The following is a 288,358-nucleotide window of genomic DNA, read 5'->3' as shown; positions in this document are numbered from 1 at the left end:
AGGTCAGCGATGTAGACAGAAGGAGTGACAGGACACGAATCTCTGAGAAACACTCCAAATAAAGCAGCAAGAGGGGAGGGAGGAGGGAGTAATCTCTCTGCCTCACCAGAGGAGAGGAGGGTGGGGAGAGCTTGGACCTCACTGCACACACAAACACACACACACACACGCACACACATGCACACACACACAGACGCGTTTCCATGCAAACAACTTGGCCATGCCGGGCGGTTAGGTGGGAGGATGTAAGGGAGAGGGCTACACCCTTGTGCGAAGCTTTGTTGTGTGACACATAGGCAGCCCACCCTAGCATTCCCACCCCTATATTTGGCCTTGAATACAATTGCAGGTTTGAGAGTGACAAATCGGACTGGGGCAGGCAGGCAGGCAGGCAGGCAGGCAGGCAGGCAGGCAGGCAGGCAGGCAGGCAGGCAGGCAGGCAGGCAGGCTCAGCCGAGGACAAGGGAAAAATTACATGAGTAAAGGGGAAGTCGTCCACACTGGAGCAGCTGATTTGCAACAATATTAAAGATAATGCAGATATTATGCGGCACACACAGTGAAAAGTCATTTTTAGGTGGTTTGTTTAAGAAATGTAAGCATTTGGTCCTGGATTTAAGTCTTGTTCCTGGTCGTTCCTATCCACCCAGTGCAAGCTGGGAGAGTCTGCAGATGTCTGTGACACTCAGAAATAGAAGAAGTCAGTAAAGAAAAAGAATGCAGATTGAAAAGAGAGTGAAGTTAATGTGATGATCATCAGTATGTTACAACTCTTCATGCCGTTTGTCTTTGGGGGTCCAATCACAGATGAGCTTCTTTTCTAATTTTTTGTTCATTTCTGGGTCTTCGGTGGCCCAGATGTTCAAGTTCAAACTTTTCATCTTGAATTCTGGTGTCTGAATTTGATAGATCCAATGTGAGCCACATTAAATTTTTAGATCTGAGAAGCTCAATTTGTTTTTGTTTTTTTAATATTGAACACTTTCAATGTAAAATTTGAGAAAACCTAAAAAATTGCCTTCTGGAAATTAAAAAAAGGGGAAATTAAAATATTTAAATATTACATTTTCAGTGATTCCATGAGTTATCACTTCCTGTTTCCATTTTTCTCACATAATATTGTTTTTGGATTCTAGTATGAAACTAAATAAAACAGACAATATGTTATTGATGTGTTTTTTAAAGCAGACAGACACAGAAGTATAAAATATTAACCATAATGGAAACATGTAAAATAACAAAACAGCTGAGCTCTTATTTGAACAGCATGTACACATACAGCGACAATAATTAAACTGTGTGAATTAGAACAGAAAAAGCAGCCGTGCGGCAGCCATGTTTGTCCATGCATTGTTTGTTGTTTATTTTTCAAGCCTTGTGTTACACATTTTATCCATGTGTGTACATATGTGTGAACAGTAAGTGCGTGCTTGAGCTCTGCGACTGTGTGTGTAATTATGTGTGTAATTCTGTGCCCGTGTGTGTGTGTGTGTGTGTGTGTGTGTGTGTGTGTGTGTGTGTGTGTGTGTGTGTGTGTGTGTGTGTTAAGGTAATTATACAGTAGTGGACTGGTGGTGGGACAGTAAATCAAGTGTAGAATGACTTGGATTGGTCCGCTTTGCCGGCAGCACTCCTTACCCTAACCGGTCATCAGGGAGGGATACACTCTTAGAATAAATACTGTGCGTGTGTCTATAGTGTGTGTGTGCATGTGTGTGTCTACAGTGTATGTTTGTGTGTGTGTGTGTGTGTGTGTGTGTGTGTGCTGAGGTGTGGGCATGCGTGCGTGGCTGCATACATCAATGCATACATTGAATTTACAGTGTATTTTTATGCACATATCCACACACGTTTTGCCATTATGAAGTGGTGCGCCCGCTTGTGTGTCATGCCATGTGTGTGTTTGTGCACATGCAGCATGGGCGTGTCCGAGCATGAGTGTATTTGTATGCACATAAATGTTGGTTGTGTGTCAGCAGAGTTCCTCACCCAAACAGGTCATGAAAAAGGGACTCTTGACTGCTGCCTTTCCACCGCAGTGGCCACTCGGCCTGCAGCCACACGGTTAACTGCGAATTAAAAACACTCTCCACAAACCCGGAGTGAAAGAAATATTTCAGTGCGTCACTCACAATCTAAAAGCATTTCTCAAATTTTATGAGATGGCCCTGCCTTCAGAAGTGTAACCAGTGACAGTACATCTTTTTTTGTGTTGTAATCATAATTGGTCGGTTCACCTAAATTCCAAAAAACAACATATTTCCTCCCTTACCTCATGTCTTATCTCGCAGATAGTTTGGGTTTTATTTGTCCAGGTTTTCAGACATGTGGAAAAAATAGCACCGTGTAAAAATACTCCATTAGAAGTAAAATATCATTCATAATCATACTGTCAAATAACGTAGTTTGCAGGCAGAAAAATGATCCCCTGCATGTTATATTTTTAGTTTTATATTCAGTTAATTATTACTGACTCTTTAGAATTTGACTGTTGTATTTGGCAGAGTTGGGCACAATTTGATCTACCTGGACTAAAAACTACCATATTTTTGTCTTGAAATGTAGTGAAGTAGAAGTCTAATGTAGTATCCTGAATACTGGCAACTCTACTAAAATACCTCAAAACTGTTTATAAGTGCAGTGTACTTTTCAGCTATTTCAGCTGCTGCCCTAATACAATGAAGGTGAATGGAAATTTGTTTGTACTGCTCACACCATTGAAGAACACATTTTAAAAATTCAACAGCAGCACAGCTCTTCACAGAGAAAGTCCCAGATACTCTGAACAGTCTGTAGACTTCATTGTGAACAGTTTTCATAAGGACGATGTCTTTAGAAAAAGGTACTTTCAATGACATCTCTTCAGTGTGTGTGTTAAATGTCATTTTTTTGCATGCTGTGTGCATTGAGAAGGACATTATATGTGGCCTCATTTAAACCCAATGACTGTATTTTGTATTTTGTGTTTGTGTATGTGTGTGTATTCGTGATGATGATGAAACTGCCACTTCTGCCAACAAACAGAACGTGACTGACTAGAAAACTCAGAAATCTGAAACGCAGGCATGTTCCAGCATGAGTCACAATCTCTCACACACACACACACACACACACACACACACACACACACACACACACACACACACACACACACACACACACACACACACACACACACACACACACACACATAAACAAACACACTGTCCAAATTATTGGAACCAGTGACTATTGGCAATAACACCAATCAGATTGCTTGCACGTCGTGTCAGTGTGCGTTTACCTCTTGCTTTACAAAGCATTAATGTGAAATTTGGATGCATATCGCTGTCTTCCTCCACATTGTGTGTCTTTTTTGTACCATTTGTTCACAATGAAAAAAAACTCATACCCCGTCCCTGCTGTACACACGACCCACAAAGCACCATGCATTACTGTACTGGGGAGGTTCAGTGAATCCACCAACACACACACATGCATACTGTACACAACAGCACACAAACGTTCTACTCTTGATACACATCTTTAGCCACAGCATGGGTGCAGCCCCCAACCTCCCCTCACCATGACGGCCACAGACCAACCGCAGACACACACGTACATGCACACACTTCTTGCACGCTTCTCCTGTCTCTGCAGGGCTGTCATTAGAGGTCTGAATTTGGGGTGAGGCCCCACAGGTGCTTCAGTATTTAGTTCAGGCTTTGTCCAGACTTCAAAAAAGCAGCTACGTCCGTTATGTGGAACTCCACAGTGTTCAGTATTAAATCAATATATCAACAATTATGAATTATTATGATTTTATTTCATGTCACTTTTTATGTAATAATGTGATTTTTCATGTTTCGTGTTGTTTCACAAGCAAGCTAACAACTGATTCAAACCAGTTAGCTCTTGTTAGCCAGAGTAACGACAATGTTAACGTAGTCCTGAATCAACTCTTTAACCGCTGCTGTAAATAAACACAGCACACAGACAGACACGAACATGTTCTTGTATTTACTAGCTTAACACGGCTGCGGATGCTACCTACTTAGCCGGCTACATTGCTAGGCTAGATATTTCTCAGATAAAGCCACAAAACTCCTCATGTCCTCATGTCTTTTCACTGTGGTCACACTAGCCAACAAGAGCTAGCTAACACTGGCCCATTACTTTGATATTGAATAACAATAATAGCATAAGCAACTTTATTAAGCTGAGGTTTAAAAGCTGCTTAAATTCAGTTACCGTGTCTGTGTTTTGTGTTAATGTGCAGCAGTCTTTGATGGCTGATCAGAGTAATGCCAGCATTGTTGTTGCTATAGCTAACCGGTGCTAACTGGCTAAATTTGTTAGCAGTTGAGCTTGCTAGCTTACGAGAGGTGGTACGTGATTGGCTGAAAAGTCAATGTGAAATGATAAATTATGAATGTGAATTATGAAATTATGTGAATTATGAAATATAATTAAAGAAATCAAATGAATAATATTTTAATCATATATTTGACACAATACATATACTCTTGGGTGTATTTCTTTTGATTAATCTAACAATTTCAGATTATTTTATTGTGTCACTAAAACACAGCCAAAATCAATGGAAACAGAAAACAGAAACATTTTTCCTGTAAGTTTAAAACTCCTTTAAACACATTTGAATGTAATTGCCTTTATTACACTTCATAGGCTTGTATGTCACACTGACGCAGAGATGCTTTTAAAAATAACTCAGTAACTAAAGATAAATCCAAGTGAGTGAATACCATAGCAACTCTCTGCTGTGAGAGCTTACCTGAACAAGTTCAACGAGCAAGTGGACCATCTGATGACACAGCTTGATCTATCACTTCTATTTGCTCTAGTTAAAAGGTTCAGCCCACAATGAAATACCAAGCGTTATAAAACAGCTGATACCTGCTCTTACAAAGACAGTGACAAAGCAGATAACTGATATTTAAGGTGTTGGCTGACAAAACTTCACTGACAGGATCCACTGAAGTTTGAAGATACAAAAGAAATGAAAGAATACATTTTTAAATAGATATCTATTGTTGCATATTAATTTATTTTAATGTAATCTAAATTGTTCAGTTATATTAATTGTATTGATTAACTTTGCTGTTCGGACCACAGTGATGGCAGCTTTTGTTGTTTTTTTTTATTAAAAAAGAAAGATTTGACTTCATTAACAGCTACCATACACATTGGAGATGTCTGGAAAATGAATATATTTTAGCCTCCGTGAGAAGTGAATGCATTGAAATGATTGCAGCCATGACACATAAACATGCTCTCTCTCACACACACACACATAGAGAAGAAAGTGAGGAGTTTTAATTAAAAAAAGGTCCAGAGGAGCCCACAGTCTCTCAGCCTTGTGTGGGATGTAGTTTGGCTGGGCACGAACGCGGTATAACCAGACACACTCCTTTCATTCCCCCCCACTCCCAGACAAGACACAAACAAGCACACACACACACACACACACACACACACACAGATGTTATGTTGGGTAATTTTAACACCCTATTCTGACCTGAAGGCACCTCATGCTATCACTGCATGCACTGTACAGTTCAGACAAGGTCAGTCAGTGGGCTGAGATTTCAGTTTTAACACCCCTAGTTGGAGTCCTCCTGCTCAACACACACACACACACACACACACACACACACACACACACACATACAGTGCACGTGTCCTCGCATGCACACGCACACACCCATACACATGAGGAAAAGAGTGAATGTGAAACCATGTAGCCACATCATGCAAGGAAATATGCATGGGAAAGCAAGTTACTGTGAGACAAAAATGGCCGTTGTTAAAAAGCTATTTTTGAATCAAAAGTAAAGACGGCATATCAGACCTCACTCATATCAGTAAGCAAGGCCAAACAGACAGTGTGAGAGCACTGTCTGGAAAGAAAGAAAGAAAGAAAGAAAGAAAGAAAGAAAGAAAGAAAGAAAGAAAGAAAGAAAGAAAGAAAGAAAGAAAGCTATTGGTAATCAATGTAGGCAGTGTAAGCATATAGGAAATCCCAAAGTTTAAGTTTAGCTAAATTAGCAGTTCTCAAAGAAGGTCAGATCCACATTTAACTCTGAGTATTGTAACACAGGGCTGTAAATGCAATTCCTCACATTTTTTTCAACTTTCCTATTGTCTCAAAATGCCTAAAATGACTCCAGCTTTTACTCATTCCCAGACAGCATAATGCTCCTACATAGCCCATAAACGAGCGAGGCTAGACTAGGTTAAACTGGCAGCACACTGACACGGGGGATAATGAAAAATCCCTGAAGGATGACGTAAATGGACAGGAAACCCGTCATCGACATCTGTCACAAACGTTGGTTGAGTGGATTTAAACAAACACATTACATCGTGTTGGGTAGTGTCTGTTTTTGAGTTTCATGAGAATACAGATCTGGGGGGTTTTCATGGTTAAGCACATACTTAAAGTCTTCTTTACTCCGAGCGTGTTGGAACAACCCCTCCTTTAAAAATGTGCTTTGCTTATTGTTGCTTATGTTTTAGCCTCACTGTGAAGAATGATGTATGTGCAGAGGCTGACGCAAAAAGGCACTTTTCACCTCCACTTTCTGTGCGCTCAACTATCAGTGTGCAGCAGTGCATTTATATGCAGAGAATGGACTTTACAGTCAAGTAGGAGACATCTTGTACACAGCAGTTAAACTTCTGAAATGAAAATAATCATTGGTATTGATTTTCCAGTGAGGGAGAAGGAGAAGATGTGATTTTAGGAATTTTTAATTATTAGTCATATATATATATACTTAATTATTACTCCAAGCATATTCTTACATACTTAAGTTTATTTCCTTTTATGTTTTTAAACCGTGTCTTGAGGGGATCTTGACTGAATTGCAATTTATATACTGTAATGATAATGGAGATTATTTTTCAACAACATTTTCTAGATATGTTTATGGTCTAAAAATTACGGTCTTCTTGGGGAAAAAAATCTATTGCATTTACTCAAATATTCGCTTGTTTTCAGGTGCAGTTTTGCTGTGATCCTCTCCATGACAGTCTTCTCTCTCCATTGTACAATATTTGGAGGCTGTGGCTTTAACCAGAAAACTGTGATATTTCACATTTGAATGTATTTTTTTTCCAATAAAAGAAAAATCTTTAGAGTATCTTAATTTATCACTTGGCATGTTGTCAGGTGGGTTGTTGAAAAAGTGTTGAGTTCAAAGTCATATTTAGGAGTAGGAGTTTTGGGCAGTCTCAAACAGTCTCCTGCCAGCCCCTCCAACAAACTCAGATGAATCATTACATTTTAAGATAAGCTGAAGAGCTACAAATATCATGTTTCAATTACTTTCTTGGTCACATCCAAATATCACTATTGTTGAAGGTCACAGAAGGACATCTCTCCCTCCACCATCCACCCATCCCAGTACCCTCCTGCACCTGACATCATTATCACCCCCCAACTCCTCCACCCTCCAGCCCTACCTGTCACCCTCCCCCCCTCCCCCTGCTGTTCGTTGCGTCTCTCTCACCTCTCCCTCTGGTACCTGACACATCTCTCACCTCTCCTACTCCCCACTCCATCCTTTACTCCACCTTGCCCTCCCTCATCCTCTCACCACCCGCCGCCCTTTCTCTCTGCATATCTGTCCCCTCATTCTCTCAGTTCTTGCCTCCTCTACCTCTCCCTGAACCCCTCCCTCTCCGTCCCTCTCCACTTTCTGACACACTATGTGTCGCTGGTGAACTTCCTTCTGTGTTCCATCTGCCCCTTTCCCACCTCTCCCACTCCCTTCCAGCAGACCCACCTACTCAACGGGTGCTCACCATACAGGCAGGCGGGCACACACGGCCCGGAGCTGTCAACGCACTCCTCAGACGGTCCGCGCTCTACCGCAGTTCAACAGCAGGGGGAGTGTCAGGCTGCCGGGGACAGGACGGGGGGTGGGTGGGAGCAGGGCGGCCCCACTGCTCCTGGAGAAGGAGCAGCTGAAGGGCAAAGTGAAGAGCAAACAAGTTTGGTTTGATCTTACCAGCTATTAGAAAACTTGCAACTTGAATAATCCCAGGTTTTATTTTTGATCCAGGATGAGTTTGCTTCTTCTTTCAAGCACAAACATTTGAATTTGAATTAATCGATCAGTTGATTGGCAGAAAATAAATGGACAATTAAAGATCATTTAAGTCATTATTTGGTTGCAGTTTCACAAATGTGAGAATTTACTGCTTTCCAGAAAATATCACCAGTCTATGGGCTGTTGGACTGTTTACTGATGTCGGCTTCACCTTTTTCACTATTTAAGGACATTTTAGGGACCAAACAGTTGTCAATAAATTAAGAATATAACTGGCTGATTCATCAATAAGGATAGTTGTAGCCCATTTATGATTGTAGTTTACTAACATAAAGTCAGAATAAGTCATAATTCTACACAAAAATGGCAAGAAGTCTTTTTTTCTCCTCTTTTTTTTTATTTTACTCTTCTGTTCGGTGTGCTCTGCTGTTACAAAATAAGCAACTGCTGTTTCTGTGATATTGGGATCTTAAAATGATGAACACAGATAGACCCGTGAGGCTTTGTGCTTTCAAGTTATGTGCAAACTGTTATGGTCCATAGAGGATTCATCCTAACTAAGGTAGCAAAGTGCCCTCTCACTGTTCAGGCTGCTGCTTATTGCTGAAGTTCTTGGGGTAATCTTTAAATTGATAGATCAATAAATGGATCTATCAATTTAATTGATAGATTGTACAGCAGTACTTACCCCATGGATATTGTGTTACAGTATACGGATGAGGTGTTTCATGCTTTTCTTTACCTCCCTTTTATATGTAGGCTACAGCAGATCTGCGACTTACAGCACAACATAATAGCGCTGCTCAGTGTACAGTCGTCCTATGATCTGTCTACTGCCCCCACCTGCTGGTTAGAAAGCTATCATGTTTTTGTTACTCAACAAATTGAACCCTGGCCAATTTCAGTGTGTTTATTTGTCTGAGCATTAATGTGTGTGTATGTGTGCGAGCCCATGTGTGTTTTACACAAAGAGATGTTCAGTCACTTCCACCCACTTCATTTCTCTCTATGTAGCTCACAGTGATCTTTCTCCCACACCTATCTCCTGCACCCATTCGACCTAACAATGAAAGAGCAGAACCGCAGTGCACCGCTGCATCGGGGCCGCTGGCCTAATGAACGCAAGCACAAATAATCAGCCGTCCTGTTATAAAACCGTACGTAGAGTTATAACAGTTTGCTGGCCGGTGTTGTTTATATCGCAGCATTGCTCTCACAAGCTACAGGAGGGGAGAGTCTGTGACCTTAAGAGCTGTGGGGCCTGTACTGTCTAATTCCATGTTTATGGTTTTGCCTTTTATAACACACAGACGGAGCTGCCCAGGCCACAAGCACACGGAAATATCATCATGCGCCCTCTCCACTGCTAATTGGTGCCTTGGTACCATCCCTCTGGTGGGGATTCAGCTTTGTGCATGGCGACCTGAGGAGCAAGGCCAATTTCAGCCTGTGCTTCTCCTTCTTTTCTCTGGCTCCGCACAGTTTACTGTACCACAGTTGAGCCAGCATCAAACTGGGTATTAACTGCAAAGTTCACTTTAACAGAGGGAAAAGTGGCCAGATGAACTTGTAACATCGTTTATGTTTTGATGTAAAATCATATATGTTCTTCTGCCTCCTCTGCAGTTGTCTTTGATATAACACTGAGAGGAGAGAGAACATGAAGCGAAAGAATCGTGTTAATAGACTCGTTTTTATGAACAATTTGTCAAACTGTGGCGTGTGCTGCAATAAGTGCTGACATTTCTAGAGCATTGAAATTATATATCAGTTCAACACTATGGTTTCTTGGCAACAGTGAAAATTACTTTGAATCCTACCTACTTTTACACCTTAGCTCTTCACACAGGCCTCAAATGTGCAGTTCAGCAGACTCGAGACAAAAGGCGGAGACATATTCGACTGTGTTGCTGCGTAAATTCTAGTCTTCTGACAGTTTTGCTTTAATGGCACATCAAAGGTCGAACTTTTTCCAGACACATATCAAAAGAAGAAAGCTATAGGTGAATCCGTGTGCAAAGAGGTGACAGGATACGGAGCATCTGCATGGAGGAAACGCTCAGCGGCATGGGAGGGAAATGGAGCGATGGATGGCGGGCGGTGCTGCGGGTGATGTGAAGAGGACAACAAAGTAATTATGGGATGACTAAGGATAGACATAGAACTGGGCGAGGGAGTGGGGAGGAAAGGGAGGCTGGGAAGGAGAACAAGAAGGGGGTGGGGGGGTGTAGCAACCTGCTGGAGTCTCCATCACACCATGGTAGTTAATTAGCCTCTGACTGTGGTGGCGAACATATTCTGTAGCCATCTGGAGCAGGGAGGAAGTTCTTCCACTCGGCTGTCTGTCTACCGGTCCACTTTCAGACGTATCTGGCTGTCTTTTCATCCAGAGTTTAGTTCATCTGTCTATACTGTGTGTCATTCTGTCTGTTCTCGGTGTCTAACTGACTACTGGAAGCTCTGTGTCATGTTTGCATGCAGGTCTATCTGTTAGTCAATCTGCCTGAGCTCTGTCCTCCAGCTGTCTGCCATACCGGCTGAGGACCCTGATAAATCCCAGTGGTATAGTCATAGTATGTACACATCCACACACCCTCCGAACCACACACAAACAACCAAAAAAAGACAGCTGCACTTTTCTCTCTGTCCACAAGGGGTCGTGATTACATTGAAAAGATTTTTCAGCATGTTTGCACCTGCAGCCATTTGTGTTTGGAGGTGTCATCAGACTGTGGGTCTCATTTTATGTCCACGTGTAATTCTGTGGCAGACATTAGAGAAATATGAATGAACCAAAAAATATTTTAAAGTGTAAAGATTATATATTCACACCTCAGATGTGCCATATACCTCCTGCGCTTTATTATCCAACTACTCCATTAACTATTAATTGCTTAAATAACAACAAACAGCTCTTTGCCAAGGTTTATCTATTACTTTGTGAAAATAGATACAAGATTATTCACACACAGTTTACCTGTGGGCATGACAAACAAAGACACATATAACTACAAGTTAATGATCAAAATATATCAACAATAGCTGGCGCCTGTGGCTGCAGCCATGAGGACAAACAAGTGAAAGGAACCAGCCAGCTGTTTACTGTCACATTAGGGACTGTCACCTTGCACAGTTTTATGCAGAAAAGCTCCAGAACATCAGATATATACAGCTGTCAAGGAGCTTCAGTGTTTGGCATTATGTGCCAGTTTTAAATTTTATATCATAGACAATGTAAAATGTCTGTTTTGCAGATAAAAATCTGAAGTTTATTCTTTTGGTAATGGTACTGTTATCATTTATTTCCATTAAAAGTGTCAAAAATTAGTGTCAAGTTGGTCAACCTGTGATAAGATTGCGATTTGTCATAACTCTAATTTAAATCGCTGTGATTATTTTGGCTACCATATTGGTTTTACGTCACAAAGATTCACGTGAGGCTCACGTGGCTGTTAAAGTCTGTTTTTGTAAATTAAAAAGGTGGATAAAATGTGTGTTCTGGCCATGCTTCACTTGATCTCATTTCATTTATCTCTTGCTGCTGTGTCAAAACTGTCTGCCCAGCATGTAACGAAGCAACAGTAAAGACCCAACTACTAAACAACTAGCTTACTTTAATACCGAACCACGTTTCCCACAATGCTTCACTCTTGGGTGCACGTGTCAACGCTGCCAGCAAACCGGACTGAACGTCACATTCCTGCATTCCCTTTTTCCTCAGTCTGGGACGTCGGAGTTAGCTACCAGCAGACAGCTAATCCTCTTCCCCGCTTCTCTTTTTGGGAAACGGACCCATGACACGGCGGATTTGATCTCAGGAGGTGATCCCGGGTTCCCCAGGAGTCACAGTCTCACTTCGGGTAGGGATTTATCTCATTATAAGCCGGTGACTGCGTCTGTTGGTCGGAACGGTATAACCGTGGTAACCAGATAACAGTTTTACAAGATGCGCCGGATTTGCTGCTAGCTGTCGCTGTGGGTGACCTGGTTGTGCTTTGAGCACTACTAGCAGACCTGTTGATGTAGCTCAGCTGACCGAGGCTGCGTTGAATTCGTATCGTATGGCCTGTTGTTTACTGTTGTACTTTAGGGCTAGCTAACGTTAGCCCGGCTGCTTAGCCGCAAATCTTGCGTCACCATTGTTACCGGTGCTACGCGGGCACCAGGGTGTGGAGGCGCCTCCAGATGTGGCTTTGTTACTTTGACAGCGACATATTGGTGCATTCATTTGGATAAGGTCGCCAAAAACGTCCTGTTAAGATACACCACTTGGCTAACAGATACTTGCAGTGCTAGCATAGCAGACAGCATGGGCGTGGTTACAGGAGTGTAAAACAAGGGGGGGCAAACTGTATGGTAATGATTCAATCATTGTGATCACCTTTGCAATCAGCTTGGTTTCAGTAACGTTATATTTCCAGGGCAGGAACAGCAGGAATAGCCATGTGAGATGCTAGATGTCAGCCTGCCCTGGAAAGGAGCTGAGCTTGATGCAGCTCAGCTGTTGACCCCAACAACAAAGACTGGATCACAGCTGCTGGTAGTCTGTGGCAGACCAGAGGGAAGTGACGGAGCTAGATATCTGACAGGGGTCTGTCATCATTATGAAAAGTCAGGCAGATACAAACAGTTGTGTAGGGAGCTGGTTTGCATAATTTTCAATGAATTGGAATCAGATGGGATAAAACTAAACTAGGTTGAATGTGTGCTGGAATAAACTTCTCCTTGCTACTAATAAATCAAATAAATCAATACAGCTATATATCATTACTCATAAGTTGTAAGTTTAAGAACTTTCTAAACTAAGTAGCCTATCCTGTAGTGTTTGGATTATACTGGTATAAGTCCAGCTTGCTCGTAACATTCCTGAGATTCCTGCTCCTCAGAGACTGATTGGATCTCTGACTTTAGCGAGGTAAAGAAATGTGTGCGTGCCACCACAAGTCCTTCCCTCCTGGGCCCTCCTGACTCCAGTGAGACAGGATTTGTGTCACTTTGATGCAGGAAAGCAAGACTAAATTTGAATGATTTATCTTCGACAGAGAGCCTTTTCAACAGGGCATGGATTGATGAATTGGTAATCAAATGTATTCAGTCCTGTTTAGAGGAAAATGTGTTCCTTTGATTAGAGGATATCTTCACAGTGTGTGATCCTCTCCCAACTCGCCTGTCTGCCACAAGTGGAGGCACATGCTAATTCATCAGTCTGTTTAGTTGCAAGTCAGGTTTGGCCAGTGTCTCATCCTGAGCCTGGTACTCATTGTGTTATCCTTAAACTTGGCAAAGTGCCTGTCATCTAAAGTCTATTCAGACTGATGAAGTTTTTGTCGGCTTTTTACCTTTTGTGAGCAATCAAACATGTGTGGATTAATTAAAAATCTATTACTTATGAAACAAATGTCAGTAGATGAAACGCAATCATAGCCCTGTTTTACACGGCCCTAGATGTACTTGGCCAAAGTTAGCACCTGAATGTGGGCCTGTGCTTGCAGGATATTTTGCATAGAAGTATATGTAAGAAACTTCTGAACATGTATCCACCTGGTGACACAGCTAAACGGCCACAAATAATGTTCACACTGGTGACAGTGAAACTGATAGTTATTAATACAGAATAATAACGCGTTTTATTCAGATTCACAACTCTAAGATCGTCAGTTAAAATGTTGCTTTTTATTTGTAATGACTTGCACAGATTATTTCACAATATATAGGATTTCTCCACATAAAATGAATCATAGGCTTTATCCAGACCTTGTAATTGTGTGTAGGTGTGTGTTGATGACTGAACCGCTTCGATCCTCGTGACTGCGGTGGCACGTGAAATTAAAGTAGCTTTTTGCTTTGGGTCCTCTTGCGTTAAACTGATTTAATCTGTGAAATGGTCAATCATTGATCAATAGATGCACCCTTACCATGTAACCTTTAATTTTTTAGGACCTTCCCAGACTACTCTGCTGCAACAGTCTAATTTACTCTTTAAAGTCAACTATAGAGCAATGAAATCGAAAAGCTCTGACGGCCTTGTCACTGTAATAGACACAGCTTTATTGAGACCATCTCAGTGCAGTGTCATCGCCTCAATGATCTGCAGTCCCAGCACATGTGATGTGATGAATTGATGAATGAATGAGGCTGTGAACTCTGCCCTCACAGGTCAAATGGTGACAGGGAATGAAAGATTTGAGGGGCAGCGTGTACTCCCTATGCCTCAGAAATGGGCCTAGTGTTTTGGGCTGGGACACACACCCAGTCATACACCTGCAGTGTCTGGGAGAATGGAGGAGGAGCGAGCACAGCTGCATGTTATGGAGAGAGTGGGAGTAACCTGCAGAAAACTGGAACACCCTGAGTCAGCCTGCGGAGAAGAAATCTAGCCTCATTTCGGTGGGAACTGCTGCTCATTTCTGGTCCTGAGGTGTATGGATGAGTGAGCGGGGAAAGAGAAAATGAGGAGAAGGAGATCACATGGGTGGTGATTGATGAAAGTAGCTTATAAGAGGAGAGATATCAGTTGATGGCTGAGGACACAAGGCCGTTAATTTAGCACACAGCCTGTGTGTTTTGAACACAAGCGTTTGCAGGACCATTGTCACACTTGTGGTCTTTCTATCACCGACCTTTTGTTCTCGCAGTTACTTGTTTTGTCATCATCTCGTGTGTTCAGCCCTAACCAATGACGGCCACAGCTCTGCTGCCGGCTAACCTTTGTTGCCTCTCTTTTCACTTTTGTTGCCGTTCAGCTTTGAGGCCTCAGAACTTCTACCCTCGCTCCATACATGTGAAGCCCCTGAGCTGAATTACACACCCTCACTTGTTTGCCAGGATTCTGTATACATGTGTGTGTGGATCTGGACAGAGTAGCATTGTTGAGCTATTGTCCCAACAGCTCCACAGTACTGCACATTCCCAGTCCTCTCCCATTAGGTCACTACAGGGGTATAGGGAGACAATGGGGCAATTGTTTTAAGTGTACACACACACACACACACACACACACACACACACACACACACACACACACACACACACACACACACACATATATGCATGCGCATACCCTTGGATCCCCCCCTCTGTGGCATGTTGGTCAGTTTGTCTAGATTGAGGCCAGCTCACACTGTATGAGTAAACACATTTACTCACAGCAGCTTGTTTCAGTGAATGAGAGGCGGGAAGTACAACAGACTCCTCTGAAGTTAGTTTGTAAGTTTTTTTCTGCAAACACACATTGTGCCAGTTACAACTTGGTGTAAATGCCATTTTCTGGTTTACGGCTGCTGTTGCTCTCCGAGCAGACGAGGCCTGTTTTGTGGTGTGTGTTGTTTGCTTGTGTCTCATCTCACATGTGTGCCGCCTGAGTTTCTACATGCCTCACAATAGGATGAAGAAAGGATTTGATTTCCTTGCCGTAACTGTCCGGCTACACAGTACAATAACACTGTTCATGTGAGTGAAGCAATTAGAGCTGCAAGCAGTGTGAACTGAGCCACTTTGAGTTGAGACCTTTGGCACCGTTCAGCAACATTTTACAGGTGTGCCACACCTGCTCATGCTCCGAAAGAAGAGCAACTACCCAAATCTCTCCAAATCTAATTTATTTCTTCACATCATCATACAACATGTGCAGTGAAATACAGGAACTCCAGACAACTTTGGGCCCATTCAATTTCATGCATCCACATGCAGACGTATCTTATACAAACAAGGTCACAACATTTTTTTCTGATGCTTTGCTGTTTGCAAATGATCACAGTTGTGCTGTTTTTTGCTCTGTCTAATCTATTTGCCAACATGCATGCTCACAGCCCCGAGCATATATGTCTAATGAATGCTTAGACTCAAAGACGCCATGCTGCTGCCCTGCTGTCAAGAATAGATTACTCCAAATTATATTAAACCCAAGTGTGAGTTTGTTAAGCCCGCCAGTCAGTAGTAGACCAGATTAGACGTATTAGCAGCTCTCGCTGCATGGGGTGAGAACATTTACTTGGACTCCAAGTGGGGAGACTGGGTCTCATGCGCTGCTCTGTTTGGGTTGTGTGGGTTATGGTTCTTGCTGTTTGGCTGTTATGTAACTATATCAAAGGCTGCAAATCACTGATGGCTCAGAGCTTCTTTTGCTTTCAGTATGATTTATGTTGTGTTCTTTCAGTATGCCACCATACAGCCAGTGTGATTTGTTAGACGTTTCCAGTGCAGTGGTATAATGTATTTGAACCCCAGGCGACAGTGGTTTAAAGGGTTGTTCTGCTTTATGCTGCAGTTTCATGCATGATTTAATTGCATGCGTTTCATCATTTAGACACACAGTACAGTTTTAGTCAACGTAAAATTTCTTATCTTGCTTGAATACGTATTATATGAGACATAAGTGTGACCCTGTTAGAGTTGAGCTTGTTTCAGTGACTCAGAATCCACGAAGTAACACTAGAGAACAGAGAGGGAAGCATGATCCTTAATATCCTTAACAGGGAAAAAGGCCAGTAATGAGTAAGTCTTAAAAAGTACTGGACATGCTATATGTTGCTCTAACACCTGGTGATACGTTTGCAAAGCCCCTCAATCAACGGGCCAGGGAATGTGTGAATTCACCATGCTTTCTGAGCTTTGTGTCACGCACTAAAAGTGAGGATAGCTACATTATTTGGAAGCTATGTGTTCATAATCGATCTGCTCTCTGCTGTTTGGTGATGCATCTTATCATGAAGTATGGATGGTGTAGATTGGCATTTGTCTCAGCCTCTCAAACAAAGAAACAGTGTGCTGTCTAGTGCCATGCTGTGTCTGTCTGGCCAGTTTTACTATGTGCCCGGGCTTTGGGCGCAGTCTTCGGCTTGGTTATACTGTAGTACATGCTGCTTTGCATTTTACAGTCTGGATCTATCTCTGCTGGCCTGCAGTGTTGCTGGCTGTCACAGTGTTGTAGTGCTCCACTCAGTCAACTCAGTACCCTGCTCTGTATATTCTTAGCCTGGTTTCCAGACCTCTGAATTACTGCCCACGTCTCTAGAATTGTTCAGCTGCTCAAATGCTCAGTTGCCAGTTTGTCAGGTAGATGCACAGTATCTAAAACTAATACAGCAGTCCTTCACCTAAAGTCTCGTTTTGGCTCTTAATGCTGTTAAATTATACTGTTTCTAATAATTGGTTCACCCTGTTTATATCAGTAGGAGTAGATTAAAGTGGAACACTGCTTCATGATGTTGCCTGGATAAAGCGTTTTAGAAGGGCTAAGAGTCGAGTGTTGGATACTGATATGCCAGTTCTTCAGCTATGGCACAAAAATTAAGCTAAAAGTGCAGCCAGGACAGTGGCAGGCAGCTCTCTATTGGAAAAGCTGGTGGGATTTAGGGGGTGGACAGCCAAAGGGTGGAGACAGGAAGGAGCAGGGGAGGAGTTCGGGTATGAGGGAAGGAGAGCTGAAGGATGAAGTCTGAGCATGAGAGGGCCAGTGGGACAAACAGACAATGGCCAACGCCACAGCCCACAGACGAACCACATGAGAATGTCCACAGTGCGACGACCAGCGCGACAAGTTGCTCATCAGGCGTGACTTCTTTAAGTTTTGGACTGATGGTTGGATAAGACAAGCATGTGTCACATTTGGGAAATTGTGACAAGCATCTTTTTTTCTTCTTCTTCTTTTGTGACATTTAATGAGGCAACAGCACTTCTATGACATTGTTCAACTCACTTTGGGCAGTTTATAGGATCAACATCGATGCCACAGAACCAGTGATTCTTTTGTGTCACTCATTCTTCTTCCTAGTCAAAGACCTGACCATTACCCAAAATGCAGTTCTGCTTATGCTTTTGCTCGTCATTTGCATCAGGATCTTGTAATGTGAAAGCCTTAGTCATTGCTTTGTCTTAAAGTGTGCATATTGGCAAGACCAGAGTTGTGTTCGGTAAATGTGAGATGCCTCGCGATGCTGTTTCTGCTCCTCGCACTGCAGAGTCATGTCTGTTTAGTCAGAGGGGCCAACAGCCTGCTGTCCTTACTTGTGTTTGTTTTTCTCATGTATGCTTCATACAGTAGCCTCTTCTTCGTCAGGGTCCCAACCCCAAGCTCTGCCTCTCTCTCGCAGCTTGCACGGTAGTTCGGCTTGGTGACTCTCACATGTCTGGAACATCACGCTGATATAATGTCAGGAAGGCAAACTTGCTTCTGCTCCACCACCAGAAGAACATTGATGTTATTGTTACTTAGCAGAAAGATTTGTAAAGCAAAGCAACCCAAATTATTTGAAAGAGCACCTCAGGTCTGGAGCAGAGTGTTACAAAACACAGCAGGATCGAGAGGACTTTGAATCAGGGCTGTGAGACAGAGAGAAGCAGTGTTTACTTTGGATATCGATGATGATGTTATTTTGGGTGACTTTAATGCACGCACTGGCCTGGAGATTTGTTTCTATCCTGCACATGACCTACTATGAAAGTATCACACAGAAGCTTTAAAAAAAACCTAGATGCTTAAAAGGCAAAAAGTCAGAGAGCTAGATGAGGGTTACATTAATGGACGGATCAATAGCTATTGGCAGCAGTTTCCTCTCAGGCAGTAATTCTATACTACATGTCAAGGACAAGAGTAGGACATCTGACTAAGCTTCAGCCACCACCAAAATGCGTCAATGTGTTGTAAACATCCAGACTACTGTTATTGAATGCTTCTCCATTCATTGAAATGGGGTCGTAATGAATGGAGCTCTGCTGCATTCACATCGGGACAACACCTCACTGACACTTTGGCAAAAAAGCTGAATGCTAAAAGCTTTGTTAAGCTAAGATTTAGTGCAGTGAAGTATGGTACTTCATGAACTGTAGCTTAGTAATATGGTTTAGTGAGAAACTGCACAGTATTACCGTGCATGGTCATGAAGACGAGGGTGACCGAGGAACTGTAGCCTGGTTCTAGAGCTCTGCAATCGCTGCTCACATATCAGATTTGTTCAGGGAGTTGAATAAATAAATGAGATGAAATGAACTGGAGTGAATTGAATGATTGCATGAGGTCTCTACTTTTTTGAGCTGAGCTGTGACAGACGGCGTTGCAACATAAATGGCCTGATTGAGGGGCAGCAGGTGATCTTGCACAAAAACTGGGCCAGTAGTTCAATGTTAAGTTGTTTTATGCTCTCAAGTCACCATGAACACTCAAACGCAATTTAAATTTGTCTTAACAATAGGAATAATTAATGAATCAAAAAAGAAAGGAGACATGTCTAAACTTAAATGCAGAGATGAAATTGGTGCAGATGTAATTGCGTGTACTTGTGTGTGCGTGTGCCCGAACATGTACCGTATGAATATGCTTTTACATGTTCAAATACATGCACAGTAGCTGGAGAGGGTTATGCATCACATGTGGTGTTTGTTCCCTGAGGATAAAGTACATCTTCAAGGCAGCCGACGCTCCTGTGGCCTGCTAGCTGCAAATCACCAGGCTAATCAAAGGCCCGGCATCAATGTTTGTATGGATTATATTGTTGACACGTACGGATTATACCACTGACACTACAGTGGGTCAAATTAGGACATGTTGACCCTGCAACATAGTATTCACAGATTAAAGCATTAGTCCCAATTGTACACAAAGAAATGCAGCATTGTAGTAATGAGTAGGGAGATTTTGATGTGCTGACACGTCCTTGTGCCAGGGACTGGTTCAGGTTCCAGTTCTCTGCTCAACAGGCGTGCTGTCCTGTCGCCGACCCCGAGGTCTGATCTTCCAGTGGAGAGTTGTTAGGATGTAGCACTCCTCATTACCACATTAGAGAGCCCCATGGCCCGAACCAAAACAAAGGCTTTAAACTTTGTGCGGCTGACTTGTTGGCTGCAAATGCACCGGGCTCCCCAGCGAGTCCCCAGGGCTCAGCAGATACCATTCTGCGTGCTCCAGGGCCATAAATCCTCTTTGCATGGCTGGTGATCAAGCCATGATGGAAAGGAGCTTAGTAGCAATAGACAGACAGGCAGGAAGCTGCTTCCCTGTTGGCCAGGGGTCATGTGATCACAGAGGAGCGAGAGACAGCGGGGAAGAGGTGGAAAAACAAAGAGGGAAAAGGACATGGAGACGTGTATGGTTGACCAGAGGGAGTTTGGACAGAGGAATTGGCTGAGATGAGTCAGAGGTTTTTCTTTTTTTTTCCCAGCAGATGGATTTGATGTAATCTGAGTGAAAGCACAACCTGAACCTGCTGTCTTTGGGACACTTTGGAAGCGAGCAGGGCAGTTTGTTGACAGCTGTGAGGTCATGTGCCTTCATTGAGTGTTGGGAAGTTGAGGGGGACCAAGGTGAGAGAAGGACCTGTTTGTTGTTCTTGCCAGTTTTTAGGGCTGCAGCTAACAATCCTCAATCAATTAATTTCCTGTTATACTTTCCCTCAGTTTAAGGAGGTGCATTCAGATTAGTATCATATATGACAAAGAAGGCATAAAATCATGTTTGAGTAGCTGGAACAGGACAATTTTGGGATTTTTTTCTTGATGAATGATTGAAATGATTAACCAATTATCAAAATAGTCACTGATACATTTTTTGGCCAGTCAGCAAACAGATCAACTGATAGTTGCAGGTCTGCTGCTGCTGTACTCAACAGGTTGATGCTGCCGTGATGAGTTTGGCAAAATCACGGGTGATGAAGGTGGAAGCTCACTCCTCTCTCTGTATCTTCTCCAGGTCACTTTCCTCCTTCCCTTCCCCTCCTCCCCCTTCCACCCATCACAGCGCCGCTTGCCATGGAGAACTCATCGGTGGCGTCTGCGTCGTCTGAGGCCGGGAGCACGCGCTCACAGGAGATCGAAGAGCTGGAGCGCTTCATCGACAGCTATGTGCTGGAGTATCAGGTGCAGGGGCTTCTGGGAGACAAGGCAGACGGAGACTTGGACTTGGACAATGGTGGCAAGGTACCACAGGTCAGAGCTTTGATACGTACAGGGATGCTCATTAGTCCCATATGTGTTAGCAGTGGTGGCGATGTTTGGTACAGACTCTGGTTTGTAGCTTCCACCAACACTCTGGCTGGAAAACAACTCTGGCTGAAATAAGAGCACCTTCTCCCCCATTTCTCTCCTCCAGTGGACAGACGACTATAACAACAAGAAAGATGGCAGCTGGACATCTTCACGGGGGAGAGGCTCATTCAAACCGGTATGTGTGTGCGTGTGTCTGTGTGTGTGTGCGCTTCAGGGTTTACCTTAATTGTTGTGTTGAATAATCATTCACAGTCTAGTTATGTAATTATGATACTACCCGGGGGCTTTCGTGATGGTTAATGCGCACCCTGCAGTCCATCATGAGAGCTGTAATGAACAGAGGGATGAACCTTAGTCTCTTTTTCAAAAAGAGATCTTGAATCACATGCATGTCTTTATTTTAGATCAATGTTTGGGCAATAACAGAAGTAACAGATGGAGAATTCATTTGTTTAAACATGAAGCTGTTTCACAGTCTTAAGTGGACACATGTTTGGCACAACTTTTTGTGAGTTTTCCGAACTGATAACTGAAACTATGCTGTTTTTACTGCTGCGTTTAAAACAGCGCAAAAGAGATTTAAGTGCTATCATAGCGAATAATGAGCGTTGCACAAATTGGTGGCGGTCGCTGCCCTGCAGACACTAAGAGAGCAGGCCTAGTTTTATCCATAAACACTGTCTCAAAGCATTCGACATGTGAATAAACAACGTTTACGAGCTTTAACCCTCCACCAGCACCCTGTCTCTACAGCCTCTTCCATGTCTGTGCTCATCCAGACCTTCTGGCCACTGGAGCGTCACATTCATTAAAGTGTAGTTTTGCCGTGCTCTCAGCTCTGTATGTTCACATTAGCATCTCCCTCTCTGTCAGCTGCTCAAGTGAATGATTAGAAGAGACTGTAACACCAGCTGTAAGCGATGCACAGCTCATGTTTGCTTGTGGTTGCTGCAGGCAAAGCATGTTCTTAATGACTGACATGGGATACTGTGAGGCTGCAGCAAGCAATTGGATAATCCTAAATGAATTACCATTCAGTTAGCCTGCTAAATATCTGTGTGTGTGTGCTGCTCTGCTCTGACTGCACAGTCTGCAGTGATTTAGAGTATGATTGCTCCTTGGAGATTCACTGGTATGATTCACCAGGAAGTGAGTGGTGAGGGAGAAATGGCATTGGTGAAAGGTTTAGAGAGAGCAGAGTGATCCGAAACACGTGGGAGGTGAAGAGGGAGACTGGAAGTATTTATATCAATACATAAAATTCATTTTTAATGCAGCAAAATTAGGCAGTTTGTTTTAACATTCAGCTGCTGAAAGTAGAAATCCGGGACTTGGCACTGAGTCAAGACTTTTGACGTCCCTGGTGGTTTGTCCTCCCTCGCAGCATTAAGTGCAACTCCGACACAACCAGCAACAATCAGAATCAATTTAACAATAACAGAAACAAACATGGCCACTATTATCGCAGCTCAGTTCGACACATTCTGAACAACGCAGCGTGTTGTTACGCTCCTAATATGCAAACAGAAGAGTAAAAGCAGCGACGATACTCAGTCCTTTTCTTTCACCTCAACTTGCAGGACGAGTGGGAGCACAGCAGTAACGGCAGTACAGGCTCCAGACCCAGTTCAGGTTCTCGACCAGGATCCGGCTCGCGCTCCGGCAGCAGAGGCAGAAACAACCAGTTCAAAGGCCCTGCCAAGGTACAGGTGTGTGTGTGTGTGTGTGTGTGCGTGTGTGCGTGTGTCTGTCTGATTGTCCACTCTCTCATATGTCTCTAACTCCCACCCACTCAGCATTCCTTCAATAAAAATGAAAGCATCCTTCGTCTGTCATGTGACTCTTGCCATGCTCATCCTTTCCTCTGGGGTCTTTATCCACAGAGGACCACACTGCAAAAAGTGAAATGTAACTAAGATGAAACATCTTAAATCAAGGCTATGTATATACATGAAACATGTCACCACAAATCAAATCTTCACCATCATTATATGCTAAAGGGGCACTGCACTGCTTTTGCACGTGAAGAGCAGTTTGTTTGTCACGAGGAGCGCCATGAAAGCAGTTCAGTATAGTGTCTTCTGTGGCTTTGAAAGGGCTTGATAGTCTGAAAAGTTGGGTCTTTTTAACCTCAAAGTTCTGACAAAAGCAGTGTTACAGACCAGGCATGTGGGCTCCGGCAGACGTGGGTATTTACCAGGCAAGGAGGATCTAATTACAGAGTCGCATTATGGGAAGTGGAGGGTCTTTTATTCATTTCTGTCCAGCTCACTTACCTTCAATTAAAAAGCAAATTAAAAAATAGCACATGCAGAGTAGTTCCAATCGTGTGCCTGTTTTTAAATGTTAAATACAAGTACAATATAGTCGCACTGAAACTAACAGACATCCTTTCCTTCTTCCCATGTGTGCTGTCCAGAACGGGAACAGAGACGGCTCCTTTGACATCCTGGGGACAGACATATGGGCTGCCAACACAATGGACTCACACGGGTACGTGCTTTGCCGTCTCATAAACCTAATATGTTGTACAGTCTGCTGGCTCTGAATTCCATCCATAGTTGCTGGAGGGTCACATGACCGATGCAGACACAGCCTTTTGCCTCTTGAACACATACTTTGAAACAGTCCAGTTTCAAGCTGCTGGCGTTTAGCGTGGGCATCGGGAGGGTCTGATATTAACATGAAGTATATATTCCACGCACTCTGTCCCGCTCTGACTTGAAGTTAATCAGGAAGCTGAGCTGCAGAGGCCTCCTCCTGTGTGACCAAATCATTTTCAGAAAAGGAGCTCAACACCGAAACTTAGCGGAGAAACAAGAAAAAAAAAAAAAAAAAAGGCAAAGAAAGGAAACGAGCGAGATGTAAATCAATTACACTGGAGATGGGTTGCCATGGTAACAGCTGCATGGCAGCTTCCGGCCACGGTGGCACATCTGAGCCGAGGAGGCGGCTCAGTGGGATGATGTCAGCAGCTCCCCCTGCGTGCAGGCAGAGGGTGGACACTGGACCCCCACCTGATCCACACACGGCATTCTGTCTGCTGTAAAGGCCCTGAAGACCTGCTCTGTCCATCAGCTGCATACAACACATGAACACATTATTTATAATCACACACTTAGAGATTTCTCCATTTCTGTTTCTGTGTGTGCTCTTACTGGTTTGGCATGAGTGACAACCAGTCAATCCAGTCACATGCGTCCATGGATCAGGATTTACCAATCCTTGAAACGAAAATGATAAAATGTAGCAGTTGTGTAGTCATCTAGTGTTGTTTTTGGCAGTGTGTTTTAATTTTAGTCTTAGTCTAGTCTTTGTGTCAAGCTGTCATTTTAGTTTTTATTAGTTTTAGTCACGTTCATACTCTTTTTAGTCTAGTCAAGTTTCAGTCGACTGAAAGTTGTTATTTTAGTCAGAATTATCCGTGACTATTTTCGTCTAGTTTTAGTCGACCAAAACTGGGAACATTTTAGTCTAGTTTTAGTCAATGAAAATTTTATTTTAGTCTCTTTTTAGTAATACAATTCTATTTAACCCAGTCAATATAGTATAAGTACCTTGTAGTATAGACGAAACCAAAATTTTCTTTTAGCCAAACCCATGTTACAATTCAAACAAGGTTGTCTTATATTATTGTCACCTTATTAACTCAAGAATACATTCATTCCAGACACGAAGACGCTCTGACTTGAATTTACAACATATTTATTTTACCAAGCAAAGCCGGCTGGCCGGCCATCGGCCCCATTCTCTTTGACTAAACGAGACGAAATAACGTTAAAACATTTCGTCTCATTTTAGTCAAGGAAAATGAAGAGACATTTTAGCAGATTTTTTATTTTGTAAACCACATTTAGTCTCGTTTTTATTCGTCAACAATATTGCATTATACATTTAATTACAGTTATCATCACATGACCAGCATTTACTTTGCATCTCATGTCGTTTTCGTCACGTGATAAAGGTTCGTTGACGACGATATTTAGTCATAATTTTCGTTGACGAAAGCAATGCTCCTGTCATCAGATCTGATCAAACCACATCTGCACAGTGTTAAACCCTTAATAAAGAACAAAGGATGTCTTCTGCCTCACTTTAAATATGATTGTTTATTATTTAGTCATGACTTTTTCATGTTACAGAAAAATACTTTGGATTTGAAGGCATGTTTTTGAGGCTAACTTTTGTTTTCCTCTGTGTAACATGTGGACGCTGTCTTGTACTCTTGAACAACTTTCCTCTCTTTCCTCGTGCTCGGATGCTGCTGCCTCTCGCCTCTGATCTGTCTTTTTCTGTCTCTTGGTTGTAGGGGTGCAGGCTGGGACGTGCAGCCAGAGAAACTAGATTTCAGCCATTTCCACAGGAAACACTTAAGAGGAACGCCAAAGCACCTGCCACACATTGACAGAGAGGGGTAAGCTCTGGCTGCGCTGCTCTGTCACTGTCTCAGCCACTGTCGCCTATCGCTTGTTGATCCTGGAGGGTTACAGTTCATGGATGGAGTCTCTCTCTTCCTCTTTTTCAGGATGAACAAGAACAAATTTGAGGAAGATGATGGCATAGACATGAATGACATAGAGAGGTTCTTGCCCCACCTGCGCTCTGTAAGTCACTGATTTTTCTTTTTTTTGTGAAATGAAATGCTTCTACGCACTCTGATATGTAACACGTCTTCATGTCCACATGCTTACTAAACCAGCAGCTTTAAGTATTAAGTATCTAAAACACTGATTGGACCCAGTGGACTATGAACTTCAGACTGGAAGCCTCTCACCAGAGCAACAACCTAATAATTCATTAGTTGTTAGAGATTGACCCCTGTTGGCGTAACAGATGAATGACAGGTGCAGTGAACAGGGTTTAGGTGCTGCAGCTGTGCAGAAAAATATATACCAGACTATGAAACATGTTCAAACTACAAAAAAACATTTCCTGCCTTAGAATATTTTTTCTCTGTTGAAGAATAAGAAGAATAAATTAATTCATATAAGATCAGTCTAAATAGGTTACATTTATGTTGTGAGATTGGTCGATTATAAATTAGCATGTGGTGACACCTACTGGTCAGAAGCTGAACTCAAACACTGAAAGTGCATTACAAACGTTATACCGACCCCTGGTGGTTAAATGCATGTATAGCATTTACAGATTGATCCGCTGAAGCCGACAGCAAAGTGATGCAGGCTGCTCAGTTCTGAGGGAGTGAGCAGTTTCAGGCTTTGGGCCTGAAGTTAAAGGATAGGTTCACATTTTTCCAAGTCTATTTCAAAACAATATCTGCATGTACACCGAAAAGAGCTGCTAGTTAATGAAGCAAAGACAAATTTGTGCACTAAAAAGACGATAACTCTACTTCATTTGGCAAAGTCAGGCCTCTCCAGTGAGGGTGCAAGTCCTCTGTGTGCATATATCTTACAGCCTGAAGCTAAACGTATATATGAATATGACAAATTTTGCAGCTGTGTATACCATTGCAGGCCGCAATGCATTAAGCATCGTGTTTTCCAAGGTGATTTGTGATTCACTGGGGCGGCAGAGTTCACTCTAGTTCACCAGTGTCACCCTCCTCTCTTCCTTCCCTGCTCTCTGAGCCAAAATGTCCTCCATCGTTCACAGCGTTTGAGCCACGGCGTCTTCCTCTTTCCTTCCCCTCTTGGCTTCTGAGCCGAGCTGCTTTGCGCCTCTCAGCGTGTTTCAGCCAAGATGGGCCCAGTCTGCGCTACCAAGATGGCTTTCTCATTGTATATTTCCTGAGCCAAGATTTGCCGTTTCCGTCCATTCAGTCAGGGCCAACAGAAAGTCGGGGTCACCCACGTTTGCCTTGGTGTGCTTGGGATCGGATATGTGTTGGTGCTGGGACACAGTGAGGTCAGAGACACAGAGCTGAGGAGTGACTGGCACGTTTTCTGTCTTTGTCTTCGTCACACTCCTTCAGCCGTCCTCACAGAGGCTCTCTTCCACACTCTGTCTTCGCTGAGAATCAAGCCCTGGCATCATGCAGCGGCATGCCGGACCACTGATGCTCACTTGTTTCTCATTTTAATGAGGCCATCCACTGACAATGCCCCCCCTTGGTTCATAATGGCCCCCAAGACAGCTGGGAGGGCACTTAAGTTTCCATTTTCCTCTTCCAGGGCCAGTAGTTAGAGAGACCACACTGTAACATAAAACACTCAAACCACAATCACTGTAAACTTCAGTTGAACTGCAGTGGAGTGGTTTGCAATCAGGAGCAGGGACCATCTCCACAAGTTATTTTTGATCATGTCCAGTGTCCAAGTTTCCAAGCTAATCCTGAACCAGTATCTCTATCGAAGGGGAAAAAATGAATTTTAAAGCAATGACTCATTTTTAAGTCTGTTGTCAGTTCTACAGCAGTGCTGCCTGTTAGTATTAGATCGGGACTCTGTGGGGAGATACTTTGTGGTGTGTGTGTGTGTGTGTGTGTGTGTGTTTGTTTATCTGTGTGTGGATCTCTCTTTTCTGCTGCCACTTTCAGTTTTGTGAGACAAACGTGTCTGTTTTTATGACTCTAACAGAGCAGCATTATGTGGCGGGGGATTTTTATTTGTTGCCGTAAAGCACATGACTGGCTGTCATGTCTCGCTTGTTGGCTCATGGTAGTGGTGAGCTGTAAAAAAAGTACATGTAAGTACTGTACTTCGGTACAGTTAAGAGGTGCAGGGACTTTACTGAGTTTATTCATCTTTACTTCCATTTCATGCTGCCTCATACTTTGTTTCCACTACATTTATCTGACTGCATTGGTTATTTCTTAGATGAAGATTCCTTCTCAACCAGGTACAACATTAACATCTTATAAAACAACTTATGCATCGATGCGTAATAAAGTCATATATAACAATATTTACTGCAGAACCACTCCTTTTACTTTCATACATTTTGCTCTCAGTGCTTCTGTGCTTTTACTTCAGTATGAGTTTGAATGCAGTACGGATCCAGCTCAGTGCTTCCTCCACCACTGGCTTGTGGTCAGAATTTGTTCCTTCGAAGACACGTTGATCCTCACAGTTCTCGTTCCACATTTATACATTCATAATCCGAGTAACCAAGCAAGAAGAATGAAACGTCTCTGTTCCCCAGTCATCACCTCCAGCTACTGTGCTGCAGGGCTGCATTATCCAGAGTCCCTGTCTACGTTCCACACATCCAGCCAACATTCACTTCCCCTTTCCAGGAGCCAGAATAGACTTACAAATAGCCCTGGGATGTGGAAAACATCTCATTTGTGTGTGTGTGTTTGTGTGTGTGTGTGTGTGGGTGTGTGAGCGACTCTGTAAGAAAGGGCTTCTTCCTCTTGCCCTCAGATTCTGCTGCACCTCTGCTGGCCTCTCAGGAATGTAAACCTGCAAACACAATGACCCTGCCTTCACGTCCAGTGTCAGGACGGACCGACAGAAGCATTCCGGGGTCACAGAGCGACGTTTTGATCTGTGGATTCATGCCAGGTGTCGCATGGATTCTGAATAACATCAAACATCAACAGTATGAGTCTTATTGACAGTTACAACATATAAAATCCAAACAAAATAGGAAAAAATTAGGCAAAAAAAACAGTTAATAGACATAAAATTTAACGTGTACATTATGTAAATATTATGGGATCAAGGATAAAAACAAATTATTAGAAAATGTTGATAGGCCAATCAATAAAAATGAGGTTAAAGAAGCAATTTAAAGAAAGATCCTCAGACGGGGGAAATCTCAAACAAAACTTTGTCACTGTGAGAAGTCTTCACCTTCTCAAAAGCACAGAATGAAACACATTTTAGTGACTTTAGTTTTCCCCTGGAGACGCTCGATTTTTACATCCCTGCTCCTGTAACCTGGACACTCGGCTCCGTTTGGCTCGATACGATCACGTCAGCATGATCCTCAGTGTTGTGACAGCCACATCTCAACGTGTGTGTGCTCAACGCTTACGGTATCTGAAGTGATGCCAGCAAACGTTTGCTTAACCACACATCAACAGCTTTTTCTACGTGCTAAAGGCGCGACCTATATTATGATGAAAACATATCGAAGTCATATGTTTCCACATCATGACGCACATCGATCCTTCTATACCCATTTTGATGAAATCCTGCATTTGGTCACATTTCTCTCACCTGTGGGGGTTTTTTCATGGTATGACTGTTGTGATCTGATGGTCTTTCCCATGAGGTAATATATTTCCTGCCAAGGTCAGTGATGGAGGCACTGCTCAGGTCTATTATATGAGTAAAAGTACTGATAACCCGTTGTAAAAGTACTCCAGTACGAGTAAAAACGGCCTGTTTACTTACTGTTTGCTTTTGGGATATAAAGTAAATTTCAACAAATATAACAAAATGTGAATCTATCTATCAATCTGTCAGTGGCAAAACTCGAAATTTCTCCAAGACTGGAGGGCACCAGAGGAGGAACAGGAGCGGGTAGGGCTGGACGGAGAGGAGAGGGAAAAAGTGGCTAGTCATTTAGGAGACATCCGGTCTCTGGTCTGTGAACAAAGCCGTCCAGCAGGGGAACAAAGCAGGAGTCTGGAGCTGAGATATTACAGACTGGTCGGCCCCTCAGTCTGGAAGTGTACGTGCCGCAGAGCAGGACTCCGGTTGAGAGGGGACACTGGGGGTGGGGGTGGGCTTTTTTGGCGGCCTGTCTCTCTGTCTGTCAGCTGTCAGTTTGTCTGCATTGGTTTCACAGCATTTACTCTCACACGTTCGCTCTTCCTGTTCTGCTCACCTCACACACACGCACACACACGCACACACACATCTGTCTTCTTCTTGTCTTTTCTGTCATCTTTTACCTCGTCTCCCGTCGCTTCTTCCTATTCGCTGTTTCCTTTTTCCTATTCTCCTCTGACCACCATCATTACGCTCTGTCCTCCTCCCCTCGAGTCGTCCTTCACTCCTCCCCTCCATCCTTCAAATGTTGGTGGGCAGCAGAACAATATCCAGGGGGTCATGGTGACCGGCAGCCCCCTCCCTGTGGTCTCTTCCTGCTATTGTCCCTGGTCCTACTGCTGCTTGGCTCCTGCACTCTATTAACCGCACACATACCGGCTTAATCACCGCCGCACACTGCTGTGCTCTGGCTTCAATCATGGGAGAAACACTGGAGACTTGAGTACATGCATGTAAGCAGGATACCTCGGGAAGTTTGTGACGAGTTTCACGGACCTATTTAATAATAGTGCAGTGACTCAACACATCTGAATGACAGCCAGAAGATGTAAATATGTTCAGACAAACAAGATTAATGATATTTGTTCCATCAGTAAATGCATAATGATGAAATGTGCGCTGTACAACAGTTGATAATTGGATTTTATGCCCCTTTACTTCATGGACTAATTCATACACAGCAGACCTGTCAGCACCTCCCATGTTTCCCAGAATTCTCCCATATTTTTCCCGTTTCTCCCTTTAAATATTTTCCCATAAATCTCCCGTATTTTTAACCTTTTAAAAAAAGTTTGCGTAACACACCCTTGGTGGGAGGCATAGCCACCTTATTTGATGTATTTGCCATATTCTCTTCCGGTGCAGCAGGTGGCAGCATGTAGAAAATTATCCTCCAGGTAATATATATTTAAAGTGCGTTTTGATCTATATACTGCAGGGACGTTCACAGCATTTCACTTTCAACCAGGTGTCTGATTCTGACCACCTCACTGTCATTAATGTAGGAACTAGAAAACCTAGTCCCTGTTGCTCTTTTCAAGAAGTGGTTGCTGAGTGGCACCTGAAAATTTCCCTTATTTTCACATCCCACTGTTGACAGGCGTGATAAACAGCGCTGCACATTACTGGTGTGCTAACTCAGTAACCTCCCCCCGTGTCTTAATCAAATCCATTTTCTTTCCATAGTGTGTTCATGACAGGTTGACAGCTGCCCACGGCGTCGATATATGGTGATAATATAGTAGTAAAGTCAGCTCATTTCACCGTGAGGAGCAGCCAAAATGTCCTCACAAGAATAGAGGTCATTGAATAGTCTGTTTTCATAAAGATAATGCAAACCAGACCACACGCTCACACACAAAGCATCAGGTCTGATCCCCGCAGAGAAGATAAGGTGACTGTCAATGTAATGTAACACAGGGAGCTCATGTGATTGAAGTCTTTTTTCATCATTCGGAGAGATGGCTAGAACAGAGCTGGGAGCACGTGAAGCCTGCTGCTGCAGCGGTGGTTGTCGCATGATTACATTTCTGTAGGGTGCTACAGGTTTTTCCCTCTTTTCTCTGACACTTTGATCCCACAATGGCTCCATCTCCTCCTGTAGCTCCCCCCACGAGTTCTTTGATGTACCTGTCTATCTGTCGGTGCTCCGCTGTGGCCTCGGCCTCAGATCACTTATTAAATGAGACATGGATGTCAGGACCTCACATCTTTGCCTCTTATCACGGATCACCCACCGTACGTGAGTGTGGCAGCTTTAAATCTCTCCTTTTGGTGTTTGCTACAGAGTAAGTTACATGAAAGGCCGAAAGTAGGGATCATTAAACACAGAGAAAATCCTTGACTGTGGGGATTTGACAGAAAAACAATTTCAGAAATCCTAAATGTTAGCTTGATTTCTGACATGAGAGGGAAAGACGCATCCAGGATCACAACGGCGGCGTGTCGGAGCCAATATCGAACGGCGTAGCACTTCTTGTCGTGTAATCCTCGGGGGGGAAACAGATCTTTTAACAGCCCCCCATAGCGCTTAGAAATCCTGAAATGTCACTTTTAATGGTTAGAAATTCAACAGTGAGCTCAGAAGAAATCTCCAAATCTGGAGTTGCTCCAGGGCACAATATCAGAGGGTGTAACTTTAAGGCAGATTCCACTTTGTGGTGCTAAAATGAAAGAAATGCATCGTGGCAGTATATGCTAAAGAATCTGTTTTGACCTGTATTCAAAATTACAGTGAAAATCCATTTTATAGCATCCTGAGTTGCCAATTTATTCACAAATTTAGACAATGACAAGATCCTTAGACAAGATCCTTCAAATCCGGTGACATCGAGCTGACTGTTTCCATTCGGTGCAGCTTTACAACAGTTAAAGTTATGTGAAGCTGTGTCTCATCAGAAGACATTTTCCAGTTAAAAGAAGAATAGAATAGCTGCAGCTAATTTCCATATGAACACAGACAACAGGAATGCAAATCTGAGGCCTCATTATTCATTCGCTCTTGGTAAATGAGCAGAATGTCCATATTATTTCAGCCTGTGCGCCTCAGCTTCCCTCGCTGTATTTCATGCGCTCGCTATCTTGTATTTACAGTCGCGCTTGTTGTCATACTTGCTCCCACTCTCAACAACCTGTCCTGTAATGCCACCCCTGGGGCACTTTTAAATTTATTGCTTTTGGCTGAGGGCCCTCGCAACATAAATAAGCGGAGAGAAACAATGAGCTGACCGAGTGAGCATCGCACCAGAATTGTTAAATACTAGAAGGGACAGGAAGACGCGCACTTCACTCTCTGCGCTCTTACAGAGAAAGTTCTATAATCGTTGCTCTCCGTTTCTATTCTTCACATTTCCATCCCCGTTCGCTTTTCTCATTTCCTCGCTTTCCTTCCCTTGTTACTCATACCCCTTTCACACTAAAGCGCCGTCATTGTTATGAATGGATCAACAATGGTATCTCACCCAGGTCAATGACCCCGCTGGCAGAACTCGTGGAAAAATGAGAACTTTTTTAGACACTACCAGGGATAAGTCGTAAAAATTTGCAGTTCGGAGGTCGAGTTGAACCTTCGAGAGCTAAATCGTGCGTTGCGTTCAAAGACGATGTGCTGCTCCGGAGCTACATGGCTGCGTGGAGTGCTTGGAAAAGGGACACATCCTCTCTGTTAGCATCCCAGGTAGCCTCTCCCAGTGACCTGTGATTTTTCCTGGAATGCTGCAGGGTATGTCAACTTCCTCTCAAGGCCGACGTGCACACCCAAGCGCATAACACAATGCGGACACCTAACACAATGAACACACTCCTCAATCATGGTTGTAAAATCTGAACTTGACAGCAGATCAGTGGGGTTTTTTTTTGGTTGCAACTGAGACTAAGACGAGCTGTTTAATTATCTCTTTAAACTAAAATCTGCCTACTAACTTAATCTAAACTAGCACCGCCCGCTCCATCGCCCCCACGCGTCTCAGGGTTATAAAAACCCTGGATGAGAACGATTTCTGACATTCAGCTGTCATGAATCTGAAAACATCCTCATCGGTCCCAAATCCCTCAACAAGCATGCACAGCGTCTCCCTCAGTGTTGACAGTTTCAGTCATTCCCCTCTTGTATTTCGATTCTGTTCTTCAAACTTCACATGAATCGCTTTGTCAAAACTGTCTCTTTTAATCGACAGAAGCATCTACATCCACCCCTTTCCTTTCCTGCTCCCACAACCTTCATCTACTCATTAATCTGGGTCTTTGTTCCAGATCTCCTCCAGATTCCTGCCCAGCGACGGCCAATCAAATACGCACAAACGCACACTGATGGTAGATTACTTTGCAGTGCTGATGGAGGAATTCCAGTGTTTGTCTTGTTATTGTCGAGATGGAGGGTGAAGTGATTGTGGCTGTAATTTTTTTCTAGCTTCATAAAATCCTGCCAGTGTTATTAAGTACTGCGCAGTGCTTTGCTGCCTGATCGATGCTCGTGGATCTATTTTATATTCTTGTGTACTTGTAGCAACACATTCTCTCATCCACATGCGCGACTCAAACTTACTCACCTTGCTTAAGAGAGTACACAAAAATGCACTCTTACCTCACCTTGGTCTTGGTAATATTTATAGTCTTTACTCGTATTATCTGCACTTGTCCTGCAAATAGAAATACAAGGTAAACCCAAGACCAAAACCTGTTTATCTGCTCTCAGCCAGCCCCCCTCGCCATCCTTGTCACGTCCACAGGGCTTGCGCTGCCTGCCGCGAGGTGAGAGGTCCTCTGGCTGGGGACCAGGACAGCACACGCCTCTCTTTGATCTACCCCGCACTGGCTGCTACCTGCAGATAGCATTATTCACACACACAGCGCTCTCCCTCTCAGCCACAAAGACATCGCTCGCCTCCACCCTCTGCGCTTCTGTCAGATGCATCATAAGCCGCGCACACAGTCGTGGGTCTGGAGCGTTTCTCTAATGCTGCTGTCCAGACTGCTTTTGTTTTTCAGATATAGATATGGACGATTCAACAGAGCCCCGGTGACGGAGCACCATGTGAATCTCATCCACCATACTCTCTCGCTCGAGTAAATCTTTAAAAAAAATCTAAAATGCTTTAATGCAATCTGAAAGAGTGATGGAAAAATACTGCAACTTAAAGGGTTTTTGTAAGTGTGTGGTGTGCATCGTATGACCCTGTGTGTGTGTGTGTGTGTGTGTGTGTGTGTGTGTGTGTGTGTGTGTGTGTGTGTGTGTCTCACTGTCATCTGGTTACCATTTGAAGGCAGAATTACAGCTAATGATATCCTAGAGGAAAACTACAGTAGCTAAACATGCAACAGTTCCTCTGTTCCTTTCTTCTTCTGTCTCCACCTCCTTTTTCTCCCTGTCACAGTGTTCCGGCAGCAAGTAGTCAAAGTCTGTAAAAAAGCAGAATTTCTCACATTAATATTTTTCGGTTTATCTGTGAAGCCTTTTTAAATCTGCAAAGCTTTGTGCTAACAGACGGTTTAAGTGAGTGTTTGTCTGCCTTTTTTGGATATTACTGTGCCACACAAATACAGTGTGTGCACCCCCCCCCCCCAGCACACACACACACACTTTCTGCCTCTCACATCTGGAGTCAATCAGAACCCAACGATCCCCCAGCAGCCTCTCTCAGAGCGAAGTAGGTTAGAGCAGCAGTGTCAAATATCAAGCGCTCTCCAGCTCATTTGAATATCTACAGTATGCGTGTGTGGAAGTCTGAATGTGCAGCATGTTTGTGCAAAAAGATAAAATCAGAGGGATCTATAGAGACTTGCAAAAAGAGAATTTCTACTCCAGTGCGTTTGTGGTCATGCAAAACTGAGCAGGGATGGTATACGGTCTATATGTACACTTGAATGCTGTCCTTGTGGATTAGTAAAAGACCGTCATAAGCCATGACAGCGCCACACAACAGTTTACAACCATTCTCCCCATCTTTCATTTTCTTCTTTCTCTTCTATATTTAACTGTAAGCCTCAGTGGAAAAAAACAGAGCTTTTCTTGACTGTACAAAATCCACCACAAGCTGTTGTTACTTCTCCACCAGTGGAAACCAAAAGTGCAAGCAAAAAAACAAAAGCACCGTCTCATTGAAGAGAATTGTGGGAGTATGAAACGACTGTGATAATCAGTGTGCGTTGTGACTGCAGGATGCACTGAGATCAGACTCTCTGGTTCCCTGTTTTTGTTGTGCTTCTTGTGTGCAGAAAACAAAAAAGGAAACAGTAAATGATGCTGTACTAAGAGAACCCCCCCCCCCCCCAGACTGTGGTCACCTTCTTGCACAATGGATTCGAGAGTTAGGGGAAATTTGGGGCTTTTTGTTTTGCATCAGCCTGCAACTATTTGCTGCACAGCACACACACACACACACACACACTTACGCATGCATCCCAGCTCACCAGCTGACATTGACGCTAACTGACTCTAGTTGTTGTTGGGGCAGCTGCATGCGTACGCTATGCAAAGCGTCTGCTGGTAACATGCGTGGGACTCGTGCACGGCCGTTAGACAGCAAACACGGTCTCACACGTTTATCTGCTATCGCACACTGAGTGTACACACAACACCGCTGGTCCTCCTAGACCACCTATAACCATGGTAACAGCAGCACATAGTGATGCTGATGGGAGGGGGAGTGTGCTGTTTGATTGACAGGGCTGATGTTTAATGGATGGTCTCATTTCCTCTTCAGGAAGTGAAGGGATAATACCTGACAAGTTGTGCATTCCATGATAATATCAGGCCATGGTCAACAAAATGCCACAGTGTGAGGTGCTGTTTCTTTATGTACCTGAAGTCATTTTCAACTGGCTTTTCTCATTTTACCATCATTAAATATGGTTACTGTGCCTAAAAACTCCTGCCGCTTGCGTTGCTAGGCAGCCTCTTGTTAAACAGAAAGGAGTATGTTTCACAAGGTTACGCCAGGAGATTAAATTAACGCTTAAACCGGGAGAGAGAGAAGTTTTGAACGCACTCGGCCTGCATCCTGCTGCGCAAGCAAAAGGGATTTCCAAACATTCGCTGGTTCCAGCTTCTCAGATGTGAGAATTTTCTGCTTTTCTCTGTTTTACATCATTGGAAAGTGAATATCTTTGAGTGTTCAACAGTTGGTTGAGTAAAACAAGACATGCGAAGAGGGGGACCAGCGCTGACTGTTTGGTATTTTCCTGATAATTTGCTGACTCATTGAAATTCGCTTTGCCTGTCACTGTGGTATTCCGGTTACCAGCGCAGAGGGCGAGGCAGTTCAATGTGAGTTGTTGGTATTTTGATGGACATTGCATCTTAAAGTTCGCACTGAGAACAGACGCTTCTGATCCCGTTTCCGGTGCATCGCCGCTGGACCGCCGGCTTGATGATTTTCTTTTGTTTTTTAAAGACTTGAACCAAATGAGTGCCGCAATGACAGATTATTGCTAAAAATGTAAATAACACATTTTAGCACTCCTCAACCCACAGATGCTTTTCAATCAGCATCAAAATTAACACTGAATGGGTCTGAATCAGCAGCATTTATCCATAGATGCATGAGTGATTCTTAAGTGTATCTGTTGTGTACAGCTTCTCCTTCAGTTTACCTGAAGGCAGCGGGACAGGTACGGTACGTCCCTGAGCACAGTGCCATTACACTCCGCCGTCCACTGTGTTTACCTTAACTGAATCAGAAACTAATGACACCAGGCTGCTCCAGAATAACCTTTTCCGGCTCTGCACAAATCAAGCGGGTCAGTTCTTACTCTGTATTCTGTCGTTTATTCTGTGTTAATGGCTTCATCATCTCGTGTGTTATTGTTGTCTTGATTCATTGTGATTGGCCGAGCGTGTATTATTAATCACCACGCCCTCAGATTTATACTCCTCTTTCCCCGGTCCCGATGCAGCTGAAGCCGCTGCACTGACACAGCAGGCGCTCTCAGAGACACCTTCACAGGCCGTAAACCCAAGACCACCACTGTGCACTTACTGTTAAAATAAAGCCCTGACAATAGAAATTTAAACACTCTGTCGCTCCCTCAAAAGTTTCTGCAATGTAATAAAGCAAGTACTGTTTATGCTATGCACAGTGCTTTCTGTTAACAATCCCACAATGCAGCGCTCTGCATTCTATAGATGTGAATAGTTTTGGCTGTGCATAATGCAAAAACACATACATACATGCACAGAAAACACACAGGTCTTGATATGTAGCGTGCTGATTTGCACATTTAATACACAGAATGAAATAAGACACTGTTTTTGTCCGTTTCTGTCAGATGTCTGGGAATGATCATCCTCACCGTAAACAGCTTCCTACAGAAAAAGGCCAGAATGTGTCTGTTTTTAATAGAAGAGCAAGAGCTCGACTTGTATGGTGTTGAGGAATTCTATAGATGTTTTCCACTCGGTGATATATACTGACAGCAGCTGTCTCTTACTCTATGATTTGTCTCCAACAGGTCTTCCCACCCCTTCCTAATGACGCTGAGATCGCACACACCAAAAAGCTCTTCCGACGCAGGAGGAATGACCGACGGTAATTATGCATGCGAGCTGACGCACACACACACTCACACACACTCGCCTACCTCAGTGAGAGGGAATGTTTTTTCTGTTGATGTCAGATGTCAGTGCACAGCCAGCGCTATAGCCTTAACATCGCTCCCCAGCCAAAGCAATGTCAAGACAGGAATGCAGGCTCCACACTTCAGTGCAGACAGGAAAAAGAAAAAACACAGAGGAGACGTTCAAGGTTTTTTCTCCTTTAATAGGTCACTCAACAGAATTTAAGCCAGTTATTCAGTCACCCCTGTTCGCCTACAATACTCCGGCTTTCGTTCTCTCTTCTGATTATGGATTTACTTGTCATGCTTTGCAACATGTAACCCGCCGTCCTGTCCCAAAACCCCCAGCTCTGCCATCCTGGCGCTACATTTTGTACTGGCACATTTGCTCCAATTGTACATACTCTGAAATCTAATTTCACCCAAGTCTGACTTCATTGAAACCAGGTCCTTAAGAGAAAGAAAAAAAACAGCCCTCTCTCGTTCTCTCGCTCCCTGCCCTGATGTCACTGGAAAACTGCTCTTCAGTTGCTAAGAGACAGGCTAAGAGAAAATATTTGGGTTGTATTTGTAGTTGGAAAGAGGAAAATTTAGCTGTATCAAATGGACAAAAGCACTTTCATCCTTGTTTTTAAGCACAGAGAATAATTGGTTCTGTCCAGCGCTATTGTGTTCATGCGTGATGGGCGCAGCGCAGGCGAAGAGACAAGGACAGAAATACGAACTCGGACCAACAGCAGTTTGCTTTGGTTTCAGTCGATTTGTAAAATATTAACAAGTGAAGCTTCCCAACACACACAGTGTTTTTAATTTGTGGGCAAGTGTGACCTGTCTGATATATGCATGTGTGTATGTGTGCAGAGCTGGATGTTAAGAGTGTGGCCAAAAAGTCTGAGTCTGCTATCCAAACCCTTTGTTTTTCTCACATCGTACTAAGTGAAACTTAAATTTAACACCAGCGGTCTAACAGGGTGGAAATATTCACGTGGAGGCTTCCCTCCACAGACACCCCAGCCCACCCCTTTTTGTATCACTGGGAACAATTAAAAAGGAAAAATGAGAAACATATAGCATAACAAGACACTGCGGAAGTACTGCAGCAGGGTTTAGAACTAATGGTTCAACCTGGAAGTAACATTTGACCAATACGAGCGTTCCTTTCTGCTCAGACACTGTTTGGTGACGGACTTTTGGACATTTGAAAATGTGCACTGAAAACGTCTTCACCAGTCTTTTCCTGCAAACCTCAAACTTTCTTAAGTGACAAGTGCATGCTGTTCAATCTTTTGATACGGACCAGGCTACGGTGTGAACCCAACATTAGCATTGTATTAGCATTCATCTCTTACGTGCTTATGTTAACACAGAGCCTGGGAAAGCTTATTAACGTCATGCCCGCTTAAACCAAAGACAGGCGCTGCACAGGTTGGCCAAATCTATTTGCACTGCAGAGATGGAGAGAGCAGGACGAGGGTGGGGATGAAAAATATCAAAGGGGAGATGAGTTAGAGGATAAGATGACTGGACAGACATGAAAAGGGGATCAGTACAGCTCTATGAGCAGACTTTTAGAAAGGCTGGAAAGGGAGATGAAGTTATGCCTGTTCCCATAATACAGATGTCAACAACTGGCTGAATCATTCATCAGCGAGATCTCTGCTCAACAGGATCTCTGTGGGAATCTTGGACTTTTTTTATAGGCAGAAATGAGGAGAATAGAATAAAATGCAACTTTATTGTGTAAAAAGCTGAAAAATTGTCTTTGTGCATGTGGCAGGTCATCAAGACTTTGAAACATACATCTATATATATACACACACATAAAGCACTGAAAAATTGAGTCTTTCAGGATTGAGCATGCCCACTGCCTGTAGGAGTCTCAGAGTTTAGGTTCAGAAACAAGATAAGGTACAATGTCATCACTATTAGGAGTTAGGGCGACTTTTATGTAGATTTAGGAAGACCTGGGTAATATAGAAATGTGCTGTGAGAGGGTCATCGTGACTGTCCAACCTGGCCACGTGACCCGGCCCCCTGTAAACAGCTTGGTATGAAAATGTGGCAACAAGCTAACGCAGCAGCGAGTTGCCAGTTGGCACAGAACATGGCCTCCACAGCTGTCAGTGCTCCACACCATCCTTTATGTAGCTTAGCATGTTTGCTCACCAAACACATCAGCTGCACATGTTTGTCTGTGTGCTAATCCTCTGTCGATATTGTCCTGAGTTCCCTGACAGAACACCGCCTGCGGAAACATATATATTCATTTTAATGAGAAGCCAAAACAGCAGTGTTATAGTTTGTGTTGTATGTGGCGTATCAACACAGCTGGGCGAAGAACAGGAAAAGTTCAAAGTAAAGTTGCTGGAAGCTGATCATAAAGCACAGAGATAAATATTTATCATTTGACTATATGTGCGAAGCTCGAGTACTGCGCCGAATAAAGCCCGAGAAAGAGAAACTGTGAGAGCGAAAGAGAAGAGTGTGGGCTGGCCGTGTCAGGAAGGAAAAGAAAGAGGAGGTAGTGCATGTGTTTCTACTTTAGTATGCACGTCAAGCAGGGTTGAAATTAGTTGTGATTTACTGGAATGTGCTGCTTACCGCTCTGCGCTCCAGAACAGCAAAGGGGCAAAGAAGGCGCTAATGTGCTCCGCCGTTGTCTCTCTTTGCTTTTTGCAGATGAATCTGATCATTGTCGAGGAGCTTTTTTCACATCTAGACTTGATTCTGGAAAGATGATTTTAATACCAGAGTCTGAGCCTGCTCGCCTGGCGGAGCGTTCAGCTTCCACGCATTGTTGTTATAAACTGATGAGACGAATAAACAAGTGCTTTAATGCCATTGAAGCTGTGAAGAGGGATGGTCCTGAAACGAGTTTGTGTGGCACTAAATGTCACCACACGGAACACCAGTTCTGATCAGTTTTCTGATCAAGATGATGTCCGCTCTGTGTGTGTGCGTGTGCGCGCATGCATGCACTTATGCACTCGAGGACAGGCCTGCTTGTTTCTCTGCACCTACGATGAACCGCCTGCTTTTCTGCTTCTACCCTCTGGCCATGATGACTCAAAGTTATTGACTGTGATCTCCAGTTTATGCATGCATGCACGCACACACGTTCAGTCTGTTCCTGAGTTTTGAATCTTAAAACTTGTAGAAAAAAAAAGCAGCATGCAAATGTGCAGTCAGGCTTTCAAAGCCCGTCTCCCCACAGTCCATGAAAGCAGCGCGTTGTGGCCCGTGTGAAGCTCTCGCCGCGTTATTGACCGTCTAGCCTGCAGTCTTCTCTTTCCCCCCGGGCCAATTGATTTGCTAGTCTGGGTCAACCAATGGTCCAGTGGGTCCACGAGCTTTCCATCCACATACACACAGATCCACAGCCATGATTGATCTCCAGCATCCTCCCTCCTCCCATCACCACTTCCTGTAGTTCTGTGCATGTTGTTTGAATCCCATAGTTACCTGTAGTTTTCTTTTTTGTTTCCCTCTTTGCTTCCTTGCTTTTTTTCCCTCTTTCTACAATCTCCTGTCTCCTCCTCCTACAAAAAATACCCGCCATTTTCCACCAATTGTTATGCCACTTTTCACCTATCCCTCGTCTCTCCATCCTTCCAAATGCCTGCATTGTGGCGCACCCTCCTCTCCTGCTTGTAGAGCGGTTGATCAGTTCATCCGAGACCAGTTAACCATACTTCTGCCTGCGGGCCCCGGGGGAAAGCGCCAAGTCTCAGCCAGGTTAGTGACAACGTGAGCCAGACCACGAGCACGAGATGAGACTTGGATACAGGTCAGCTGATATTTGGTGAGACAAGAATGAAGTGCTTCTCCTGTTTTGTTATTTCTTTTATCGAATAGTCAAACAGCTGAAAGTAAGATGACGAGGGAAAAAAGAGCACTCAGCCAGGCAACATCAAACACTAATTTAAATCTGATCAATACCATAATGTCACCACACTCATCACCTCAACCAAAAATAAAACATGATTGATCGCGCCAGAGACGATGAAATTTCATCATTATTTATCCTTAATGCAAACATCTCTCTGGATAGTCAGTCTGAGCAACACTCAGGCTCCTGCAGAGCTCCCAGTCATTAAGTATGATTAACATTTTATTACTGTCTCGCTTTCACCTCTCCGCATCGCCAGCAGATCAGGAGACGGGCTTATTAGAGCTGAGCCTAAACTAACAGCTAGTGTAGAGATCAAATTAATCATCAGATGAGTGAGTGTGTGTGTGTTCGAGGGAGAGACACTCGGAGCAGTCTGCAGCTTTGCATAAGATTATGAAATCGCACCCTCTGCAGTCCCATTAAATGAGATCTCACGCTTTCCGTCAGTCAGCGTTAACACTGGTTAAAAACACTGGTTTTAACATGGGTTAAAAAATGTAAAACCTTGATAAGCAGCTATGTAGTGTTTAAACGTTCTGTAGAAAGGAAATAACTAAATGATGCTGATGGGAGCAGCCTGATAAGACGGCGTTGCCTCATCACTGTCTGCTGTAGCAGTAGCTGACTTTAGCCATCTGATGAAAAACTTGTGTCGGGTGGATGAACAACTGACTACATTTGCATAGAGTTGGAGGCAGGCTAGAGCCGAGAGTCAGAAGATGAACTGTCTCTCAACCTCCCTGAGGGAGTGGAGCAGAGGGGCCAGGCGACATATAAACTAAATGAAGACACACACAAAAACCCCTATGAATAACCCTAGACACATTCACTTTTTGCATGCTTCTACCAGCATGTGCACACACACACACACACACACACACACACACACACACACACACACACACACACACACACACGCACATTTATATGTACAAATAGATTGAAGAAGGAAATTTTTAAGAATAAACAGCTATGGCTTCAACTGATGGAAAATGGACTCAGTCATCAAAATAGTTTCTTTTGATCCCATCTGCTACGCTCTGATTGGTCCACTGTGTCTGTGACCAGTGGAAACTAACACCGGACCGGTTATTAGAAGAAATCCAAGATCTGAGAGGTGATGCAGAGGTCCTACTGTCACACACAGTGGACCACAACCTCCCACAGGTGGTCTTGCAGGTTGAGATCTGACACGGGGGAAACTGACAGACCGCTCACACCTTTGTATTGATTTGCAGTGGGTGGACCCAAGCCAAACCAGAAAGATGGCCCCTCCTTGAATGGAGGAATCTCCATTTTTAACATTTCTTATTTATGTAGGTTTTTTGCTATCATTTGTTGCCCATCTGTATTTAGAAGTATTGGAGACAATAATATCTCCAATATCAAGCAATCCAATACAACAGTACGCCAAGCTATGGCCTCAAAGAACAATTTTCTTTTTAATTTCTGCCATAAAATCCATCATCTCTGCCATGCAGCAGTGCTGTAGTCTGACTAAATTTCTGCAAAAATGTGTTTGACCGGCGCGTAGGACTATATCAGATTTCTTTTAAACTCAAAGAACATTTCCAAGGTCGTTCCTGTGTTATTTTATTTGTGGTGGAATGAACATTTTTACAAAGCAGGTTTGTAAACTCAACTTTTGAGTGCGATAGTGCCGCACAGTTCTCTTTCACCACATAGAGTGCTTTATGTGCTTTTGTAACGCAGCCTCAGAAATGATGGCTTGCTAATTCATTTTTCACATTTTAACTAAACTAACTAAAAAAAGTGCAAGGAAAGGCTTTTGTGAGGATTGATGAAAACCCACATCGCAGCCTCAGCATTGATGCACTCAATGAATTTGCTTTTTTATTTGCTCGTCAATCCAGCCCCCACAAGATTTCCGCAGCCCTCTGAATGTCACAGATTTCACTGTAGTGTGTCTTATTTTTTCTCTCTCAACTAAACCTCATCCCTTGTATTCAAAGAGGGACAAAAGCTGCAGGGAAGCTGGAGCATTTTGTGCCGCTTTAACATACAGAGACTCAAACGCATTTGTAAACAGAACAAACTTATATTTTTTTATAACTCTGCAGCGTTGTGTTGGTAGCGATTCCAGGCAAACTGGTTTGTGGGTGTTCCTATGTGTTAATGCACTAATGTCATGTTTTAAGTCAAGGGTTGATTCATAAACACTGACAGCGCCCAAAAGGTGCAAATCCCTTTTGCTTACATATTTATATATTGTTGAAGCAGACCTCGGATTCTGGCATTTGCATGAACACACGTCCTGCACAATTTCACGGTGTAGGAAGCTCTTCCAGACTTGAATGCATCTGAATAAAGGTGTGCTAGCTGCTGCTAGTTGGGTTTTTTTTTTGCGAGTTCACAGGCTCAGGCAGATAATAGGCTGCCTTCTAGGTGCCAGGGTGACTAATCCCCTGGACCATATGTCAGCGGCTCATCAAGCCCAGAGCCAGTGCAGCAACAGGACAGAGCTATGCAGGACAGGGAAACACAGACACACTGTGCGTCCACATGTAAGCAGCCATTGGGCTTTTGAATTTGTAGTAACTTACAGTATCAGTAGATGATAGGTTGCTGTTTGTGTCTGGTTGTGAATTGTCATGGTCGTACTTACAGAAGAGTGCTGGTTAGTCGCTGTGAACAGATAAGAGGTTGAAGATAAAACAGACATGGTTTTATTTTTTCACTGGCTTAGGGATGGATTAAAGTGAGTTTTGAGGCTGTAGGCTGATGCAGAGAGGTGGGTCAGAGCACACCAGGTACCAGCCAGCTGCTGCTACATCTCCATGATGCTAACTGAAACCTGCTCTCATTCCAGGAGACAGCAGCGGCCTCAGGGGGGAGGAGGAGGAGGAGGAGGCGGCAGTGGAGGGAAGAACCAACCTCAGCTGATACAACAGTCACCACAGCACCAGCGGGATCAAACCCAACAACATTCTCCAAACCAACAGCAGCAGAATTTAACAGAACTGGGAGATAACAGAAACAGTGGTGCTGGTCGGCCGCCTCGCCAGTATCAAGGAGGACATGGGCAGCGCCAAGGAGGACCGCCACACCACGGATATAGCCAGAACCGGCGTTGGCACCACAATCAGAAAGGTCAGGGGCACGGACAGACAAACACTGCAGGTGATAAAGGAGTACCCCCAAGAACAACCAAAGACAAAGAGACTGAGAATGTAAAACCGGGTGACGAGCAGCTCAGACCACCTCAAGACTTCAGCTACAAGAGCCCCAGTGAGTCACCCCAGTCTGAGTCGACACCCACTACAAACGCTTTCCCAGATGTGACAGTTAATAAGGAATCTCCCAACCCACCAGGAAGCGGAAAGGCAAGCGAGGGCCAGTCGGAGCAGCCCAAAATCAGCTTGCTGCAGTCGTCAAAGGAGAGGCTGAGGAGGAGACTAAAGGACAAGGTACTGAAAAGCTGCTTAGTGCCTGTCAGTCCGTATTACAGCAATCAGGACTAACGTGTATGTGTACACACACGCCATCGTTTAGTCTTAGAATTGCTTGTGTTACTGTCATTAATATGCAGACATGTAGGCGTGCACTTTTCTTACACTTTCTTGCTTTAGTCATTCATGTGCTTAGTTAATTAGCATTCAGAATGACACACCCTGACTGGCGGGGGGGCACGTTCTCACAAGGGAGGTGAAGAAACTAAGGCGGCATTAGTGTAACAGTTTTTGATGTTTTCCACTGTGTGCGCTAAACTTAGTCAGCCAACTGTGTTGCTGCTCTCAGCTTCCTCTTTCTACAGCTAACTCATTACCACCGGGGGTGGGGGTGGGGGTGGGGGGGTCGATTTGACAGCACAGGACTCCCCAGCAGGCCGCGAGGCACGCATTAATAAACATATTCCCAGTGACACCAGTGAATCAATGGATCCAGTCTAAGAGCCAGCTTTTGCTTGATTAGGCTGTGCTGAACTCCTCCAAATGATGTACTTAATTTTGCAACTTAATATGCTAGATCTCAAAATAAGATCCATCTTATTGGTTATGTGTCGCAAAGCAGTGATTGGTTTTCACGTCATGTGCTGAGCGAGTGTCATTTGTCATGCCGGTGCAACTGGAGGTACTGCAGTTGCTAGGCGGTATGTGGAAAGATTTTAGAGCAGCTCCATCAAATAGGAAAAACAGAAATTACGATTTGATTAGAAGTAAAATGGCCACATATAGAGAGTCAGTTCTCACTCCACAAATTATAAGAGTACATGTGAACTTGTTAACAAGTGAGCAGAGGAGTTGAGGTAGAAGCAAAAGGTGATGGTTACATGGTTGAAACGTACCTAAGCGTCGACAGTTCAACTGTAAGAAAAAATCCTGAAACAAGAGACTTTTATATAATTAACAGTGATAAAAAACATCCAGTTTAAAATCCATTCAAGTTAACACATTTGGAACATGACTGGTGTAGAGCAGCTACTCCAGACAGAAGACCCTTTACGCACTTCAAACTTTATCTTTTCTATTAGGTCTAATGTGACAAATCTGCTTACATCGTTCATTTTTCCGTAATCACGGAAAAAAGCTCCTCAGTTGTGGTCAAACCTGTGTTGAAACTGAATCCTTCCACCACTCACGTCCTGTCTCATCTCCCGCCTCAGGAGGAGGCGCGCGTGGAGGCGTCGGGCTCCGGATCGCAGAGCATGGACCGGCTGGTGGACCTTCTCAACAGCATGAGGAGCAACAGCAGCGGGGTGGAGCAGCAGCTGGCCTCTTTCATGGAGGAGGCTCAGTGTTCGGCTCGTTCCGAGGAGACCCTGGCTCAGGTGGTCAGCACCATCTACTCCAAGGCCGTGTCAGACAGGAGCTTCGCCGCCACGGCCGCCAAGCTCTGCGACAAGATGGCGCTGTTCATGGTGGAGGGGACCAAGTTCAGGTCGCTGCTCCTCAACATGCTGCAGGTGAGACAGGGAGGGGACGGGTTAGTTGGAGGCATTTTCTGTATCAGCCTTAAAAATCCATGATTGGTTGGGCTCTTTCTTGCATTTACTTGAGTACTTGCACTTTACTTGTGTATTTCCATTGTATGCAATTTTATCCTTAAGGGGGAACTATTGTACTTTTACTCCACTGCACTGATCTGACAGGTGTTTTCAGCTCTGTGGTTGATTAGACCTGCTCAGGTTCTGCAAAGCCCTGCTAGGATTTACACGAGGCCACCAATAAGAACGATGAAGTTGTAACTTGTTTTGCAACAAGACCAGAACAGTCTAGCTTTTGCTTTGTGGTATTTGTACTTTCACTAAAGTAATGGACCTGAGTGCTTGTTCCACCGGTGCTTTGCTGCTGCAGGAGACCGGCTGGCTCCTGGCTGCTGCCTCGATAATGAGCTGACAGAGCAGCGACAGCAGGGTTAAAAAAACGAACACAGTGATTTGACTGTCTGTCCTCGTGTCTGTGCAGCGCCGCCGCTCATAATCTCAGTGGATGTTGTTAGCTCTGGTTTTGAATAGAAATGTGTCATCTTTGGTAAATAGTTTTACACACTCAGATATTTTAATGATGCTTGCTTTCCAAAACCATTTTTTCCTAATTCAATGCGTTGGCTCCATTACAGCTTGAAGTGCGACCTCTCTCAGGTCTCGCACTCGTCTGCGAGTAAACTCTCAGCAGCAATTGATTTGCAGTTGAGTCACAATTAGTCCTGGAATGCAAATCAATTGACAGAAAACTACTTATGTTAAATCATTTTGAGTAAGTTGTGGAGCAAAAAGGTCAAACTCTTGTTCCAGCTACTTCAGAGCAAGCACTCGCTGCTTTTCTCTGTTTTTATATGATTGAAAGTTAAGGATCTTTGGATTTAAAGCGTTAGTTGGACAAAAGAAATCAAAGCATGTCAAGCTCTGTGAGTGTGAGATTAACCAAAAGAATTAATAATTAAGTAACAAGGGCCATGAAATCTTGTCATTTTTGGATAAATCTACCTTTCATTCTGTCACTTATTTCTTTAATCCCTCCCTGTGTAGCTTCCATCCAAAATAGAAATACATCAGTTCCTCTAAACATGATGCTCTCTGAATGAACTTTTAAAGCTCATTTGAAGCTGGCGGTGCTTGTTTGCAAGTTTCTTTTTCATACTGCATGTTTTAACAAAGTCCTCTCTCTGATTTCACTCGTTTCAGTCGGCCTCAGTTGTGAGAAAGCACTTTCAGATGGAAGCCAGCTATGTGTGTGATGTCGTACAGTAAATGTCAGCAGGCAGAGTGGCTAATCTAGACACCCAGGGGAGGGAGACGTGCCCCCCTACCCCTCCTCACCTTCACCCCCCATCCCTTCACTTAGCTGCATAGTCCCGGTCTTGCAGCCATGATGAAAACCTTGTCTAAGCCGTAGTATATTTCGCTGCCCGTCTCCCCCTCCTCGTCCCTCATGAGCTCTCTATTACCGCGCTCCCCCTGTCTTATCGCCTCCCCTCACCCAGAACGACATGGGCCAGTGCCTCGCTGCTTCTCCCTGCACGCTTCCCCTCTCTCGCTCCTCTAACCACGCTCCTCCTTTTCACCCCCTGCTCTATCCAGAGCGCCTAGAAGAAGCCCAAAAAGACATCCGCGTTGTCATGAGATGGAATTCGAAGTCTGAACGCTAACCCACCTGCTGCCTGGCCGCGTCTCCTCCTTTTCCCTCCCTTCACTCCTACTCCTCTTTCCTTCTCTTGCAGATGCTCTTTTCGACCACACTCCTACACCTTCCTTTTTTTTTTTCCTCCTCCCTTCTGTTTTTGTGTTTTTCCATTCAGTCACCTCTTTCCTTAGATGTTGATATTTTTACCCCGAGCCCACCAGTAGTGAATCCCGCCTTAATCCTTTTACCCCCTTTCTCCGCTTTATATTTATTCCCCCACGGTTTCACAGCTGTGTGGTCCCTCCTCTTCTTACTTCTCACTTTAATTCCCACTTCCCAGCCAGCACGGGCCCCCTCCTTGTCTTTGACATTTTGTCTTTTTGCTTTAAAACATTTTAAATGTCATAGGTGGGCTCATGAAGGCTGTCATTAGCAGCTGTTTCTTCCAGACCCCTGGATCTCAATGTGGGGGCAATTAGCCTGTGACCGCTCAGCTTATTAAAAGAGAGGCATCGGGGTTTGTTGTTTCTCTGATTAAACGTAGCCAGACTGCTACCTGTGAATGATGCTATTTATTTAGCACAGCTGAGCGTGTGGCCTCCTCCTCACCCCCGTTTTTCAAATCAGCCCATCTTTTCTGTCACTTCAGTTGTCTTTTTTTGTCTGCGTTGCTGCTGCATATGTTGCCATTTTGCTGGCTTGCTGTTTAAGTGTCAAATACCGCGGCGATGTCCTTGAGATGTATGAGAGGTGTGTGTAGTTGTTTCTGAGTGTCCCCTGTGAGCGTGGTATGTTTGTTTTTGACCGTGCAAGTTTTTTTTTTTCTCTTGATCCATTCAAGGCTGTAATTCTGTGTGTGTCTGCACACAAACAGCGTAGTCCTACGAGTGTGTGAGAATGTAAGGCGCTCGCATTTCCAGTGCACTTCATTCCGCAGTAACAGGCAGGAAAAAAGTGTGAAGCGGAGCGACTGTTAATAAAGTTTCAGTTTAACCTGCAGTATAACATCTTTACAAGAGCGCATTAAGCATTAACCCATATTAACCCCAACACTTTTACAGCACTGACACAGTTCACTACCCTTCACTTTCAAACCAAATTAACATATTTTCCTCCACTTCTGGCAGAAAAAAGAAATTCAGGATTTGTTTAATGTGTTTTTCAACTGCTTTTTGGCTTCAAGTACTTTAAGCTGCGAGGTTAATTCGTGTGCCACCTACAAAAACTCCCATCAGAGAGATAGCAAAGATGTTAATGGCGATTACTACCGCTGCTGATGAATTTATGAAACACTTAAATATCCTCTTACCGACCGCCTACTTCAGACTTGTACTGCGCCTTTACCAAAGCCAGATGGACTGTAGTGTTTCAGTGTTAATTTCCTAACTTAACCTGTTTTTTTTTTTTTCCCTCCCTTTCTCCACCTCCCCACAGAGGGACTTCGCCCGCCGAGACGAGCTCCAGCAGTTGGACGTGGAGAGGTGGTTAGGTTTCATCACCTTCTTGTGCGAGGTGTTTGGTACCATGAGGAGCAGCTCCGGGGAGCCATTCAGGGTGCTGGTGTGTCCCATCTATACCTGCCTACGAGAGGTGTGTGTCCAGATCTACAACCCTGATCCCAACAGAGTTTGGACTTGTGTAAATCACTTGCAAACGACACCAGTTTTACAGAGTGTTCCTGAGTCCATGTAGCATCCTTTATCCAGTCATTCTCAACTGGTGGGTCGCGACCCAAAAGTGGGTTTTGGAATCAGCATTGCACACTTATTTTTAAATCAATAAGTATGTCAGTAACCAATGGATCAACTCCATCCATGTGTTCCGGTGGGAGGAAAGCGTCCAGCTGCGTCTGTACGTCTTGTCCATTCAGATCAATAAGTGCACAGAGTCAGAGTTTCCTGTTTTCGGTCAGACTGAGTCTAGACTCCAGACGCCACAGTGCGGTTTGGGCAGTGGTGCAACCAGTCAGGACACCATCAGTTCCAGGAAAATGCATGACCCCAGGTTCAGTTCTCATCAGCTCGTCATGCTCTCTCACATACACACCGCCATGATCGCCATGGAAACCATATAGGGTAGCCACAGCAGACGCGCCACGATACAGAAGTGGTTAATGACAGACAGGATATTGAAAGGGGAAGCGAGCGGGGAGTGGGGAGGGGGGTGAGAAAGAGAGAAGAGGTGAGAGGAAGCAGAGGAGACTGTGGTCAGGTCGACAGTTACTGCAGAGGAAGCTGAGTCATGGCACGACAGGTAGAGGAGAGAAGACGAGAAGAGGGAGATGACAGAACCTGGGAGTGGAAACTGTTTTTAATGTGCAGTTTGAGAGGGAGACAAGAAATAATGGCAGGGTTGAGGCACGTGCCAGGTAGTTTTACCGCCCACGTCCACACCTCTGCCGGTCTGGCACTCAACACACACCCCGCGTCTCGCAACAGGAACACAGCAAACAATTAATGCTATCCACGCCCTGTCTGAGCGGACTGCAGGGCGCTGCCTCAGCAGAAGGCCCGGCAGCATGACCACGAGCGAGGACGCGGAGCGTAGTCGGACAGAAACAAACACACCTCCGTATCCCGGCATCAGCGGCGTCACATTTAGCTTTAGAGTTCAGAACACACCTGAGAATAATGTTGAAATATTTCTATAATTATATATGTGAATTTGTGTGCGTCTGTGCTTGTTTGACAGTCTCTATTTCCTTGAGTCGTCGTTCCTGATTTTGATCCATCCGCTGTTTAGTCTTTCCTGTTGGAACACGTAGCCGCAGTATTCCAGCTACAAGCTTTGTGCGATGATGAGCGCTCGCCTGTGTGTGTGTGTGCGTGCGTGCGTGCGTGCGGCGGCGGCTGTCTTCTGTAGTTGTAGCCTGCAGAACAGGATTAAGTAGCACCTGAGGTGTGTTAGGAAGTGTGTTTGGGTATACATGGCAGTTGTAATGAGCGGTGATCTCATTCATTCATGCCTCACACAACCAAGTGTACAATAATGTTTTAATGCTACAATCCAAACAGATGCACTGAGTTAGATAATCTTCAACGAAGTCTACATCCAGCTGCAGGAGCAACATTAGCATTCATTAGGAGTTGTGTTTCTGGTCACCTGAACCACTCTGCTTTTGGTTCTCACCACCATGTTTAGCTATTAAATGCTCCAGCTAGTTGCAAACTTCATCAGCTGGTGGTGTACAGTGTGCAGTAAAGTTGCAGGCTGGACAGTTAATAAGCTGAAACTATCAATTACACATTGTTATGATAAAAATATTGATTATAGCCATATCCACATAGATGAAGTAGACGAGATATTCCTCAGCCATGTTTGCACTGAAGCACACTTTATCATGAAAAGTCTTTGAATGTTTCAGGCTCACCATATGAAATTAGTGAAGCAGAAGTTTTCCCTTCTTCTGCTTGTTTAATGGGCGTGCTACTGTCTCAGCATGTTTCTGTGGTTACATACTTTAGGTTGTTAAGAAACGTTGCGGTGAGTGTGTAATTTTGGAACAGTGAGCTAAACAGCAAACATGGGCATCAAACAGTTTACATATACCTACTCTGGCAAATCATAAATTAGTATTAAATATGTAAAGCACTCAGCTGCACAGGCCAGATGAAACAAACGTATTATATTTCCCTACATTAAGACTAGAGGAACTAAAAAAACATTTCTTTCTCAGTCAGTTAGCTGTGGAAAAGCAGAAGGCAGGTCACAGGACATTTGCACTGACAGATAAAACCATGTTTTATCGAAGCCGGTGACCTGCATGAGGCCCAGGGAGGCTTTCATCAGGACACTGGTTTGCAGTTGCACACTGCAGAAAGCATGTGCATACACTGTGTCTGCCGGTGACCTCAGGAGCTATTTATACTGTGCCTTGGTATCCCGCTTTGAAAGTCAGCACGGGCCCTTGGAGTCAAAGACAATTGACTCAGATTATACAGTATATCCAGACAATGACTGCGTCCATAAAGCTGTGTCTTGGCTGTTCTGACGCTTTGTGTGTAATATTTCACATTTTGTTTCATTTCTAAGCCTTTGCTTTGTTAAGCAGATAGTGAAGTGCAGCACTGATGGGATGGAAATAGAGTAATATTATGTAATGTAACTAAGGGACGTGCTGGTCTTGACGCTAGCTCTGCTGTTGCTATGCAACTATTGGAAACCCAGTTAAAGTTGAAGTAGTCATAATTTTAACTTTGAGCACTCTGTGTCATTAGGATCCTGATGAAACATGTTTTTCTCTCAGCACTCGTACGTCCTTTCTTTCTTTCAGCATGTACTAAACTACACGCTGCAGCCACTTCACCTGGCTCACCTGTATGATCCATTGTGCTCCCATGCAATGGCTCTGCCATGAATTCTGCCATTGCAAATATGATGATAATAATAATAACTTCATGTTCATGATTGAGGTTTGAAGTGGTGGTGAAGTGGACTGCATTACATTGAGGCGTGTTCCTTTGCATGCACCCGCCGCCGTGTCCTCAGTAATAAACATAAAGCAGAATTATTACCTTTTACAGTGTCCACAAAAGCTTTCATCAACACAGAATTCATGGCACAGCTGTTGCACTGGATCACTTTAGACTGTACAAGTGTACCTAATGAAGTGGCCGGTGAGTGTGAAGCCGAACTGAAAGACAGACAAAGCCTCAGCGGAAAAATCTGCATCAATAAGGATGTTTTTCTAGCTGACTTCATCGACTCTCTCAAGGTGTTTGTTGTCATGTTTGCTCCATTCAGAGCTGCAGGAGGATCACAGCTGTCCTACTTCTCGTTGCTCTTTATCTTCCTGATCAAATGTCTTTTTGAATGAAAATACTGTAAACGGGAATCAGACAGAATCCCGAGGTTTCCCGCTGCGGTGAGCTTTGTTTCCTGATGATGTAACTAACCAGAGACCTGGCTGTGAGGGACTGTGTGTGTTAGGTAGTACTCTCACAGAAACAGGTTTTTTTCTGCATGTTATGGTGTAAGAGTGACAGGAGAGCTACAGTATCACACCGGAGAACAGACAGAGTAAGACAAGCCACCACAGTGGCGAGGAGAGCTGATTATAGATGAGTAAAGATTAGACCGTTTTAAATGCACTGAGCAAAAACTTCTCCCTGGACTCCCCGGAGAACTCATTATGAGCTAATCCTGCTTGTCACATAGTTCTACTCTGGGAACGACGAGACTTTAGTTCCCACATCAAACAGCCACACTGTCACCACACCCGTCTAAGCATACTGAGAAGCTGACGTCTGCGCGACTGCCGGGCCTGAATGATAGGTGGAAGCTATTAAGCTTACAGCGTGGAAATAACAGGCCGGCCGTGATTGGATGTGGCCCTCAGCATCAGATGGTGGTGATCTCTGCTTCTTTTTTAGTTATGAAGATTCAGGTGATTTGGTCTTTGCAAACTCCTGAGAGGAAGCTGTGGCTCCTTAGCTGCTAAATGCTCCACTATGTTCACCAGCTAATTTCAAGTCGCGTACAAAAGGTTTTTAGGGCTTTTTCAGTGAAGACAGCTGCCTGTTGAGGCTGAAAACGACACTATGAGAGCAGCGAGAGCGAATCAAAGCAGTGAAGTCGCCGGACAGTGAAACAATGAGCTGAAACTCGATATGAAGCTCCATAAAGCCGAGCGAAGCTCAGATTCTGGTCATAGATTTCTGCAGGTTTTAAGTGACCCCTTTCACATTGTCATTTGGTACATTGTTACTTCAGCTTTAAGTCACATTGCAATCCCAAATCCTGCTCCTAAATGCACTGAATTCCTGTATTTTCACTCCATGATCTCACTTATTTTTTTCCGTAATTGTGTGGCTGTACCCTGCAGTTACACTGTACCTTATTTTGCTCATTGTTCAGCAGGTCTGCGCTTCCAAGGTTTAATTAGACATGAGTCCAGCAGCAAACCCTCCCTGTTACTTCCTTTACTTAGGAAACAGCCTCAGAGCTGGAAAATTAGTATTTAACCAAATTCCTTTCTCCTGTAATCTGACACTGGATGCTCATAGTCTAGCATGGGAAGCTTTTTGTTGTTGTAACCTCCCTGCATTGTTTGAAAGTACCAGTTGTGTGCCCATCTGTGCATGGGGCCAATGTTGAGGGGGGAAGCCAGCTAGCATGTTTACCAGCTCCACCGTTTGTTTTTGGCTACTCTGTGTGTGTGTACAGTATGGGTGTGTGTGTGTATGGGGATGTACAGCCAGCCTTGATGTGTGATGGTTAGCTAGCTTGCCAGGATGAAAGCCTGGTGTGTTGACGTCCAAGATTTAAAATGTTAATGTTGGAAATATTTACAAATGGGATTAGGTCCTTTTTTTTCCTTCTCTTGTGAACTGATTAGGACACACAAACTCTTGCATTTGCTTAATCTCCCCCACCAATGGGGCTTGTGTCCAAATATACAAACTATATTTATATATCTGCAAGTTTTGTTAGGTTTTGCTCACTCACTCTGCTGGACGACTTCATGCTACTACATTTGGATTTGTGTTGCTTTGTGCAGTCTCAGTATATTCACACAGTATCTGTTCCTGTCCCTTTTAGCTGTTAGAGTCCACAGATGTCAAGGAAGACGCAGTCCTCTGCTGTTCCATGGAGGTACGGACCACACACACACCCACACACACACAGTTAATGCTTGCATTTTGGAAATTTGTGTAAGAGCAGGGCAGCTAAAATGAATGCAGTAAAACATTTGAACAAATGTGTGTAAGAAACAAATTCTGACAGACCTATCGATACCCACAAAGCCAATACTTAGCCGCAGCCAGCAAATACTGTGCTTATAACAATCTCATAGAGCAGGTGAATTTAAGTGGGGTCGTGGATTAAATCAGACAGACTTTAGTCGCCCACCAAACAACAGGCAGAGCAAAGACAGGTGAGCTCTGGTCGGCAAACAGTTCCCAGATGCTCACAAACACAACCACGTCCTTTGCAGTTTTGATTACTTACCAGCAGCCTCACACTCTCTCTTTCTCTCTCTCTCACACGCTCACACGCACACACACACACACAGTTCTTTGGCCAGAGGGTGTGTGAACTTCTGCTGCCTGACTGTATCCACAGTAACAAGGTGCCAGACGTTGTGTTTTGCTCTCGGTAAGAGACACAGGCACACACACACACTCTGACCGCCTGCCTCCTAACGTCCTCCATCCCTTTTCTCTCCTCCAGTTGCAGAGCATGGGGCGCCTCCTGGAGGAGCAGCTCCCAGAGATGATGACAGAGCTTCTAGCGGCCGTCAGGGACAAGATGCTTTGTCCGGCCGAGTCCCAGCTGACCCGCTCTCTCCTCATGGAGGTCATCGAGCTGCATGCACACCGCTGGAGCCCCCTGGAGGCTCTCACCACCCAATACTACAACCGTACCATCCAAAAGCTCACCACCACTGCCTAGGTGCCAGCTGCCCCCGGAGGAGAGGAGACAAGCCCCCCCGCCCCCCCGAGGAAACTTTTTCCAGTCGAGCATCAGTCTGCTCTTCTACTTCAACCAAAACACTTTAATAAACGTGTCACTCTCTTACCTAAGTAAACCCATGCTTTATAACAATTTCTCCATGATGTTTGACCACTGCCACAAACAAACCAGACACTATCCACCACACAGGTCGCCACTGAGGCAACACTACATGTGGTGTTCAAACAATGAGAAGCATTTGACACACATTTGAGAGAACAGTAACGTATATATGGCCAGTAGGGGCGTGCTTGGCCATACAGAGCACGGGGGCTCGCCTGGCCGTGGCTGCTGAGGGATAAAAGAGGGGGTCACGCAGGAGAGAGGAGGAGAGGGCAGCAGCCCGCCCGTAGGGAATAGAGAGATCCGTACCCAAAGATGAATGGAGGACGGGGGGTCAGGGTAGTCCGTGTCAGTCTTTTCATTGTGTTCATTTGCCCACCACCCTCCCCTGCTCTCTGTCTCTTTCTCCTCCCCCTCTTCTGTCTCTCCGTCAGCCCCTGGGGTCTGTGTGGCTGATAAAAGAGAGAGGAGGAGGAGGAGGAGGAGGAGGCGGCGGCAGGGAGTAGACACGATGCTGTCTGTCTGGACCGTCTGCCCCGCCGGGCCAGGGACCAGGTCAAAGGGCCTCGCTGTGGAGCTCCCCAGCTCCCACAGCTCCTCCCTGCCTTTGTCTCCACAGCTCTCCACCACCACCACCACCACACACCCCAGCAGGAAGCCTTTTTGTGGGGATGAGACAGCGGGCCTGCTGGGCTGGGCTGGACTGAGGATAAGGATCAGGCTGGCTAGAGTAGGGTGGCAGATGGCTGCTTGAGCCCATGTGAGACGACACACTCCTAACACACCCCTCTGGCACCCCAGCTCCCTGCTCCCCGAGCTCGGGCCAGTGTCAGCAGCAGAAGCAGTAGGAATATGGGATGGGGGGGGCAGGGGGCATTAGAAAAGCATTAAAACAGAAACTGCTGTTTGATAATTCTTTTGTTTTTGTCCTGCAGGGGAATGTCTCCTCTTCTCTGTTAAGCCGTGCATGTCAATGCTTTGTTAACCACATCAGTGATATTATTATATTATTTTTTTAATCAGTTAGTGTTTTTATTGTTGTCGTTTCATTTGGAAGTCTTGTTTTTATGGTAAAATGTATGTATGAGGTATTAGAGGTAGGCCTTATTGCACAGGTTTGATTTGTTTTGCACTGTTTTGAGGAGATTTTGCTTTAAAATGAAAAAAAGCAAAAGCTTGAATTTGAATCAGTGCTTGAGGATGAATATTAAAAATCTCAGTAGTGAGAGAAATGGGTTGAGCATAGTGAGGGATTTTAGGATGTTTTAATGGACTGGTGGCCTTGTCAATTATCCTTTTTTTTATAGGAGCTCTCATGTTTTGGGGCCTGTGGCAACAGAGGGCAAACTGAGGACTCGACACTTGGACTTATTCACATTCTGTTGAAGAAAAAAAAAACACATTTGAAGAGGAAAACAAGCGATGTGACGGCAAAAAAAAGAAAAAGAGCATGGCACACAGAGGAACAGAAGTGCAATGTTTCTTTAAAAATTTCTCCTACTCAAGCCATTCTTTGCAGTGGACGTTTTGCAAGTGTTTAATATCGACTGTTGTTGATCTCGCTTTGTTTTTGAGGAAAAAAAAAATGACAACTATTAACCTGTGTATTTGAAGATGACAATGATGAAAAGAAATCTTATTGTATGACCTCATTAGCTAGTCATATGTGACTCTTATTCCAGCTAACGTGTGAACTATGATATTGACGTACCAAGCCAATCTTGTACCATTTGTGAATGGGCTCTATATATAATCTGCATACAGTATATTTACAAGTATTTAAAAACATTGACATAGGAAGGGGGGGTAGTGCAACAGAGAAGTTACACGAGGAAAATTCTGCTTGTGTGGCTTGAAGTCGGCCTGCCCATGCATTTCTATCAGGAACCAGCTCATTGTTTGGGAGTAGTCACACACACACACATGCACATATGCACACGCATACACATAGTTTCCCCACTGGATCTCTGTGGGCAGTTTTAAGTGTTTTTATATTATTTTCTGTCTTGCATCAAGAATTAAGATCCTGTGTGGTAGAAACACAACCCAGAAGATTAGTTAGATGAGGAGGATGATTTAAAGCTCACAAATGTTTGTGGAGGCGCAGTCTAATCTTCTGTAACTGTGTATCTGCTTAAGAAGTGATTTGTTTTGTTGTTTTTGTTTTTGTCTTTTGTTGTCTTTATTTTATGTCTAGGTTTCTATTTAAATTATATTTAGCTCATTTATATATATATATATTTTTGTTCCCCCCCCCCCGTCTGGTGGGTTTTCAAGACATCTGAAACAGTTGTGATACCTAGCTTGCTGGCAAGTGTGTAAGTGTGGTATTACTGTGTTTTAGTTTAAGAAAAAAAAAAAAAAAGAAACACATCGGTGAGTTTCCATTATGCAAAGAGCGACTCGCTCTCACAGCAGATGGGGGCAGGTGGGGATCACCCCCCCTCGTCTGTGGCACTGGAGCCTCCCGCCCCCACCCTGCGTGCCCTTAGACCCCTCTGCGCGGGTCACATGACTCACTCGACGATTGAATGAGACGCACCTTCATTTGCATACTCGCATAAATTTTGAAAAAAACAAAAAAACAAAAGCGAGGCTCCGGTTTGGCGCACAGACAGACTGTAGATTGGCAATAGTGGGTCATCTGTGAGCTCTTGTTTGTTTTGTTTTTCTAAGCAACTGAAAAATAAACTAACAGGAAGAGAGAGAAAAAAAAATAAATAAAAAGACGTGACGGAACAAACTGGTGTGTTTTTCTGCCTGCTCACTCAACAGCACAGTCACATGGAAGTCAGTGTGGCGTCATGACCATATTCAGACATCACAAAAGGAAACAATGGCGCACACACTGTTTCCTCTGCCATGACCAGACAGACTGCGTAACTAATCTAAGCACCACAGTAGGTCATTATATTAACAATTCATCCATGTGCACACTGGAACTCCTCATCGCCTTTACATGGTCACACATTAAACAGAGCACACTTCACGATTTGAGCAACTTTGTGTGTTGCAGCGCGTCCTTGGCCAGTGATTTGCCTTTGGTTAGCCCTGACACATGCCTGGGGCTCCCTGACTGTGGGCGTCCCAACGGGAACGCTCAGTGTCGGGGGTTGCCTCCCCCACTGAGGACCCCGTGCCTTGAACCCACAGGACGTCCTTCAGCACTCGTCCACATCAATCAATATAATCCCATGTGTCATATTATTTAAATGCATTTGACATTGTATAACACACACAAAACGTGCCATCAGCTTCATTAGCAGCCTGGTTTCACAGACGGATTTCATGTAGAGTCACAACACGTTTAAGCTCCTCTATTTAACACAATACAGACAGAGACAGTAGGGAGGTAGTTTACAGTAATAGACCAATTCATGCAGCAAAAGCAGCATAAAAGAAAGAAATTCCTTCAGCCGCTGTAGCGGAAGGAGCAAAGGAAGTGGGAAGAAATGGTGACAGTGAAATAAATGTAGGAGATGAAGACTGGAAACGTATAGATATATATATAGAAATGACTGAACCGTGGCACAGTATGGGGAGCCTACTGAGGAATAAATGCAAATGGTGGAAGAAAGACAGAGCCGGCCCTGGCTGACAATTAGCATCATGGTTAATTTGGCTCTGTGCGGTGAAAACAGACAGTTGAACAGGCTTGTTAGCCCTGAGGGATAATGTCTTACTGGCCGACTACGCTGCAGGAGGCGAAAATGGGAAGATACAGTAGCTGTGACTTCAGAATCAGACCACATTACAGCAACATGGTGTTATTTGTCTGCAAGCAAAGTGACACAACGAGGGAAGAAGAAAGAGCCTGGGAGAAGAGACTTATGGATGAAAGAAAGGAGGCCGTGCGGACTGATGTCGGCTGCTTTTATGGTTGAAGTTTCAAAACGAAATCGTTGCAAAGCTTAATGATGGGGATGAGAGCTGAAACGATTACTCAATGAATCGATCAGTCAATCAAAAGAAAATTAATAAGAATGTTTTTGACGATCAATTTGGGCAAAAACAGCAAATATTTACTGGTTTTAGGATCTTAAATGTGAGAATTGGTTGCTTTTCTTTGTTATACATGACAAATCACTTAACATAGAAAGACAGGACTCAAAATATTCGTAGGTTTCTGTTTTACTTTCTCCACTTTGCTTCTCAAAAATCAGCTTTTGTTCAACATTTTCTCACGGTGAACAGGTCTTATAACTACAATACCCATGAGCCTTGGCTGAAGAAGCCAGTCAAAGGCCGAATTCATCCAAATTTGGCCGAATCCAAACGTGCATTGGTTTAAGCTGCATCTTCAGCCTGAGCTCGCTGTTTATGGCACACATAACAGCATCTTGCGCTCAGTGATTGGACGTTGCTTGCCAAAATGCATCTTGGGAGTCGTAGTTAACTCCTTTTATCAAAGAATTGATGAGATTTTATTGATACTAATGCCATTATCTATTCTATTTAGCATTCTTTATGGATTCCCTTATTGATTCCTGATTAAGAGCGAGCTGTAGCAACAGTCATCATCTAAAACGCAAGAAATGAGGGGATATTTGTACAGCTTTCAATATCGTTTAGAAAAAATCTGTTAAGCCTGCCTGCATGACGTTCAAGCTATTACAACACAGGAAAGAAAAACATGGCGGGCAAGCTTGGGGGTGTATGATTCAAGTGGACGGGACAATTTGCAGCAGATTCTCGGCCTCCCTGCCAAAGATCCACATATTTCTAACCTAGTTGTTTGTGTCTTTTAGTGACACACATTTTTCACAATGACAGCTTTCAAAAGCTAAACAATGAGTGGCTCCGTCAAGAAAGAAATCAGCAGATTAATCGATAGTGAAAACAAAAGTCAGTCATATCTCCGTTATTGACTCCAGGAGTACATTTAATCACGTATGCCTTGTATCATGACTCGAGCTGTGCCTGCTCTCTCAGCTGGCATTGATGGATGAATGGATTTGTGTGTGTGTGTGTGTGCGCGCGTGTGTGTGCGGTGACTCACGCCTGCACCGTCCATTGTTCGAGCCAGACAAAAGCGGGCTGCATCTCAGCTGGCCTTGATGACGAACCAAAGACGAGGAGGGAGGACACTCGCGTTAAGATAACTGCTTACACACTCAAACACGCTCTCCCACAAACTTAACACAAGCACCAGCAGATCCATCGTTCAAGTATCTGCTTGTGGACGCGTCTCATATCGGCGCTCGTCTGATGGCTCACACACTGTGTTTTTGTGTTTTATTTTTTTGTGCGCGCCCTCCCGTCTGCGCGGCGTTTGATCAGCACACAAGCAAACTAGAGGAGAGTACTGCAGAATCTCTTCTGTTTGGTCCGAGGGGTACAGAGGCCAGATATTGTGTAGAACAAAGTGGAGTTAAAACACACAGAAGCATCCCCAGATGTTTTGCTACAGTACGCTTTGCTGTGGGAGAAATCAATATCTGTGGGCTACGAAGTGGTTTTAGCTCGCTCTCTTGACCTTTCCATCTCAGCAGCAGCTACCGCGCTCTAGTTTATTCCACTGCCCAAAAAGCAGATTCTATCTCAACTATATTTGGATTCAGACATTTTAGTTGGCCGTCATGTACTGATCCTGAGTCTTATATGGAACTCTGGACTACATTTATTCATTGGGAGTACTTTTAGCATCATTATTTCTTTATTGCTGCTTCCAAATTAAATCTGTGTGTCATTTCCACTTACATATTTTTACATTTTATATGTACTCAATATGGAATACTACTCACTTTTATTGTTTAGAAAAACATACAGTGTGAAACTGAGCCTGACATTATCTGCTGTTCTGACTAAAGTAAGAGAAAATTAAGACCAAAATATGTCAATAAAATCTTCAAAGTGCCACATTTTAGGCTGCATTAGCTTGTCTCTCTGTAGGTTACGTCTATGTAATGGCTGTTCTTGACTTTATGTGCCATTTATTGCCCTCATCCTCAAACAATAAAGTGAAAAGTGAAAAAGAAAACAACATTTCTCACAATTACTGACCAACAGGAAGCGGGATGCAAAATAAAACCTCGATTAAACACCAGAATGAAATGGAAGAAATGGTAGAAACTTAATAACTAGCACAAACCACAAAATAATAATACAGCAGCCTACACACACACACACACACGCACGCACGCACGCACACACACACACACACACACACACACACACCTTTTCCATCAGAACAGAGTTTTTCGAGGAAAAGTAAAACATGGCCTCATCCAGAGTGGAAGCTGGAAAGCTGTATTCCTGCTTCCTGGACTGGCCGTGCAGGAAGTGATGTCATGACCTGCTCACTTCCTGAATGAACTGTTTCAGCGGCCCTTCTGGTGAAGGACGTGCTGAGTCAGTAAATCAACTGAATTATTGTTTTTCGGGGCTGTGAATGGATTTCACCATCACATGCTGGGCGGATCTTTTTTGCCAGAAAAGGATTAATGAGCAAATTCAGACACTTCTCAGCCTGCACCTCCATTCAACGGCATCATAAGCAAAAACGCAAGGGGTAACACCCAATGAGGTGTCCATCATTATCTGTTATTACAGCATCAGGAATTAATGGACACCCTGCAGCCAATCGATCAAGTATCCACTCAGACCATTAAACCAACACACCTACAGCATTATTCCCACTGCAGAAACGTGAACTGCACACTTCCTTGCATGCCAGTGACAGGTTTGTGCTTTTAGGTGGGGAATCGTGACGCCTCTGTTGCTCAGGAGCATGTGTGCCCTTGCAGTGGCCTGGCTGAGAAGTGTGCTACAGAAGGCTAGTCTCACTTTGTGGCTGCCAGCAGCAACACACACACTGCCAATGTCAACAGACGGATCTTCACACAGGGCGAAGAGAACGAAGGTGAAGGAGAAGAGAAAACAAAGGGAGAGGAATCATCATCATCTCCCTTCCAATGTTCGTCTCAGCTAAATGCCTTAATTTATGAGGTATGTCGTGTGTGTCTGTGTGTGTTTCATTTCCAGGCCTGACCAGACCAGCCACCCAGAAGTGTGTCTTCCTTTGTGGCTGACAAGCCGGCGTGAGCAAAGCTTCCGCTGTGAGCTGCACTCAGTGACTGATCACTCAAGCAGAAATCAACATACAAACACACACACACACGCACAAGCACATCATAATTAGAGATGGGAGAGGGACATGGCTAACATCAACAGTGCCTCTGCTGCTCACTGGAGCAGAAGTGAACACACATACCGTACACACACGCATGCACGCGCACACATACACACACACACACACACACACACACACACACACACACACACACTGCAGCCGCTGGAGGTCGACGGAAGTGTCCGCAGACAAGCGGTGGGAAGTAACACCTGATGTCTTTGTTGCCAGGCTCCCGCCTAGCGACTGTCATCACGGCGACCTGCTGCGACAAGCACGACCCTGTTGCTAGGCAACCTGAACTTCTGCGACAGCTCGTCAGAAAGTTGTGTGGTGAGAGCGAAACTGAGAGGAGAGCACGGAGGACGGGAGTCTGACTTTTATGAAAAGCACGAAAAAAAGGAATAAAAACAGAGACAGCTACGTGAAGGTCTGTGGACAGCTTCTCAGAGACAGCAGCCGAGGACTGACACTTCAACCTGTGTCCTCACCAAAAACTGCTGCCTGCGTCCGCCTCCCCCTGCTTTTACAGACCCTAACCCTGTGTGCCAGCGGTCCTTTGATTTGTGAGGTGGCGTGCTGTGCAAGGCGTGTTCCCAGTATACTCTGTGTGTAAACACACACATAAAAGAGCTCAGAGCAAGGCCAGTGGATCACATGGGCTCCTGTACAAGACAGCGCTTTGTCTGCGGACATGCAGGCTCTCCCTGCCTCTGAGGGTTCTGGTTACACACACACACACACACACACACACACACACACACACACACACACACACACACACACACACACTCTAAACACACTAACACATAAACTGGATACACCTCATCCACACAAGCTGCTTTGTCAAAACCTCTCCATGTAAGTGCTGTGTCAAGTATGTGTGTGTGTGTGTGTGTGTGTGTGTGTGTGTGTGTGTGTCTTCCTGTTTGCCCAGTTGTGTCACATTTTATAGCATCATAACCGCATTTATCTGTATTTCTAATGCTGTGATTAATGCCTTAGTTTACTCATCAATTGGTCTATTGATTAAGTAATCATTCTCTTGATAATAATTATTATGTCTGTTAAATGTCAAGAATGATCAGAGATGTGAGTCACTTATTACCAAAGGCCAAAGTGACGTCTAGCCAGCAGTTAAAAGACATTTAAACAGCAAAAAAAAGGAAATGCTCTCACTTAATATGCAGTAAACACCAAATGCTTGTCATGGTGTATAATTAGTATGATTAGGGCTGTAACTAAGGATCATTTTTGATTGATCTGCCTTTTTTTCCCTCAAGGAATCAATTAATTATTTGACATATAAAGAATTAAAAAACAGGGGAAAGGGCAGGTCCTAGAGCCCATGATGACTCTGACAGAGCAGAACTCAAAAATATTCAATTTACTGTAACAGGAGACCTGAAGGTATTTAAATTATGAACAGACAATTGATAAATGCTAAACATTCATTTTCTTGATTCATCAGCTAATCGCTAGTTAATCTAAATATGATTAGTCGCTAATCAAACTTATCAGTTAAACTGTGTGATCGATTTACCAACTAATCATCTCAGCAGAACTGTATTTTCAGTTCTAAATGGCGAAATTGAAACCCGGATTTTCCAAACACACGTGCATCATTTTCATTTCTCATTAAGTGATAAATAAGGACTTCAGATCTCAGGACGCATTACAGGTGAAAGCTGTTTCTCCAGACAGCACATCATCCCGAGCGTCACTAAAAATGCAAACACGGCTCATATTATCAAGCTGACAGCACTCCATGCTTCTGCAGCACTCCCACTGCTTACCTCACGAGTACAAGTACCTTCTCCAAACCCACAATACGCACGTAGACAGGTTTAGCCATTAGACCATTAGCCATTTTCTGAAAACAGTTGAGTAATTTGATCCCTCAGTGGGTGGATCACACCTCCAGTCCATCAACTCAAACGGGTTGGTCACAAAATCCACCCGGCACTACAGAGACAGACAATATGCACTGCCTTCAGGATCGCACAGCATCTACTCAGCTGCCTTCTTCAGCCAAGCTGCCAAAGGTTCTCCAGAGTTTTGCTTCTGCAGATAATTCATCTTGAAATGTACTCACTTTCATTTATATTCCTGTTTCCTTCTCTGGCTTTCCCCCTCTGTCATAAAGCCTCACAGAGCCAACAACTACAGTCCTAAACTCACTTTTCATGCCAAGCGGAGACAATGTGGGAGATCATTACAGGGAGTCCAGTCTTTCTCAATATTTAGAGCGGCATGTTGAGGTGGTTTACGTCTCTGCTGAGGTGGATGATAGTTTTCTGACTGCGAGGAGACCATTAAGCTGGTCCAGGATACACTGGATGGACTACATCTCCCAGCTGGGATGGGAGCCGCTGCTGATCCACCAGGAGGATCTGAGGACATCTTTTAGAAAATGTCTGGACCTCTTTGCTCAGTCGGTTATCATGTCCACAAATTAAATAACACCTTTTATAACAATGTGTGACAAGAGAGCTTTGTCTGTCGTATATTTGAATGTGCTGTAGGCCTGAAGATCATTTTACATCTAAACTGACACATCCAGAGCCACGTTCGTACTGGAGTGGTAAGTGTGAAGATACTCACGGACATTTCGGGAGCTAAAACAAGTCTGTATGACCTGAAATGTCTAATAATGGCAGAGGATGATTCAGATGGGTAGACGATGGCCACGCTGCACCCCTAAATATAACTGTAAGTGTCCAAACTGTATTGGTATTGGCAGCATTGTGTGAATACTTGTGATGTGTGAGTCAGGGTGATTTTGAGTGTCACACACCCACCAGTTCCGGGCATGATCACTGTAGTCTCTCTGTTGAAATGATGCTGCGTTACAGGGTACTGCACTACACAATCCACTACCACTGAGGATGTATTTGTGTCCGTGATGCTCACCTTAACTTTGACTATCATCCTTTATACCACCGTCAGCCTCAGTCTTAGATGATCAGTTCTAAAAAGAGACTATGTTCAACTTGTGTTTGGACCAAAAAAGCAGGAAACAACTTGTTTTCCCTCGTTATAATGTGCGCCATTAGTTGACTGGTTGATTAAACACTGCTTCCCACGACAGTCTATATATATTTAATCCTCTCCTGTCATAATGACCAGTGAAAATATTCTCTGAGTTAGATGGATCACAACTGGAACCGTGAAAAGACAAACCAAGAAGGTTTTGGTGAGTCTTATTTATTCCTATCGAGTTTGAATGAAATTTATTGTATGATGATAAATTACTGCTTTTGTAAATGGAGTCTGGTGGCGTTGGTAAGAGCGATATAGCAGCTGCTTCTGGCTAATCAAATGACACTTAAAATAACAATCTGAGCCTGCCAGTGGCAAAAACAAGTTAAGACAACACAGCTAACAAGCTACGATAGCGGTTTCCTTGTGGTCAATGACGCACCGAAGTTGAGCATAACATGAAACATACATGCTAATGTAGTTCCAAGTAGTAGTACCAATTCCCTCAAAACAAACTGATTTCACAACCAACAGTAGCTCTTTAAATCAAAGAATATATTGCATTTTGTTACTGTGTTGTATCCAAAAAAGCAGAGATAAGAATGAAGCTGTAGCCATAAAATACAGCAGAAACATTGTTTATCTGCTTATTCCAGTCCCAGCTTGCAGGAGGCTGCAGCCTATCACAGCGTGCAGGGCAACAACCTTGTAGGTAGCCAGTCCATCACAGTGCTCATACAAGTAAGCGTACAGCCATTCACCACTTTCACCTCCACCAGTAATCAAGGGTCCCACATCCACTTGATTTGGGTGTTTAGACTGCGGGAAGAAACTTGAGATGCTGCCCAGTGTTCACATCAAGAGCACTCCCTGAGCCCTCCACCCTGTTTTCTCTTTTAAGATTTGATGGTTTTATTTAACGTCAGCGACTCTGCAGACTTCATCACCAGAGACTTTGTAAAGCATGATAGTAATATCCAACAACACAGAGACTATTAATGAATGCGCTGTGGCTCAAGGCCAATAGAAAGAGAATAGGCAGCATAATTGCACTGTGCTGAGAGCTCAGTTAATTCATCTAATTAAGAGTACTGTTGCAAGCGCATCAGCTCATCACGTTTTTTTGGTTTAAATTGCACGAGCAGAGCTTTGAAGTCTGATAACAAAAGAAAAGTAAAAAGTGAATTAATAAACACAAAACAATTGGCCAGTGTGTGAATTATTCACAATGTCTTCATTATTTCTGTTTCCACTCCAGCAGGTTAACTGCTCTGAGGCCTTTTATCTTACAGTAGATCCAACACTGACAGAACCGTTCTCTTCATCTTCTCCCCACCCCCTCTTTCTCTTCCCATTCCTGCTTCTCTTTTACTTGTACATAACAATAACATGCCCACTTGGCATCTACAAGCACAAGCACACACCAAACACAAAAAAGGCACACGCAAATATTAGGTACAGTAGGCGTCTTTACATGAGTAATCTTCTAGTCTCCTAGAAACCAAAGTTGGTGGAGCAGTAAAGCAGCTGTCTGCTGTTTCATTAGCTGTCGTCTGTCTGGCGGAGTGAATACGTTTGGAGATGCATCTCTCAAAACAAAGCTGATGGCTGTCACGTGCTAAAGCTTCCACAAACATGGCCCCGAGTATGGAAATCATATCATTCACATGTTATAGCCTTCACAGATCTGGACCCAGTTGAACACCTATGGGAAATTCTGGACCAACATGTTGGAACGTGCCATCAAACATCATCACTGGGTGCCTGCCTAAGCACAATACATTCACCGAAGAATGACTTATACATCCAATCCAGCGTAATTTCATCTCATTGATAACCCCAAGTTGCTCCTGAGGGGCAGGCCGGCGCCCTGCATGGTAGCTTCGCCGCCATTGGTGCGTGACGGTGCGAATGAGAGATAATACTGTGAAGTGTTTTATCCATTCAGGTAGAAGTTTGTCTGGCTGCGTCGTAATGGACACTCCAGTTGCTTCCACTTTACTTCTGTTGTATTTCTGTCTAAAATGTTGGTCAGGGAGCGTTTGCTGAAGTATTAAACCACACTTCCTGTTCAATCTGTAACCACGGGTGTCACAAAATCAACCACGACTGAAATCTTAAGGATTACAAATTTAATATTTCTGTTTTTAGCAACCGAAAGACGACACCAGCTTGACAGAATGATGCAAATCCGTGGACGAATCATGGCTGGGGGTATTTCAGATGTGTGTGTAATAACAGCAGGACAGAGAGGCTTAACCGTGTAGACATTTTTAGACAGCAAAGATTACAGCTTAAATGACAGAAGAAGAGTGCCTAAGTGGACATCATGGATACTGAAGAAACCCAGTTTCTATTACCAAAATACACACACTGCCTGCTGGTAAATATTTAATGAGTGCTTTATTTTTGTTGTATCCTCACAAATCAATCGTTGATAACCTCACAGAAGATTTCACTTTCTCAGAGCAAGTGCTGTCACAGATGCTCATTTATCCTTTCTCTAGCAACACATTTCAATTTTTCGCAGACAGGTAGCAGCTACACGGGAAGGGGTGTCAGAAGTTTGGCTCTCTTGGCGGTTCATCCCTCCAGCAGAGTTTCAGAGACTTAAAGAAGCTGTGACAAGGAGCTGGTGCTCATGATGGATGACGTATGTGTTTTGTGGTCAAACTGCTGCTTATATTTTTACTTTCAGACAGTTAGACAAAAGAAACAAAGCAGTATGTTAACATGATCTCCTGAACTGTGTGATTGGCTGTACTGAGAAATGACTGCTTTAAAACATCTATCAATAAGAACATGTAGTCAAACAGGTGTTTCTATTCCCTCTCACTAGCATGCCATCGCCAGTGTTTCCCGGAGGCGTCCTGCTGACGTTTTGATCCTCTCCCGCTGTGGCCTCATGTGACAAAAACAGCCCTGATGCCTTTTGGGAAACCCAGACAACGATGGCTGTCCAAAATCTCACTCCGTCTGGCTGACTCTGTCTCACGTCCTCCCACGCACACATTGCACAGTGTCCCTGGAGCCCCGCAGGCTGAGGCTCACCTGTCACGGCAGCCACTCAGACACACTTTGTCTGATGTCAGCGGGTGGTCAGTGGGTCACCCTGTTAGTCATGTGGTGCCCAAAATGCAGCTATTCCAGAGGGCGGCACGCTTGGTGCGCCGCTTTCTGACAGTGAATGTACCATTGTGTCAAAAAAACTATTCTTGCCTTGAGAGCTGAGATATCCACAACACACAGTTGCCTCTCTTTCTGAATTCCTTCCATTCTGACCGAAAAAAAAAAAGCTTTTTTCTGTCTCTCCCTGTATGAAGGTGAAGCAGACAGTTAACTGTACTGTGTCTCGGTCTTTATCATGATGTTTTCAGCACAAAGGCAATTGTGACAGCAATCGAGAAAGGTTCCCCCCCAGAATTAATATTCATGGTGTTAAGCGGGAGAAAATAACAGCAGTTTCTAGACAAGCAAGAATCATATTTCATTCACAACCTAGTAGAAGCCCTCCACTAAACTGATGTTAAATATGAGATTTGTAGTGAAGCACTGAATTTCCATTACAGCACCTTTATTTCTTCATGAGGTAACGATGTATATTACTGCTGTTTTATGACAACAATACCATACTTAATGAGATCAGTTATTATGCACACTCTTTATGGCCTGGTACTCCTGTTCCAAGAGCCATGCTTTTCATTAAATATGTAACTTTTTTTTGACATTGAGCTATGAGTGAAATGCCAATACAATATATATGATAATCACCATGCGTGGGCTGGAGCATCTCTCACCTCTTTTGAGTCATTCATTATCCATCTCCCCAGGTCTCGTATGTGTGCATCTATGCATGTGTGTGAAGAGATGCATTTGGATGTCGGTAAATGTTTCGCTTAATGTAATCTGTATGAGACACAGATGAATATGTTTGTCTCTACCCTATCAAAGGTATCCATGGGTGGGGATTTGTATTGAGAGCCGGTACTAAATTGGTACCGGTTCCTGACCACTATCGAAACATTGATAAACTTACCGTTACACAGTCTGTATTTATGGAACATTAATTCATCCTAACATAGCTGGCATCTTAAATTCCTAGCTGCCCCCCTAATGATGATAAAGCAGCCAATGTCAGCCAATTATGTTTGACGCTGCTTGACTGTATACAAATACTACTACTTCTATAAATCTGAAGCAATGCAGTGTGTTTGAGACCTTTAGCAAAGCAGCTGCTGCAGCTAACATTTCATCCTCAAAGCAGCCAAAGTTTCATGTGAAAGATTTACCGCCCTTCCTTACAGTTGAGTCCAGCTGCTTTAGGTATGCTCCACAGCAACGGTTAGCATAAATCGCTAAGCGCTGGGTTGTTTGCAAAAGAGTAATTGTGAAAAAATTGCTGAATCTTTAACATCTTCTCATGTCATGTCTATTTTTTGCACCAGATTACTGAGAGCAGTATCAATCAGAGGACTGATAAGTATTAATATCAATAAGTAGCAGCAGTATCGATATCAATGAAACCCTAACAATGCCCTTCCCTCTCCAGTAGATGACTGGATGTTACACAAGTGTGTGTGTGTGTGTCTGTGTGTGTGTCAGAGGCTCCATGACTGCACTTCAGACACGAGGCCCGCAGACAAAGGACCATTCATCGTCCCATTCAGGCGATCGCAAAGCCTCTCTTGGAGACACTGGGGCTGCCGCCGAGAATGGTGGCACCGGGGCGCAACAATAGTGACATTATTTGATGTCAGCACAACTACGCCACGCTTCCCCGAAGAATGACTCCTGGCTCCAGCTCCAAATGCTGGACGCACACACACAAGGATGTGCGCGAGTGTAGGATGTGTGTGTGTGTGCGGTACAAACTCATCGAAACAAAATAAGAAATTGGCATTGGGAAGGTGTTCAGCAGTCGTGACGGTGATGCTTGTTTCTCTTCCCAGGAGCAGTAGGTGTTTAGAGGCATGTTGTCTTGGTAACGGCATATTTCCCATCTCACTCAAGGTGATTGGCTTGGTTCTCACCTCTTCGCACAGTCTCACAAACACTAATTGTTATTTATTTATGGGCTGCAGGTGAAGAGCACAGGGTTCGACTCCTCTGTCATTCGTACCCGCTGTGTTTCCTGTCAGTACGCTTGCTAACAAAACTCTGGTTTCCCCCTCAAAACTGAGGACAGCAAGCACCAACTCTAAAATATCTGCGGTAGAAAAGGTGACACTTTACAATCAGGTGTGTAAAATCCCTGGAAGCTCAGAGAAAGGTCAGAGAGGGGATAAAAACAGCTGCTTGGGGCTGCTCTTTGCTAACAAGCCGCATGTCCAAATAACAGCCAACCAATGCACAAAGTGACCGTGTGGACGTGTTGCAGGCAGCACGAACGAACTGATCTGTAATTGCTTTACAAAACTGTCATTGGCTTGTGCCTCTTTATTGATCGATTTGAACTGTAAAATCTCACCTTAATCACAAATAAGTTGAATATCTCAACTAAAGTCAACTTTATTGACAAACCCTTTAGACCACCGGACAGGCATGATTGATTTTCTTAAACAGATTTGTGCATTATTGATACACTCATGCTATGCTAGTTAAGGTGAGAAATTATTGGACTTGACTGCCCGTCATCAATTTGTGCCTCTCCCAGACCGATTGATCAAGTTATTGATAGGTCACTACACAGCACGACCATCGTGGCTGCTCTGGCATGTGTTTTGTCTTCTTATAATGGCTGATGCTATTGATCTAAATTATTAATAAAGCACACGCCTTACACAGGCAATTTAAAGCTAAGACCAAGGCACGTGGTGAGATGGGGGGGATGGTAAGGGAGGCAGAAAGATGAGGAATGAGGGGATATCGATGGATAGCGCAGTGTGAAGAAATGGAAAACAAAGAATATCAGAGGAAGAGAAACAGAGCAGAAAGTTTCATCTTTCACCTGTTTACTTTCATCCCTGTGATACCTGAGTCCACCTTTTCCTCCGGCGTGTATTTACAGTGCAGTCAAACATGTGTGGGGAGTGACTGCCTGGCCAGTAATTAAACTCTAGTTTGTCTTAACACTCACCTCAGAGCCAAGGGAAACACCAAAGTGTCAAAATTAACATACAGGTGTAGGAACTTGTTCGGCCCTCTGAGCCGCAGGCTTAGCTGATGTATCTGTGTCAACACACATAACTGAAACTGCAGGCTGGCTAACAGAGGCCGAGGTATACCTGAGTGTGCATTCAGAAACCTTTCAAAGTGAAGCTGACTGAGAAGTGACCTTAAGTCAAAAACCATACACCTGAAAACCAGATGCATAGGCAGGTAAATCAAGAGCTCTATTTTCTTTTCTTTGTAAAAATACTGGCAGTTTCGTCTCATGAACTATAAAATGTGTTTACTGTACATCGCTGCCAACCATTTTCAAAAGCATCTCTGATTTTCTTCATTTCAGGCATCCATTGGCTTGATTTTTATTGTAACTTGCTTGAGATCCTACAGTTTTTGTTAAAGCTACAACTGCCTTTGTAAATACTCTCCCTGATGTGTTCAAGGACACTCCAACCAGCAGCTTTTCCAATCCAGCTTCAACATTAGCTTATTGTTCACTTACTGTTAGTCTTCTGGGTTTGAGCTGAGACCTCAATGCTTTTTGGCATTTGACAATCAGAAGGCAACTGATTGTTCAGAGCTGAAATGATTAGTCTGACAGAGAGAAAATTAATCAACAACTCCTTTGCTGCATTTCTCATTTTCATACCATTGTTCAGTCAATATTTTCGGGATTTGAGCTGATCATGATGAAGACATTACCTTGCACTCATGGAAATTATGGTGGACATATTCCAGTGTTTTCTGATATTTGATTCACCAAATAATCAATCAATGAAACCCTTCAAATGCCCGCACATAGATTTTCACTGCATACTGAATACAATAGAAACCAGCAGCTGTTTGGAAAGCAGGAAATTAGTCTAAAAACTTGAAGTATGCTTTGAAAAGGGGATGGCAGACATGCAAAGCATGCACAATTTGCAGTTAATGGGATAAAACTTGAAATACCAGTGAAAGACGAACTTTCCTCTTGTATCAAATACACCTAAATGTAATCACATAGAGCAAAGATGGAGCTCAAGCATTGCCCATCAGATGAGAATTTGGGTGAAAGAAAATCAGGCTAATGGGGGGATCTGTTTACGACACCTGCGATAAGCTTAGAGAGGCTGCTTTTTGGCGGTTAGGTTTCAGGTAGTTATGAGGTTAAGAGGAGACCAGATGACGGAGGAGGGGGTAAGAGGAGAGAAGATTGAATTTATGAGAAGTGAAGCGAGCAACGCTAGATTTAGATGAGGGAGAACTTTTTCCCTTAAGGACAGAGACAGACATGAGGGAGAAAGAGGAGACAACTAGAGACACCCCAGGTCAGGTAGCTGAAGGACACCCCAGCCTCTTGATGCACCTCAGATGCCTCACACTCTGTCTATCGCCTTCACAAAACACACACACACACACACACACACACACACACACACACACACACACACACACACACACACACACACACACACACGCGCGCGCGTGCGCGCGCAGACAAAACCAAAACACTATCCGCACATATGCAAGAAGTCACGGATGCCTTCCTTGCAAAATGAGCTTTCAAGCATATCTGTGTGTGTTTCTGTCTGTCTCTTTGCATTATCACCCCTCCACTGCCCTGCAGGCTTCCTGTTGATGAGCAAAGCAAGAAAACCAAAAAAAAAAAAGAAAAAAAAAAAGTGTGAAGCAGAAAGTGAGAGACACGCTGGATGAGCTGTTAACTTCCTCAACCCAGGCCCATCCGTCTCACACACACACACACACACACACACACACACACACACACACACACACACTCCTCTTTGTCCAAGCTCTCTCCCCCATCTCATTCTCTATTTCAACCATTTCTCCTCCCCCCTCTCTCTGCCTCCCCTCTATTCAGCCTCCTTCCTCTCAGTCACTGCCTTTGACCTCGGCACCAGTATAAAAGCTAACCTTACACGTCAGAGGAAGGTCACTTGCACACAGGGAGGTCAAGGAGAGGTTGCGTTCGTGCCCTGAGGCGTTGCTGCTGTCCCAGAGGACTGTAGGCAATGTGACAAGGCCGGGGGGGTGGGGTGGGGGGGGTCCCTACTTGACCTACGGGGGGGCTGTGGATGTTCAGCTAACAGATACACAGCTGTATGCTTTCAATGGCTCAGTGTAACAGTTTCATATTGTCACTATGCTGAATATGGATGTACCATTTAGAAGAAAATAGAGGTATTTGAAAGGGTTTTTTGTTCAGTTTATGGCAAGAAAATAAAGCTTCATATTCACATTGAGAGTGGATGTGTTCACGGTCTATTGTGATTTACAGAATCTATACCCAAATAAAAAAGCTCACGGTCTTTTCTGCCCACTGGGAGTGGATATTTCTCACTACATCTACATATCTTATCATGAATGTTTTATGCCGAGCATAGAAGAATCATTCTTACATTTTCTCCATTCTCTTTTTCTTTCCTCCTGTCTCTGGGGAGTGTGCGTGTGTGTGTGTGTGTGTGTGTGTGTGTGTGTGTGTGTGTGTGTGTGTGTGTGTGTGTGTGTGTGTGTGTGTGTGTGTGTCCAGTGATTGTCTGCCTCCTACAAACTGATCTGTCTTCCTCAGAGCAGGGTGACAGGTCCCTCTGTGTCTCACAATAGACAGACAATCCCCTCACACACACACACACACGCACACGCACACGCACACACACACACACACACACACACACACACACACACACACACACACACACACACACACACACACACACACCACACTTACCACACAGCCAGATGGGCCTGTGTCCCCCATCGCCAGACAAATTAAGTTTGGGCCCCCAGATTAATATTCAGGCAAAGCACTGGCTCTATATAATTGAATCATGGTGCCATGAGTGTACAACAGGGGCTACTTTAGATGCAGCCACCATGCACGCACACACACACACACACACGCACCAACATCAACACTTGGCTGCCAGCTGCGCTCGGTATCCTGTCTGCTGGTTGGGGGCAGGTCATGAATACAGAATCGCAGTTCTCTGAGCACCACACTGAGTTTTCTGGTGGATTTTAGCATTAAGTCTCTATTCCATTGACATGTTACACCTTGTCATTTCTAAAGAAGAGAATATAAATATACACATCAGTTCTTAACCCTTTCTTGTGTCATCATGAGGCGTGCCAGCCAAAAAGAAAAATCTAAACAAAAGCGGCTGGTGCTGCTCATGAGAGCTAGACTGAACAGGCAGATATAGTATTAGCCAATAAAGCATTACTCTTACATAGTCCATATTTCACTCAGTACGTATCATAAATAAACACGTTTAATGGATCATTATCAAAAACGACCTGTTTATCAGGCCAAGCCCTGAATTCAGCTTGGTTGGAAGGTTTTGAGAAATTTTCTATTTCCAGGACTCTTAGCTATGAACAGTCGACTGTGTTGGCAGGAGTCGACATCAGACCTGCAGCAAACACCGACACTGCTGCTAGCTACAGTGGCAAATGAAGCCTAAAAGAATTAATCATTTTTAATTGGTCGATCCATCTAACCATCCATCCATTTTATGCCACTTACCAATTTCCGGGTTGCATTAACTTAATTAACTATATAATGAGGAATTATTGTTATATATTGCTGCGAGATATAATAAAGAATTCCAGTCCATACCGCCTCTCCTGGTTTTCCATCATATTTCATACTTTGGATGGTGTGATCATGAAAGGCGTATTAAAATACATTTTATGTGAGAGTAAAAAGGTCTTTAAAATCTCAAATTTAACTCTGTTAACACTGCAGAAACCTCAGTTTATGGTGTATTTATCAGCAGTGTTCATTCAGCTGAAAACAGATTCTTTTAAGCTCTCAAATAATAATATCGGTACAAGCAGCAGACACCATCATCAGCTCATATTTAATAAACTTGGCAGTGTTACATGTGAACGGGCTCCGCTTCCACATCCTCCCAGGCAGCCTGGAGGGAGGTCTGACAGCAGAGTCAAGCATCAGAAAACACACAGAAGATGCTTCCTTCTGTGGTGTGTGTGGCTAAAACTTATTCTTCTGTGGCTTAAAATGTTCAGCCGACTGGGCCCTGAATGCTGCTGTTCATCTTTATTAGACGAGGAAGCAGCTGGCGAGGGGAACTCCAATTACAGGACTCGCAGCTTCGGTTAATATCACAGCATCAATAATGCAATCATGTCACCTTACGTCAAAAAAAAAAAAAAAAAAAATCCAACAAAAAAAATTCCCTTGAACCTGTGATGTGTTCACATATGCTGTGCACATACGCTGCGTGTAGTGAGTGTATGCTATAGCTAAAAGGAATCAAATATTTAAGCTTCTTTTGATAAGGATTTCTGTTTGATTGAGTATGCTTTTTGAATGAGAGTTTTGAATGAGAGTTTCATTGTTTTTTTGTCAAACATTTTTTGAACAAAAATTACTCTCAGCAACATTATTAGCGCTGTAAACAACTTTTGAAGCTCCATTAAAGTCATCATTACCTCCAGGAATTTACTTGAAAGAATACATTTTCTTTTCATTTGCAGAAACAACAGCTTGGAGACTCGACAATGGTTCAGTGGCTCACTTCCTTCAAAGGCACATGTTTGGTTTTAATATTTAACTGGGAACGTTAGTTTGGCTCCTCAGTGAAAAGCAGTTTGGTCCCACAGGGAAAAAGGGGGGGGGGGGGGGGTGCTGGGTTAGCAAGGTATGTTTTTAATGTCACGAAGGTGGCTGTCTTTTAACCCGACTGGTAACTTATGCTGCGCGCCTAAGTAAGGAAATACATTATGCAAACTTTTTAATTTTACACAGCCATACACTAAAAGAATGACAAAGACACAGAAACTATAGACCACTTTGGATTGTGTCTTTGCACTTGGTCCTGATATGCTGCCCCAAGTCCATTTTACACTGCTGGTATTGCAGCTGATAGAACACCAGCTAAGAAAACTGACTGTCTATTGGCATTAAATATTAATCCATAAAATTAATTTCACTTCGATTTGACCGGAAACAAAAGTTATTTCCACATTTCTGTCATTAGAGGATGGACTTCAATGCAATTATTTCCATATTATGTTTAAATGTGGTGTATCAAGTTTTATTAAGAGCTCTACAACGTGCAGTTGTGGCATTAGAAATAAACTGGAGGCACTGAGAGTGCATGGAGTGTTAAAATAAATATAATAACCTACAAATTAACATGATAAGAAGTCTGTCAGTTTTCCTCTCTTGCCTTATCCGCGCCAACAGTATTTGCTTTTTGCTGTATTCATTCTTTTATCTTCTTCATAGTTCTCCATTATAACAACCAGTTCCTCTGGACTGAAGCGGGCTGCACGCAACCAGTCCATCTTGTGTGGAAGTCACCTCAAATGATGCACTGAACATCCCTTTTAATGGGAAAGCACACAGAGCCTGATGAGAACCTGAGTTAACAAGGAAAACTGGTAACCACCAACGTGACTCGGATTGACTTGTCATGATTATGTCGATGCTGCTTCATAGTATACCAGTCTGGTGCTTCAGGTAATCTCTAATGGATTTTCAAATCCAGTGTGTCTGTCAGCCAATCAATCAGCCATGGTTTAAAGGGAAAAGGCCTCTTTGTGTAAACAATATCCTCCTGACAATGGAAAGTCCCACTTAAAATTAGACTTTTACCACATAATTACTGTTTATTTTGAATTCATCTGTATTAATGTGGTTTTCATTTCCTGAAATGTTACTTCTAGAGGTACAAAATATTGATCCTAATAATAGAACAGAGTGCTAGTCTGCTCAGCTAGCTGCTAGACTGCCTCGTCTCCTACCCTCACACACACACACACACACACACACACGCACATGCACGCACACTCACACTCACACCTCCACAGTCTCCTCTGCTTCCTGTTCTCTCACAGGCTGTCGCCCTCACAAGTTGTGGTGCAGAGAGAGGAGGTGACATGGACACACCCGCACACACATACACACCATTTCTCACCAGGCTTTTTCTGTGGCTCCCACACCACCTCTTCCTCCTCCTCTCGTCTCTCACTCTCTGTCACACCCAGGGTTCAGTTACGGGTTAGCCTGCGCAGTCGGCACATATTGGATTTTCGTGTTGACTATCCAACTGGTCTCTACGTTTGTTTTTATTAGTGTTGGTGTATTTCCTTAAGGTTTCACATTATGTAAGAGAGGCAAACACTGTCTCATGTTCATGCACTCTTCATACAGAAAAGACAGCAATAAATGCCAATTCTTGTCTCTTTCATAAACAAAAACAGATCGAGTGAAAAGACCTTGCACCAGTGAAGTGGTAATGATTCCCCATCTGCACCTTTTTTTGGTAATTTCATGAGTCCTCCTCATCTTCTGTGCCAAAATGAGCAGGGAGGACACTAGAGACGAGTCAAGGTACCAATCAGTGTCGTTTTGGCATAAACACAGCCTTTGCTCCTCCAACTATTCAAACTCAGTCTCAGCACAGACAGCAAGACATGCTAACCAAAGCTGTGAAAACAGCTTTACTTTGCAAAGACGCTCCCACACAGAGCTCTCCAAAATCACATCAATGCTTCTCTTTGTCAGCTTGATATAAATTCTTGAACTGCTACACACGGCTTCACACACATCAGTGTGTGATTAAGGCCATAATGCCAGTGAGGCTGAGTCTGTTCTGTGGTAGAGGGGTATCTGCCACCCGCAGCTGTTTGTATGCTGTGTGAGACCCATCACTTTCAGTTGATTAAATCCCCAACAGTCATCTTATCTGAAGGCAGCAGGACAGGTAAGTGCGCTCCACTGGCAACAGTTAATTTGAGGGATGTGCTGCACATTTTCAAAGAGCTGCCCCAATTATATACACCACTTCCTGTGTGGGTGCCTTGGTTACATGTTGCACAATCAGAACCAGACTTAACCTCTCAGCTTTTGTCTCCGCTAAATTGGTTGTCTGGTTCTGCAGAGCTTATGGTTTACAGAAATTATCAGCACACACTATGATACGAACACACAAATTCACATGAAAGCCAGATGGAGTATGGGTCTGTCCCAGCAACTACACTTATGATTTCGAGCCCTTAAATCTGCAATAACTGATTTTTTGGTCACTCTGGGACAGTAGAAACAAGCTGTGACAACAATATAGACAACATTCACTCACCTACGCCTGTTTGAGTCTCTACCAACTATATCTCTTTCTTAAGCAGCTAAATGCTTCGCTCTGTTCACCAGCTAGCTGCTAACTGTGTCTGTCTGCTGTTTTGTGCAAAGCAGCTTTTTCAGTTAAAACAGCTGCCTGCATTGGCTAAAAGCAATGGTACGAGCGGTGAGGGTGAACCAAAAAAGCAAAGTTGTGGCTGGACATCTAAGCTGCAGATCAGGGTGATAATTCTCTGTAGGTTCATCACTACAAACAATCAGCTCAAAATCAGTTATTCGATTCCAACAGTGACTAGTTTTCACAGATGTGTTGATACTGTTTGTCACCAGTGGAATCCACTGTAGCCATCATGTATTTATTCTGGCCACAGTTGCTGTTGGTGAAAGATGCGTCCAACCCAAAACACACACATAAACAACATCCAAAAAAAACAAGAGCAGATAAGGCTAGCTCCTCCATTTCCCAAGTCCACGCCACAAACACTCCCATATTCACGACTTATGACCACAACAAGAGACCCACTAATGACATGCTTCATAATGCCACACCTTTATTAACTCACACCACAACATAACGAACCAGAGAAGAGAAACAGAGGCCTTTCAACAGCACCGCACACGTCACCCCAGACTCAACCTCTCCCCAAGGCACAGAGCTTTGCCACTGTAATCTACTGTACAATCCCTGACCAAATGAGGGTATTAGCAGCATGAATAATTAGGCCAGATGTCCTGTTCTGGGCCGGCAATACCCAGCTACTTCCCCAGAGTTCAGCACAGACATTCGGATTGAGTCCTCGGGAGAGCCGAGCACAGGGTGGTCAAAGGCAGAGCGAAGAGAGGTGCAGATGTGATGTTGTCATGGCCATACAAACCACAAATGGTTGAACATCGTCAAAGAGGGGGACGAGAAGACCTAGATATCACTGCCAGCCCCTGCAGTCATGTTTTTCAATGTCTGAACCACTTAGCAAATGAAGAGAGAGAGAGAGAGAGAGAGAGAGAGAGAGAGAGAGAGAGAGAGAGAGAGAGAGAGAGAGAGAGAGAGAGAGAAAGAGAGAGACAGAGAGAGAAAGAGAGAGACAGAGAGAGAGAGAGAGAGAGAGAGACAGAGAGAGAAAGAGAGAGACAGAGAGAGAGAGAGACACACCACATCTTTACAACACTAATGCAGCGGGGACAGCAGCAGTTCTGTTGAAAAGCACATGAAGCCCCAAGGCAGCTTTCTGGTCCTTGGTAATCTTCTTCAAATCTCATCCCTAATGCTCACTCACACCCAAACACCCATCTGAAATGTTCCAAAAAAGGCAGACCAGCCGCCTGGATGGCTGGATGGCCGGCTGGATGACTGACTGGCCAGCTAATTGACTGGGTGAGTGAAATCAATGTTGTGAACTGGATGTGCTTTTCGGCTCCACTAACAGTGCACTGGTTCAGTAAGAGTTCAGCATGCCACAGTAAATGGTGGGGGATTTGTGTGTGGCTCAGCTGGTAGGACACAGAATCACCGCCGTTACCATCAATTCGCAAGAGAGCCTGCTTTAACACGTGTTACCAAAAGGTGGAAGAGTGCATTATTATACAATGGTGCCTGGACGGGACAAGCGGAGCAAATCATACCGACACACTGAATACAAATTTTCAGATTCTAAGCATGTGATGCAGCCTGCAAGGCAATTTATGAATACAAAATAACAATTTCTTTTTTAAGCAATAAAAGAAAATAGCATAAACTAGTAGACTAACACATTCTTCTGAGTGGTCACTGAACACATGCAGTGGTTGAAATAAAGTCAATGCATCATGGCGACTGTCAAGAAAACAAAAGTGTCACACATTCAAAGAAATTGACAAGTTGGGGGTTTTTTTTGGCAGTGTGCGTAACTTAGCGTGTGGGGACACCCTCAAAGTGATGCTGCTGCAAAGCTGCTAGCACCAGATAAAGTGCGAGTCAGTCGAAAACCTGTCATGAAACTGGTCTTCAAGCTCCAGCATGCTTCTAAGCTCTCTGCTTTCAAACATGAAATCATCTGAAGCCAAATTGATGCTGAGGGGAGTGAAACTGGAAAGGGGTAACACTGCGCATTTTCCTACTCTGAAAGTACTAAACCTGTTATGACATCTGAATATGCTGTAGAGTGTGTAAAACTCCTGCAGGCACTTGGTGAGAGGTTACAGGACATGAAAAGTCAACAAAAGGAATTGAACATACTTGCTACTTCGTTTAACGTGGAACCAGCTGATTTGCCTGACAACCTACAACATGAAATCAATGAGCTGCAAAGCAATGACCTACTTCTGTGAGCAGCTCTTTTCAGAAGTGACTCATGCAAAGACTCAGTCCTGACTGACCCAAACCTGAAAAACCCGGTTAGTGTGATATATGTGGTAAATTATTTAGTACGGCCTTTGAAGGATGCTATGAAAACAGAAAAGGCCATTGAGAGTAAAAAGGTTCCCCACCCCTGGTTTAATGCATACAAGAAACAATGTATAATGATGACATGTTGTGTGCTAGACGGCTAGATGTTGCCCCCTGCTTCCAGTCTCCATGCTAAGCTAAGAGAACCGTCTCCTGACTGTAGCTTCATATTCAAGTTCATTAAGAACTCAACACAATGTCCAAATGCACAAAAAGAAATTCCAGCACTGTTTGTCCATTATTGACCACATGAACACACAACAGTTAAAAAAGCACAAGAAGCAGGAGAGTCAGCTGAGTAGTTCAGCGTCAGCCTATGTGAGGAGTTTACTCTAATCAAGTTTTCTGTTTTTCATTCACCTCCACGCCTGCTGGAGAGTCTTATAGCAGTAACAAGGCCACTGGTCTTTGTAAAGCTCAGACGGTAGTATACACATGTGCACACACAGGCTCAAACACACAGCCTTGCTGCATTTGGCCTCCTCTCCGTATCGTTTCAGGGCTTCAGTGGGATTTTCTTCCCCCTCATACGCAACCTAAACACACGCACACACAGACACACAAGGATAGCTGCATTAACTTGTGTAAGACACTGCATTGACTTCCATCCTTTGAGAGTAGCCGAACCCAAGAGCTAACCCTAACCAGGACCTCAAAAATGATGTTTTGCCTCATTAGGACCAGGCTTCGGTTGAGGACTACTGGTCCCAACAAGGTCACTGTTTATACTGGAACAGGTCCCCTGAAACGCGCATACACATACACATGCAAACATCTGCACACAGACATACACTTCATTGTTCAGGCAGGCTTCCGCTCTTACATCCTGGGCACCTCTAAGATAGGCGCGACATTGAAATGAGTCCCCAGGAAAATTGGATCCCTTCCACTGTTTAAATTCCATGAACTTTGAGGCATGCAGTTGCTAAGCAACAGCAGAGCTGCATCCCTCTCTCCGATATCCATTTTGGTTTAGTTTCTGCATTTTCCAGCTTTGACGGAGACCTAAGTTAAGCATCTGAAATAATTCTCGTTTAGGTAAACACACTTTAGAGGTATTCGACAGGATTTAGCAAATAAACAACTTCAAATCAATTTTCTAGCTGTGATATGTCATGTTTTTATTTACACAAAGGAAACATCGGAGTGTGATCAGAATTCTGTAAATGAAGTGATAATTTACATTTTGGTGTTGTGCAGTTTGTTTTACTGAGCGTTTATTTTCTTTCATATTCCAAGCATGCACAAGAGCACTGTAAGCTGACCAAAGTGTGTTTCTGCTCTGATGGAAGTCAGAGCATGTTCTGATTTCATGTCTGATGGGCCAGTAAAGCTTAAAGAGACAGTGTGTGTCTGTGTTTGTGTGTGCCTTTGTGTCCACTGCTCTAATCACTATAATAACTTCTGCTGAACACCACAGTCCCCAAGGGTGTTGTGTTTGTGCATGACAGACCAGTGTATGTCGGTGGAGGCAGAGAACGATGGGACTCTCAGTGGGATTTTTTTCTGTTTGGAGGTCCCTGCACGTCCCCGTATCCATCCAACTGTTTATTCCTCCCTTCAGCTCTCCACATGGTCACAATCAAAGAAATGCTGTCTGGTGTGTTGCCAAATATTTGATAAGCAGGGATGAAACGGTACACAAAATTCACAGTTTGGTGTGTACTTTGGTCGGTACGTTTTCGGTACAGCAGGGAAAACAAAGAAATGAAAAAAACAAAAAACATTTGTGAACATTCAACGGTGGCTCATTGTCCATAACTCTTACCGTAACAGTTAAGACACTCGTATACTGTCGTGTTGTCAATAAGAAACAAAACACTGGCAAAAATGTTTCAGAAGTCTGAGCATAAACACTCCCATAGCATTGCTTTGGTCTCAAATTGCAGCGAGAGGCTGCCTAAATGCTGTGTTTTTGTCTCATCCCACTAATCAACATATTCGGGTGATGCTATCATGAATGACGTGTTTGAAGCGTTTCCACAGACAAACCCAACTCCAGTTTAACAATGCCACCACACCGTTTGACACTAACCATCCTTTTTTGGTGGAAATAACCGGGAAAACCGTAATGTTAAGGACGAATACACATACCGTTACACCTCTACTGATAAGGCTTCACATCACCCAGATAGACCCTAACCTCATGGACAAATTTCACATAGGATTTCATTGCATGACCAGAATTTGATGATGTATGTTTGCATGTGTGTGTGTGTGTGTGTGTGTGTGTGTGTGTGTGTGCACACGTACAGCTTGGAGTCAAGGACTGAATCAATCAAGGAGCGGTTGAGTCAATCCTGTGTATTCTCATCAACACTGCTCACGGATCTCACCATGTCTGCCTCTGCTGCAAAAGTTTTCATGCGCCACGGCTGAGACCTCATCTGATTCAGAGGTTTGTTGACATCCTGCTTCATACCACACACTGTGCTCTTACTATCTCTGCGTTTCTGAGTCTGTTACAGAGAGATTTCATCTGTACAGGTAAGGAAATTATGACATGACAATACCGATAGAGAAGTCAGGGGATCACAAAAGTTTACGATTCATCCTCAGGGGAAAATGAAGACCTGTGCCAAATTTCATGGCAAATCACCAAGTAAGAAAAGTCAGGGGTTCACAAGGATACATCAGTACTGGTAGATGTTGAGATAAGAGGATCCATAAAGACAGTAAGATTCATTCTCTGGGGACCATGAATGCCTGGATAAACTTTCAAGGTGATCCACCCAATGTGCAGCAGCACAAAATAACTGCCCAACTGGAGCAACTTGAGCCTGTATATGTGAACCAGGACTAAGACCCGATTCAGAGGCTGCAGCCTTATTCGCAAATGTAAAAGCAACACTGAACAAGTCCATGCTCGTTACCAAATAAGTAGTTCCAGCATTACATTATTTCTTAAGACAAAGAGTTTCCATCAGTTATTACAGATCAACAAGGGAGCACGAAACTCTCAGAAATGAGCTGAGAATCTGAACACAGATTGTGTGATGTGGACACAAATGACATGAAGTTTAAGTCTGATATATGAACAATGTCAGAGCCTGTCATTTTCACCTATCTGTCAAGTGAGAAATTAAGCTATTGATCTGTTTGACGGGGCCCGGCTTGTTTGTCATCTTACTGTGAGTTCAAGAAGAGGATCGATATATATTCATCTCTGTACGTTAAGCTCAGTTATAGGTCTGACACGTTTAGCCTAGCTTAGCTAAAAGAGTGGAAGCTGTCAAAGGTGCCTTCCAACATCACCACTGTGGTTTTTACTACTCATCACAGGGGATTTAAATCAAATGCAGGGAGTTTTTTTAATTGAATGTTGATATGAAACGTGTTTCTAAATGGAGCTTCACGATAGGAAGTTTACATAAAACATCCCCAAAGGTCCAGCCAGTCCAAGACTTGATTCCTCTCTCCATCCTTCCTCTAGGACAGACATATTTCAGTAACTCAGTTGTTGTAAGACACCATTTGACTGTGTTCAGGTTTTGCTTTTTACAGTAGACCCATGCATTTATCTTATTTGGCTTTTAAAATAAAAATGTCTACTTTCCTGTAATGTGAGAGCTTGCGGTGAGTAACAGTGGCAGAAAGCTGGAATGAAAAATATTTTCTCAGGCTCTTTGCAGGGGGAGACCTACACATCATCACGCATATAAAGCTTGTCAGCACACTTCTCTCTCCGCCTGTGATTGTTCTCAATAACCCCCGTTGCCCAGATGAATGATGGCAGGTACTGGATGAAAGCCAGCATCTGCCTCGCTTCAGCTAAAAGTCTCTCTCTCTACAACGTTTTCATTCAGTACCATTCAATATCAGGCATCGCTGCACAAACCAGAGAGTGATGTTTAATAGAGAGGAAAAAATGGCTTAAGATGAAAGAGCAATCAGTTGCTCACATATGATTCGCTCCATCAAGTGTGACCAAGGCAATCTAAAGTGAGGTGTTTGTCAATATGCGGCTCAAAAGCCCACAAAAAAACCCTCGAAATGTGAGACAACTTTTTATGTGAACTTCTGAAAGCTGCTTCAGATTCAGCCGAACTCATCTTAAAACTAACTGAATGTGCCAGCAGAAGATTTGTCCTGCTCCTCCATCAATGCTAACCTGGTTAACTTCTAAATTAAAGTTACAGTACAGTTATACAGAAGCCCAACATTCAAAGATTCTCAGAAATGAAAATGAGGTTATTCTCCTATGATTTAAGAAACTTTCAGGGAAAATATGGATTTATTCTGCAGACAATGATGCGTAATATCTACCACAATGTCTCTATCTACTGCCTGTGTAGCACAGTGCATGCAGCACAACTACATCAAACTGCCAGGACTTTTTCTTTCTCCAGTATCTCATTCAACAAACAATCTCTGCCTGGTGATAGGTTTTTTTCCTCTCTATCTTGATCTTCTTGCTGCCAGTGTGTCTCTATCAGCCTCAGCGTGTTTGTTTGGAGAGCACAGCTCGCTCGGTACGACATGGAAGTACGTCAGCGTTGTTGGCTTGTGTTTTTGCAAAAGGCAACAGGAAGAGACCACTCAGAGAGCGGAGACAGGAGGGGAGGCGAAGGAGAGACGGGTGAAGTTGTGTTGGAGGGAAAAATATATAAAAGGAGGGAGGAGAGAGACTGAGAGGCGATGCACAGCGCGGGACTTTTGATAACTTAATAGATCCTGAAGACTCTTGTACCGACTGAGTGCTCCTTCAGTCCTCTCCTCAACAGAGTCACTGCTCTGAACTCTCTGTATAAACAACCCAAAAGCATGGATGGGAGTGATGACATGTCCAACAGGGTTTCTTCACCCAAACTGCACAAACACTTGTTGTATTGGCCCAAATATAAGATTACCCTCCCCTTTCCAAAACCTGTCTTTCACCTACTTCCATAAGCATCATGTAACACACCATCTGTGTAGCTTGTCCATCAGTAACTTAGTCACACTCCCCTATCAGGCTCTATGAAACGACTAGTCTGAAAGAGACATTTTCTGGCTGTCACCACTTTTCAGATTGTCTTCTTGTCCTTTCGAGCACCTCATCACGTCATTCTGTGACACCAGTAATTCTTGGCTGCCTGACAGATCCCCGGTCCATTTCTGCGGTAAAGTCGGGACATGTTTTCTCTCATCAGGAATTTACTTCCTCTGTTGATGCAAAACACATTACACAACACACTATAAGCAGACCTGAAGAAACTCTGTGGCGAGGTTGCAGTGGGATACCAGATTCAGGTTATACCGTGGGATGAAAATCGATGGTTATCATTTTATTTACACTTGCTTATGTACAGTATTGAATTCTACCATGTGAGTGTAATTACAGCACATGGAAGAATGGGAAGAGTGTAATCCCGTGTCCCCCGATGCTGTTGCAACCCTACTAGCCAGCCTAGCAACATTATCGCTAGAAACAATCTGTGATGGAACATGCCAGTAGGTACCACCTCCAATATAATACCACCCCGACATTTTCAAGTGTGATTTTCCAGGAAAACATACCTCCTTATATTTAAGGCAAAATAACATTATATATCAGTAATGTGTCGCCATGCAGATAGTTGTCGCCATGCAGATAGCCATGCAAATTTTGAGCAATCTGTCTCTGCCTCCAGCCCAACACAATGGAGTTGAATGGAATGTAATTAGTTGTTTCAAAGCGGTAAAAGACATTTAAAAATTCAACCACTGTCACTTATTCCATAAACTGTGTCCCTGTTACTTTGGATCATCTACGGACTTCGCTCAGTTTTCTAAGAAACTATTGGTTTTCAGTAAGAAAGGTAGTCCCAGTGAAAACCGGGAGGTCACAGCACGGTATCAAGGACCCAGTCTCTGGCGAGGGGAGTTGCTTTTGAAATTTTTAACAATAATGTGAGCACCGCAAAAGAAAATCAACTCGGCTCAACTGTATGCGGTCGAAAGCAAAAAGCTAAACCAAACGAAACTGTCTTGTGCCTAGAAACCATATGAGTAAGTCACTATTATTACTGTAGTTTGAGTAGATGATGTCTGAGTCAGTAGCACAAGAGAAGCTGGATCTTTACCAAGCTCTTCGTCGAGTGTTAGGATGAACAGACAGCAGTTTCTGTGTTACTTGTGTTCTTCTGGCATTGAGCAAGGAGATAATTAGAGTAAAAGCAGAAGTTACAGTCATCTCTTTGTATGTCGTTCTCTTTGTCTCTCCTTCTCCTGCCTGGATCAGCACTAATGCTTTGATCTTATTTTTCAAATAACAAGGCCCCTGGGTCTACTGTACAACAGTGAGAAAGAGTCCAAACTACAGTGTGTGCGTGTCTGTGCAGGCGTTCATGCACATATATGTGTACAAGTACACATACTTTGAGTATGTGTTGAATATCGTCTTGCTTGTGTCAGACACTTGCCAAATTTTCCCTCAGGGATTAATTCTTCATGAGGATTTTCTTCTTCTTAAACACTCACTCCACTTTTATTAGCAGAGGATACTGCAGTCTATTAGTGATTTTCTTGTCTGTGGATGCTTAATTGGTATGAAAGTGCCAATTAAGCATTTCTGAATTGCCATTCCAGAAGGTGATAAATTGAATGTTGTTACGTTTCCTTGCATTAGGTGTAAAAAAGTAAGCATGAGATTGGAGAAGGACTGATAACAGAAAGCGGCCGTTCTGTATTTTTGCTCATTAATCAGGAGACTTTTAAAGTCAGGGAATGTTGATTAAATGCACAGTGTTTGCTTATGAATAATGAGGAGATGCATGGAAAAGTGGAAAGTTGCAAGGCAAGGACAGTTTGTTCTCCAGCAATTAAAGCTACCACTATTTCTGGCGTTTTGTCAGATTTTGTGTTTCTCTTTGCTGATGTAAATAACATCATCTTCCCCATCTTGTTTGTATCTCGTTCTCTTTCCATCTCTCTGGGCAGACAGGATGTTTTGAGGAGGAAGACAGCAGGGTCACGGTCTGATCCAGAAAGTATGATAAAGATCAACCATTTCCTTTGCATCATATGCATGCATGCATGCGTGTGTGTGTGTGTGTGTGTATGTGTGTGTGTTCCTGTGTGTGTTCCTATGCGTTTGTGTTCACATCTAGTCCTTCAGGGCATTATGTCTTCCAATGTGAATATACATCGGTGCCACATTGTAATCAGGTACATCTCATATAAATTCATCATAAATTGTGTCTTAATGGTTTGTAGAAGTATTAAGCCACTAACAAAGACCAAAATTGCTATTTTGTTGGTGTTACAGGACATCTGCTCATTCAGACCAAAAAGAAAAACAGTGCTTCTCTGGCTCTGCCCTGTTTGTCTTGTAATGAAAAGTGGCATTAGAGGAACAGATCGACATTTTGAGAAATACACTAACCGGCTTTTGCTTTCTGGCAGAGAGTTAGATAAGAGGACTGATACCACTCTCAAGTATGTCCACTAGATATATGGCTGCAGCCAGCAGCCTTGAGCTCAGCTTAGCACAATGACCACAAACAGGGGGTAGCAGCTAGCCTGGTTCTGGAAACAGTGACTAAACCTGCTCACTAATGCTTCCAAAGATAACCTATAAACCCCTTGTCATGAATGCCTTAGGAAGCAGTAGTCTCATCTAAATGTGACTTTTCAGTAAAATGCCACATCCTGTTCATGCTGTTGTGACGTAATATAAGTTGTTATCTAAGCAGCCCAAAGTGTTATGAGCAAGCACAACTAAGGCATTACTTTCATTATCAGTTAATCTGCTGATCACTCTGCAGGTTATCTGATTGTCATGATAAAAAATGTCAGGAAAAAACACTCAACTCAACTTCCTAAAAGTCCAAGGCGATGTCTTTAAATGTCTTGTTCTGTCTGACAAATGCTCCGAAACCCAGAGATGTTCAGTTTACTGCCACATAAAACAAAGAAAAGTGGCAAATCCTCAAAACTGAGAGGCTGGAACGAGCAACTGTTGGGTATTTTTGCTCGAAAAATGACTGTTTTTCTTTTAGTATAAAGGCAAAACACAAACAAGGCCAAGCAGACAAAAAAATGATTTCTGGACTGAGGACAGGAGGCTGGACATGAAGGGCCAGGTTTGGGTTAAAGGAGGGGGGATGTTTTTAGGTCCCAGCCGAAATGTCTCCTGCAGGAGGTGGTGTGTCGGCGTGGAGGGATTCCCGCTCCTCTGAAGTCTGGCAGTCGGTATCTGGTTACTCCTGTAGGTCTGCCATGATTACCCTCCACTCACATTCCACAGCCCTCATTTACTCCAGTCCACACAGGAATCTTACAAAGTCTGCATTACACACAGGACAAATACACACTGGCTCACACATAAACACAGGGACCAACAAACCCAACAGATCTCCAGTTAAACCAACTTTTAACTCAAAACATTCATGTCAAATTACCACGCTCGCTGCCCCCACTTCTTCAAAATCACCCATCCTTTTCTCACAAACTCTCTGTCAATAGAAAAATGCAACACAACTTGGGAGTTTCGACAAAGACTTCGACTGAGGTCTGTGTTGCCGCTGTAGTGCTAACCTGGTTGTAAAATGCCCAAAATGCTGTAATCCACATGGAGGCGTTTGTCACCTCACACCAAACTGTGAGGGGGGGCAGCGGTAATGTGGTGGTTTTGCCCTCGAGTTTGTCTGTTACCTTCCTGCTGGGAGGAATGGCTTCATGGCAGACTGGGCGCCCAATCAGCTGCTCATTGGGCCACATGTTGCAAAGTTCTTCTGTGATACTGCAACAGGACGTTATGTACTTTCGCAGAGAGCATCCAATTCATGACATCAGTGTTTGTGCACATATCTGTGTGCTCATGCGTGTGAACAGGGTATCTCTGGTGCATCCTGCCTTGTGTGCATTGCCGTGCCTTCAGCCTCGTACTTGAGAGTCATCTCGTCTCCACACGCTGCTTCCTTCCTTTGAAAATGAATTTCCCATTGCTTTATTAAAGTCAGCTCTCTGTCAGTGAGTCTGACATAAACACTGTTCCTCTGTGGGGGGTTTTGGCCTCTGGGAGAAGGGCCCAATAGGACAGAGGACAGCGCAATTCATAATCAAGAGGAAGGCAAGGAAATGGCTCTTCTTGTGTAACGTAATTGAAAAAGAAAAGGGAAAGGATATTGTCGTCATCTCGAGCTTGTCTCATTCTGATATTGCACCTATCAATCATATTTCATAGGGCATGTTCTGTGTGTTCACTGACATTTCTCTTGATTTATCATAGTAATAATACGCATATACTGTGCGTATAAATATACAGAAAGAGAAGGGGCATTGGAGAGGGAGCTGTATGTGATGATTAAATGTGATGTGGTGCATGTGTGTGTGTGAGGGGGCGGGGTAGAGGGCTTAATATATAGGATACGTGTGTGTATGCAAGAATATAGACATCCAAACGATCATCTTTTTATCAACATGCATCGAAAGATAAAGTTCCCATCAGATTTGAGCCTGTAAAACTTTCAGATACAAAGTATTTGATACCGGGTGGAGCATCGGTTAACAAAATATTCGATCAAATAAAGATTCATTCTCTTTTATCCGTAAAAGAGAGCTGCTGATCAAACTTAGATTGCTTAAATAAATCACAATCAATCAATTATTGAGTTGGGTGGGGTTGTTTACCTATTTGAGCTTTGGCAAACACATATGACTTCAGCAGCTCTGCAGACTTCAAAGTCAATACTGCAAAGACTGAATGTTGCTTCAGATGCTTAAATTAACAATGAAATTTTAGATATTGTATGAGGTCTCATCCTGGGGGTGATGTGTTTGATAAACATTTAACATTTGATGAGGACAGAAAGAGAACATCTTTTTCTCTCAGCGGAGACAAATGAGCTGGCAGTGATTATCCGTATTAATGTCCAGAAAAACAACTTTTGTTCTGTGATAATAAACTGAATATTTCAGAGGTTTGGACTGAAACTAGCTATTAGAAGACGTCCACTTGGCCTTAGGGAAACAGTGATGGCCAGTTTTTTTTTTTTTCATCATTTTCTGATATTTTAATCGGCCATCAACTCAGGAAATTATCAGCAGATTAATCGATAATGAAGGCAATAGTTAGCTGCAGGCTTAGCCGAATTTAAATCTGAGCTACTGACTTTTATGTTCATCTCAATGCTGTTTAACTATTGTTACTTGTACTACAAGCACATCATCACAAGATCATCACCACCTCTTCCTGAGACCAATGATGCATGAAAATCTACTCATATCAGTCAAAAGGTTTGGGCCCATCCACATAACCACTGACATACTGGGTGCAGCGGGTGAGTTAGTCATTCCAAGCACTTCAACATGATACCAATAGAGAGAATTGGCACAACCGCTGATAAAAGTGCCAAACCGGATGCTGATGAACTTAACTTGCCGTCCACAAATATACACATCCACATGCTTTTGCATTTTAATACAGGCCTTCTTCCTGTTGACCGAATGATTCTTCTGGTTCCAATAACCCACAAAGATACTGGCATCAAAGATCACAAATCCTAATTCCACCTACAAGCACAGCATGATCAATACTGGCTCAATATTGATCACATGGAAAATGCAGGACTTCTTCTTTCTAATGACGATATAACATCTCAATCTTTGGGCAGACAACCTATAAAAGCTTTGAAATATGAGGGCCTGATATTTGAAGTGGAGATCAAAGATTGTGTGTGTGTGCACATACGTTTGAGCCACTAAGTATACTGTGTTTGAGTGGGCTTTTTTTCTGAGATTCACTGAGGTTAGAAAAAATATGACTGCAGGCCATGCTGGGGCTAAATAAGCATAAGAATGCCAGAAGTGACTGTCCCCTTCGTTAAACCCCCAACCGACACATCCAGCCCATAACATGGCTAGACTGTCCCCACCCCGACACCTCCACAACCTCCCATCACGGGGCCCAGCCCCCCCCCCGCCTGCTGGGAGCAGGCAGATAGACAGACTGTCTTATCCACCCCCCCCACCCCCCCAGGGAAGAGGAAGAGGGGGATGGAGGGTCTGGCTTTGTGTCTACTGGCACAGACGAGGACTTTGTGTGTGTCCCCACATGCATGCATGGAGGCACGTGTGCAGGAATACGTGGACATATACACACACAAGCACACACACACACACACACACACACACAGGGAGGCCAATAACATATGACTCAAAGCACGCAAACGCAAGGACAAAGCATACCGAACCCTTTGATCTATATATATACCACATATATAGGATGTCTCAAACAATAATGCAGTTTAAGATGCCTCACGTTCCAGATAAATCTACAACGCATTATTTAAACAACGAAGAGGATGTTTACATCACATTTAATGTCAGATGACAGTCTAATTAGAAAAAAAAATAATTCCTGAAGTGAAAAGGTCAGGGCAAATTCACACACACAGCACAGGCCAAGCAACCCCCACTAAAACCACCTAGACAGGCGTGTAAGGCCCCACCTACTGAGCACAACCCTGTTGATCCTCCCTACCCCCCAGGTCTATATACACACACACACACACACACACACACATATATAAATACACATAAAACACAGTGCTATAGGCAGCATGGGTGTGTTAACCACAGACAAACCGCACGCCGGTTTAATTCTTACAAAAGGCTGTCCAGCATGCAGGCTGATAGCATTTCATTATAATAATAAGAATAAGATGGTGGGACAAATGTAGACAGCGTGCAGTCTGAGTCAGATCAAGGTGGTGACTTCCAAAGGCAACATCTTCTTTCAAGTAACTGACCTATTCTCTAATGTTCAAAAAGATTTGTAAAAGACAGTAAAATATCCACGCACAATTTGTCATCTGCCCATGCCAATATCAGACCGCTGACATTAGATTTTAGTGAACTTTAAAGTGGATTTTGTCCCTGTCTCCTGCAGTGTAAATGCTGTATATCAGGAAGGGATCCTTCCATGGCCAGTATGCAGAGGAGGGCTGATTACAGCAACCAGTACGTCTGCCAGTGTACATAATGGTCGTGTGGAGAGATGAAAGCACTTTTTTCATTCCATTGAACATTAAATTGACAATTTTAAGAACTGATTAATCATCATAAGTAATTTTTTTTAAGCAAAAAATGCCAAAAATGTACTGTGCCCAGCTTCTAAAATCTGAAAATGGAGGATTTTTGTCTGTTTGCTGGACAAAACAAGAGGTTTGAATATATTAGCTAAGGCCTTAGGAAGTTATTTTTCACTATATTATGTCATTTTATAGACATTTATTTACATTTATAGACATTTATTGGTTGCCTTTATATTTTATATATGGATCGATTGAGGAAAACTCTTGTTAACTGCAGGCCTGTTGAATAAAGCTAAACATTCCCTTAAAAGCAAACACAGAGAAGTCTAATCTGTGAGTCTGTGTAGTCTAAACAGACTGTTCTACTTATTCAAGCTAATTATACAACATACAACACCGCCTATGGACAAATCAAGGATGAAAACAAAACTCAGAAGCATCAACCAGACGTCTGCACCGGCTACAAACCAGGCCGAACCACATACAGCCAACAGGCGACTGCTCAAATACTGTCTGTCATGGCGGCACAAACAGCAGCCAGTGACAGTACACAACAGTACACAACAACTTCCATGACATCGACAGCCACACAGCAAGTAGTGAAATACACACATTTTAGCGTCAGTACAGCCAGCTGCAAGCAAACACAGACACAAAAACACATAATGAAGGTGTTTCACTCACATTTCTTGACGCCTTTCATGGAAGTGAAGTGTTCATATCCAGGTGATAGTCAGGTCCCGATGCACTTGTTGCTGTGATGAATATTTTTTGGTTGTTGAGGGAGCTCCCCATCTCTTTCCGCCGTCGCTTTTAGCAATTTAGTCTTACTAGAAAAAATACAGGCATAAGAAATACAATTTAAAAACGGTAGCTGATATCATTACCAACACTAGCTAACCACTAACACGTTAGCTAGCTAGCTAGCTCCCCGAGTTGTTGACTTACATTTAAATGTTGCTTTAATAATAGTTTGGTGTGAGGCCTGAGGGCGGCTGCTTCAACTTTCACGTCACAGTCTGTTTTCCACTTTTCGTTTTATAATGGCGTGGCCGCAACTGGCTGTTTGATAGCTGACATCTATATTTCTTAATTAAAGGATGCAAACTTCCCCTGACTGCTTTTTAACGATGGACGTCAATCTTACCTCACCGTGGAAGTGTAATTCCCTTTTTCACCACACAGGCTGAGTGACATGTACCAGCCATTACAACCTAGAGAGGCGCTGTTTCACCAATTCTAAGAAATTCGATTTAAAAAGCTGGACACCACAAGGGAAGAAGTGTCTGTTATATGACCTAATATTACTATATTGATTGATTGATTTATTTATTAAAATGACAGCGATAGTTTGGTGACACAATGAGGGAGCCTTATTTCCCAAGGGAAAATACCACTGCATTTAAGGAAGGGAGGAAGAAGGACGGTGAGGATTTCAGAAAGGTCTTATAGGTATTTATTCAGTTAAGTGTAAAATTATACTTTATGTAAATCACGGTCAAAGCAGTATTTCAAGGCCCTCTTCACACAGCCAGAAATGCTCGAGACTTTGTGCATTCGTTTTCTTGAAAATAGTAATTTTGAGTCTAATAATACTGGGACCAGTTTATGAGATGCTCAAGTGTTTTCCTTGGAAGCTGCTCACAAAAACAGCTTTCATGTCTACGATACTCACACAGCCTGACTAGAGATGTCTGTAATAGTTTTAATGGAATTATTGCTGGGCAAAATCAGGGTCATCCTGTCTGAGGGAAGTTATGGATATAGGGTCATTCCTCTCTCTCACGCGCACACACACACACACACACACACACACACACACACACACACACACACACACACACACAAAGCTTCGAGCCGCTTTAGTTGTATTAGCAGGGTTAGGGATTATTGTTGTGAGGGCATGCAGACAGCCATGAGTTTAAAGTGCATGATGTCAAGGAACAGGGTCCCACCATGTGGGCCAACCCCCTGGTGGGTTGTCATCTAGTAGTCTCTGGTATTATTTATCTCCATTTTCCATTAAGTTTTCTGTCTGCATTTTATGGTAAATACAAAGATACGAACGCAGAACTGCATGTGCTGGGTACAATCATTAATAAAACAGAGGGGAAAGAGTATAAATATGTTTCCTTGGACAAGCGGGGACTTTTTACAGTCAGACAGAACACTGGCTGTCGTATTTAGCAATTTGGATTTCTGTTTATTATTCTTAGTCTGAATTATTGTATGTGTCAGCTAATACATACAAATACTTAAGTGTTACATACGTTGTTTTTCAGCAATGATTTGGTGATTACTGATATATACAAGCAATAAACAATTAGGATTGCGCTGGACAGTATTTCAAATTTAGACTTCTCTAAACGTTTTCGTCATCTGCTATTCAAACTCGTAGGAAAAAATGGTTTAAGGGACTCAGAGGAAATACACATACATGCTCCATTTCAGTCCCGCCTCCACCACTGAGTCAGTGTCACTAAATATTGCTTTGTCTCTCGTATTCTAAATAAAATTCAAGGTTTTTCAAAGCGCTGTCGAACAGAGCCGAGGGTGGGGGTTGGATGGCGTGGAAAGTGGGTCTTGTGAATGTAGGTCTCTGAGACTGAGTGTGTGTGGGTAAAGCAGGCTTACAGTAGTAATCCTCTTCACAGACACCCATCTGACTAGCAACAGGACGAGGCCCAGACAGACACACGCACACACGCACGCATGCACACACATAGAAAGGGTTTGTTAGAAGGAAATCCATTTTGTTTTGTCTTGTTTTTCGAAATACAGTAGGTCATAAATAGGCCACCGTCCCTAATCGCACACGCGCTTTATATCTAACGCGTTTAAATGAAGTAGTAATCTTCCAGAGCATTTTCCAGTGGTTCATTTCCTCAGGTGTGGCAACGCATTCTTTGTGTGATTGTTTGATATGTTACATTCCTTTGTGTTATCAGCAATTACAATAAAGAGGCTCCTCCAGGAAGCCGGACCCTTTGTTGAATTTATTGGTTCCTGAAATTTGTCATTACTGCTTCCTGGCCGTGATGTCATCAGTTGGTTAATGACAGAGAGGAAGAGGGACATGCATCCCAAAATAACTAAGAAAAAACAGACAATTTTAAAAGGCGTAATGAGCCTGTAAGAACAGGGGCAATGAGTTATGGCTCTGTCACTGTCTGACTCATTTTGTCTCAGAGGGAAATGCTTTTACGACCCACAACATGCCATCAAGGTCCTTCAGTGGCACAAAGATAAGCCCGTGTTGACTTTGGTAAAGATGAAAACACAATGTTAATCACCAAAACTAAATTAGAAGGGTTTTAGGGAATTGACATGTGAATCTATTCAAATAATCCAATTTGGGTTATGCACAAAACAGAAAAAAAACTAAATGAAACCACCACAAAACCCCAGATTAGACATAGACTGGACGAGAAATGTTATTTGTATTTTTTTTTTTATTTTGGCATTTCTTTGTTTTGCATTTATATTAAGCAAAGTGCATCTTATTTTCTTTTTCTCATCAACACATTGCACAATACATAAATAATGATGCATATAAAACGTCTTCATATTTACAATTAATAATATATTTATATATAACATAAAATACATTTTTCGCTTCTTATTTTATTTAATTAAATCTTAGCCATTTATTAAACAAAGTCCGTCAGAATCTTATACTTTCTTCTTCTTCTTCTTCTTCTTCTTTTAAATGTTTTTTTTTTCCCCCCTCTCTGGTTGAACCTCTGGAACAAAAAAAAGGAAAGTGGGTGTAGTCTGTTCGTGAGGCGGCAGAGGAGGCGAGGAGGGTGAAGAAGGCTGCTGCTATCGGGTGTTGAAAATGACTTCCAACCAGCACGGGCAGCTACTGATGAACTGTCTGGTGTAGCACTGTCCCCAGCCTTTCACAAAGCTTATCTGCACCGTGAAGCCCGTGCGAGGCTGCTGCGTGAACTCGTGGTCGTTGGGCCTCTGCAGGCTGCCGGCCTTGTCATAGTCAAAAGCTTTGATGGAGAAACCGGGGAACACCTTGTGCACCAGCAGCGTGCGCGAGTCCGGGTTGTCCAGTGTGGCCGACTTAATGAAGATGGGGTAGCAGCTGCGGTTGTAGACCCACACCCCGTCTGGCTCACGCGTCAGCTGGATGCCATAGCCAATCTTGGCCCGCACCATCTGCACCAGCTGGGACTTGTTGTCAGAGCAGAGCTGGCCCAGGCAGAAGCCGTTCCCCTGAGGTAGATCATAGAAGATGTCCAGAGAGGGCTCCTGGACTGAGTAGAGGCGCCCGACGCGTGTCTTCTCCTCCCAGTATGCCACCACGCACCAATGGGCCCGATCGCCAGACTCCTGCAACGCCAGGGAATCTGAAGAAGGAAACAGAGACAGAAGGAGATGGTTAGACGTGCGTGAAGGTCCACAGTCAAGACGTGATGACACTGAAATGTTAGACAGTAAAATATGGAGCTCAAGAAGTACAGAAAGAGAGGAGAGGAGGAAGGGATGAGCGCAAAAGCAACGGCTACACCAGACTTCTCAAACATCGCTACTTCTTCACAACTGCTTCCTTATCCCTGTTTTGGGAAATAGGGAATTTGCTTTAGTCGAGAGCCAAAAACTAAACTGCCATCCTCAATTTCTGCCATACAGGAAAACCATGTTGGAATTCCTGGATCTCAGACAAGAGAAGCAACTCGGAGACACTGGCAGGCAAGCGTCCACACGCAGTACAATATTTGTCTAGGCATTAAACGCTTATCTTCTGTCTGGCTCGCTGTATTTTTGTAGCGGTGTGGCCAACAATGTAGTGACGTCAACTCGCTGCCCCGATCATCTCTCCGCAGCAACGTGCTTCGCCCTGCTGGAGGAAATTAGAAACCATCTTTGGATTCACGCTCTTTGACGCGAGGCCACAGTCACCGAGCAACAGCGAGTGACTTTCACACAAACACATAATGTCGACGGCGAAGCACGTGGCGCTTAGCCGACGAGCGAGCGAGGCAGGCCCTTAACTCTCGAGCCCTGGTGTCTGAATCGTTGACAAGCTAGGCCTCTCCAGTCTAAAGTTTCCCCTGAGCGTAAAAGAAGTGTAGCATTGGCCATGCTCCAGTTTCCAAACCCCCTCCCTCCCTCTCCCGTCTCCCTTTAGTGTGCCTCCTGCGCCGTCCCTCTCCCCCTTCATATCTCTATTCCACAGAAATCTGGCTCCCAGCTACTCCCAGCTAGAAAAGTGGGAGCCAGTCAGGCGCAAGGGAAATAGAGGGAGACAGAGAGAGCGCGAGAGGAAAGAAAGAGGGGGCGGGGTGGGGAAGAGAAGGAATGCTTTCACATATTTTGACTGTTACTTTTGCAACTTTACTTCCTCTTCTGATTTTTTTAACCGTCTCTTGTGCTTTTAGGGGTCGTCACCTAATTGCTGCAGCTTCTATCAGCCGCTCAGCAATCTTTCACACTTCCTCCACTCCCTCACACGAATGCACACACACTCCAATCCAGCGCCGATGAAAGACACATTCAAGGGTTAAGAAAGCTTGAAGAGGGGAAACGCATGCGAGGGAAAAAATTAACAGAGCCCCTCTCAGAGCCGTTTCAGTTCCCATCCGACCCCAGCCTCCCCCGCCTCCCCTCTTCGTTTCATCTGGCGGTAGCTGTGGATGTAACCGGTAATTTGGAAGGTCCCGTCTGAGACAAACTGCAACGTTAATGCGGCAGGATCTCTGCCGGCCCGAGCGGACTCACCGCGGCCTGTCATTAGCCTTCATTAGACGCCGGGAGGAGGAGGAAGGGGGGGAGAAAAAGACAACACTGGGAGAAGAGAGACAGAAACAGAGAGGAGAGGAGGGAGGGCAGGGGGAGAAAAACTGAAAGCATGCCTTCCATAAAACAAGAGGACTGTGTTCTTTGAAGTTGGTCAGAACGGAGCCTCGGGGAGTTTATCGTAAATCCGTCCTCATGGGGTGCTGGGGGAAACTAAGCACCCAGCTATCTACCTTAGACTAAATGGAAGGGGGGAAAAAGCATTTATCTTTGAGATAAGAGACAGAAAGTGTCTTTTGTGTCTCGGGGCTGATGTCAGACAGAGCCTCCGATCCTGACCGAGCTTTGCTCTCGGGTCTGCTTTACATGTACATACAGGAACAGCCGGAGTTGATAAGGAGAAAGACGCGTTGGACTTTCTTAACAGCTGACAGAGGGCCTGCTGGCGGAGCTCACCTGTGGGGCCCTGTGTGTGTGTTTGTTATTGCTGAGAGAGACAGGGCCTGGCGTCAGAGGTCATTAGAGCGGCTGCCTGTCTGAGCCTGTCATTGCAGCCTGAAAACACCCTGCTATTCAGGACTACACTAACTGCCCCGCTTCCCCTCCCTCGTCGTCTCTCCTCTCTTCTCCTCTCAGAGACTGGTAGCAAGTCAGAACCGCAGAGGAGAGACGAGCGAGGGAAGGATTAAAGCAAAGGGCTGAGGAGAGACAGAAAAACAACAGAGGGAAATAGGTTGGTCAGCAGAACGGGTCAGCTAGCAGAGCATTCAGACCCTTCTCTTACGTAAAAGTTGCAGCGCCACATTGCAGAAATGCTACATTACAAGTCCAGTCTTTCCAGAGACAGATTAAAAAAGAAAAAGTCGATAATCGGCCGAGACATTCTCACTTTAAGTCCCTAATGTGGGTCAAGCTTCAAAAAACACTTCCCACAATGCAACTCGATAGCCTCTTTCGTTAGATCCTCCCTGACTGGTGAGTAAATGGCTCTCAAACCACCTGCCCCAAGTTTGTAACGCAGGCGTTTTTCCACCCAACGTCGTATTGACATCACTATGACATCATCAGGAGGTTATTCTCAGACTGGGAAACTTCCAAAGAAATGTTTAGGAGTATTCAAGTTAAGTTTAAGTGCCTAGAAGTTACTCGAAGTTCATTTTTCCGGCACTGCAGTCAAGTGATTTTGGGGTTTTTTTTGTCCTCCAGTGTGACAGCAGCTCCCCTGAATTCCTCCCATTCCTCGGCAACAGTTAGATAAGAGACAGACTGAAAGCTAATTTTAGAGAATATTTATAGTTACAGCGTTCTGTCCGGCTCAAACTGTGCCTACAGGTAAACAAAAACCGAACTTCTTCTGTTCAGCAGGCCGGCAGAGAGAAAGCGAGACAGGCAGACTCCTCCGTCTGTGGGGCGCAGCCTTGTGAAGACTGTGTTCACAGCTTGTCCTGACAGCCGATGAGCTTACACCTCTGAGTAATGCCGCTGAACACATAACCACACACACACACACACACGGATATAAACACACACGCTAATGTGAGTGGCCCAGTATCAGCACACCTTGTTCCAAGTGCAGGGTTCATTTAACTAAATTTTAATTTTTAACACGTCGTGTGTTTGCGTGCGAGGTGTCTGCTGGACACGCTCCTCATGTTACGGTCTGACACTATTTCAGGTGCTTCTCACATAGGTGCGTGCGTGCGTGTGTGTGTGTCAGACGGTGTCGTCAGAGTGTCTGCGCCAAGTCCGTCTGTCCTCGGAACGATGCGTTTCCATCAGCTCTGGCCCCTGAACGCTTACAGAGCTGTCTGCAGTCTCTGTCTGTACATCTGTCTGCTTTCTGGACGTCTGCCTATCGACGCATTAGTCCGTCTATCTGTCTGCCGCCCCCACCTGCTCGTCTGCTCTGCAGCCTCTCAGCCCGTGTGTCTCAAGCTTCTCCTCGCTGGAGATAAGCGGGCTAGCTGGCAGCCTGAAGCCATCTGTCACTGCGGCCCTTTCTGCTCCGCTCCAGTCGTCTGCTGCTGGTCTCTCCCTGTCTGGTTTGTCCCACGGGATCCACACGTAACCCCCCACCCAAAAGAACTAAACAAAAACAGCCCCTCAGAGCGAAAAGATTGGTTCACTGTGAAGCAGCTGGGAGCTAAAATGTTGATAGATCATTGCTGAAATACACTGGAGCAGATAGGTGTGGAGTGCGTCATATGATCAGATGATGATAATGATCAAAGGCCTTGTTAAAAGCATTTTTTGCAGTGTTAGACAGTGCAAGAAGCAGCTGGTGAGAGCTAATGTGGATGTTAGCCATTAGCAACACAGCGCAAACAAAAACAGCATATTGCTCCCATGTTTTCTAGGTATTTAATGGATGATCAGCTTATGGTCTGCGAGGTAGGGGGTGCTGGGGGTAGACTGTAAATATCTGTGATTAAATAAACCCCCCTGTGCAATGCAAAATGCTTAAACCATAGCACAGGGAGGGCAGATTCGGCGACTAGACACACACTGCAAGCTCCCCTGTGGATTTTAATGGTCCAAGGTCTTAAAGAGTGGACGCCACGCTAGCTGAGACAATTGGACTTGGTCGAAGGGGGGAGGGGTGGCTGGGGGGTATAAGGGAGGGGGGCTCATGGCCAGAAACACAGTCTGGAAGGTTAATCATTACCTCTGTCTGACTCCACACACACACACACATACACAGACCAGGTCGCTACTATACTTAGAAGTCAACACAGTCACAGAGCAGCACGCCCACACCCTCACGCACACACACAGTTTTCAACCTTCACTCCTGGACACAACACTATCAACATCGGTAAATAGCGAGGAGGCTCCTGAGAACTGTCTCGTATCGATCCCTGAGAGGCCTATATATACGTGTGTGTGCTCGCGCGTGTGTGTGCCTCTCTCGGCTTAGACGTGCAATGACCCTGTCGTCATCACACACATACACACACACACACACACACACACACACACACACACTCACAGCGGCTGAGGAAAGGAGTGGGGAAGGCATGAAGGAAACAGCTCGAGGGGGAAGGAAGGACTCTTCATGGTGCCTTATTTTCTAAGTCAACACCCTCTCTCGAGCCGGGGAAAGTCTATTCCAAAGGTCAAGGGTCACCCTGGAGGCATTCCTTTTGTTCTCTCTGCCACGCCGTATATGTTCAGCCCTGTGCGTGTGCGTATGTGTGTGTGTTTATGTCTGTAATGAAAGACTGCGCATTTGTCTCACTCTGCTCACAAAAATATTTGGTCTCATTGATTTTTTTTTTTTAGTTTTGAGACATCTGAACGGCGAGGTTTGTTGAATGTTGTGTTCACTTTCTTCTGCGGCAAAGAAATTCAATGACAGGCGACCCCTTCAGAAAGCGAAAGGTCAGCCGATCTGTGCAGCGAAGAGGAGGAGCGTCCTTGTCTCACGTCAATACAACAACACAGCCTTGTACATTTAAGCTATCAACTGTACACAGTCTTGTTTGTTTTTTTTACTGTCGAGAGGTAAATGACTCAGTCTGCAGAAGAGAGCGCAACCTGTGACCAAAATGTAATTAAATCAGGCTAAATTACGTTTGCACGGTTTGTCTTAAACGAGTGTGATGCTAGGTTAGCATTGCGCTCTTGTAACAGTCAGACTCATCATGATGTCCTTTTTATCGCATGCATTGTTCCCCCCACAATGCACCTCACCCGCTGACAATTCGGTTGCAGATTCCAGTGTGATATCCTAGTAGCGGCTAATGTAGCCTCAAGCTGCTAGCCTCAAGCCACAAACAAGCAAACTCTGGCCGTTTTCATTGTGTATCAAACAGTGAAATGATTTAATAAGCGTTCAAAAAGTGCAAAGTGACAGCTTTGAAGGATAAACGACGTATTGTTTAGCCCTAGTATGTAGATAAATACAGACAGAGGGTTCAGCAGCTGGCAGAGGAAGTGGCTCTTTATGGTGGCAGGTTACGTAAGATGATGTTAAGTCCTTCCCCCGACTTCAGGAAACCTAAATAAGCCCCGATGGCAGGAAAACCACACAGGGGAGTGGCACAGTTTCGCTATCTACAGATCTGACTCCTCGCAGAAACACAGATAGAGAGAATGAGTTGCAGACACGCCATCTCTAACATGAACCATCCGGCCACGGCCGGGAGAAGATAAGGAGAAGAAATGGCGCATGTTTTCCTAATGCCTCCATCTACTGTATAATTTTCTCTGAGTGGAAGTCTCTGCTCTAATTACACGATGCGCAAGTCCTGATGCAGCTCAGGCACCGTGTTTTTCTCAGTTTGAGATAAAATGAAGGAATGTTTCATAATCAATTGGGCGGCATCTTGCATTTGGCTCCACATTATCACAAAACTGCAGCAAGATTTTTCACTGAAGGACGTTTCATTCCCCTGCAACTCCTCCTTCCTACTCCTGCTAAGTTATTATTCCAACACTTCATCATGCTGACCCTCTCTCTCTCTCTCACACACACACACACACACACACACACACACACACACACACACACACACACACACACACACACACACACACACACACACACACACAGATCCCCTGCAGCCCAGATTTCCCAGGGTGACAGGACAAATAAACACAAGCTAGTTGGCTACAGGGTGCCAGGCAGGCTGCACTGATGTCATCAGCTCACTTTTGCAAACAGCAGATCGCTCGCAGGCTCGGTATCTCTGAGCCATTTACATACACACACACGGCGCTACGGACAGATGGACAGACAAGCCGAAACAATCACCCTCATTGTTGAGGTGCCGAAACACCGTGGGAACTAAACACCGCAAACAAAGAGGCAGACAACCAGCAGAGCCAGTTGTGTTCGGCCCCAGCTTCTGTTGTGTTGCGTCTCTGTTATTAATAATTATGTACCTGTGTACGTCTGTGAATGTGTCTGGTTATAGCAGCACTGGAGTCTGTGCAAGATATGTGGTTTCTGACAGGGCTGAGATACAATCACACACACACACACACACACACACACACACCCCTCCAGTCTGAGTACACAAAAGACAAACTGACTACATGAATGAGCAGGCGGGAGGGTGGAGACAGCGGTACTGTGTGTCACACAAGAAATCTGACACACACACACACACACACACACACACAGGTTTACAGGAATGTGTCTCCACGTATTTCCATTTCCGTCTTTATTCTGCTTAAAGGGACGGGGGGGGGGGTCTCCCTTCCTTCCTCTTTCTCCTCTTTTCTCCTTCACACCCACTCTGTCTCTCTTTCATATCTTCATACATTGAGGTAATGTCAAAATCCACTTCCACAGAGTGACTGCAAACCAAAACAATGTTCATCCTGTTCTGGGCTTCCCTCCAGCTCTGGCTCAGAGCCAAATCTGCATAACCCACCTTTCAATCAACTGGCTATGCTAAGGTGGGCTAATGTTTTCAGCTGGAAAAGCTTGTTTGATGCCACAAACCGTTAGCAAAAACCCAAACACATGCAAGCTAGGGACACTTTCCTCTCTCCTCTCGTCTCCCCCCCCCCCCCCCCCATCCTCCACTGTCTCCGCGTGCTGTTTTTTCGATTTGTGCAGCATAATGACACAGGGTGGGGAACAGAGGACGGCCAAAACCAAAATTAAGTCCCTTGCCAAGAGGCGGCTTGGCTGCCGAGCAAGGAGAGGAAGTGGGGAGTAATGAGAGATCCTGGCCCGGCACGGAGCGGCCCGGCTCTGCTCTGCTCAACTCGCTGGCTGAACACACAGCCTCCAAATTACAGAGAACAGAGCAGAGCTGCCGGCCATCTCTCCCTCCACCCAAAGCCGCCATCTTCTCTCCCTCTTCATTCCTTCCTCTCACTGTTCGAGCAGAAGATTCAAAGCAGAAACAGATTTACGGCGGAGACAGCATCTCTGAAACGAGCCTCTCCTGGTTGGAGCAGGCTACGCAGGCATTTCTGTCTTTGTAGAAGCAAATGTTCACTTTCTTTCTTTTCTTCTTCGCTTCACTCCCTCCTTCTTTCTAGCTGGTGCACTCCAGTGTTTGTTTTCTGTCACGAAGAGGCCTCGGCTGCCTCCCTGTCCGCTCGCCTTTTCCTCAAAGACATGAGGTCATATCCTGCGCAGCCCTTTCCTTTCCCTGCTAACCCAAACAAGGCAGGAATGCCGAGAGAGAGACGAGTGGGACTGAGGGTGCTGTGTTCCTGACTTGGGCTGTCGATTGCTGGAAGCCGGCTTTTAAAGAAATCATACGATTGTGTCTGGTGACCATTTAATCTTCACTTCCTGTGAAAAATGACTTCAAAAACAACACAAGGATCTTTTCTCTCGCTGGGTTTGCACCGAAAATGGGCCGTTTCTTCGGGGCCTTCCATATGACAGCAGAACTAGTTTGATTTAATGAGCCGAGGTGCCAAGACTAAATTTAATCTCTGTCAGAGCCCCTGATGAAGGTTATACCTCCAGCCGATTCACTGGATGACTAATTGACTGACTGAAGGGCTGGCCGACTGTCTGTCGAGCGAGGTGACTGGCTGGTGGTGTAAGAATACAACTCAGCCTAAATTTAACCTGCAGTGGGAGGAAGCGCCTGTGTGACAGTCGGCAGTGCGCCAGGGCTCGCACCAGGTCATTCTATCTGCCTGCCTGTTGTGTATGCGTCGGTGTGTGTGTGTGTGAAAACGCTCGTGTGTGTGTGCGTACGTGTCACCGCAGCCCGACTGGATCCTCTTACACACAGGCACTCCGGGTCAGTCCCCGATGGCACCAGCAGGCACGCCACCGACACACACACACGGATGCTACACATCCAATAAGAGCTTGGCACGAACAGACTATAAATCGCCTTTAAAGAAGAGTCGATGCATGTACGCACTTTGGCTGAGTATTTATCCTCAATACTTCTTTGGACCGACTGAAATGTGTCCACAATAATCAAAAACTATGTCTGGTAACAGTCATACCCATGTTTGCTTACTCTTTGATCAGAGCGCACCAGACTCCATTCAAAATGTTGGCAATTTTGGACACATTCAGCATGTGAGATCACTTGGATTCTTCTGTTAAGCGAACAAAATGGAAAACCTGTCAAAGTATTGTTTCTGTATCAGTACCAAAACTCAGCAGCGCTAGCATAAAAAGATTTGAAAATGATACCCAGCCATCACAAACAAACATCCACAGCCTAAACCGCCGTCCTCCAGATCCCAGAGGTCTTTTATTTAAGACAACACTCAGAAAAAACTTGACCCCTGCCAGCTCAACGAGATGGACATCCGGCTACGTGGGTGCCACCTGAGCTGCTTGTAAACGATCTCGTCTCTAACAAGTTTAAATATTACTTAACACTCCGCAGATTCATAACCAACAATCCAGCGGCCTCTTAACGCTGACCCGAGCTCCCATTTCCAAATCTCCCTCTTGATCTCTCTCTTCAGTTCCTGGGTGAACCTAAACCCCCGAGCTAAGCCCTCGCCCCTGCTCAAACTGAGATCAGCACCCCGACACCCAGCTCCAGGCCGCCAGCCATCAACCCCCTCCCCGCCTTTCTCCTCTCCTCTCTGCTCTGTTCCAAGCTGATGACGTGAGCCAGTGAGAGGAGCTTTGGAGCTGGTAGCCTGGCAGGCAGCCTAGTTTGCATTTGCGCTTGTCGCTGTCGCAGCTCACTTAACTCCTTACAGGCTGGATGGTCTTGGCTTTTCGGAGACGGATAAGCGGTGAGAATAAAAGAAGGAAAGATGGGAGGAGAGGGTGTTATCATTAACCTCATCTCTGTCCGAACTGTGTTTTTTTAGTGAGGATTTCTTTCGGGTCATTTTCCACTCTTGCTAATGTGCAACTCCAGAGCCGGACTGCTTTACCAATTATACACTCCAGATTTTCAAAAAGTCGACAAGCGTGTAAGTTTTCTACTGCAATGCAAAAAAAAATTAGCAGTGCAACTCTTGCTGACTTCAAGTCTTTGCCACTCTCCTTCCCTCAAAGCCACCCTCCTCTCTCTCTTCCCTCTTCCTCTCTGTAAATATGTCTGGAGAAGAACATAAAAAGGGCAGAGTGAGTGAATTAGAAGGTCAGCAGCGGGCCTCTGGGAGAGCCATGTTTCTTTTGTCAGGGCCCCAGAGGGAGGGAGCAAAGGAGGGAAGTAAGGAGGGAGGGAGGGAGTACCAGCGGGGAGGAGGAATGGAGCAGCTTTTTTTTTTTTTTTCCCGGGGCTTGCCAGGGAAATCATGAGGGCAGAGCGCTTTGGCCATCCCGCCCCGAACCTTTCTACCTCTGCTGCCTTCACTGAGGAGGCCCATTCACTGGAGCACTGGCCGCTGCTGCCATGTCATCCTCGCCAGGAAGGAAAACAGGAGGAGGAGGAGGAGGAGGAGGAGGAGGAGGGTAGTGTGTACGCCTTGCAGAAGGAGGGAAGGGGTAAGGGAGGGAGCATGGAGGGGGGGGGCGCCTGTTAAGACTCCAGTTCTTGGATTTCACAGTTTGAACTGGGTCTAAAATGTGTCTTTAGTTAATGCACACAGGGAGGACTTTTAGTGTCCATCTCAAGGTGTGGAGGAGGGGGGAGCAGAGAGGGGAGACTGATTTCTTGTTCCTCTGTTCTCGTAAGCACTGCTACAACCTCTTCCCCCATCTAAGGACACACACACACATGCATGCATGCAGGGAGGCAGGCTAAACCACCCCCGACCCCCCCTACCACCAAACAAAGGAGGGGGGAAAATGGGCAGCCAACACCAACTGACATAAAACAGGCTTTAAAGGCCCAGTAATGAGAACCATCTGAGGCAGAGGAGAGCACAGAGCAGCACAGAGCAAGCTCAAGCAGCGGAGAGCAAACTCCTTCTCTCGTGAACACCATCTTATTCTGTAGCCTGCGGACATGGTGCTGGGTGAGGAAGGCAACGCTGCCAAAGGGGATTACGGGAGAAAAGCCGAGGAAGCCCGGAACACGTCCTGCATGAGAGATGGAAGAAAGAAAGGCGCCTGTGTCTCGCTCTTATCCACACACCGAGCCCAGAGGAGAGTTAACTTGTCCACAAAGACGTCTCCTGTACGCACAAACACACCCAAACAAACACTCGCATGTCAGCCGAAGCCTCTTTTTGCTGCTTCTCTCTCTTTTTTTTTTCTCCCTCCCCCACAATACCACATGCACAGAGCATATTCTTCTCCAAACAACGGTTCGGCGTGTTTGTCTTCCATTACAACATGACACGGAAAGGGATGAGAGGGAACGGGGAGAGGAAGAGGAGAAGAGAAGAGCGTTGTTCAAAGAGCCAGGAGGGAGGAATTTGTGTGGATGTGGGAGAAATACACCACCCTCCTTCGCTGGCTTTTTTTTTTTTTTTTTATTACAGAGGGGAAGCAGGGGCCCCCACAATCACTGCCTCATCATCACAAGTATGGAGGGGAGATGTGTGTTGGGAGGAATGCACAGGAGAAGAAAACAGCAGAGGAAAATAATATGGCTGGGAAAAGGGAGGGATTGTAGGAAAAAGACAAGAAAATGGGAATAGGAAATCTATTTGGAGGAATATTTACCTGAAAGCCCCACAGGGGCCGAGTATGTCGTTCCCCCAGTGTCACTGGATGAAGGTCCAGAGTCTGGAGAATCTAACAGAGAGAAAGAGACACTCTGAATTAGCACTGTGTGTGTTCCTGCGTGTGTTTGTGCGCGAGGGGAGAAGGCAAAGCAGCAGCTGTGAGACCGTCAATCACTCCAGTGAAATCAATGCCTAATGAAGACGCTGACGACGAAGCTCACACTCTCACACACACACAGAGAGGACTTACAGAGGAGAGTTTCTTACACCCCCGATAATCCCCCATAATCCACTGCCTCAGGAGGAACGTTAGCCCCGCATCTCTGCATAGACAAGCTGCTGATCTGGAAAGAGCTGCGTTCTTTCTGCTAATGACTTACGCGACGTTGGAGCTGGACTTCTGATTCCGTATCAATAATCATACACACATCAAATATTAGATGACAGTGAGCGCAACACTTGGTGTTCTGGGCCGATAGAGGGCCAAACTGCTCTAATAGAAGCCTCTTGATAAGATTCCTGTTCCTGCTTTTCTCTCTCTAAGGACAGAGAAAATAGCTGGATTCAAATTTGCTGGATTCAAGCTAAATTGCGAACGTGAGCAAACAGCGAAGTGAGTTAAACGTGTATGCGACCGCCTCGGCAGACGGAGCTCAGAGGGGCCTTGAAAGGTGTTCACTGTAAATTTTCTTAACAGGCAGACAAGAGAGAAAAAAACGACTCATTCTCTCCCTCTCTTTGCATTTGAATGCTTAACTCCCTCTAAGACTCGTAATGTAGACTAGTTTCAACATGACACCTGAATGGAGCTTTAACAAAACCGCTGTGCGTTGAGCGGAGCAGCACGCCACTGGGAGCCGGCTAGCTCTGCTGCAGAGCTGCTGCTGGTAGCCTGGTATTCACTAATGATACATTCCTCTCGCGGCACGTCAGCGCCGCGCTACACCTACTGGAGCCATTGGACCACGGCGCGCGGCGGTGGTCACCTCTGCTCTGCCTGAATTAAGGCTTTAAAGTGCAGTCTCTTCTGATTTTTTCATTGCGCAATAACGAGGCTGAAAAAGCAACAACTACCATTTAACTGAAGTTGCTCTGACTTGAAGTTTACTGCAGCGTGTGTAAACTGGAGAAAGGCAGCGAGCAGGAGGTCAGTGTGCATTTAATCTACATATGGCGAGGAGGGGGGGCAGCTGAATACCTCCACTCTCCGTCTCATCGGCCTCCTGTTTGACCGAGCAGAGCTGCAGTAGCTATGAAGCAATAAAGAAACAGCAACCAGAGCGGTTTCGCTGCGAGCCCTCCTCCCTGCCACCCTGCCCCCGTCCGGACGCAGACCGTGCCGCTGCGGTCGTGCTAACGAGATACACGGGCATAGCCCAGCCTGCCTCGCTTTCATTGGCTGCCAGCAGCCTTGCCCTGGTCTCCCGGGCAACAGTTCACAGCTGACCACAGGGCTGAGGGGGCATCAGAGAGAAAGAGCCCAACAGTGTGTGATTTATATTCCCCAGAGCTGGAACAAGGTAGCGTTTTACGTCTCGGCTGCTTTCATATTGACCGCTGCTGCTGGAGCGGACAGGCAGCCTGACACATATAACCCCACTTCCTGCTCACTGGAATCATAAAACCATCATCATAAAATCCATTGCTCCTCCGCCTCATGCAGATTTTTACAACGTCTGATTGCCCGCTAAAAGTTGACTATGCAGGTTTTCTGAACGTCGTGATGATTTAAAACAGCTAAATATAAAGCAAATACAGAGAATAGCGTGGCAAATTGTAATAGCCTCCAGTAATGGGAAGGCTGATGATTGACAGCTCCCGGAGGCCCTGGGGAAAAACCCCTGTCTTTCTGCATGATAAGCTCATCTGTCCTTTGTGTGTGTGTGTGTGTGTGTGTGTGTGTGTGCCCTCGAGCCTGCTCCATTGTCCTATTAATATATGTTGTCTTTCACCCTCCCTCACCAATACAGAGACACAAACAGACAGAGTCTCCTTTGATTAACCACAACTGCAGCTGCACTGACTGAATGCTACCAAATGAGGAAATAGCACGACAGGTGAGCTTGAGCTAAAAAGCGAAGAAATGTGACTTTAAATGAAGGCATAATAGAACTTTTTTCGAAGTATGAAAACTCCACTTGAGAGACAGAAGAGCCGCCTGATGACATTTCCCATGCCTTGTTCTGTTCTCGTCGGCGACATTTAATTCCCACACAGTTAAACAAATAGGAGATTTCACTTTGCTCTCAGAGGGGGGAAACAGGGTGGTAACATGAGTTGTATAACCGTTTCCTTTGTCTGCATCCAGCTTGCATTTCCTATTTACCCTCTTGCTTCCTTTCGTCACTGGAACGTTTCCAGCTGCTCTCGTAAAAAAAGGCGCTGCGCTAGCTCTGCCTGCGCGTTGATCACTTCATTTTCAGCCTGTTGGATAAAATCGGCTTGTGTCTAAGTTTTTTGAAAATGCCTTTCAGGTAAGGCCCGGTAGATAAAGACAGAGGAAGACTGAGAGACGGGGGGGGGGGGGGGGGGGGGGCTTTGAGGAACCACAGCTGCAGCTGCAATGACTTCCTATTGTTTCCACTCACTGAAAGCCACTTTCTCCTTCTCCTGACTGACTGGCTGGCTGGTCGGCTGACCGGTCATTGTTTAACTCTGAGCTTTTCCTGCACTGACAGACAGCAGGACGGGGACAAACGAGCAAAGGAGCGAGGGACAGGTTGAGAAAATCAAGAACTGTGAGGCTTAACAGTCCCAGACTCAGACTCAGACTATGCATCTTTGTCACCCTCTCTGTGACATGAAGAGAAACTGCCGAGCAGAGCTCCCCGGTCTCACACTATTCTGGTTATAGCCTGAAATTTAACACACTTCAAACCCGACTTAATAGGCGATGACATAACCTGATGCCACTTTCCAGCACTGGGGAATCGGATGACAACCACAGCAGCATGTGGAGGCTGGCACAGGTGGAGCGAGAAAACAATTAAGCAGGACCAAATCTTGTTAAGGAAAAGAAAGAAGACGGAGCGTGCATGCAAACACAAATAGTCTCTCCCAGTCTGGAAAACAAACACATCCAAACAGAGATGTGGGACAGTGACACACACACACATACACACACGCGCGCACGAGCCCTCAACCTTAATCGGTTGATTAATTCAGCTGATAAAGGCTGGCTGGCTCCAGAGACGCCGCTGTCTGTGGCGCAATTCACAATAGATAGATGGACACACAAACAAACACCCATAAAACTCCCCCTCCCCCCACCACACACACACACACACACACACACACACACACACACACACACACACTGCCCCTGGTGACATGCCAGTCAGTCTATAGCTGGTATCTCAACTTTGTGCTGCTTTGCCCTGGCTGCCAGCCATGCTAGAACTGCCCAGCCAGCCAGGCGTGCCACTCCACTGCTATCATAAATCACAACATAACATGGAGCTGTTTCCTACACACACACACACAAACGCACTGCAGAGGTAGTGTGTTAAGACTATATACATTGTAATGTCAGACACACAGACAACACATAAACATTCATGAATACAAGACGGCCTTTATATGTGTATGTTTTGCCAAGACAACAGTGTTTCAGACAATACATAATTTATGTCTTCATAAATAAATAGATGAAGCTCACCTGGTGGTTTAAGATAGTCCATGGGATAGCGCGAATATGGAGGAGGAGGGGACTCTGCACAGAGGGGGGAGAAAAAGGCAGAGCATTAGAAGAAGAAAAAACACAAGGAAGAGATCTAAACTTTATGATAAGAGTTGTCATTCTTCTGGGAAAAGGTTTTGTGTCTGTCAGCTCAGCCTGGAGAGGCAGGCAGGGAGGCCGGCCGGGCGGCTATTGCCTTTCATTGGCAGGCAGATAAACAGGGGGCCGCCTGGCGCCAGGAGGGCCACTATCAGCGTCTAGGACAAACTGAGATACGGGCCTCTTTTGGCCCGGGACGCCAAGCGCGCGCGCGCGCGCGCACACACACACACACACACACACAAGCCCTGGAAACTTCACCGTGGAAAGACTGTAAAGCCCGGGATGAGTCGCTTTGCGCTTTGGAAATGCCAATAGTGAAATGCTGAAATACCAGATGGACCGTTGGTTTGAAAAGCGGGGCTTTGGTGGCAGTTGAAAATATCTCGATAAAAGTTGGAATAAACAGCACCGAAGTGGCTCTTAAGTGTATAAACACAAGAAATGAACATATTTAGCGTTTAAAAACACAATCGAGCTGCAAAAGCATCGTTGTGAAAATGACGGGATATTCAGAAACAGGCCAAATTCACAGTGAGTGACAGCACGCTGCAGAAAAGATGAAGAGGGGCACTTGGCACGCTTTCAACATCGGTCAAGTTTGACCTTATGGAAACACAAGGCAGCCGTGCCAAGAGAGGTGATGTCATTTGAATTAGGCTAATTATCCCTTTAAGAGCCTGGTAATTCTTTGACACAATGACACGGTGTCTGAATTTGACCGTGATTTAAAATTAGGCCCGACCACCGGGGACCTCAACGCCATTTCAGAACTTTTGCTTGTGGAGATGAGGTTATTAGAAACATAATAATCCGGCTCACCGAGTTCACAAAGTCTGCTCATGTGGTGCGGGTTGCAGCAAACGAGCTCTGGGTTGATTTTCCCGTAGGATTCACAGCAAGACAGCCTCTTGAGCTCCGAGGAATGCCTGAGGTCCGGCCACCTGAACACTTTGTAGAGCAGCATGGGGAGAGAGTAAGACTGTTGACCCACTTTGGCGTCCACTTTGCTGGGCAGGAGCAAGCAGGGGCTTCGGGCACCCCCCTTGGACTCCACCGCCTGCAAAAGCACCTCTAATTGTTTCTCTTTGATCTTTTTCAGTATCGAGTGGGTCAACGCCTTCAATTCAGCCTCCGACCCGGCGTTGGACTTGGCCACCTTTGTCGCTTTGCCCATGCAGCAGCCCCCGGAGCCATGCGTCCCTCTATCCGCCTCCCCGTCGCCCTCCACGGGCGCACGGCTCCTCCAGAGTCGCCGGACGAGCCCCGATCGTTTGGTCCTAAACATGCGGGACGAAAAGAGGGTTCCCCGGCTAAAAAACGAGCATGGTGTCCGCAAATCATGAAGATTCCGGGATCCGAGTCCAGGCGATGACAAGCAGCCTGAGAAAATACGGTGGAAAAACGGGGAGCTGGAGAAGCGGAGGAAATCTGTAGCATACGCCAGTCTCTGTCGCCGTCTCCTGCAGACTTGATCAACGAAAAGCGGTCGAGGTTCACGGGACAGTCAGCTTGTCCTCCGGGGATAAATAACCATCACCTCCAGCGTTTAAGACTAGCCTATAATAATGAATCTTACAGCTTGTGCACCTCTACAGCGGCAGTGGAAATGTGCCACAGCGCAGCGGCATGTAGCCTGAATGTGGTACAATTATTCACTTGGTGATGTGCAGCCGAGCGCCGTGAGCTGACCCCCTTTAAAAACCCGCTCCGTGCCGATTTTCAGCATATAAAGCCTGTCAAAACATTTTCTCTGTCTATACGCATTAGCCGTGGAAGAAATTAGACAAACTGGGGCCTAATTAAGCCTAAACACTATCACAATTATCCCATGGAAACCGAAGCTCGCCGCTGTGTCTTCAAGAGCATTAATCCACAAAATCCTTGATCCGACTGCACAGAGCAGGGCTCTCCACCAGGCTTGTGGAGGCTTTTTTATTTTTTTTTATCCGTTATCGTCTAAATATGCCACTCGTCTGCAGAGGATGTGGTCTGCTGGCAAGAATGAGCCTCGTCCAAGGAGCCAGGGAGCAAATCCGGGACTGAATCTCTAACCCGAGTTGAGTTGAGAGCCTGGGAGAAGAGCGAGAGAGACCCTCGGGTAACGTCCACGCACCGAGCCTTGCTGTAACCTATTTTAGTAGCCGAATCCCTTTCAGATAAAATAATCCAACCTCGTATCTCACACGAAGTTTCCGTGTGTGAGTGTGGCAGAAAGCGAGCCAACGAGTGATCTCGAGGGGGGGGGGAGGCTCTCTGTCTGCGAGCGAGGCGGCGGATGGTTTGGGTGCCCTTGCTCCGTCTCCAGTCTCCAGTGCGCATTGACGCGCCCGGTCACGTGTGTGTCTAGACACCCTGTCGCTTAAAAGAAATGTGATTGTGTTGCGCAAACAACAGATCAAGCAGAGCCCACAGCGCGCGCGCGCACACACACACACACACACACATACACACACGCAGGCACGCACGCACACAAAAAAGTGGTAAAAAAGGAAAGTTAAGTTAACATTTCCCAGAAAAAGTTGACAAAGTGTAACGTTGAGATAAGGGAGGACGAGGTTGGGAAACTACAGCAGATGGGCCAAAGGATACAGACTTCAAGTCATTTCTGTTAAACTTGTGAATGTTCAAGTGGTAAAATTGAAGAAGATACATCTATGTGTCCTTTTAAAGCTTATTTTTCAACGCATAATCATAATTCAGCTAGCTTAAATGACATGGAACCCAAGAAAAGGGCCAAAACCCTTTTTAAAAATGTCAGTTTTAGTGATATCGATGCCTGATCCTTGACTGTCTGAAGCGTTTGATCAGTGTTTGATTAGCAGTCTATTCATACTGACGAGAGAAAGTGTTCTAAGACAGTGGATAAATGGACCTGGGTATCAATCAATTTGCTGTATGGACAGCAACAGTCCATATAATCTTATAATAAAACTTCTGGCTGTTGTCATGCTGATAATCAGTGTCGTTATCCCTGGTTTTAGATCAAATCATTATGCCCTGACCTCGGCCTCTCAGGACAAAAAGCACTATTAACCAAATGGCTTTTAAGGTTTCAGCTCGACCTTGTTCAGGTTAGGGTTTTGAGTCTGTAGTTGGGGTTTTCTATTACAAGCGAGGGAGCTGGGAGAGAGACTTTGTGCCTGTGAGACCTGACGTAGGGCGAAGAAGGCCCATCATATGTCCGAAACACGGATGAGAGCGCGCTGCTGCCGCCCTCTGGGCGCTCAGCTCTCAGGTGGGGCAAACGCAAGTGTCCTTTGAGTCTTAATTATCAACACAACAGTTTCAACTCTTCTTTATTTACCCAGTAAAACGGTTTATGGGCTGAAGAGCAGTTTCCTTTATAAATTAATCCATATTTATTATGACAGGCGAAATGGTTTGATTTGATCATCTTACGGTTTTATATGCAGTTTAAAAGACAGGGACAGACACCAACAAACAGTGTGGTAGCTTAGTTTTTCTTTTTTATAGTTGTACATATAATAAAAAGGCTATGGATGGTTTGACAAATGGCTGCATTGTTCTCATATTAAATTTATTAGCGTATGCGCCGTAAATCAGAACCGTATAAATTATGAAACACGCGGAACTCTGTGGAAATGATCTCATTTTAAACAACAGAAGTGTGGCTGCAGCCTTTCAGGGGATCTCAGACATTTCCAGCGCCCCTCACTCTCAGTCAGCCGCATTTGCATGAATGCTTTTTTTTCTAGTGTGTATGCGTGTGTCTCCTCCGTAGCCTAATTGTATTCTCTAGACAGACAGTAGTCCAGAGGAGGAGGTGCAGGCAGCAGTATGTTAATGTGCCAGTGAGCCAGTGTCGCTGCAGGGAAGGGGGGTTGGTGGCTGATAATGATGATGGGAGAGATGTGCGGAGAAGGGGGACGGAGAGGAGTGCGTGTGTGTGTGTGTGTGTGTGTGTGTGTGTGTGTGTGTGTGTGTGTGTGTGTGTGTGTGTGTGGATGGGGGTAGTCAGTAGCTCATCCCCATATTGTCCCAGGATCCCCCACTGGCGCCGCGCAAGAGCCCGACGCAGGAGCCCAAACGGTTCAGAGGACCGCGCCGCTTTTTAAGGTGGTCTGGAAGCAATCAGTCAGGGGAAAAGGTCTGTCAGAGGGATTGTGGAAGTGGCTGCAGACGCGCATTGTCCCCTCCCCTCTCTCTACATCTCCCTGCCCTTCCGTTTGTGTGTGTGTGTGTGTGTGTGTGTGTGTGTGTGTGTGTGTGTGTGTGTGTGTGTGTGTGTGTGTGTGTGTGTGACTATTCTCCAGACTCCAGGAAGTAGCCAATTTTATCTAACCGTTTTCCATTTCAGTCTGGCTGCAAGAGCCCGTCTGTGTTCCAGCCTGCACAGAGCTGCAGGACAAGGTTTTCCTTAGCGTCTTGCAGCGCCATGTCTGAGCCACAACACTTGACTTGACTCATCTCAAAGCCCACTTCACATAAAAGATAGCAGAATGTTGAATGGTGCGTTCAGCTGCAGGGGGTCTTGGTATATTAAATGTTGAGGACAGTAAATCTGTTTCACTGTGTTCAGCTGGAATATGTTTCATTGTGTAATTTAAACGGTGATGCCATGATGCAGGGACAGAGGTGTCATCGTCTGCATAAGGTAAAGTGCATCTTAAAGGAGTAGGATAGTGGAAGTTGTCTTTTTGAAATTAACTGCTTTATTGCAAAAGAAGGATGAAATGAAATATAATGAAAAAGTTTGTCCACATAAGTAAAACTGCTCTATGTTCAGCCAAAAGAAAAACGTCATTAACCTCCCTCTTTTCTGATCTCCTCCCCGCTGCTGATAACTTTCACACAGCCCCTTAAAGGGCTCCACGATATGGAGATATATCCTGTAAGATTATGCGAATTAGTCAGTGGTTAAATACTTTATCATAGCGTTTATAGCGAGGATTCTGTGCGTTTAATATCTCTGGTTGTAATAGGGCATTGTGGGCAATGGTGAAAATCAATGAGCAGCACAATTTAATGGCTTATTGGCTTAATATATGATTTTTGCATCAATGTGATGAAGCACCTCGACCGCTCAGGTATTTAATTAGCTGGATTTGCCAGAAATGGACGTTCCTGTCTGATTATTTTGTCCATAAACTATTTCTCAATGGATTTTTCCAGAAAATACTGCCATTTTTTTCCCCATTTCCCAAAACAGAAAGAGCCATGGTTCGCCTCTCCATAATATTCTTCCTCTTTTGGGCATATTGGATCCACACCCCCAACCAGTTTGAGCTGTTTGGCTTAAATGAAAAACTGAATTCGCTCTAATTTATTACTTTATTTATTATTTATTACTGGATACAATCCAGCTTGTACGTTTCTTTGTAACTTTAAGATATCTGTGTTCTTTTATTTCCAGTGGATATATATTATATATATCATATCCATTATCCAACAGATATGTAAAACATTACACAAATCAGTTTGCTCTAGTTCCCTTTTGATTTTATCCACATTTCATCGTCCTAATCGATCTATAATTAATCTTATTTATTAATTTTTGTGCATTTCATAATATGAATTACCTTGCAGGTATCCACCTACAGTATATTGTTTACATTGGTTGCTGCTTGGATGTTTTTCCCATAATTTCTCCAGTTAAATAAACAATCTCATGAGGTTTAATATGTCAGATGATTCTCTCAAGTTCTGCAGATTTAAATATTTTGAGTAAAAATGTAAAATTTTGGGTTCCAGCCAGCATACAGTAAACGTAAGTGTCCCTCGCAACAGTCTATCCTGTGGACCACAGGGACGACTCAAAAGTGGGTATGCAATGGAGTAAAACAGCATGATAGAGGAAAGAGGATGATTAATATTCTAGATAGCAGTCTTGGCCTTTACTATAATTTATTGACACAGTGACTGCTTCCAGACAAGGGTCATGCATATGCAATTAAAGAGGCTTATTCTGTCTGAACCACAGTGCTCAGAATAGGTTGAAGGCGGCACACAGGGAGCTCGTCATCGCTAAGATAAGAACAATAAAAAAATAAGACAACTTTAATTAAAATGATAGAGAGGACTTTTTTCACCACTTGCACATCTGATATCTTGTCAGGAAAGAGCGAAAACACCCACATTGGTAAATGTCACTGCATAATTGAAAATTAAAAAATCCTGGGGTGAAAAGTGAGAAGCTGGATGTGCTTCTGTTCTCATTTTATTGTGTTGGGGGGGAAAAAAAGTCTATCATTTGTCAGCGTCTCCAGCTGTGGTTCCGCCATAATGAAACAGAGAGAGGGAGAGGAGGTGGTGTGAGCCGAACAGTGACACAGGCTGTACCCACAATTACAATATTAATGTAAATCTACCTGTCTCACACACTCTGAGCTGACCTCTCAGTGACGCCAAAGCTCACTTCACGTGCCTCTCTCTTCTCTCAGTCCAAAAGGAAGCCAACGAGTTTTAATTCAGAAATCAGAAGATGAAGTTATGATTTGTCTTATTTCCAAATGGGCATAATGAGCTGCCACTGACAGCCGGAGATGAAGCCCATGAAGGTCCAGAAGTTGATCTAATGAGTTCAGAGTGAAACATGACCGTATCAAGCGAACAGTAAAGCTCCGGAAAGTGCTGGTCAACGATGCTACACCTCAGGGTGGAGGGATACTAGATAGAGATACTAGAGCTACAAATCACAGAAACCGTAGCTCTAACTTTCATTATCGATTGCTCGTTTGGTGTATAAAATGTCATAAAACTGAAAAAAATGCTCACTGGAAACACCAAAGGCGATGTCAGCAGAGGTATTCAGATAGAAAATGACATAAAGGTATGGAAATGCTGGTGCTTTAAGGCTGTGGTTCCCAACCTGGAGGTCGGGACCCTCCAAAAAGGTCACAAGACACATCCGAGGGGCTGTGAGATGATTCATAATGTAAGATGGGGGGTTAACTTTAATGACTTCTCTAGTTTTCCCGTCTTCACTGCTCACTTCAATAGACACAAGGGTTTTGCTGCTGCAGCCCAATTTGTTCTAGTATGACCACTAGCTTGTGGTGGCTAATATCAGCTAATGTTAGCTACCTTTAGGAAAGAATTGCTGTGGACTTGATCTTCCTGAGTGACTTTGATGACTCTTCTCTACTTGTGCTGCTGCTACGTTATATCTTATCAAGTCACCCATAAACAGATCAATGGTTTTATGACAAAAACAGACCGAGAAGTCCACAAAATGTGTGTCTGCAGCCTAAAAAGGCAGAGATGATTCATGTCTGTGACCTGTTTTTTGACTCCGTAGACAACACTGTATAGACCGGGTCATTTTACATTCACATTCCTTCAGTATGGTTTTGTTCAGGGATTCAATTTGTGACATCTTATCAAAATAGCTGCAGGCCTCGGTGACCCAGTTCTGTTTGTAGGCCATTAGTGTGAAACAGTTTTGAAGATCTGCATACGTGTACTTGGTCTACATACAAGAATGGCAAGGCCAAACGGTGACAGCAATGTCAGTCAGCCTCCGTCTATCCAACTTGACTGGATGTTCATGGATCCAATGAGAGTGTCGTCAGTGTTTTTTAGTGACCTCCTATTAATATTCCACTGGCTTCACCATCATGCCAGAATATCTACTTGTACACAAGAAACATGAAAATGTACCGGGCAGGACACGACATGTAATGAGCACAGCCATGCCCCCCAGAGGATGAACCCTTTCAATTTTTGATACGCTTCTACTTTCCTTTTAGATCTCTGACAAAATGTCAACTTTGCAAAAAAAAAAAAAAAAAAAAAGATACAACATAACCCCATTAAAGTTTAAGCTTTACAGAGAAAACATTTTTAGTCTGTTGTTTGTTCAGGCTTTTAGGAAGCATGTGGGGCTTTTATATTTTCACCACGTTACGCGTCGCAGGGTTTAAAAACTTTGAGCTGAATGCTGATGTCGGCATGCTAACTTGCTCAGAAAGACAATGTTAACGGTCATATTTAGCAGGTAGAATCTTAGTTTAGCATGTTAGCAGGATCAGATGAACACAAAGTACAGCTGAGACGGATGGAAAAGTCATTAGTTGTAGACAAATTGAAATTTTGATCTGTTGATAGTTGTAACTGAAAAATCAGGCATCAAAGTCATTGCAGTTCATCCTTATGGGGACACGAGCACCAAAGTCAGCAGGGTTCATCCTTGGGGGATCTATCAGCTCCTATTACTAATTGATAAGCAGCTCCACGCAAAAAGGTCATCGACAGGCGACCTTGGAAGAATATGAGCGAAGTAATTTGATAACTCAGAAACAGAAAAATGCTCCAGTGTAAAATATAAACATGAGATAAGCTCCGGTCGAGGTATGCGACTTAAAGTAGTTCCCCAGGTGGGAGGTTGTTCTCTGTAACCTGTGACTTCTGAATGTAGGTTGGCCGGTATCTTCCAGACATCAAGAGCATCATGCAGTCTGTCTCTCCTTCGTATCTCTTTGTCAAGTTTGTCTTTGTTTTGCCATTGACGGTCCGGCCCATTGAAGCTCTGTTTTCATTCCTCTGAAGATCTGTGGGAGGGAATGACAGCGAGCGAAACTCTGTTTATTTTCATATTTATGTCTTCATCTCAGTCTGCTCTCATGCTGTGAGCGAGCTCCCCGCTTGCTGTGACCTAAACCCAAAACCGTTGAGCCTAACGACCTTCCATCGTTACCATGGTGATCTGTCATATTAATGAGTTCCATGTCACAAGGGGCAACCAGTACTTAGCGCAGAACCACCTCAGCAAACTGGTCTCCGGTGCCCTACTTTTTACATCGCTCAGTTGATGCTGATCCGGGTATGACCTCTACATCTGGAGCCGCGCTGCGCTGGTAGACTGCAACGCAATCTCACCTAGACCTTGAGGTAAACGTACCAGCCTGAAAGGAAATAAACTACGCATCCCAGAACCCCCTGCTCCATCCATCTTCCTGCTGTCACCTGAGACAGGAACCCATGGTAAGGTGACCCCCTCCACCATGAAAGAACAAGGAGAGCCATGTCACTTTGTGAAAACGTCTCTTCAACCATCTGGCACGGCGATAATAGAGCTGGAAGCAGGTGAGGGCGAAAGAAAACGTCAGTTTGGACGGTTTGTCCTCAGGCACGCAGGCTCACTGTAACCTCCTGACGACCCCGCGTTAAAAATGGGCCATTCTTTACATCAAATTGCATCCATTATATTGTCCTTGAGAATGAGAGAATTTCAGGCATGAAAATCAATACAATAGAGACGAAAGGCATGAAATTCTCTTGGGAAGTGGGAGCGCCAGCGACACAGTGGGTGCCATTGTGCATAAACGTCCCCCCCCCAAAGTGGTTTCATGCCTCTGTTTCTGCTGCCTCTGCAGCTATGACCATAACAGGCAACAGTAAAACACGAGGGACACATACAGAGCTAAAGTTAATTAATTTTCTTTGATGCAGATAGAAACAGCGTGTGACAGTTGGCTTTTTAGGCTTTTTTTCTTTTGTGCTGTTTGCGCTGCAGCTGAAATGAGCAAGTGCTGATGAGGTCCAAAGAGAAAAAAAAGATACATGCAGCATGCCAAATAAGCACCTGCTACTGGCCTGATGCAAGTAAAAATCTATGCTGGCGAACAAAATGAATGAGGTTAGCCATCACTGGGGCCTCTTCCTCAAAGGCGATTGACTACATTTGTTCTGCACTGACTCTGCACACTGGTGGCTGCATTCAACGTATGACTGTCCATCAGAGTAGATCAACCTAAAAGGAAAACTGAAGAGCGTAATGGAAGAAGGTTCAAAAAGAAAATTAAGCAAGAAGCGGCCCCTCCCAGATAAGAGGGTGAGGAGCCACATCTCATTTTGAATGACACCCTATCTTATGTGGTTTTGTGGTCGGTTGGAAACTGTTTTGGCAAGCCAATCTTTTCAGTTGAACAGCCATCGGCAGAAAAAAACGTCTTTGCAACCCTGGATACATGAACGAACGTTCTGATCAATATCAATGTCAATAACTTCCAGACATCGTTAAAAAAAAATTAAACAAACAGAAAGAAGCCGTTTGGTTCCTACCACGGGGGTTACAAGATACATTTGGGTGTGTGTGAGATGATTAATGAGGTGGGACAGATGAAAAAAAAACAACATTTCTGCTCCACATGATGACATAAAATATCAGATAGTGGACCTCCTCAGGCCTCTAACACCTTTCCAAAAGAAACAATCAGCGATGGGATCATCACTCTGGTGGAACTGCTTTCAACTCAAATGAGTCACAGAAGATATTGCACTGCTTGAAATTATCTGTTCAACATTTAGGGAGTTACACTTTTCTGCCTTCTTGCAGAGCGTTGGATGAGAGGAACGATACCGCTCTCGTGTCTCTATGTAACTAAGAGGCTATCGCTAACAGATGCTTAGCTTAGCATAAAGAAGGAAGGCCGGGGGAAACAGCTAGCCAGTAAACCGACATAACCGAATAACACTTGATTTATTGTTTCTTTAATCTGTTCAAAACATGAACACAAAAATGTGGTTTTACTGTTAGTTATGGACTACTTCTTGGGAAGGCGCAGTGACTTCCTGGAATTGCCTGCAGCCTCACGGTTACCTCAAAATTTCCATAAAACCACATTTTTGAGAACAAATGAAATGCAGCCTTAGTGGTGCTATACTAAGATAAGTTAACTGTGTTATGGCTGTAGCTCCATATTTAAGACAATTGATCTTCTCATCTCACTCTCTACAAGACAGGAAATATGTGTATATCCAATAATGTCTATTTTACTTCACAGGGTGGTGCCTGTTGGAGGGGCTCGTATTCCTGGGCTGCATGAGAGAGAGATGTGACACCAGAGGACACAATAATATTTAAAATGCCCCAAGATGCTAAACAGGAGACACTGGTTTATTTGATAAAATCAGGAATGGCAGCTCAGCTTGCGTTCAGTGCAACAAAAGCACTGAAGTGCCTGAAAAAACTCCCCCTTTATGTCCACGTTCCTCCCTGAACGAAACACTGTCGCACTTAACTTAATAACCATGTGACGCTTGGGTTGCTTTGATTTAATATTTTTATTTAAACTCCTATTTTCAAAGTAATATTCGCCACAAAATGACAGCTGTTGTCATATCATATGTAGTAATATAAAGCCAGTTTCCCACCTGGGAAGAATCAAAGTAAAGTACCACCGTTTTCTCTTTCATTAGCAGTAAATATTTCAGTACTACTACCGTTTACACTTTGAGGGGCTGAATATAAAAAAAAATATACATGAAAATAAATAATTTAATACAAACTCTCTACTTAAACATGCAAATAAAGTGACAAATCAAAGAGAAAACTGTAATTACGCACAATAGGACAGGAGGTTTAATGACTTGTCCTAGTTTAAGCACTTGCCTTGGGTTACCATCAGGGATAAAATGGAAACGACAAAGACAGGGTAAAGTCAAATAAATGGGCTGGAAGCAACAATGAAATCACATGAATCAGAGCGATGCTGACTGCTAATATTATCCAGGGACTGAAATTAAGCATTAATTAAACTGTAATTCGATGTGGGTTATTGGAGGTGGCCACCAAGCAGCGCTGGTGGAGTCCAGTCTGAAACCCTGCGCGTTAGCATAAAACAGAGGACGTCCTTTAGGTTCTCTTTGTCTGACCCCCTTTTTTTTTTTTAAAGTTTATTTCACCAACACAAATCTTTCATACAAACCCACCATTGTCAGAGAAAAAATCCTAAGAATAAGACACTAATTTATGAGACTCAATACCTTATACAGTAAGTTATTTGTGAAATGTATGTCTTAGCTTCCAAGACACGAGGCCTGTCTTGAATATTAAGTCCGTTCTATTTGTTAGCATTCAGTGCGGCGCTAAATGACCATGTGTAACACATGATGCACGTGTGTTAACTGACCTTTTCTTTAAAAGCAAGAGAAAAAAAACCACGTAGGATTATCCATCGCCTGTGTCCTGAGCTCCTCAGAATAACAAAAAGCTTTACGTAAGAGATGAAACTTGCCGTGTGCTGTGGAACCAGGTGAAGCTGCTCAAATGTTAAATACGTATTCCCTACAGGTCTGACTGTACATGAGTGGGCGCTACTGTGAGAACTGTTACAGAGGACGCTTCACAGTGTAGAAGCAGAGGAATTATTATGATATGAGGAAAAAACTGGTTGTGCTGCATAAAAAGAAAAAGAAAACACCATTCTGTACAAGGTTGAGGCACTTTCAAAGCAGCGTGCACATACTATAAAGGGCAATGCGCACACACGCGCACACACACACGCCCAAACACAGACACACACATGCCGTCAGTCTTTTTTTTGCCTAAGCTGAACAGGGATGAAGACGCAGGCAGTCTGCTGCAGCGGGTGCTTCAGCCAGAGTCCATGCTGAACAGCTCGATGCCATGAGGGCTCCAGTGGAGGCCGACTCCGGAGTTGAAGACCAGCGACCACACGTAGGGGATGAAGAAATCCTCCGGCTGGTCTTCCTCCACATACTTAAACTTGAGCTCCGGGAACTTCTATTCATGCAAAAAAAGAGAAAGAGAGATGTTGTAAGGATGCACAAATGTTGGCTGAAATGCAGAGGCCTTCTCCATGGCAGACATTTTGACTCATCACAGCGGGAAAAGCACCGCTGTTACTCATATTAACGATGGCTCTGTAAGCCATGACAGTGAGCCAGTATTATCAATGCCCAGAACTGAAAACTGAGGCAGCTAAATGGACTTCAGGCATCGTTCATTGCTGACAACAAGCCATTTGTTCTCATTCGAAATAAGGAAAAAAACAAACAGCTTAGCGAGATGATTTGACTTGCAAAGCTCTGCCATTTGCATTGCTGCTCGCAACAAAGAAAAATGGAACGTGGACCAATTTTGCATTTCAGCAATGCGGATAACTCGATAACCCGCCGTGAAATAAAGACGAGCGCTGCTGTTCTTAAAAGTTCAAAGTTGTGACAGTTGGATATTTTTATGTGCTGTGCTACTTCAGGTGTCGTTATGATCCGGGAAGGCCAGTTTGAAACATTACATCCATGAGTTTGAGGGCTCATCAGATGGCTACACACAAATTACAAACAGCGATTTATGATGCGATAGAGTTGGGAAGGGAAGGAGCCATTTCTGGTGCCCCTGGTTCCAGAAGTAACATTTCCATTCATTTTTCCCATAGACAACAACACGACGCAGACCTCGCCACCAATGTTGTCTGAATGAGAGGGTTTTTCACACAGTGCTCTTGTCGGTCTGAACATGGCCAAAGACGTCAGCACCACCGAGACACTGCCTCCAACCACATTGGATATTTATAAAGTGCTGCGTGACATCTCTCTCAGATGGACGGAGGTGCTGCTGTACAGGTCGGTTAACTTGTTCAGGCCTCTCGGTAATCACTCTTCATCACGTACAGTAGCTCACTGGCAGATGCAATTCCACCTGTCTGGGAGGTGAAATTGCTTACAGCTGCCTGCAGGACAGGTATCACTCTGTGGTCAGACCGCTGACCTTTTAAAAGGCTGCTAATGTGCTAGTGCCACCTCCTGACCCCAGCAGGCGACTGAATATTGACAGCTATTGTTCGGGCATAAAACAGGCTGACTGTCCCTCGCGGCTCGTCCTGAGGCTCCACAGAGATCAATGGGAAATAACTCCATTACAGAGGAGAGTTGATTTGCCTAAACTCAAACAAGAAGTAAACATGTAAAGAGGTAAGCTAATGAAGTGAAACCAAACACAGGAGCAGTCTCTCGGCCACGCTGACCTTATTATTCAGACCTGTTAGACCAGACCAGATGCTCAAGCTCCAGCTCGTCTTGACACGACTTGTTAATGGACAAAACACTCGCCGTGAGGTTATCAAGTTTATCCTGCAGGTGTTGACTATGACATATTGTGCTGTGATTATGAATGTCAGAGCTGAAACGATTGGTCAATGAAGCAATTGGCAGAACATTAAACAGCAACTGCTTTGATGGATGGATGGTTTTCATTTTTTTAAGCAAAAGTATGAAAAAGTTCCAGCTTCTAAACTTGGGAAGAGTATATTTAGAAGATCTTAGAAGACTTGACGTCTTTAATGCAAAGACTTTCATTTTCCAGTGACATAAAACAGAGAATTAAGTTGATGAATCCACTAATCATTGCAGCTCCTCTCTGGACTGTCAACCTGTTAGAAGCAAACACAAGCCCACCTAACAGCAGGTAGGCAGCAACAGAAGAGCATCAATAATACAGTGGTACCTCATTATACCCTCCTGTCTACACATGCAAGTATATGCACACACGCAGCCAGTAATCAGTCTGCGGTGAAAGACAGACGCTGAGGGCTTTTATGCAATGGTCCCAGTCCGGTCTATTGAGTCCCGGCTGGCTCTATTCACAGCCACACTATCGGTATCATAATGACACAGACAGAGGGGCTGCGGGGTCACAGGCCATATGCCAGGCTGCCGAGGCTAGGCCACACACACCACCGCCATTGTGATGGCTAGACACAATGCAGGGGCTGTATTAACTGGCTGGTATTTGTATGTAGGTGACTGTCTCGCAGACAAGCTGACCAACCCATCAAATGTTCATATGACACCGATAGCCACAGTTACTCAACCCAGGCTCGCTTTTACTTTCTCGCGTAGACGATGTAGTTAATTTTTTATTTCAAGGTGGAAATTATTTTGCTTTCACTTCGCAAGCTTTGTTGACCCATAAGCACAAACAGAGCAAAACAGGAGGCCTCTGAGCCGATTAATGTCCTGCCATAATGGTCGTGATAAACGATCGCGATAACCAGCTATGCTAATTATGTCATTAAGATAATTAAAGCATTAATCAGTAAGCAAATACCGCTATGTCAACATACCTTCATACACGCGTGGCGTTATGATTAAGGAATCACAAGTTTCCCCTCATTAATTTGTAAATATACAGAACAGTTCATCTATGTGAGGAACATGTGGTGTCAGCAGTAACTGTCACATAATATTAGTTATTGTTTTCATAGGAACGTGTGCATAGACAGACATAAGCCACTGTGGCAGCATAATGTGGCACACTGCGGATTTCCATAGTAGCAAGAGACTAAAAAGAACAATATTTCAGTTCATATGCTCCATCTTTGCATCTGAATATGAGGAGCACTTCATCATGACCTCTGAATGCAGCCTTCACAGTTTACAGGAACAAGTGACACATATCAGAGCTCGCCTGGAAGCACACAAATGATCTTTTCTCAGTCACGACAGCGTGTATGCGAATGCTTTGTGCCTTTGTAAATAAAGGTAGTGTATGCATGACATCAGAGATAAAGGCAGAGCATTCCTTTCAACTCCCGCATTATCCAACATTTCCTCTAAAAATCAAGCATGTTCTTCTCTCAGGCTGTTCATTGTGTCATGCAGAGGTTATTTTTGGGAGGAAGAGAAACATCTAGAATGACTTTATCTCAGCTAAAAACAACCAAACTGATGCAGATACGGACTCCAAGAAACACCAACATTTTCTGAAAATACGGGCATTTCTCAATAGTATTTTTTTAAAGCCTAATAACACAAACAAAAGAACAAATTGCTTCTAAAACTGGACCGTAGACACAATTAAAGAAAAAGTTCAGCATTTTGAAAAACGTGCTAATTGGCTTTCTTTCCAAGTGAAAAGAATGATACTGGTTAGCTTAGCTTAGCATAGAGACTGGAGACAGGGGGAAATAGCTAGCCTGGCTCTGTCCAAAGGTGACAAAATCTGCCTACAAGCACCTCTAAAACTCACCAATTGGCAACAAAGACTCCAGCACATGAACCCTTGTGAACCACTAACTGGCATTTATACGTTTCAGTTTTTCTACATGTCTCCAGCTTCATATTTAGCATAGACATATCAGAGTGGTTTTGATCTTTCTCATAAAGAAAGTGAATAAGCGTATTTCCCAAAACGTCAAACTATTCCTTTGATGATGACTGAGATGTTTGTGCGGTGTCACATCAGTAAAGCAGACAGACTCATAAACTGTCAAGAGACTGAAATGTAAGTGAAAATGATGCACCTAGCGCCACTGAAACAAACATCTTACATCCAAATGAGAGCTCAACGAGACAAGCGCCTCCAGGAGATGCAATCCTGAACCTGACCGGCCGTTCACATCCGACCATTTTCACTAGATACTGAGCACAAAATGAGAAAAAAGAAAAACCAGCCTTGAATCACAATGGCCAACATTTCTCCTTCTGCTTCTGTATTACACAGAACCACCAAGGGATTTGGTGCTTCGGGAAGTCTTGGATATTGCTACATGCCTCGCGGCAAAAATGTCCCCTCCTCGCTCCAGTGCTTTCTGGGAAAAATGTGAGCATCTCCGGACGGCCACATCCCATCCCTAATATTATCTGTCCCTTATTCTGCCTATACTGTGGCTTCCTGTCTGTACATATCTCCTCCGGCTTTCTGTTGCCTTCCCTGCCTCCTCCACCCCTCTGTTTTGTTCTCGGTCTGGCAGCTGTCTGGGCCCACTTGGCCCAGGCTCATATCAGTTAGTTATGGGTCCTGGCGGGTCAGGCCCTCGCCCCTGAACACAGACTGACTGGCTGGCTGGCTGGCTGGCTGGCTGGCTGGCTGGCTGGCCTCATATCTTCACTCAGGACTCTGTGTTCCCTTCCCTCCTCTGCACACTGCTGTGCTGTAAGAGCTCCGCCAGACACAGAGGAATGCGGCGAGGGAGCAAATACTAACTAAACACACAAACACACACTACGATGCAGGTACACACACGCATTGAAAGGTTATATTTGTTATTATCAAATTCATAATGATTAAGGATAAATTATGTGATTTAAAACACAGTATCACTGTAAACAAAGTGCCTGCTGTAGTCATTCATGTGTAATAACGAGCACTGGTGATTTCGGGCCATGTTTCACACAGAGGCGATACAGAAAATCCGCCCTGATATTTTCAGACTTTTGTTTAAGTCCACTGCCCTCCTTTCCTGTCCAAACTTGCAGTCATAGTGAAGTGGTCACTGCAATGTTTACGCTGCCAATTCAACATGATGGTGTGGACAAATATCAAGCGAGAACGTCCGATGTCAGCAGGTTCCAGCGTCTCAAATGTGAGGATATGTTGCTTTTCTCTGTTTTCTATCGAGGGTATTTCAGTGTCTGTGGGTTTTGAATGGTTGCTCAGGTCCAGTCTGAATCATCTCAACAGCTATTGGACGGATTGAAATCAAAATTTGTACAAGCACTCATGGTCAAGTTTTCACATTTTGCGAAATGTCTCTCATCTTTTTGATGGATTGGCACAATTATGGTTCCCAGGCGAGGAATCCTACTGACCCCCCGACCTTCCCCCATGAGGTTGAGATTTGTGGTTTGGACTAAAATGTCTCAGCAACTATTGGATGGATTGTCGTGAAACTTTGTACGCACATTCACGTCCCCCTCAGGACAAATTGTAATGATCTTGGTGATCCACTCTTCAAGAAGCAGCTTGAGATATGAGCGACGTATAATCTTTACCTTTAAGCTTGTCTATATTTGGGCATTGTGTATATTTTAGATTGTGGATATCTGCTTATTCATATTTTACACTTTGATTTATACTGGTATTTTATTTTTGCACTCTCTCCTACTTGTGTACTGCAGCTGCTGGACAAAAGTTTCCCTCTGGATAAACACACTTCTCTCTTATCTTATTCACATCAGCCACAAGTGTACTTAGTGCTCAGTGCTAATTAGCAGTACTAGCCTGCCATTAGCTCTGAGCTCAAAGCACTGCAGCCTCACAGAGCTGCTAGCACAGCTGTAGATTCTTTGTCTTGTCTCTCAGATTTTATAGACAAAATGATGAAGCAGTGCTGAATGAAGTCGCAGCCTTGTGGTTGTTAGATATATTCTGTTTAATTAGTTTGTGAAACGTTAATGCACAAACACATTCTGAAACTCACATTATGGTTCAGGGAGCTACGAGGCTTCAGTAAGTTCAATGGTGCCAATGATCTTAGAATAATTCCACAGTAACTTTGTGTCAGATGTTTGATGAACCCTGGACTCTACTGGTCTGAAAGAGGCTTTAGAGTGGGCGAATGGATATACCCTATGTTGTGAATGTGTGGGAAAGTTGTGCTGACCAGCCATCAGACCTATACAGGCCCAGGTACTGAGCAACAGCTGGTACGCCCCCCCACCCCCCCTTCTCCCACCGTCGAGTCCTGAGGAGCCACAGAGTCTGTATGCTATCGCTGCTCAATAAGGCAGATTTCAGCTGGTCGGGCTAAACAACACATTCCACAGGCACTGCCCATGAGAGTCGCCCAGCCTCACACACCCTGAAACAACACACACACAAAGAATGAGAGAGAGACGGTTGAGTGACGAGGCATTGACCGTCGCCCCTGGGGTATTTACCACCTTCTTTTAACCCTTTCTTTCAGTTGGTCCTTCATTTGCATGTCCATGTCTTTGTGTAAATACCTCTAAGTCCTTTAAGTAAACTGGCTTTCTGTAGTCTTGTGTCTACAGTGTTCCCCTCACCTACACGCTTCTGTTTTGTCAGTAAAATACACACAAAACTTTACAACTGTCAGCTCCTTCTAACAAGCAGATTTCAAGGCAGCAGATTTAAGCCGTGTCCACATTATGAGGGATTAAAAAAAAAAAAAAAACTGAAATGCAAACAGAATAAGAAAATCGCTGAATGTCTTCTCCCTTATTTTCAAATTGGCACATAACAAAACAATCCACCAGGCATCAGCTGGTGATGAGACAAAGGCTCAGAGTATGTCCATGCTGAGCCTGTTACATTTGTAAACACACCTTTTTCAGCCCTCCGCCTGGACTGAAATGCTGTTTTTCTCACCCAAAAACAGAGCATTCCCAAAACCGTCCCCAGAGTGTATACATCTTAAATGCTGACTTGGTGATTCACTGTGTACAGGAGACACAGAGCTCTTGCAAAATGATGATGTCAGCTGCCTGGTAAGAGCCAGAGGCTATGTGGCAGTAAAGTTTCGAGGGACTTTCTGTCACCTCCAGCTTTCTTTGTGATTGATCATTTCGACTGTCCATACAGCCGAACACAAAGCGCAGCTGTCGTCATTAACCTGGCTGACTTATCGCGGCAGCGCAGCAGCTCAGGTTCGATTGCTGGTTAGCAGGTAGTATTTATGAGCAGTGGTTACGTGCATACTCGTTCCATTGTCCGACAGCAGAAACAGAAAAAGACAAGAGCCACTATGCTGTGAATTCAGCTGCATTAAAGCACATTAAATGTGACCGCAGAGAGCAGGAGGAGGCTGAATGGAGACAACAGAGCTGACTTTCTGTCGTCTCCAACTTTCTCTGTGATCACTCATTTTAAATATGGACGTACAGCACAGCTGCTGTCATTAACCTGCATATATGTGACTTCATCAGACAACATCAGGACCGTAAAATAATGACTCGGTCAGCCGAGCTGCCTGCACTGCCCAGATGTCGGCCGTGATGCAGAAAAGAGGACAAAGAAGAAGAGACTTAGCGGTTTTTGTTTCACTGAATCCAAAACGGAGGTTTATTTCAAATTTAGCCCGCCTAATGTCAACAGCTCTGGTAAGGTTAACCATCCGTTATGTTATACAGCATTCACTGAAAAGCAGGGTACCACTACGAAGTGTAAAAAAAAATGACTGAACAACATGCTCAGACTCTTGTGTCCGGGGGTATTGTGTTTTCCTGCTCTTTCTTGTCTCCATGCGCACATCTGATTGAGACACCAGTACTCCTTCTAAGAGCTTTACTGAGTAATTACCAACCTGTCGATGATTCTACACAACATTAATCCGAGCTATGGATTTCTCGCATTGGGAGCTGAATAACAGAATGAGCTCATAAGATGAAGGGAAGCGAGAAGCAGAGAGACAGCTGTTTGTTTGAGTGATGGTATCACGAGGAGGCGGGGACCTCTCCCCGAGGAGACATTGTCCAGATATTCTCTTTGCTTCATCTCACCCTGTAGAGCTGGAGAGCGCTCAGATGGTGGAGCGTCAATGAGGGACTCAGCACCACTTTTGCATAGAAACAAAGACTGAAACACACACACGCACGGCGACACGCCAACACCGTCTCACGGCAGTTTGTGAAGTAATCACCTCGTGTACATGGGCATGAATTTTCCATTTTTCGTGACTGTCAGCACGACTGTCAAATTGATGTATTTCAATTGGAAGTACCATTCGCGTCTGCCACCATGTTCAAGTCCGCAATAACAAATATGCAACACCGGTTAGACTTTCAAAATAAAGCTTGCTGAAAAATACTTCAGGTGACAGTCACTTCAGTTAAATTTAGGCACCAAGCCGATTTGGTTACGTTGAGGAAAGACCCATCCATCCACCCTGGCTGCCTCCATACGTGGACTTTGTCGCTCTTTATACTATGTTCTTCCTCGTTAGTTTGAAAGTTGTGCTGAGTGTCATGAGAAAAATGGAAAATTCGTGTCCACATGCATGAATTTCTAGATGCAATTATTTAATGAACCGCCCTGGCCTGGACACACGAATGGTCATCATACAAACACACACAGACACACTGCATGAGTGTGCTACAGGTGCAGCAGCCTCGCTGAAGGACACGGCAGGGTTATGCACATGTCTCCATGTGTAATTCTGCGGCTCTATGGTCGATGGCAACATTAACGCTCCAAGGTGCCGAGACGGAGAGAGCACATGGACCCCGTGAGCCACGCACCATCCCTCTTCCACATCGGCTAGCGAGACAAATGCCTTGCAGCCAGCCGCCAAGTATAGAACATGAAACACATGATGAAACATGCAATTAAGAGCTTCTGCGCTGGTGAGGAGCGGAGAGGGGAGACCGCTGGTTACATATTTCCTCACTGATTAATGGAGGAGCACAGGGAAGGGCGGGGGTTAGCGAACCCACCAGGAGTGTTGGGAGTGTTGGGTAACGAGGCACGGTGGCAGATTTATGCCCCCCGCACCCCCCTCCCTCGATCTTACGTGCCCATGACAAAGTGCCCCCTAGTCCCCCATCCCATCTCCTTGAAATGTCATTACATGTTCGCATGTAGCAAACCAGCAGAGATGGAATGAAGATGGGCATTAATGCTAATGAGAACTGGGCTTTAGCCTTTTGTCTCATGTCCCAATGGCTCTTTCCATCTTTCCCTCGCCCCAGTCCACATCCATACCCCATACCTCTCTCACCTGTCCAGACCAACTAATTCTCTTTTCTCCACCTCCACAGCACCAGTCCCCTACTCCTCGAAGCCTTTGAAAATACACCGTTCTCTCTGCACGAGCACACTGATGTCCAATATGAACCACTTCTTTTTTCTTCAGCCAGTCTCATATTTCATTATCCCTCGTCTCTGTCTCCATGCTCTCCATCTGTCCCCCTACTCTGTGTGTGTGTGTGTGTGTGTGTGTGTGTGTGTGTGTGTGTGTGTGTGTGTGAGAGATAGACAGATTTACCTTCAGCCTGTCTGTGGGCAGGGCCTGGGCTCCTTTCATGATGACCTCCTGAACCCTCTCAACTGACAGGTCACTTCCAGCCTGTTCCAGACGCTGACTGAAGAAGCCGATCACCTACAGGTCACACGAGAGGAAACAGCCAATCAAAACACATAACCCAAGTTAGCCAGAAATACATTTGGTCTAATGGAGAGGATTTGCATTGCGAACATAGAGAATGGGTATGAAGTTGATTTGTGGTTTTATGTTGAGAGAAAAGAACAGTTAATATAAACTGTAAGAATAAATGCCAAAGAATAGCTGGCTCAAGTTTAATTTTGTTTTGCTTTTTTAGGTTTTTATCTATAGCTATCTAATATAATGACACTTCCATGATGTTCTCTGTTAGGCTCCAGTCTAAATCTTTCACCATTAAACCCTGTTCCTGTCTCTAAATACAAGGATCTCATGTTGTCTTGATCTCACTGAGGTTTGATACCCACTCCCAGTTCTGTCATGAAGCTCTTTGACTCTTCTAATCCCACTGTTTGGAGCTGTCACACTGATATTGCAGCAACCCCACCCTATATGATGACACTGGGTGCAATGGTGAGATCAAAGTTAGAGCAAAGTGGCATCATGTTACATACAGAGAGCTTCGTTCTGTAAACAATAACACTGGTGAATGCTACAACCTGTTCACAACAGAAAACGAGCCGGTTTGTTTTGATCTGTCTAATCTGAGACTACATTTTGCTACTTTTGCATCGACAGCCAACAAGACGTATCCATGGGTTGTCATGTTTCCTAGCAACAGTAAGTTGCTCCAAAAATGCGTCCATACTATGCAGGGATACAGAGATGCGTATAGCATAATTTATATGTCAATTATATAACAATGCTGATTGAGAATCTTTGCAAATAGGAGGTTAAAAGTACAAGAAATGGCTATAAAATAGCATGAATTTTGCTTTTGGAGAGTGCACAAATTCAAAATGCTACAAACATAGGCTCGGATCATATGCCTGTAGGCTATTAGCTACAAATACATACATGCAGTATTGCAGATTACAAATTCACCAGAGGGTTTGAGCGTGTTTCGTCCCACTTAAAATAAGCACTTCACTGGAGCTCAAATTATCTGATGCCTTCTGGGTTTCAGCCCAAACAAGAGATCAAGGAAACTGTGTTTCCACTGCAGCGCAAGGTTCTTCCCCAGAGAAATGTTTGATATTTGATAATTAAAAAACTGTAGGTATTACTGATTCTTTTTAATGCTCCCTTTTTTGTCAAACCAACAGTGAAAAATGCATCTACGGGCAATGTTGTCTCCGCTCACGTTCAGTGGTTGCTTTAGAGAATTCAAACAAGCCACAGCTAACATGAGCACTGTTTGTGTGTGTGTGCATGTCTACATCTATCTAATACTAATCTCTTCATTAACTCTGAAGGCCTCCCATATGGGGTTAATTTAGAGGAGCAAAGCAGCCCCTCGTCCTGAATCTCATGCTCATACACATGGATTTGCAAGCACAGGGAAGGCTTCGGAGAATAGCCTTAGGGAGACTGACTTAACTGAGGGATTCTAGATAGCATGCTTCCCTCATACTTATGGATAACAGCAAAGCCTGTGGTAATGTATGCAGCAACCCCCATCCCTCACACATATACATTCATACACACCAAAGCTTCCTTTCCTTCTCTATTGGACTAAAACAGCTGTGAATGACAGCTTTCTCTCGCTCCTCACCCATACACCAAACACTCCCAATGAATATTTGACACAGAGCCTCTTGACACAAGGGGACTGATTAATTCATCAATACTACTTAAGCTCACAGAGCTCTCAGCATGCCGCACAGTCCAACTGCATACTCTGTTAACCATGCAGTTCCCTCATGTTCCTGGCTTTCTGAAACTCTCCCTGCAGCTCGGGAGGACATTCAGGGAAAATCTGTATAACCTTGATCTATGGAATAATTACCACAAATCAGCCAACGGCATGAGGTAAAGCGCTCCAAGGTTCATGCTTGTCTCAGTTCACTTCTGATATTTGGGTGACTATCAGGAAAAAAGGCGACTGACCGTGTCCAGGTTCTGCATGATGTCCTGGAAGGATGGGTGCGTCCTGAACTGCTCAAAGAGCTCTCGCTTGTAGAGCAGAGCGTACACCAGGTTGGGGTTGTGGTGTAGAGAGTTGCACAAGCAAGAGTTGATGATTTCCAGCATCATGCGGATCACCTCTTCAATCACATTCAGGTCCTGGGCCTGGGGGAGAGGGAGGATGTAAAGGTTAATTGGTTTCCCACTACACTGGTTTCACTCATAATGGTGTTTTTAAATGATTGCTTCCTGATAGACTGATCAGCAGGGGGGAAACAAAGAGGTGGAAGCGATGGCAGGAGGGAGAGGAGGATGAAAGGAAGGAAGGAGGAATGGAAGATGTTCCTAAGTCGTCAGCCAACGTCTTAGTGAGGGACAGATAGGTGACCTTGTAAGCCACAGATCAGGTCATGTCACAGTATGTTTCCTCCTAGGGCAAAGACAACTGTCGCTAGTGACAGGTGACAGTACGGGAAGAGAGGGGTGTGGGAACAACGGAAGGAAAGGCGAAGGGGGTTGAGTGCTTTGCAAAGTCCTTCACACAAAGTAGGCTTGTCACAGATCAAAACACAAAGCAAGTAAGTTGATGAGATATCAAGCAGAGAAAAGTCAGTTTAGCCTAGCACAAAGACTGGAAACCGGAGGAAACAGCTAGCTTGGCTCTGTCCAAAGGTAACAAAATCCCCCCACTATCATATCTAGCCAATGAGTCACTGAGGAACTAAAAATAAAAGAAATGCTGAATGGAACTTAAGATGCTACAGCAAGAAGGGTTTGGGGTCTTTGGGATTGTGTGTGTGCGCTGTCCATGATTATGCTAGCTGTAGTTTTAGTAATCTGTCCATTCAACAGCACTTCCTGTCATTCACCTGTTTAGAAATTATGGAGAGCCAACTCTACACATTCCAACAGCGAGAAAGGTTTCCTGTGCAGTATTGTAGCCAGGTTTAGAGGTCTTTACAGACCTTTGGAAAGCCAAAACCTGAAAATAAGGAAGAACTGATCCTAAAGGGACTGACAACAGTCAGACCTGATCCAAATAGACTCAAACCACACAGACCCACACAGAGGAAGAACACCAACACTGACTAACCTATCAATCATTTAAAACCAGGCCTGACTTGGGTCCCTGGTGGGGACTCAGTCAAGAAGCTTGGTGGTTCCAAGAAGATCACTCCTATCATTAATACAGAAATCTAAGCAAGGTATTCTAAAATCTAATCAGACCATCGAGCAGAGATTCTAGCATTCATTGTTCTTTATTCACTGCGCTCACGACAATGTGTCTACAGAGACAGACAGATAGACAGACAAGTCGCCACTGTGACGAGATAACGTCCCCTATGGCATGTTCCATGGTGGCACAGAAAGGAAATGGCAGAGAGACTGTGGGAAAATGAATAATCTTTAAAGAGATAAAAATCAGGCGGCAGTGAATTGGCAAATGCAGTTCAGGAGATGATTTACGATTTCCCGGGGTGTGACAACTGTGGACAAAGCTCTGAAAAATCTATCATGCACTGATGTATTATAGATAAGATCCCAACATGATGAAGTCAAGTTCCAAATCAATCTAAAAATACAAAACATTGAATAGCACCACGCTTCGTCTCAATGAACTCAAACACTGCTAGCAAAGTGGACCTGAGGCACCATGTCGTGTTTTTCATTTGCCAAAAAGCAAAACAAATACAATGACTGACTTAAAAGTGTACCATTCGCTGCTTAGAAGCTCATCTGCCCTACTCTATAAACAGCATATCTATTGTTTGGCAGAACAGAGCGAACAGACCGACAACAGCCACGAAGAAGCTGAGACAAAAATGCAGACTAAGAGAACGCAGGAGTCAAGAACACTGAAAGCAGCTTAGCTTAATGCGATGTACAACTAATGAAATAAGTCCAACAGTGGAGTGACCACCACTGTAACACACAAAGACTCTCTAACCCATTTCAGCGCTGATCCTGGGTCTGTATGATTAGCAGGAATAGCATGGCCGAGTCACAATGAAAAGCTGTATGTCTGTGAGTAAATCTGCTGCCAATCCATTTTGTTTTTACATAAACAAAGATTATTTTAACAAGAATCCCTTAAACTAGTGAGGGAGATATTGTTAGCCATTGTTCTGTAATAAGCTAATACTGGCTGATGCATCTAATCCACAAGTGCCTCAAATGTACGTCACTTAGCCAATTGTGGACATCACAAATGTCATTAGAATAAATGTTCCGCCATGTGGTCATCGATCATCCACAGGCTTTTTTCACAGCAGACACTTTGACTCATCATTGTAGGGAAAGCACAGGTGTTACTAATAACATTAATGATGGCTTCGTTCTATTCAAGTGTCCCAGTAAGCTGTGACAGTGTGACACACTGTGCGCTATTGATCGTGATGTGACAGCAGCTCAGTGAGGGAGTGAATACCAATCAAGGACTGGGATGTTTAGAAGAAGACTGGAAAAATAAGCAAAAACATCAACTGCGTCACTGCAACAACTGTCAGGTTATCCAAGAGATAAATAACTACTTTAAAAGCCCAGTTGACCAGTTCAGCCAGTTAATCCAAAAACTTTAATCGCCATCCTTGCTTTACAGGAAGCCTCGCCTTAGACAGTACTCATCAGCAGCTTCCTCTGGGGTTACATCCTGCCTCATTTCAGGCTTGAAATGAGAAATCTGTACTCCCCTGGGAGTGTTGTAATTCCTGTAAAATACATTAGAATAAGGTGCTGAGCAAGCCAGTTATAGTATTAATATTTAATGTATAGATGTATAAATCAGTAAAGCTTTTTGATAAAAAAAAGGCTTGTGTTCCTCTGCACTATGAGACACATTTAATACCTTGAAGAATAGTCGGAAAGTCTGTTTAGTCACATACTACCATGGAAAAACAAACAAGAAAAGAATACGGGGCTTTACGTTCTTGGCTCGCTTTAAGGATTCTTTTTCATGACGAACATCATTGTTCTGAGGATGACCTGTTTCAATCAGGAATTTGCTAATACCAGCTAAGACCAGAACAAAACAAAACAGCAGCTCAGCGAGACTGCAACGGCAAGCTGATTGGAAGCTGAGATTCCACCTCCAATCTGGGCAAACCATCTGTAACAGAACTGCATGTGGTGGCGTTTTATATTCCATCTTCGGTGTCCTGCTTCGGAAACAAGTCCTTATCTTATAAATGACTTTGCTTGCTGTGTGGCCTTTTTTTTTTTTTTAGCTGTAGCCACGCATAAGCGTATGCAAAATCTCAATAACCCCCTGAAAGTAGGCAGAGGGATTAGGGTGATTGTAAATAACTGTATTCTGTTGTGTGATGACCGTGAATCAGGCTTGCCACACAGATGCAATAATGCCTTGCACCGACTTCCACAGGCTGGCGGACGAAGGTGTGGAGCTTTAACAGGCAGCTTTAACCTGAAGAGACAAGTGGAAGGCAGGAGAGCCGGCTATAATGAGGATTGATTGTGTGTCTGGAAGCAGAGGTGGCTCTCTGGGCTCGACTCCACTGCCTGGCTAGACCTGCTCTACTCTGTTCTGCCGTGGCAGGCCATAATTAGACAGAGAGCAGGGACAGATCCGGGAGACAACTGAGTAGGAGGCAGAGGAAGGAAGACGGCAACGAAAATGGAAGCACGGAAGAAAAGAGTAGGGGTGAGTTGATGGAGAAAGTGAACGCGATGAAGAGGAGACAAAAGGAGAAGAGGAAGGCAGAGTGGGAGTGAGGGATGCCTTGTGTGTTTGTTCTCGAGCTGTGCACCCAGCTTAATGAGATTAGCCTGGCAGGAAAAAAATGCCACACTAGGGAATTCAGGTCACATGAAAATAGGCTAGCTAGACGTCTGCCTGGCCCTGTGTGTATGTTTGTCAAGTGGATGAGATTAAGAGTTCCATGGTCTACTTGAAACCCAGACAGGATTTAAATATATTGGCTCCTCCTCTTCCACTTCCCACTCTGTTCTCTTGTTTTCCCCAAAAATGTATCTGCTCGACAGCCAGAAAACACCTGACATGTGTTTGTATGACTGCACGAAACCGTTACAGCCTTTCCTTTCTTTCTCTTGCTCCCCTTCCTCATTTTTTCCTTCCCTTCCCTCCGCTTTTGTGCTCCTTCTCCTCCAGTCACGTGCTACTTTCCAGCCTCCTGCATTGTCATTTAGTCACAACCACTCATGCCGCTATTTAACGTCCTCTCTCCACCCAGGAAAACACAGGCCTCAGACATGAGCTGTATCATTAGTCTCAATGATCCTGCCCCATTTTACTTGTTTTGCCATTTACGCAAACCTTACAGGAAGCCTGTGTGTGTGTGTGTGTGTGTGTGTGTGTGTGTGTGTGTGTGTGTGTGTGTGTGTGTGTGTGTGTTTGAAAGCTTTCCCATCTGTCTAATTTTGCTGCTAATACTTCAACATGCTGGGCACAAATGTGTTATGTCTACAGGTATGTTCGACCCTTGCTATCTGTCTGACAAGGAAAATTACAGTTTACAGATGCAATCAGTGACCGAGAAGGACAGTGCCAGCACTACACTATCTGTGTGTGTGTGTGTGTGTCTAGCCAACCTATCATACCCAGGCGTGTTTTTATGCAAGTGTTTGTGTTTGTGGACAGGGTGTTTAGAGACACAGACATGTAAATCCCTGTAAAGTAGGAGCTGGCATCATTAAACCAATAGCTTAGTGATTCCCTGGCTGGCCCCGCTGCTCACTGCAGGCTGTTGCAGGGCAGACAAACCAGACATATTAAGAAAGAGCACTGACAAAGACAAGGGCATGAAGATAAACACAGACAGATATGCAGAGCGACAAACAGAAAGACAGGCTTAAAAGACAGCTTGAAATCTGTTTTTCTCAATGTCAGAACTCAAGCCATTCAGTGGAACAGAATGTTTGCATTTTAGCTTGATGCGATATCAGAATAGGCAAAAAGAAATGAGGGAAGGTCTGATTATGAGAATAAGGGGAGAAAAAAAAACTCCATGTGGACAGACAGAGAGGGTCAGACTGGCTGAGTAGCAGCAGCTTGCCGTGTCTTTTGGGAGTTTTTTAAATAGGTCATTGTCTGACCTGCATTATGGTACCACGGCCATGTCATAATCACACCATTTTGTGGAGCATTGTGCCCAGATCAGCCTCTTATTACCCCACAGCCTCACAAAACATCCTTTGTCGCACACACACACACACACACACACTCACACAAAATGAGGCAAAAGACTTGGAGAGTTTGCTACAGGACCGACAATCAAGTCTGCCAGTCAGATTAGGAAAGACTGTGTTGGACAATCGCTGCATCACTGTCTGTGTGGAGGGGAAGTCCGGCATATTTGCAGACAGACACATCATTATGTGTTTAAACAAGCACGCTACCTCTCTGAGACTTGGTTAGCGCTAACAGCAGGGGGGCTCGGGGGGGCAAAACAGCAGCGATGACGCGAGCGGTGATGATAAAAAAGATGATGCCAACAGCTGCAACAGCACTCTGGCAGATAGGTGGGCAGCGCTAATTGACCTGCTGCTAGCTGTGCTTTGTTGTGCTGTCCCTCGATCAGGAAAAGACCAGGGCACAGTGGGGCTGCCCTAATTACCATTTGGAAGCAGACAGTCATTAGGACCCCAGAGCACCTGCTGCCTGCAGGGGTGGCACTCCTACTGCCCGAGAATAAACACAGAAAGAGTCGGAGAGATGGGGAGAGACGATGAGAGGCTGACAGATATACAGAGAGACAGGATAACAAGTAAACTAACAACTAGGCCCAGCATCGTCTGTACCAGGCAGGTGAGGAGAGAAGAGACTAAAAAAGGGGGGTCAGCGAGTGTGAGCTCTCAGCAGGATACTGCCTTAATGACGGCAACACATGGAGACAGACTTGACATAATGAACTACATAAAGTGTGGCATCAGTCTAAGGAGTTTACTTTGTAAAGCTCTACCTCATTATAGAACATTTTATTCAGTGTTAATCTTTTATAAAGACCACCGAAGTCTTGCCTATTTAAACCTTGAGTTCGGTTCATGTAGTGAAAACTATGGCTCAATGAAACCTCATTTACTAAGGCTTGTTACTAGCAACACTTACTTATGCGGGCATTCAGATCAAAAACAACCCTGTGATAGAAGATTACAAAGGGTGTTTCTTCAGGTAACAGTGAGACAAAGAAATGTAACTCTGGAAGTCCAGTTTGACGCATGGGTTGAAAGGCCTATCACACACTAAAAACCCTGCAAGGAGTTTGTATTATTGAAGCATTTTTCTACTCTGGAAATCATTTTAGCTTTCATCGCGGCAATCGCGAGGTAAACAGGAATATGGAGTTACAAAATAATCTACCAGGAATGTGTGCGCGCATGAAGTTGACTGGCGAGCACAGGCAGAACAGCGTGCACATCCACAAAACTTCTACAAGCGCTGGATGAAAAAACAAGACAGCTATGTCTGACCGAGATCTGCTGGACAGAAACACTGCTTTATTACATTAAATCTGTTCCTTCAAAGTCATTTTTTTCCACGCACAGCTAATTTTTGTGTGAATGCAGCCTTAGAAACAGAAAGGTGCGCCTATTTGATGAAAGCTTGAGTAACAGTAACAGGTGACTGCTACTAGAGATGTGTGTGATTAGCTGACTCATCGATTTAACTTTGCTACCCTTGCAGAAATACTCGTCAGTTAAACTTTATTATTGCTATTATTTTATTAATGTACACATTTAAATGTTCATAATGCACCACAGTAATTATTATTCCCCCTTAACCAGGAAAATTTGTTTAAACCGTGGGGTTCAGCAGTGGAAATATGAGCCAAGAAGGTTTCAGTGAGTTTTATTTTGATTTTGTGTTTTATGATGAGAAAATTACTGTTTCTGTAAATGAAGTGTGGTGGCTTTGGTGAGACCATGTAGAGGCTGTTTCTGGTTAAATAAAAAAGGGTCTTACGCTTTAATAAAAAGGGATACTTTCCATAATGTTATCAGACACTTAATAATAACAATCTCAGCCTGTCAGTGGCAAAAACAAAGACTTTTAGAGGATGTACTTTGACGGTGCGCAAAGGCCTGGAAGGATTACACTGCAGCCCGCTTTGCAGCTGCAGGCAGCGGTGCTCTCGTTCAGGACTGGACCAATTCAAAAAACTGGTGTCACCGTTAGCCACACACACAAAAACGTGGGAAAATAGGGTCCATAAACACAAGTCATATTTGACCGAAGTGTCTGCCATCTGTCTGGGACACTGGGATCTTACAGGACACACAGAGCAGTTGTAAGTTTAAACCTCCATTTAATTGCCAGGGAAACAAGTTGTCAGGAACCTCCCTAACTACTACACTATTACCTTCTGGCAAGTGGCTGCTGCTTCTCACTACATCACCAAGCAAGATCAATTCAGAAGCACCTGATATAATAAGCTAGTTAATCATCCTGATTTGCTACTGCTACACTCCAGACCATGAGCAAAACCTGTAGGCAAATACATTAAAGGTTTGATATGGTATGAAACTGAGGAAAGTTAAATGTATAGGTGGCTTTCACCTTCCTCACTTCTCTCCACGTCTCTCCACTCTGGGTATTTTCACATGAAATGAAAAGAGGTTCTGTGGGCGAGTGCACTGTAACCTCTGATTTCAGGGAAAGCGGTGGGATAATCAGTCTTCTGAGGCGATTGGTTCTACATCAAACGACTATGAGAAATGTGACAGGATAATGTAACATTCATACTTGAATCAATCACTTCCTACTTTCAGGTAAACCATGTATGAAGGGAGACAATGATCCTTCCCCTTACGCACGATGTTGCTGAGAGGTACAAGTTGAAAATACATGAGATTCCCATTTGTGATGGAGTCATGTGGAGGCCATGCTGAGCATACACATATGTAATTTCATATAAAATATGCAGAGGGGAGAAAGATCAGGAGAGGACAGAAAGGTATGGAAAAGGAGAGTGGACACTTTATCTGAGATACATATGTACATTTCAAGTTATTTTCCAGCAAGGGCAACACTTCACTCCCCCTTTAAATAGTTTAGACCAAACTTTAATGCAGTTACAAGCTGATATAAGTGTTAATTAATATATTTGTCACTGGCTAGAACTCCTTCAGCTACATTATAGCGTGTTTTTTGCATGTGTATTTATATAAAATATTTAAAAGTAATGTGTGGTAAGGTGTAAATATCAGCCCGACCCGACCCCAATCCCGCTCTGTGGTGGAGAAACCTGCAGTAGTGATACTGTTTCCGAATTATCTCAAATAGGGTTGGGTTGCGCTTCTTTTTTCACATCATCCAATCAAGGCTACTCAAGATTGCCAATCTGACTGCTAGGGGGCGGTGGGAATAGGAGGGGACAGAGGGAAACATCCCAACACGCCTGTGAAATGCCAGCATGGACTAAGTGTCAAAGAAAAAAACGTTAACATCTTGTATTTAACCTTTTAAAAGCCTGTGTGTCTGTGCAATATTGTGGTGTAATCCAAGCTATGCGTGACATCCAACGTCACCACATTTCAGAGTTCAGGGATACCACGGGGTCGGGGCCCCTAAACTCTGTTATGGTTAAGGTTCAGTTGCTGTCAAGTGATGCTCAATAAAAGTCATAAAACGTACTCGCAGAACAAATGAAAAATATCACAGCATCACGTTCTGTTTAACATTCTTATCTTTAGCATCGCTATCCAATCATATCCATAACATTAACTACTCCTGTGGAACGCAAAGCAAAGTTCTGGTGTGGAGGCTTGTGGAGAACAAGTAGGCAAACTCCACCAGAAACATCTCTACAAGCACAGCAGGGCGCAGATTCCAGAGAGTTTACCTTCGTAGCACCTTCAATCATCGATATACAATCTGATCACCAATCAGCACAAGCCTGGTTTGGTTTGATTACTGTGGTGGAAATTCTTGTTAGGAAACATTAAGCTGCTGATACTGTAGAACGGCTTAGATGATCTATTGATGTAGCTCTACATGGGAACTTGAAGGCAGCATTAATTTCTTAGTAGAGCATATTTGCAATTAAAAGTCAAGAAAAAAGTCCAACGCGTTCCAATTCAAACTAAATAATCATTTTCAGCTCAAACATGAACGCCCCTTGATTAAAAACTCCAAAAGTGCTGCTGGTTGAAATTATCCATATCTACGTACACTTGAAAAAATGCAATTTCTAGTCATCCATGAGTTATTGTAGCATTAAAGGAAAAGGAAGGATTTTGCAAAACAATTTTGTAGCCTAATAAGAAAGTGGCAAATTCCTGGAAGGCCTGATAATAAACAGAAGGCATAATGTTTATTATGTGTTGATACATCCTGGGGCTCTGCTTTTTCCCCTAAACAAGAGGAATGGTGCTACAAAGCTAATGCATGTGTCTACTCTGGCTATTAAAAAGAGATCACAGATTGTGACTCAACCAGCGCACATAAACATACAGACAGGGTGGTCCAACATGCTTCTGGCTCCGTGTGTGTGTGTGTGTGTGCTTGTAGTCTCTTCCCAGAAATGTACAACAGTAAACAGACTAAGAGGCACAGAAGTAACATTACCACTACCACTGGCTGGGAGCATAAACAGTGGCACTCAATGCAACGCAATGCAACACAACGCAATGCAATGCAACACAGCACATACATCCTTCTTTTTATGTTTGTTTGTGTGTACAAGCACATGCTGCATGTCACTGCACATATCTCAAAGGGCAAGAAAAAACATCTGCAATCAGATGTGCAGAGGCTGCTGAGAGCAACCGTGGGACCCCCTGAGAGCTGCCCTGCTTGGATTGGGAGCCTCTGGCTGTCCCCTGGGGGTTCAAGGGGCCCTAACCCTTCACTCTTTCTTCCCTGACACTAACCAGACGCAGCAGCACAAACACATAAGAGGAGCGAGGGGGGTGGGAGGGGTGTGTGTATATGTGTGTATATATATATATATATATATATATATATATATATATATATATATATATATATATATATATATATATATATATATATATATATATGAGACAGAGACAGAGACCAAGAGGCAGACATCAAGAGGGAGAGAGGGAGACATTAACACATAAGCAGAATGCGCCCAGCTTTAACCCACAGCTTAGAGCATTTGACGATGGTTTTTCATATCCTCCTCTCAGTCTCTCCCTCGTAAAGAGAGCAATTACATGTCCAGGACAATCCCACATTAAACAAACATTAGTTCTCTCTCCAGAGCCAGACTCAGCCAAATTACATTGTTTCCAGATGCCCATCACAAACCCACCCTCTCTCCAAACCCCGCTCCCCATCGCCTCTCCACTCCTCCTGCTTGTTTCTCCTCTTTCTATTGTTCTTGTCTACTCCTCGCGTCCTCTGTATCTCTCCCTATAGTTCCCTAAACTTCCTGCCTTCCCAAGTAAAGACGAGGGTTTGTTGTGAATAACACCAGAGCAGGCTGTTTTCAATTACACTACGACTGGAGGAGGAGGAGAGGGGGATCAGAGATGGAGAAAACAAAGGAGTCGATGAGACAGCGCTCCTTGTTTCAGAGGTTATTATAACTGGTTAAATAAGATAGATTTCAGTTTAAGATTCATACTTGCACCAGAGAGTGGAGATACATGGCCGGTCAGCTGATGTTTAGCTTCTCGATAATATGTGCAACCATTAACTTTAGTTCAATAAGCTTATTTTTGTATTCGCTGTTTAAACTGACTTTGATCAGGTCCACATATGAAACCCTCTGTTGATGCCATACTTCAATTAGAAAACAAACAGGACTCAGAGACTGCAGCTAAACCAGCAGCTCTGTGAGGCAACTCTTAGTTAAGGACAGCAGCGCTTTGAACTAAATGCTAGCTTTAGCATCTGAACAAGCAACGTGAGTCTAATGTGATGTTGTGAGGTTCTCCATCTTAATTTAGCATGTTAGCCTTCTTACATTTGCTCACTAGCACTTCAACAGCAGAGCAGAAGTTTATGGGAATGCCATTAGTTTAGAAGGTATTTGATCTTAAATGACCGAGTAAAATATTTACCAAATATTACAGTTGATATGTACCAGGATTCATGGCAATCTTTCAATTCAACAGCTCTCTAGACATTTCAATTTTCACCACAAAGGTCAACCTTGTGGCGACACTAGAGGAGAAATTATCTCCAGAGTCGTAGGAATCATTCTCTCAGCGGCATGAATTTCTGTACAAAAGTAAAAGGTAATCCAGCCAATAGCTGTTGAGATATTTCTCAAGTGGTGGACCAATCAACAGACCAACACTGCGCTCCACTAGCATGGCTAACAATAAAAAACAGAAGGAGATTACACATAGGCTGAGCACAACCAGTGATGATTAACAAAAGACAACAAATGATTTACAGCAAGAATCAAGGCCAAGCTGGAAGCCCCTGGAAGCCCACCCTCCCGAACAAGGACCTTCCAGGCTTTACCACTCAAAAACAGCTCTGACTAAGACCAACCGAATACTTGGGAAAATCAGATTGTAGGTGTAGGTGCATTGTAGTTTGAGCTCACATGGAGCTACACTGCTGTCCAAGAACACAGTTCATATCTCCGAGTGGGCGTATGTGTGCACATGCTCAGAAGCAAAACAATACAACATGTTCCTTTTAATCAAGAGATGTCAATAAAGTTGGCTTCAGCAGCCGCGAGAACGCTTGTGGACATGAGAACCAATGTCACATTGAGTCAGTATAGTCTAAGCTCAAGGATAAGAGCAGTATCTGAGATGTTGACCAGCTCTGTCTTAAAAGACTATGACCCAGACTGGGTGTCAGACAGCAGTCTAGGAAAAAAACAAACAACTCTTAAAATTCCCATGAAATAATCATCCTGGAAAACTGCCGTGTGTCCTTGAGCAATACACTGAAACTTCACCAAAGCGAGTGCTGTTGTGTAGTAGACCTTACACTTTGACCTCTCAGTGTGTGTGCGTGAATTCGTCTTGTTGCCATTATTATTATATTCAGTGTGAGTGTGCTCTCTATGAAGAGCAGCTGGCTGGACTTCTATGTTTGACACAGAAGACTTAATCATGTCAAAGTAATGTCTCTATGTTTGCCTTTCCATTTTCAGTCATGTATAGTGGGTATTTATGCACATGTGTAAATAAAACAGGGCATTAAAATGAGCCCTGAAGGAAGGAAGCATCAAAACAAAGCCGGATAGCAGCGTTTTACAGTAAAGGTTTTTTATGTGTGTGTGTGTGTGTGTGTGTGTGTGTGTTCATATGTGTGCATTGATGTCTGCTTATAAGGGCCCTCATCAGACAGTCGCTACACGCTTGAAGGACCACTGAAATACTCTCACGTTTCCCCATTACCTAAGGGCATCTGTGGGGACCTCCGAATGCATCTCCAACCCCCAAACACACGCACACACAAATACAGTATGTTTACTCACGCACGCACACACACACTTATCTAGGATCACGCAAATTTAATGAGACAGCCAGACTGAGGCAGACAGCATACAGACAAACCTGAAGGCAGAGGTGTCTCAACACAAATACGGACAATCATACAGTCAATAGTCAGCACTCATTGGTCAGGTATGGCTACCAGTAATCTCCATAGAAACTTGACTGCATCGGGACAAAATCATGATTAATTCTAAGCTCCGCCAGTTAGTTACTGCTATGGTGCTGTTTAGATTTCAATTTCAGATTAACGCTGATGTCTCAGAGAATTTTCAATATTACTTTGGTGCCACTGTGAATGATTTTAATATTCAATTTTTGAGACGCTCAACACTTTCATCAGATGTTATTCTACAAGTGGAGACTCCATTTCAGAACAAATTAAATGTGTGGGACGTGGGCTGCAAAAGTAATGAGAGGAAGACAAAGGATTGGAGTAGACAGAGCAACTTGACAGCGGGCCTGCAGCAACCGGCCTTAAATGTGATGCTTTCTGGCGGCTGAAAAGGCAGAAACAGCGTGAAACTGTGCACCACATCCTTAAATGAATCCCAGTGAGTGCTTAAACTGGTCGACATAACTGGTGCGAAAAGTAAAACGTGGAGTTGTCTCAGACTTTTACAGCAGATGAAGAGAGACATCAAAAGACATTTTAAAATGTGTGATGGAGAAGCTACGCTGCAGATCAAATCAAGTGTGACAGCATATGGTGATACATTTTTTCTTATTTATTAAAGCAATATCAAATAACGCTGATAGCAGCTGATAAATACATTGGCCGATGAACTATAAATGTATTGATTATAATTGAGATGACAAATTATTCACTTGAGTGATGAATTCAATAAAAATACAAAGTATCTTGCAGCTTTAAATTGAAAAGGTATGATGATCACTGAGTTTTCAAACTGTTATAAAATGTCAGGGTAAAATAGTTATGGTTACTTTAGATGAGAAGATCAGAAGCTTCAGCCAGCAGCTGGTTAGCACAGCTTAGCATAAAGACTGGAAACAAGGGGAAACAGCTAGCCTGGATCGAAAAGGTGACAAAATCCACCTACCAGCCCTCAAAATATAACAAATTAAAACGTTACATCTTGTTTGTTTAATCTGCAATTTGTGGTTTTATTGTTGATATTAGCGAGGTGATTTCTTGGTGGGGGCCAGGAAGTAGTCCCATGCATAAGCTTGCTGTTACCCATTTCCAGTCTGTAACCAGCTGCAGCTTCATATTTAAAGGACAATTGTGAGAGAGGTATCGATCTTCTCATCCAAGTGCATTTCCCAAAATCTTGAACTACTTCAGGTAAGGCAAGATTTGGGGACTATGATTACTACTGGAAAAAAACTGCTGATAATTCTTAGTGGCAGTCTTAAGATCAAATTTCAAAAATCCATACTACGACCCAGATTACAATAATCAATATACTCAATTGAAAACAGTACAAAGACAATATATTAAATGTTTGACCTCATCAGCTTCATTGTTTTTTATAAATATCTGCTTATTCTGAATTTGATGCAGCAACATGTTTCAAACAAGTCGGGACAGGAGCAGCTAAAGACTGGGAAAGATGTGAAATGCTCCAAAAACACCTGTTTGGATCATTCCACAGGTAAACAGGTTGATTGGTAACAGGTGATAGTATCATGATTGGGTATGAAAGGGGCATCCTGGAAAGGCCCAGTCGCTCACAAGCAAGGATGGAGCGAGGTCCACCACTTTGTGAACACATGATTGTATAAAGAAGATTGCTGCATGGGCTCTGGAGCACTTTGTAAAACCAGTCAGTAAACACAGTTGGTTTGCAAAATGATTGCTTTCTGTTTTTATTTACATTTTACTCAGCGTGCTAGCTCCTTTGGATCGGGGTGGTACTTCAAGTGCAAATTCCCGTAACCTCACACTCACAAAACGTCTTTGTCAACTTCTGTACCTTATCCAAGTAGAAATAATTTGGCAGCTCCTAATAAACTGTGTGCAGACAGCGAGAGAGGGAGAGTGTGATTTACTCACATAGTCGGGCAGGGCTGTGTTGTCTCCCTGTCTGCCTCTCAGAGACTGTGTTGCCTGCTCCAAAACCTTGTTGTGCTTTTTGGAAAGCAAAGCAAATAAACTGCAGGAGAAACACAGAGAGGGGAAAAGGAGTGAGAGCAGCAAAGACAGATGAGTGATACACTTCTACAGGGAACCCAAATACACACACATCTTCCCGCACATATTGACCAGCGTTAATGTGCTGTAAATACTCAAATAGAGGATTTTACTTCGCTTAACAGAAAAGAGAGGTCTTTATTTAAGATGGATTATTATGAGAGACCGGCCTGTTTTTCTTTCTAAATGAGGCCTTTAAAATAATGAAAAATAATTTGTCTTGGAATAATACAATAATCATGAAATTGGCAGGAGAAAGTTTTAGAAAGGATGTGTCAAAACACTAAACATGATTACGTTTCTCTAACCTGCTTTTTTTTTTTCCATGAACAGGTCACAGCCTCGGTTGCTTTACGAAAACCTCCAGTATTTGTACATTATGGAGTGTGTTTATTGCCATTGTAGGTCACGGTCTGCCACTCGACCCGCTGGTTACATGACTTGCCTTCCCCTTATTGTACGTGTCTGTGTGTGTGTGTGTGTGTGTGTACGGTTGTCTGGATGGGACTGTATGATTGCATGTGATGGATGGACACAGACATACATCAGGAGTCCTCGAGTATGCTTGGGCGACCTTGGGTTGCAGTAGGGTGGGTCAATACACATGCACGCACACGCACACATGCTATTAATGGTTCGGTGTTGACGTGTGTGCTCACACAAGAGACTTGGAAGAAAACACTTTTTTTAAAAAGATCCGCTCTTCAGCTTCGAGCGTGCAAAGAAACGCTCGCTGTCACTTGGAGTTGTTTTTAACTCTTCTTTTTCTCCTCAGCTCTGTGTTACATCTTACCTAATCAATTACGGAGTCTTATTTCTTATTCATTGCGCTGTTTATTATTATAATTATTAGTGACCTTCTGTTTAATTAGAACTTTTTAATAGTCTTTCTGAACGCCCAAGGGTGCTGAATATTTGATTTGTGTGCCAATCAAGGAAAGAAACTGTAGAATAAATTAAATTCAAAGACAGCAAAGGGCTAAAGAAAGTCAGATGCATGAACAGAGCGCAGTTAAGCCCCTCAGAGCTACACCTGTCCGTCTGTCAGCAGTGGATAAGACACACACACAAAATCTCTCAGCATTCGTTATCCGGGCTAATTGGCCAAATGATAGCTGAATGGAGGTATCTGAGCAGCTCTGAGGAGGTCTACTTGTTATCTACAGGCCTAATGTCAAAGGCCATATTAGCCAGGACTACTTAATAGAACTTGTTGTACTATCTAGTCAGCTTTGCTATTTCAAATGAGAGCCCTCCGACCACCTGGGTTGTTTGCCCACAAGGAAGCACTGTGACCGGCTGCTCTGTCACATCCCTTGTTTATGCCGAGGCAGTGACAGACACGGCACAGGAAACAGTGACACAGAAGGATTTCCATACTGCTGGCCTGATCCCAAAATCAGTCATGAGGCTGAAGCAACGACAGACGTGGTCCACCCCAACACATTGAAGATGTAAAGGTGGTCTGTCTGGACCGGTTCAAAGGATTCAGTGCAGGGTTGTGAGCTGTTCTTTGAGTTCTGTGTTTGGACATTTGTATGTATGAGATAACTTTCATGTTACAGATTCATTTTCAGGCTTGTGAGTGTTTGCATGTGAAACTGCTGCTCAAGAGGGGATTAGGATTACATAATTAATTGAGGAACAGTAACTCTGATGCATCATGGCGTTTCATTACTGCTGACCATCACAAACAGTATTTTGTTCTGAAGATTAATCATTTCCACATGTATTTTGTTGTGTTTATCAGTTGCTATGGCACACAAAAGCAGGTACACACAACCTGTTTCAGTCTTTACCACATCTTCTCTTCGATATGCAAAATTGAATGTGGCATTTATTTTATGCCGCACTGAAAAGAGGATATAAATGTAAGTCAACTGTGAAGTTGAGCTAAAATGATCAAATTATTGGAGGCCACTATTTTGACTTCTAATTAGACATTCTAGAAATTTTTAAAGCTACAGTGCTCTGGTTTCAGCCTCTCAAATGTGAATAATTTCTTCTGTATATTTCTGTTGGTCAGATGAAACAATCACAGCAGACTCTGGACATTTAATGTTTCCTTTTTCTTTTTTTTTTTGCTGCCATTTTTTACTTCAAACAATTGATCGGTTCAGTGAGAGAGTTACTGGTGGATTAATCGATATTGAAAATAACTGTTAGTGGCAGCCAGGCTGTGAACTACGGGCAGAACAAAATATTGATAGGGGAATATAACATGTTACTTCCTCTTTCAATACGTTATTGATATTTTTATTAAAACATGCAGGCGCTCTAAATGGATTTGACTTACAACATGAACAAGTTCCATTAGGTGTGCGTGTGTTAAAGAGGAACCAAGCTTCGACTCTACGCACTTTTTTGTACATTGTTTCATCTCAGTTGTTTCTGTGAGAATGACACCACATTGTAATGAATATTTCCTCTTCAGTTACAAAGACATAGTGATGCTTCGCAGGCGATTGTCTTGCAATGTATCGCAGAGTTGCTGTATTGTGATAACATTGTTATTGTGGGTAAGATATGATAGTATTGTGAGTCCCAACTCTGCTGTGAACTAAACTGTATCGGCATACATTAGAGTCATCAGTGAATGAATGATATGTTGAGAGAGGATATGGAGGACAGAGGTGAGGGAGAACAATGCAGCACAAAGGGAATATTGATAGAGAGAGGGTGAATGGGAAATAAGGGAAGATGCGGGTGGTGGTGGTGGTGGTGGTGGTGGTGGTGGAGACACTTCACTTCAAACCCACTGCTGCCTGTAAATAAACAGCACCAAGTGTGATTCTCTCTAAGAGTCAATTAAGGAGCAGAGTTCAGCTCTGCCTGGCAGACATTTGGAAAATCCTAGCAGGAAATTCCCTTTATCTAGCCAGCCAGCCAGCTAGTTTAGCCCAGCCCCAGCCATCATAGTCATCATCATTATCATTATCATCAGACATGGAGTCAGTTGCTCTACATCACTACAGGACAGACATGCACACACTCACAGACAGTGTTCCTCTCTGACTCAAAACACCAGAGAGTCACAGATATGGAGAGAGACACAGGCAGGAGATAAGAGGATCCTTGAGTGAGCATGAATGTGTGCACGTCTTCAGGGAAGGAAACATTCCTTCCTGTCCGTAGACACACATGAATGACAAGATGTGTGTGTGCGTGCATGCGTGTTTTGGACTTTGTCCTCTCAAGTCTTCCGTCTGCTTGTGGGCCAAAACCCTTTCCCTCAGTTCCTTCATGTTACATAATGTTCTCCTCCTCTACACAGGCACACCACTCTCTAAATATTTCATGTCTTAGTCTGTTCCGCTGCGGCCACTGCCAAGTTACTATAACGATAAATGTTTTGTGCCGATTCAATATGAATCATTAAAATGACTGAGTGTTCTTGTGAGTGAATTAGAATTTCCACCCTTGTCTCTCTTTTGGCGTCTTCGCTTGCCTCACACAGATGAAGACTGTGTCGAGGACTGCCCTGAGACAGTAGCTGATGAAGTTGAAACACACACCAGCTAAGTGTGAAATTAACATGGACATGAAACCACAAAAATATCAGAAAGGACACCATCTCCTCTGTACTCGCTCTAGTCTGGGCAGACTATATGCAAATTCATTCTATGAGGAAAGCTTCTGGCTGACACACATTTACTGTTTTGATGGTGTGCCACCCTTTTCTACTTTATTATCTGATTTACATGTTTTAGCACCCACTTTCCCTCCCTGGAACTCACACTTTCAACCGTCAGCCAGAGAGGAAGCACAGTTTAGAGTTGGTTGGAGTGGACAATAGATCTGCCATCCCAGTTAGTGTATATTGTATTTAATCATCCCTTGGTAAATTAGAGCATTGTTGGAAAACTTCCAAAATCAGTTTTTTAATGCATTTTGCATCATAGTGATTAAGTGTTTTGATTTGTCAGGTATTTAATTCAGTCAATCTGCCAAAAACAAACGTTCTTCTCTGGATATTTTATCCATTAACAGTATTTAATCATGTATGCTGGGGATTTTAACTAATGCCACCATTGACAAGGATGTCAAAAAATATAAAGGTCAAGATTCAGATTCTAATTTAAACCACTACAGAACAAATATTCATTGTCAAAAAGGAAACACAATAAAAATAGACAGTATTTGCTTCAAACCACTTTTAGTATTCTTCCAAAGAATAAACTTACTATAATAAGATGAGAGCTGGAATACAGTGGAAATGGAAAAGGGACGGATGGATTATCATCGTCTGGTCTGTTCTGTCTGTTATGTCATTTGTACACCTTCAGCATGTACTCACCTGATGATGCGCTGGGCAGCATACTGGTGGAGACAGCGAAACTGGGCTGACATGTTGGCAAGTGCAGCCAGACAGTTGGTGTGCAGATACTTATCCTAGGGAGGATGCACACACAAATATGCACACTTTACCCAATGTTACTGCAAACCTGCAAAGAGCTCCATTCTATCTTGGTATATAAAAGTGTCTACAATGGATGGATTTCTGAATGCACGGCTGTTTGCTTTGCAAATGCACAAACGTACCCTTGTCCGGGTCATGTTGAACTGGATGGTGCGTATGACCACCAGGATGAGCAAACTGCCGAGTGAGATCTCTGTCAATGACCTCTCTGTGTACCATGAGATGTTCTTCAATACCTGTGAGAGAGAGAGAGAGACGCAGAAACGAGCCTACTGAAAACATCAGGAATGATTATGCGGAGCCAACGCAGGTGATGCTTGCAGTGGCGACACCTGAAATGTGAATAACGTGTATTAAACTGTCTACCCACCACCTCGTGGATGGAGCGATTGAAGGCATCGTCCTCTGTAAGGATGAGCAGGATAATGAGGGCCATGTAGACATGATGAGAATTTCTGTCCTCCACGTGGTAAAGGATCTCGAGGATGGGCAAGACCTGAGAGGAAGAGAGGGAGGAAGAGGCTGAGCATGTGCGTGTTGTCACAGAAGTGACATTCATTAAATTCTTGCTACAAGATTTCTGACTCTGAGTGGCTCCGCCACTGCAGTGCATGCATTTCTCACTGGATAAAATTAGGCATTTCTGTGCTAGACATGTACACCAACTCCTAGACTACTGGGGCGTTCTTCTTTCAGGAGTCTGGGCCTTACTGCAGCCCTGCAAAGCTCCATCAGTTACATTCCTTGGTGTAAACTGTAATAATTACTAACTAGGATTGTGGAGATGTTGTGAATGGACGTGCTTAATCTATTAACAAACCAAATAATATTATTGCTTGAGCTACATAAAGCTCTATATCTATAATTACTATAGTGTTTCCACCTGTGGTGAAAACAGCATCAACTAAAAAGAAATAACAAAGCAGGAAAAGCAGCACTGGAGATGCTAGTTGACAGACAACATTTTACATAATAATAGCTGCTGGAAGAGCAGAGGTTATATTCAGAAGTATACAGAACAGGAACAGATGGTAAAAGTGATCAGCTAACGACAACAACGTGCAAAAGATTGAATTCTCTGAATCATACTGTCGGAGTGAAAGCTAGTAGCTCGCAGGAAGAGTAATGAACACACACAGTTGCAGTGTTAGCTCATTACCCTGTCTTGCAGTGGTGCTTTATTGTTCAGCAGAAAAAGTGGCTAGACTCATTAGCAAGCCCCTACATAATAAGCGCCGTATAGATCTGCTCATGATATTGCAGCTATAAATAGGGAATAACACAGAAATGTCAAATGACATCAGATACAAAGAATTAAACCTGACCTGCTGTTTCAGAAAAATCCTTTCCTGCACATGTTTGGCTTCTTTTTATACTTAGTGCAGATATATAAGACTTTACCGCCTGCTTCCACTCCTATACAATAAAATGTATTTTATCTATTGACTAAAGCAACATTATTCCGTGCTACACTGTGTGGAAGAGCCTCATATGTGCCAGTCTACCATACTCACGTGTGATACCATCTGACATGCTGAGCTAAAGACTAATTTTCATTCACTAAATGCCTCTGTACATTCATTCGACTATAAAGAATAACTGGCGCTGTCCCACATGGACAGAATAGCACCAGCTGCCACTGCATACATCCTCGCTGTTTACTGAGCCATAGCATTGGTCCTAGATGAAAGGATTTCATGGCCATACCCATGTGTGCAAGGAAGGGCTGCATAATGTGTTTTGTTGAGGATTACCCAATCACACTTTGATTCATTCTTAACAGTGTTCTTTGCTTTTGCCTTGTCAATTAACCACACACACACACACACACACAAAATGTTTGATTAAGGCAGGAATAATGAATCCATTTGCGCACCACACTAAATGCCAGCCTACCCACCAGATTGTCCATGTCAGTTCTGGAGAGCATATATGTCCTCATGTTGGCGTTCTGATGAAGGAGGGTGTACAGCAGTAGCGTGGCCTGGTCTGAGCGCTGCTGCTCACACAGCGCTGTGTACAGACTGTTGAAATTGATCTGGAAAGTGTGAGGTTGCTCCGCAGACATCGACGATGTGTCTACATGGGCAGAGGTAAACATTATCATATTTCATGGTTTCAATGCCCTCTGGTGCATGTCATAGAACAGCCCTCAGCTGTGTACAATTGAATTAAAATAAACAAAAGTGTTACCTTGTGTGTTTCTGAAACAAGTAATAGCCTGGCGGTAGGGGTTGGGCCAGTCAGGTCCATCTGTCAGATTGGCTAGGACCAGCAGTAACAGAAGGCTCTGATTGGACAAGGGTAAGGGGTTGTGTTCCTGGTCTATCCCGGCTTTGCTGCCAGCTCCACCCAGTGTGAAGACACTCCACAGTCCACCTGGAAACAGAAAGAAGCGTGAATAGAAATAAGCACACTTGCAAATGTAAAGATACACAAAACAAATCTTATTTCTGCAAAAACAACATCGACACATCATCACCTCTGAGGTTCATATGGGGAACTCTATTTACAGAGCAACATTACCATTTGTTTGGAGTCGTGTTTCTCTCTTTTTGCTCTGTTTTTGGTCTCGGCTCCTGAGGGAAATATGAGTGACCCCTTTTACTTTGTCACGCTGTTTACACATGGCCATTTCAAACCTGCTTATTATAAAAATATTGACTGTAGTCTGTTTAAATACATGAAACTACTTCACGTCTATTCCGTGGTGTTATCTAGGCTTCAGCACAGAGTTTCAGGACTGGTCTGAGAACTGCAACAGTTTCAGTACAACAGATGGGTAATCTGTGCAGGATCCTATAATGAAGAGCAGTCAGCTTGTGTACGTCAACCTCTTTATAGAAAGCACTAAAGTATTCTCACAACTTGCAGCCCTTGTGACTGATTTACGCTTCATGGGGAAATGAATGCAAAAGAGTATGTGCAGTCAGACTGATGTAATCAAGGCCAAAACGGGCACAATGGAGTCACGCACGATGGTTTGCAGCACCTGAAATTTGAAACAACATAGACGGCGCCACAGAACAAAGAGGAACTAGAACTACTGGCCAGCTGGAGTGAGGTTCGTTTTTCTTGTTTGGGGATGAGAGGGAGCCGAATTTCCTACAGAGCCACTGAAGTGCTGGTGCTTTCAGGCGTCACGAGAAGCACGAGAAGCATGAGCACCAAGGTACACAGATGACAGTCTCTGGCTCCTGCACGTCTAGCCACATAGAATGCACGAACCAAGCAGTAGTGAGAGGCAGAGTGAGTGTGCTGCAGGCCCACACCGATCCAGCTACTGAATTTGAGGAGCAGCCAAGTAGATTTGTTGCCATCTAGTGGCAAAGGACGGAAGAGCGGATCACTTCTCTGACTGAATCTGCACAGGCTCTCCTTGATGTGAGCATGTCAGTAAGTCATCCTGACCCATCCAACTATGACACACTCACATCATCTGTTTGCTTGGTTGCTGAACCAAAAAAAGATTTAAGTCGAGTGAACGAGGAGGCATTAGTTCAAAACATTACGGGGTGAAATGATGCATGTACAGTGACATTCTGCTACATAAAAAATAAAGTGGAGAAGAAAATGGGAGGCCATATCCCAGTGTGAGACAGAATAAAGGAAAAACTTATATACTACAAAGTATATGAAGTTTCCACATACTTTCTCTCTAAGAGGTTCTTTTGAGCAACATGTGACTGTTTAAAATCTCACTAAGGTCCATGGTTTATATGTTGGTTTGCCTCTAAATTCACTAATGGCTAGTAAAGAGCGGCTCCAGCATTCAGTCCGACTTTGTGTGTATAAATGTGAACGCAATTTCGGCGAGGAGAGGAATGAATTTGTTTTATTTGAGTAAAGGGGGATCAACAAAAAGAAAATCCCCAAGAGAGGAATGACACGGTTTTCACCGGTCAGTCTGTCTCTCTCTCGCCCCACACACGATACTCTTTTTTCCATCTACTGCTCAGAGACAGAAGTGAGTGTGAGAGAAAACAAGATCTAGAGGGAGAGGGCCAAGTTGTGACGGAGCCCTGTTCATCTCATCACTGGCACCACAGTGACTAGCCCAACAGTGTCAGAAAGCCCGGTCTGGCAGCCACATTTTTCTCTCTCTCTCTCTCTCTCTCTCTCTCTCTCTCTCTCTCTCTCTCTCTCTCTCTCTCTCTCTCTCTCTCTCTCTCTCTCTCTCTCTCTCTCTCTCTCTCTCTCTCTCTCTCTCTCTCTCTCTCTCTCTCTCTCTCTCTCTCTCTCTCTGTGTCACACACAGACACATACACACACGCAGGCACACACACACGTACACACACACACGCATGCGCACACGCACACGCACACACACACACACACACACACACACACACACACACACACACACACACACACACACACACACACACACACACACACACACACACACACACACAGAGCTCTATTTTACCTTAGTGGGTGCTGTTTGTTATCCGTCTGGCTCGATTCCCTCTGCCTGTCTGCCTGCCCACCACATAAACCCAATAACGCTACACTGCTTAGGCTTCTCCGGCTCTGGCCAGCCGCCCAGTGGAAAAAGAGGAGGAGGACATGAAGAGGAGGAAAGGGAAGGGGAAAGCGAGGAAAAGAGAAGGTCACACGCGGACACAGACGCTGGCACGCTGAAATCAGAATCTGGGCTTCAGGACTCGGGGGCAGTGAAGGCATCGTACTGTGAAACACGCAACACAACTTCCCGCACAAGTTTTACTTTACTCAAGTCTGTATCAACAAAACAACTTTTGAAATCAATCTTTTCATCTCTGACATGACCTATAGATCTCTAGAGGTCTCTTCACAATATCTGAACACGATGCGTTCTTATCAAAATCTATCAAAACAAGCTCATAAACAGTTTCAGCGACAGACAGTGAGCTTTCAGTGTTCGACTGAGCCCTGGTTTTAGGACAGAAGGCTGTGATGTCCAGAGTGTAGTCTTACATCAGACTGTGCCTTATCATTCACAATAAAACAACAAACAGTGGAGAAGTTAGTTCCAAAAAGGGGAGCAACTTGTGAAGTGTGGAACAAAAGATCAAATACGCAACAAACCACATTAATATTATTTCACCATCTCAGGCAGAAGCACCCAGTTGAGTTCGAGGAGGGCCAGAAATCCCTCGAGGAGAGCTCGACAGCTATTGTGAGTTCTAAGCCAAGCAGACAAACTACGCTGGCTCAGCATAGCATCGCCAACTGTTTGGCAAGTTGTACTCTGTTTTTTGTCATATTGTCAAGAATATCATTATTGCAGAAATACACTGAAACACTGTGATATTATTTTCGGGCCATGCTGCCCACCACTGGTCTTACGTAATGACCCCCGTCATCAGACGTGACCGCAGGCACATAGCCAATATCTGTTTTCAAATTAAAGCATCAACACACAATTAAATCTGTGCCAAATGTTGTGACGCAGTCAGAAAACCATCTCCTCCAAATCCACATCGGCCCCCCGACATCTACTTCACCTGATCCCGACCCCGTGCCAAATCCTGATTCACATCATGGGTATCATAACACAGACACACACAAGCTCCAGTGAGGCACTTAATGATGCCGCTGTTATTAGACTGTTGATTGGAGGAATATCATTACTTCACTTTCCTTAAACAGCGCTGCAGTACTTCTTATTTTCAGTCTGAATAAAGTTAGTACAAACCACGTTAATATCTCAGGAACATACTCTGATTGTTCTGTTGCTTTAATTCCCTCTATGCAACTGCTAGAAGCCACAAAACATTCACATTAGCACAATGTGAATCACCCCTCTATGCCACCTCTATGATACACAGCATTACAATGACAGATACAGGCTAAATGTATTTGGTTCTATTTCAATATGACGTTCAGAATAAGAAGACTGTTAGAAAAAAAAAAAAAAAAAACTGGAATTACATAAAATTATTCAACAGCTCAGTTCACTAATAAGCAAACATGACCTTTCTCTGGAGGTGAATTTAAATTCCCTCCTGGAAAATTTGGCCTAATTTGGCACAGGTGTGCTCTCAGTAAAAGTGCGCCCAGTGACAACGCTCACATTATGATTCTAAGCGGGTAATTTCTGCCATATTCAGTCTTTAGCATGCTAACAGTCGCTAATTAACACTGACAACAGAGTACAACTGAGCGTGACATGAATGGCGCTATTTTGCAGGACTAAAATAAAAGCATTGGGCAAAATAAAATTGTGAACCAATGATGGTGCTAGATGAGAAGTCATGATCACCAAAGACACTAGTTTACATCATCTGGGAAGCATTAATGTCTATTTATTTAGATATTTGAGTGTGGACCAGTAGACCAACCCTGCCATCAACGGAGCCATGTCACCAGCATGGCTTAAGATATATCACCAATATATACATCAGCAAGAGAGACTAAATGTCTAGAAACAGGTTAAACATCTGCTTTTCCATTTCAATTGTGCCACAAAATACACTTGAACACCATTGTGAACATCTCTGGCCTGTGGAGACACTCGAGACATGAGCTGAGGTGGGAAATATTTTCTCATAGTTACACATGAGAACATACACTTCAGTGCAGACAGAGACGTGAACGCCTGGTGAACAGAGACAGACAGAATGTGCTACTTACTTATTTACTTGCATAACAGTGAATGAAATATGACATCAGGGCTTCAGGCCAATGCCTTGGCCAAGCACACAGATACACATGCTGATACACACACACACACAGACAGTACGCCAAACTTGTGATCATTATCCAAAAATGCACATGGGGAAACAGGCTGTACAGACAATAAACAAACACTATTCTGATAATCTCACACAAATCCAAATATATGCTCAAAGCACTTCTACCCGAATCCAATCCAAAACCCGTCTAACATAAACAGCAAAACATGAGAACATTCCACAGACGCAGAGTGGCTCTGTGACAAATGATCATAATAAAAAGACACCACTAAAACATTGAATGAATCTCCCTTTCCCTCTTACCCTTTCCCAAGTGTGCCATACTAATGAGGCCCAACCCTCACGCTGTACATGTAGACATAAGAAGGTGTCTAATGTTTGTTGCGATGTCAACAGGTGACAGAGTTCCTGTTAGCTTCTCTATGGCAGTAATAAGACATGAGGATTGAACACTCGTTATTTTTATGTGTGTCTGCATATAGGCAAAAGACTCAAGCAGTATTGTGTGTGTGTGTGTGTGTGTGTGTGTGTGTGTGTGTGTGTGTATGTGTGTGTGTGAGGGAGTGTTAAAAGTGACAGGAAAACCCACAAAAGTACATGTGAAAGGAGAGGAGCCTAATGTAGAGTGGAGCAGGATGAAGGAGGAAGAAGAAGACTTACTTTATTAAAACCCTTGGGGAAAATTACATAATTTTTCTCCAGGGTTATATTTTTTCTATACACACACCAGCCCAAAATACACACACGCACACACACACTCAGACATGCAGCTGTTGTGGAAAGATGAGAATGATGGAGCTGCCACACAGTTAGATGCCCAGTCAGGGGTTTGGTGCCTTGCTCGACGGCACCTTGGCATTGCCCAGGACTGGCTGCTGGACTTGAGCAGCCCCCCCTCCGGATCCCAAGCCAAGTCCCAACACAGCCAAGGACAGGAGAGGACAGGAGAGTAGAGAGAGTAATGCATAGTGGAGTAGAATAGACGAAGTAAGAGTCTAATCAAGTCAAACAGAGGAGCGTGGAGTTTACTGTAGGAGAGGAGAGGAGAGGAGAGGAGAGGAGAGGAGAGGAGAGGAGAGGAGAGGAGAGGAGACTAAAAAGTTCTGAGTTGCCAGTTTGAGTGATAATCCCCCCTGCAGACGCTTGCTCAGACTCAGACAGCAGAGTGTGTAAAAGCAAGAGAAGACAAGACATCCAAACCCCCCCCCCCCCCCCCCCCCCCCCGACATTAAAATGCCGCCAGTAATCAAGCACTGCTTCGCTTTGCCAATGACCAGTGTTTGGTTCTGGAGAAAATCCAGGCTGTCTCTGAGTGTGAGCGTACGAGCACCAGTGATTTTACATGCGACTAATATGAAGAATTTGGATTTCTATAAAAAAGGAAGGACATGTGGATAAACTACCACTTTGTAATACAGGTAGAGTTTTAGAGGTTTGTAGTGTGGTTTGCACACAGTTGCAGGCCGTCATTACTTTTGGTCAAAATCTAAGCTGAGACCAGTTTTAAATGACCTCAGCACAATAATGTACAATAGCTTTGACACAGATAATGCAGACATCACATGCATTGAGATTGCCAGACTAAAGCAAGTTTCAGGGGTCAATAATTTATTCTCATGCCACGGGGAAATTAATGGAAACCGATGGATACCTAAAGATTTGTAGTAAAACATGCAAAACCACTGCTGTTGAACTGCGAGCCGGGAGAAAATGCCATATTGCTTCGTGAATGCTCAGTTTGTAACACAGAGGTTATTTTCTCAGACTGACACAGGTCCTCTGGAGCAACAAAAGACATCAGACAACTGTTTTCACAGGCGTGATACTAACAATGATTAATAAACTGACCTTTAATGTGTAAAATTGGAGTTCCCTTTAAACTATATTTAACTCATGCTGTAAAGTCAAAGACACTCAGCTGATACTTACTGTTATTACAGAGCAACATCTGTGCATCCACCCGTTTTAAACATTCAAATTAAAGCGTGCTTGTGTACTCTGTCAATCCCAGTTGACTGTGTGCATGTGAGACAGAGAGACGGAGAAAGAAAACAAGTGTTGTTTCTGAGCTCGGAGCATAAGAGCGCTTGTGTCTTTGTTGGTCTGTGCGTGTGTGTATAAGGGAGGCGGCTGCAGACAGACAGGCTCTAGGGGATTACAGAACAGGACAGGGCACCATAACTCATCAGGCCGATCACTGGCCACAGACAGACAGGCTGGGGTGAATGCTGATGGCTCACTGATAGGAATCTGCCACCAACGACCGACAAAAAGCATTTATCTGCGGGGGAAACCCAGCCCTATTCTCACACTCAAACAAACATACATTCAACAAACACACAGCACATTACCAATCTAATACACACTCACTCTGTTCATTTTTGACTCATCACTTTCATCCACGCTGCCATGGCTGTCAGCGTGCCTTGCACTTTCATTTCACAGATTAATCATATTTATCGCTCACTGGCTCCAAGGAAAAAAGGAAGAAGCTCGATTCTTTGCTGTCTGGCTCTTATTTTTGTCGCTCTTTCCTGGAATTTATGATAGCATTTTTACTCACCAGCTTAATTTTGATGTGGGGGATGCAGCGACATCACGACAATAACAGTGCAACATGAGTCATAAAAATAATTGAAAAATCAAGGTTTTATCATATGATCTAAGCTAATTGTTCCCAACCTAAGGGTCGCACTCCTTAAGGGGATCCGAAATAAATATAAGGGGTCACGAGATGATTAAAAGGATAACAAAGAAGAGCATATGTTACAATATTAGGTCAATTTAGTTCCAATTTCCCTCTATTTCACCGTCAAATACTGGATTATTTCTGTCTTTTAGCAGGAACTCTTTGATTGTACTGCTCACCATTAATGTTCACACTCAGGCAAAAAGTAAAATGTTATCAGAATAAATGTGAATTAATGAATACATTTCTCCTTTGCTGTGTTGTGGTGGTTTTCTTTTGTTTTGTTCATGTGTGATGCGCGTTCTCGTACTCGCCACCCCAGATGCCAGGCCGTAAAGCAGGCCTCCCTCGTCTTTCGGCTCAAAGATGTGGGTTGCTGGAGGTGGACATTTCTCCTGCCTGATGAAGTTATAGAGGAGGGTCTTCACCAGTCGACTGGTTAAACACAGACTGGGGGAAAAGAGAGACAAATGGAAAGAGGCGGAAAGAAGTTTGAAAAGACCAAAAGATATTTGAAATGCAGATGTAACACCAAGAGGAGAGTGCTAGCTGTAAATTTAGCTTAATCGACATTAATGCTCTAATATTACATCAATAGATGATAAGAGTGCATTCTGTACTGTAACTGTGCTTGTGTGCAAACTGATAAGTGTCCAGTCCAGTCACATATAGACTTGGTGAGCTTCTGAACCATAATGCTTTCTCAAGGTTTTCATCAAAACGAGGGTTAAGGCTGCAAAAAGATAATAACAGGGTTCCTACGGACATGTTTTCTTCAGAGGAGGAATAATATGTTGTCAGCATTGAAGATGTCAGTTCAGTGAGTGTGTACAGCGCTCAAAACCAGACTGCGACACAGACTAACACACACATTTTTGCAAATCTTGGATGGTTCATTTAATTTTTAGATGTCATATATTTGACATATTCTAATCATTAGTTTCTATTCTATATTCATGATTCTTGACTGATGCAGTTAATTTTCTTTTCTCTTACTATGTTGACTGTGATCATTATGCACCGAAAATACATGTTTCTGATCCTGAGCTAAGCAGGAAATGTTTTCAAAATAAAGGCCCAGAGGCTATCTGGTCTTGTAGCAGTCCTCTGATTTGAATGTTCAAAGCTGTTGCTCACCTGCTCAACAGAAACATCACTTCTATCTTAACAGGTAAAAACTGAAGCAACAATGTGAACACAATCATTTAAATGATCCCTTTATCAATCAGTCATCCCCTATATCAGTCCATATCAGGTGTCAATTTGAGACTCTTCTCCTTCCTCTTCACATCAACTCCCTCTCAATGAGACCGCCATGCGCAAAACCAGTGATATATATCATCCAATATTGCTGCTTTTTCAACAGATCTGATCGTAATACCATTTTAGATCGCCTTCTAATCTGTTTTACCAACATCAGCTACTTGGAAGCCTTTCTTCAGCTCCATGGCAATTAATCCGAAGTGCTCTCTTTTGGCTCTTATGCTGTGAGAGCCCTAAAAGAAAATTACTTCCATCCTCTGTCCGTCCATCTTGAATGCACCACAAGACTTTGAAATGCGTTCAGCATTACAGCCTTTTTCTGAATTTATCCGTATTCAAGATAACAATGAACTATGGAAAATTGAGTTCAAACTGTTTCAAAGCACAGGTCAATAGCAGAAGGTTAACTGTAGCTTTGATTTGATTGTATTGATCTTATCACATCTTAATTTATGCGTTTTGACTCCTTAGGTCACTTTCCCTCAGAATCACAGACTACAAGGTCACAGTGGAGACAAAGGTCTTGGCTTACAAGATTTGCTTCTATTTTTTCCTCCTTTTGGCATCAATTGAATAACACATGAAGACATTGTTTGGAACATGATGAAACTGACTGGAAGCACAGAGAGAGGCTAACTGTATCAGAGTCTGGATGGAGGAACAGTAGGCTGGATCAGACGGTGTAATATTGGACTGGAGCAGATCCAAAATGATCTGGGCCTGCGTTCAAAAAAAGTCGGCAACAGACTGCGGACAACCCAGTTTCAGAGGCATGTGAGAGTAACTCGTACAGCAGTCGAAATTTTACAAAATTACTCCATCTTCATGTGTTTGTTTTACATTTTGTACCTCTGTTTTTAGCAAACTTGGTTTTGGGGTTAAGGCTGTCTTGGATAAGAATTCAGTTAACCACAAAGTTTGGTGCATGAAGTGAAAACAGAATTCAGTGGAGCCCAAACTAGTCTGTGTGTTTTCTCACCATCGTCCCTTCATGATGTGCTGGTAGATTAGTCCATCTCGGAGGATGTCTTTGTGGAAGAGCTGATATGAGAAGAACACCAGCAGCGTGGTCACTGCCTCAAACAGGATGCTATACGTGATGTCACTGCAGGAAAGGACGAACAGTTAAAGCGGATAAATGAAAGTTTCTTGAACCACAACACAGATATAAATGCACTCATAATGAGACAATGTTTAGATGCAGTAGGCTAATTCAAGACGATAGCAACACCTGCTCTCTGAAGAGGCCTTTAAAAAGAACATCACTCCTTAATGATGTAATATTTTGGGATGCTGCTCATTTGCATGCGCGATATGCTGCAGCTCACTTGCCACGTTGTGCACATTGACACCAGTTTATAAAAAGGGCACTAAGGCAATTTGATTCCCAACTGGAAAGTGACAACATTACATAAGAGCGTCTTTCAAATGACGCATGCTTCCATGCTTGCATATCGGGCAACAATTAGTTTCCAAACTAGCTGTGATGGCACAAAATAATCTCGTATGAACACGTTTTAAACTCAGGTTTGAAGGAGAGCGCAAATAAACTCTCCACCCTTAAGCAGATGAAGCTAAAAACAGCCTTCTTGAAACACATACATATGGAAATGGCTTAAAACGTTGGTCAAGGGTGTACATCAATAATTTGGGTTATTTTACTGATGAATCGATCAATGATTTGGTATAAAAAAATGTTATAAAATAGTGAAAATTGCTCACCACAATTTCCTAAAAAGCAAGCTGACATCTTTAAATTTCTTGTTTCATCCAACTAATAGTCTAAAACCCAAATCTATTCTGTTTAGCCTTATAAATGACTAAGAAAAAAAGCTCGAACTAGTGTTAATTTTTTTTTTTAATGACTGAATTTACAACTAATTCATTTAATTAATTGTTTCAGCTCTGCACTAAATCTATGGTACTCTCTCTGACCATGGACACTCTAAATAAATAATTAGGGAAGCAGTATGTGAGGAAACGCAATAAGGAACAATCTGCATCTACTGCCTACCTCGAAATATGATATAAAGATTACTGACATTCATCTTTCTTCTACAATTAGGTCTCAAAAGCTTACAATCGAAGTACAGACGCCTGGTGGGGATTTGAGGGAGTTATACGAAAAGAATGGTTGTATTCCCGTCCAAACCAGGAGCACGTACAGAGGAAATGGGCCGACGGCCACGAGGTGGTGGAGGGAAGAAAAACAGGTAGAGTCTCGAAGCTTGGAACAATGAATAATGTTGGATTGCTGAATGCATTTACACAAGAGCCAGGGTTTGATGTCCGGAGACGACAGAGGAGGAGGAGGAGGAGGAGAGAGGAAGAAGGAGAGAGAAGGAGAAAGCAGACAGAGAGAGGAAGATGTCAAGAATGACACAACACAGACAAGGAAAAAGAAAGGAAAAGTGGAAGATGCTGCGTCAAGGAAAAAGCGACTGTCAGTCATGTTTCTGTGAACTTGTTTTGACATTGCCGGGGAGATTTTGTCTGCGGAGACATACACACTGCATCTTTGTCTCTCTGTGACAGACTGAGTGGCAGGCAGGAGATAATTCCACCATTGATAAGTAAATACACTGAAATATTCACTCATTAAAGCACAGTGTGCTAGCGTGCACACCGCCCACGGGGAGTAAAGGCTGATACCATTTTTCAATCATTATGTTCCCTCCTCTCCCACTCACTGGCAGCGCTCCTAACCCAACTTTCATTTCAAGCCTTTTCTCCTCTTCCAAAACAACCAACACTTTCTCTCTTTCTTTATTTCTGTTAGTCATATCCGCTCTCTTTTTTTTTTCTTAACTTTGTCCCTTTGTTCATCACGTTGCCAGCTCAGGGCTCCAGCATGTCAGTTTGAACTCTCTGGAAGTGAAACATGTAGACATCTGAGCCCAACCTTGTTTTCTAATGGATTTCAGCTTCCCCTGCTTAGTGAATCAGGGAGCGGATGAGCAAGCGGAGCACGCAAAGAGAAAGAGTTACACATAAACTGCTTTTCATTAACTGCTCAATGACGAACTTCCTACACGCTTTAACAACCAACAAACACGAATGAAAACAAGGGCTAGGCTGAGAAACTGCACAAAAGTCGACAACACTTGAGGTTTTTCATGCAAATATCGTGCTGATAATATAATGTCAAACATGAGATTTTGAACAATTAGCACCGTGACATTAACAGATTGCTGTGAGGGGACAGTCAGGGCAGTGTGAACAACCAAAACTGGGTAAAATGTCACTTTACAGTGTATCAGAATCCGGCATGTCTGACCTTTTTAGTGCATGCAAGACACAGTGGGGTGTTTGAATTAACCTTCCTCTCTCTCTCCCTCCCTCGCTCTCTCAGACACACACACACTCATACACATATAGATAAACATGGGAGATACTTACAGCAGGGGCACTTCAACGATCAGGTGAATGAGGTTGGACAACAGCTCCTCAAGGAGATCCTGGCTGCCTGTTTCTACACAAGAGGTTGAGGGAGTTATTATATGAGACACATATAGCAGCTCCCTGTTGATCATAGTCTCCCTTTGCTCCTTCTAACTCCCACTGCACTAATCCCTCTTTCTATCCTTACCTTCATCCATATTTCATGCTCACTGTACAGAGGAATGGCACTGATGGAAATTAGCTGACTGGGATTACAGGGTTTCTGCAGGATTCACGACATTTAAGACTTTTAAGACATTTTTTTCAGTACTTCTCAGCAGTATACAACAATAACTCCAAGTGATATAATAAAATTAACCAGACCTGTGCCTGGTTAAGTGAAGTTTTTGATAAAACTCACACTTCCTCATTATGGCACGACGAGTATCCTGTAGCTAGCAGTAGTGCCAGTATTTGCTACAGGTCTGAATGTGCTGACTGAAACTCCAAAATAGGACTGAACCCCCTGCAAACACAATGCACTGTTGCAGCAACTCCCCTTTTTTAGTTAATAGGTGTCTCCCAACAGCCTGCAACTGGATGCAAAAACATCTTATAACCAACATTACTGTCTGCAGCAGGGAAGAGAAAATATCATTTCCTCCATTAATACCTGCAGACACCCTGAATTATCGTCTCTTTGCCATTTTCAACAAGCTGTAATTAGTTCAGTGTCATTTTGCAGGCAAAGCACAGGAAGATATTTATATAGCAACCATCCAACATGGCAGATCTAACCCAAGGTCTATATGGAGAGTAATAATTTTTTTTTTCGCTTTCCTTTTAATGGTATTTTTATTGTCTCTCTAAATGAGCAAAAGTGTTAGGTTGTTTATATTTATCACGGCTGTCAAGAAGGCGCACATTTACCAAGTGTTTATTTAAGGACTTAGCTCAGAGAGGGCTCGTGTTTGAGGCTAAAAAACGCTGAAGATGTGCACAGTGGGCGCAGATTCAGACATTTATTAAGAGTCTCTGAGAGGCAGCTGATCCAGGTCAGCAGCCAGGGGTATTTGTGCTCAATTAAAAAGCCAATTTCTTATCTCTCTTTAGGTATGAAGGGAAGTGTTGCACATTTGACCCTTGTGACTACATTGCAATAACTCACAGCTTATGAGTCTACCAGGAGGCAAACACTTTCTAAGGTGCTGCTCATAAGATTTCTCAGCAGATGATGTGGATTTTTGAGCAGAAATAATCTTCAGTGGCTTAAAGCATTTTCATTTTTGACGAACACACAGCTGCTGGTCACTACATATGCACAAAACAAGAGGTGTGCACCCAAAGTCAGTTGAGGTATATCCACAGAAGCGGATTTCTTTATGCAATTTATGGCCTCACTTCAGTCCCCCTGGTGCCCACCTTCCTTTTCCTAACGAGTCTGTGATGGAGCTCACCTCCACAGGAGCCTGGTGCCCTCTCCTGGTAGGAGAACTGTAGGTGCAGCTCTTCTTCACTCATCTCCCTGATGAACACCTTGAGCAGGCAGCGAATCATGAACAGTGCATTGTGGGCCTGCCAGATAAACAGCTGACTGCGGAGGAGAACCAAAAAAAGGACATTGTGTTAAAGGTCAAACATGAAACTGTGATAGAAATACATGCTATGCAGGGGCTGGTTATGTGCAGCTGGTTCAGTATTATGCTGCATCCGCATTGTGCCTCTAAAACAATGACACTTCCTCTTTTATAATGCCTTGAGTGTCTTTTAGATCTTTTCTAACGTCTTATGTAAAACACTGCTATACAAATAACCTTGCTGAACTTAACTAACGGCTTTGAAGTACATCATATGCGCCGCTCTGTAAAATGTGGTGATGGAAAAAAAAAAAAGAAAGTAGCTGTCTCACAACTGCAACCTTCACTTTGACAACTAAGAATACTATGAGAATAGTGTGGCTTTCACCATAGAATATAATTATCCTACACAAGTTAGTATATATTCACATGTGACAGACACTACATTGGGACAAAGTTGGTGAGAAACAAATGAAGGGGAAAAAAAGAAATGATTGGAACCATCCAGTACAAGCCACAACGTTTCACAACCACTAAACGCCACCATGGGGATGTCTAATCAGTCCCACAAATTGCCAATTTGCACATGCCAATTATGTCAGACCCAGAAAATGTAGGTTTGGTTTATGGGACAAAATCTGTTACGAAATGTGAAATGGATGGGAGTGGATGGAGCAAGATAACTCCAACCTCTAATGATGTTTAATAGAGAATGAGGAGTCCCCACCCGCTGACTTGGGCAGGGTCAACCTCTGTGGAAATGGAGTGAGTGCAGAATAATGCCACATGTGTGGATGGTTATACCTCAGCAGCTTTCTCATGGGAAACTACAACCACTTCAGTGTTTCCCCTGTAAAAAAACAGGATTCCCTGACTGCCTGTGATCAAACAATGCACTCCCGCACAGTGAACATGCACAGGATCTATCATTACTGACACAGTCATCCGAGTTCATTCTCTCCTCAGAGGTTCCCATACTCACTCTTGGCATTCTGTTGAGATTTTCAGCTCTTTGGTTCTTCCCAGGAAAATTCTCACAAGAGCGCCAAAGTTCCCCGTTCTGGGATTGTTTTCAACTTGGAGGAAAAAAAAAAAGGAGGAGAGAGCTTATCAGCTGAATTATATACAAACTTCCTAATTTGACAGTTTGACATGTAAACAACAAGAGGAAATAAATGTTGGTTTGTTCTTTATTAACTCTGAAGAAGATGATACTGATTATGAACAAGGCACTGACCAGTATAATACACACATGAAACATATTAGCATCACAGGCTACGTACTCAGGGCCTTGGCCAGGGGGATGACAGCCTCTTCCAGCAACTTGGAGTCTCCACTGTTTTAAAGAAAAGCAGAGAAAAAGAGAGTTTGGAAGAAAGAAGAAGACACTTCAGTCTGTCACTCTGCAGTGACAGAAAATCTGAGTTACATAAAATCCTCTGTCAAGTGCTGTAACGTGATTCTTGTGTGCTGTACGTTTCAGGGGAGCGCCCTTCGTTTTTTACAGTGTACTTAGCTTAGCCGAGAGATCTGAAGCAGGGGGAATGGGTATCTTTCTACCTTGGTTTTCATGTGGATTAAATAAACGAGATAAATGTTAATCAGTGAGCTTTAGAGGTGACGGTAGGCAGATTTAGTTTCCTCTGGGCAGAGCTGGACTCGCTCTTTTTCCCTGCTTCCAGTCTCCATGCTAAACTAGGTTAAGCTAAAATTAGCTTATTCTACCGCATAAAGTTTCTGGTTACAGCTCCTCAATGATCAGTATTTGCTGCTTTCCATGTTTTTTTTCCCCGAGATATCAAGATAAACTAAACATCTTTGGATTTTGGACTGTTATTTAAAAAAGACAAGCAATCTGAATATGGCATCTTTGGCTCTTGGATCTTGTGATATCACATTTTCCTTCTTTCAATGTCTCACATTTTACAAACCAAACCGAAGTTGGGATGCTGTGTAAAATATAAATAAAATAGGATGTGATAGTTTGCTAATCCTTTTTCACAAACACTCAACTGAAACAAAGACAATATGTTTCGCAACACTATTTATGAAAGAGCAAAGTGCTAACTAGTTAATCTAATTAACCATTTCTGCAGAGCTCCGCAAACATCATGTCGACAGTTTATTGTTGGATCCTGGTCGGGAATATCAAAGGACTTTCTCAGTGGAAAGGCTGTGTGCCGTTCGTCTGTTTGTATAACATAAGACAACTCTTGAGTAGACGCTCGGGGTAATTTGTCAAAAATGAAGGTGTTTGTTATAAGAGTCACTTGTAGTTTGATGTCATCTAAACCTTTAACCACAGCAGCTACACAACTGAAAGGCAACATTTTGGTACATAATCAGACAAATGAATGAACAGAATCCCTATGTGTGTGTGTTTGTGTACCTGCTGGTGGGACTGATGAAGGTGAAGGAGATGAGCTGATTCCAGAAAGGGTCATTCTCCGATATGGACTCTGTGCCCACCAGGGCCTTGAGGCTGGGGTTATCGGACAGGTCACTGACCTGGCTGGTGTTGGCACCCATCTCTACTGGCTCCGCTCAGCCAGACTCACCACACTTCACTGCTTTTTCACCAGGCATATGCCAAATCCTGGGGGAGAGGAAATGCTTTAATTGCTAGTGCCGTCACAAAGATTAATAATTAACTCAACACACAGCACATCTGCCAATCATTGCTTTTCCAGAAACGGTCTAATGAGCTCAGTACAAAAAGAGCAGTCACAATATTGAAGTCAATACACTCATTACTGCCTCACTTTGAGAAAAATGTACAAATATCCATACACAGCAGAACATAAGATTATAATATTCACAATATTACTTGCACTTGTAAAAATAATTACTATTCAAATCAAACATCACCCCTGGGTTAATTTCACTGATACTGAAGATGTATCACAAATAACAGAGATATCAGGCGTGCCATTGTTCTGTGTATGCTTTTAAGGAGCCAAGAAACAACAGAAGAAGGTGTGCTGCCACTGAGGACTGATAATGTGGGTCTCTAATCTCCCTATCAGACCTGTCAACCCTCCCAAATTTCCCAGAATTCCCTTGTATTTTCTCCTTTTCTCCTCCTGTATAAATAATATGAACCTTTTCTAAAGAAAAAAAAAAGATGGGGAGGCATAACCGCCAAGCCTATTTGATGTGCTTGCTCTATTCTCCTCCGCTGATGCAGGTGTAAGTATATTGAACATGAGCTGCAAGACCTAGTGTTGAGACGTCATTCACTCAGACATCACCTGCTAATAAAACTAGAAGAAGAAGAAGAATGAATGTGAGAGGGATGGAGCACCTGCCAAAAAAGGGTTAAGAGTGTGTGCAAGTATCTCACCAAATGGGAGGAGGCTTACCCGCACTTAATGAAGAGCAACGTCAGTCATGCTTTTTGGAAATCTGCCACACAGATTTTAATTTGACACAGGGAGGGAAAAACAACAAATCCACCAAGACTAATGCACACAAGAGGCGCAGAAAGATGGTCTGCCATTGACTGCATTTATGCTATCTCTGCCATCCATTTTCTCAATCACCCTCTCCTAACAATTGTCTCCGCTGCCAGTGGCCTCTCTCAAAATCACAGCCAGAGCATAATGTGTGTACATATCCTGCAAATACACCAAAATTAAATAAGATGCTGACTTTATTTGCCCTTTTGTGTTTTTCATGTCTAGAATACAGGGACGTTGATGAGGATTTAGACAGGTTTGTCTAGTGGTGATTTTAGGATTCACTGTGTGTGTCCTTGTTTGAATATGGGGTATGTGGGCAGTGGTAAGAGTGGTGGGGCAGCCCAGGATGGGGCGCCCGAAAATTTCCCTTATTTTCAAATCCCAGTGTTGATATGCTCCTCATCCATGTATTTCAAATCAAAATCTTAAACTGAGGAATTATAAGTATGCAAAGTAGATCTGTCCACTTGGCACACAGTAGTCCATAAGAGAGGTCAAGTTCTTACAGGATGACACGTAAAGAACCAGGACGTGTGTTTTGTTTTCTTGAAATGACACACCTTCGACACACAGGTGTAACCAGCTGGCCAATATTTGCCCAGGTAAGCTGGAGCATATAGAAGCACCCGGTAGTGGCAAACCACAGAGGAAAGTTTGTGCCTCTCGTGTATTAAAGATAATAACGCCACGCAAATGGCACAAACGTGAATTAAGAGGGGGACATGGAAAGCACCAAAACATACAGTTTTATTATGTTGTTATTGTTATTGGTGGACAGACTGCTTTGATCTTGCCAAAACAACATTTCGTGTCCACAGTCAGTGAGTTAAATCTCATACGTCTCTGCTCATATTATATCTGCACTTCAGCTGACCAACTTGCATGACGTTAGCTAGCTTATCCTATTTCAAATGCAGGAAATACTCTGTGCCTCGACACTTTTGACTGTCAGCACGGTGTAGCAACTCCCAAATTAGCACGAAGCCATAGCTAGATAAATTATTGACTCCTGACGGTGTCCAGTTAACCGTTGGTTAATAACTCACTGTACAGAAAGCAGCTAACGTCCACCGCTTGTTTGATAGCAGCTGACCGCTCGGCTTACCTGTCATAAATGTTTCTCGCAGTTTCCGCGGCTCTGTCGTCTCCCGGGACCGCTAAGCAGCGACTGTTTTTTACACTAATTAGTGGTTTAGTGCAATTTATTTATCAAGTATAATTTACAAAGGCAAATAACTGTAATTCTGAGGAATTCGAGGCAATTAAGTTAACTCTACCTACTCCTTTCCTCCATGTTTTCCACGTCGCCACCCCTTGCGTGATGACGACATAAGGGCGTTGAGGACGTTGGTGACGTTGCAGATAGAAATGGGGCCAATAGATCGTACTACTGGACTTAAATTTAACAGGTAGCTAGAAATACAGTTTCAAATGGATGCTAAAATTGCTTAGTATCCTGCATGTGTTAAAATACGACTGCCCTTTAAATTTTAATCAACTGAGTTATAATGGATTTCCTAAAAATTCACAATTTCAGGCCTCCTTGTGAGCCCTGACAGTCCAGAATCCTGGACTGACAACAACAGAGACTCTCGTGTCTTGGATGGCTCTCAGTATGCTATTGCAAAACAAAGTGAAGTCAAGTAAGTATGCTAAACTGACTAAATTCGTACATTTGAACTCAATTTTAGTACTTAGGAAATCTAAATTGCAGTTCTCTAAGACAAAAGTTTCGCATTGCATGTGATGTCAAGCCCCAAACTGTTGACCAGTAAAAGATCTGAGTACTTCTTCCACCACTAACACAGTCTCGAAGATTCCTATAGCCCTGTAAGGTTTCCATTTAATCCAGTTCAATACTTAAAGATGACTTTTGTTCACCAAGGGAAAGGGGCTGTGATCCACTCGGGCCCAAACCTGCTTAGGAATTTTAATTTCTAAAGAAGAATCAACAAAATCTTCAGTCACAAATGCAAAATCACCATTACTGTACATGCACCTGTGGAGAGAATATCGTGTTGATTTAGGCTTGAAATAATGAACCATGTTGCTGTATTGATTAAAACGCCTTTGACATTCAAATGTTTACTCTGTATTTATTCATCACAGATGCACCTTAATTCATATGTCTTCTCTACATTCCCACTGGCTGCTGTAGGTACTTTTTAAGAACAGGTGAGTACTGAAAAACCTACATTATTTCATTGGAGAGGTGCTTTAAAAAGGCTGAATTTCCCCATCATAACTAGGAAATTTCAGAGTATGGTTCTCTCAATCACTTCAACACACACACACACACACACACACACACACACACACACACACACACACACACACACACACACACACACACACACACACACACACAATCCAATTGAGACTGAATATAATAGAGTCAATGCACGTTTCAAGTAATCATTAACATGGAAAACATATCAACAATAACCAATTTCTTAAAGTTACTGTAAAAAGAAAAAAGAAAAGAAGCTACACACAGCAGGGAGAGTTCTGAAAACCACTCCATTCAAAGATGACTGATAAGTTAATTAATAGTTTCTCTATATTATGTTAATGGAATATTTACACAGTTTTAGATACATTATAAACATTTGAAGGCATCAATCTGTCTTCTTATCTGCTGCTATAGCCGATCCATTGGCTGTGGCCTCACCATTGCATTCAGCCTGAAACAGACAAAAAGGAGAGTGTCGTTAACATACAATCATGAAAGAGGCACAAAACTAACACCAGCATTTCTTATGAGTATGTGAAGTCAAACCCTAACTTAACCTGCAGAATTCAATGACTTTAAATGACGTTAAAGATAAGAAAACACATTCAGAGTGTCAATAAAATTGAATTAGCACCCAGCACTACACAAATAATTAATTTCATTATCAAAATGTCAAAATCAAATTGTTACTTTTCCATTGACTTACCTTGCAAGTCCCGTTACTCTTTTCACTAACTTTTTGGTCACTTGTGCCAGTCTCCTGGACCGCTTTCTTGGACCAGAACATGTTAACAATCGGTGAGATGAAAGGATAGAGGTAAGGCTCCAGGAACCTCTTGTAGACCCACAACAGGACAGGAATCACAATACAGGGAATGCACACCATGACTGTGGCTCAGACGGGTGCCAAGAAAGAAGAGCCTGAAGCAGAGAAGGAGGACAGAGACAGTTTGTCACAAGTTGTCAAAACAGTATAATAATGTGTCTTCATCTCCACAGGGGTGTAAAGCTTCTTGTGGCTATATATTAAGATTAACATTTAGCTACACAGGAATGACAAATCCTGAAGGGGATTTGTGGTGAAAGCCTCCAATGGTCATTCATCGGTCATGTTAGTTATTAGCCAACATGGTAAACGGACTGTATTTTATATAGCGCTTTGCTAGTACGATGAACGCTTTTAGACTGCCAAGGCCAGGGATCGAACCACCGACCTTCTGTTGGGGACGACGCTCTACCTCCTGAGTGTAGAGCAGTGTCCATACAGCTTCACAGGGGGCGACAGCATAGCAGAGGTAAAAGCATAACAAGCTTATTTTAACCAACAAGATGCCAACAGTTCCTGCTCTTTTTAATCCCCATACCACTTTACTAAGCACATGCCTGCCTTCCTCCCTCTGATTCACAACGTCATGTTTGTCACCAGCGAGCCGCCAGGAGCTAATGTTAGTTTACAAAACATCGTAGAAGAAGCAGAAGAGAAGCTGTGTTTTCAGCTCTCCTCGTTAGACTTAACGGTAGACCTGCTGAAGCTCTTCTAGAGGCTCCACAGAGACTTTTGTTTGCTGTTAACTTGTCTTGTTACTGATCAACAAACACTGTTACACACAGCGTCATCAGACTGACTGTTAGCTAACGCTAGCTTCTTGCCTTCACTCGGCGGTGAACCGAACAACTATGAAAAAAAGTAAACAACCAACAAACTAAACAACATTTTTCGAGCCACAGGACATTAATTAAGTAATAATTCTCACTTCTAGATCACACCACTGTTGACACGTACTGCTGATATACACGGGGTATTTCTCAGGCGATCCTGATGCGAAGTCTCTGGAACGTCTTTGCACATGCGCAGAACCTACTTCCGCTAAATAAGACGGAAGCGGAAGTTGTAAAACATACTGGCGCCTTTCCATTTCTTCAAAACAACTCCGTGAGTGTCTGAAATACATCTTTGCAAGTGGGTGACATATAATGACAGTTTCCAGCAACATTGTTTTAACGCTTATTTACCGGAGATGTTAGATGCAAGAAATGCCACTGAAATTAGCGACAGTTTGCTGCGTACGCTTAGCCGAGCTTCAAAAACACAGCAAAGTGATTGTTTCCTGCGTATGAGTTATGGTTAAATTTAGCTAGTTTACATTAATCATTTTCGCTAAGGTGCCCGCTCTTCATTCGCAAATGAAAACGTTATCCAGATTCTAATGAAAGAAACATATATCTACGACATTTTCGCCTTTAAACTTAGCTGTCCTGTATATGTTTTCATTTCAGTGCCACAATGCCTCTGTCAACCCAGTCGCAAGCCGATGATGAGCATTACATTTTGGTGGCCAGTATGGATAATGCCCGCAATTTGTCCAACATCTTGAAAGCGATCGCCTTCAAAGACCACGCCATCTTCAGCGCGACACCCAACGGCCTTAAAGTCACTGTTGAGGACTCCAAATGTCTGCAAGCCAATGCCTTCATCCAGGTGTGTTTCCTTTAAATATTCAATAATCCTTATACTTTTGTATTGAGTAAACACGGAGGAAGTGATCCAGCTGAATGCAGCAGAGTCTTGATTTCCCCCAAATTTGATTTCTGGCAAATGCACCCCCTATAGTGGAGAGATTTCCTCTCTTTATTCCAGGCTGAGATCTTCCAAGAGTTCACCATAAAAGAAGATTTGGTGGGTTTACAGGTTAACCTCACTGTTCTGCTAGACTGCCTCAATATCTTTGGAGGAAGCACAGTACCAGGTAAAGAGAGTGAAAACTAATGAAACCAGATAAAACATTTTTTAACCTCAGTTTTAAATGTGTTCGTTTTTTCAGCCACGGTACAGATTATTATTAGCCTTCTCCGATATGTCTCAACATTTTCATTCTCTCCCTCGTGTGATGTTACAGGAGTATCAACAGCCTTGCGGATGTGCTACAGGGGCTACGGCTACCCTCTGACCCTGTTCCTGGAGGAGGGTGGGGTAGTGACTGTGTGCAAGATCAACACACAAGAACCAGAAGAGCCAATTGACTTTGACTTCTCCAGCACCAACGTCACAAACAAGGTGGACTTACACTAACTCCTCAAGTATCTCTATAGTATCTGCAAGTTTATTAAAAGCAGGCCATAACTGATTACTGCTCATCTACCTCTTTTCAAAGGTGATCCTGCTCTCGGAGAGTTTGAAGGAAGCCTTCTCTGAACTGGACATGACCAGTGAGGTGCTACAGATCACCATGTCCCCCAGCCAGCCTTACTTTAGGTGTGCTGCTAACATTACAAGTGCTTTGTAAAGCATCACTGCATCTCCTGCAGGAGGTTTACAGGACATTTGACTATGCTTGTAAAACTCCAAAGAACCATGTTTAAAACACATTTAACCTGCGTTTAATAATGACACAGTCACATCCATCAAGGTGAAGGAAGCACACTTGAACTTTGAGTTTTACAAATACTGCATACAGACATCTCTTACATTGTTCTTTGGTTTGTTGCTCTTCAGATTGTCTACGTTTGGAAACTCTGGAAATGCCCATTATGATTATCCCAAAGACTCTGACATGATGGAGCTGTTTGGATGCACCAGGACACAAACCAACAGGTTAGCACATGATGACCAGAACGAAAGAATGGCAGAGACAAAGTAGGGGCTGAATTAACAGGAAATGTGCAGTATTTATTCATTATGTAGTTTTGTTTGGACGTGGTCTTACATTACGATGTCCACCTGCAGTGCCACACACTGAGAAAAGGCTCTGGATCTGCTGTAATGAGTTTTATTAAAGCTGTCCTCTCTGAACTGCGACAGGTACAAGATGTCCCTGCTGAAGCCGTCCACCAAAGCCCTGGCTTTGTCCTGTAAAGTCTCTGTGAGGATGGACAGCAGGGGCCTCCTCTCTCTGCAGTACCTGGTCAGGAATGACGACGGGCAGATCTGCTTTGTGGAATATTATTGTTGTCCTGACGAGGAGGTGGAAGAGGAGTGATTACAGTCCACTGAATACCCCTTTAAATAAGCACTTTAGTGGTGGCCATTCACTTTGAATGAGAAGCCAAAGTATGCCAGAGCAGGCGGAGCAGCCAGTGGGGTGCATACAGGTAAAAACACTGGACTTAATGGGCATAATGGGTGATGGACACCGTGTGAAAGGTCTTCACAAAATCAACTGGTTCATCATTTGCCACACAGTCACATCTGAGTGAAGCATTGCTACTGGATTTGTGGAAAGATGATGTCACTGAGCTGATGTTATGTGTGGACTTGCGTCGCTTGTTAATGTGGAGACTCAGGTATTTTGATTGCCTCCACATGCAAACATTACCTGTACCTTCATGTGTCAGTTTATAGTCTGGTCGCAGCCATATAGTCTGTCTGCATTCAGTATCTGTTCCCATGTTCCTCCTCTTTTCCCTCACAGAGCGAGCTGGTTGATGGGTAATAAAGTAAGCCATTTAAAATGTGATACGTTGATATATTATTCTTAAAAGGTATGGCATTACTGTCTGTAAACATTCAAACCAGCCCCTCACATCCTCAGTGTGCCACCTGCTGGATCACATATCGTGTGTTGTCCATACAGGAGAATTTAACTGAGATTCAGACAGAGATGACACAGATTAAGCATTAGCCCGGTCCCGACCTTAAAAAGTACCAACCTGCGTACTGCTATTGGCCGGAGGCTACACACCCACCGCTCAAAGGTTGCAGCCCTGAAGCATCCAAACCACAGTAAAATAAGAAAATCCAGGCAGAGGGCAGATAAATACCCTGCAACACACTTCTAGTGGGTCATAAATGATACAGATAGGTTTTACATGACTCTATATGTTGGTTTTTAGGAGTCTCCTGCATAGTGTTTATGGTGTCGTGTAGTGTGCATACATCTACTCTCAGACCTTACATTGCTCTGCACATACTGACATTTGTTTGGAGTATAGATCATATAATACTGACAGTATGTTTGAATTGTTTTATTTCCATGACATAGAAACAACTGTAGTCACTCAAAAGCAATAAACTTGTTTTTTTTACACTTATGGAATATTTAGTTTTATCAAAAAGGATAAGCCAGTATTGTTTGCAGTGTTGTAAAAGCAGAGACCTTTATGGCCAGCTCCGTGGAAGTCCTCAAGGAGGGAGCAAAATGTGTTTTGTGTGAATCCACAAACGATGGCATCAGACACTGAACATAATGTGTACAGGTTTTCTCTCATACTGTCAAGTATGTCGCACGTACAGTATTTTTGTAACCAAACAAAAGGTCATAATATTGGACTTAAGACCTGGCTGCACTGTTGCATTACTACATTTTCTGAAGGCAATAACAGAACCACGGCAGCAGTAAGCCGTACACTCAGCTTCATCCAGTCCATCCAGTTACCTGTGTGCCATCCTTTGTCTTTTGAAAGCTTTGTGTTTGTTCTTCTTCGCCACTTTGGGCTCAGGTGCTTCTGTCTGGATGTGAACAGGCTTCTCATCAGCTGGTGTTAGGAAGACATCAGCTGTGACATCTCTGGCCAAATCCTCCTTCTCTTCAGTCCTCTTCATGTTCTGCATCTCCTTCACCATCTGCTTCTCACGCACTCTGGCGGCTGCCGCCAGTCTGATCTGTCTCCGGTGCTGTGGGTGTGTGAAGAGAAAGGTGACTGACATGATCAGCACGGTCACGTAAAGGGTGCAAAATGTGATTCACGTAGCATCACATGCTTACAACTGAAACTAGCATGAACTGGATATTACCATGTTAGGAGACTGGAAGCCTGGGTTTTCATATAGCGTAGGCCCTCCAAAGCTCCCCTGAAAGATCTTGATGAGGTTGAGAACAAAGCGAGGGCCGATCTCCACGAGGGAGGCATCCTCCTCCATGATCTGAACACGGCACAGAGAAAGAGATACGTCTTACTTCTCAAAGCAAAACATTTATTTGTTGGTCTAGAAGATTTTGCCAAGAATAGTGAAACATTACCTGGTAGTTTCTAAACCATATCCTGTTGTCGACAATGGTGAATGTGAAGACGTGGTCCACAAAAGGCTGACTCTTTGGATGGTAGCGTGGAGTGGAAAATGTCTGCAACAGGAAAAAGTAATGAGTTCCTTCCTTATTTAAAAAAAATAATAAATAAAAATAGATATACAACCTACAGAGCATTCAAACAAAGTGAAACCTTGCTTACAGATATATTCACTGCTGAATTTTTTAATATGTCACCATTAGCTTGTGTGTTCAGGATTCACGCATGCATCTTCAGACATGCTTCTCGTATACACACCTGGGTTAAGAGCTCCTTCAGCAGAGCATAGTGGGGCTCACTGTCAAATTTCTGTTGGAGACAAAGCAAGTTAAGCTCTTGTTTGTGTTCGGACAAGTTCTTACCTTCATGTATTGATTATGAAGACTCAGCTCCCATCACAGACATATACTGCTAATACTATTATATTACTGACAGAATTACTGACAACATGTGCCAGTGCTACTCACAGGGTCGAACGAGACCAGTGGTCTGGATCCTTTGAGGCAGTTTCCTGTCATCTTGAGTTCAGCCAGTGTATGAACTGTGGAGGGGACAACAATATAAATCAGTTTTTACCCATCACACATGACAGATGCACTGAACTCCAGGACCATGACAGAAGTAACTCACTGTTTTGAACCAGAAACTTTGCAGAAGGTCCATGAGGGCTGTTTGAAATCCTGTAAGAGAAGAACATTATTGAATTTACTTTAAATTTGTTCAACAGTACACAAGCTTGATGTTTAGAGAATGTGACAAAGATCAAATACTCACCACATATAGAGGTCTTGCTTCTTCTTGGCCTCAAAAAAGAGGCATTTGTTGCAGTTTTTCATTTCACACACCTGGAGACAATGCAGATCTTTAGCTATGCTGTATTGCATATGATTATACATAGTGTCCACATTTTAAACAACAAACTCACCTCATTAATAACAAACAACTTGTCCTTTCTGTCCATTTTTGTATCTGTCAGACAAAGAAAATCCTTGTTATCATCTCTGATCACCAGTGTATGCATGTAGTGTGGTGAAATGACACTGCATCTGACTGACGCACTGTACAAACCTGCTTTTGAATGAGGCATCATGGTCCTCAGGTCTTGCATCAAGTGTCTTGTTCTGAAGTTGATGCCTCTTGAGGAGAAAATGAGAACCCTTTCCTTGTTGGTCCATTTACCCTGTTCAAGAAAATGTCGCTTATAACACCAAAACAAATTCACTGTACTGTTATGGCTTTTAAGACATTTTCTCATTCACCTAGATCGCACCCGTATTCTAATGATGGTCAGGAATTTTACGACTTTTCCATGCTGCGCATTAAATTACACTATTCACTGTGTTTAGTATTGCTACAAGGTGTGAGCTGTTTTGGTAAAACAATGACATTACACAACTTAAGGACAATATAGCCCAAGTGTATGGATGAACTTAAGTTAGCTGACTAGCTACCAATTCAGTGGCTAATAACAAGCACTAGCACTTACCATAGACACCGGTGGTGGAATTGTGACTTCACTTTTCTCCTCCTGTTCGGCTTCACCCGGTGCTTCACCTCCATCTGCGACAACTTTGACTTTCTTTGCATTTTTATCAGCATGAGCCCGTCCACGTTTTCTCTTGAACGCCGACATGTTTGTATGCTCGCTGACCCAAATCTCGCGTGACCGAACGATAGTTCAACTGAAACAGCACACGTGCGGACAGATCAGAGGGTGGGACTCCCAGTGGCGCGGAGGTGGTACTGCAGACTCAACACAGCACAATCCCCTCCTTACCTTAAAAGTAAAATGAGTACAGTATGTCCTGTGTCACTGTTAAAATCTATGTTTTAAATAGAAATCTCCAGAAAATAAAGCACACAGTAGGACTAGATTGCTGTTGACTGCTACTGGTAGAAATGTACTGTATTAGGAAATGATACTGTTAGACATTATCGCCTGAGAGTGACATGGAGAATCTTTTTTTTTTCATTGCATCTTTTCCTGATAGATGAGAGTAGAATAAAATATAATCTATCAACTGAGTAAGATACTGATTTCATTTTGCACTGTGGAGGGCAGCAAAAGGTGATTATAGCTTCAAATCTGCCGAAACGACAACGGAAAGAAGAGCAATTCTCGCGAGATTTACCGGCACTGGACATGGCTAATTGTCCCACCTATTGGTTGTGGAGGTAACTCAGTGGCTGTTGATATACAAGCTATTCGTCAGCGTGAAAGGATATTGCGCGTATTTAAAAATGTAACGTCAAAACAATACATTACTGTTGCTTTGACCGTATTAGTCTGCATTTTTTAAAGAAATGGAATAGAGACACTGCCTGTTACTGCCTAGTATGCTACAGTTAGCTACATGCTAAAGATATCGTCGGCTGGGACAACGTGAACAACACTATTTTCCTCGAGTCAGGTTTCTCTTTACAATTAGCTGACGATGAAGTGTCACTACGAAATCTTGGGTGTGAAAAGAGACGCAGGAGACGACGATTTGAAGAAAGCTTATCGTAAATTAGCACTGAAATGGCATCCAGGTAAGCTGTGATAGAAATGTGGTAGTTATGGACTTGGCAAGAAGGATAGGAGTATCCCAGGTCTATAGTGCATTGGACGAATACTTATTGTATAGTAACATGTCTGAATTGACTTCTGTATATATCATTTTTTCCTATAGAGCTATTGTTAACATTAATAAAGTGATTAGTAGTCTTTGGATGGTGTGACAGTTCACTGCAATATGTTAAACATAAAAGTATGATATTTGCCTCTGAAATGTAGTGGAGGTAATGCCATGTTATGACATGGTGATTACACAGTGCTTATTTACTGAACTCCTCTGGCTCCCTTGATGCGATGCTCTTAACTTGAACCCAACAACAGCTGTGTTTCCCACTGAAATTTCCAGATAAAAACTTGGACAATGCCGAGGAGGCGGCGGAGCAGTTCAAGCTGATTCAGGCAGCTTATGATGTCTTGAGTGATCCACAGGAGAGAGCTTGGTGCGTACAGGTTTATCTCAGCATGTGCAAAGAGTTGTTGCAGACTCACATTATCTCTGCTGTTTTATATACAAACCGTTCAGGGTTCAGTATGTTGTAGTTTGACGCCTCTGTCTCCTTCTGCGTGGCAGGTATGACAATCACAGGGAGGCTCTGCTGAAAGGAGGACTGAGTGGAGACTATGAAGACGACAGCATTGACCTGCTGCAGTATTTCACCGTCACCTGCTACTCTGGCTACGGAGATGACGAGAAGGTTTGTGCTTTGTGTTCGTGTGTGAGGGTCATCAGTCGTATCAAACCTACAGCGAGGTATTTTCTTCAGACAAAGAAAACTCCAATCAAAACAGGATCTCAATGCGCCAAAGAGACTCCTTTCAAACATCGCCCAGACTCTCATTTTGTGGAGGATAATTCTGTTATGTTTACCATAAGATATCTGGTCAATATAACCCAATCTCTTCTCTCTTTTGTCCATGTTATCACCTGAGGAAGGGAGAAAAGAAAAACTTATGTTTTTGGGAGGCACACCCCACATGAAATACTGAAAGAGTTACTTAAAAATCTGTTCAGATTGGTGGCGGCAGCTTCATCCCTCGTGATTGTGGGCACAGGAATTCTTTGTTTATCTCAGAACGGTGATTTCATCATTTATTATTCCCACTTGTTTATAATCCATTCTCTCTTCGTAGGGCTTTTACACAGTCTACAGAAATCTCTTTGAGTCCATTGTTAAGGAGGAGATGGAGCACGGCACGGTGGACGATGAAGAGGAGGAGGAGGAGTTTCCTCCCTTTGGAGACTCTCAGAGTGACTATGATACCGTGAGTCAGCCCACACTTAAAACACGTCTCATGATTGTTCCTTTGGATGATGTGAATGATGTTAATCAGTCATGATTTTTAGTACTGAATCACACTCTCTTCTCCATATTACAGGTGGTGCACGTGTTTTACGGCTTCTGGCAGAGCTTCTGCACTCGTAAAAACTTTGCCTGGAAGGAGGAGTACGATACAAGGCAGGCCTCCAACCGCTGGGAGAAAAGGGCCATGGAGAAGGAGAACAAGAAGACCAGAGAGAAGGCTCGGAAGGAGCGCAACGAGCTCGTGCGACAGCTCGTGGCTTTTGTCCGCAAGCGTGACCGCCGTGTGCAGGCCCACAGGAAGCTGGTGGAGGAGCAGAATGCTGAGAAGATCAAGAAAATGGAGGAGCTGAGGCGGAAGCAGAAACTCAGCCAGGCCAAGTGAGTAGTGGACGGATTGCTGGGTAAATCTGGCATTTGTTTTCCTCCTTTACCTCCCACTTGTCATAACACTACACTGTATGTCCATCCCAGACTGGCAGAGGAGTACAAGGAGCAGAGCTGGGCGGCCATGTCTGAGCTTGAGAAGGAGCTGCAGCAGATAGAGGCTCAGTACGGAGAGGAGTTCGGAGATGCATCAGAGAGTGAGGAAGAAGAGAACAGTGAAGAGGGAGGAGGTCAGTGAGACTGTGTTTGAGATTTCAGCTTCACTAAGGAGAGCGGCGACATGCGTCAGCTCCCGTAGCTACAGCACAGCTTGGCTGAGCAGATCTGACCTGATCAGCGTCAGCACCAGCAGTGTTTGAATAGAATGTGATCGTCAGTGAAATGAAAAGTGCTTGTCTTGTTTTTATGTGCGCAGTTTCTTTTTTCAGTGCATAAATATTCATTCACAGATGCGGAGCAGCCCGATGGAGACGAGCTGACAATCGACTATTATGATGATCTGTACTGCCCAGCCTGTGACAAGTCCTTCAAATCAGATAAAGCGTGAGTAAGCTCACACCCGCTCCGCCTGCCCGCTGTCCTCTGGATGTACATGCGTTTGATTTCTTTAGAAAGTCACACAGAGCTTGTTTTTGGATAAAAACACTGTGTGAGGACACTGAGGCTTTTATACTCGTCACTCACTGTTAAATCTGCGTCATTGATGCCTTTTCTTGGCGTTTCATCGTTTCTGTTCTTTGCTCTCCACAGTATGAAAAACCATGAAAAATCCAAAAAGCACCGGGAGATGGTGGCGTTGCTGCGGCAACAGCTGGAAGAAGAAGAGAATTCACTTGGTTTGAACCAGGAGGGAAGAGAGGAGGAAAATGAGCAGGAGGAGAAGGAGGAGGAGGAGGAAGAGGAGGAGGAAGACAAGCCAAGGCAAAAGTATGTAGCTGGATGTGATAATAGAAAAAAACGTACTTTTCACCTGGTTGTCAGAGTGCTTACAGCTTGGTGACACATTGAAACTGTATAAAATTTCACCTGCTCCTACACAGGCTGTCCAAAAAGCAGAAGAGGAAAAAGAAACAGCAGAAAGTAGCACATGTGAGTAATATCATCCGTCTCTCAGCGACTGGACCTGGCTTAGTGTGCTCTTAATGCAGCTTTCTGTATTCATGCTCTCCTCCCCCACAGCAGAGTCCTCCAGAGGAGGAGGAGGAGGAGGAGAAACCGGCGCTGACCACCTGCGAGGAAGATGCCCCCGAGAAGTCGGCAGACCCCACAGAGCCGGAGAAGGAGGATGATCTCCCTCCCGCAGAAGTCAAGAGGTCAGCCCAGTGGTTTTGTGATGTCACTAATTCATCTTTATTAGACCAGACTGAAGCTGCATATTTTAGGGGGTCAAGAACCGGGTCCACAGCAGTACCGAATGTTTGAGGCTACAGTTATTCATAATTGTGGCCACTTGGGGGCAGCAGAAGACACAGTTGTGGTTCTAATGCAATTTTGTCTGTCACCTAAATGTTGCCTCGGCAGCTCCGGGAAGCCAAAAGGAAAGAAGGGAGGAGGAAAAGACAAACCGAAGAATGTCAAGTCAAACACCGGAGGACAGGTTCCTGAGGTTTGTACTCCTGTACATACAGTGTACATGCTTTCACACGTGTCATTTAAGCAGCATCAGTTATCAGAAAGAACCTCATGATATTATACTTATTATATCTCTAATCCCCATTTCCACCTCCAGAAGGAAGTGAACCTCTGCTGCGTGACCTGCAACCACGAGTTCCCCACAAGAAACAAGTTGTTCGACCATCTGAAGGCCAGCGGCCACGCCTCCGCTCTCTCCTCAAACGCTGCTCACGGCTCCGTGAGCAAGAGCAAAAAAGACAAGAAGAAGAACAGATAACACCTTTCATCTGGGCTGATGAACCCCAAAGAGTTTGACTCGGCAGGAACACAGGAAGCACCGCTCTGAGAAGCCTCTCTGGAGGAAGATAAACTGGAAAAAGCCTGTTGAAAGTGGATTTAATGGACCGGATTGGCTGAATGAGAGCAGATCGTTTTTTTTAAACAGTCATTTTCAGTGAGACAGCTGTGTATGTGTGAGAGACTCCTTTTACTGAGTCTTCCAGATTGGAATGATTGAAATGTTTTCTGTACTTTTCCCAGTAACTTATTAAATGCTCCATAATGATAAACCAGTGGAGATTAACCAGACAGGATGTGCGTAGGAAACACCTTTATCCCTGTTATCAGATCCTTTTCTGTTTTGGGACTCCTCTCTCTCGGTTTGTCATGAAGAGCTCAGTCGTAGTATTACTGCATCATGAAAATAAAAGTGATACTGCATGTTGGAATTTATACAACAACTCTGGAATGATTTGCATCAGGTAACCCTGTTTAACAATAAACCCCTCTATGCTGGTCATGTCTGTACAAAAACACACTCCTGAACCTTTTTTTAATGCTTTTTTATTGGTGGTAGAAAAAACAAAATTGCATCTTTAAGCTGATGTATAAAAGCACAAATAGTTGTTTAATCAAAATGTGGTCAAGATACATATCGGTGACTTTATATTCTATGTGTAGCATTCAGGGTTTGTCTGAAAAAATGTGGAAATTTAGTGGTCCTGTTTTCAAGGTTAGGAATATGCTTGAATTCTAATACATATATTTCAAAATATATTTGAAATGAAACCATCCAATCATCATTTGTGTCTCCCGTGGTTGAAATTAGCAACTTTGAAATAACCATGATCAAAACATATAAAGTCAATATGAACAGCTAGTAAAAAATAAGCCATATACGCACTGATTGATGAGGGTGTGAAACTGCATTTATAGTAACAATTCAGATGTGATGATGAAGGCTTTATTAGTCTAGAAGTGTTTTGGTTTAAGGACCTTGAAGGTGCTTGAATTTCTGTTTGAACCCTGAGTATTCAACTGCAGACTGACTGCAAAACAATCACAATGTTGATTCATTTGATCCAAAGAGAGCAAATTGAGCTAAAGTCAGTTAGAAAAATACTTTTTTTTTTCCCCCTTAGTGTGTTTGAGTTAAAAAAAATGCAGTCCGCTGCTGATTGGGTGTCCAGGGTTGGCCCTTGGCACGCAGTCGCTCCTGTGGCCCGTTCATTTTCTGTTCATGTAGTTCTGGATGGCCTTGTCGAAAATTGGCAGGAAGAAATCTACGTCCTCCTTTGTGATGCACAGGGGGGGTTGGATGCGGAAGGTCTGAAGTGGTGAGAAAACAAAAGACAAGAGGGGAAATGATGGAGTGCCAGAGATTTCCTGGAAAACGTGTGACCAGGTCAGGTGCTTCACTCTGGATCACATGATGCTGCTGGCAGAGAAGACACCTCTGGCTCACGTTCAGAGGCAGAGATGAGAATGTTCATAGGCTGCTAAAATGGGTAGGATAGTAGTAAAAATGTATTCTGAAAATACTTGGACTTATTCTGGACATCCTGTTTGTTTACACAGCATGCTGTTGACCCTGCAACATAAACATCAAGGTGAGTGCAGTTACCTGTCCGTAGACTCCTCCTTTCCCTATCAGGACTCCCATGTCCTTTACGTCCTCAAAGATCTCGCTCATTGCCTCAGGAGGCAGCGGGTCCTTGCTGACCTGTGAATGAAAGTGAAGAAGCCAAACGGGCGGATGTGGGTGGATGTGTTATATAAAATATATACCAGTAACTCAAATTTTGAACAGCATCCATCTGTCTGTGTCCAAGCAACGAACCACTTATGCTAAAAGGCCTGATGGGCTACTGCATTTATAGTTTCCAGGTTTAATAATAACTGAAGGTTAAGGCAGCAGACAATGATGTCCTCTTCAGCATCAATCGGTTACTCATCCAACCATGTCGTTAATATTGATGGATTGGATGGTTAGGGCAGTAAAAAAAAAAAAAGTTTGTTGTTTTTGTTGATGTTTTTTTAATTGTTACTAAATCTGACCTGAGTGTTAATTCAGTCATTGGTCATATTTGAAGCTAGTGTTGACAGCCTTAATCAGGTGAGGGTTTAATTTGAATGCTAATCCTCTTCGCTTTGCGGTTATCCAATGTTTGCTACACGAAATAACAATTTTTTAAAACCCTCTTCTTGCAACATTGAAATTTTGCAGCGTTAACTGCTTCTGCACAAACGGTTCGGTAAATTACAAATATATCGAGGCAGAAACCCTGAGTGAGTGTTTCACGAGGCGTCACCAAACTGTGATTTACTGCAGGTAAACTGTGGCTTTCTAAGATTCTGGTTCTGTTTCTTCCCTTTTCAAATTCAACATCTGCCAGATGTGCTGCAGCTGATTGTTCTCTTCAGAGCTGCACATGCTGCTCCGGCTAAAGGTGAACCAGGGTACAGCTGAACCATGCCGAGGAATGGTGAGCGTCACATCTGCTGCAAACTCAGTCGGCCTACCTTGTCTTTGACCATTTCCACGCCGATCTGCAGGCCTTTTCCACGGACATCACCGATAATCTCATATTTGTCTCTGAGTTTTGCCAGTTCGGTCAACATATAGGTGCCCACATTAAGACTGTTCTGCTGGACGCCGTCTTCTTTGACAGTCTGTTGAGTAAGAATCCGTTATTGTTTGAAATCCAACTGAATTCAATCATCCCTTTGCAATCAAAAACAGTCATAATCAGTGCTTTGACTGACATTTGCGGTGCACTAATTCTCCCCTGTGAATGCAAATGTAGGAGCTGGACTAGATGTTGTGTCCATGCTTTTAAGTTAGATGCCAAGGAGGTGTTAGCAGGAAAGCTAATGTGGTTTGTTTTTAAGTCTGCAGTTTTTTGTGTTGTGTAGCTGTCTGCTGTCTGGCTGTTTGCCATGACATTACAGCTCTATGCAAATATGGTATGGCAAATATGGCTTCATGGAAAAAAGTTCATGTTCATGTAGATGGAGAATGTAACAGTATTCTGATGGCTTAATGTAAAAGTAGGGGGCACCATAAGGAAACCAAAAAAAAATGTAAAATACAGTTTTCTTCCTTTTGGTTTTTCCACACACAGGATGTGATTTGCAGAGCGTATATGTATGATATAAATTGAATTGTCTCATACGAATGAACAGGACCGACTAGAAAAAGATGAATCCTTACATCCAGCACTGATGAAGCAACAGCACAAGCTAAAGGACTTCCTGCAAAGGTGTTGAAGTGGAAGGCCTTCCCAAAAGAGGCAGCAATTTCTGGAAGACAAAACACATGAATAAACAAGCTCATGCACAGACACGAGAAAGAAAACAGGGGGGGTCTTTGAGTGAAGTCATCGTCAGGACAGACTGATTACTACGAGAGAGCTATGGACAACTAGCTACCTCAGCAAATAACGCAGGAGCAATCTGTGACCACACATCCAGTCGCATAAATATGCAATCTTATTTCAAAGCTGTAACACTTTGTTGTAATCAGCATATGAAGCACATGTCACGTTATCTTTTTTGTTTTCATCTTGCTGTGTTTGTTATCTATTGGCTTCTATATCCCTGACCTGAGAAATAACACTTCATTCAGCTGTATTTTTTTAGGTTTTAAATGATAGATGAACTTGAACCTGATCATCTTTTTCATCTCTACTTGTGTTTCTCGACTGTTTGATTGTAGAAATAAAGACAAAAATGCACACCTTCCATTACTATCTCACCTGGTGTTGTCACAACAGCTGCTATTGGGAATCCATTACCAATGCCCTTTGCCATTGTAACCATATCAGGAATGACGTCATAGCCCTGGAAACCCCAGAAGTGGCTTCCTGCCCGGCCAAATGCAGTCTGGACCTGTCAGGTGCAAAATACATGAATTTATTTACAGTTTTCAAAGTTCATGATATATGATGCTGTTAGTGCTAGAACATCATTGGTATCCATCCACCAAGCATTGGTTGAATGAAGTCTTTTATAATGAGTTAACAAAGCAGTTAAGTGAGTCTTAGTTTGGTGGAAAAGAGAAAGGTCTAAAGGAGAGAACTAGTTTTCTGTTTAATTGCAAAAACAGGCGTAAGAATATTTGCTTTCTTGACTAAAAAAAAAGCTAAGAAACATTGCAAACTCACCACTGGTGGGTGGGGCGGGGGTCGGGGAGGAGACACACACCTGTGTGAATATATCGGCAATCGCTGGTTGTTGGGCTAACAATGGCTGGTTTCAAAACATATTGCTCAAGCCTCGTATGTATATATTATATGTATATATAAAAACATGTCTATTTTATTGTTTAGATTCTAATTTAAATATCTGAATATGTGTATTGTGTGTGTAGCATGGAGGGGGCTACAGGTGCATTTCCTTGTGCAGTGTCTCACTTCAATAAAACCTTGAACCTTCGCTTCCCTTAGCTTGTAATAACCAATTTCCATCACATAGTCACATTGACTTTTACCTTCAGAGCCTATAATAGAATCATTGAGGCCGATTGCCTGACCATATCCCTGTTACGTGGTGTCTCTAACCTCATCAGCAATGCAGATCCCTCCTCTCTCTCTCACAAGTTTGTAAGCATCCTTAAAGTAGTTTTTAGGGTACTGCACAGCTCCTCCCATTCCCTGTAGAAAAAAACACATTCACAGTCCCATATTAATTCACACAAGGACTCATATTGAGCATGGATGACTTGACAACGAAGGATTCAATGAAGTTCTGACTTCGATTTTGATTCACATTACTCAATTTTCCTTTAAAAGTGTCACGTCCATGACATGCAAGTTACGCAAATACTCCACAGCAGAATATTTTACCTGAATTGGTTCTGCAATGAAACCAGCAATTCGACTTGGGACACTTGTAGCAAATGTCTCTTTCAGCTGTCCAATGTACTGTTCGTTTGCCATGCAGTGACCTGTGGGATCAAAGACAATTCTTTTGGACACAGTAATGATATTTACGTTGGTATGTATAAATGCAATATTTATATTTTTGTAAATATTTTGTATATCCCAAATAGAGGTAATACCAAGATCATTACCATCACATAAATTTTGTTCTAATAGCCCATCATTGCTACAGTCTAATTTGACTAAACCTGGTGTACCTTACAGTATATTGGACTATTATTTACTGGTATTATATCATAACATAACATGTTTTTTTTTTTATAGAAAAAGCAATGCGGACATGCTAACAATACTGACCATTTCCAGGCGGACTCAAGCTGAGGTGCAGGCATACGATACAGCTAATATTCCTGAAACTAACAATGTTAAAAGAGGAAAACAATCAAAAGAAGGCTTTAAAGGGGAATTGTTTAGTCTGATTTTCAGGATTAAAACTTGCCTGTTGTACTGTACCCTTGTGAATTTCAGGGAAAGGTTTGAAAGAGGGAACATATTTTGTCAAAATGTAACTCTAAATAAATTTGACAAATTAACTGCTGCCAGGCAAATTAACTAAACTACAGGGTATTTGAAACTGTGACTGAGGTCTTGACAGACACTTTTTCTGTGCAAGTTGAACATATTGGATTAATTTGCTGTTAGAATATTGCACAAGGGATCCTACATCTCAGTCCCACAGACAGTTTGCCTATTTATGAGGCCAGTATGAGAGATAACCTGAGTGTGTTGAGTCATGCGTGCATGTGTTTGTGTACCTTGGGCACAGCTACATTCTCTGATGGTCTGCACAGGAGAGTCCCTGCAGTGGCTTCCTCCCCACGGGCCTCTGAACACATCAGGACACATGGTCTGTTTTTTGGGCAGAAACCAAGTCAGCTGGATCAAACTGACAGCAACAGTCACTTTTAAGTAATGCAGCACAAAGAAATCGAATTTGTTTTCAGTCCCTTTGGTCCTATGTAAGGTGTTTATTTATCATTCATGCATCTGTTCAGCACCATGGGTGGAGCTGGAGCACAAGAAAATCTAAAAAGTCTGTTTAGTGCACATATAAACTCTCTTTAAACTGGACTGACTGCAGTTCCTCAAGGGTTCCTCAAAGCTCTATTCTTGGGCCTCTTCTTTTCAACATCTACATGCTTCCCCTTGCTCATTTTACAGAATAATACAACATCTCCCACCATTTTTATGCAGATGACACACAACCGCACATAACAGTGTCACCACATGACTACAGTCCCTTACATTTGCTGAATAAGTGCATTGGACAGCTGTCCGGTAAAGTAATTGTGGAGTTTTTGTTTGGCTTTTATGCCCCTAACAAGAAAGATTAAAAGTCAGTGGTTCAATATAAAGCACTTTGAATTGCCTTGTGTCTGAATGGTGCGATGTAAATACACTTGCCTTTCCATATGTTGTTTATTGCTGTGTATGGCACTGCAGTACATTAGTAAATACATACATTCGTGCAGCCTGAACTGGTGGCGACGGGGTATTTATATGCTGAGTTGGAGGTAAGACCCATGGTCTGTTGGCTGCCACCGTGGTACGACCCTCTGGAGGATTTAACGAGAAGAATCAGATACATTTAAAGCAAATGTTGCTGAAAACATTTCTCATTTTTCGTGGAACAGTGAAGCACATAAGGATTCGACTTGGACCTGAAAGTGATGATGTCATAGTTGCCTGTGTAAAGTCGAGCCATCAACATAGCCAGGTCGTTGGCTTCTGAGCCACTGTTAGTCAGATATATCACCTGGACAGGGAAACACAGAGCCGCAGACATTTTAATTTACCCTTCATGTGTATCCAGCCTCCTGTTCTCACCTGATCAAATCCACCACAGTACCTTAAGAGGATCCGGTAAGGTGGAGGCTAGTTTCTCACAATACTCGTGGAGAGTAGGATGGACATAGATGTTTGTAGTATGCCACAGTCTCCTCAGTTGCCTCTCTGCAGCTGCTGTCACCTTCCTGTAGCCACAGATTTCATTCATGGTGTATCATTATAAAACAGGCCATCACTTCGTGATATTAAAAAGAAATAAGGACCTTACGGGTGGCAGTGGCCCACACTGACAGTCGCCACACCAGCAAATAGATCCAGATATCGCCTCCCGTCTACGTCCCATAGCCACTGCATATATCCCTGGTGGATGAACACTGGTTTCTTATAGAAGGTAATCTTTGAGGTTACAGGGTTGCAATTCTGCCTGCGGATCTCCATCATTCCCTCTTTGGACATACCCTGGACAGACATAAACACACAGCAGAATAATAAAATGACTGGCCCAAGAAAAGTAAGGAGTTGTACTTTTATTTGACTAAAGATTAATAAAGTAATACCACCCTCTGCAGTTGGCGGTAATTATGTGCCTCCCCCTCTGTGGTTTAAATGTATTTGGAACGGTAAAACATGACATAAAACATTGCCCTACAGCACCACTAGTGGCCAAAAGCACCACAGGGTACCTTTAATTACCATCAACATATTGAAGTGTGTGTACTCTGCTATTGCTGATCATTTCAATTTCTCTCCTTAAATTCAGGGTAATGTTACATGTAGAACCTGCCAGGTGAAGTTAAATATTTTCGTGCACCACCTTTGCATGACATAATAACAAATCAGAGTTTTTACTTCATTACATCCAGGTCCCAGGTCCAAGTCATTACATAATACAGAATCCAGCAGTGCAAGATAGACATGTGATGCCACATCACTCTGACCTTGTACTCCTCTGGTTTGTAATTGCACTGGGGCATCTCTGGGAGGTCTGCAGGCCGGTATTTGATGGCAGATTTCTGACATGCTGCACCTGTGGAATAGTTTCAATGGAAATTCAGAAAGAGAGGTTAAGTAGGTGCTACTCCTGAAAACACATGCACATGGATCAATATTTGCACTTTGATTCTCACCACCCACTGGAGCACAAGCTGGGGGTTATCAGTGCCCTACACCATTATGTTCAGGGCGTGCCCACAAGGACAGAAGGCAAAGAGGAGCAGAAACAGAAGAATATTGTCATCCCTTAGACTGTGGGAATATCTGGAAAAACTCAGGAGGATTTCCAATATCCCTGTGCACCTCAAACCCAGCAACACCCTGAAGCAGAAGCTCAGCCACTCCAAGGACTAAACACCCAGGCGAAGGCAGAATGCACAGACTTGTAGATTGGGGAAGCAAAACAACCTCTTCACAAGCGCATGGCACAACACAAGAAAGCCAACACCTCAGGTCAAGACTCAGTGGTACACATACACCGTACCTACTGTACATATTTTAGTCAGGGAAGACTGCTGGTTTGAAAGAGGAGTGAAAGAAACCATCCATGTCAAACTGAAACGAGCGTCAGTCAACAGAGCAGGTGGTCTAAGACACCACTTACAAGTCCAGTTTAAGTAGATTGTATTCAGCTATTAAAGAACTCCATGAGCCGATCAAAGCCTTACTCTGACATTTCTGTGACAGTTGGGGCGTTTTTTGTGATAATCCGTTCTAACATTTTCACTGAGGTCTTAAAACGTTTAAACCTCCCCCTATTTACTGACATATACAAGTAAATTACCAAATTTAATTGTAGATGTGGGCAGCAATTCAGAGATCTGGCACCAGACTATCTATTATCTAGAGGAAAATCAAATATGATTTAAAATTAATTTCATCATGACTACTGTTTTTTGATTTCATGTCATTCTGAATAATCTGGTCAATATTTAATCTGATTGTAACCTGGTTGATGGTTTAACTTCACACTGCACAACACAGGAAATAGTATACTTCTTGTTTTTCTCACTTTGCTAATGGCTGGAGAATGTCAGTCAGGATTGGTCACTGACAGACAGTTTTTTTATTATTGTTAATGATGACATTTAGTTTGAGCACAGAAAAACACACATTATACTCAAGTTTAAATACCAAAATACAGATTGCACACAGGTTTAAATAACATGTTCTTAACTCTCACTATGCACCCTCCATTTAACCACTCAAAGGTCAAATTAGATCGTATGACAGTGAAGTATTTTACTGCCTTATATGCAGAATTACATCTCTGCAGCGTTTTCTGCTGTCGTTTAACTTGATGCACAGTTGCCTTTATTTTTATGTCACAATATCAAGACTTGTTTGTGTAATGTACCTGAAACAGTCTGTTTTTGAATAGCAGTGAATATATTAACGAGTGTAGTGCACTTTATTATTAAATAGCAATAATAATCATTTTTATACAGCACTTTGTGCATTACAGAAAAAAAATATAAAAAAACAAAATAAAGAAGAAATATAGTAAAACACAAGGATAAAATTAAAGAAAATCTACTGCAGCCTCTAATAAAACAGTTAGCTAATGTTTGCCCATGAGTTTTACACAGACAGACTATGTTTGCCAATAATTATATTAGTTAATTAATTAATTAGCCAGCAGGCTGATAAGATTTAGGTGACAAAATGACCTGAATATCGACACTTCTATATCGACTGTGCAAGCATCAGCAACAGACCATGATCAACAAATTCTGTACTTTTGCTAATCTCCATGGTAACTCACCACTTCCCAGGTGAAATTTGGCCAAACCAGGTGAACAGCAGAACTGTCCCGTGAGACCTGCATAGCGGCCACTTAGACAGGAACCAACTTTATACATGTCGAGCAGGTGCAGTACAGACGCCACTCATGCTGCTCTCTTCTTTTTCTACAAAGGCCAAAGGATGGGTGGACAGTGCTCAGCCAATGGTACCCTGATCCCACCAAACTACAATGATTTCTCTGCAACGTCACGAGGATGAATATGTAACTAGTGGTTCCAGGCCACCATGTCCACTACGATGGGGGAGTTGTGTTTAGGAATAAGGCAAGATATGCCGGGTGGTTCTGGTTCTTTCCTGTTGGAGGCCAGAGAAGAGGCTGACCTCATTCTGAGGTGGGTGGGAGTGAGATTCAAGTTTTTTATTTGTCGCTACACAATGCAGGATTGCACAATGGAAAGCAGTTGTAGCCCCCACCAAGTCACACACGCAGCAAATATGAACAGATGTTGAAAATTTTAATTAGAAACAAAATAGGCAATATGAAAGTAGCACTAAAGGAAGAAATAGACCTTTCTGGCCAACCTCGCTAGTCAATTGATTGACATTGATCGGGAGGCTAATCAGCTGGTGAAGCTCACCTACGTAGCCCCTTCCTATGGCTCACATCCACCCTGATTTACTTTCTTTAGGTTTTGCACCTTCAACACCTCTACAGCACATGTACATGTACTGCTTTGTTTCTTCATTTTTGTTAGCTATAATTTTAATAAATTATTCTTGTTTTATGTGAATCCTCTGCTCTCTAATGGCACGTTCCCTGAGCCAGTTTGTGACCAAAGGAAAATTAATACTAATGTTATAGTGGGAATGAGGGTAATGCAAAAGTTAGTGGTATGGTAATGTGCAAAACCAGCATAACAGAAAGTTAAAGTCATTGTTTATAGTGAATAGAGTGCAATGGATGAGATCGAGTGGAGGAGTTTCAAAGCCTGAGGATAGAAGCTGCTCTGTAGTCTGGTGATAATGCTGTGGATACTTCTGTGTCGCTTGGCAGGTGAACAGACTGCACGGGCACCTCACCAAGATCACTACTGGACAGTGAAGGAGTACCAGTGATGTTCTGGGCATGTTTAATCACCCACTGCACAGCCCTCCAGTGCACATCTCATGCTAATTTGTAATCTTTGCTGTCCGGATGTTTTCTGTTTCTCCTCTGAAAAAGTTATCAAATAACTTGTCACAGGTGTGTGCTTCTTCACTTCCTTTATTCTGAAATCTCATTGGCTGCTCATTGGTTGCTCTCTGTGCTCCACTCTGTAAGACTGCCAACTCCCTCGCAATATGACGTCTCTTCATTGTTTGAAATCCTGCCGGTGTTGGTGCAAAGTTCTCTTCATACCACGGGCTGCAGTTGTGGGTATACAGCGTGAACAGGAGAGGGCTCCAGTGTTCAATGCTTGAGTGGAGCAGCTGCGACTGCCAGCCTGAGCTCTCTGGGGTCTGTTTGTAAGGAAGTCCAATATCCAGTTACACAGATGTGGTACTCCCCATCCGTTTCCTGGCGTGTTGGCCTGTTGTGTTAAGCTGAGATCAACAAGCAGCACTCTCAGCTGACTCACTTGAGATACAGCCAGATGATGGATGCCATGACAAACTGCTGAATTCCACCTGCCCAATGAGGGTTGCCTCTGTAAGAGGTGTAAGCCTCATTAGCACAGGTGGAATATAACTGAGTACATTCAATCAAGTAGTGTACTCAAGTACAAATTCTGGATACTTGTACTTCACTTGACTATTTCCATTGTGTGTCACTTTGTACTTCTACTCCACTACATCTCAAGAGACAATTACTGTACTTTTTCCTCCACTTCACTTGTCTGACAGCATAATTTTTCATCCCCCCTCCTCTCCAGTGAAATTTGTTGAATTTCAGTGTGGCTGTTTCTGATGAACTGAAGGACTAGGTATTCCTTTATGGGAAAATTCTCCTTCTTAAGCTGCATAAACTACTTGAAACCCTCTTGGATTAGTTGGAAAATGCTACAAAGCTGAAAACAGGCCTGTTTTCCTAAGGTCATGAAAAGAGAAAATGATGCATTACTGTAGATTAAATGAGCCAGCAGTATATAAAGCAGTTAATATGAGCTCAGCCTTAAACATCTACAGCAGTGCCACATACAGATTAATGCAACAGTGATATTAATTCAAAAGCATCGTGTATTTAATAGTAAAACACGGGCAGGGAGCATTTCACTGCAAAATGAAGTTTAAGGTTTATTTTTGCCACTTTAAGTATATTTTTGCTAATATTTACATACTTTTACTTAAGTGAGGTTTTGACTGCAAAACTTTTCCTTGTACAGTACAAGAGTATTTTTAGTGTGGTATTAGTACTTTTACTAAATGATCTGAATAGATCATCCACCAGTGCTCAAAGTGAAAGGAGAGAGACTTAGAAACTCATGTTCCTCATGTTCAAACCACAAACGTGCTGGTAGAGTGACAAATCCAATAACTACAGTAAATACAAATACAAGTACTGTTGCCTGTGGATGACTGCAAAGTTTTGGACCAAGAAGCACAACTCAGAGACCAGGCCGGTAAAATGAAATGTCAGCTTTACTCGCAGACAACAGGCAAAGATCATTACAAGGTAGGGCTGGAAGAGAAGGCAAAATTATCCAGCATGACGCAGGAAAAGTGGCAGAGACCCAAAAGACTGGACTGCTAAGTAGCACACGAGAGTGGGAATGGGTAAATATATGCACTGCAAGGCTAATGAGGAAGTGGGAACAGGTGTGCAGGTGGGCGAGAGGAGGACAGGTGATGTGAATGGCAGGAACACAGGGGTTACTGCAGGGCAGGAGGAGCTGGAAGAGAGCAGGTGTGAAATGTGGCACAGCAATCTGGGTTTCAACCTCAGACTTGGCCAGTTATTATAGCCAGGTAGAAATGGCTGAGACAGATAATGCAACACCAGAATTTCCCAAATAATTTGGTATATTTGAGGTCAGTTATAAGCCCTTTGGATTACGCATTGCACTTAGAACATTTCAGTGTCTCGTGCAGTGTTTGTTTGGGCAGTCACCACTCTTGTATTTGGGCAATGTGATCCTGTTTGGTGCAGCGGCATCTGGAGCGGCTCTATGAACTACAGCTCTATGATACTTTAACTGGAAGCTATTGAAAAGCTGAATATCGGTTAGGTCATCCTGCGCAGTGTTGACAGACAAGAACCCATTATGCCATTTGGACACAGCAAAGATAGGCACTATAGAATGATCTGCTTTAGATCCAGAAGCAAGAGAAAGGGATAATCTTAGTGGAAGATTAAAGGATGACAGGATTAAAAAGATAATTAAAAACCACCAAAATGTAGATCCTATAAATACCTGCAGGGGGCACTGTGACCAATGTAGACAGCGCAAATGGTGCTCACAGATTCATTATTATTACATTCATGTCTATAATCAGCAGCATGTCTTCAGAAATTACAGTGTAAAACAATGATTCAGTGTTACATCCAAGCACAATTTAGGTGACCCAAAAAGTGCAAAATCAGTCATTGGAAAGGCACCGTGTAATATTCTTGTCTTGTTAAGGTGCGCGAGGTGTATTAGGTCTTCTGATTAAAACATACTTAAACATAAAACTGCTATGCTATGCAGTAGTTGATACTGACATTTTAAACGATGTATAAAAAAATGCAATCCTCTGCTGAGCGGGTTTCCAGGTTCGGTGCTTGGCATTGAGAAATCCAGCTGACCGTTATCTGACTTTCATCTTCTCTCCATGTAGTTGTGGACAGACTTGTCAAAAACTGCCAGGAAGAAATCTGCATCTTCTTTCGTGATGCACATGGGGGGTTTGATGCGGAAGGTCTGAAGTGAAGAGAAAAACAAGATGACGAGACGGGAAATTGTGAACAGCAATTTAGGAAAAAGTCTATATATCATCATTAAATAGGGTTGTAATTGCAAGATGCTCTCAACGGCAAGGCTGTGGTGACAAATGTTTACAACCAAGAGCACTAAATACAAAAGAGGAACCCAGAGAAGGAGTTTTATTTACAATGATTTCCACCTTCTTAACACTTCCTCTAATTCAGTCAACAAGATGAGGAGTGAATTATTGTGGCAGTGCATTTGAACTCTGTGGTGTTCGGACTGTTAAAACAAATTCCCCATATTCAGTGTTTTTCTTCAGTATAATCATCACTCTGCAGCATAACAGCTGCAGTATTAAATTTTCTAAAAGGCACTAAAAGCAACCTGCTGTGTAATCATTGTCTGCATAAAAAGCACTCTTTGCACCATAATTTTCCTTTTAGAGTGACAAGTGATGAGCAGAGCTGGAGGCAAAATGGTCTTGCTGAAATGCTACAACAGCTGAACCAAAGAATCACAAAACTGTGGCAAAATTATCCAGATTGAAATTATAGTCAGGCCACCACAAAAACACCATCAGTCTTTCACCATCAGCTCTAATTAAAATGCTATGCAAACATGTTTGTTTGAGGGCTGTACCACATGACATCTTTTTTCCATTTGAGGCCTCTTGTGAGCTTTTTGAACAAAGCCTCAAATGTCTATTGTCACATTTTATGATGTCATCACCCTAAAAAAATAAATCCTTGAACAAAATCCTCAATTTGAGTGAAGTAATTCATCGGATTAAATGAGTTAGTCTTTTGATATTAAATCATCTTCCTTTAGTGAATTTTACTCATCAGTTTCATCAACATAAACACATACAGTATAATGCAGCTCTGACACGGCGCCCCTCTCTGTCTGTACTCACCACTCTGTCCCACCAATGAGCTGTAACTGATTGACTACACACCATGAGTGATAGCCTATCAACACTGAAGGCTACTGTAAACAGACAGGAACGCCATTGCAGACTGGAGCTGCTCTGGTGAGCGAGCAAAAATAACAAGCTTTGTGATGTAAACCGAAAACAGAGAAACAGAGCTGGATTGCTGTTACCTGTCCGTAGATTCCTCCTTTCCCTATCAGGGCTCCCATGTCCTTTATGTCCTCAAAGATCTCATTTACTGCCTCAGGAGCCAGCGGGTCCCTGCTGGCCTGTGGATGATAGAGAAGAGATGAGGATGTGTAACAGTAAATGCAGTAGTTACTAATATTATGAGCACTATCCAACTGCAGTCTACTAACTGTTTGATTGTGACCCATACACCTAACCTCTATTGCTAATTGGATTGAGAGGCTAAACATTGGAATTCTGGCCTAATTAACCTGTGAAAATGATTTCCAGTATTAGTCAGCTACATTAATGATTTCCAGGCTACTTACAGCTGTTAAGTGAGTATACAGTATCATGAATGGTGTTTTATACTGTAACATGTTGTATATGATGGTATGGATAGAGAGAGGAATTAAAAGAAAGATGACATCCAGGAAGCCAAGATAACTTCCCCTTTCTCTGTGAGGGACACCTAAGGGCTGAGGACAAGTTCATAATTCTTTTTCTTCTGTCTGGACTGACTGAGAGAATTGCACAGCTTGAAAAGAAGACTGAAAACTTCTATACGCGGGATTACTTCAGCTGTGGAGCATCCAGGCACAGATTTGGCTGACGCGCTGCCCTGGACGTGTCCTAACGCCTCTGTAAGTAGCCTTCCCTAATGACGCTTCCACTCTAGCCAGGGCTTGATCTGATGCCATCCGCCACAAAGGCAAATCCAGCAAGAAATGAAATAAGAGGGCAGCAGCGCTCACTCCACCATCTGAACTCTCACTGCAAAACAGGTATGCACCACTGACTCTAACTTTGTTGAGGTCAGGGAAACTAATCCCACCATGAGCAGTATGGCTGGCCGAAACCCAAGAAACAGCCCCAAGACCACTGCGAGACATAAAGGTCAAGAGAAATATTGCTAACTCTCCATCTGACAAGCCCACATACAGGTAAACCCACACCTCATAAGCCAGACATCATTCTGATTGCGGACTCTATAACCAGGCATGTAAAAATGGCAAAGAGTGAAAATCACACCATGAATGACAGCTGCTGCCAGGCATCCTCTCTGCACATCCGGGTGATCAGAACATTATTATTCATGCTGGATCTTTTGACATTCTACAAAGGAAAACTGGCTCTGAAGTGCTGATAAAAGACGTTTGCCTGCCACTGGAGAAGCTGATCAATTGCCAGTCAAAACATGTATTCATATCGGGCCACAAAGGCATCAAATCTTTCAGCAAACTCCTTGCTCTGAATATATGGCTGACATCAGAATGCCTCAATCATGTGATAAAGTTTATTGACAACTTCAATATCTTTTGGAGCTGTAAAGAACACTTTAGGCCTGATGGAGTACATCCAAACATCACTGGCTGCAGACTGCTCGGCACCAACCGGCATCATGCCCTTGGCATTCTGAACCAAAACAAGAACACACAGATAAGCGCCAAGGTCAGCCTGCACAGGCAGAAAGCCTCATCAGACCCTCTGCTTCACATCACACAAGGCATCCTGTCTCTGTCCTGGTCAGGGATCCAACAGCCCTCATCCATCTCCATCTCTTTCTCCAGCGACCCAGCGAAGTGAAGCTCAGTCACACTGGTGAACTATGAAACAACAGTAACCACAGACAGCTGAAAATAGCTCTTTTTAATGTCAGATCATTGGCTAACAAATCTTATTTCTTCAATTTCAGATAAGAGCTGGCTAAACAGCACTGCTGGTGTAGCTACACTGACGGAGGCTGATCCTCCAAATTATACTTTTTATCAGTCAGGCAGACAAAACAGGAAAGGAGGAGGCATTGCAGCCAATTTCTCAAAACAGTTTACGTGTAATGACACTGACCTTGGTGAATTTACATCATTTGAATATCTTGCTCTTGAGCTGAAAGCAGAATTATCAATGCTCACCATTACATTGTATCAACCACTAAGATACTGATTAGTGTTTTTGCAGGAATTCTCAGAGCTGAGTTGAATATGACTAATCCTGAAATCATTCTTTACCCGTTTTTATGTCCACTGTCTTTTCTATGTAAAGCACTCACTTGGCTCAAGTGATTTCTTTCTTGCAAAGCACTTTGAGCTGCAATTTTTGTATGACAGGTGCTATACAAATAAAGTTTATTTGTATTATCATTATCACTGGCCCTTTCCTGCTGGCTCCTTTCAAATACAATAGCATCAACAGATTAAAAAAAGCATGTCAGAGCTTGAGTCAGTCAAACATGCGCTGCAGCTGAGATTGCTCTCTTCAGGGTTACAGATGGTCACTGCTGCTCCGGCTAATGGTTAACTGGGGCGTTGCTGTACCATGCCCCCAGGGGGCACAGCGCACACACACACACCCCCACACGTTGTTCAAGCATGTGAGGAGAGCCGAGTGTCACTTCTGTTACAAACTCAATACCTTGTCTTTGACCATTTCCACGCCGATCTGCAGGCCTTTTCCACGGACATCACCGATAATCTCATACTTGTCTCTGAGTTTTGCCAGTTTGGTCATCATATAGGTGCCCACGTTAAGACTGTTCTGCTGCAAGCCGTCCTCTGTGATAGTCTGCTCAGTAAAAACATGTAACTCATGAAAAACATTGAATTTTGATGAATCTGAACTTTCTCTCCTGATGAACAGGACTGATTTTGAGGATGAACTCTTACATCAAGCACCGACGAAGCAATGGCACAAGCCAGAGGATTTCCTCCAAAGGTGTTGAAGTGAACCCCCTTGGCAAATGAGGCTGCAATTTCTGGAAAACACATGAATAAACAAGGTTACGCCTCCACTCACTGCTGCTCCACACCAAGTCCTCAGCCAAAAATGGATTTCCTCAGACAACATGGGTGACAAATAAATGGTGGAAATATCAAAGTGTTTTCATGTTGGTCTCCGTCCCTTTATGGAAATCTTAATATTTGGCTTATATTGCATTTTCTCTCCTCATTAATTATTAGTATTATTTAAATTATTTAAAATTTGTAATTGAACAGAAAGGGTGCGTGGGTGCATCAAAGTCTGATTATTAAAAAGAGCTGTGGTCTTAACAAATAACACAAGGGACAACATGTGATCACATACTGCTCAGAATAGATGTACTTGTTCCAAGACATAAGGGTGATGACCACATCAGATCAGCTCCATCATGGTAACTAGCAACAGTTGCAAGGGTCAAGGGAACTCCCCTCATCCAGCATTATTTCATTTTATCAGATCAGTATACTGTGTCAATGGAGAACGCCCTTTTGTGACCAGTGAAATGTTTTCTATAACTTGTGTAATTTGACACTACAATCCATACATGTGAGAAGTATTCATAATCTCATCTGATGTGTCCTCTCTGTCTGGAGCTGGATGCTACATATGTACCAGTTCTCCCAAGAGACCACTGTCCCCGAGTGCTCCATAACGACTGCCTCATGTATGAAGTTTGAGCAACTATGTGTCCCCCAGAGGATTAATGGCACCAGTGAGTGTGGATTGTGTGTTTCGTCACTTCTGAACTTTACTACCATCTCACTTGATTTTAAGATGTGTCGCATTTATTCTGCCAAAGCCAAATGTCCAAAAGATCTCACAGTGTTAACAAAAGTGAAAAATAGGTTTCCTGAAAGTGTGGCCAGTAGTTTTTCCATAATCCTGCAAACAAACAAACCAACAAACTGAACTGAAAACATCACCTCCTTGGCAGACGTAACAATGCCCTATATACACGCTTTATAACTGTATTAAATTTCTTCTGCGCACACAAGCAGATTTTCAAACGAGGTTTTTACATCTCACAGTATTACCTCACCTGGTGTTGTAACGATGGCTCCCATTGGGAATCCATTACCAATACCTTTCGCCATTGTTACTATATCAGGAATGACTTCATGACCTTGGAAACCCCAGAAGTGGCTTCCTGTTCTCCCAAATCCAGTCTGGACCTGTCAGGTGCAACGCAGATTAAGTTTATTCATATTTGTATTTAGAGATGAGATATGGTAACATACTAAAAGACAGTATGGCAGTCCATTAGTACTTAACCTGAGACAGCCTTCTTATATTGTCTTTGTTTTATATGCCTTTCTCTTGGACATCTTGGAAAATCCATCCATAACAATATTTAAAATAACTAAAATGTGTGTCTAACCTCATCAGCAATGCAGACCCCTCCTCTCTCTCTTACAAGTTTGTAAGCCTCCTTTAGGTAGTTTTTAGGGTACTGAACAGCTCCTCCGACTCCCTGTGCAAACAAAACACATTCACATGCCACAGTCCCATCTGAATTAACACAAGCGCTTGTTAATATTACTGTACATCCATGACATACAGTTCACACTATTAACATTCAATGTTGCAAAGCAACAGATCAGACTTGAAAAAGTATTTACATGTTGACTGTAAGACTACATTTCTTCAAATACTCCACAGTAGAATACTGTACCTGAATTGGTTCTCCAAAGAAAGCAGCAATTCGACTTGGGACACTCGTAGCAAATGTCTCTTTCAGCTGTCCAATGTACTGTTCATTTGCCATGCAATGACCTGAGGATCAAACAAAAAGAAGTCCATTTCATCACACTAATACAGAGATTTGCATGTGTATACAAATGGACAATTTGAGGTATTTTATGGATTGGGATGGGACTGTGATAACTGCCATGGCACTACTGCTGTACAAATTACCCACCACTAGAACAACTATATTCAGTGCACAGCAGCAGGGTTGTCATTGACTGATATTGATATAATATTGAAGCAAAGAGCTTGTTTGTTTTGTGTCAACCGTCTTATAGACATATTAACATATTGTACTGACAATTTCCAGGGAGACTGAGATGCAGGCACACTATATAGCTAAAATTGCTGAACATGGTAAAAGGTCAAAAGAGGTAAAAGGGGTAAATGATCAACAGTTGGAGACTTTGACCATTATTTGAGCAATTCAGGATCTCGTTTGTCTCATTTTCAGGGTTACGAGGGACCTGTTCTTCCTTCATGGCTTATAGGCAGATTTTACCCATACCCAATCATGATACTACCACCTGTTACCAATGAACCTGTTCACCTGTGGAATGTTCCAAACTGGTGTTTTTGGAGTATTCCACAACTTTCCCAGTCTTTAGTTGCTCCTGTCTCAACTTCAGGATGAACATAAACTTACAAACTTCAATGAAGCTAATGAGTTAAACATCAAATATATTGTCTTTGTATTGTTTTCAACTGAGTATATGTCAGAAAGGATTTGCAAGTTATCACATTGTGTTTTATTTATATTTTATACTGCGTTCTAACTTTTTTGGGATCAGGGTTGTAAAAAGGAACAAAATGAAAACACACACACAACCTCCTGCACAAGCCATTTTTACAGTATCATTGTGCATGAACACAGTCAATGAAAGTATGGTTAATGTTTTGTAGTACTACTGAAAAACAAATTACAATGCTTAATCTCACTGAGAAGAGTCTTGTTTTTCTGGGTTACAAGAACAGTGTGAGTGTTGAGCCTCGGGTGCATGTGTTTGTGTACCTTGGGCACAGCTACATTCTCTGTTGGCCTGCACAGGAGAGTCCCTGCAGTGGCTTCCTCCCCACGGGCCTCTGAACACATCAGGGCACATGGTCTGTTTATTGAACAGAAACCAAGTCAGCTGGATCAAACTGACAGCAACAGTCACTTTTAAGTAATGCAGCACAAAGAAATCACATTTTTTTCTTCCATCTTCTATGAGATCTTTATATATCATCCATACATGCTGTCCATTTCTATCACAATATTATAGATTTGCCTTCATTAAAATAGAAATTACAACATGCATGATCAATTGTATGTTTTTCTAATGACATTCTAATATGTTAAGGCACACATACATTTGTGCAGCCTATAGCACCAGCAATGGGGTATTTATATGCTGCGTTGGAAGTAAGACCCATGGTTTGTGGGCTGCCACCGTGATATGACCCTCTGAAAATCAATCACAAACATTATGGACGTTTAAAATATTATTAACAATCAAGCTGCCATGATAGATCATGTGTGACATGCTGAATGACTATAAGAATATAATATAAGCACATACATTCACACAGAGTATCTTCTAATTTCCTGAGCAGGAGCTGGACTCACAAACCTTGTCACCAGGTGTTTACTCAAAATGTATACTTTCTGTCTGTCTGTCAATTTTTGTCCCAATTGCATCTTGAATTAATGTTGAAAAAAGACAACCTACTGCAAAACCAATTAAAAAATCTCACCAGGCTGGAAAAAATGTTAAAAGTAAACATTGGTTATAAATTTTAGTCTTTAGCCTAATAAAAAAGTCACAGTATTGCATTACTACTTGGTCAATACCACAAAGGTTTCTCTCTTGTCATATACTTTTCATGTAATTATGAAGCACATAAGGACGTCTCGCTCTCTATTCACGATTCTTAAAAAAACCTTGTACCTCAAAGTGATGATGTCATAGTTGCCTGTGTAAAGTCGGGCCATCAACATAGCCAGGTCATTGGCTTCTGAGCCGCTGTTGGTCAGATATATCACCTGGACAGAGAAACACAGAACCGCCGACATTTTAATTTAGCCTTCATATTTACCTGCTCCTGTCCTCACCTGATCAATATGAAAAACCAAGCCACCAAGATACCTTTAGAGGATCTGGGAAGTAGGAGGCTAATTTCTCACAATACTCTTGGAGAGGAGGATAGACATATATGTTTGTTGTATGCCACAGTCTCTTCAACTGCTGCTCTGCGGCTGCTGTTACTTTCCTACACACACAGATATCAGATATCAGGACGACAATAAGTGAATGAATGGTTTTTATAAGTACTGTATATCAGAATAAAACATCGTTGTATGACACAACAAAGAAAAAAGGACCTTACGGGTGGCAGTGGCCCACACTGATAGTCGCCACACCAGCAAAAAGATCCAGATATCGCCTCCCGTCCACATCCCATAGCCACTGCATATATCCCTGGTGGATGAACACCGGCTTCTTAAAGTGGGTAACCTTCATCACCATGGGGTTGCAATTCTTCCTGCGAATCTCCATCATCCGCTCTTTGGACATACCCTGGACAAAGATACACAGAACAGGAGTTACAGTATCGAATCATCAAATGCTACTGCAAAAGAAAAAAAATAATACAAGGAATGTACCAGCATGAAGTGTTAGTCTGAGATACTAACATTTTATACTCGCTACTGATGTGATTTCAGAATACAAGGTCCAACTGTGCAAGATAGAGACACTGGATGCTGGGAGGATATTGTTTTTACCTTGTATTCCTGTGGTTTGAAAGTGCATCGGGGCATCTCCGGGATGTCTGTGGAAGCATGATCGATGGCTGTTTTCTGACATGATGCACCTATGAAATATTTCAGATTTAAGTTCAGACTGCAAGGCAGAAGAGACAGATATCCTTTGAGGAAGTTGAGCTAGCTGAGTTAACTCTGTTACATGAATGGCGCTCTTCAAAGCTTTGCTGTGACATTTCTGTGACATCTGGGCGTCAGTTGTGAAACATGCTATGAGTTATATTTTACCCAGGGGTCATACAACTCTCATCTACCTTTCTATGCCCTTATTATCAACAGAAAGACAGACATTAGCTATATATACATATCTGTATAGAGAAATATATGTTTATTTATTTCTAGATTTGAATTAGTATTGGTGCTTTTCTTTCATAACATTCAGGATTTTTCTGCCTGCACGTTATCAGATTGACACCTGGCTGACACTGACCATGTTAAGTTGACCTTAGACCTGACATTGTGCAACACAGGATGGTGTCTGCCTCCTCTTGGTTGTGAAATGTGATGTAGAAGAAGCAGCACTTTGGCTGGCAACTATTCTACTGATCAAAGCAAAACTGAATACTGCATTTCAACAGCCCTGCAATAAAACTTCGCTGTTATGAAGATTATAATGTTCAGTTTTGATGAAACTGTTTTCTTAGGATGTTGTTTGCGGTGCTTTTGAACTGTATTGCGTTATACAGAGAGGTGGTTCTGTCATTTTTTTGCTGCTCCATACTTCTACTTCACTACATTTCAAAGAGAAATACTGTACTTTTTACTCCACTACGTTTATCTGACAGCTGGAATTACTCGTTACTTCATAGATAAAGATTTTACAAAGTTAACATAACGCCACTTAACACTGGATAGCGATGTGCATTCAACTATTCACTTTAATTTTATCTAAAACTGGGCAATGTGTGACATAATTGTTAGCAACGTTTCACAAGTACCGTTATTAGTTAAAGTTATGAACAACTGTTTCGTTTCTACTACGACAAACATAATAATCTTTAAGCAGACTTAAACGCAGCCCATGTTCAGGTTGTAGACGCAGCCCTACCGTTAACGCACCAGAGCTAAGCTAGCCGTTCTGACTTTATTGGTCTCCATGGTAACTCACCACTTGCCAGGTGGAGTTTGGACAGTGCAGGCCGGCGGCAGGACTGTCCTGTGGACGCGGCACAGCGGCCACTGAGACGGGACACAGCTTTAAACATGTCGGGCAGACAGAGGACACACAGCTATCCTGTTACTGTCACCGTTTCACGCTCTGCACTTGCCTCAAGGTGGTCTTTCTGCATTGAAAAAGTTTTTGGGGGAGGTTATGCCGTCCACGCGCAATCAACGACCCACACTGCCCCTCTGTGACGTCACATGACGCGCGCACGCGCACAAGCCGCGTTTATAGAAGTGCCACGTGGTTTACTAAAGCCTCCCTGCGTTAGTGGATAATTAGCATTCTTTGAAAAACATAAATAACAAAGAACAACTTCCAATTGATTAATATTTCAAACAACATTTCTAACTGATTCTTAGCCTTTAACTAAAATGGAAACGACAATAATACATACCTGATTTACTTTCTATGCTTTAACCATTGATATCATTTATGATATATGCAGGATAATTTCCCTTTTTACATGTACTTTGTCCATAGAAGAAGAGTAGCTGTCAGTAAAATCATTCAGATTATTGATCAGTTACAGGTAGCATTTTTTTTTCCTCATTATTGATCATTACACACATGTAATAATAACAGGAATGCAATTATCAATATTCAAGCAGAAACAAAATAAAGATCAACATCCCATGTATTGTAAATTTATTATAAGCATTTAAAAAATTATTACCATAATGATTTTTGAGAGTTGATCTCTGTTTCAAACTGGATTTTGCTGACTGTTTATAAAGCTTTACATAGACACACGTATAGCAACATAAGAAAAAATGGCAAAACATAGCAATTTATCACTGTTAAACAACAGAGACAGAGTGACTGAAGATTAGTGTCATACAAGTATCATGACACTATTTTCCAATCCAAAAAAAACAAACATCTTTGTACCTTTGTAGAAATAACTTTTTTTATTTGTCCACTTACTCAAGCAAAGCAGTAATAAATGTATGTACAAATAAAATTTATACAGAGTCTGAATGACTGATATACATACATACATACATACATACATACATACATACATACATACATACATACATACATACACCCTATCCTTCCTCAGAATGAGCACCTGTACTTTGTCTGTGCCAAGTTGTTCATACATCCTGTTGTACTGATAACATGCAGCCTCACTTCCACTACTGGATGCTGGGTCCTCTAAACTTTCAGCTGAGGTGGAGGCAAGCAGTCAGAATACAGAATTCACCATATTTACCACAGCAGAATTCTGCATCCACAAGGACTTGAACAGAAGTTGTTCAAATAACAGTACTGTATCATTATTTATTTATAATTTTTTTTAATTTACAAAGGTAAAGTTTGTTTACTTTTTCACTCTGGCCAGCAGGGGGGGGCTGCAGCCCCCTCAGCCCCCCCACCGCCCATCGTGCACTAACAGCTTTGAGATGTAGTGTTCTAGAGGGAGGGAGAAATACACCAAAAATGGATGCAAAATAAAAGCTTTCTGCAATTTTGATTTTAAAACACAGAATTTTAAAAGATGCTCACATTACACCAGGATACCTTTCAATAAAAAAGGTCATGAAATGAAACGTGCCGGTGACAGAGAGAACGACTTCTCACAGACATGTAATCAATCATAATGTCTGAATGTAGTACCACATAATTTATGCAATCAGTCATATTCTGTTGATGATTGGCTGATTATTATTCAGATCATTCAATCATATTATTATGCATTTTCAAAATCAGAGTGTCGCTGCAGTGTAATCAGTGAAGAGAGGAAGAGGAAGATGGAAAACAAATAACACCAATTCTGTAACAACAACATTTTGCCTTTGCAACCATTTTTGGAGGAGTCATCCGGTGTTGGTGTTTCTTTGTCTCAGTCCCGGCCTAAAACAGGTCTTACAATGTCCAAGACCTGCCAGTTGGACTTATGGGGCACCTAGTAAGTGGGCAGTGCGCACATGGAGGCAGTGTCAACATAACCATTCACTGCCAGGACCACTTCGTCCTGTGCTGGCATGGCAGTGTGAATGCAGGCTGTGGGCTTCTGTGTAGTGGTAACTCTGGACGATGTGCAGCAGTTCTCTCTGGCTCCATTTACCTCCTGGTGGTCACAAGGGCAATCTTCTTCCTTCACTTCTCTCTGGAGCAGCAACATGTTGTTCCTGTCTACCCCCTTCACTTTGCTATAGTCCTCCCCTAGAAGTATCTGGGGACAGCCTTCACTGTGGCCACAGCCTGACACAACTGGCTGGAGAAGCACCATATCCTCCTTGTTGACCCTCTGGACCTCCACGTACTCGTTGGACCGGGGAACGGGTGAGTGCAGACTGGCAGGCGTCTGCTTGCGGCCGATGCTGGAGATGTTGACATCGCTGTGGGCCTGGAGGTGCCGCCGGGCCGGTGTCTGGGGATGGAGCTGATGTGGTTGCTGGTTGCTCAGACGGAGCTCCCAGGAGCTCTGTCCGAGAGCCTCCTTGGTGCTGTGGCCAGGCTGGGTGAGGTATGACACTGAAGGGCCAGGGGGGAACAGGCTGTCAGAGAGGTAGTGCTGTTGGGTCATCTCAAGTGAGCTCTGCTGGTTAAGTGGACTTGAGCTATAGTGGGGCAATGGAGAAAACACAGAAGGCCAGGTCTTCACCCTTCCACTGGACATGTCAGGGCTAACCATGTCCTCATGAGCGCAGGCCAATGCTTCCTCCTCCCAGAGATTCTGGTGCCTCTGAGCCTCCACCCCTATTCTTTCCTGATCTGTTTGCCTCTCTTCTTCTTTTGCCTCTCCACACTTGTCCATCAGCAGAGTGTGGCTGTCGCAGCTGCCCCGGCCAGAGTCGCTGTCAGATGAGGAGCCCTCGGATTTGAGGCAGCCATCGTGCAGGTCCTTGCCTTCCTCCAGCATTAGCTCCTGCTCCTCGGGGACGTACACCTCTAAGTACTCCACCAGCAAGTCCTCGTAATTAGATGAGTGCACTGGGGGGAAATCAGACACCACCAGCGCACTGAAGACCTCCTCAGACTTGCCATTCTACACACAAAGAGGAAAATTCAGGTGTAGTGCAGCAACAGTCAGTCAGAAGGCACTTTCCTTATTTAAGTATCATTATTTGCAGCAGGTTTGTTCCATATGTTGCTGCTTTACCTTGAGGAGCTGCTTATCAAATCCTTTGATTTTAGGTCCAGGGACTGGTGGCAGAATACAATGCTTCAAGCTTCACACATGAAAAAAAGAAAAAAAAAGAAAATCATGTTTATATGAGGCTGGTGAGCAACAGCGATGATAATAAAAATCAATACTTCTCCTGCTGTAAACTATAAAAGCCCGGAGTGGCAGCACTTATATAAGCCCTGTTATTTTATTATCACAGCCTAATATGTCGTACTATCTGAAGATATTAATCTGTTTCAGTTTAGGGTTTTCATTATCTTAAAATAACTAAATAATTATTTTTGTTTCCAAAAAGCAGAAATAAATGCAAGTAACAACAACTAAAGAAACTGGCTGTTGCTTCCACATAGCAATGTGCTTAAATCCCTGGGTAATGTGCTTCAAAAACAAATATGAAAATATGAGTAGCTTTTTGTCTTTGGGTAATGGGGTAGTTAAATCATGATCCCAAAGAAAAGAGCTTAATATCAACATTTGACCAAACAAATTGCAGAAGGAATTCATGATCATTACTTCACCTGTGGCTGTTCATGTGTAGCAACCACGTGAGGATGAGGAAGATGAAGGCAGAAAAGACAGTAATAAGGATCCACACCGACTGCTCCCGATGGAAATCTGTAAGACACGTCACGTCAGCCTGAGTGCTTCAACACAACAAACAACCTCGTACTGTCTTATTATCGGTTTATCCTCTGGTGATTCATATTGCATTCATATTCATGTGTTACATGTCGTACCCCTCTTTCTCCCCAATTTCCTGTCTGCCTCTGATCTACCCTGTGTCTCCCCCCCTCTAAAAAATAATAAAAATGACAACCTGTGTTTTCATGGGAGACCTCAAGAAAATCTCTGCTCCCAGCTAAGAAATTGTTTCAGCACATAAATACCCACAAAACCCCAACTCTTTTTACCTTTGGACAGAGCCAGGCTAACTGTTTCCATCCGTTTCAAGTCATTATGCTAAGCTAAGCTAACCATGTGCTGACTGTAACTTCATATTTAACAACCTGCTGAGAGTAGTGTTGGTCTTCTACATCTAAATGTTCAACCATTCCTTTAATAAATGCTTTATATTGTATATGTTACATACATGTACTGTGTAGTGTACTGTGGATAATTGTTAGTAGATATCTTACAGTCAGGAACTTTGATGTAGGAAGTGGAACTCCATTCACTCCAAAAGCCATGATCGGGCTTACAGCGCACCTGAACAAGGTATGTGCCACCTGACCGCAGGCTGAAAATGTTAAACATCTTCTGCTGGCCTGCAAGGTGCATCTGCAAATACAACATGCACAATTGATATGACATGAGCACTAACGATGAAGACAAAACAAGCATTTTGACCACCAGGAGTCTCCTACCTCCCACTCATCTTCCTCCTCCAGCTTGACGCGGATCTCGTAGATGAGAGTGATCCAACCGGAGCGGGTGTCAGCCTTATGCGGTGGTTCCCATGACACCCGGAGGAAGGGCCAGTCCTTGTCCTCCATTACAATCACTGTCACCCTCTCTGGAGGATTAGGCTTGACTGGAGAGGGAGAGAGAACACATGAGTATGTCCATGTGTCTTCCTCTATGCAACAGCAAACCACTGCACACCCCCAGCAGATGAGCACTGTCTTTGCACGAGTGGTTGTTAACGTTTAGGCTTTAATTTCTTGGTGACACATAGTTGACAACTGTGAGGTAAGACAGGCTGAGGTCTGATAACCAAATAAGGTTAATGCAACTATTAGAGATAAAGAGGAAGAGGAGCACTTTCAGATAAGCAGCCTCAAGAGCAAAGTGAATACTTTCAGCCTTTTAATTCTATGGGTTTACGCTCCCTTTTGGATATTTCATGAACAAAACAACATGTTTTTGCATTTAGTAACATGATAGGATACAAGTAATTCCATACATCATACAATATTTATTTATTGTTACATCATATAAAGTAGATCTGCCCTGTATTTATATTTAATCAGATGTCATATGAAAGGGAATCAATCTCCAGTTAAATCCCATGAAAATACCAAAACCAGCAGTGTGTTAGCTCATCTCTCAATGCATTCAACTTCCCTTTCCTGTCTGTGGCTTTTATCCCAAAGCTCCATTTATGCCTACTTTTAAAATGGGTTTATTTAAAAAAAAAAAAAAAAAAAAAAAAAAAAAGCAGGACACTCTAGATTTTAGAAAACTGCACTGAAAGAGGAGTAAATCGTGCAGCTGCTGGGGGGCTATTTTCAGCCATTGTATGTGGGATTGACTCCAAATAAATGAGTGTTTATTAACTGATTAAGGAACATGTTGGCCAGTGTGGCACTTTCATGTGTTTTTAATAGTTTCTGGACAGTAATTGAGGTGTGTAGCTCAGAGGTATGAGCTGTATCAGGTTTTGGCTACATGGACAATATTTGTTCATAGAATCAGGTCATTGTTGGTTTTGGTCTTTTCATGGGATTTGTAGACAATAATATTTTCAGTTTCTCTAACTCTTGGGTCTTAATCAACCTCTATTCAGCAGGATTAAAAAATAATTCTCTAACTTCACTGCGTTAAAATGATGACTTTCAGTGTGTAGTTACAGCTGAAGGGCAGGTTAGTACACTCACAGAGCATTAGCCCCAGTGTGCCATTGAGCAGCTGTGTGAGTGCGCATTAAAATACACTTATTAATCCTCCTGGGGAAATAGTGCTTTAAACACTAGGCTACACCACAACAACCCATTAAAAAATTAGCACACATTCCCTCACCGATGTACACCACATCTATATCCACCGGGTCGGAGAAGGTGCTGCCCAGTGCGTTGGTGGCCACCACGGTGATGTTGTAATTCACCCAGATGGACGTGTCGTTCTTGTTGAAGAAGCAGGAGTTCTCTCCAGCTGTGTGGTAGTCGGGACACTCGAAGACTGTCTCAGAGCTACATGAGACAGAGGAACAACAGCATGTAACCACATGTGTGTGTCTGTACAGTTCCATTTCTGCAGATCAGCATGCATTCCTCATGCTACAGTTGCTACAGATGCTGTGTGCTTCAAAAGAGACGATTTGGCAGCTACAACGCGTAAAGGTGGGGTGAGTCATTCTGGAGAAAGATTGTTGATATTGCTCCCCTGCATCTCCCCCTACCCTCTCCCTTGTCATGCACAAGAGCACAAATGCCGCCTGTTGCTGATTGGCTGGAATAGTGGTGTCAACAATCACTCTCCAGAATGACTCACCCCACCTTTCCAGGGTCAAAATGAAGGGAGGGCAGAAACCAGTCGCCACTCACTTTTCTTTGCGATAGTACAGGGCGTAAGTAGTGGGCAGTCCCCCATCAGAGCCCGGCTCCCACCAGCAGGTGAAGGTTTCTTTTTCTGGAGAGCGACATCTGGTCAGTGCGGGCTTCCCTGGGGGGGTGTAGCCTGAAGACAGACAGGTAGTGGTAGCAATGAAAGCAAATGGATTAAAAACAGAGTGCATCATGAAGCAAAAGTAGAAAAGAACACCTCTCAGATGTCTTAAAGGGACAGTTCACCCTCAAATCAGAACTACATTTTTTCCTCTGAGCTGCAGTGCTGTCTATCAGCTTGTGTTGCTCAAAATGCAACGGTTACTCAAGAGTGAGCTGTTTCATGTAGGAACCACTTTCCTTCTACCAGACTACACCTGCCAACTGTGTCACAGAGCATCTCGTGCTCATGACAGCATGAGATGTAAACAATAACGGCATCCTCCTCGGCTGAGCTGTAACGTTCGCTTGTAGTATCTGTTAGCTATAAACTAATCTCCACAAGTTAGCAAGGTCAGACTAGGGTTAGGGGAGAAGATGCACACTTCCCTCTGTGCAGTGATGCGGTTTGGCTGGGGTCATTCTGGAGAAAGAAAATAGTTCCTACTTAAAACTGCTCACGATTGTACAATTGTTAATTGTATTTGGCAGTTTGAGCAAAACAAGCCATCTAGTTCCATTATATTAGAGAGAAGGCAGACATCTTTACAGCCCATATCTCAACAATGTAGATGGATAAACAGCACTAAAGGTAAGAGGGTGAAAATGTAAATTGGGGTGAACTATCCCATTGCCAGAAACTTAAGAAGATACTGAGACTATTTTCCAAGGCCGGCTACATCCAAACACTTACGTGTTCCCTTTGCATGCGATGTGAAGAATAACAGCAACAACAGCAGGATACCTTCCACAGCTTTTTTCATCGTGGCACCACAAAGCCTCGGCTGTTAGATGGAGAAAGAAATAAAAAAAGAAAGGCGAGAATGGGAGGGCGGTTAGTCTGTCTCATCTTTGCTCTTCATAAATCCCATTTGATGCTGTCTGCCACAACAGCAGAACCAGCCAACTTGTATGGAGTCACAACCTGCCTGCATAACAAAGGAAAACTGTCATGCAAGGGAAAACGCCTCCTAATTGCCACACAGCCTGCCTGAGAGTGAAGCCCTGAGTGAAGTAGCGCCTGAAGACATAATTAGGAAGAGACAACGAAGAAGGATGTTGTCCACAGGCGAACAGAACAGAAAACAGAAGAATGAATCCTGTCAGTCAACTTGAATTAGAGAACACCCACGTCCTAAACAGATGGGATAAATAACTCTAACTGTGACGATAGAACGGTAAATGTGATGAGCTGAAAGAAAAAAATCTTCCACAGAGGATGTATGCTGTTTCACTAGGGATTAAAAAACATCCTCTCTGTGTCCGTCTACCTCTACCAGCTGGCACATAACTGATTGCGTAATCTGAGTTCAGGCTTTTGCCTCAACCGCACACACACACACACACACACACACACACACACACACACACACACACACACACACACACAGCAGGGAGGCTGGTTTGCCTCGCTGCCACTTGCATGACTTAGAAATCTGCATTTTTCCTGGCCATGTGCAGATGTTTGACTTATTACTTGGTATGGCCCTTCATCTCTGAACTCCGACGTCAGGGAGGGAGGGAGAAAAGGAGGGTGATATAGAGGTTACATGGATGGTGGAGCTGATGTCGCATCAGTGAAAACTGAGAGCTGGCAGAAAGCCCGTCCCATCACACGCTCTCTTTCTTTCTTCTGATTACTGATGGAGATTTGTTGTTGTCAGTTGAGTCCAAATGCAGGCTCACACACTCACAATGGTAAAGAGAGTTCCTGAATGAAACTGAGTAGAGTCTGAATACGACCCCAATTGCAAAAAAGTTTGAAACACGAACAAAAACAGAATCCAAGCGTTTGCAAATGAACCGTGTTCACAGACAAGTTTTACAAAGTGTTCCTGAGCCCATGTAGTAATATCCTTCATTCATCCATTTCTAGGACGCCCCTTTCATACCCACTGCTACCAATGAACCTGTTTACCAGCTTTCCCAGTCTTGTTTGAAACGTGTTGCTGCAGAGTTTTAAATCTTATATGCAAATGACTCCTCTCTGCAAGCCTGAGCCTCTCAAAAAAGCATTTTGCCAAAAAACAAAGAAAAAGAGACGTAAAACAAGGCGATCATCTGATTTTTGACACGGTCCACAGTTTGATTCTTCTTTGCACGCATCAAAACAGAACAATGAAGGCACATGTAGCAGGACATATAATGTAAGAAGTGCATTTACAAACAGAAATTTCAAGCAAGAGACTAACATGTTTATTTAAGCCAGTGAGAAGTCACTATTCGCTCTGAAACTCTCTCGTCTGTCTAGAGAAGAAGAAGTATTTTGATATTCAGCTTTTTGAGTGTGCACCTGTGCGTATGCTCCCACTGTCCCACAGGCCTGACACAGGATGGCACGACAGCTACATAGAGGTGCTACAATATAATCGAGTGCTAGAACGTCAATATCACACCAAAGACAGTTATCAACATGCAAACTCACTCCTTATGAATTTCAGCCCGATATGTTGTTGACTAGTCGATAACGATGTAACCCTGCAGGTAAATTCAGAGTTAGACGTCAGACTGATGAGCGGTGTGACTGCCTGAACATGTGTTGTCATATCATGTCTATCTGGATGATTTACTTTTATTTTCGATTATGATTTTGGCTTCCAACAATTCAAGATAGTCTTTTTTTTATTTGTTTTTCAGCTTAATTATATCAAAAGTTCATGGAAATACTTTGTTTTCTCAAAGTTCAATAAATACATGATGTTTCCAAAGCCAGTGAAAAACCAAAATTTTCTGCTTTTGTAGGCAGCTTATCTAAAGGCAGTTCCACTTCCGTAATATAACAAAGGCGTTTGGCAAGTGTCATCAACTCTTCTTTATGGTGCCTTAATTTCAATAACGTCATCATGATCTGTTAATTGGCATTAAGGTCAAGGCACTGGATTAGCCTCCTGCTGCATATAGCCTTCTTACGTAACCAGTAGCCCAAACTGAATAAGCTGCTAAGCTGTGAAAGTGCAGGCCAACAGTGCAAAGCTCTTCCCTCACAGATAATATTTGTCTGAATGTTGAATTTAAAGTATATCATACAGATTTGAGCACATTTTCTATTTCACTACACCTTTTTTCAGTTTCACCTCAGAAGCACTCAGCCGTTATCCCTCCACATTTATGATTGCCAGAGACGACTAATCTACTAATTAGCTGCTTGCTTGCTAGCCCGCGGCTCCACAGTTATACATAGGTTCAAAACGGGTCAGTCAGGTGATCGCGGGGCTAAGACCTAAATTCACAGGAGTGAATATGAATCATACATGATTTGTGTGTGTGAGTGGCCGCTCAATTTCAAAAGGTGAGGAGAGGACGTGCCGAATGACATGTTGATGTTAAAATGCAAGCAGCGTTGGTAAGATGATCCCTTCGGGCGCGACTGTACAACAGCCCACCTCAGAGGTGATGAATACGGAATGCCTCCTTCTCATGCAGGGTCACAGCGTTCTCAAGGGCACTGACAGCAGCACAGCTACTGTGCTACAGTCCTGTTTCTAACAACCTTGCTCTCCCCCTGGACTTGCACAAAGTACACAATATATCCTCAATGATTTACTGCCCAGTCAGGTATTTCAGTTTCACATTAACTTTTATTTACATGAAATACGGGACTGTCTTCATACTAAATCGGACTTTATTTAAAGGTAGAAAATAATGGCTCCCTTTCCTCAGGGCTCAGCTTCTGTATATAAACACAAAGACAGTGACAGCATCAGCTGATCTTCAGGAACTCCACCGTGTATTTATTAAGTAGATCAGCTGGTTTAGGATGACAGAAATGTGGCTCGATGTTCCTCCAGTATCAGTCACTAATCTGTCTGAACCAGAAAATGAAGATAGTAGGTGCAGCCATGAGTTGTCACACAGATAAAGTGAAGAAACCTGTAAAAGTGATTCCAGGAATCACTACTTTCCCTTGACCTACACTTCTGCTCAGGCTGGAACGGACTAAACACTTCCTGGAACAATGAAAAACCAACAACACCAACACCTTTCTAGGAACTATTTTTTGTCTTATGGGGATAATAAAGAGCAGAGCGCAACAGGAAACAAGAGGTAGGACCTGAAGTTGTTGGGTAAATTTCAAGGCTGAGGACACTTGACTTTAACAACCGCCTGGCTTTTGATCTATTGTCACCCTCGGGACAAACCTTAGTCACAACACTGATGAGGAAATACCAAAAGTCAGTGAAATGACAATACAGATTCTCAGGGTTGCAAGTGGGGATTTAGATTAGGATGATTTCAAGTGTAGTTTGACTCCATGCACACTGGCACATACAAGGGTAGTATGTGGCGTATGGTGGCGCTTATTTACACACAGCCACGCACACACGAGTAAACAGGACAATCAGAGTAAAAGCTGTCATGGCCCCTTTCTCAGGCACATACAGCACGCAGTGAGAAAACCCACAGGTCATGTGTTTGTCTGCTCCAGCGACAGTAACTGCAACACTTTTTACTGCAATTGTGTTGCCTGGTAAACTGTACTTCCTCTATTGTCTCAGCCAGCCTATACCCTGTGCCCTCCTGTGTTTCTGACACATTCATCGAGTGGCCACACTGGTTAGGAAATAGCCAGAAAAGGGAAGCAAAGGACGTCTGTTTTAATAGTCGGCCGCTCGAGCTTAGAGTGGCTCCTGCGTTAAGCTTATTCTTTTAAGTGACACATGAGCCTGGTGGAGCAGTAACTGCATGTTTTTAAAAGTGACATGATTGAACATCTGATTTCTCCTGACCCAGCAGGGGTGTAACATTACATTTGACGAAGGTAGCTCTGCCAGGATTTAATCGCAGCTGCAGGCTTTTCTGACGGTTGGCGTTGTAATAACAGCTCACCTCCATCTGGTTCATCCTTTGTCAAATGGAGACTTTGAGTGAAATAGCTGGGCTGTGGATGCGTGAGTGAAAAATCAAGAGGGAGCAATGTACACTTTCTTTGCTGTTTGCTTGGACTAAGGAGAGTGTATTAGTGAGTAATTGCCTCACAAGACTACATTAGCCCTAAGGTTGTGAGGTGAATTTATTATCACGAGTCATTAAAGCTTGCAGCTTCTATTCAAGGCCACGCTCACACAGATATGACATATTTGTCAAATTATATCTTACGTGTTGGCCTGTACAGAAAATACTCATATTACAGTGAACTTTCTGGTATGTCAAGTGAGCCTGCTGTTCCTGTCTCAGTTGGTGAAACATAAGTCCAGAAAGCACAAAACTTCTGATCTATTCAAACTGATATGCACCTCTCTGCACTGTACGCTTTGAAGGGGAATAATTCATTATTATTTACAAGCAAGAATTTCAAAGTATAGGCACATGCAGTGCTCTGCTTTTAAAAACAATTCTTGGTAGATTTTATGCTTCAGTCGGGCTGTGCTATTAATTACAGCTGCGGTCAGCATGCAAGGCCACACATTGACTAAATAAAGCCCCGGTGCAGGACTGACAGTGGAAAGAGTCAGTAAGCTGCAGGCACCTAAAATTGTAATCCAGTATTGAGTTGATCAGCTTGGTGCTATAAAGGCAGATGGCCTCTTTCACCTCTCCCTAACCTGACTAAAGGGAGGAGGAGCAGATCATGACCATGGAAATCCCATTACACCGCTGACACTCCTGCATCATCATCCTCCTACGCTGAAGGAAATAACCTGCCAATCAGTCAGCTGTCACCCAGGGAACATGTCCTCATGTGGAACAGACAGACAGGTGCCACACTCACTTGTTGACTCACACTGAGTCAAAGGCAAGCTGTTGTAGTCGTCCCTCACATCTAATGTTCTGAAGCAAGCGCCATGTGTCAAATCTCTCTTTTGTCCATGTTGTGACATATGGAACACACACACACACACACACACACACACACACACACACACACACACACACACACACACACACACACACCATGATAGCAGTATAACATTACCAATAACGACATGATCCCTGTCCAATCAGTTTGCTGTTACCTGCAGCCACAGTTAACTAATTTGACCTTAAAAACATCGTTTGTAATATTCAAAGTGAGATCCAGAATACATTAAAGTGCTCTTTTTCAGACTAAGCGCTCTGATCGCCACTCACTCCCTGTCTCTGGTTTCATCCACACCGGTCAAACAACAACAAAAGTGCGTCTTACCATCAGCTGTCAGGAGTTTTCAGCCTCTCCCTCCGTGTCTGTGGTGAGTACGCTGCCGGCTCCCAGAAGAGTGGACTTACCGACTTGTGTAACTGGTTTACCGGGATGATAGCTGACAAGGGCGGACGCATTGACCGGCCGACCCGGGCAGCTTACGGCCGTCCAGACAGCAGAGGGATCGCAGCATCCTCCCCCTGCTCCTCTGTCATCCTGAGGAGGGCGGGGCGGAGGAGCCCAGCCTCCCTAACCCCGCGTAAAGACACGCCCACCTCAGCCACGGCGGGGTTTTGAGGAGGAGAGACCCGCTGTGTGACATCCAGCAGAGGGTCCTCAAAGAGGAGAGGAAGAGGATGAAGAAGAAGAAGAGGAAGAAGAAGAAGAGAGGACTGAAGCTTCAAAAGTAGTTCAATGTAAAAACCTTATCATGCAGATTTGTTTTGGACCTGACAAAACTCTCTCTCTCTCGCTCTCTCTCTCTCTCTCTCTCTCTCTCTCTCTCTCTCTCTGTGTGCGTGCGTGTGCGCGCGTTACAGTAAGGGACTGGGTCACACGTCTACTTGTGGTTAAGGTCACTCTCCAGGAAATGAATGGCAGTGAATGCAATTTCCCCCTGAGTGACAAAAACAAGTGCGCAGTGGTGAAGGATTCATGTCTTTTACTTCAGTGAAAATACTAATACTACACTAAAAATAGTAAGCAAGCAAAATGTTACTTAAGTCAAAGTATATGAATATAATGAGGAAAATGTAGTTAAAGTATTTTACTGTTGTAGTTAGAAGAGGTGAAGTTATATTTTTAACTACTTTTTTACAGGGCTGCAACAAATGATTATCGTCATTATGGGTTAATCTGCTGCTTTTTGCTTTTTTTTTTTTTTTTTGATTAATTGACTGGTTGCTTGTACATGTTCTGAAAATAGTGAGAAATGTTGTCACATTTAACCTGAGCCCAAAGTGACGCCTTCACGCTGCTGGTTTTGTCCAACCAACCGTGCAAGCCTCAACATCATTAAAAATAAAAGCAAAAAGTTAAGATAAGGTAGACTCTATTAATCCTGCACCTGCAGCAGATCCTCTCACTTCAGATGGAACCATGAAATGCTTTCGCATGAAAAATGACAACAATTATCAAAATATCATAGTTGAAAGACTCTTCTAAACTCTTCTAAACTCCTGTAAACTCTTACATATTTTGTGTGCAACAAGTTAAATTTGTAAAGTTGAGCTGTCTAATAACTTAAGTGAAGTTAAAGGCACAATAATTCCCTCTAAGACGTAATAGTGTGGCAGCACAGAGGCCTGCTTATCTGTTATACTATCAAGAAGATATTCCTCTTGTTGTCCACAGCTGCTAACAGACTTTAACATGTTGTCCTTTGCTCTTGACATCATGCTCTTCTGTAAGTGTGTTCATTTTGTGTATAAAGATGTACAGTGTGTCCTGTGGGATCCTGTTTCTCTCTGCACAACAATAAAAGTCAAGACAGCACATGCTCCTGTTTTGCTGCTACCTTAGTGACATTAACTCGCCCTGCGTGTGAACAAATATTGTAAAACTCATTGTGACGATCAGAATGCCGTGTCTCGCTAAAACTGTGTTTATCCTTTCACTGGTTCCTCTTACTGGGAGCTGTAAACATAGTAAGTTCTCCCAGTGTTTAACATGCCTCCCTCCCTCTCCCTGGCCTCCCATGACCTCTCCCTGACTCACTCTCTGATTCATGCATTCATGTGAGTGAGTTAGTCAGCTGTTTGACACAGATATGTAAAAGATTCATACACTCCTTTTATTTTAATTCTCTAAAATGAAATAAAAACACATCACACCTGCCGGGAAACACAAATCCTCTGATAGAAAGGCACAGAGATATTTGTTTTACAACAGGATGTAACCCTGACTGACGTTTCCACTGAAAACACTGTATGTGAGTCTGTCTAAATAGCAAAAAGACAGACAGTAAAGTACCTGGATAAGACGAACAGCATCAAAAAAAGATGCTTCAATGTGTGGATGGCACCTGTGATGAAACATGACGTGAACAATAAGTGCAGGAAGGTGTGTAAAAAACATGAACTCTCCCTGCAGATGCACGACGGCTGTAAAAGGCTTCAGCTGCTGGAGATTCATTGAGGTGAACTAATTCCAGGTTTCTTCAGGGATCTTTAGGGATCAGCCTCTGTATCCGATCATTGTCTCCTGAGCTGAACTTCCTCCTTGCTCATTGTGTTCACTCTGTGGGAAGCCACACCTGCAGAGATCCTACAGACGCAAACACACATATGCATTCACGTCAAGGATGCTGCCTGAGAGAAGGCAAATTCCTGGAAAGTCATGATGTGGACAGCCATGTGGGCTCAGCATTTACTTTTATTGGTTTTATCTCACATCTTTTTATTTGCTATCAGTCAACTGTTAGGTCACATGTCATATTACTTTTTACTGTTCGGTTGCAGATCCTAATTATTTCATTGCGCAGTATCAAAGTACTCAAATGCAGAAAATTGCCCCTGCTGTCATAGTATGACATGTCATTTATAATGTATTAATGTGTGAATAGCATTTCACTGTTCCACCTACTTGAGTTGGAGCTCATTTTAACAATTTTATATATTAGTATAATCAGAATGAATGTATTATATTCAGTATTATATGTTTTATGTGTAAAATTTTAATATGAAAACAAACCAGTAACTTAAGCTGTCAGACAAATGTTATGAAGTCAAAAGTGCAACATTTTCAACTGAACTGCACAAGTATGTATTTGCATACAAGGGAAATACAAGTACTTCAAACACATACTCTTTTTATGATGCTTTTATGTGTGTGATGTATATAAAGTATATTTTCTTTGAAGAGAAACAACATATTTATCTTGATCTTGGGGGGCTGGCTTACTGATGCATATTCTCATTGATGTCTAATCCATTTAGACATTTAGTTATTTGGGAGTAGGTATAGAAAAATTCTGTGTTGAAACAAGCTTCTGGACGGAGTGAATGATGGCTATGTATCAAGAGTGGCTCGGGAAATCTCTGCCTCCCCGCTTGTCGGCTCTACTTAGAAGCAATAATGTTATATAATATGGCCATCTGCTCTTCACATTGATTTAAAAGTCCCATTATGCGACACAACATGCTGAATGCCAGTGAGCATTTGACACCATTTGATGGATGCCCCCAATAGATGATTTTTTTTTCTAGCTTTAAAATCATTTTCTCTGTGCGTGTGCGCAGTGACCGTGTTCTGGTATTTTGGTGTGACAGCTGTGCTTGCAGAAAAGGAGTGAGGCACGGTCTGCTGTCAGGGATGAAGGACTGAGGTCCGCCTCTTCCTCAGCAGGTGTATAACATCTTAAATTACAGCCTGCAACTTCGGGTTGTGTCAGTGTAGCATTTGCTCCCTCAGTCGCCGTGCATCTGGAATCAGCAGGCTGCAGGGACAAACCGGGACAAACCGGGAATAGATCGTGACTCTGTGGTGACATCTAGCGGCGCTTTTGGGAACCGCTTTGAGAAAGCATCTGTCACAGGCGCCGACCCACACCTTTCTTTAATAAAGAATAGACATTTGTCAAAGGCTTACCTTTTGAAATGGTAGCTATTTAACCGCAGTTTAGAGGACATTATTGAAATAATCTGCCAGATAATATATGATTTGATATATAATATGATATGATATGATATGATATATGATATATGATATATGAAATGATATGATATGATATGATATGATATGATATGATATGATATGATATGATATGATATTGAATGGAAAGAAAGAAAGAAAGAAAGAAAGAAAGAAAGAAAGAAAGAAAGAAAGAAAGAAAGAAAGAATCTCGTGCTGAACATTGTGTGTTTTCTGAGTTTCTGTAGTACAGTAGGCGTCTAGGCGGCAGTATAGGACCAGTGGTGCTCATGAGAGTGATTTTAAAAAACGAGCTGAATGGTACATGAATGTCAATAAGGCATCATAGTATGAATCATCCAGTTTTTACTGTACACGTCAGACCCTAACTACTGCTCAAACCATATAAATAAAGTTTGATTTCAAATGAATGAGTCTACAAAAAAGTCTATAAATCAAAACTTAGATATGGTCGGTAGTTTATTGGCTAAAACCATTGTTGTGTTTGCGTTGTGTATTTGGGATTCCGAAAAAAAAAAAAAATCTTTATCACGTCATGTAAAACTCATTGCACATATTAATCACATGTAATGACTCAACATTCATTTGGTATAAATGGTTCACTACGTGCGAAACAGCATTTCACATGATGAATCCACATTTTCTTCACATGTGGCAATCGAACCCAGACCCAACAAATCAATAAACAAGTAAACAAACCATGGCAATGACACTGGCAGCGACAATAACAACAATACACACCCACTGTTTGTTAGTAAGGGTTACATCATTATCCAGTGGGCCACGTCTATGTGCTATTAATCCCTATTTCTTTTCAGATACAGTAGCTATAACCTCACAGTATAGACCTATTTGAGTTCAATGTGGTCTCAGTTAATTTTCACATGTTTATCGGTTGGTATTATGTAAAATTAAGAACGCCAGAGCCAGAGTTCATTCAATTTCCCACGGTGACTCCTCTAACTTCTGCCGCGGCATCGACCTAATTTCGTGAGATGCGGATCAGTAGTTCGAGCTAATCTGTTTTTTTTCTGTGCATGTAACCGGTGATTGGCTGTGTTGTGCAAGCTCCGCCCCTAACATGAACGCGCTCAGGGCTGAAATGTAATAACCAGAACGAGGAACCCACCTGAATGACATTAGTTAGCCGGGGATGGTGATGTTATACATGTTACAGATTCATAAAAAATCCCGGCAACGCTTACCTGAGTTGCTCTGCGAGAAACAGCCTCACACACCCCGAAAAGGGGAAAAAAAAACACATAGGCACGACACACCCCGTCTCCACGCCCACTGCATATCTTATTGGCTGATGACGGCCAGTGGGGAATTCACAGCGCACTTGATTGGTTAGAGTTTGCAGCAATCACGTCCAATCGGCACAGGATTGGCTAAACTGTTAAGAGGAAGTCAAGTGTCAAAACGTTTCAGGGGATAAGCTCGGAGTTGACAAAAGCGATTTGTCTCAGTTGAAACAATTTGGACACCGTGAATTTTTTTAAATTACCAAGTTGCATCCAGGACGGACCACACTGGCGAGGATTACGTTATCCGGCTGCGAACCAAACCCCCGTACCGAGCCAAGGATTTGCTCTCACCGTGAACTCGACCACCACCGCACGGCAGAGGGAGGAAAGTGGGACTTTATTGTTCAAGGCTAGCCAGCTAGCTTTGCCAAGCGGCTTGTTTTTGTGTGTGTAGCGTGGACCGCAGGCTATATGGCTGCGACGTACGAGCCAATATATGGACTTTCAGAAGACGAGGTAAATTAAGATTTAATCTCAACAAAGCTTTATTATGTAGACGACAGTGAAAAAAGGGGTGTCTCTCAGAGGGGGGGCTCAGCCGAAGATAGCTAACACCATCGTTAGCTGATAGTCAAGCTAACAAGCCCTCACCCACGGTAACATTCCGTAGTAATGTTCCGGCAGCTGTCAATTTCCTGCCCCGTGCCAGCGTGTCCACAAGTTTACTCATCTTAATTTCAGGTACAGCTGCTCACTTTGTCTCCAGAGCACTGAAATTAAACCTAAATGAAAGCTTAATAGCCTCGCTACATGTTGTACTTACATTAACGTGTGGATGACTTGTGGCTCGACTAGTCATGTCGCCCCAAAGTGCTATCTTGAAGCCCAGACATATGGAGGAGAAATTGATGCATTTCTTGGGCGGTGGGCTGCACGGCATTACAAGCTGTCAGACATAAACACTGACCGTCGCCTGTGATCGAAGCTGTTTGATGGTGAGCTGAGCGCTGGGCGAGTTTGGAGACTGAGACGTGGACGTCTTGCTCTGTCACCTGAGGTCGATACTCACTTTGGTGATGAACTCCCGTGTCGCCTCTGGCACTCAGACGTGCATCAGTAATGTATTAATGCTATATTGCAAACGTTGCGTGGCAGCACGATTGTCACGGGTCATCACAGAGTGACAAAGTGATCTGCCAACCGAGCAGCTGTCGTATCAGCCAACTACCTATCAGACATTACTAATACAGTCAGAAATAGTAAGGCTTTTTGGGATGATCATGAGAGATGACTAAAAATAAGCCTTTCATATATTCGGGGTGTGATTGTTGAGTTTGTGACATCAGTAGGCTGAACTGTCACTCTTTCACCAGGATGCAGGAGAGATTTGCATGTGGCCTTTTAATGACAATTTAGAGGACAAATGTCTTGGCGGGCACAGTGAACTTTGGATAGATGCTCCAAAACACATTTAATTTGTATTTCTGACATTTAACATTTTACTCAGATCGGAACATGTAATGATAAACTTCACTCAGCTGGCGTCGGTGTATGCTCTGCCATTTCACCCATTTCACTATCACAGCTCTGTGGTGCTCTGTCAGTCATTATGGGAGGTGAGGCATGCTTGTAACAAAATGCCACACGCTGTAACTCGAGGGACTTCGGGAAGGGTTGGCTAGTTATTGGTTAACGTTCGCCATATTACAGACATTAAATCACATGGTGTAATCTCCACAAATAAAGGCTTTAAGACAATTGTGGGTCTGCATTCCATGAGACACTGCACCTCCTGTGACCACGAGGTAAACGTTCAGTAATGCTACACCCTCTGAACAAGACCATGGCCTAAGGTAACAACAGGGTTGGCCTGGGCTTCCACCCCCACTCCCTCCTTTGCTCCTCTCTCCAGCACTTGTCATGTATAAATAGAAAGAAGCAGTTATTTTGTGCTTTGACCCAAACATTATGGTCATCAAACACTGGGATAGTCAAAGTAAGATTGATGAGCAAACAGACCAGCAAATACACCCATTTTTGAATGCTGCATGAAATGTTTTTCATGTCATCTGTCAGGTTGGAAGTGTTGATGTCACTTATGACTGAAAGCTTTTCAAATACAACGCACTTCTTTTCTAGGTCAGGGTTACTGACATGACAAAGCAGGTTGGTGCAGCCAGCAGCTTGAAAGATTTGAAGTGGCTTGATTGTGAGGTTACGAGATCATTTTTCTGCGATTTGATTAAATGTTTTGATCCATCATCTCGCTCTCTTGCAGCATGAAACGAGAGTGCTGCGGGTTAAGGTCATTGCAGGAATTGATCTGGCGAAGAAAGACATCATCGGAGCCAGGTGAGCACCTCTGGGTTTAATTTTTTCTTTTTTTAGGACACACCAGAAGATGCTGTTTTCATCAGAGGTGTCTTAGTAGTAACACTGTTGTGCCACTTTTGTGCTTTCATTGTGAGATCAGCATGCAGGCCTGGTCAGTGCATCTCCCCCTCTCATACCGCATATGCATTGTCATTTTTAGGACTGTGTTGTAACATCCAAAATGTAAGCAAAGCACGCCAGTCAATAATAATAATTTGTCAGGGGTGTTTATGTGAGAAAAGCCAAACATAACCTGTAGATTGCATCATGCTCTTTGATTCAGAGGGGCTCCTTTAGCCCATCCTTTCACCTTATAACAGCAGTGCTTCACACTTTCACTACGTTCCTTTTTACTTAACAAAGACCTTGAACACCAAGTGTTAATCAATGATTACCGACCTGCCTCTCCTGCCCAACTCATAACTCAGCTCTATTACAGTTTCTCCAGATAAAAGTGTTTGACTAATAATTATACATATCACAGACACAGATGTTAAACTTCAAACTTTTGAGGGTCTTTGAAGCATTGTGTTCATCGAGGGGGCTTTTATGTCTTATGCTGTCTGACCTACTTTTCCCATGTGTGATTCTGTGATGAAGTGTAACCTACTGTTGTCACAACTTTTATGTCTTATTGCATAATATCCCTCTGTGGTGCTGTATTTGAAGTCAGTCTGTAGTCATTGTTTTGCATGGCTAAGCACTGTGACTCATGCCCTCTAAATTTTAATTTCCTGCATCTCCGTACCTGCAGTGCTAGAACACTGATTGATTCATAGTACACAGAGTGACCATCAATTATTATCAAATTATCAATTTGTTCATGTGCTACATGGAGTTCTTATAAACTTGCTCCTTCTTAGTCCAAATGCGACATTGTCAGTCCAGGGTCTGAATTTAAGGATAATGCCTCTTTATTTTTAACGGGTTTAGTCATAGTGACAAAACCCATTCATGTACTTCCATCAGTCACAATGACCAACCATCCTTTCTGCTGCAGATTTTTTTTAATCATCAGGAAGTCATAGGCTGGCATTATTTTCAGACACATTTGAAAATGTTCAGCGACGTACTGCTGGACTTCTCATGGGCTTTCTCTACTACATTGGCATAGAGGTCATGTGCTCGCCTATGAATTATGTCAGGTGTACAGAAGGAGAGTAAGACTTATTTAAGATAGTCAAAAATTGAAATTATATCTCAGGGTTTGTGCAGCCCTGATTCCAAAAAACTTGGATTGGATGCTGTATAAAACGTAAATGAAGCAGAATGTGATAATTTTTTTGCAAATATCTGCTTATTCTGAATTTGATGCAGCAACTTGTTTCACACAATTTGGGACAACTAAATACTGGGAAAGATGTGGAATGCTCCAAAAACACCTGTTTGGAACATTCCACAGGTAAACAGGTTCATTGGTAACAGGTGATAGTATGATGATTGGGTATGAAAGGGGCATCCTGGAAAGGCTCAGTCACTCTCAAGCGAGGGTGAAGCGAGGTTCATCACTTTGAGAACATATGATTGTATGAGGGATGTTACGTACATACATTTATTTTATCGGGATGCACGTTCGGGAACATTTCATAAAACCGTTGTTGGTGAACACAATTTGTTTGCAGCTGGGTGCATTGTTTATTTTTATTTACGTTTTATGCGGCATCTCAACTTTTTTGAAAAAAGGGCTCGTACGTGAAAATGTAATGCCAACGCAGTAGTACTGCAGTAATGCCATCCCAGCAAGTGCTCAGAACATTTTGCCTCACTGAAGATGGTATATTGTCATTATCTGTAACTAACGGTGGTAAACAACAAGCATGAAAAGGTCCAATAATCCCAGGTACAGTTATGCAAGAAACTATAAATTGTATTTTCGTAATGCACTTGAAATGAGGCTGAAGTCGCCATATGACCAAGGCCTCGTCTAAATGTGAACACTGCTCCGTTTCTTCTTTATAGTAATGCTTTTGTACATCAGCCATGAGAAGGCTGACATTGTCAGAGAAAGAGGCTGGCATGTTTAGCGCTGTGTGAATGCTACTCACATGCCAGAGTGCATGTGTTCGCATCCTGATGGCCTGCTGGCAGGACAGCTCAGCCTGGCTCAGGAGAAATCTGAACTGTAATGAAGAAACACTGAATGAGGTCTCGATGTGTGGCTAGCTACCACAGGAGACAGTGCTGACTTGGCAGTCTGTCACCTCATAAGATGCTCAAACAGTACTGGCTTGTTCTTTTCTTCTTTTTGCTCCAAACCTGTTTCTGTTGCCGCTGTAATACTTTGTTCTATTGTGTTCTGCTCTGTTATTTTTGTCTAAATAAAACACCCCGAGGCTTCGTTTTTGCTGTTTTTGTGAAGTGTCGATAGAAACTCTCCTTGCATGCAGTCAGACAATAGTTTGATGGCGCTACCATTTGAATCCAGCGGCTCATGCTAGCTTTCATCTCCCAGAGTTGACCCGAAGTAGCCTGTCTCCCTCAGCATGATTCCTGTTGATAGAAGGAAGGAGACAAGAAGGAGTCTCATTGCAGTCTAGATACAGTAGGCCCATTGTTTCTGTTTAGTCACAGTACATCACAGAACCACACAAACTCACAATTAGAGGCTGCGGGGGTTCCTGGAGACGCTAATTAGCAATCAAACAACAGCAGTTTTGCTTGGGGTGCGTTCGCGGCTCATTTTTTAATATTTCTCATTCCTCCTGCCTTTTCCCTTCGCTCCTTCTCAGTTACTCCCTAAAATCAAAATCAAAAATTTTGGGCACATCCATACTGGAATTAGACCGGTGCTTATGTCAATCCTGCACTGCAAAAAAAAAATCCCACAGAAAGTGATTGTGGCAAATCAGATTTAAAACACATTCGTGGATGATTTGAAATCTGAGTCAAATTAAATTTCCAACCCTGCGTGTCGAGCAACTGCAATCAACATATAATTGATTACATGGGAAATGCAACACGTAACACTAAAATTTCACCCAGAGCATGGGAAAAAGAGAGATTTTACCTCACTTGATGTCATCTGGGTAGATATTGTGTTGGTGTGAAGAATTAAATAACGTGCCTCGATCCTTCATTTGGCCTGCAGCTCGCTGTTTGCTTCCACGTTGGATAAACACACTATCTGTTACATTGTGTGCGCATACATTGATGGAGGTTATTTCAGGTCACGCAGTAGATGCGCAGTAAAAGACAGAAATTAACCTGTGTGGGAAACTCTCTGAGGCACACAGTTTCTGAGAAATTGTATGGTAACTCTTTGGATCAATGATTAATCAGCTCAGAATCAGCTTTCTTGGCTAAGTGTGTGTGCACATTTAAGGAATTTGACTCTGGTTTTAAGCTGCTCTCGGTGTACTTGCACACATTTCCGAGAACCACTGAAAAGAATAAAGAAATGGAGCAACAGATAAAAGTAAAGACAACAAACATTTAAGTCATTTTTCCAGCGTTTTCCAGGTCATTAAATGTGAGAATTTGCTGCTTTCCTTGGTCTTGCATCCTGTGATATTAATATTTATAGGTTTTGAACTGTCAGTCAGACAAAACAAGCCTTTAGATGAAGTTATTTTCCGGCTCTAGGATAAAGCAATGAGCATTCTTCAGTGTTTTATGGATCAAACACTTAATCTCCAAATGATTGGCAGAACAATCCATGAAGAACACCATCATTCGTTGCAGCCCTACTCTAAAGTTAGGCATTATGTTGGAGTCTGTATTTCTACGTCCAGTGCGGTGGGATCAGACCTCTCACGCTGTGTTTAGTTCTCAGCAGGAGCGAGCCAGGTGAGGCGGCATGACTTACCTCACTTTGCTCCACTGTCACCTCCCTTCTTTTATCCATTCACAGCAGTAACTGTAGTGCGAGTTATTTTTATATTGCTTTCTATGAAAGGGTTATTAAAGACAAGTACAACACCACATGCCACCTGCTTTATACCACATATTCAAAACAAAAGGAATACAGGAACACATGTAAATATGTTCTAATACAGATTGAAATCAGAAGAAGCAGCGAGTTTGGTTTTAATGTAAGAAGTTTCAAAGTTACTGATTAAAAAATGTCCGCCGTCGCCACACACTGAGACTTGTGAGAGGTTTTTCTTCAAAGGGAGGTTTTGGAAAGGTTATAACCTGACTCTGTACCTTGTGTTGCCTGCTGGGACTGAGACCAGCAGAGTAATTGGTCTGCCTGGTGAATAGCCACAGCTCTGCGTCTCTATCCAGAACTCGCTGGAGATTTCTGCCCTGTCAGCACCTTCAGATACACCAATTGGCAGTTTTTAAATAGCACAGTCGCATATACTCTGCTTACTATTTGCACCGCTCACCTCAAAATGTTTTGCAGTTTCTATTTTTAGCACTGTGCTTTGTCAATACGACATTATAGCCTTATCTCACAATACCCAAATGCAAGCAGTTTTTATCTGCTGGGTTGTTGGTGGCGGACTCAGGTTTCAGGCCTGGAAACGAGCAGTGTTGAAGTGGAGTTTAGCAGCATGGGCTCTGGCACCTGAGGACACAGTTAATGTGATGTCACACTGGAAGTAGGACTAACGAAGGTTATACTCACCAGGCTGTACGCTACACTGTATGTTTACAACATGTGGAATCTAAATTCCCTTTAGGACCTAAAATTAAAATATTCTCACGATCATTTTTCCATTTTGATCAATATTGATATTTATCACGATGTATGATTTGATAATGCAGCCAGTTTGAAGAAGTAAAGAAACCAGAGGGTTCATTGGTTAAACCTCAGGTTATAGTTTATTAATGTAAAACAATAGAACAAACATTTAACTGTGTCAAGTTGCCTTGTAAGTTACAGTAATGTCGTTGTCGCTGAGACGGTACATTTCAGATGGAAACGATAGCAGAAAGATGCTTTGCAGACCGTCTTAATCTGCACTTTGTCGCTGTTTAAATATCCAAACCACTTCTGTATAATTGATGTCGTTACCGTTTTTGGCAAGACTTTCCTGAGCTTTAATTTTAACGTCAGTTCACTTTCACCGTTGCTTTCGAGTCCCTCTGCTCCTCTCATACTTTCAAGACGGCGTCCTCTTTCACCTCCACTTTCGGAAATGGACGTGTGCTTTGATGAACAAGCGAGAAACTGTGCACTGACTGGCTGTTCGATCTATGTGGCTTTGTTTTGGTGTATGGTCGTGTTACTCCAGTTTTTATTGTGCTACGGCACCGTGTTCTCTCACAAATTTCTCCCACTGGAGGTAATAAAGGCTGCTCTAATCGTCCATATCCAGTAAAAAAAAAGATCTTTGTTGTCGGCATATCGAGATCGTTTTCTGGCCCAGCCATACCTGAAACTGTGTCTTCTTACATGTATGTGAAGTTGCCTCATAATGCTTGGCCAGATTTGTGCTTTTTAGTCAGATATTGTCTGATTGAAACCATAGTTGTGTTCATTTTGTTCGTATTGTTCTGACTTATTTTGAATGGAAAAACAACGATATGTTACTAATTGGAAAAATACTGTTTTGGTATTTTGAAATGGATGTATTCTGTCAGCAACGGTATCATCTTTGTATGTATTTGAAATATTATTGGTAAGTACTGGTTGGTAAGCAGATTTGTAACTCTCTTTTTCACCACTAATTTTTTTTCCTGTGTTTTTTCCTTTATCTCTGCAGCGATCCTTACGTCAAACTTTCCCTCTATGTTGCGGATGAAAACAGAGAGCTTGCCTTAGTCCAAACAAAAACTATTAAAAAGGTAGGTCCGATAATGAAGAGGTTGCTCCCTCCTGTGTTCTGCGCAGACCTTTGCCTCGCAGCTTCAGACCTAATGAACTTTAACGTCTTTGCATGGCAGCAGATTGGTCAGCTCCTGATCTCAGCCCCAGTGCTAGCACCACTTTTCCTTCAGATCAAGGCAATCATGTCATCTTGAGAGGTGGAAACCAGAGGAAGTCACCAGAAGGCGGTGCCTCCTTTCCTGCTCAGGGGAGTGTAGAGGGAGACATTGGACAAGCCCTTTTCCCCCAGTGGCCCGTTTTTGAGGAGGAAATCTATTCTCAGCAGGGGGAGCTATTACTTGCTATTAGTGTGAGCTCCATTCAGAGGATATCTTGATATCAAAGTGGGCTGTTATTTTGAACCAAATGTTTGCAGCTCCCACTGTGGATTGCTCTGGCCTTTATGCTTTAAAAATGAAGTCTTAATTCACATACAGAGCAGAGCATGTAGTGCATGTTATTCACTGGGTAGGATTTGTGGAAATGCAATATATGCAGGGATAAAACTTTGATACGCTCACATGTAGCCTGACTCTGCAAGCAGCTCCTTATTTCTTTGTAATTCCTCCTTTTCTTGCTCGTTAAGGATAGCCTCACGTAGCTGCCAACCAACCCTCTGCTGGAGTCAGGCAGCTCAGGCCGCCATGCAGGCAGACATATGCTGCCAGTGGCCATGGCTGCCTTATTGGATATAAATAGCTGATAATGCACTGCTATGTGGAGCAGAAAAAGAAGCATTACTGCTCGGCTCTTCTGTGGGCTCTATGTGTCTTTAAGTGGGACACCTTTGATGGCATCTTTGTTGTTGAAGCTAAGAGTTTGGCTTGTGGCAAGACGTCAAATAATGAAGAGCCAGGCTGAGACTACCATCAGTAAACTCAAAGTTACCCTGATCTTATACCAAATGTTGACATTGATATGGACTTTCTGTCAAAGGGCAGCGAGTTCGTTTATCACTCCTCCATGTCAGCAGTGGTTTTAACAGAGGTGTTATTTTATGGCCGCCGTAAAATGGCAAAAAAGTGTTTATTAATCAGAGTGATGTGAAATTAAGGCTTCATTGACATTCTAGTGTTTAGGTCATTCCAATCACCAAGGGAATTTTAATGAGATCTGTCACATAGCTCTCAATCCCATAAAATATCAGGCAGACGGAGAGAGCCGCTGCATTCACATGCTGAGCTGGCCCATCCAGAAAGTGGGTGAAAATCCTCATGGCTGTTAATCTAGGGACTAACGCCAATCACCGGGACATGTCAGAGCTACAAACTTCCTCCAACGGCGTAAGAGGATCATTGACGCACAAGACTGAGCCTAATTTCTCACTTGAGCTCTCGCCTCTCACGACAAGCCGGACAGGTTTTATGCATCTGCTCTGTTTCCTGTGTAAGCCAGTGATGCCGCTGGCTGTGCTTTAATGCACAGTTAATTCATCATCAGTCTAACCACATCCATGCTTTGTGTTTCAGACCCTCAACCCCAAATGGAACGAAGAATTCTACTTCAGAGTGAGTTCATTATGTGTCAGATTCCCTTTCTTCCCGCTGTCCTGCACTACCATGGTCTGTTATTGCCCTTGTTTATTCTAGAGTGGTGGTGTTAGAGTTGTTAATCTTTGGTTGGAGTTTAACTGAGAGCTGAGTTCCACCTCCTCCACCACTGTAATCAAACAGACCATGTCAGACTTTAGAAGCTTAGCCGCACGTGTGTGATTATTCTCCACCGGTTATTTATAAAAGAATTATAGTTCAGTGCCATGTTGTAACGCTTAGGAGATTGACTCGCTGCTAGCCACCGTAGCTGTGAAGTATTTGACGCAGAAGCGAGCAGGCTGTTGCCTACAAGGTGTTTGTTTGCATGTACATCTGCATTGGCTTTGCATGCCACATAACCACCGGTTGACTGCTGTATTATCTCACAGGTGTGTCCGCAGAATCACAGGCTACTCTTTGAGGTGTTTGATGAAAACAGATTGGTAAGATTCACATTTTGTACCCTCTTACCCCTCACTCGCCCTGTCGCTTATGTCACACATTGTTTGTCTGTCAGTAGTAGATTTATTTCCAGTTCTAGAAGTCTAGAAAAGTTGGGACGCTGTGTGAAACATTATAAAACAAGCATTCTGCTTTTATATACGTGTTACACAATGTCCCACATTTTCTGGAATCAGGAGTTGTCCCAACCACCCGGTTCTTCATGCTTCTTTGAATTTACATGTTTCTGCTTCAAGCTGCGGTATTACTTGCTTTTATGGTTTAGTCTCAGGTATGTGAATGAAACATTAATGTGCCACCAAATAAAACATGATGATTATAAAACTGATATTGCTGCACATCTTTCCAAGTAATTTTCCCAGAATAGCTCCGCTTTCATTTCACCACAGGGATCACCAACAACCTGGAATGTATTATATTGACTTCATCCGCACCCCCATGTCTTCACGATCTTTTCCTTGCGAACTCTCCGACGCATTGCAAGATCTGATATCGCAGGATACAAAACTGTAAGCTCAGTCAAAAGAACACAGGCAAAAGAAACGTGTTGCAGCACATGTGGGAGAGAACAGAGGCAGTGAACGGCCTGTTCATCGGCTGGTCTCATGCTCTGCTTTAAGGCCGCCGTCCACCAACAGCCACTACATTCCTCTTATGTCAGATTTCTCAGATTTCCCCCCACAGACGAGAACACTCGCTTCCTTCGCTTGTGAAATTAAGCCCAGTTGCCATGACAACTAGATTAAATGTCTGCACAGTGTCAAGAGTTGCAGCAATTAAAAATAGCACACGTATGTCTGAATGATCATTTCACTCATTCGCTGTCGGTGTCGAACCTTCACCTCGGCCGACCGTGTCCGGAGGAGGCTGAAGTGGCTGTCGACATAATGAAGACATTGTTCTGTGGAAGAAGTAAAAGGCTTCCCTGAAAGGGGTTTAGGAATGCACTGATACTTGTTTTGAATGGCTTCTCAGTAACTCTGGGGTCTGCATCTTGAGTTTGATGTTTAGTAAAACAAGCAAACTTAGAATTGATGTCCTTGGCTGGATAAGGCACATTCTGTCTGGGCCTCACAGGTTCAGGGCTGCTGCCTTTGGAGGGCCAACGTGGGAGGTTTGTCTTTCCCAATTAGCTTAATGAAATGAAGATAGGTGCATTTTCTGATGTAATCTGCACGTTTCATTCACTGATAAAATCAGCGCTTGCGTTGGTGCGGGTTGTTTGTGCTCGCTCTGCACGCCCCTGCTGAGGGGAATCGCTGGCCCTCGGCCCGCTAACGAAAGGACAGCTCTAATTTTTCCCTCAGTATGGTGGGAGCCGTATAGCCGAGGATGACACAAGAAAGCACAGCACAGGCGGCCCCGAGCTCGGTCCTTTCCTTATATGTCTGAGGAGGTGCTCCTCTGTCGCTAGGTGCATGCCAAGGCAGCCCCTCCACCACTGGCCAGTATGTCTTTGAAGGCGCTTGTTCTCTTGCATCCATTACTTTTATGGTTTATTTGTCAGAGAAGATGAAAAGTTAGATGAAGCTTTGTGCTGTAGAGAGGTTGCGGTTTATGTATGTGCACTAAATGTCAACTAATGCAACCGTCTGTGACATATAGAAGAACTACACACGAGACTGACAGCTAACATGGACTGTAAAGAAAGAATAGGCCTAAATACAGCGTAGTGCTTTGTTTGAAGCAGGCATGTTATGTCATTTGGCGAGCTGGGCTTGCTGCCATTGGACCACACACTGGCATTTTGTTTCTTTTGTACGGAACATTCTCCATAACATCTCACACACACATTTATTGACTGTGCCTAACACTGTAGGCAGTGTGTCATCACTAAGTGTAACCGGCTGCCAAGCCACAGTTTCTTCTTGCTCTGCAGTCTTTCCCTTTTGGCCGTTTCTGTGGCTGCAGTCAATATCGCCCATCTCCTTGATGCCCTCTTGTCCACAGTGGAGATCTTTTTTTTTTTTTGTGGCTTGGCAACTTGATTTCAGCTTGCTTTTTTGAAACAGATAAGGTGACGCACTGAGGGCTAAACCATAGGTCAAAGCAGTCATAGAAGTTGGAACAGCTTTTTGGACAGCTCTGAAAGGCCAGATTATCACAGGGAGTGTGTCAGTTCTGTGCATGGGGGCAGACAGCTCCCCCGCTAAGTCTGGCCTCAGGGCAAAGTAGCCCAAAACCTTCATTTTCTCATTCTGTTCCGCTGGTGAATCACTTTGCTGCCTAGTAGCATAAAGAATGCTCTCATGGATTTACATAATGCTGTGAAATCATCTCTCTGTTTTACCTTGTACTGAAGCCAAATAGTATATTGCAAGTGCTTAAGCATCATAATTTGTGTGCCTAATTTCAGCATTGCAAACTAGGATCACAGCTTAGTTGTATCTTGGGCGGTTTTTGGATGCAAACAGGGTGGCCTATAAAACCACCAGACAGTCAAGTGTTGGCTGTGTATGGGAGGCAGCATAGTTTATTCCGTTTGAAGAAGACTTGGATGTCTTTCTCCACAGAGGGCCGTGCTGTTTGCCGTATCAAAGCTGCAATCTGTCAGATACTCTGCTCTTTACTCTGCTGCTGCCTTTTTCTACTCCATTTTTAGCAACAACTTCCTTATGCCTCATTTTTTAATGTTTCCAAGCTACAAGAAGCACCAGTGGGCCTGGTGAAAAGGGATATAGATTTCATATTGTGTGTTTGTTTGCAGCAGATTTATGGATCCGTCATTTCTTCTTCTCTTGCCCTGGCCGATCCATGTTATGACCTTAATTCATGACATTAATGAGGAGAGAGTGCAGATGGTGGAGTCATATTTACCACTGGTGTTCATGATGAAGACAGTGGTGTTTTGAGGAAGATATTTGGTGGATGCTACATGCAGATACTGGGAGAGCAGTTTTAGGTAAAGAAGTAACTTACTGGTGTTAAAAAGTACCAAACTTTGTATGTAGGAGTGAGTGACATTACGAGAGGCGGGGAAGCGGGGAAGTGCGCGGGGGTTAGAAAGAGATCATGTGAATGGAGGAAGGGATGGACAGTAGGATGTGTTTTGGGGGGGCAGCTGGCACTTGAGGGCAGAGTGGGGTTGTAACAAGAGGTGGCAGAGCCATTTGTAGTCACATGACTGACAGGCAACCCACTGTCACCTCGGAAACCAGGAGCGCCGGCCACTCTTATCCAATCATGTCAGGAATGCTGGCCGTCATTCGGCTGAGGCTATTTCTGCTGTCTGTCGCTAGTGCTTGGTAGTGCTAAGAGTCTGGCATACAGGGATCCTTCTTCTTTTTTTTTCTTTCCCCCCCCTCACCCTACCTCTCTTTAGCCTCGACTCTGCCTTTCCTTTGAGTGCGCAGTGTAAAGTTGTCAGCTCTTTCGCAGTGGCAGTCTAGTTTTTGTGGTGTGACTTCTTTCCTCTGTACGGTTTACTGTGGGAAGGAAAGTTGTGGAAGAGACTCGCAGAGGGTGGGAGGGAGGGGGGGTGAGAGAGAGTGGAAGAAAAAAAAAGGGGATCAGTCATCTAGTCAGCCAAAGCAGAGAAGTGGGCGACAGTAAGAGACCGAGACGGGAGCCAGAGGAGAGAACTGAACAGCCAGTCTAAGCGAAAGTGAGAGGGAACGGGAGCTGTGATACGGGAGGTGAAAATGGCACAACGTCTGCGTTTGTACTTTGGCTCAGGCCGCAGTAACACAGCCCCGGAGGTGCTGGAGGGAGACTCCGAGGAGCAGCAGGGAGACAGTGTTGTGGTCACTCCGCTCAGCATGCAGCCTCCTCCGGTATCGAGGCCTTCTCGGGAGCCAGCTGCGCAGCATGTCCCACCAAGAGCGTTTGGTTTGGAGCCTTCCCTGAAACGCAGCTCCTCCATGTTCATACCTCAGCTCGCCGCCTACGCTGAGCAGCGGCCCACCAAGAGCTCCTCCATGCACATCTCCCTCCAGCGTGCCAATGGATCACGGAATGGAGATGCCCGTGGTCATGCCGATGACGTCCCGCCACCCTGTTACACTCCTCCAGGACCTGCGCCTGCCTATACCGAACCGCACATCGAAGCAGATGTTCCGCGACATCCGCCTCCTCCATACTGCAGCCCAGATTCTTTAAACTCACAAAGTTTGGTGACAGAGCCGGAGCTGCCCAAACGCAGGGTCTTTAGTATTGGTTCCAATGGCCATACTGTGTATAGCAGAGGTCAACCTGGTATCAGTGTTGGTGGTATTTGTATCCAGAGGAACTCTCCTGATGGTTCTGACATCCAGCATTTCAGAATCCTACCTTACGGCGGCACTGGCTGGTCTGTCCAGCAGCCGAGCTTGGACCAGTGCTCCGTCGTTAATGGTGGAACACAGAGACTAGTGTTTCAGCTCCAGCAAAATCAGAACCAGGATCAGAGCCAGGACAGGCAACAGGCTGCTGCATCCCAGGAAGAATGCACAGATGTTGGCTTTGCCAGCTCAAGAGGTAGCCGTACGGTGCGTTACCCCAGAATCCGACTGGAGAGAAGCTCGTCTCATCAGAGGCTGCTGCTGGAGAATCAACACCAGAAAACTGGTGCAGATAGCCAGGCTGTGGAGGAGAACCAAGCAGACACAGAGACTCAAAGAATGGAAGCAAGGAACAGATCTAATGCTTGTACTTTCAAAATCAGTGGGGATTCTTCCAGAAGGCAGCCTCACTTCAAGATCTATTTTACCCCAGGCGGAGGTGGAGATCAGGATGTGAGCCTCTGCGGTGATTCGACGAGGAGTAATCCCGAGGTAAACTACTAGAAATCTTTAGATCTGCAGGATTTTTGGTTTTACTGATGAAGATATGAATTTGAGAATGAATACTGAACAGCCACAGCAAATGGTGGATGGGTCATGTCACTCCTGTGACATGACAGCTTGTTTGTAGTGAAGTCAGAATAACAGGGTGGGGGCATGTAGAAGGGTCATGGACGTAACAAATGAGAATCAGGGTGAAATGTATAACCACATACCTAAATTGTGCAAAGTTTGTGGCATTTCTCCAGTATTTCACATGTCATTTGTGAAGCTGCTAGTATTTCACTTAAGCTCCTGCTTGAATTCAGCCCAGATGAGGAGAGATCCGTATGGTGCAGGAAGAGGGTGGCGACATTCTGGGAAGTGAAAAGCACAGACATGGTTGTTGAGTTAAAACACACACACTGGCTGTCTTTCACTTCACGACCACAGGCATTTGAAATTTTACACACATCGGCCGGTTCAGTCATGAAAGGAAAACAGGAGCAGGAATGGGTAATTTCTCCCCGTGCACTTGTTGCCTTCTCTTTCACAGAAACGTGACACTTAAGTTTGGTAATACCCTTAACTGCAGCCAGTGCTGGTTGAGAGTTGGCTGTTTCTATCTTTAGTCTGTTTCGAGTGTGCTTGTTGATTTTGAGAGCGGGCAGACGGCATGTCTTCTTTGGCTCTAGGCTGGTATGGATCCGTACCCTTGCAGCTGCTCTGCGAATGATTGAGAACTGAGACGTTGTTATGGCCCAAACGCTGATCAAGAAGTTTAACGAGCTATCAGTATCCTGAAATGTTCGTCTTCTCATGTGTATCGCTCAAGCTTTGGAAACGAAACAGACCTAAAGGTCGCACTTCTACAATCAGCGTCACATTACCTAATTTGTCATTCACGAGCTTCTTCTTAAATCACTTTGAATATTTGACTTGTCGGCGGCAGCACGATCTTTACCCCTGGAAAATAAACTGAAACTCAAGTTGCAGCTTTAAATAACTGCTGTTTATTGTCGCTATTTAAATTATGGGGCTGCCATTGACTATATCACCGTTACTGCCAGTAGTTTCTCACGAAGGGTTTGCTGCCAGGAGTCTAGCAGGGGCTCTATACAACCCTGATTCCAGAAAAGTTGGGACACTTTGTAAAACGTAAGTAAAAACAGAACACAAACAAGCCCATGTAGTAACATCCTTTATCCAATCATGTGTTCACAAAGTGGTGAACCTTGCTCCATCCTGAACAGCTGAGCCTTTCCAGGATGCCCCCTTCAGACCCAATCATGATACTATCACCTGTTACCAATCAACCTGTCTACCTGTGGAATGATCCAAACAGGTGTTTTTGGAGCATTCCACAACTTTTCCAGTCTTTAGTTGTGATGTTGTTGTACATGCAACCTGGACGTTTGTGGTTCCCAAACTTTTTAGCTTGTAACATCTGAAAATCAATGTCTATTTGTGACCTCTGGTCACAGGTTGATTGTATACGAGTCTTGACAAGTAATTTTTGCTGTTCAGATTGCTTTTTGAAGGTTATAGCCTCAAGTCTGTATTCTGCTTTCCTGTCCTGTTAGTTATTTCATGACTCATGGCCAGTGTGCTACACCAATGAATTATAATGGGTCTAACTGTGCCCTGTGGTGTACTTGACTGTTAGTACTGCACGATACGCACTCCTGCCAATTGTTTCACATTATTCCACTGACAGACAGGGGACAGTAAGGTGCTGAGATGCACAGCAAAGACGCATTTACTGCTAACGATAGTTAACAGGTGTTAAAATATAATGCAAATAATTTATGTGGAAGGAAATACATTCAACGTGTTTGTTAGACTTCATGGATACACACTAACTTGATGATTTTTTTGTAGTGATCCCTTTGGTTCATCTCTTGATTTAAAAACTTGTGTTTCATCAGGATTGTAACATTTTGGATTAACTGGTTATTTTTACCTTCCTGACCATGAAGGCTAACAAGGAAAACTGCAGTATGCTAACAATGATGTTTTCAATCCAAGATGGTGTAAGATGTGGTAAAATATTTATGGTTGGGGCTGTTCTCCACTAATGCATCTACTATTACTGAAATCATATTTTTAGTCATAGTTTTGACAGCACTTGGGCCATACATGAATGCATTTTAAACTCCTTCCCTTTTTTAAGACACATGGTGTTGTGTTACCCAAGGGCTTCCTGTTTCTCATGCAACAAGGAAATCCTCATTTAGACCGCAATGACAGGTCTTCCCCGACTGGTTGCCTGGAGCTGGAGTGCCCCTTTTAAAGCTCCGCATGATGGGATACTACGAGTGTGTGTTGTGTGCGTGCCAGCTAGACTATCTGCAGACAGCTATGCCACCGTGTCGTGCCCTCGTTACAGCCCTGCCTCGACCCCCCCCCCCCCCCCCCCCCCCCCCAGTTGCCATTCACAAAGAGCTCTTGTAGGCCACTGGGTTTGCTATATTTACCTGAGACTGGACTGTGGATGGATGGGGGGGGGGGGGTTCTCTTTTTATTTTGGTCCAGTAGCATGTGAGAGGGATTCATATTGCTATTGTTGTGAAGGGCTTTTCTCTGTCGGCTCTGATCTCTCAGAGGTGCAGGGCATTGTAATTCAGTTGTGTCAGCACGGAGACTGTTGAGTAGGTGAGACAACCTCTTCACACTTCAGTGCGAGCCTGGACTTGTTCCAGGTTGCTCTATATACTCCGTCTGTTACCACTTCTTCATGCATGGCGGTCCAGTACGGCTACAGTTAGCATTAGCCGTTTTCATCACGCGTCTCTTGTTGCATCCAGACGTGCTGATGGGTTTGGTTTTATTTGCTCTGGTCCAGTTTGAATGAAGTGAATTTCATTTGTGCGTTGAAAGATTAAAAACAGCAACATCTCTTTCTGTGAACAATGTCCGTGGAAAGGGTTGATAATGTGTTGTGTGGAGCATCAGGACATTTCTTCACTTTTCAGTGCTGTGAGCACAGCGAATGACCACCTCCATTGTTTGGGTAGTGGAAGAAAACTCAGAAACTTGAATGTAAAATCCAGAGCTATCTGCATAAGAAGTATGTGAGAAGTAAGTGTTTTGGGTGAATTTACTTGCTAACTTTTTTCAAGCTTCACAACCCTCCATCTGCCCCATGTCTCTTAAACTCTTCGTCCCTCCTCCCTCTCTTGGTCAGTGGCACCCTCCCTCTCTGAGTGTAACCTGGCCCTGAGAGGCAGCTGCAGGCTCAACTATGACCCTTTGATGACTCTGCAATTATATCCCTCTGCACACACATACCCACAACTTAAAATGCTTGTTATTGTTGAGGACAGAAAAAAACAGCTGTGTGTCCCAGAGGTACATGTGTCCCACAGGGTACTGCCCATTGACCACTGCCCATTTCATAGCTTACAAACAGCAGTGCCACTATTTTTTATAGGTTCAGTCATGGTAGCAAATGAGTTTTCCACGTGAAAATTAAACATTCATTGGGACTAGAGATGCTGGTTTCAGTTATTTTTGCTTTTAGTTGCCAGACTGCTTTTAACCAGTATCTAACTGGTTAATTTTGCACTATATCGCTCCCATCAAAGCCCCCAGACTCCTTCCACCACAGACAGGCAGCATATGTGTCTCAGTTATGCAGCATATCAATTGAATGATAGCAATGGATGAAGTGTTGGCTGGTTTGCAGCATTTTTTGTAATTCTAAACTTAATTCATGTAGCACAAACTCAGGAAGTGTTTCACAAATTCACATTGTTTGTTACACATCAGCACATGTCAAAGAGTGTAACGACACCGCCATACTCGTGCTGTGGTCCAGGTTGCTTTTGTCGCCCTTTCCTGGTTCAGATAAAGCTCACGATTCACTGTTTTGAATTACTTGTGTCATGCAAAGCAGTAAATGAATTGTCTAGTTGGGTTGGGAAGTGAAGCCAGATACTTCTGTAATTAACACAGCCGTGGTTTGAGCTTTTTCAAGATGAAATGGTTTAAACTGTGTCTGTGTGTGAGAGTGTGCATGCAGTCACAGGCGTCTGTTTACGTGCCTGTGCATTAATAACTCAGTGTTTTCATGTGACTCATTTGTAACCTTTCACCACTGAATTCCAGGTCTGTTAACTGTGGCGGGAGCCCAGTGCGCTCGCTTCACAACGCTGCTTTTACTTTTTCCCTCTGATCATCGGGATAAACCTGATTGCTGTATATTTCAACCTCGTATCAGTGTCAAAAACAGGGCTTGGCCAGCATAGCTGTAAGAAATGACTAGTCATGCAGGTTTTTCTTGTTTTTGCTTCATTAATAAAGAAGTGGTTTCATCAGCACATTTTCTTCAAAGCTGTTCTTTGCTGACTCAGATTTAAAAAGGGACCACAAATATCATCAAATTTCATTGTCAAATCATGTTGATATACAGGGTTCCCCCACACATAAAGTTGAATTGGAAATTGTTTCCATAGCTCTATATTTAATTTTTATGGCTGCACTACCAAGCAACTTTTACAGATGCCACAGCACTGAAAATGTCTTCAGTTGTACATTAAAGCTTGAAAAATGAATGTCTTCAAAAGAAACACTGAGACGGCCAGGTTGCTCTTTTATTCACAGTCTTCAATTAACAGCACTCGGTTAATATTTTTACATCGTTGACCCCATGGCAACCCATTAAACCTCCCACAGCCTACAGGTGGATCTTAACTCAGGACCTACAGAAACATCACACATTGTTTCAGCTCAGCCTTTCCTGTCAAACCAGTGTCTATAAACAAACATCATTGTTAGTTAATGCCTGTTGTCTAAATCAGTTGTGTCCCGCACACAGGCTTCTTCCAAGAATGGCCTTTTCCATCTCACACAGGTAATCACTGCTGGGGGCTGCTGCTGTGCAGCCCAGTCATCCGTCAGTCTCCCCCTTTTCCTCTCAGTCTGCATTAATTACGACTAAAGGATGGGCAAATCTACCGGCCTCGTAAATCTGAAACACAAACCTTCCCTGGTTCTCCCCTGTTGTCACCGCTGTCCTTCTCTCCCTCTGTCTGGCTGACTTGGCTTCAAATCTGGTGGCAGTGGATGTTATTTTTCCTTGCTGGGTTCACTGGTTCTTCTCCTATGAAATGATACCGAAGGCCCGTCCAGAAATAAAACCCTAGACTGAGCCTCTTTGCCTGGACACGTGTGGAAATCTGTGCTGATTGGCAGAGAAGATAAGCCACAACGAACTAGAGCAAATGTTGCACGATAATTTCAGTAACATGTGGAAGAAATTGCTCCGACATAATTGCACTTCATGGTTTTGCAGCCATGTTAGATTTTCAGATCCAGGTGTCCACAAAAAAAAGGCAAGAGGTTTTTTCTGGACGGGGCTGTCCATGAAATGAACATCTTTGTCTTTTTCACTCTGTCTGTGGCAAACGAACACGAAATGCTTCTGGACCTTCCGGTGCGTTAGGTAATTAACCTCAACATCGTGGTTTCTCCCCCTCTCCCCCCCCCGCTGGAACTTTCGGTGTTCCCCAGACACACTCAGAAAGCTGCTACTTCTAAAATTAAGCTGCTGAAGGTGACCTTGTTTTCTTTCCTAGACCAGAGATGATTTCCTGGGACAAGTTGACGTTCCTCTCAGTCATTTGCCGGTAAGTTATTTGCTTGTGTGTGTGTGTGTGTGTGTGTGTGTGTGTGTGTGTGTGTGTGTGTGTGTGTGTGTGTGTGTGTGTGTGTGTGTGTGTGTGTGTGTGTGTGTGTGTGTGGCCAGTCTGACACTGTTTTGAATACTCAGCTGTTTCTTATCTCCAGTTTTTGCTCTGCCTGATCAGCCTCTGTGAAGGTCAGGCAAAGGAGTGTGTTTGTGTGTGTCTGTCTCGAGAGTGAGAAAGCGCTAGCCTCACAAGTAGCATGTTGTTGTGCTCAGACAGCTCACTCCTTGTTAGACATGGAAAGCGGGCTGTCTAGAATGTAAACAGAGGTGACTGTCCCGAGGGCGGGCTGCCCTGAGAATCAATGGAAAAAGCTTCACTTGTCAAATTCTCACATTCACGTGTACTGACTTGGAATCTGGGCTGGTGGGAGATAACAGCTTTTCACAACAAAAACAAGCAGAACCAGTGTGTGCTGCTCAGCAGTTTTTACAATTTAGGTTTGACGTAAGCGAACGGGAGCTGAAAAACCTGCAAACCCCTCTGAAGCAGCACGTCCTCGGCTCATTTGAGAGCGCTGCTGTCAGACTGGCTCCGGCTCCCTGAAGTTCTAAGTTGTGAACCTTTAAAAGTACATCAGTAAAAGGTGTTGGGGTTAATTATTAATGTCCCGTTTGGCTCCCATAGGTCCAGGAAATTGGCAGCAGATAAAAGCTGAGTCATGTCGAGAAGGGAAGTCAGTGGACGGGCGGGATGGAGAATACTAAAAGAGAATATTTGGTCTTGATGCAGCTAATGCTGAGAATCTTAATTTAGCAAATCGAGCCGAGCATGAATAAGCTCCTGCAGTGCTTGTGTGGGTGATGTGTTCTGCGTCATACGCGTGTTTTGAGTGGATTCATTCATTTTGCGCATGACTACATGTTGTAGGAATTGCAATTTTATTCATAGTGAGTGGACATTACTTTAGTCATCAGTTTTCCTCCTTTACCTGTTCCTTCTTGATACTCCTTTCATCGATCAGGTCGGCCATTCTGACCCATGTGAACCAATCTGGTAGCTGTTCTTGCCTCGTGGAAGATTAAAACTTATACAGTTTCATGCACCATAAAGCAAACCTCGTGCCAGCTCGTGTGCCTGTGTCTGTTTTGCATGAGTCATATTTAAGATAGGGTACATATTGCCTCATGCTTTTCACAGCAGCTATTTAAATGCATTATTCACAAAACTTGATATCAATTCTTAATATCTAAAAGCAGCAGCTTCATCTCAAATTAGTATTTTTTATGCGAAATTGATATGGAAACTGACAGTCAGGATCAGTGGTTCATTCCAGAACAGTATGTGGTGAGCAGCCAGTCTGTACTGGTTTGGCCCAGTCAGAGAGAGGTGGGAGATTGCTGTGAATCACAAAAAAACCTTTTAGCTGTTCAATGTGTAACAGGAGAAGCTCACGATTACATAATGATGGCTGCGCAGAGGGTTCCAGCTGTGTTGTAAACTCACGGCTCTCATATTTTGATGCTCTGACATGCGTCTTTGCTTGTGTGCGCAATTGATTTCTGTCAACAAATGCCTCCTCTTACTTTGCAGACAGAGGACCCTGCCATGGAGCGTCCCTACACGTTTAAAGACTTCCTCTTGCGGCCCAGAAGGTCAGTTTCTACCAGATGTTACGAGTAAACAATAAAATTGGATGCCAATAATTCGTGTCTGCTTTGCCCAAACTAGCAAGTAGAATAGACTTTGATACATTGTTAAACTCATCATCATGGTTTGGCTGCAAACTGGTGTCATATCTCGAGAGAGCGGCACGTTCACGTGACGGTCAGTTGAACGCTGAAGGTGAAAGACCATCTGGTGCTCATAGGCAGTTTGGAAACTCCCCTGCATTTCTGAGCTAGGGGCTCTGAGGGTGCGGGACACCTGGTTTTGATGTGCTGTTTTCAAGAGGGTCCATTTTTTGCTGATGTTATCCTTCTAGTCACAAGTCCAGGGTGAAGGGTTACCTGCGTCTAAAGATGGCCTATCTGCCCAAACAAGGAGGACAAGAGGAGGAGGCTGGAGAGATGAGGGAGGAGGCTGAGGTAAGGCTTTGGCCACCGTTGTTGGTTAACTGCTGACTGAACATTACCAAAGGCATCCTTTTGACCGCCTTGTTCTTAATAACCTAAAACTGAACCAGATTCTAGTTTTATTCCTTCCTTCCACACAAAGAAAACACAGATCTAAGCGTGGAGATGAAAGCGAGTTTCCTAATTCGGACCAACAGAAAATGTGAGAGTGGTTTTCCTCTGAGCGAGAGGAGAAAGAATCGCTCTTCTTTGTATTCCTTTCTCTAAGAATTCAGACAGCATCTCGCTGCCAGAATCTGGTGAAAGTCTTTTCCAGGTCAGCGTATGGAAAAACCATTTACAAAACTGCCTGTTATTTAGAAAAATCAGACCTTCTTCCTCTTTTACTTTATGTTTTTTTTAAAGTGTGGATTTCTTGTGGAGTGCTAGAGAGGTGATGTACATTTTCAGAAAGTGACAGGCTTCACAGATAAGGTGACATTTAGCAGCTGAAGTGCAAAAACTTCAGAGCCACTCTGCTAACCTCCCTTCACTACATGTTCTCAATGTGAAAAATCCTCCCTGGATTTCTTTTTCACCTCGGTGCACTAACCTTTAAAATGAAAAGGATTGCGTAAGCTTCTCAGTTTACTTCTCTGCCAACTGATCCTAAAAGAGAGAGTTCAAAATCGTCAGCGCTGGTTTTGATATTGATGTCTTGCATCCTGTGGCTGGAGATATCCCACCCAGCGAGCAGCCTGTCAGACAAAAATAAACACCTTTAAATGCTGCCGTGTTGTGCTTTAAAACATTTTAAACCACAACACAAAAGTGCACATTTTAAACCACAACACAGCACTCCAGCATCTCTGATTCACTCCCTGCTTGAATCCCGTCTGAAATCAAACTGGTTTGCTGATGTTCATATGCGTCTGACAAGTTAGCAGCTCTCTGGGATATCTGTGACCACAGCGTCTTTGGTCTGAGCTACCACTGAGGTACTCGCACTGCGTATGTTAAAAAAGCTGGACTCTCTCTTTCAGGGATGGGATGAGTCTGCGGACTCAGGCTCCCAGCGGCCCCAGCAGCTGCTGCCCCCATTGCCCCCAGGCTGGGAAGAGAAGGTGGACAACCTGGGACGCACGTACTACGTCAACCACAACAACCGCTCTACGCAGTGGAAACGGCCCTCTAACATGTATGTCTGTTGTGTTTTTAGTTTGAAATATATTTTTAGCAGTTAAAAGGAGTATAAATCAGTGTCTGTAATGGGTCATTTTCTGTATGAATCTACGTTTTGCCTGTGTGGACTGTTAATTTCACATGAGTCATTATTATCTGCCATGCTTAGAACATTTGCAGAATAATTAGATTTTCCGGCGGCACAGTGGAGCAGCAGGTAGCGCGCGTGCCTCACAGCAAGAAGGTCGCCAGTTCGATCCCCGGGTCGGGCAGGGCCTTTCTGTGTGAAGTTTGCATGTTCTTCCCGTGCATGCGTGGGTTTTCTCCGGGTACTCCGGCTTCCTCCCACAGACCAAAAACATGCTCATTAGGTTGATTGGTGACTCTAAATTGTCCTTAGGTGTGAGCGTGAATGGTTGTTTGTCTGTGTATGTTGCCCTGCGATCGACTGGCGGTTCAGGATGTACCCCGCCTCTCGCCCGTTGACAGCTGGGATAGGCTCCAGCCCTCCCGCAACCCCAAAAAGGGATGGTCTGGTATAGACAATGGATGGATGGATAATTATATTTTTCTGCGCAATAAATATGAAGCTACACATAGTAGCCAGTTAGCTAACTTTATCACAGAGAAAGGAAATTGGAAACCGCTAACAGCTAAACAGCCTGGCTCAGTCCAAAGGTAACAAAATCCACCTACCAGCATCCCATTAATTAACATATGTCTCGTTTATTTTATTGACGAGTGGTAGACTGCAGCGGAAGCTGATTTGTGACTCACGAAAACTTTCTGCATGAAATCCCTTCTTCTCCTTCAGGGATGTGATTTCAGAGACTGAGAGTGACAATCAGCAGCGGCAGATCCATCAGGAAGCACACCGTGTTTTCCGTTCGAGGCGTCACATCAGCGAAGACCTAGAGAATGAGCACCTGGAGCCCAGGGAACTGGACAATGTGAGAGAGAAGAATATACGCGTATGTACAGCGTACATGTACTGATCCGCAGTGATTAAAGTTTCATGGCTGCGTCTCCTTGTTGCTCCCGTAGTCCTGGGAGCTCATCACGGAAGAGGATCCTAACGACAGCATGGCCCAGTCTCTGCCCGGCCCCTCCTCCGTCATGACCCCACAACACCCGCCGACACCCGTCACCCAGGAGTTCTCCGAAGACTTAAATCTGAGGCTGTCCCTCACTCCCGATAGCAACGGCGAAGTGCCAGGGCCCAGCTCTGCTCTGGTGAGAGTGCAGTTTTCAGTACTCAGAACCTGAATGATGAAGTATGATTTCTAACTGATTTCCTGGTCTGTGTTTTTGTGTCAGAGATTAGAGTGACAGGAAGTGCTCACGATAATGCTTCCTTCTTTCCCCGCTGGCTTTGTTTTAACAGGGCCAGCTGTCAAACAGGCTCCGATCCTCCAGTATGACCGACGGTGTCAGCGATCAGGCCCAGGCTCCTCCTCTTATGGTACATATTTCCCAACCCTGACATTTTCCTCCATTTTCCTCTCTGACTCCTTCGACTTCCTCCCTTTCCTTGTGACATTGCTTCGAGCATAAAGAACACCCCTTTGTTTGTTGGCTCTGTGAACACCTTTAAGCAGGCAGGCATTGTTGTGTCATTTGCCTGCTTTCTGTTGGCATGCCTCAGTGCTGTGGGTGCACCGCACATCAGATCACTTTCTTTGCTCCTCCTTGCATTTAAAACTTGTTTGCGCTAGGCAGGTGCTCCTCACCCTTCCTTCCCGCTTTATGATTGTTCGATTTGACCTTTTCTTCTTGCCTCTGTAGGACTGCCACACCTCCTCCCCTCCTCTCCCACTATGACTCCCTGCTCTTTGTGATTCACTCGCAGCTATGTTTGATGGATTGTAGAAATGTCGGCTTTACAGCCGTATGCCAACAGACTGACCGTTCCGGTAAAAAGCATTGGCAAGTAAGATTAAAGACAGCACCGCGTCAGATCAAACGTTCTCCAGAGAATCCTGAGTCATAGCATCAGTGGAGACTCAGCTCAGCGAACTGCCACAAGATCTGAGTCAGATGTTTGTCACATGGCTGAGTCACAGCAGTGAGCTCGGCCTTGTCAAGGCGAGGAAAAGTACAGGTGCTGATGTCAGCCTTTCCCTTTAATGCCAAGTCTCTGAGGACTGGAAAACAGTAGGCTCATTAAGAAGCCATCAGAGGAAGCCATATGTTTGAGCAGTTTCCGATCACGGTGAACGGTCATTCATCTCTAATGATATTAAAGTGTAAGTGGGTGGACTGATTGCCTGTTTGTTGTTAGTCAGCCTTAAAAGACAAAGCTGGCATTGTTCTATATTTTTCTTATTGTCATCAAATTCCATAAAAAGACCCCAACCAACATGTTAGTCCATCACAAAACATTCAGGCACCGTAGTCTTTAGCAGATGTTAGGAAATAGTGGAAATAGAGGAAATGCATTTATTGGGGACTATTTTCTGCTGTGGATTAATACACACGGTGCTCTGGTGTGTGTGTACAGCAGCTGGATGGTGTATGTGCAATTGACCAAAATAAACTACAGTGACTGCGTTCATGGCGATCAAGGCACATGTCAGCCAGTGCGGCGGTGTGGCTCACTGATGTGGTTTTAGTGGTTTAACAATGGAGGCCTGCGACACTTCGGAATAAGTTCCTGTATATCAGGCTTTTGCTGCATGGACTATACTTTGAAGTATTCAATTCATTTCTTTGGTCTTTGGATTTGTTGACAGTAATGAAAGTGTAGAATATCACCACACTTGTCCTTGAATAGGACGTTGTGGGTTGACTTTAAATGTCAGAATAGCTGAGTGCAGATCTCAGCATGTATTTTTACTTTTTTATGGGTTTGACATTAGAAATGACAAGATCAGTTTTTACTGTAGGTTCACTGTTAAAGGATTGGCAGTGAGGTTAAGTCCAAATCAGGTTGCTAACAGTCTTCCAGGTTATGTGATTTAGAAAAAAACACAGAACATCCAGTAGACGTCACAGCCGGCTGAAGTTCACCGATAGTGTCTTCTTTCTTGCGTCTTCTGCATTGCTTGAAACTACAGTTTCTCTTTTTGTTTTCCTCTGCATTTGATCATTTTCTCACAGTCTGAGATTGAAACTCCTTCTCTGAACGCAGCACAGTAATTGACATTCACTGCTGTTTTCTCTGACGGGTGTTACCGTAGCGTTAACGTCATTTTCTTCTTGGGTTGTTGAGATTAAAGACGCTGCGCTGGTTGGGGATTAAATTTGCAGTCGAGGAAAAAGAAGCCGCGGCTTCCCTCCACCAGGGAAACACAAGCCTGATAACTTCTGCGGCTCAGACTGTCTTGTTTTTCTTTTTTCTTTGTCTGTCTGAATATTCAAGTTGATTTACTTCACTCTAAACTTACTGACAGCGCTCTGCCACAAATTTCCTTAACCCACATCACGTCAACCAATCACAACTGCAGTTACTTTCCACATTGATTGTGCTCCCTTCTGCTGCCCGTCAACCTCACAGCTCGTATGCTTCAGTGGGTGTCCCCCCCACCACATTTTCCCACCATGGCCCATAATCACAAGAATCCTCCTCCCTTTCTGTCACTCCTCACCTCCTTTGAGAATAATTCCCCCCTTTTGTGCATTCACTTTTTCCTCACTCAACCTGCACTGCTGCCAAAACACTCTCCCCTGCCCCATTGCTTCCACTCCAGCAATGAAAACATTAACATATTGTGAACTAAAGACCATCTTCCCCTGTTGTCTACCACCAGCAGGGTTCCCAGACCAGAAGAACACGAGCTCAAACAGTCTCAGGTGGTGAGGAGTCTATGGTAATATCTCAGTCTATATACAGCTCAAACCCTATCAGTCGTGCACCTCTTACCTCCAAGACACCCCATAGGACGAGCCACATGTGCCCCCTGACTAGTGTTTCAGTCATTTATGTTGCCTTTGTTAAGCTGTGTTATCTGAGAAGGAAACATACGAACATTTTCTTACAATGTGACACGTAACGCACAAAAAAGCTCGTGTAAGCAGTCGTTAAGATGTCCGTCCTCTCTGGAAGCTGGTTGATTTTTTTTCTCTGAAACAGTCAGCTGATGAAGCCACGCGCTGCCAAACGAATCCTCCTGTATTTAGCTCTCATGCTGCTCGTGTTAACAGCGTGCTGAACTGCTGATTAGGATCAGCAGTTGTGCAAAAGTTGTGTGTGTGTGTGTCTGTGTGTGGTTTCTCTTGACGTGGCAACCTGATAGTCACTATTAAGTAAGGCTGCCGATCAACCATTGATAACAAGCCATAAAGCAGCGTAATACAATGTACCCAAGAGGAATGTCCCAACCTAGTTGTCTTTTGTCCCCAATCCTTTGATATTGGGTGTACTCATATTTGCTTAAATGTTGATGAAAACATGTTTGTGACACACACAACAGCTGTAAACTGCTTAATCTTACAACCCTGATCTGAAAAAAAGTTGTATAAAACAGAATGCAAAGATCCAGTTTGTAAGGTTAAATTATGGATAAGATGTCAATAAAGGTTGAACTGTGCTGTTTTTGCTCTCAGTTCATGTTGTGATGTCGTTTGGTTCAGTAATCTTTATTCTACAAATGGTTAATCGTTCACTCAGCAAAGTAGTAATGATCCACTTCTTTCCCCCCATGTGGTGTTTATTTTAGCACCGCTCTGTTTTTCATTGTGTTTCGTCTGTGAAGGTTCACGTCATACGCACTCGTCTATTTTTCCCTTTAGAGTTAGAAATCTTAGTTTGTCACAGCTAAACTGTTTCTTTCTCTGCGCTGCGCTGCTGAAACGGGAAAATATTTCAAAGCTCTTGTGTTGTTCTTGATAGATGTTGAGACAAAAAAAACATGTGGTCTGTTGGAATAACTCTAAACTTTATTGAAAACATCAGTTTCTGTCCTCTTGCGCAGACAGTAATTTGTGCCCTGACTCTCTTTCCGTGCTGAATCATGTAAAAACATTAAAAAAAAAATATCCCTCCACGTGTTTCTCTGCTCATCGGCCTGTACTGATTAGTTGTCTTTGCTTTGCTCTCTCTCCACACTTGGCCAGTCTCCCTCTGCGACTGCCTACACCTTGACCACCCCTGGCCTGCCCCCTGGATGGGAGGAGAGGAAGGACGGCAAGGGAAGAACTTATTACGTCAACCATAACAACCGCACCACTACCTGGACTAGGCCAATTGTGCAGGTACAGCAGGTCTGCAGGCTGGCTGGACTCTATGCTGGGGACCGGACCCCACCTCGGCCCCTGTCATGGCCTTGGCCTGTGTGTCGGACGTCTTCTCGACTCCCCCCTTGTGTCTCTCCTCTGTGTGGCCATAAAGAATGACAGAAAGAGACACAGATTAGCAACCTCAAAGTCTCTTTTTCTGTCTCTCTCCCTGTCCGATTTCTGACTCTTTCCAGCTTTACTGTGTGTCTTCCTCCTCCTGTCTAGCATTTTGTTTGATACTCTGGATGAAGTGCAGCTCTGTATTGGTCACGCCTTTCTAAACCCTGGCATGGAGCTGCAACCACCACTTTTCCCTTCCCTTTTCCCATTTCTGCCCTGTTTTTCCACTTGTCTCTCCCTTTCTTTCTGTCTGCAAATGAGGCAGCTCCACATAGTCTGAGCTCAGGGGGAGGCTGCTACATGGGACTGGGTGTATGTTAAATGCTCATCTCTCTCTTTGAAATCCACCCTTTCATTTCCGCTTTTAGCACACCACCGGTTATCTTATACGTGTCCGTCTGTTGTCTTTCATCACACGGTCTTCTCTGGTTCTCGTCTGTTTTTGTTATTATTCAGAAGGAGAGGACACTGCCAGATGATTTACATAATGATTTCATAGTGTTGCTTTGTCTTTGGTGCATAGTTGTGGCTCTTTGTAAATGTGGGTTTACCCATTGTAGCAGCCACTTGGGTGAGGGTTGTAAGTAACACTAACTTTCATTCTTCCAGTACATTATGTTACTAATCCCAAACCTTCGTCCCATTATTAATAATTACATTTTAAGCGACATAAATGATTGTCTTCTTGCGCCTATATGAGCCATTTTTTTGACTCAACCCCTTTCCCTGAGAGAAAAGCTTGCATCCAGGCCTTTCCGGTGGCAGACAAGCACCTCTGACAGCATGGCTTACGACGAGGACACGTTTTGTTCACACACAAAACAGCCTCGCTTGCCTTATTCCAAAGCCCACTTATCCTCAGAATTGCTGTTCTCACTGACAGCTCACTGAAGACGGAGCCAGCACCTCAGCAGCAGCAGCAGCAGCAGCAGCATCAGCAGCAGCAGCATCAGCATCAGGAGGAGCCTCGGCCTTGCCACCCGCATCCACCCCCTCCTCCTCTTCCAATGCCTCCAACAACCACCTCCATGAGCCCCAAGTCCGACGACCTCGTAGCCTCAGCTCCCCCACTGTCACCCTTTCCACCCCCTTGGAGGTGAGAATTAGCCACCTGTACCGCCCCGTTTCGCCACACCCACATCCTTTTCCTCTTTTCTTTGCCCTTCCACACTTTCTCCTCAAGCAGTTCTTCACTGTTTCACCCTTTCATCCTTTATAAGATGATCAAATCGTGATCCTCGCGCCTCTACATCAGCCAGTCCTCGGTTTCCTTCTTTAATATTACACCATTCTAATGCTATCTCTCCTTCTTTCAGGTTAACTCTGTCTCGATGCTGCTTTTCTCTCTTTTCACCCTCGCCAACCCTCTGGAAATGTTAATCTCATCATTTAACCGCTCCTCTCTTCTCATCTCTTCTCATCTCACCATGAAGGATGATTTTCTTTCTCCCCGCTGCTCTTTTCTTTTCCATCTTCAGTGAAGAATGAGCTGATGACCGAGCGCCAAAGCGGCTCTCCATTAAGCAACGATTAGTCACGTGAAATGGTCTGAGCTTTATGCCCGCTTTTGTTATTCACCATGATGACTTTTGTTGTGAACAGTACGTGCTCTTGGCACAGCCGGCGTCTCTTTCTGCCGCAGTGTGCTTTAGAGCAGAAACAGATTGAACTTGTGTGGTGAATCCGAGATGGTAGATTCACTTACTGCCAACTGAATGCATTACTTGAATTGATCACGGGTCCCAGATGATGGTTGTAATTTGCTAAAGCAAACCCATGGACATCCAAATCAATGTTATTGATCTCGCAAATTAAATATCATTAAATCCAGAGGCCGTTTTAGGAGCATAAAGGCAACCACAAAAGCATTAGAAGATTAATTTGTGCAGAAGGCATCCTTTTGAAACTTATCCTTGTTTAATACTCGGTGCTAATGTCAGGCACAAGCACTGCAGCTTTCACTTTTGATGTCTTGTCTTCATAGCGACAAGAGATTTGAACTTCTGCAGTCAACACTGACAAAGACTGCGATATCAGATGTTAGCTGCTGCTTTGTTGGAGCTGCAGTGTTTGATTATTTGCCAAAAAAAGAGAGGAAATGCACAGATATATGTTCATATTCAGGGCTGACTCAAGTCCTCTACCTGCAGCCTGTCTGCATTTCCAGCCACAGTCATATATTGTCTGTGCACGTTTATCATGTATGCAAGGAACATTTTGACTTAAACTTTAAAAATATGCAGTCTAGCTATAAATACACCACACAAACTTGGCTAATTAAGATCAACATCTTAAAAAGAACGCTCTCTTTGACCTCCTCCTGCATTTAATGGCTTTAGTCTGTGGTGATGAACCTGTGCTGTACCAAGGGAGCAGACCTGAAGAAGGAAGTTTAATTAAGGTGTGTGTCTGTGTGTTAACAAGGTGTCGTAGAAGTAAGGGAAGTGAAACAGTCACTGCTGGATGTTATAATTACAACTTCCAGAGGAGGTGGGAGGTGTGTGGATTAAATTATGCAGCCTCTTCTCATGTTAAAAGATCAGATCAGTCAGTGATAATTGCTGCTAAGAGAATAATGTGATGCAGGAACTCTCATTAGCCTGAGCGACTTTAGTCTGTTTAATGTGGCTGTGAAACTTTTAAGATGTCAGCAGTGGTCGGTTTCCTGTTTCTTTTATCCTTGACCAAGGTCTCCTTCTGTTCAGATGTGCAGAATATGATCTTCAGTTTTTCTTCATGTTATCCAGAGAGGATCTGCAAAAATGTTGTTATTGTACCCTGAAGCCTCAGAAGCAAAGTCCAGGGAATCAGCAGAAGCTGAAATCTGTCGAGCTTATCAAGCCTCGATGCTTTCTTCTGTGACATTTTGATTGACAGCATGACAGAGTAGGCAGCGTGCATGTTTATAACTCCCCCCTGTTTGCATGGGAAACAGGAGCATTGTGACGATGGGGCTGATTTTTTTTCTAGATCTTTTCTCACGTTATTCAGGCACCCAGGTATTGTTTCAAAAACGCAGCTTTTTCTATGCGTTTTGGCATCCCGTCCTCACTCAAGCTGTGGTTTAGGTCACTTAAAATGGAGCCTTTGGAAAACTCTGATGTTCAGAAACTCAGTTTTTGGCTCGTGACATCAGAGCGTGTGCCATTACCTCCTTTGTTTACGTGTGGCTATTCTGTGCAATGGCAGACGTGGTGCAGTCTAACACGTTTACACGTAAACATACAGTCACTGTTCCTCTATACTGAGGAACACTGTTCCTCTGTATTGAGGAACAAAGAGTTCTGAACGTTGCTGCATAATCGAACACTCCCCCACCGCTGACATCAGTGCTTTTGGACGAGATCTCTAGCTGCAGGCAGCCTGTTGACCATCATGGCTTTAGGGTTAGAGTTATATCACCTCTTCCTGGTCATGCTCTTGACTGTGCCTCATTTGTGTTTTTGTATTTTCATATAGACAGATTTTTCTTTAATCCCTGTATCAGTGTGGACTTGTCATTGAAAGACTGATGTTATTGTTTTTTGTGTTTCAAAGGATCGGTGATGATGTATTTCAGTCGTCCATATTCGGTTACATCTGCTTTTAATCTAATATGATTGATAATATTTCACTTCATGTTTTTTTCCAGGGAGCCAACAACATCCAGGTGCGGAGGGCTGTGAAGGACACGTTCTCCAACCCGCAGTCTCCCCAGCCGTCCCCCTACAGCTCCCCCAAGTCACAGCACAAGACACAGCAGAGCTTCCTGCCCCCAGGCTGGGAGATGAGGATAGCCCCCAATGGACGGCCATTCTTCATCGACCACAACAGCAGAACCACCACCTGGGTGAGCGAACACAGGCCGGATTGTGCTCAGGGCAGAAGATGATTTTTGAAACATGAATGACGCTTGACTTTATTGTAAAGGTTTGCAATTTCCAAGTTAGCTTCCAGGAAAACACTGTTACTTGGCAGCGATTAAAGGGAATTTCTTGCGTAACCTCAGTTCACAGCAGGTCAGCACATGGTCTCCTGACAAGCATTGTACCGTAGTATATGAAGATAAATGATGACGAATGATGAATGAATGAATATTTACTTGAGTTTAAATCTCAAGAGAATTCCTGTCAAGACCAGCAGCTGTGTACGACCAGCAAAACTGAATCAACACCTTTTTTACGACTACTCCTTTGTCTCTGTTTCCTTAAAATTAATACTAATTTAGACACTTCTTTCCAGGAAACTTGTTAGGACCCTTAAAAGTTTATATTTTTTGTTTCACCGGCCACAAAAAATCTAGGGCAGTGGTTGGAGCTGATCTTCCAGGATCTGTTGGTGACATCTGCTGGTTTAAGTTATTTTAACATTTATTTCAGTCGTTGTTAGGAAGGAGTGAACTTTGGGGGCATGTCAAGGAGCTGCTTTTATCCTTAAACCAAAGCAAAATGTTGTTTTTTTACCATTTAAAAAGTCTTTCTCTTCCCCATGTTTTCGAATCATTCATATGCACGTCTGTATCTCCTCCTCCCGCTCTCGCTCACTCAGGAGGACCCCAGGTTGAAATATCCAGTCCATATGAGGAATAAGAACTCAATGGAGCCGGGCGAGCTTGGTCCTCTTCCTGTAAGTACAGTCACAATTAGACCAAATGCATATTTAACCCTTGACCCACAAAGCACATCAGTAACAGCCTCACAGATTCCAGTAATTACTTATCTTTGTTCACTCATTCGTCACCAACGTGTGCTATGTAGATGACTGTGTCACCAGTTTCCTCAGCTAATGAAAAGAGGGTATTTATTCAGTGACTTTTCATGTTCTGTTGCGTTTTTTTAGTGTCTCAATTGCAAATTTCAAGTATGTGGATGAAGCAGCTTTTGCGCTAAAAGATGAGACACATTTTTAGACGTTCCCTCTTTAGTCCTTTTTGAGCTGGCGATGGATGAGAAAGCAGAGTCTGGGGGCTGCGATAGCCTCTAATTAGGAGGAGACTATTTGTCACCTGCTCCATTATCTATTTGACAAAGACAGACACCCAACAAGTGGGCCGAACGTTACCGTAGGTAGCTGTTGAATAATCAGAGCTTCATGGGTTTGTACATCTCACAGGCTTGTGTGGTGTGTGTGCATGTGTGTGTGTTCTCTCTCTCTCTCTCTCTCCCTCCCTCCCTCTCTCTCTTCTCTCTCCGTTCTGGTGGATCTAATGTATGCTACTTCTTCTACACCTGGCCATGTCTGTTTGGCAGCACCTACCAGAGGAGGTTGGTTGGTGCCTCCCTCCCTCTGCCTGCCTTCTTTCCTGTCTGGTCCGGTCCGGTCTGGTCAAATGCCTGCAGACAGCCTTGCGCTTTCTTTTCTTTATTTTATTTTTTATTTCTCCTCTCTTGCTCTCTCTCTCTTTGTATCTTTTCTCTTTCTCATGACCGGCATGGATGGACTGTACCTCTCCCTTCCTTTTCATCCGTATTTTTACACCACTTCCTCTCTCTGTGCGCCCCCCCTGCACCACCACCACCACCCCTTCTGTTAACGATTTAATATTTGGAGAGCTCCCCGCCGTTCTCCTGGGACTCCTCAGACTGCTCCATGTCTGTGTACCTGTAGTTGTGTCTGAGGCACAGATAGACGAGTTGGGAAAGTGGAACGAGGCGAGCTGCACCGGGCGTTCGTTAGAGAGAAGGAGAATGAACCAGAAGGACGGGAGGAGGAGAAACGGGGTCGAATAAAGGGCAGAGGGAGGGATGGAGGTTTCTAGAGAAACAAAAGGAGCTATATATATGTATACATGTATGTTAAAGGAAGGAACTGGCTGTATGCTGCATGTGTTATCAGCTTGTCAATCTGGTCTCTCCGCTCATGCAGAAGCAGCATACTTCGTAACACACACACACACACACACACTGTAGGTGCATCCTATTTGTCAGATTGTCAGACTCGGTCCCTTTCCCCACGCCTTTACTCTCAATCTATTGTAAGTTTTTTTAATTGCCTGACTGCTGGTGCCGTATGAGTGTGTGTGTGTGTGTGTGTGTGTGTGTGTGGCCTGTGACACCGTACTGAGTGGTCACCGTGTCAGTGGTGGTGTACTGGTTTGAACTGGTAGTGGTGATTAACCTTTAATGTCGTGGTCGTATCCCTGCCTTGCTGACGTCTCAGACATGCCTCAAATAGGAGAGAAAATCCTTTCGGTTCCTTTGCGGTGTGTTTGATTGAGCTCGCCTCGCCTGCAGCGCCGGCCTGTCAGTGTTTGGACCATTTTCATGGTCAGTCAAGGTCAATCAAACATAAATTAAAAAGGAAAAACAAAGAAAAGTGGATGGATTTAAAGGACTATTTGAGCATGGACTGTTGAAAAGTGATGTGTAATGGTGACTTTGTGCTCTTTTGTCTCACTCTTCTTCTCTTTTTTTGTTCTTTTTGTAGCCTGGATGGGAGGAAAGGGTTCACTCAGACGGACGCACTTTCTACATTGACCACAGTAAGACGACCCCATCTTACCCCTCTCTCTCTTCCATGCTTGTATTTGGTCATGTGCGTCTTAGTTTATCTGTTAACCTTCTCTCGAGTTGCTGTTGTACACTGTGTGGTTGTTGCAGTGGAGCCACAGATTTTTCAGTGTCAGGGGCAGCACAGCACCTCATCCGTTACAGCAGAAACTCAGCTGAGAGGTCTTGCTGTTTAAAATGTATTATGTGGTGGGCTGACGTAGCGCAACAGTGTCACTTAAAGGTGCCGTGTGGAGGATTTAGGAGGATCTGTTGGCGGAAATGGAATATAACATTCATCAAGTATGTTTTCTTTAGTGTATAATCACCCGAAAATAAGAATCATTGCATGTTTGCTACCTTGGGATGAGCTCTTTATATCTAAAGAAGTCAGAGTCCGCCATGTAAATGATGTATTTCCAGTCAAATGCCTCATTGACTAATCATTTCTCCGTTTAAATTCACTAAAGTCTTGGTATTCCTGTTCTTGCCTGAAGAGTTTGTATTATTTTTGTTTAATCCAGATACAAAGAACACACAATGGGAGGACCCTCGTCTGCAGAGTCCAGCCATCACAGGACCTGTGAGTAGTTTCCTCTCTGCCTCAGCACTGTGCTTCTATCCGTCGCACACGACCAGCAGCGTCTGTCTCTTTGTGCGACAAAGAGAAATCACTTCGTCGGCGCGGTTGTCACTTAACATGCCGACACCTTCGTGCTATTCTGCACCACTTCAGATACCGTCCTCCCTCCCTCGTGTTAAACTCTCTGTAGTTTTGGTGTTTGTTTAGTTTCCCTGTTTAAAAAAATTCACATCACAAGCCAAATGTTTGTAAGAGTATTGATCAGTTTCGGGTCATTTCTTGACTCCTGTGTGCGTTGTTTGTTGTCCGTGCAGGCCGTTCCCTACTCCAGAGAGTTCAAGCAGAAATACGACTACTTCAGGAAGAAATTGAAGAAACCGGTGAGACGTGATTTGAAAATGTGTCTTGGGTTTCTGGGTCCTTGCTGGGGAACAAAGCTAAATTTGGTCAAAACCTCACTGCTTCTCCAGGCACAAGAAGGCAGCCTAATTAGCTTCTATTTTGATTGTGCTTGATTGCATAATTATTCAACTTTCTTCGCACTGCGTGACTGAGTTTGATGTTTTTATTGAACATTCAGTGCGATTGTTTCACATTGCTTTGTCATTAACACTTTGTAGGTGGGGCGCAGAATGGCGTGTTATGTGTTTCCTCACTGCTTTGGGATACACGTGGTGAAACTTTGACAGTCAGCAGGCATGATTAACATACTGAGGGCTGAATCTAAACTGAGCTGTTTTCAAAGAGGAAAGGAATGCGTGATATTTTTGAGTTCTAATTATTACTTCAGTAGACCAGAAAGTAAACAACCAGCTGGATTTTTCTGCCTTTTGCCCTGTTTTTCACTCACTCTGTGTTTTTTTGGAGCACCTTTAGCAGCAGTTAAACTTCCTCGCCTTCTTTGATGAGTCTAACTCAGTTTGGTGTCCTTGTACGAACATGCTCCCACCTTACTGAACGAACTGAATTAAACTAAAGCTGTGTTCATTCATACCAGGCTGACATCCCCAACCGATTCGAGATGAAGTTACACAGGAACAACATCTTTGAAGAGTCGTACCGTCGAATCATGTCCCTGAAGAGGCCTGATGTCCTGAAGGCGCGGCTGTGGATCGAGTTTGAGTCGGAGAAAGGACTGGACTACGGTGGTGTGGCCAGAGAGTGGTTCTTCCTCCTATCGAAGGAGATGTTCAACCCTTACTACGGCCTGTTCGAATACTCTGCCACGTAAGTCTCTGCTTGTTTGTGTGTGCTTGCTTTAGACTTACAGAGCTGCCTCAAAGTGGAGAGAGAGGTTTCAGACCTTGTGGATATTCAAGAGTACGACTACAGGACACACTGATGAAAGGCTGATGTCGTAACTGTGCTATATGTTCGCGGCCATGGAAAAATCCCTCTCCGCTCATATTTATGGTCGTTTTCCACAAAGCGCAGCAAGGGCCAGAGCTGCCGTATTGTTTCCCTGTGAGGCTTGTTTAAGTTTCCTTGTACTTTGATTAACTTTTCCTCTCATTCAAAAAGCCATCCTGGAGCAGATGTTTCCCACATACCATGCACGTTAAGATAATCAAATGTGGTATGTTTTGTTCCTTTACTTGGCACCGCCTCCGATTGACGACGACTCTGCTGATTCTCTTTCCGTTTTGCCATGTAGGGCAAAGGTAACAGAAAATCAATAGTGCAAATGGAGCTGCTGAAGTTAACAAATGAACCCTGACTTTAATTAAAGCTGGCTTGATTAGGTAAATAGTTAAATAGGTGTGACTTAGTTAGAGTTAATTTGTATTATAACATCAAACCTTTGAGATGAAACCCCATTCTAAATGAAGAGTTGATGTTTAGAAACCGAAGGTTTTCTGTCTCTGGGGTGCATAAAAACACTTACAAAGCTGTTAACTGTGCTTTAGACACAGCTCGATTATGGCCCAAATCATATTTTCATCATATATTATTTAATATCTAATATCATTATAAAGTTGTTTTTATTTGGTTTGTAAGATATGTTAAACTTTTGCTGAAATGCGTCTCTCTTGTCCTTTTTGATCGCTCCAAGCAGCGGTACTGTAATAGCGCAGATAGACGTGCATCAAAATCAAAGCAGCAGCAGGCTTGATCGGGTTTTCACTTGAATGCAGAGAGCTGAACGAAGCCAGGCTCAGAGGGAGTTTGGGCTTTCAGGGAGGGGCGAAAATGCGTCGCTGTAAAGGAAAACACTGCACAGGAACAACGTGGCACAATAATTGTTTTATCTCAGTTGTTTTCACTGGACGTCAAAGTTTGATCCATCGCCCAGCCCTGAAAACAGCTGTATGATATTATATTTGTAAGATGCTCCAACACGGTGGCAGTGTCTCTGTGAGTCAGCAGGGATTGGTTGCCATGGTAAGGAGGCAAAAATATGACTGTACATAAATGCATATTAAAAGATTTCCTCTTGGCTGCAGGCAGCATTTGATCAACATTGTACAGATTGTGCAGGAGCAGCAGAGTCCATGTGCACTTTGGGGACATGAAAAAAAGTCTTATGAAAGTGAATCACAGGCTTATTTATTTAATCAAAATTATTTCAAAGAGCTAATTAATGTTTGTTTCCATGGAAATGGCTTTTTCCTTCTGTGCCCTCGACCCTTCAGGGACAACTACACTCTCCAGATCAATCCCAACTCTGGCCTGTGCAACGAGGACCACCTCTCCTACTTCAAGTTCATCGGACGTGTGGCAGGAATGGCTGTGTTTCATGGAAAACTGCTGGATGGTAGGCTGTCTTTGATATTATGAATGCACTAAAAAAAAGCAATCCATTGTTGATATTATGTTGCGATGTGTATTTTCAGCTCGGACGCACCGAGGCAGCACTTTCGCTGGCGTTTTTGAACGTTTTCCCACACACAAACTGTTACAGCACCACATTATTTTCTGCTTTCTTAGGTTTTTTCATCCGACCCTTCTACAAGATGATGCTGGGGAAGCAGATCTCTCTTAAAGACATGGAGTCTGTGGTAAGGTCTCATGGCTAATAAAGTGTTAACTGATTAGTTTATTAAAAATGGGACACTATCTTTGGCACTGTGACTGAAATATGTATTTAGAGCTTTAGATTTGCTTATTAATTTTAATTATTCTCACAATTAGCCATCATTTATTAACAACTGAGCAGTCAACACTGACCACAGGGTTTACTGTTTGATAGGAATAATAGAAACCCTGAAATCTCCTGAATAAAAGCCAGTGAATGACTGATTTTATTTTTGTCTGCTCTGTGTTGCCCCCCTGCAGGACAGTGAATACTACAACTCTCTGAAGTGGATTCTGGAGAATGATCCCACTGAGCTGGACCTGAGGTTTTGTATTGATGAGGACAACTTTGGACAGGTGTGCAGGCTTCAATCAGTCATTTGGAATTTGTTCAAAACCCCACTTTTAATTGCAGTAAAATAAGTTGAGTACCCTGGCCTTCATGTTGTCGTGTATTTCTCTCTCAGACGTATCAGGTGGACTTGAAGCCCAGCGGCTCAGACATGGTGGTCACCAATGAGAACAAAAAGGAATACATAGAGTGAGGACTTTTAACAGAGATTATCATAAAATAGTTATCAACATGAGTCTTGAACTGTCCTAGAACACATTTTTGTACTCACATCTTGATAATCTTCCCCCTGACAGCCTGGTCATCCAGTGGAGGTTTGTCAATCGGGTCCAGAAGCAGATGAACGCCTTCTTGGAGGTATTTATGTGCAATAATAGAGCGGCCACTTGGGGGCAGTGTGACCACAGACTTTGTGTCGGCATGTGCGAGGCCTCACTCTTAGATTACGCCTCTCTATCTAAACCTCTTCCTTGAATATTTGTAGATTTCAAACACACTTATTTAGTGGGGTGTTGACTTGAGCTTTCATCAGAATTCTGTTTTAATTCCCTTTTTGTTGAACTTTCAGGGCTTCACTGAGCTCATTCTCATAGATCTGATCAAGATCTTCGATGAAAACGAACTGGAGGTATGGATTCTTTACCTTGAACGCTCTCCACCGCTTATCATATCTGTGTAATAATTTTGTGTGAAGGTGGAAAGCGGCCATGGCTGTAAATGCTGTCTCTCTCTCTCTCTCTCTCTCTCTCTCTCTCTCTCTCTCTCTCTCTCTCTCTCTCTCTCTCTCTCTCTCGCTCGCTCGCTCTCTCGCTCGTCCCTCACCCTCCATCTCTGTGTAGCTGCTCATGTGTGGTCTTGGTGACGTCGACGTCAACGACTGGAGACAACACACTGTTTACAAGAACGGCTACTGTCCCAACCATCCTGTTATACAGTGGTTCTGGAAGGTACAGCTGTGATACGTCCACGCATCCACTCATGAATACACACAACAGCTTTGGCTACATATTAATCTTGGAAACTGGATATTTCATGATAAAGGTTGGTTCCAGTCAGTTTTCCCTCCATCCCGCCTGTGACGGGTTTTGTGGCCTCGCGTTTGAAGATCAAAGTCTGTTTGGAAGAACAGGCTTGTTTGCTCTGATGAAAGAGCCCAAAGTAGCACCTGCCCTGGTTATCATCTGTCTTGACTTGAGCTTTAACACACAGCCACACGCAAATACGCTCAGACAGCAAACAACACGCACGAGCAGTAATTTGTGCTTGTATACATGCTGACACACACTCAGACAGCAGTGTCATGTCAGCTTATGAACTCGTTTTTTTCTCATATAAACACACACACACAGAGGCAGGACTTTGCTGCTGTGTGGACAAATGGGGTGTGATACATGAAGTCTGTGAACTATTTCAGAAAGTATTTATCTGCCACTTTGTCCCTTCAGGTCGTCCTGTTGATGGATGCTGAAAAGAGGATCCGACTCCTCCAGTTTGTTACGGGAACGTCACGAGTGCCCATGAATGGCTTTGCTGAGCTCTATGGTAGATCACCTTCCTTTATTTCCTGCTTGCACAACGGTGCCAGTTCTTTAAAATCGTCTAATATCTGCCGAAACTGCAGGTCCTGAGCTTTATGCAACTGTGACACAAAAATAGTTTTCTGGGAAAAGATGAGTCAACAGTCACAGTTCCAAGAACTGAATTACTATCACTGTACCCGTACAGGTAGATAAACAGAGGAATGACCACAAATGTCAGATTCTATGGTCTTATATGTATAAATACTGTATGTCATAAAGGTTGGTCAGTGTGAGAAAACAGAACATTTTTCTGTACATATATGAATTATCCATGAAGCTTTAACTGATTAAATCACCAGAAGTGAAAAATACTCAATTACGTGAATGAAATGCAGTAATTGCCCAAAAGCTCCTCTTCTTCCTCCTCTTTCTTCATCGATGACTGAATCTATTATACCTAGAGGTTTAATAAAATTATTATATTTTTTTGTTTTTTTTTGTTCCAGGTTCTAATGGACCTCAGCTGTTCACAATTGAACAGTGGGGAACACCAGATAAGCTGCCAAGAGCCCACACCTGGTATGTCACTACCACACACACACACACACACACACACACACACACACACACACACACACACACACACACACACAGAAAAAACAAGTGAGAGGCTGAAGCTATTCTAGCAGCTTTGAGGCTGCATTTAGACACAGCTGAATGCTAACCACAGCATGCTAACATGCTTCACAGTGACAATGCTAACATGTTGATTCTAAGCAGGAATAATGTTTAGCATTATTGTCACTTCAGGTTAGCAAGTTAGCATGCTAACAGTCGCTTCTTAGCACTAAACACAAAGAGCAGCTGAGGCGGATGGGATGTCATTACAGATATTTGGTCATAAACGAGACTATCAGTGAAGTTATTCAAAGTCGTCCTGAGAGGAACATGAATGACTGTACCAAATTTAAGATGTTTCACTTAAAAACACAAAGGTGAACCTCATGGTGGCGCTAGAGGAAAGGACCTGCTGGAGTCAAGAAGGTTTATTTATGCATCTCCGTGAAATCAGACACCATGTTACGTTTGTTACATTTGTCAATCAAACGTTTCTCTTCCCAGTTTCAACCGCTTGGATCTGCCCACTTATGAGTCGTTTGAGGACCTGAGAGAGAAACTCCTCATGGCGGTGGAGAACGCACAGGGCTTCGAGGGGGTCGACTAAAGCGGCGGCCTCTGGCTGCATCCAACCAACCAACAATAAAAATGAACAAAAACACAAAGCCACAGGGATGTCAAACCAGCTGCTGTAGCAGTTCTGTGCGAGCATGTTGTACTGTAATGCCTGAGCGTGAGCCACCTCCACAGCACGGTGGTCTGAGACTGTACAGCGATTTGTCGAGCCAATATGCCTACGTCTTTATATCTTTTCAGTGCGGGTAGGTCACTCCTTAAAGGTGCTGGGGAAAGAACGGGAGAGTCGCAAAGGTTGAATGCTGAAATCTATTATCCGCAGGCATGAGCGATAAATGACGAGAGCTGGCCCCCCCTCCCCCTCCGATCCGCCGTTTCTTTCCCCTCTACCCTCGTTCTGTGAAAATCTACAGTGCTGGAAAACATTAATGCATTTCAATAGCTCCTTTATGTACACTATAGCACAGTGTTCGAGCACCTTTCAGTGGAAGGGTCTTAGCATGGCCTTAATCTGGCTCTTACATGCACTATTTCTCTAAGAAACTGCAATGGCACTATGATCACAACTCTCTCAAATCCTTAGACCAACACCAGATTACCTTAGGAATGCTAGCCAATCACATTTCAGGAAATCGGCCACACCCCTCCGTAGAGCCTTGTCTGTATGTTGTGTGATCAGAAATCGCCACTGCAGCCTTTTGTAGAATAATGTTGTTTTTTTAGCCACTGGTAAGGATTCAAGAATGGGGGATGAAACAATCCCCAAAGATGATTTTTATAGTTTTTGTCATCATGGAACAGGTTTTTGCTTTTGTTTTGTTTTTTAAATCATTGGTATAATTCTTGCAGGAAAATACTCTCAACGTATTTGTACTGACGAACAATGTTGTTTACTATTTTGAAAATTCTATATGACCTGGTGTGTGAAGTGTAAATCTGGCTAGTCTGGGACTTAATTAATCCATATCATTTGTTATGGTGATAGCAAATGTGTTGAATAAAATGGTTTTTATTGTAGTGCTATGAAAGCAGCATGAAACTGTATCTTGTGTTTGCTTTGACTACATGGTCGTAATTTGGACGTGTAATCGGTCTCGAGGCGGAGAAGGGAAAACTGGGGATAGCTTCTCTGAGATGTTTGCATCATGATTATATTAATATTCTCATGCCTGTTGCTGTTCATAATGCTGTAAATTGTTCTTGGAAAAAAAAAAACACATTTTAAGTTCTTTCATGATATATAAATATATGTATGACCTACATTTAACAGAAGTATTACTGATCAACATCACTAAAATGAAGCTGTGTGCGTGCGCGGGTGTTTGAGAGAAAAGCTGTGATTGCCACTGAATATAAAGCAGCACGTTTCTTACAAAGAAAAAATGTTCTTTTTTATGTTTTCTCTCTCTCTCTCTCTCTGTCTCTCTCTCTCTCTCTCTCTCCTTTTTCTAACACCATTGAAGCTAAAGGGCACTTTATAGATCACTCTGAGGTCATGTCACCTGTTGTTTGTCTTTTGTCATTAACTTGAATGTGATTCTTTTATTTTTCCATTCGGAGCACTCACCTGGTGCAATATGAATAGTCTGTAAATCTGGGCTGCTGCTAAGGTAGAAAAAGTTGACAGAAGTGAAGCTGAGACTTCACCTCCTTTAGTATCCTCTCTCTTCCTTTCTCTACGTTTTCCTCCCGTGTGTTTCCTCCTTCCTGTGATCCCACACTGACTCAGTAAAGAGTAGTCCTTTTTTTTTTTTTTAGAGGATTTTCTTTTCTTTTTTAAGAATGACGGAAAATATCACTTTTGTTAAAGATTCCACTCTCTGCAACTCTTTGTGGTTCATTTAACTCCAGTCAATAAAAACGAAACTTCTCAGAGTGTGTTTGAGTTGATCACTCTTTAAAAACTTCCACATGTAAATTATTTTTTGAAGAATGGATGAAGTACACTTTGTGCTGTTTTGTCACCTTCAAGAAGACTTAAGTGTACTCCAGTAGTCATTGAGTATACTTAAAGTGTAAATCATATGCTAAATTAGTTAAAGTGTATTGAAGTCCACCAGTGAAAATAATGATTCATGAACATTCAAAACACACTTGCAGTACAATTGTATTATGGTATTGGAAATATACTCAAAAGGAAGTGAAATTAAAGTACATTTTAATTAAGCATGCCAATGGTGTATTACAAAGAACTTGAAAAGTAAACTTTTCATAAGTGTACTTTATTACTATTAAAAGTATTGGTAATTTAGTCCTTTTTAAAAGTGCACTTACATACAATTTATAATACGTTTGAAGTACACTTTTAGAAGTACTTCATTATACAACTTTAAGTACTGCAGAATTAGTATATTAATTTTTGATACGTTTAAGTTGGACTTAATATGTAGAATTTATCTATTTAGAAGTACACTTTTTTAAAGTATATGTCAAACATACAATAAATGAAAGACTAAAAGTATACTATAGGATACTAAAAAGATCCAAAGACCACATGATATAGGTGAAAATAAATAGTTACTGTCCAACAGTCCCATATAAACAGTTAGTATTAGAACATCTGAAATCACAGACACTTTACTGAACCTTTAATTTCTCTTGAATATTAACCCAAATTATCAATGAAGCCTAATTCCCTGTAATGTTTTACACTGCTGAAAAATACATTTAATCAGTGTTGTATCTAAGTACAACTTTGAGTACAATTATACTTAAGTATAGCCATTGGTGTATACTTTTCCAGCACATTTCAGAGAAATTGTACTTTTCCCACCATTTATTTGACCACTACAGTCACTAGATGCTAAAATGTGAGTTAAAATCTACCACATGATCGTCTTGTAAATTAGGATGCATAATGACAAACCTATCCCGCAGTATGTATGTAGAATATAAATAACTTCTCTTCACGTGGAGCAACTACATGATTAAAATTCTGCTTTAAAAATGTCCTGCAGGATACCTACAGGACAGGTGCTGCTGCGGAGGGAGATTGTTTTAATTCATCCACATTATAAATGGCTTCTTCAAAGGCAGCCAAGCTTGGCTCAGTTTCCTGTCATCCAAATATTTCTTGATAAAATTTTCAGAGCGCCTGTCTTGAGAAATAAGAGACATGCGACTGCCCCTTCTCTCCTTTTGCTGAGTGCACACGTGGTGTGGTGAAGGGACCTCAGTTCATTCACACAATCGCAATCTAGGAGTTATCAGCTCCAAGGACAAGCAAATAAAAGCCACACTGCCAGTCCGGGGACATTTTATCAAGCCCTGCTACCCTCGATCTGGTCACAAACAAACGGAGAACCAACTTTTCCCCAGATCCACCTTCTAAAACATTCCACCTGCTCAGAAAAAGCCACAAAGTGCAAATGAGAGTAAATCCAAACAGTTATTTAAGAACGAATCAAGAGAAAGCATGAACATGTTTCTATGGTTTTGTTTAAAAGTTTACAGTCCGTCTGTCTCTCACAGGCCTCTGTTTCTGTGTTACGTCACATCGCTGACCTTAATGAAACCCTGATGGGAAGTTAAAGGAATAACCTGGGCCAAAAGTGGCTGATTGTGGCTCCTCTGCTGAGTCTCATGTGGACAAACCTGCAAAATATTTTATTACATTCACAACATCCACATATTCGATCAAAAAGGAAACTTAACTGCTTTTAGTTAATAAAACTGCAGAATTTTATGATTGCTTTGGCTCAGTTTTCAGAACAAATTTCAGTGAGCAAATAACTTCATAAAAAGAGCCAAACTTACTGTTTAAACACAAAAAGCTCCTAACACAAAATTTTGTGCCACTCATACAAACTGCTTGTATTTCCTAATCTGGTACAGACATTTTAATTTTGTGTACTACCGTATGTGAGATTTTGACGCCACAATGGAAGTAGAGCATTTTGTGTTGAGAGTTTTGCAAATTGAAATTGTTGTGAAAATTACACTACTAATATTAACTACACTAATGTAAGTCCCATTAACTTAAGTGAGAACTTGTGTTTTTTCCAGTTGTTCACAGTCAAATACTAAATATTCAGTGGTGGAATAAGACTTAAGTAAAGTATTCATACCACACCATGAAAATACTAAACTACAAGTAAAAGTCCCGCATTCACATCTACTTTTAACTAACTGTCTTCATTTATCCATTACTTTTAACTAATTATTTTAAGTGTTTATCTATTACTTTTAGCTATTTTTACTAACTATTCAACTGTTCATAACTTTTAGTTATTCCATTTTATATATATATATATATATATATATATATATATTAGCTTTAGCTAACAATTTGAACTGTTTATTCATTACTTTTAGCCAATTAGTTAAAATGTTTGTCCATTACTTTTAGCTTAGCTATGCACTTCAAATATTTGTCCATTACTTTTAGCTTAGCTACATATTTAACACATTTGTCCATTGCTTTTAGCTAACTGTTCAACTGTTTATCCATTACTGTTAGCTAACTGTTTAACCGTTTATCCATTACTGTTTGCTAACTGTTTATCCATTACTGTTTGCTAACTATTTAACTGTTTAACTGCTTATCCATTACTTTTAACTAACTGTTTAACTGTTCATCCATTACTTTTAGCTAACTATTTAACTGTTCATCCATTACTTTTTGCTAACTATTTAACTGTTTATCTGTTACTTTTAGCTAACTGTTTAACTGTTCATCCATTACTTTTAGCTAACTATTTAACTGTTCATCCATTACTTTCGCCAACTATTTAACTGTTTTTCCTGTTACTTTTAGCCAACTATTTAACTGTTTTTCCTGTTACTTTTAGCCAACTATTTAACTGTTTATTCATTGCTTTTACAGAATAGTCTACTCCCATTGCATGAACCATCACCTAAGTCTGTTATGTCCAGCTTAGTGACTTTCAGTGAAACCTTGGTATTTAGGCCGTTGCCTCACCAGGGCAGTTTTTTGGTCTCCCGCTCCTCCACCCCTCACCCTCTACCTCTGGTCAGGGTCGATCAATACTTCCCCTGTAGCTTATCACTAATGTGGAACTGGCTGTTTGTCCAAACCCTGCTGCGTCTACATAAAGACTTGGACGGGACAGCATCAAACCCCAAATGCACCACGTATCACCTGATGAACATGCAGCTCCGGACGCACTACTGGACTTTTAACTGTTTGGAAAGACTCAAAGATCGCTGGTGCGAGAGGGAAGGAGCAGAGAAGAGAGAGCAGTTGGGGAGAGTCAGGAGCAGGAGAGTGACCTCCTGGATGAATGAATGAATCTGGGAAGATGATCCACTTTAGAAACCTGAGGTGAGTTGACTGTCCTGCATTAGGTCTGAATTCTTTAATAATGTTTTTATCAAATGCTTGTGAACTATGATAAATTTAGTTGAAAATGCCATTTTCAGCTCATAAATTTTATTAAACATAGTTAAAAGCAGCTCAATAAAGACGTATTGAATCTGCTTTGACATGCAGTCTGAATCAACTATTCATCAACATTTGAGAAAACTTTATGCCAAATAAATAAATAAATAAATAACATAAAGGGGCATCACACAGGTGTCCTTATATGTTGTTGCTCTCTTATTCACACACATTGCACACAGCTGCAGTCATCCCCACCATCAGTAGACAGAGACAGGCCGGACTTTGGACGCTTTGGATAAGCCTTCTGTATTTACTCACCACTATTTTCCCTATTTTTCATAGTTTTCTGTCTTTTTTTCATGTGTGTTTGAACTCAGAATATTGATGGGTATAAAATCAAAGTGCCTCATGGATGATGATAAATCATAACTTAAGTGTGATTTCAGTTTTCAGAAAACAGCACACACCACGTGTCCTTCAGCGTTTGTTTCTCTCCACTTTGGTTTCTCTTTATTGATTCCACACGTCACCAAACTGCTTTTTTCCTTATTCCACCAGGTCGTCCGCCCTGCAGTTTGTATTAACAACCTCTCCGTCTGCACTATCCACAGTAAATTCTGTCCTCCAGAGCTGTGGAGTGTGACAATGGTGTTTGTGTCCTCTGTTTCAAACGCCATTATCACACTAAATAGCTACAGTGTGAAAGGACCTCAATATATTCGTCAATTCCTGTTTTGCCTGTTTTTTTTTGTGTTATTTTAAGGCTTCTGTATAATCTTTGAGTTTTTGTGCAGATTTGTAATAGTTTCCTCATTCATGCTGTAAAATCTAATTTTTTTTTTTTTTATGCTTGAGACACATTGCACTATGCAGGAGGGGCAGAGATGAAAATAGATATGCACTGTGTTGATACATCATTCATGATCTTGAGCCTCTGAGTGTGACCCACTTACTTTGCATTTGAGGTGCTAATTTGCTGCTGGCCTTCTTCTGTAAGTTTAGATAAGATTAGACTTGCCATTTGTTTACATACTGCTGCCAATTTCTCCAATATCTAAACAGGTCATCTAACTCGAACACTTGTAATGTAAGTCGCAAATAACGTGAATAAACATTATGTTTTTTGTCTGTTGCTTTAGAGTGAACTTTTGCACCATTCATAAGAATTAAATAAGCCATAAAGTGTATAAACAAGCAAATATTTGTCATTTCATAATGACACAGAGCTCCCTCCCTCAAACTTATGTAGGTCAGAGGTCCCATTACAGGAAATGTGAGTTGATTTAATTTCATGAAAATCAAACATCGGAAAGCATATTCAACCAGCAACATCTCTTTAATAACAAAGATCTACACATGGGCCATCGCTGCACCCTGATAGCCATGTCACCAATTTAGGTCAAGGATTTAAAACGCAACAGTATTATATAGAGACCATTTGAGCCTGCAATAGCATGCTATTGAGATCATACAGACTCAGTTTGCAAGTAGATTTGGCTCTTAGTGTGGTGGGATCACTGGGTTTAGTTTAACATGTCTTCCACTTGAGCTAGACCAGAACAGTATAGATCCTTGAAATGATGCCAGATATCCAAAATCAATCTAACAAGCACAACTGCCCCAGATAATAAAACGACAAATAAATAAATCTTCACATTTTCCAGTGAATAAATTCAAAGGCATCCTTAATGTGTGCTTCATATGTACAAAATGTTTGTGTCATTTTTAGAATAGAAATGTGAACACATCCTGAATTAGCAGCTTTACTAAATGAGCAAACATTGTAATATGGTGACATTAAACTGAATATATGTCCTCTGTCACCTTGCAAAACGAACACACAAAAATGACCCACTCATACTGTATAACTGAGCCCAAAACATTACACATCCTCTACTGGGTGTATTTCATCATACAACCTACTTGAAATACATTTCTTCTAATCAATTAATTACCAAGTTCATTAATTTAATGAACTTACAGTTTGAAAATGTCACAGAAGTAGAAAAACAAGAAAGACTCTGCATTGATCTGTAAAGAAAAATCATTGCACCTCATCAATAAAGCAATCTCTAAGACATCACAGTTCAACACTGTAGACAAACGTCATTTTCAAGTCTTTGTTAGATTTGTCACAGTTTTCCCAAAACTAAATGAAATTTCCTCACCTAGATTATTATAAATACTCTTCCATACAGAAATCTTCATTAAAATAAAATATATCTCTCAAATGTTCAACATGAGATGAAGCAAAAACTCGCTGGTTGTGTAGCGATCGCTCCCTTCAGAGTCAAGTATGTGTGTCTCCGCCAAGATCTGGCCTGCTGCTGCTCAAAACTTGAGATGCCTTTATGATTCCTCTTAGGCAGGCTGAACTCTCACCCCTGTAGTCCAAGATTCTCCTCCAATTATGACTTGCCCTTCACTGTCGGCCCAAATGTTTTCTTCTTGGGTGCAGCGGAGGGTTGGGGTTTCGGTTTCGGAGCAGATGCAGGCTTTTTAGGTTTGGGCTGCAGGGATTTGAGGCCCAGGATCTCACAGTACGTGTTGCACTGGTGCAAAGCTTTGAACTGGTCAATAAAAGAGGTGGCACAGTTTCCTTTGAAGCCTTTGTATCTAGAAATAAATGAATTATGAACACATCAATTTGCTTGTATCAACAACTTGCATCTATTATTGATCTCCTAAAAATACTCACCCCTTCTTACATGTGGCTATTCCCACATCAGTAAGCCTCATTCCCACTCCTGAAAACCACAAAAAATCAGATTTAGTGATAATGCAGATAAAAACATTTTGCACACATTTCAAAATCTGCAGTTTTTCCAACCTTGCATATCAGTAACCAGCAGGTTTCCCTCAGTCTTATGGTAGACCCAGTGCTGGAAAGCACAGCATTTCTGTCCTGCCTCTGAGTCACGTCTCATCAGGTTGAGCTCTTTGCCATCCTTCACTGAATACTTGACAAAGTCACCAAGCAGCTCCTCCTCCAGCGTGGCATATGGTATGTCATTGGATGGACGATGAACCAGGTAGATGGGAATGATCCTAGTGGAAGCATGAAACAAAGAGCTATGACTATTTTACATCATATTTAAAATGATATGAAGACTCAAGAAACATGCTGCAGAGAGTTAAGTTGGGCATTAAATTCACAGCTTGTGCTATGAGCCACTCACTCTGGGATCTCTCCAAAGGATTCCACAGACTGGGCTGCAGTGGAGTACCTCTTGATGTACTCTCTTGCAGTGTTCTGGACCTGGCACTCCTACAGAGCAAAAAGTCAATTACATTACAGTTACTTTCTGGATTAGATCTCTGCACAAGATGATAATTAACCTATAGGAAACCAACAATGATTTTGTGGGCTACAATAAAAGACATAAAGGCCTTGATCTAAGATTGTGTTTTCTGTGTTTTTGTAAAAGTTATTTTAACTCTGAGAACTGACTGATTGGACTGTTGGGCCTAACATCAGAGTCCTGCAATGTTCTCACCTCTACAGCCAAAGTAAAGTTCTTCTGAATGAGCTCTTCGTTGTTCTTGGTCCCGTAGCTGATAGCATTGTGTACTTTGAGCACGCAGGAGTGTCCGGGTACTAAAAGGTTTATCTGACCCGCTTGCAGCTTGGTCCGGAAAGCCCGCCGGTGCATGCCCTCCCCAAAGTGGACCTTTTCAGTGATGATGCTGACAGGTTGGTTCTCACCAAAGTATTGGTCAGACAGAATATCCTCTTTGAACATCAGCCTGGAGCAGTGGACATCCTCTTCTTCACTCCCCACCTCTACAGGGGCAGCTAGAAACAAGGAAGACAGATCAGGATCCAAAACAAGACAAGACTGGGATGTGAAGTAATAAACCTTATTCTCAATGACAACTCACATGAGATGGTCTTTGGAGACGGAGGGATGACAATCTCACTGAGCACTGTGAAATGATCAGAGAGTCAAAAAGAAGGAATGCTGCTTTTTGTAAACTGTGATGGATAAATTTTTTTTAACTGTACATTCAAGATTGTGTTTAAGTCATGTTTTATACCTTCATATGTGAGCAGGTAGTCCAGAGTGACTGATCCATGTAAACTGGTGAGCTGACACTGGTACTTGCCCAAGTCTTTGTGAGAAGCGTTGGAGATGGTCAGTGACACTCTGCTCTCATCCCCTGCACTTCAGAGAGAGGTACAGTGTCACACAATGCACGACACAAAGCCACTCACCTCCATACAATGACCCTCTACCACTGAATCTGAACCAGTTACATTTAATTATACCTATTATGGTAATCCAGGATCCATTCTTTGTCAAAAATATGAATTGTGTTTGCTGATATTTCACTGCTTTGGTTGCTGCTCACATCAGAGGAAGTATTATGCAACTGAAGGTATCTATAGATAGATGTAGGTACAGGTTACACAAAAGCAGCGTGACTGCTGAGCAAAAGATGGAAGTAAAAGGTAAAACGAGCCCTCCAGCGCAAGTATTGCATAACAGATTTTGCCTTGTTCCTTGCTACTCTTTCTGATGTTCATCTAATGTGGTAGGTCACTATGTATAGGATAGTGGTAGGTGCTTTGAGGTGTAAAGCTGAGTTATGTGAAAGTGTTGTGCAAAGGTAAGATATGTTGCACAAATCACGCAAAAAAAACTATATACCTCCTCTTTAGCTCAGTCAGGACAGCGCTGTCTCTTCTCCAGGTGACGGTGTGGTGGGTGAAGACAGCCGCAAACTGACACCACAGGCACAAACTTTGGGGGTCTCCACTCACTGCCACTGCCTGGATAGGCTTCACTACCTTGGGCTCTGCAGACATTATCACAAGCTTTTATTATGAGGTGAAGAATGTGAGTTTACATGCCATCCTGCGGGAGAACGGCCAGAGAACAGCTCTTGTACTGATAATGTGTCATAGAAGAGTGCGTAGTAGACAAATGGTTTAGTGTTTATTTCTTACCTTCCTTAGGTGGGACCTTCTGTTTGACCACCTCACTGTACGCCTTCTTACGAGTTGCCCCTGCCTCTACCTTGGGCTCCTCTCCCTTTGCCGCGACAGAAACACCCGGCTTTGGTAGTTTAGACTCCAAAACACTGACAATCTTCCCAAACTTGTCTTCTGACAGACGTCGTCTTTTAATAATATCATCGTTCAAAGGACTGGTGAAGTTTTTTGGCTGGTGGTCTTTATGATCCACATGATGCAGAGGTTGTTCTCCCTGGGAAGCTTTAGCCTCTGTTTGCTGGGACTTTTTCTCAGCACCATGTGAGTGATCACTGTCTTTCTGAGCTTTTCCAGGTTTAGCACACAGCTTGGCCTCAAACATATCAATCCTCCCCTTTGCAGACTTCGGTTTTGCTCCATTCTCCACCTCCACCATTGGCTCCCCTACGCTCTTCACTCCTGTTGCATTTTGAGGGTGTTTCTTTTTCTTCTTGCCATGTGGTTTGCTTGGAGCCTTCTCAGCTGCCACACCAGTAGCAATCACCAATTTAGCCTCCTTGTCCTCAAGCCCGGCTGGTGTGCTCTCACTGGTTTGATTTTCTCCAGTAAGTGGACGTGTCTCTTGTTGTTTGCAGACTTGCTGGGCTGAAACATGGTGAGATGAATTCTCCTGCTTCTTGGAAGCTTGTGCACCGTAATAATGACCGGCTGGCTTGTCCTTTTTGGAGCGTGTTTTGCTCTCTGAGGTGGACTTATGGGTTTTGTGAGGCATCTTTTCAGCTGGTTTCTGATTCAACTTGGCCTGCTCAGATTTTATGATGGGTTTTGCAGGCCTGGCGACGAATGGGTCATTTATATCTAAAGTGATGCATGCAACACGTTTCTCCTCTGAGATGATGAAATGATCTGCTGGGACAACAGCCAAGTTTGATAGATCTCTACTGAGGTCATTAATCTCCTCAATTATTGTTTTTCTTGGAGTGAAGAAACACTCTGCAACGTCCAAGACCAGATTTCCCTCTGGTGAAGAAGTCCCAGAAGAGTCTATTGTATTTTCCTTTTCATGAATCAACTCACCTTCCAAAGGTGGTTTGTCAGTATTTCCATATGAGGTTGGCCAGAAAGCGCAAGGTTGTATGTGATCACTGTTGTGATCACTGAGAGACCTTTTGACAAAAGTTTGAACTCCTTTCAAACTGCTGCTTGTCCGACCGAAGAGGGAGGAGCTGATACCGAGAGGAGCTAAGGGCATAATAAACTTGGGACTTCCCCACTGTGGCTCCAACTGACACGCTCCGTCTAAGTCTGGTGAAGTGTCAGACGACACGTGTGTGTTAACATTTATATGCAGGCCAGGTTGTGTGTCCACACCTGGCACGCGTGAGTGTGTCAGAGAGTGTGTGGTGAGGAAATCTGCTGAAGATTCTGTTCCTTCACGATCAACTTCAGCGGGTTCAGACCTCCTTTTAGCTTCCTGCTCGGCCACCGAGCCCAGCTGGGAGACGCTGCGTTCATCTGTCACTTCACACAGTCCATCTGCAGCGGGCTGGTAATAAAAATGTACAAATATTAGTAAGAATATGAGGTAATTTTAAGAGCAATTGTATATTTCCGAGACTGACATTTTAATTTTTTCATTATTTCACCAGAAGTTGGATCCTCTTATAGATCCTTCTAGAGCAAGACTGCCAGACTCCACTGTAATATGATAGTACTGCACAGTGTGTATATATAAATTTTAAAGTTAAAGGCAGATTGTGCAGTTGCATTTCAGATCTTTTTCATTTTTCTTATCAATACATACCTTTCTATAGAGCCACAATGCAAAAGTTTACAAAACATCATGCTCCTAGATGTGATCCCACAGTCCATATGTCCTGTATGCAACTGAAATCTACACTGTCACCGTTATAAACAGGAGCTCCAGCTATGCCATGCCTACCTAAGCCAATCAAAAGCAGTCCCCAGGCCCAAGGACCTGTTGGCATCCTGATCCTGGGTTTTTAAAGGAGTTGCGATGGGAATGGGTGTATTAAAGGGTGTGTACAAAAAGAGAGAGAGAGCACGGGAGGGTCATGTTTCAGCCCTCAGCTGTGCTCTCCTCTCACCCCTCCACCCTGACACGCCGTGGATGCATGCTATTATCATTGAACTTTCAGCTATTATTAGATGCCATTTCTGTCCATCTGAAGTTTTCCTCTCTCTCTGGCACTCCTGTTTCCTTCAGCACACACACAGCTGTCAGTCTTTGAGATGGGAGCCAAAGGACTTATCCAATAATGCAGAATCAAGCTTGGGTGAGAGACCTTGGGTGCTAAATGAATGGCTCCAATCCAAAGCAATTGTCATGGGTCTGATGTCCGGTGACATACGTGGATTTCACTCTCAGGACTACTCTGACACGCTATCAATAATATAGGTATGGCAACACCGACAAGGGCAGGAGTGGGAATGTCTCTTAACGCTCTGGCCATGTTTCCAAAGCACATGACTGATTCATCTGTTGGCCAGGATGCCTGATGTGAAGGTGATCGCTGTTATTCTCTCTATCGTGAAGGGTGAATCTTTCCAGTGCTTTCTCTCTCTCCCTCTCTGCCAAACGCTTCAGAAAAAGTGGTATGTGTTTGGGAGTGTGTGGGAAGGCATACTGTATGTGTGTGTGTCTTATTTGTGGAACCAACACACATCAAAAACGTACACATAAAGCAGAGCACAAACTTTCCACCTGTCAAACACTTTGCAGGATAATAAGTCTAAATTTTTCAATAATGATTAGAAATTCATATAAGTCATCTTACCTCCTCAATTATTAGCTCTCCCTCCAAATCTGTGTCCTCGATTATATTCAGTATGATTGGATCTTCTTCATTGCTGATGAAAATGTCTGTCTTGAAGGACTCAACATATCCACCAAAGTGAGAAAGGTCCAGATTTGCAGAAGAGGTAGATCCGGGGATCCCATCTGCTCCGTATCCTCCAGAAGAGGCCACTGTAGTACCGGATGATCCCACGGATGAGTGCTGGTGTGTGGGGCACAGGGATAGCTCAGCCTGGCTGCTTTGGATTTCTTCTGTTTGCTCTTCTTCTTGTGTGGTGAGGGTTGTCTCATACAGGGATTCGACGCTCTGGGAACCCTCTCTGTCTTGGAGCTCTGGTCCTGCAGCTTCGAGGCACAAAGGGAAACAGCTCTGCCCAGAGAGGACAGAGCTCTCCGGGATCTTTTGTGCCTTCAGAGGCTGATCCTGGACTCCCATGGCTGGCTGCAATACTGCCTGCACTGCTGGCTCTTGACCTTCACCTTCTTTAGACGTCCCTGTATCTATATAAGTGTTTACCCCTGCTAGTGCCTGTGTCAATGCATCTATCTCAGCCCCTGTTGCAGCAAAGGCAGCCGTGAAGTCCTCTGGTGGAGCCGTGATGATCCCAGTCCAGTCTGAGAGTGCGCTTGCCCAACTGTCCACTGATGACCACCTCTCAACTGGTGGCCCCCAATCTATAGTGTCAGTGCTGGACCGGCCAATCCCTTCACTATCATCGGGGTTGTAACCTGACACTTGTGTCTCTCCTGCAGGAACAGACAAGACACCGGTGGCTGTGAACCCTCCTTGCGTCACAGAATCTGTCTTGTCCCAAACACCCCTATCTTCTGTGTCTTCACCTGTGAGGTACTGGCATGCGTCCAGCCACAGATCGATGGGGCTGTGACTGTCCTGTAGTTTGGTGGTTAAATCAGTGACCTCTGGTTTCCCTTGTCTCACATCATTTACTGACATCAAGCCTGCCTCGCAGGCATCCACAGCAGGTGGTCGTAACCTCATGTGTTGGCTCACGTCTGACTCACAGTCCACCATAGCTTGACATTGTGTCACCACATTTTCTGAATCACACATCAGGACATGTGTATCACAGTCCTTTTTCCCCCCTGTTTGTGGTAATGGCTGGTATTCAGGACATTTAATCTCCTCTGGATCAACATAAGGGCTCAGGATAAAGTCCGATGTCTCACTTTCAAAGATGTAAAGGTCTGACACGGGTGCTATAGCTGTATCACTCTCTAAGCTATCTGACTGATGTGATAACGACCTCGATAGATACATGGCTTGACTGTGGTCAGAGCTGAAGCTGTGGCTAGACAGAGGCTCAGTCACAGATGGCTCCATCAAACCCTCAGAAGTAGATGAAATGGCCTCGAAAGGTTGAGATGTACTATTTTGTTGTCTGAGAGAAAAGGAGAGGGCTGGTTCTTTAATGTAAAACTCTGAAAAGGAGTCAGATGGGGGGGAAATAAGGTCATGGGAGAGGTGAGGTACAAGAGGTGATACAGCACCTGATGGACTCAAATAGCTACAAACCCTGAATTCATCATCCGTTGGTGCAGACTGTGAGCAAAGTGACAAACACTCTGCCATATTATAGCTGGATGACAAAGGCTTCAGACAGCGTGAGTCACTGTTTCTCTCCCAAGACGGGCTTTTGGAAACGCTTGATAAAGTCTCAGCTGGTTTGTCAGCAGGGTACGAGAGATCTGACATCGTCTCTGCTCCTGCCTCGGATGCTGACAGCATGTTTTCTGTCGGACTGTGCAGAAGAGGAGGAGAGTCTAAATCCTCAGCTTGACTGTCTGTTAGAGCTGGTGTTGACCGTGTTTGGTCATCCGTGCAAAGAAGCGACAGATCCATCAGGGCTTCTCGTCGTGCTGCTCGAGGAGGTTGTCGGCAGCGAGACTCCTGCTGTCAAACATCAACTTCAGGCCAAGTCTCGGAGTGAATTATGTAAAGTTCTGTGCACACATTGCTTGTGCTCGCCATCCTTGGTGTCATTTCCTCCCCTGGATCCAAGTGTATCCTCGTGTTTTTAAATTTAGTACCTGCAAAATGAAGCATGACATTACTAGAGAAGCAAAACATCTCACCGTTAAATTGCAAAAATAGAGTCAAATATCTATATCAGATGTCTGATCTGAGGCTTGTGTGCACATGGGAAGTATTAAATAAGGCCCAGTATCTCCCTCTAGCTGTTTATCTTGGTTGCAGGAGATGCCCCTTTAAACAGCATGTTGCATCTATTTTAGAAGCTTTTAAAGGGCACTTGACATACCTTATCAACAGGAAACCTTCCTGTTTTTGTTATTCTGCAGCTGATAAGAATGTCTGGTGTGTGGTGGTTGTGTTGTCACCAGCTGCAGACTACAATCTCCAATTCCTATTATCTATGTTATCGATATTCTATACACTAATATGTGAGGTCATTTGTTAGTGTTTGATATGTTACACAAACCTGTCCAGTCACGAGAATATTGAGAGAATAGCTGGTAGTGTTAACCTGCAATGCAACTGGAACAAAACATTTTCTTTTGCATTTCAGTTTCTTTTACTTTTTCTAAACCAATACATTAATGCACACTTGAAAACCATTCAGCATCATTGTTGATAATGGGCTCAACATTCAAGATATTCCAAACTCCAAAATACCAAAATAGCTTTACATTGAAACTAAAGTGTTACCATCTTAAAATGTTGGTAACAACAATGATGACACACCCAGTGGGCATTAATTTAATTATTTCAGATTACAGCTGCTATTACTTTTAAAACTGAAAAAGTATAGCTATGCACATGTAATTGTTGTGTCGCCCGCTACCTTGCATATGTCTGACATGAAGTGTTGAAAGGGGAGGCTTCAAAGCATGCACCCTGATATACAGATTGCAGGAGGGGAACTGGTGGCAGAGACACTGGAAAAATACCAGCACATCTTCACCCATGGCCTGCATTTGTCAGATTCCTGCTGCAGTGAAGGACACCTCACCGGCCCTCAGGCCTGAAATGTTTACTATGAGTACAGGGCCTAGCTTTAGAAAGTGTAGTGACAAACCCCTTGAATATAAACAAATTTCACATCATTTTCAGGCAGCGAAAAACATTAAAACCCCAACAAAATGCTAATCTTACACTGCTCAATGTAAATTCCTATTTACCTTAATAAATCCAATCGTTTGATTTGCCACAGCCACATTTAGAGCACTGACTCTATATTTAGATTTAATGATCACGTGCATAGTTCATATATCAGAGTTATAACCTACATTCACAGGCGCTCTGAAGTTTTAAATTGAACAGTACGGCTCGATCTGTACAAATATTGAAAAATAATAAAGCTGTCGGCACCTGCATGACTGAGCGCAAGAAAGTGTAATTCGATGTCATCTTGAGCGTCTGTGCCAAAATAGACCCGTCACACAACACCCCCAAGCCTGCTGCATCTTCCCAGCTCCTGTATGTTAACTACTGAGCTTGAAAGCTCTCATAAATGTGAACACAGTTTTGAAAATAACGACTCAAACTGCCTCAAAATGGGAGACTTTCTCAACACTGAAAGCTGCACATGAGCAGGAAAAGTGCAAGAGTATCAGCCAGACGTTACACCTGAAATTCACTTTAAGGGATTAATTCTGTTCTTCAAAGTGTATCATGAAGCACAGCAGAGTGTGTGTGTGTGTGTGTGTGTGTGTGTGTGTGTGACTGCATCAGCCTATCAGCAGTGTCGTAACAGACAAAGCAGTGTAATTGACAACATAACCTTCCCAGAGAGATCCACGAACACAAACGTCTAACGAGTTACCTCCCAGCTGAATCACACATGCTAAAAGTATTATTAAACCAGTTGTCACAGCCCGCGAAGGGGATTTCAGCCCTGCATGCAGTACGTACCCTTGTCATAGCCGTGTGGTTGAGGACATAGACCTGTGATGTAGGACTTCAGTATGAGCTCAGGCAGAGCCGGTGGTCTTGGGGTGAGAGTCTATTTTTAGCTGTTGTCCCCCGCAAGTACAAAGTCGGTTACCTGATATTGCAGACATGTGCCGATCTTGAACATTTAACACTCGAT

The 288,358-nt window shown here is 43.4% G+C and overlaps 12 protein-coding genes across 27 annotated transcripts; 4 read left to right on the top strand and 8 right to left on the bottom strand.

Moving 5' to 3' along the window:
* Positions 1-11,753: 11,753 nt before the first annotated feature.
* Positions 11,754-58,957, top strand: ctif (CBP80/20-dependent translation initiation factor). 4 transcript variants are annotated; one of them, XM_070988845.1, is made up of 15 exons: positions 11,754-11,917; positions 20,740-20,975; positions 21,139-21,210; positions 22,616-22,738; positions 23,455-23,528; positions 25,345-25,449; positions 25,561-25,639; positions 37,670-37,746; positions 41,429-41,509; positions 44,497-44,915; positions 45,000-45,094; positions 46,291-46,590; positions 49,685-49,840; positions 54,791-54,844; positions 55,424-58,957. In XM_070988845.1, exons 2-15 carry the CDS (start codon positions 20,799-20,801, stop codon positions 55,643-55,645), a joined length of 2,034 nt encoding a protein of 677 aa, XP_070844946.1. In that variant the 5' UTR covers positions 11,754-11,917; positions 20,740-20,798; the 3' UTR covers positions 55,646-58,957. The 4 variants fall into 4 exon arrangements, with proteins under 4 accessions (XP_070844946.1, XP_070844944.1, XP_070844943.1 ...); XM_070988843.1 differs by adding an exon at positions 20,213-20,354 and having other exon boundaries at positions 44,497-45,094; XM_070988842.1 differs by having other exon boundaries at positions 44,497-45,094.
* A 38,227-nt stretch (positions 58,958-97,184) lies between these two features.
* smad7 (SMAD family member 7) lies at positions 97,185-114,909 on the bottom strand. The gene is made up of 4 exons (XM_070989791.1): positions 113,390-114,909; positions 112,448-112,501; positions 108,788-108,859; positions 97,185-97,883 (listed from the first exon to the last, which is right to left on the bottom strand). Exons 1-4 carry the CDS (start codon positions 113,853-113,855, stop codon positions 97,345-97,347), a joined length of 1,131 nt encoding a protein of 376 aa, XP_070845892.1. The 5' UTR covers positions 113,856-114,909; the 3' UTR covers positions 97,185-97,344.
* An 8,674-nt stretch (positions 114,910-123,583) lies between these two features.
* Positions 123,584-175,454, bottom strand: dym (dymeclin). The gene is made up of 17 exons (XM_070989790.1): positions 175,220-175,454; positions 173,043-173,249; positions 171,937-171,989; positions 171,636-171,729; positions 170,534-170,670; positions 169,095-169,167; positions 166,675-166,800; positions 164,743-164,882; positions 157,257-157,442; positions 156,964-157,142; positions 155,434-155,559; positions 155,186-155,299; positions 154,941-155,035; positions 150,506-150,605; positions 136,066-136,248; positions 134,002-134,115; positions 123,584-125,057 (listed from the first exon to the last, which is right to left on the bottom strand). Exons 2-17 carry the CDS (start codon positions 173,180-173,182, stop codon positions 124,908-124,910), a joined length of 2,010 nt encoding a protein of 669 aa, XP_070845891.1. The 5' UTR covers positions 173,183-173,249; positions 175,220-175,454; the 3' UTR covers positions 123,584-124,907.
* A 734-nt stretch (positions 175,455-176,188) lies between these two features.
* Positions 176,189-178,209, bottom strand: LOC139348911 (UPF0729 protein C18orf32 homolog). Of its 3 annotated transcripts, none has more exons than XM_070989308.1 (3): positions 178,131-178,209; positions 177,054-177,268; positions 176,189-176,798 (listed from the first exon to the last, which is right to left on the bottom strand). In XM_070989308.1, exons 2-3 carry the CDS (start codon positions 177,231-177,233, stop codon positions 176,733-176,735), a joined length of 246 nt encoding a protein of 81 aa, XP_070845409.1. In that variant the 5' UTR covers positions 177,234-177,268; positions 178,131-178,209; the 3' UTR covers positions 176,189-176,732. The 3 variants fall into 3 exon arrangements, with proteins under 3 accessions (XP_070845409.1, XP_070845410.1, XP_070845411.1); XM_070989309.1 differs by having other exon boundaries at positions 178,102-178,202; XM_070989310.1 differs by lacking the exon at positions 178,131-178,209 and adding an exon at positions 177,864-178,027.
* A 7-nt stretch (positions 178,210-178,216) lies between these two features.
* rad1 (RAD1 homolog (S. pombe)) lies at positions 178,217-181,374 on the top strand. 3 transcript variants are annotated; one of them, XM_070989305.1, is made up of 7 exons: positions 178,217-178,280; positions 178,625-178,826; positions 178,986-179,094; positions 179,245-179,402; positions 179,500-179,600; positions 179,841-179,939; positions 180,147-181,374. In XM_070989305.1, exons 2-7 carry the CDS (start codon positions 178,632-178,634, stop codon positions 180,322-180,324), a joined length of 840 nt encoding a protein of 279 aa, XP_070845406.1. In that variant the 5' UTR covers positions 178,217-178,280; positions 178,625-178,631; the 3' UTR covers positions 180,325-181,374. The 3 variants fall into 3 exon arrangements, with proteins under 3 accessions (XP_070845406.1, XP_070845407.1, XP_070845408.1); XM_070989306.1 differs by having other exon boundaries at positions 178,241-178,307; XM_070989307.1 differs by lacking the exon at positions 178,217-178,280 and adding an exon at positions 178,401-178,471.
* Positions 181,358-184,004, bottom strand: bxdc2 (brix domain containing 2). The gene is made up of 10 exons (XM_070989304.1): positions 183,837-184,004; positions 183,419-183,530; positions 183,276-183,319; positions 183,125-183,195; positions 182,981-183,030; positions 182,818-182,891; positions 182,609-182,659; positions 182,305-182,406; positions 182,079-182,207; positions 181,358-181,958 (listed from the first exon to the last, which is right to left on the bottom strand). The coding sequence occupies exons 1-10, from the start codon at positions 183,981-183,983 to the stop codon at positions 181,716-181,718; spliced, it is 1,023 nt and encodes a 340-aa protein (XP_070845405.1). The 5' UTR covers positions 183,984-184,004; the 3' UTR covers positions 181,358-181,715.
* A 456-nt stretch (positions 184,005-184,460) lies between these two features.
* On the top strand, positions 184,461-189,024 carry dnajc21 (DnaJ heat shock protein family (Hsp40) member C21). 4 transcript variants are annotated; one of them, XM_070989709.1, is made up of 12 exons: positions 184,461-184,882; positions 185,254-185,347; positions 185,479-185,602; positions 186,039-186,170; positions 186,285-186,589; positions 186,683-186,825; positions 187,045-187,138; positions 187,346-187,522; positions 187,636-187,684; positions 187,778-187,908; positions 188,117-188,201; positions 188,325-189,024. In XM_070989709.1, exons 1-12 carry the CDS (start codon positions 184,786-184,788, stop codon positions 188,484-188,486), a joined length of 1,593 nt encoding a protein of 530 aa, XP_070845810.1. In that variant the 5' UTR covers positions 184,461-184,785; the 3' UTR covers positions 188,487-189,024. The 4 variants fall into 4 exon arrangements, with proteins under 4 accessions (XP_070845810.1, XP_070845808.1, XP_070845812.1 ...); XM_070989707.1 differs by having other exon boundaries at positions 187,775-187,908; XM_070989711.1 differs by having other exon boundaries at positions 187,636-187,688; positions 187,788-187,908.
* Positions 189,025-189,626: 602 nt separating this feature from the next.
* LOC139348555 (alanine--glyoxylate aminotransferase 2, mitochondrial-like) lies at positions 189,627-198,074 on the bottom strand. The gene is made up of 14 exons (XM_070988775.1): positions 197,978-198,074; positions 196,158-196,246; positions 195,488-195,678; positions 195,281-195,404; positions 195,093-195,187; positions 194,894-194,987; positions 194,187-194,280; positions 193,336-193,436; positions 193,051-193,143; positions 192,247-192,379; positions 191,703-191,791; positions 191,012-191,161; positions 190,113-190,211; positions 189,627-189,817 (listed from the first exon to the last, which is right to left on the bottom strand). Exons 1-14 carry the CDS (start codon positions 198,072-198,074, stop codon positions 189,716-189,718), a joined length of 1,551 nt encoding a protein of 516 aa, XP_070844876.1. The 3' UTR covers positions 189,627-189,715.
* Positions 198,075-201,644: 3,570 nt separating this feature from the next.
* On the bottom strand, positions 201,645-211,458 carry LOC139348554 (alanine--glyoxylate aminotransferase 2, mitochondrial-like). Its single transcript, XM_070988774.1, has 14 exons — positions 211,362-211,458; positions 210,215-210,303; positions 209,818-210,008; positions 209,577-209,700; positions 209,379-209,473; positions 208,801-208,894; positions 208,460-208,553; positions 207,374-207,474; positions 207,080-207,172; positions 206,741-206,873; positions 205,608-205,696; positions 205,357-205,506; positions 202,947-203,045; positions 201,645-201,839 (listed from the first exon to the last, which is right to left on the bottom strand). Exons 1-14 carry the CDS (start codon positions 211,456-211,458, stop codon positions 201,738-201,740), a joined length of 1,551 nt encoding a protein of 516 aa, XP_070844875.1. The 3' UTR covers positions 201,645-201,737.
* Positions 211,459-211,826: 368 nt separating this feature from the next.
* prlra (prolactin receptor a) lies at positions 211,827-224,233 on the bottom strand. 2 transcript variants are annotated; one of them, XM_070989289.1, is made up of 9 exons: positions 224,101-224,233; positions 218,671-218,761; positions 217,818-217,950; positions 217,294-217,463; positions 215,919-216,085; positions 215,691-215,832; positions 215,073-215,169; positions 214,528-214,597; positions 211,827-214,413 (listed from the first exon to the last, which is right to left on the bottom strand). In XM_070989289.1, the coding sequence occupies exons 1-9, from the start codon at positions 224,101-224,103 to the stop codon at positions 213,328-213,330; spliced, it is 1,959 nt and encodes a 652-aa protein (XP_070845390.1). In that variant the 5' UTR covers positions 224,104-224,233; the 3' UTR covers positions 211,827-213,327. The 2 variants fall into 2 exon arrangements, with proteins under 2 accessions (XP_070845390.1, XP_070845391.1); XM_070989290.1 differs by lacking the exon at positions 224,101-224,233 and having other exon boundaries at positions 218,671-219,426.
* A 4,931-nt stretch (positions 224,234-229,164) lies between these two features.
* Positions 229,165-273,063, top strand: nedd4l (NEDD4 like E3 ubiquitin protein ligase). 5 transcript variants are annotated; one of them, XM_070989764.1, is made up of 32 exons: positions 229,319-229,508; positions 231,271-231,344; positions 237,020-237,101; positions 238,593-238,631; positions 239,045-239,098; positions 248,676-248,711; positions 249,436-249,486; positions 251,080-251,141; positions 251,471-251,573; positions 252,584-252,738; positions 253,537-253,672; positions 253,767-253,955; positions 254,107-254,184; positions 256,472-256,531; positions 257,778-257,915; positions 258,943-259,155; positions 261,691-261,888; positions 262,587-262,664; positions 264,465-264,519; positions 265,051-265,109; positions 265,424-265,489; positions 266,107-266,336; positions 267,743-267,864; positions 268,038-268,108; positions 268,386-268,481; positions 268,592-268,665; positions 268,773-268,833; positions 269,045-269,104; positions 269,316-269,423; positions 269,922-270,018; positions 270,503-270,575; positions 271,119-273,063. In XM_070989764.1, exons 1-32 carry the CDS (start codon positions 229,464-229,466, stop codon positions 271,219-271,221), a joined length of 3,066 nt encoding a protein of 1,021 aa, XP_070845865.1. In that variant the 5' UTR covers positions 229,319-229,463; the 3' UTR covers positions 271,222-273,063. The 5 variants fall into 5 exon arrangements, with proteins under 5 accessions (XP_070845867.1, XP_070845866.1, XP_070845865.1 ...); XM_070989765.1 differs by lacking the exon at positions 248,676-248,711 and having other exon boundaries at positions 229,188-229,508; XM_070989766.1 differs by lacking the exons at positions 248,676-248,711; positions 256,472-256,531 and having other exon boundaries at positions 229,165-229,508.
* A 4,790-nt stretch (positions 273,064-277,853) lies between these two features.
* Positions 277,854-285,321, bottom strand: alpk2 (alpha-kinase 2). Its single transcript, XM_070989431.1, has 10 exons — positions 284,269-285,321; positions 281,486-283,016; positions 281,187-281,334; positions 280,573-280,700; positions 280,417-280,461; positions 280,032-280,330; positions 279,714-279,802; positions 279,365-279,582; positions 279,233-279,281; positions 277,854-279,150 (listed from the first exon to the last, which is right to left on the bottom strand). The coding sequence occupies exons 1-10, from the start codon at positions 285,319-285,321 to the stop codon at positions 278,943-278,945; spliced, it is 3,768 nt and encodes a 1,255-aa protein (XP_070845532.1). The 3' UTR covers positions 277,854-278,942.
* Between the last annotated feature and the right edge of the window lie 3,037 nt (positions 285,322-288,358).

This window comes from Chaetodon trifascialis, chromosome 20 (genome assembly GCF_039877785.1).
Source record: "Chaetodon trifascialis isolate fChaTrf1 chromosome 20, fChaTrf1.hap1, whole genome shotgun sequence".
NCBI lineage: Eukaryota > Metazoa > Chordata > Actinopteri > Chaetodontiformes > Chaetodontidae > Chaetodon > Chaetodon trifascialis.
This window is presented reverse-complemented; position numbering and strand designations above follow the sequence as displayed.

Excerpts from the sequence above, each read along its gene's own strand:
- dym (XM_070989790.1), bottom strand. The coding sequence starts at position 173,182 with ATGGGTGCCAACACCAGCCAGGTCAGTGACCTGTCCGATAACCCCAGC. Across the intron at positions 157,143-157,256 it reads TTGTTTCAGAAACACACAAG|ACACATCGTCGATGTCTGCG; the intron begins GTAACACTTTTG and ends CTGCCCATGTAG. Across the intron at positions 134,116-136,065 it reads TCATGCAGAACCTGGACACG|GTGATCGGCTTCTTCAGTCA; the intron begins GTCAGTCGCCTT and ends TGTGACCTGTAG.
- bxdc2 (XM_070989304.1), bottom strand. The coding sequence starts at position 183,983 with ATGTCGGCGTTCAAGAGAAAACGTGGACGGGCTCATGCTGATAAAAAT. Across the intron at positions 183,320-183,418 it reads GATGCCTCATTCAAAAGCAG|ATACAAAAATGGACAGAAAG; the intron begins GTTTGTACAGTG and ends TTTGTCTGACAG. Across the intron at positions 182,208-182,304 it reads TATGGTTTAGAAACTACCAG|ATCATGGAGGAGGATGCCTC; the intron begins GTAATGTTTCAC and ends TGCCGTGTTCAG.
- smad7 (XM_070989791.1), bottom strand. The coding sequence starts at position 113,855 with ATGTTTAGGACCAAACGATCGGGGCTCGTCCGGCGACTCTGGAGGAGC. Across the intron at positions 108,860-112,447 it reads GGACTATCTTAAACCACCAG|ATTCTCCAGACTCTGGACCT; the intron begins GTGAGCTTCATC and ends TCTCTCTGTTAG. Across the intron at positions 97,884-108,787 it reads GGCCCCTGTGGGGCTTTCAG|ATTCCCTGGCGTTGCAGGAG; the intron begins GTAAATATTCCT and ends TTCCTTCTTCAG.
- LOC139348911 (XM_070989308.1), bottom strand. The coding sequence starts at position 177,233 with ATGGTGTGCATTCCCTGTATTGTGATTCCTGTCCTGTTGTGGGTCTAC. Across the intron at positions 176,799-177,053 it reads AGAGTAACGGGACTTGCAAG|GCTGAATGCAATGGTGAGGC; the intron begins GTAAGTCAATGG and ends TGTCTGTTTCAG.
- alpk2 (XM_070989431.1), bottom strand. The coding sequence starts at position 285,321 with ATGGTGGACTGTGAGTCAGACGTGAGCCAACACATGAGGTTACGACCA. Across the intron at positions 280,701-281,186 it reads CTGACTGAGCTAAAGAGGAG|TGCAGGGGATGAGAGCAGAG; the intron begins GTATATAGTTTT and ends CTCTCTCTGAAG. Across the intron at positions 279,151-279,232 it reads ATAGCCACATGTAAGAAGGG|ATACAAAGGCTTCAAAGGAA; the intron begins GTGAGTATTTTT and ends ATTTATTTCTAG.
- nedd4l (XM_070989761.1), top strand. The coding sequence starts at position 242,759 with ATGGCACAACGTCTGCGTTTGTACTTTGGCTCAGGCCGCAGTAACACA. Across the intron at positions 256,532-257,777 it reads CAGGTGGTGAGGAGTCTATG|TCTCCCTCTGCGACTGCCTA; the intron begins GTAATATCTCAG and ends ACACTTGGCCAG. Across the intron at positions 259,156-261,690 it reads CCCTTTCCACCCCCTTGGAG|GGAGCCAACAACATCCAGGT; the intron begins GTGAGAATTAGC and ends GTTTTTTTCCAG.
- dnajc21 (XM_070989707.1), top strand. The coding sequence starts at position 184,786 with ATGAAGTGTCACTACGAAATCTTGGGTGTGAAAAGAGACGCAGGAGAC. Across the intron at positions 187,139-187,345 it reads TCCTTCAAATCAGATAAAGC|TATGAAAAACCATGAAAAAT; the intron begins GTGAGTAAGCTC and ends TGCTCTCCACAG. Across the intron at positions 187,685-187,774 it reads AACAGCAGAAAGTAGCACAT|CAGAGTCCTCCAGAGGAGGA; the intron begins GTGAGTAATATC and ends CCTCCCCCACAG.
- prlra (XM_070989289.1), bottom strand. Across the intron at positions 217,951-218,670 it reads ATCGCATGCAAAGGGAACAC|GCTACACCCCCCCAGGGAAG; the intron begins GTAAGTGTTTGG and ends GTCTGTCTTCAG. Across the intron at positions 215,170-215,690 it reads CTACATCAAAGTTCCTGACT|ATTTCCATCGGGAGCAGTCG; the intron begins GTAAGATATCTA and ends CGTGTCTTACAG.
- ctif (XM_070988842.1), top strand. The coding sequence starts at position 20,799 with ATGGAGAACTCATCGGTGGCGTCTGCGTCGTCTGAGGCCGGGAGCACG. Across the intron at positions 25,640-37,669 it reads TCTTGCCCCACCTGCGCTCT|GTCTTCCCACCCCTTCCTAA; the intron begins GTAAGTCACTGA and ends TGTCTCCAACAG. Across the intron at positions 37,747-41,428 it reads CGCAGGAGGAATGACCGACG|AGCGGTTGATCAGTTCATCC; the intron begins GTAATTATGCAT and ends TCCTGCTTGTAG.
- LOC139348554 (XM_070988774.1), bottom strand. The coding sequence starts at position 211,458 with ATGTTTAAAGCTGTGTCCCGTCTCAGTGGCCGCTGTGCCGCGTCCACA. Across the intron at positions 209,474-209,576 it reads ACTTCCCAGATCCTCTAAAG|GTGATATATCTGACCAACAG; the intron begins GTATCTTGGTGG and ends TTCTCTGTCCAG. Across the intron at positions 205,507-205,607 it reads TTGCTTCGTCGGTGCTTGAT|ACTATCACAGAGGACGGCTT; the intron begins GTAAGAGTTCAT and ends TTTACTGAGCAG.
- LOC139348555 (XM_070988775.1), bottom strand. The coding sequence starts at position 198,074 with ATGTATAAAGTTGGTTCCTGTCTAAGTGGCCGCTATGCAGGTCTCACG. Across the intron at positions 195,679-196,157 it reads ACAAACCAGAGGAGTACAAG|GGTATGTCCAAAGAGGGAAT; the intron begins GTCAGAGTGATG and ends ATGTCTGTCCAG. Across the intron at positions 194,281-194,893 it reads CCAGTTCAGGCTGCACGAAT|ACCATGTGTCCTGATGTGTT; the intron begins GTATGTATTTAC and ends CCCAAAAAACAG.
- rad1 (XM_070989305.1), top strand. The coding sequence starts at position 178,632 with ATGCCTCTGTCAACCCAGTCGCAAGCCGATGATGAGCATTACATTTTG. Across the intron at positions 178,827-178,985 it reads AAGCCAATGCCTTCATCCAG|GCTGAGATCTTCCAAGAGTT; the intron begins GTGTGTTTCCTT and ends TCTTTATTCCAG. Across the intron at positions 179,601-179,840 it reads CCCAGCCAGCCTTACTTTAG|ATTGTCTACGTTTGGAAACT; the intron begins GTGTGCTGCTAA and ends GTTGCTCTTCAG.